Source organism: Centropristis striata, chromosome 13 (assembly GCF_030273125.1).
Source record: "Centropristis striata isolate RG_2023a ecotype Rhode Island chromosome 13, C.striata_1.0, whole genome shotgun sequence".
Lineage (NCBI taxonomy): Eukaryota > Metazoa > Chordata > Actinopteri > Perciformes > Serranidae > Centropristis > Centropristis striata.
The window spans coordinates 28,289,330-28,517,223 of record NC_081529.1 but is presented as its reverse complement, the minus strand read 5'-3'; the positions used below and the strand labels follow the sequence as shown (position 1 = coordinate 28,517,223).

Sequence of the window (227,894 nt, the reverse complement as noted above, 5' to 3'; positions counted from 1 at the left end):
ACTTTAACAACAAGTGTATCATCTGATTTGAGAGTCCTGTGATGATCTTTGTGCCCTGCAGTTGTGAAGTGTCCGTCTGTTTGCATGTCACAAGTTCAAGGACGTGCCACGGTTAATGCTCTGCCCTGGAGGGATCGACTTTAGCTCATCAGACACAGTCCGTGCTGCAGCTTTATCACATGTTCCAACCGCAAACTTATGACAAATTTCACATTTCTAATTGGTAGCCTTTAATTTTTCCTGGAAAAAATTAGTGTCAACTCTGTGTTGCTCATTGCATGCAAAGTGAAAGTTTGTGACACCACATTGGTGCAGATGTGCACACAGATATGCAGGATGTGTGAGTGGGAAATGAATCATATCACCTGAAACTTGAACTTGATGATATCTGATGTGACTCATCTGTTTTTCTAACTAATGACAAATCATCAGCACTAATTTAGTATTGCTTAACGTCTCCTGAGTTGCGTCAGACCAATTCCTCTCCAGCACATGTTTTCTGGTTAGACTTCATTTGACATCATTTAAGAATTCATTTAACAGAATAAATGTATTTTAACAGGAGGATTCAGGCTACTTCTGGCTGCCACCAGAGCTGTTGTTTTTTATTCTCATATAACGTGGACACAGGAATAATGTGTAACATTTTCATCAACTGGGAAAAAGAGAAATGGAACGCAGAGACCTGTTTAAGCCAAGACCTAATAATAAAAAAGTCAAGCCTGTCAAACACAATTCCAGAGACGTTGGATGAACTCAATATGACCAAGTGCACTACTGGTGGGAGTGTTTGATGATACTGTAGCAATGAGCTGCAATCACAGTGTTTCTGACCTCTGTGTCGAGCGAAGTCCCCTGCCAAACACTGCAAGCAGATCCAACTGAGTCCAGAGTTGACCCACGGACTCAGAATAGGACTTATGCTATGTGACAGATGTTTTTGATAGTTTTTTTTTCTCAGAAAACCACAGCTCTGGCGTATTCTAAGTTGTACCCCAGTCTCTCTTCCAGCCTCATAAAGACCCTCCATGAGTACCCATGAGTAACTATTCCAACACATGGACTTACCTATCCCCCATCCCAAGTTGTTATTATACTTAACTTTAGGACATAACCGGTGTGTAGTGATTTAAAGGTGAAAGTCACCCTTTACATTACCAACATAACAACCTCACTTCTGGTAGTTGTCAACTTGTAACTGTTGCCAATTTATTGCAACAGATTAAGGGATTCATTTCAGTTGTATTTGTGTCTTTAAATGTTATTTTATTTGGTATACATTACAATGCTTTTATTTTGAAGGTGAACTAACTCATCCAAGTCTCGTTTGGCTGCTTTCGGGTGTGTGTCGATCATAGCAGAATTCCCGGGAAGCATGAACAATGGTTCAGATGGAATTGTTTGTCAAGAGAGACTGGTCATTACTGTGAAGAAGGAGACTAAGGGTAAAATATAATTCCCTTTATGTAGCATGCAGCCAACAAGGTATTTTGTTTCATTTATCTGTATTTTAATTTTGTGGAATGCAATCTTAAGTCAATTTGATTTAACCTTTATTTCCTTATAATTTATGTGCAGTTTTCATGGTGGATTTTGAGATGGAAGAATTACTCTCAAAATAAATCAGTTCAAAGAAACCGACTTCCGTTTGCCTGGTGCTTGGAGGGAGTTAGACAGTTAATTTAACTTTTTTTATGCTAACCCTGTACTAACCCCGTAACCTTAAACAGGTATTTTTGATGTTTAAACCTACCCAGACTGCTTGTTTTATCACATTAACGATAGTTTCAAACCGCCGCCATAGATGTGTTGATCTGCCACCAATAGGAGTGCTAATTTGCCCTGATGGGATTATATTGTAGCAATGAGCTGCAATCACAGAGTTTCTGACCTCCATGTCAAGCAGCCAAGTCCACTGCCAAACACTGCAAGCTGATCCAACTGGGTCCAGAGTTGACCCACAGGCCCAGAATAGGACCTACGCTATGTGACAGATGTTTTTGATAGCTTTTTTTTTTTTTTGCAAACCACAACTCTGGCCTACTCCAAGTTGTACCCGAGAAAAATGCCTCTCCTCCAGTCTTTTGAAGACCCTCCCTGAATCCCAAATCCCAGCAACTTAAGGCAACTTGTCCAATTCATGGACTTGGCTCACCACCATATACCTATCCCCTATCCCCAGTTCCTTTTCTTCCAGCCCGGGAGTCTCCAGAGTCTTGCTGCTGTGTCAGCCCTCCTACTGGCTGATCCCAGGGAACAGCCGTTAATCTGAGGGGGAACGTTGGAGAACGTCTCCTTTTAATTATCAGAAAACTCAGAGCCGGGTTGGATAATGGATTCCAAATGGTGAGCTCAGGCAGGAGTGGGTGCAGGGTTGGAGGAGGTGGCCACAGAGAGAGCAGGAGGAGGAGTAAAGAGATATGACTCCTTCTCAGGTCCTGACCTTTGGCTGCCCCCGTGCTCGTGTGCTGTGCCACAGATTGAGACCAGATTGACCGTGTTAGCCCAGGAGATGATTGAGCGACAGGATAATCTCACTAACAGAATCGCACACAGCCCAGTGGAGCTATCTCCCCCCCAGGGGCTATCTATCTAGGCTGTGGATACCGTGTATCCTCCAGAGATCTTTAACTCACGCTGATATTACTGATAGAGTGGCACCCATCCACTCAGAATAGTAATGTAGCATGGATTGCTTGAGCTAGTGACCCTTTATGTGATTTAACTAACACAACTTTCCCTCGGGAACAGAAGCCCATCAGCATTTATCTTCACAGAAAAGTTGAATGAGTTAGAACCATAATCTTTTATGTGCTGTCCTCCTCTGTATTCCCAGGACACCCTGGGAGCTCGACGAAGACGGAGAGATCTTACAGCCCGAAGGCTTCCCACTAAATCAAAAATAATAGAATCACACAAAAAACAAAACACAAGCTAATCATTATGGCTCCAAACACATCACACATACACATAGATTCACACACACAGACTACAAGACCACCCCTGAGAGCTGACCTGGCCATGCCCCCTGCCGCTCAGTTCTGGCGTGTGTCCAGAACAAACTGGGCCTCTCCGTAGGGAACAGCGGAGGCCTGAGGCCGTGCTGCTTAGCAGGCGCCGAGGGGGCGGCAGGCTGCCAGTGGTCAGTCGCTGCCGGAGCTGCTGGGAACGGTGTCACACTCACACTATCGCCCCCCATCCTCACACCAGGCTCGGGGTTCAGGGCCGGGTGCAGAGGTCGAGAAAGAACAGCACTCCTTGGATCGAGCAGCTGGATTCCACTGTCATAGATGAGCTCATTTTGGCCACCGTCCAAACAAGAGGCGAGCCAGACCCCTGACGTCTGAGCTGTCTCCATGAAGTCACTCGCAGAGCATAGATCAACAACAGAAGCACAGTCTCTGCACACTCAGGGCCACAAACAAAGTCTGAGACTCTCTGAGGTTCAACCAAGGCCAGAGTGATGACAGGGGAGAGGAGGTACAGCGTAAGCAAGGATGGACTGGCAACGGAAAAAAGGGACTGAAACTAGGGCTGTCAAAAACATTATAATTGCACAATTTGCTGTTATTTATCACTTACTTTTTTTGTTTAAAGATCAGAGCTTTTAAAAATGGATATTTATCTGTAAAGGGGTGACTCGTGGGTACCCATAGAACCCATTCTCATTTAATTATCTTGTGGTCAGAGGCCAAGAGACCTCTTTGAAAATAGTCATGTCAGTTTTTCCTTGCCTAGCGGGAATTAGCCGCCATTCCTGACAAGATATCAGACCATGAAACTTTTATTTTGCTTGAACATGTCATACATTTATCTAATTAGACATTTGTGTGATAAACCCTTGACTTTTGACCTCTGACCACCAAAATCTAAATAGTTCATCCATTAGTCCAAGTAGAGTTTGTGCCAAATTAAAAGACATTCCCTCAAGGCCTTCCTGAGATATCCCATTTAGGAGAATGGGGTGGACAGACAACCCTAAAACATAATGTCCCTGCCTGTGGCTGTCGCAGATGCAGAGATAAAAGAGCAGCACAACTTCAAGACTAAATTTAGCCTTATCACATCAAACCCCATAGAAAGGTTACTGTGGAAAAAATAATAACAAATCTTCTCTGACAGAAACACCATGACAACTCGAAGTGATCTGAAGTAAGCAGCCCTCAGCTTCTTTCATCAAACACATGCAGCACAGAGGAAGACATTTCCCAGAAGGCTGCAAGGAACTCTCAGCAGGCCTCTTGATATCATTTTAACCCCAACAGACCAGCTGGCTGACAACCTACAACCTCCACTACTGCTCCCATAAGGAAAGACAATACTCCCTGTTCACGGGTTGTATACACACATACAAATATTGTTAATGTGAAATGAATGGTGCACGTCTGTGCTGTCAGAAGGAGGTCTAATTGGAGGCTGCCTGCTCTCCAACAAGGAAAAACAAGCGGAACTGTTTATCAAGTCAAAACCACATTTTCTTTTGCACAGGCTGCATAAGGATAAGGTGGTCAGAGCTTATATACAAAGTGTCCATTGTGAAAAAACGACATTGTCAGGCTTGCCCAATCCAGTTTTGATGGACAAGAGGTCTTCTGTCGCATAGGGAAAGAAGCTGAGCCAAACAGCTGAAAATGACATTTCTATTCTATTAGCCAAATTATTTATAAGTGTTTGTGTGTGCTGTTGATATAAAGACACACTGCCCATTAACCTGTGGTCTATAAAAGGACACAGGCTTAGCAATTAGCCCACATTCCCAAACTGATCCAGCTGCGTCCATTTCCAAATGACTATAATTCCAAACAACGTGGTAATTTCCGAGGCAGAGAGCGCATGTCTGGTGTGCTGCTGATTATGGCTTTTTGGAAACTTATAAAGACTGTGGTTTCCTGGAGGGAGACCGCATCAGCTGTCATATTCATAATTATAGCATTTCTGCTATTTCTATCAATCATGTAATTATCGTATCTCTGCTATTTCTATCAGTCATATAATTATCATATTCAGTCATTTCTACTAGAAACTTTTCTAACATTTTCTGAAGTTTTCTTTGCAGTGCATGCCGATTTTCTTTTCCACCTCGTTTTCAGCAGCTTTGAGTGCCTAGCTAGATATTTGTATGTCCAAGCCACTACAGACTGACCTATTGATTTTGGAGAAAGACACGTCTGAGCACGAGGTGTGTGCTGCTGTCTTTACATCAACATTACATGCAGGTCCAACGCAGCCTCCGCTAAACATACTTAACACTCAAAATGTTGTTATGTCAGCCTGAAAATCAGTGTATAATTATAGGTTTTAACTTCATTCGAGGGCTGTTAGGAGCCCTAAACTCAACGTCAATCTAGTTGTAACAGCTGCTCCACAGTCTACCCACTCCATAAATTTTGGGCAATTAAGGCCTGAGCTCCACTAATGAACCTGACTAACAAGCCGGAGGAAGGTTGTTGCTCTGCCACCAGGTGCTGAGGCCATACACAGGAAGTCCCAGCAGGAGTAACACCTGGGAATAATAAAGTGTCCCAGCAGAGAACAGCTCTTCCTCAGGGCAGTGCTGCTGTGAAAATACGATAAAAGCTTTATTGTATAGAACATAGTGAAGTTTAACACAAGGCTAATTCAGTTTAACCATCATTAAGTGTGATTCAGAAGTACCTCTAAAGCTGTTATAAGAAACAACAATCTGAAAGAACTATCTTTATTTAATAGTGATGTCTCTATATGACATCCATTAGTGACATTATTGGATTTGCAACCAGTGTGCTGAAGTACTGTGATTTGTTGCTATTTGTGATTTAAAACTACATGTACCATGATATGAGATTTTATCCATATGTGCTGATATATACGTATAAGTGCTATCAAACTATCTGAATATTTCTGGTGGTTTTCCCGTCCTTTGCCCAGCGTGCACTCAGTTGGCCTCTAACTTTCCTTTAACCCAGCAATTGCACATGAATGAATAAACAGAAGGTTATCTGGAGGGCAATTAGTGTATTATTGGCCTCTGTGTCCAGCACAGTTGAGTCATTGATCGTGAAATGAAAAGTGATTTTGCTTCTGTGATGTTGATACAAATCAGAGCATCATGAGGAAAATTAGAAACACACTGTTTTCTCTGAGCATAACAGCAACAACTCTTCTAACAGAGCCCGACTTCATTTATGGTAGAACCGCACAAGCGCTCAGACTGTCCCTCCGGCACACAGAACAAGGACGAACCGTAATGACAATCATGAGCTCTGAACCGTCTTTAATCTGCTGCATGTTTTGGAAATGCTGCAATGATCTGAGAGGGATGATGTATCCACAGTGTGTGTGTTATTTACTTTAATTTGCACTTTATATCATAAATGATTTGCACTGGGGTTTTTTGAGCTTGACCTTTTTTCTTAATATTTTTACATCCATGTTCTAAACTGATATTTATTTTATAGACTGCTATTTATTCATGAACTGCCACTTTTTCAATTCAATCAATCAATGTTATTTATTGGTTTTAAAGTGCTGAAATTCTTCAATTCCTCATTTTTTATTACTTTTCTGTCTTCTGATATTTTTATGTAAGAGAGCAGTCAACTGTAGCAGAAAATGCTTCTTGACTAGAAATAATGAAGCGAGACCTTTTCTTTCATGTTCAGACGTTCTTTAGTGAAATATAAAGAAGAGCAAAAAACATACAGCGTGTGTGTTCACGCCGAGGTTCCACATAGCTGTCTAACGCAAACAAACTCTGACGTGATCACGTACGTTACTTCTGCTCCCAGGGACGGGCAACTTAAATGCTGCAGGGGGCCACAATTTTTCATCGACACTACCACAGGGCCACATATAGGACCATGCACTTAACCAGATATGATGAAACTGCAATTTTAAATATGTTTACAGTGCAGTAACTTAACATATTTCATGCTCAAATGCATGTATAGCAGTATAAATAAGAATACAAAAGGTTTGAAGCAAATCAAAAATAACCACTTACTGTGATTTCTTTTTTTTTAGTGCAAGAACAGCAGAGCAAAATTAATTGCAAGAAGTAATTGTGTGCATTTGTACACTGGACTTTTAAGATTTCATGCTCAAATGCATGTAGTATGCATGTACTGAGGGCCACTTCAAGTTAGGGTGCGGGCCGTATGCGCCCCCTGGCCTCCAGTTTCCCACCCCTGTCCTAGAGCATCTTGGGAAAATGAAGTCTTTTTTAATGCAACTCCAAATCAATGAAATGTAATCTCTTTTTAATCACATACGAACTGTTTTTAATAATATTACTGTTAACTTATATTTTAACCTGTATTAACTTATTTATTCTTTCAAACAGACAAATAATTTCTCAACAGCAACCAAATTTGGTTGTACTATAGTATTATGACAATAAAGTTTCTCTTTATTTAGAGGTAAGACTGGATATGTGGACATAGAATTATGTTTAAAAAAAGGGATTAATGCAGCATATATATGAGCACTGCTGTAGACAACCTGAATATGTTCTATATGGACAGGTCTGCCCTCTCCACTCCATAATCATTAACTTGGGCAAACTGCTATGGGTACCACTTAATCTCATAATAACCAGAACAGTGGAAAGTGCAAAGAGGTCCTTCCTAATATCACACCAAACTGAGTCAATGAGGGAGCAGCCCCCTCCCTTCCCCACTCCTCTAAAAGGCCACCATTGTATGGGAAGAATTGCCATGGCTACTGCCGGCAAACTGTAAGCCTTTTAGAATTATTAGCATTCCTCTCTACCCCGAGCACTGTAGCAAAGCTGCTCGCTTTACCATCAATCCGCCCTGAGAGAAACACACCATTTCTTTCATTAGAAACTACAGGAATTTCCATCTGGCTGGGAATTAATTAAAGTCGAATTATGGGCTGCAGCAATATTGGACTAGCCAGACAAATTCAACAACACCCATGGAGGGTAAGAGTGAATGCAACCTTGTTAATGAGCATGCTAAGAGGCTAGCAAAGCCACTTGTCAAAAGGCACGAACTCAGCGGTTATTAGGCAAGACAGTGATAAGACAAATAACAATGCGACCATTGATATATTCATTTTTCTTGGCCACAATTGATCATTGTATGATGAGGATGAAGTTTTTAATTAACGTCTGCACACCATTGCATTTGTATCAAATTTATCAGAAAGGGTCATTATGTTCATTTATATAAGAATGGTGGAAACAGCTAAAAGACGCCAAAGTGTGGCTTTAATTTTAAAGGGATGTTAAGATTTTTTGAAGTGGGGTTTTATTCGGTTAGTTTATTACCTGCTCTAGATGGTGGTCGTCACGCCCACAGTTCACACACCCCTAGGAAGCTACGTCAGTTTAAGTGTATACAATAAGTGCATTATAACGCCACTTTAAAAAACTGAACTAATCTCTTTAAATGACCTAAAAATTTCAAAATCATTAAATTGTACCATCGCCACAGAAATAAATGAGCATTTGTTTTTGTGTCATGGTGAAGAGTTTCCATACTAATGAAATGAAGTGAACCATTTCAAATTGGAAATTCTAAATAGAACCACAAGTTAGCGATGACATGTTTTAATGGTCTTTGGGATAAAAGTCAATGGTTTTATGATTATTTACTGTGAAAGAATATGCAGGCAATAATCGCCAGATGTTACAAATGATTTGGCAGCACGCAAGATTTACAAGAGCTGCTGAAATACAGAAAGCAGAACATATGGGATAAAAATAACATTTTCTACAGTTTTACGAGAGCCCAAATATACGTCAGTTTTCCATGGGAAAGGCAAACCTTGTTAAATTAATAATCATATTACAGAAAAAATGTAATGCAATACAGTGATTACAAGCCTGGGGAGTTTCTGCCATGTAGGATAAACAACCAAAAACCACCTAATTCTTAAATAATGCAACAATCATATCTTTGTCAGTGTGGGACAGGGACGCCGGATGAGACAATGCGGCCACTATCAGACTCTAATGAGAAAGCCCAGACCAATTGTGACACAACAGCCTCTGTTCCACAGGCAACCAGGGAGGCTCCACTATCAGGCCTGGGACTCCTCCAGTCCCTGGCACCTCCACCGATGCAGAAAAACTAGGTCTGCATGGGACCCAAGGGGAAGCAGGGCCCCAGTGACATTCCACGGCTTGTGCCAAAACGGCTAAATGGCAACCATTTCCCTGGAGTCGATGCAAACTATAGTTTCAGTTTCACCTATCTGTGTTGCTCCAGGTACAGGTTACAAGTAAACAACTCGAGTGAAACCTTCTCCAAAGTCCCACTATACTGTGACCTGAATGGGACATGTGAGAAAGGTGTTGTGCACAGAAAACAACAATGAAAGCTTTAAATGTGCCTTAATGTGATGTGCTTTGGGTTACTGTTGATTTATTTTACTCACGTTACTAATAATCTTCAATCTTTTTACAAGAAGCTAGTTTATGAGGATATATGAATACAGATAAATACAATTATTTTAAAAGTTAATAAAAGCCTGAATCACCATCAGACGTCACAAAATGTTTTTTAAAGATGCAGGTTCTTCCTCTTTTGCTTTTCACAAGAATTATTTATCTGCAGTCAGTCAGCCAAGGTTCACTCAAACATGATTGCTCCATGCGCTTCCCCTAGAGGCCCAGAGAACCTCTGGACTGGACATGCAGCGTTTTTCTCTTGCATTTTAGACTGCATTTTGTTCACTGTTAATGTCTTGGTTTTAGTTTTCTGCAGCACATTTTTTATTTATTTGCAGGACGTTTCCATTTTGTTTTTTTGAATTGGTATCGTTTCTACAGCTGCTTCAGGTTTCTCCTAATGGTTAAGATCATAGCATTTGCTCTTGTTGACCTCTGAACGACTTGAACTACAAACGGAAACCAGAGCACACCTGAAGCCAAAATCTTGTCTTGTTGCCTACAGATTTGGATAAGATTAGAGCCAAAGGGCCAACACGTCGTCAACAATGTGAGGACAAGTGATTGACAGTGTGCTAGATTTCTTTCACTGCAAGAGTAACTTTGAAGTAATAATAATAATAATAATAATAATAACACGGGGGAAACAGCTGATGTTATTCATCTGTTTATTATCTTGTTAAACTGTCAATACAGGTAAGCTTTAGAGGAGCAGATCCATTTCCTAACTCTTACAGCATGTCATCCTCCTGTGTGATTCTCAGCTGGTGTTTATGATTTCAGGTGATCATGAAACCTGGGCAGGACTCTGCTGATGAGAGACAGTAATCTGCGTTAATATGATGATGAAACATATATAAATTTGCAGTTTGTATCTGCCTCCAGAAATCCTAGTTACCTTGGTAATTGCTTGTGGCCTGGGGACTCCCAACCAATCACAGAGCTGATTTCTGTGGGTCCGTACCGTGGCGATGTCGCTCTCCCTGGAACAGACACCCAACACAACAACGTGTTACGAAGACACCAAACAAAAAAAGAATATTTCATAACTGCATCCAGTGTGACCACTAACCAATTAGTGTCACTTAGCAGGGTCATGACATCATCCAACACTTCTGGATCTATGACATCATCGTAGGTCAGCATCATCTCGTACATCTGGCTGGCTGTGGTCTTTCTGATCTGCAGTTATAAGAGAAATAAAAAGTTGATTAGTTTTCTGCGAATAAAGGTATAAATCAAACAGAATGTGCTGAACAAACATTCTCAAAATGAACACAATAATGTAGGGTTATAAATTGTGCCTTTATCCATGGGGACTTTATAAAATCAAAACATGGAGGCTTCTTAGTCCCAAACATAGGCAACTATTTATTAATCCTTTCAACGCTGACAAAGATCTACACATACCAGATCTACTCCTTCAATTCTTAGCTTGCACAATAAGCCCTAATATACAAAGTGTAACTGTTTACCAGAGGGAACTCAAATTCATTTAGATAATTTTTTTGCTAAAAATCAATTAAATATCTTACAGTAGCTTAGCCTATACAACAACTTACCTAAAATAAGCTAGCAGACTCTGCTCTGAATAAATAGGATCCTAGTAGTTGGTCCTCTGCCTGCGTGAATCTTTGATCTTTTTTATTGAACAAGTGTTGCAGCTCTCACAAATTAGCATCAGCTGGAATGAATAGCTTTGATGCAAAATAATCCATGAGTATTTCACATTTTTGTGTCATTTTTTCATCATGCCTTCTCTGTTTATATAGGCCATGAGAGCCATGTTGAAGTCTGTACTAAATGTTAAAACCAGCATGCTAACATGCTCATTAGTTTGGCAGGCGTTTGGTCAAATTAAAAATTAAAATCTCGATTTGATGGCGGTTACTGAAAACCCAGGAGATCACTGATGTTATTACAATTCATCCTGATGAATGTCCATCCCAAATTTCATGTCAGTCCATCCAACAAAAGTCTACCACCTCATAGTTGTCTTGATACCGGCCAGTGTGGAGAACATTTTTTAAAAAATGGCAATTTCAACAAATTTTACTTGCATAAGAAAGGGTGATTTGAAAGACAACTTGTCAGTGGCTTTCTACACCCATTAAGTAACAGTGAGTCTTTCTGTCTTGTGAACTTACCACAGGGAAGGAATGGCAGAGCAGCATCAGCAGCTGGGACAAAACCTTCTTCCTCACCTCACCCTGGAACTGAATCAGCCCACAGAAGCTGTGAAAAAACAAACAGCACGGTCAACAAGGATGATATTTTCTGCCTCAGTCAAGTATATAATATGCCACTGACATGGGGACTTACACAGCTACACAGGCGCGCAGCTTGGAAATATCTTTGGTCTTCTTGAACTCTTTGATAAGAGCCAACAGGTCCACACAGAATGGATGACTGAGAAAACAAAGACAGAAACACTTCAGCTCTCACACATATCATATCATCACACAAACCTGTAACAACACTCACTTCTCTTGTGTGGTGAAGATTTCAAAGCAGCTGTTAGCAAGCATCTGATTGAGCATCTTAAGGAAAGGAATAGACACCCTATAAAAAAAGAAAGGAAAAAGACTGTCAGAGAGGAGAATATTTTAAGTAATAATATACTATTTTTCTGGTGGCAGTTAGTGTTAAGAATGAACTGTACTGATAACACAATAAATGTTATATTAGAAAATTAATTGGAAGAACATTCTGCATAAATAGTACTTTTCAAACACAGAAAATGGGGTTAAAAAATAATGTTCAATCAACAGTAATAATAACCAACAAGATACAAGCAGAACGGACATATCTGATAATACAATACTTAAAAAGACCAATTTTAGGAATTTGTTTTTACACAGACAATGGTGACACATTACTCCACAGTCTCAGTATTTCTCAGGATAAGGAAAAATTTGTTTGTGTGTGCACCTGTCATTGCGGAGATTATTTCTGAAGACGTTAAGCAATGTATCTCCAAACTGTGTCAGCGCATCACTGTCTTCCTGGATCTTTCTCAGATAGTCAAATAATGACTGGGAAGAAAAATGCACCTGAAGGGAAGCAGCAGAGAGCGACAGTTAACGTGGAGCAGACGGTGACAGTGGATTAAAAGTCCTACAAATTGTGGTGATGTTGCATGATCGCTACGTCTGTTTATCTAATACTATCATTGTCTTACAAATAAAAAATAAATGAGGATATTTCTTAACATTTCATGACATCCTGTACAATAACAATGCCATGCTATAAACATCGTATACTCTATCAGCAAATAATACCACTGAAACATAAGTAAAAATAGATGGTTTGAATATATATGACTGATAAAAACATAAACCTGTGACTGTGTGCATTGGTGAGTAAGTGTGAACCTGAGGGGGGCTCGGAAAGAAAAACAGTAAAAATGATTTCATCAGCGTGCAGGAAACAAAGTGTCAAACCTTGACACTTAGCAACAACATAGCAACACAATGTGCTGCAAGTACACAGAGGTACATAGAAACCAACATCTTATCTTTTCATCCATATGAGTACTTTTTTTCTCATTCTTGGTACACTGATTGCCTCCCTGATCTGACCTCAATGTCCTGCTTTTATCTTGTAAGAGATAGATAACAAATATTCAGTTTATTGTGCAATGTATGTAGTCTGTCTCACTCTATGCATTCTCTGAACGTTGCACATTGTGTTTTTTGTTATATGTAGAGCCCTTTGAAGCATGATTTGTGATAAAAGGCTATAATTAACTTTGACTTGACTCTGACAGTTAATGCTTTTGCATGACCTTATGATCTCTCTTCGCTGAGGCTGGCTTTCAAGGCAGTTCCTGGAAAGTTAGTGGATGCTCCCTCACTCTCTGGCCTGTGTGTATGTCTGCCTGCGGTGTGAGAATGGTAATCTTGGCTCATGTATCGATGCAGTATTGGCTAAGATTCCTGCATGCAATCCTGTACAAACATATCAGTCCTTCCCATCTTCCCATCAAGAGCTGGAGGTAAAAGCAAGACGAGAGCCAGATCGTCACAAAGGGAATATGTTTACAGCCTCCATTGGCAAATGACTTTAGCTTCACTGCTGCTATTACAGGCTTTAAACTTATTTTTCTACTCTTACATCCACAAACATTAAAAGTTAAAAATAACCAAACCCCCACAAATCTGTGTGAGCTGGGCTCTTCAGATGACTGGTTTTAACAGGTTAGGTCATACTGGAGGAGGAGGGAGAATCTTATCATCCCCAGTTTTGGGCCCCTGCTGTGCCTGCTGCTGTGCAAAGGGTCAGGGAGGGAAAGTATCAGGCATGCGTTCAAGTTGTTATTTAGCACACAGAATTGCAAAGATTCAACTGATAGGAACTTCTCGCTTGCCAGAACCACGAGGGGCCCGTCACATCAATTTGTTCTGGACAAATCTGGATCAATGCCTCAAGCTCAGGTGGTTGCCACAGTATTGCAAGCAGGGACGGGGTGAAGATTAGTCTGAGTAACAGTCTGATAACTGTAATTTTAAAAATTCTTTGAAAACCAGGCTGTCTACAGAGAGTAAGGGACTACAGTGCAGAGGACTGGAAGTAGACTACATTAGACACATGGCTCCCCCTGTTGGCATAAATTTCTCCTGAATAAAATCAACCAAGAGCTGGCTTTGCCTACGCAATAGTGAGGACCTGTTGTAGGATGTTGTGCTGTGAAAATTTAGGTTTTTTAAGAAATGGTCCAATGTTGTACATTATCCTACTACTACTGTACTACTATCCAAACTTGCTAATGAGCAATGTTCAACAATACACCATAAAGTGTCTCTATTACAATTCCCAGGATTCAAACATCTTTATACCAACCCAAGAGCAATAACATGCTAAAATCAATTATAATTCTAACTTAAATCCATACACTATGTTTTCATTCCATATTATTATTAGGTGAACTTCTTGTTTATGGCCTTGAAGAGTGAATACAATTACAGGCATTTTGTACTGTATGACTATTGTACTGGAAAGTCAAGTTTTATAAACAACAGATAGGTGACATATTAAAGGAAAACAACTCCAAAGGGATACTTTGGAACTTTTGAAGTTGGGTTATATGAGGCTGCATTCAAAGACAGTGTGTTCGCTACAGTAGATGGCAGTCAGCACGCCCACAGTTTTGGAGAAGCAGACAGGTGAAACTGTCATAGAAGCTAAGCAATGTACTGCTGTGGATGAGGACATTATTTTTATTATTATTATTCTGAATATAACATACACTTAAACTGAAATTGATTTTTTCAGGTGGCTAAAATACACAAGATTGTTTCTGTACTCTTTCCTGCTTCTCTGAATTGAGGGCGTGTATAAACTGACAATGGATAGTTACCTCATACAACCCTACCTAAATTCATCTGAAATACCTTTTAATTGTATTAGAGGTGTGGGGAAACCATGAGCTGCATAGAGCGTAGGTGCTCCGTATCATAGATTGCACAATCTTTTTCAAAGCATATTCCCTCATTTGGTGTTTTGATGACGGTGGTGGACAGTGCTGTCTAACATTTAAGTGACTGCAAAAGCCACATACACACATAACATACTCATCTAAGTACTCCACGACCTTAGAGTTTTCATTTGTTTTAAATTTGTAACCCCTATGTACGTCATACTGCTCTGATTTAACAATGTTTTACTCCTCCTGTCAGATTGACTTACTGTGGACTCAGTGATCCCCCCCACAGACACTGTGAGGCCCAGCAGGGTGTGGTACTGATACTGGGGCAGCCCAAGCAGCTGGGTGATATAAAGGAAAGCTTGTGATGGAGATTTCCAGTTCAGAGTGGTTGTGGTCTCACTGAAAGACGTAAGAATAAGTGGAGACAAAGATCAACAATAATCAAACTTTCACATTTTAAGTATATTTGACAAAACAGTCTGGTGTGTAAGGCTGGTTTAATGCAACTGTTTGAGCTTTCAGTGCTGCTGGATGAGCTTCATGTTGAGGACAGGGGTGACTCACACAGGAAAAATGCTTAACAGCTCCTCTCGGTGGGGGATGTGAAGTACTGCAGGGTCCGTGCTGTGGAGGAGGCTCAGGAAAATGTAGCCGGCGTGGGCTCTGTAGCGGTCAATCTTCTCTGCTGCCTGCTGGGCCATGCAGCACATCATGGACTTCACCCTGCATATTTAAAAAATAGGAGATAAAGAAGATTAGTGCAATCATTGTATCTCATTTAATTAGAAATCCATGCAGGGTGTCACTTTTCTAAACTTCACTAATGTATCATTAATTCAAACAATTAATAAATTAATCAATTTTACACTATGTATTGAAGGAGCTCAGCCTAATACTAGAGATACATTGAGTGAATTACACCACACATCAAACTCAACCAAACACATTCAGCTCATTTGCCCAAAGGCAACATTGGGTGGGAATTTTTTTACCTAGGGATGCTCAATTTTGACAAAAATTATAATCCAGATTATTGGATAATATTAAGATTGTGATAATTTAACACAATTACTTACAGACTTTAAAAACAACTTGAATGTATTGCCAGTTTTAACAGTGGATTTTCTTCACTACTACTTTAAATATAATTGAACTGGTAAATAAATTGGAAAAAAAAAATCAAATTATACAAATATATAAGTATATGCAACTGAGTAAATAATATAAAAGTAATGAACAAATAATACATCGTTCAAAATGGACTAACTTCTTCTTCTGCACCCTTTTAGCTAGGTGACATTATTATCATTATTATTCTATAATAACACCAAATAAAAGCCCAGAGGAAACTCGGGGGATGAATTCAACCTTGACCAACTAGTGTCCAATCAACAGTAAAAGTACACGTTACAAAATCATTTTGATAATGCTCCTGTATTATAATTATAAAAACCTGCATGATCCAAGTTTGACTTTATACTGAGGTATTAGGGCCACACCTTGAGACATCCAAGTGACAATTGAGGATTACTGAAGCCAGTGAACAAACAAGTCTGAGACCGACTGCCCTGACAACTTTCATGGTCACCTAATCTGCCATACAAAGCCGAACTGCAGTAACTACACAAAGAGTAAAACTGGGAAAAACTGCTTTAACGTTTTTTTTTTATGTTTTATAACTGGCCAGCCAGTGTTCTATGGGTAGGTTAGTGATATGACACTTATTTCTACATGTATTGACGATGTAATTTTTATGCTAAAAAATCATAACAATTTATTTTGACCTTTGACCCCAAAGATGTAGTAACTGCACTGAGGTTTTGCATTGCTGTAAAAGGTTCTAAAAGTAATGTACAAACAGAGTGCAGTAACTACAGTGTTGTTTTAAAAGTGTTTAACAACTCTATACAAAGATTTGTGTCTTTTAGACTTAATATATAGTTACTGCAGTTAGGCTTTGTAGGGCAGTAATGGTGACGTGAAACAGGTGTGGACTTCCTCTAGATATATGGAGAGATTGATTAAAAAAAAAAAAAAAAAAAAAACAAGCCGAAAGTTCTACGTTACTCACAAGTCTGGCAAAAGGATCTCAGGAGCGCTGCTGGCCACCAGCAGAGTCACATCCATCAGACTCGTCATCGCTGCTTCTCTCACCCTGGACACAAAACAGAGAGTACAGGCTTTATGTTTGCTGTATTATGTGCTTGAATCAAATAAATACACATTGACACTAATCATTATGGTTTCAACGGCATGAGTGAAATATTTCAAGCCTGTTTTTCTTGTAATTTTGACGATTATGGCTTAGAGATAATGAAAACCCAAAAATCAGTGTCTCAGAAAATTAGAATATTACGTAAGATCAATTAAAAAAAAGGATATTTTAAACACAAATGTCTTGCTTCTAAAAAAAATATCTTAATTTCTATACACTCAATACTTGGTTGGGCTTCTTTTGCATGAATTACTGCATTAATATGGCATGGCATGGAGATGATCAGCCTACAGCACCATGTTGCTTTTATAGCAGCCTTCAGGTCATCTGCATCTGGTGTCGCTCACCTTCCTCTTGACAATAGTCTATGGATTCTCTATGGGGTTCAGGTTAGCCAAGTAGGTTTGCCAGTCCAGCCCAGTAACACCATGGTCATTGAAGCAGCTTTTGGTACCTTTGCCAGTGTGGGCAGGTGCCAAGTCCTGCTGGAAAATGAAATCAGCATCTCCAAAGAGCTTGTGGAAGCATGAAGACTCTAAAATGTCCTGCTAGATGGCTGCTATGTTGACTGTGGACTTCAGAAAACACAGTGGACCAACAGCAGCAGAGGACATGGCCCCAAACCACCACTGACCCAGGACTCACATATTGAACTTCTTTACAATATTCTAATTTTCTGAGACACTGGCCCTCATTTATCAAACGAGCGTACGACAGAAAGTGAGCGTAAAGTGGGCCTAACATCATTTCTACACAAGGCTCGGCATTTATCAATTTGGATGTGAGCAGAAGGTACGATCAGATCTCACGTCTGCTCTCAGCTCGTGTACGCAAATTCATTAAAACATAATTTAAAATAAATACACCCTGCGACCGTGAAATTCTTTAATCAAAATATTAGCAGAGGCTATTAAATGTTAGTAAATGTAAAGAGGTGAATAATATCTCTCCATCATAATAATAATAGCCTAACAATATTTGGATATTATATAGATTATTAGGCTTTATATATCACGATGTATAAATTAATTACTCAAACCTCACCGGGAGTTGAATGGTCCACTGCTACTCTGCTGACAGCACCACTGATTTCCTTCCTTTTCACTTTTTATGCTGCCAAACGAAACCAGTTTGTTGTGTTGCAGCTGTTGGACGTCAGCGTTTCATTTTCTGCCTGTGAGAAATTCCTCTTCTTTTTGTATTAAAACTTATTTTAAAACATTGTTTACCTCCTTCAACCAAAAAGCTGTGAAAACGTCTAAGTCCGTGCTCCAAATGTAAAATATTCAGTGATCTTGTTTGAGTTTAAAACTATAAGTACTTTTATTTCATAAACCTCCGTCACTGCGTATTTCTGTAATATGTCTATTTCGCTCCTGTTGTTATTTGTAACGGTGCACTTTGCTAATAAAGCTGGCTTTAGGGGGGAAAAAATTATCCTTTTGACTGTATTGCATCCTTCGGTGTCGTAAACTCTGAAGGCGAGCCATCTGAATCGGGTATATATTATATTATATATATTAGGGCGTGATATTTAAATTACGCTTGTTTCGAGCCGCCACATTTATCAACAGACGATCATTTTTACGATGTGATTGGAGAGATACGATCGATTGATAAATCACACGTGAACCCTGTCGTAAAACGAAATATACGCTCAGATCTGTGCTCGTTTCTACACTCATTTGATAAATGAGGGCCACTGAGTTTTGGGTTTTCATTATCTCTAAGCCAGAATCATCAAAATTACAAGAAAAACAGGCTTGAAATATTTCGCTCTATGCGTAATGAATCTATATAATATATGAGTTTCACTTTCTGAAATGATTGACAAAAAATACTGAACTTTTTCATGATATTCTAATTTTTTGGAGATGTACCTGTAGACTCTTTACTATAGCAAAAAAAATAATCCTTTAAAATAAACCCGACAAATGATGCAATCATACAAAGTACACATAAGGTGTCACAAAGATGCATGCCATCACTTGAAGGCTAGATTTCAGTCTTGCTAGATTTGGCAGTTTTATAGTCAAATTAGCTTCATGGCTGCAGGGCACAATTTGTTTATGTGAAATGTTAATCATGGCGTTCTTTCAAAAGTCACACCCTGAAACAGGTGGAGAGAATCTGTCCCCTGGGTGGGTGTTGGCTAAAAAAAAAAAAAAATGTGTGGAAGTGGTACAAAAATGAAAAAAATAACAAGAATGAGAACAGATTAATGAGAATGAGCAAAGGAAAGAAAGATTTGCATGAAAGAAGCAGCCCATCCCATGTTGTGAGGACAAGTGACAAGCCTGGTGACATTCCTGGCGAGGCGGTAAGCATGGCCTGAGGCTACCAGTGAGATAGTCACGTACGTCTCTGTGTCCCAAGGTGGAGGGACAGAAAAACACCAGAGGCCTCAGGCAAGGGAGCATTCCTACTCCCTGAGGCGAATTAAAAGAGCAATAACTCTGCCTTTCACTGTAACTGTTTTAATGTTTTTGCATGTGTTTTGTCTGTGCTATTTCATGTTTTCTCTGTACTCTCGACATCATTGTAAATGAGGGGTTGCCCTCAATGATTCCTCGAGAAAATAAATAAAGGATAAATGAAATGAAAAAATTTGTGTATTTGTGAGCTGTGTGTGTATGTGTGATTATTCACTAGCACTTGTTGATGCTCACTAGCACTTAATGATGCACTAATAGCTCTTATTGCAGTATACCTTGATTGTTTGCTTTTACTCTTCCTGTAAGTCGCTTTCGATAAAAGCGTCTGCTAAATGACTAAATGTAAATGTAAATGTATTTACTAATGTGTTGGGGAGGAGATTAACTTACCAAGCACCTACATCCCCTCTGCTGTCTGTCGTGTAGTCATTCATGCAGTTGAGCAGAGCGCCGTACACCTCTGTGACGTTGTCTGAGCATAGAGCAGAGTCTGGGGAGCTGTCGGCACACACACCTGCTTTCACACACACTCTGAGGAGGGTGAAAAAGAAATGCAGATTAAAAAAGGCTCTATTATTTGTGTGTATTTATTTATGTATTTTGATTTTTTTATGATGCATGAAGCAAGATAATTAATGACAACTTAAGCATTTTTTAACTCTGTGGATGATCATTATTTAATTCTTGTTGTGGTTATTATTCACCTAATAGTCCTAAAAAAAGGATGCTACCTCTTTTTAAATATACAGGTGTATCTCAATAAATTACAATATCATAGGAAAGTGTATTTATGTCAGTAATTCAATTAAAAAAGTGGAAATAACAAATTATATGGATCCATTACAAACAGCATGAAACATTTCACATCTTAATTTATTTAATTTCTTCTAATTATAATGCTTATGGCTTACACTTAATGAAGACCTAAAAAGTGTCTCAAAAAATTTGAATATTACAAAAGACCAATTCTAAAAGTATGTTTAATATGGGAATGTTGGCCTCTGAAAGTATGTCCATCGATATGCACTTAATACTTGGTTGGGACTATTTGACTTGAACCACTGGAAATGGACTTTTCCATGATATTCTAATTTATTGAGATGCACCTGTATAGATACAACTTTGACTAATATTATTTTAAACATGTATCTTTTTGGATCTTTTTTTCATTAAGTTTTCATTCAAAAACATAACATTTTTGAAATTTCAGTGTATTTTAATTTTAAATTTATACATAAATAAATAGATTACTATTGCTAATACTTTTTGAGAATTGGAACTATAACCGGACATTAAGCCTGACCTGTAAGAGATTTATGCCTGTGTGTTGTGTCTGAGCAAATTACTTTACTGTACAGCTGCATTTGATAAAAAAATAAAAGGAAAAACAACATGTTTTAGGAAAAAAAGGACTCAAATGAGTGATCATAAAGTACCTGACTGAACACAGGAAATGAGAAATGACTTATATTTTTTATGGAACAAGCAAGAAGAAAATAAATGTAGAAAAATGTATGGACAGACATGTCATTCAGGTTGTGCAGGTGTAGCCAGTCACTGTTTATTTTAGCATTACTGCAGACACAACCACGTAGCTAAGCTAACAGGCAGGCAAGACAAAGAACAGAGGCAAGACGAGGGGGCCTTCGCAACATAAAAATGAACCATCATAACTAAATAAAATGAGAATATAGAAAAAAAGACAAAGAAGGGAATAAACAAAAATGTGATACTCACTGAGCAATAGCTCTAACTGCATCTTTCCTCGCCTCTGTGAAACTGCCCTCCTCCTGGCTGACGGCGCACATCTGCTGCAGGCCTTCAAGAATCTAACACAAAAAACAAGCACAATCTAATATTCAAAAACTGAGGCTTTGGAAAACCATGGAATATGGCTAGATATCAGCTCTTGAATTAAACTCTTATGAGCTATTTTTGTTGTTATCATTATATTTGTCCAAACAAATGTACCTTTACTTGCACCAGGCATTGAAATAAACAAGAAATTGAAGAAAAAAATTGTCTTATTATTTGTTCCATGACTGTATAATGGCTAAAAAATGTGCACATCCGCCAAACACACCTGCTTCAGTTTGCTGTGGATCATAAATCGTGGCAGACAGCCGAGGGCCAGGGCAGACCCACAGCGAGTCAGCATCTGAGGACTCTTCAGTCCTTCGATGTACTGAGTTACCAGGACATCTACACACACACACACACACACACACAACGCAGATATTACTTTCAAATTCACACATACAGTATAATCAGTGGAAGTATGAAATAATAATAAGCTCACCCTGTATTTGTGATTCAGCCTGGCCTGGCTGGGCCTGGTAGTACTCCTCACACAGGGCAGACAAGGCCGATACCACAGCCACCTGCACACCAAAGAGGATGAAGATCAACGACTAGAAAACGACAAACAGTCTTCCTGAATGAAACGTTTCATAAACCAATAGTGGCAGTCTTCTATTCTACAGTTCTGGAAAGCACCAAATTAACATTTGATCTGCTAATTTGAATTTCGTCTGTGAGAGATCTGCATTTCTTTGTGGACGTGTTGCATTTAACGAGTGTTTCATTGCCAGGTAAAAGGACAAATTTGCATTCCCTTTGATCCCTGATGATACTTCCACTTTATAAAAAAAAAGCTCACCGCAATGGCGTCCTTCACACCACTCGAAACAAGATGGAGAGTCTTTATGGTGTCGTCAATAAGCCACTGCCAGCCAGCTGAAACAAAGAGTCACAACGTCTGAGAGTCTGAGCTAAAATGCTGAATAAAATACAAACATCTGAAAGCAAGAATTAACTTACTGATTACAGGGTCGTTCTTAAAAGGCATTTTGGACAGGGACAGCTTTTCAATAAGACCACACACTGTAGAAAAGAAAAAAACTCATCACATTTGCTGTAATAAGAGAAACCTAACTGCCTTTATTGTCTCTCATCATGTTCATTAAAACCAAATAACTCCTTTGTGGAAGCCATTCTCTTATTTGCTGTTCGACTTACCTGCTGGCCTCATTAGCTCTCCACCAAAACCCCTAAGAAAAAAAAGCATAATTTTGATATGTAGCCAAAGCAACATTTTCGATGATTTGACTGAGAAATCAAACCCATCCACCTACCTGTACTGCTTTCTGTCATGAAGCTGAAAGAAAGCAAACAAATGAACAAACATCAGTAATGGCGGACATTTTGGATACAGTTTCTTCAACTTGAATGAACATTTTTTTGGTCACCTACCATCTGGTGAATGTTTTTTAATGCGTCAACACATTCTGGAGAAATAGTGTCCACCACAGACCTGCAGACGAACACAGGGAGAAGACTCAATCATGGTAAGAGCAGCAATTTATACCCACCTTATTACAGCTGCTTTCTACTAAACAATTTAAATACATTTATTTCAATGTTTTTTAACTAAATACATATATATATTATAACTCTGCACTGTAACTTTTACTTTTATTTTATTGTGTAAATTAAATTATATGTTATCAGTTTCTATTTTTTTCTCTCTCTTTGATTCTTAAGGTTTTAAGTGTTTTAATGATTGAAATGTAGTCTTTTAATGTCTGCCCTTTGTCGTGATGCTTCTGATGTCTTGTGTGAAGCACTTTCAATTTGCCTTGTTGCTGAAATGTGCAATATAAATAAACTTGCCTTGCCTTCATAGAACAGAGAACATAATTATTGTTTACCTAATTTCCTATCATTAAGTTATCATTAAAGTTGGAATAATTTTGTCTTCAGACACAATCCTCTGTTAATTATGGTTTCATTTTTGTCACATTGATTGATTGTGTGTGTGTGTGTGTGTGAGACTGTGTGTGTGTGTGTGTGTGTGTGCGTGTGTGTGTGTGTGTGTGTCCTCGTGTTTGTTTGCCTGCCTGCCTGCCTGCCTGCCTGTCAGTCAGTCAGTCAACAATTTCAAAGCCTTCTGTGTTTTTGCATCACTACTGCAGTTGCCTGTTAATCGCCGGTATTGGAGTATTTTAATTTGGGGAAGGTGTCCTCAGAATTTTACCTAACCAGTAGTAATATGCTGCAAAGATGAGCTTTTCATATGCATTTGACATCTATTTCAATGTTTTCTTCACTGGGTTTAAAAGTCTACCTGTTGGTCTGAAGGCCCAGTTTGTACAGAGCGTGCGTTATCTCTGCACATGCCAGGATGGCTCCATGGCGTCCGTGGAGGTCAATACCCACTGCCATGGGCAACAGCTGTGGTAACACTGGAACCAACAAGGAAGAAAAATAATAGTTAACCTCTTCATGACCAATAATAACAGGTTTCAGTCATCTTCTAGACAGGATTTTTCATGACCGATTTGCTTTCTCCACTGCCTGTGGAACGGGTAAGGTGACATTGTTTACCTGTTGTTGCCATGTAATCAGGTGCTTGAGGCGTCAGGTTGTGGAGTGCTTTAGTGGACAGCTCTCGGATCACACTGCAAAACACATATAAGAGGATATAGGATTGAGAGTTGCCTGACTTTACCTATACAATCATGTTTGGTGACATTTATGAAGAGGGAAATACAAATACTCACCCATCCCAGTGGTTGATCTTCATGCTTATCAAATGGTCTATCATGGCCTTAGTGTACTCTGGGAAACTTGCTATGTAGACACTTTGAGAACAAAAAAGAAAAGATTCAGCTTTAATGCTGCTAATATCAACATAAATTAAATATCAGCTTAAGAGATGACGCTGTGACTATTCAAGTGTTGGTGCAAATCGTTGTCTACTTCCTTGTTCTGTTTTCCTTGTTATGTGCAGGTCTGTAGTCAATCATACCCTGAGGCTAGCATCTTCTTTTCAATTTTTTAATCTTGAATGTTTGCTCTGCCAAAGGTGACAATTCCTGAAGGGGGTTGGAGCTTTTGTGTGTTGGTTTTGACAATCACATCTCAGTCCTTACATGCAAGATATGTATGTACAAAAAGTGGGAGGTGCTAAGGAGATTCACATCAAATATTTTGGGTGTAATATCAACACTGGATTTTGACAATGTTTGATTTGATAAAGTTAAAATAAACTGTTTGCAATACTTAGTTGTATTTGTTAAAAAGCAACACATTTCTGGGTACTTTACTGACATGATTGTCTGCACAGTGCACTCAACTCTCCTTTGGTCTATTTTTCTCATTGCCCGGTACGACAGGAGGATAGATAGAAATTCTTTTGGCTGCAAGTTCAGCCATGAAGTTGAACTGGTTTCACCGTGTCACTTTGTCAAGGAGGAAGGACGGGACACTACCTGTTGCCACTGCACTTTATTGTTTAGGCTGTTATAACAAATGGACTGACCTAAGAATTTGCCAAAGTGCAGCTTCACTTGAGGCACTGTGTGACAAAGACAATACGGATGTAAAGGTTAAAGGGGTTCTAACCTGATGTTCAGATAGCAGTTGTTGAGATTCCCAACGGCATAGTAGTCTGCTGTAGTCACGATGTCAATACCATGAGGAAATGTCCCCTGTTGACAGACAAATAAGCAACAAAGAGCTGAGGTGTTTTCAGCACATTCTGTAAGAATGGCTCATGTTGTTGAACACAAAGGAGATAAATCTGAGATGGGAAATAAGTAATTTTGTTCTTAATTCAAGTAATGACCTAGATTTTAAGAGAGATTTATGGCTCAAGGACTGTTGGCAAATCAAATGTTTGCTGGTGCCCTGTAGCTGCTATTCCTTTGCTTCAAACGCTTTAATGACAAGGCAAGTTCGAGCACGACCTGAATGATCTGCATCAAATAAACATCAAATCACAGTAATTCTGTTACTCATATTGCACAAGTAGCCAATACTGCGGTTACAAACCTGTCGGCCGACATTCTCCTGAAAGGCAGCCTGGGACAAAATGAGAGAGAAAAATTAACTTCTGTCATGTAACTGAATTTTATTTTGTGAAATAAGACGTTAACCAGAAAACTTACAGAGGCAGCTCTGCGGCAGTTGACGTTTCTGTCGAACACAGCTGTGATCAGCAAAGTGCTGCAGAGAGAAACACAAACAAAGCAAATTCAAAATAGGATTGCACCACTTTTGCTGCAGCTAAACCTGCACAAAGAAGACAAGAAGAAATTCCCAAATTCTCAAAGCCATTGGTCTGTCTGCTGTGTTCTTGCTGCAAAGGCAACATTTACTTTTTGTGATTAGCTGCAGTTTACAGTTAGATTCTAGATTAACTTTTATTTCACCATATATCTGTTACAATGTCTCTAAATTCTTAATAATTTGTTAAAAGTCAATGATTCCGATTAAAGTTTAGATTACATCATCATGACAAAACTGATTTTTTATTGAGTTGCACAGGTTCCTGGAAGGATGTGTAAATGCACTTGCAATATGAATAATTGTGACTCAACAAGAATCTTGGAAGTTACGTCTGATTATGGTTTTGGCCACAATAACTCTCCATTCTACATTGCCTCTACAAGTCTCAGGAGGGTGTGTGAATGCCAGTTGTTGATGGGAGGCCAGCCTTGTTATACATCACACAGTGACAGCCTGAGACTAACTGCTGTTGGCTTTGTTTGCTCTCCTCCTCCCATGTTCCCTGCTTTGTAACAGCAAGATTCAGGCCTGGAGCCTTACTAACTGCCCTGGTTTGGGTTTACTAACTGCCCCAGCCCTGAGGGCTTGGAAACAAAAACAGGCCTGATTGCACTCTGGATAATGCCCGAAAGGATATTTTGAATATGTCTGCGGCTGCTGCAAATAATAAGCCAACAGCATAACTGTCAATGTGCAAGGAGCAATTCATCTGTGTGCCCCCGAGACACTTAGTCGCACATTCAAAAAAAAGTGAATTTTCTGTGAATTTCATCAGGCTGTGATGAATAGAGCAGGAACCAGCTTGTCTGAGCATTGCTGCCAAACGGCGACCGAAACCTACAGCAACAGGCGAAACCTGGCAATCCTGTAGGCTAGGGAAAGGGAGGGTGTTGTCACGGCTGCTGATGAAAATGTTAGTCGCAGGGGTTCAAACTGACACTGCAGAGCTGGTCTGCACAGTCAGAGGCCACAGGTTGATACATGCACGCAGAGAGAGAAGAGATCAAGGAGGGTAAAACCGTTACTATTGACAAAGACTGAACGTACGTCACTGGATGATACTGCACACTAGAGCAAAATGTTACTCATTGCTGTTGGTTTCTGATCCTGAAACAAGGCTTTCATAGCCATTTTGCATTCCAGCCTATACAGCAAAAGAACATAAATCTGTCCGGTTCAGAGTAAAAATTAAGTAAGAAAATGTTCAATGACCCCCACCCCCGCCCCCCAAAAAGCACTGCACTCTGTTACTCTGTTTATTATCTGATGAAAAATTAAACATGTCTCCTGTCTGGATAAGTAACCTTGTCACTTTTACGAAAAGTCTAGAGCATTTAGCATTTTATGATCACTGCAGTTTGTGATACTGTTTGATACTGATTTTGGTTATTATCAAGAAAACCATGGGAAATGGCTAGATATCAGCTCTCAAATTAAACTCTTATGAGCTATTTTTGTTGTTATCATTACATTTGTCCAAACAAATTTACCTTTACTTGAACCAGGCATTGAAATAAACAAGAAATTTAAGAAAATAATGGTCTAATCATTTTTTCCATGACTGTAGATGTTTAATGCATCTTCTGCGAGGGAGTTTTCAGGTGCAAGAGTATATAAACAACAATTTAGCTCCAGCACTAGATCTTATTCTGTGGCAAAGAAAACAATGTATTAACCCAGTCGTCACACATGGACCTGGTGGTTATTTTGCCAAAAGAATCCCCCTCAAAATCCAAGCAAACTGTCTAAGCAAACTATTACATCTACAATTGACAATATAAGAGAGCTTGGATTTTGTTTTGGGATGAAGGAGCTCTGTGAAATCATATTGTATGATATTAGTGTGTCAGACGAGGCTGGAACAGCTCAAACTGAGCCAAAGAGATAAAAAATCAGCAGCTTGTACCGTCTGGCAGCAGGTTCATAGAAAGAGTAAAAGTTAACAGGGAAATGTGAGTATTCAAAAATTATTTCTCACCTCTATTCATCACCTTCAGACAGTTTGTGATGAACACCTTTTAACACCATAATCCGAGAATGACAAACGCTTGTGTAATTAAGGCCTACTGCACCCTGCTTCAATATGTAGGCACAAAAGCAGCACACGTACATTATGTCTGCTGGTTATGTGGGGACATGTACGACTGAGGTGGCACAGAAAAACTGGTTTGAGGCAGAAAATAACCGCTTGGAGGCAAACTCTGCAGTTTCTATGCAAATCACAACGACGACGTGCTGCAACCTAAAAAAATAATCTAATTTGATTATTAGAACAGTTTATTCTGCTTCATCTCTTAGTAGTTATTCAGCTGAGAGATACAGAATGTTTATGTATGGATATAAGCTTCCAACAATACCTCGGTTAAGTCTTGGTCACCTATATATCTTTTCTCTTCTTCTTTTCTTCTTTAACATACAGCACTCCTGTAGCGATTACAGTTAGCTCTTAAAGTTATGTACTTACTTGATTCCTGTGGTCTAAGTCTAGTACCCTCAGGTTGAATGCACTTATTGTAAGTCGCTTTGGACAAAAGCGTCAGCTAAATGACATATAATGTAATGTAATGTAAGGTAATATAATGATATCATTGGCCAATAATGGGTTTATCACAAATTTTTACTGGCTGCAGCCATTTTTTTTTCCATTTTTGTCAGGAAAGAGAAAGGATTGTGTTGTTGAGGGTGGGAATTTAGGCATACCAGTGATGTTATGCTGTAAAACTGTACAATAGCATTTCAGAAAACAGCTCTGCATCCATCCATAGAAAGGTTTTATAGCAAAGGAAGGAAGGTTACCTGGCAAGCTGAGAGACAAAAGGCTCGAGCTCTTTGGGTTCATAAGCTCTGGCGAAAGACCAGCACACGTAGCAGGCAGCGTCACGCACGTTGGAACCGACGCTGCACGCTCCCCTCTTTTCTTCATAGGTCAAGGATTTGACAATGAGTGGCACAACTGTAAGTAGAACACAGAAATGGATGAGTGGTTTTATCTGAAGAACAAGAAACTAAGATCAAAGAATGAAAGCTATGTGTGAAACATGATACATAAACTGTATGCAATATTTGTACTGAGGAGAGTTTAAATCCTGTCACTACTACTTTATTGCACCTGGTAAAACAAAAATGTTTGGATTACAACCAGGAACAACTAGGTGAATTAACAGTTGTGTGCTGAGATTAATATTTTAATTTCCCACAAGATAGAAATATGCCAGGGATCTTTTTATTAATGTCCCTTGGAATAATTTGACAAAGCCTATTTGTACACTTCTTTAACCATGGGTATGTGGAACATTAGAGAAAATGTATAAGAAAAATGTATAAGAAATGCATAAGAAAAATATAAAACACGTTTTAAAAATATTTGCAGCATCTTACCACAGAATACCAATAATAATACAAGTGACTTCAAATCAATTAGCTGCAAGTAACTCAAAAAACAACAAAATATCAGAGGCAAATCAAGTGAAGTGTTTCACAAAATTCACAAAAGAGATTTTGTAAATAATACAAAAAAATAACATTAAATTCATTAGATTTTGTACTTTTTGTAAAAAAAATAAAAAAAAGTCCTGAAAACTGAAGTCAATTCATGGCTTTGGAAACTTTTCACAGCCCCTAAGGCAGAGTGCCACAGACTACAGTTTGAGAATCTCCCATTTACAGTAACTGCACAATGAGTCCTGTGTGGTCATTTCCACAAAAGACAAGAGATAGAGGAAGGAGTGAGTGAGAGCCCCCACCCCACCCCGTCATGTAAATCATCGCTTGAGGCTTGACTAATATCAGGTACATCGATGTTGCCTGAGGGCCCTGCTGTTTGGGCTGAAGCCCCACCCACTAGTCAGACAACATCTCAGAGAGAGGAACTCACCACACAACTAACATAACCAAATACAGCACACTCATGCACCATCAGACACTTACACAAACACACTCGAAACTTTAAGCACATATTGGAGCGGACGTCCTGACGAACACCGGCTGTGGACGGTGGATCGGCTCTCTGCACGCTGAACACCCCGGAGACGACACAACAAGAGCAGGTATTTCTGTCTGATTTTTTTTTAATTATCCTTAATTAACAAGGAAGTGGCATTAAAAATACATTTACAGAACTCTGCCAAATTCTTTCTGCATTATTAGAAAAAGACTGCAAGTAAAAGTGCTGTTAACCAGAATTGAGTGTGTATTATTAAAAGTAGGTAAAAAGCTACGTATCCACCTGTTACCTGTGAATTTTAATAAGCCCCTGCTTGCACTGCCAAGACTGATGCACAGGTAATGCTTGAAGTACCTGGCCTCTGCAGAAGACTTTCTAAATAAAATGAAGATACTTTAGATCAATCACATTTCTTTTCTTAAGAACGAATATATACAGCTTGATTTGTCAATTTATTAAAAAAAATATCTCATGAGCTACAAATATGAGGGACCAAATATATATATAATTTATTAAGGAAATAAATAAACACAAAACATTTTGACTGGAAACTCTGACTCAAAGCTAGAGAGATACAGTGTTAAAAAGGGATTTTCGAATGAATTTCAGCTCTTAAGAAAGGAGTGGCTCTGCATGCTTCAACAGTAGGCTCAGAAACTTGAGTGACAACTTCTTGCGACAGCGCACGACAAGCAGGTTTCTCCATGCGGCACCCAGCAACTCTTAACTCACACCTTTAGGTGATGTTTCATTTCAAAGGCAAACCTGAAGTGCTTCAGATGCCACTCGCTGTTAGACTGAAATGGCTGTTGCTCCTCATGCTAGCTGGTTCATTACCATTTTTACAGTTATTAAAGAATAACGTCTGTGAGAGCCGGTGAGCTCATCAGATGATGATTGGGAGCTGAGTGCATCCCGCAGGTGTAGTCATGGGAAGCAGGTGGCTCTTGGTTCCCACGCCGACAGCGCAGAATTTAGTAAGGCTGATAGAGAGAGCAAGTCTCTGCATGCCCTCCAGGTCTGTGTTAGTAAGAGTCTAGTCTGCCACACACCTGCCTACCTAGTACCTTAGCATCTCTCTAAGTCTGTAAGACAGATGAGTGATGTCAGAACAGAGAAAGTAAACAGACAGGCAGAGGCGTTTGCTGCCAATCAACCAAATCAACACTAAGACGGTACCTATGCAAACATGTGGGCACACTTTCAAATACAGTACACACAGGTTTACATTTTTAACTATTTCTCTGTTTGGTGTCCTGCCCAGTGTGAATAAACAGTTGCAGAAATACATTAGCCTGAGGGTGCAGTGTTTTGTGCAGCGAGAGATTTTTCTGCGCGAGCAGCTAAAGAAACATTGAGAGAAAAACCTTCCAATGAGAGCCACTCTCCACCTGAACCAGTCCAACAGCTCTATTAGCCTCATGACGAGACAGTCAGCTCAGCGAGAATCTGGTACAAAAGCTGCAATGATTCATGGCTCTGTCTTATATACTGTAGTGTCACACTCCCTAACAGCTCAGGCTGTTTTCATGAGTGTTTTTGTCAGTATTCCTTCATAAAGTAATGGAATTCATAGCTGGTGCAGGTATAGATGTAGTAGAAAAGCCCCATAGGGAGAAAGGGAGGGGCGGTGGATGGACAAACACAAGACTTTCAACCAAGAGACTTCTGTTTATGTCCCGTTGGAAGTAGCTTCCCTTACCTTGTTCTTTTTCTCCTCGTTGGCCAACTAGTTTTGGTCCCTAATCAATAAGTACTGTTTCACAACTTCAACATGTTTAAAACAGCAACCCATTCCTTATAATGTATTGAACACCTTGATTAAAAAAAGAGGAACAAAAAAGCAACAACAACAAACCACTAATACCTACAATTTGTCTTATTTTTCTTTCAGAAAACATCAATTGGAATCAAAATGGAAACTGCTCAGGAACGAAAGCCAAAAAGGCCCCACTACATTCCCCGACCGCCAGGCAAGCCTTACAAGTACCAGTGTTTCCAGTGTCCTTTCACCTGCAACGAAAAGTCCCATCTCTTCAACCACATGAAATATAACTTGTGCAAAAATTCCATCTCTTTGGTGTCCCAGAAAAATGTGCAAACAGGCCGACAAGTCAAGGCTGTAGCGAAGGGAGTCCCTGTCAAATCAAAGGACTGTCCAAGCCCTCCGCCAGCAGTTCCGGACAAAAGTCCTGAGACAGAGGGAACTGAGGAGAGCAAAGCAGAGAGCATAGATGACACAGAAGAAGTCGACGTTGGGTGTGACAGCCCAGTCAATAAGGACAGCCAGAGTTTGACAACATCAGATACAGTGACAGAGGGAGAGAACAGGGAGAGCACTGAGGGCAAGTCTCTGCCGCGCCCATCTGCCTTCTCCCCTGTCACACCCAAAAGTGACGGAACAGAAGCCTTCAAGTCATCAAGTGTGCAGCAGTCGGAGGATTCACAGGCTCCTGTTCCCACTTTCAACCATCCAGGCTTCCCATGGGGCACGATTCCATCATCCATTCCCTTAAAACCATTCCCCCCTCCCATGGTTCCTGAATACCCCCCTTACCTGCTGCCTGACCGACCCCTGTATCCACCATACTACCTTCCAGCAAACCACCATGCAAATGAGCCAAACTCTCCTCCTTTCCGGCCAGAGTTTATAGATCCCCAGAGGCCTGTGATGCCACAACCCATTGCCCCACCTCACACATCCCTCTTTCCCCCATACCCATACAGATACTGCCACCCTCTCCACCCGGGACCCCCTCTGCATTACACCCTGTACAGACCCCATGAGCTCTCAATGCCAATTGCAGGACCCAGATATCTTCCTTTGGATTTGTATGGCTCAACCCTTGGACCTAAGGACTATGACTTATACATGCATTCACATCCAAGTCACAACAGCCTTAACACCTCCACACAAGAGGAGAGCAACCATGGGCAAAGTGGAGACAAGGAAACCAGGCTGAGTCCTAAAGAGGGCTGTTCAGCCTTGGGGTCCCCTGACAGACCAAGTCATGCACACACCATCCAGAGAGACACAGAGGCCTCACAGTACACCAACAAGGGTGAGCCACAGTCAACCACCCAGCTCGGACACACAGCTACAACCATACAAGCCATCAAACATGACCAAAGACTTGAGGAGTCTGCAGAAAGCTTGCTGCAGTTGAGAACTCTGCACGTGGATGGAGGGTAAGAAAGAAATATCCACAACTATCTTTCTTGACTTATCTGAGCTGCAGTATATTGCATTTGCAATTACTGGTAATTAATGTAACAGGTCCTTTAACACTTTATTCTGTCATGTCTCTTTCAGATCAGTTGAGAGCAGCAGTTATTCCTCAATGCCTGTGTCTGAACCATGTCCTGAAACTACCCCAGAAAATGAGAAGGACAACAGAGAAGATCTGGCCCCCCTAAACCTTTCAACAAGGAACCAGGAGGCAGAAAAAAGCCCATCTGCCCACAGACAGAGGTGCTCAGAGAAATTAAAGGGGGAAGAGTTGCCCCTGAACCTCAGCCTTCGAGCTTCTTATAGCAGCCCCGCTCACAGCTCTGCACTGAGCACTTCCGAAAATCTCCAGCAGAGTCGAGACACTGAGCTGGATGAAGAACCGTGTGACCAGAGGCAGAATGCAGCGCTGGCACTGTGTCAGCTAGCTATTGCAAGCTCTGCTGCCTCTTTGTGTGACTTCAGCACCGCAGAAAGACCCACGGAGAAATGCACAGACAATACAAATTCTACGTCTCATAAGAAGACCAAGCACACAGCCAAGGCAAAGACAACTGGCATGAAAAGAGCAAACAGTGGCCAGGATGAAACCAGGTGCCATAAACCGAACAAGAGAGCTAAAGTACCAGGGCGGGCTCTGAGGAGGAGGGCTCGTTGCTGCTGAACTCTGACTGTTATAATATTTGGTAAGAGGGACTCTAACCTTCACCACTGCAAGACTCAACTTGAAAAGCAGCAACTTATTGAACATAATTAGTAATTAAATGTATTGCACTGCCACAAGGTCTACTGTAAAAAAAAAGTGTATATGCAGACTTGATGTGCATATTTTGTCTTGTTCTCACACTTCATTGAAAAAGGGGGAAAGCAATTTAAAAAGGGGTTGTTGATATTTAATGTAGAAAGTTGAAAATGTGGAAGATGTGGTAATGTACTGAACATGTAAATATGTTGAATAAATACGTGAAAAGCATAAAACTGGCTTGCTTACAATAATCCCTGTGTGTAATTATAGTTAGCTGAATGTGAATTTGTGGTCACATACCATCTGTTAACCTGGAAGGCACCAGCAGGCCTCTCCTACCAAGTTCTGCCAGTGCCAAGCAGCCTCCATGCCAAGCATTGTCGGTTTCTTGGAAGCTGTAAAAAGAACACACATCAACGCAGAACATGTCAGTGGAACAAAGTGCTGTTGTGCAGGGGCGTGTTTCAAGCTTAGCTGTTGGGCTTCATCTATGGGTCTTTATTTACTGCCATAAAATTTAGAAATTAATGTGAATTATGAGCTCATAAAAACGCCTCTTAAGTTGCAGATGTAGCTACTAATACCCGGTGACTCACATGTGGCCACCTGACACACCCCGCTGGATGCTTTATTACTAAAAAGCAATTAGTGACAAATCTAGCCAGTAAGCAGACCATCAGGGGTAAAGCAGGAAACCAAATAAAATTCATTATAATTATTTATTCCCAAGCTGCTCAAAGTCAGCCAAAGTCATGAATCCTGTATACCTTAATGCTAAAATCAAGTAATATAACATAATTTTACACATTTTTTTTTGCCAACACAAATCTATCCATCTGCCATAAAACAGAAAGAAGAATAAAGTATGCACGATTGAAGCAGGAAGTGCCAAGACATTTCTACCACAAAACAAATTGGTGCATCAAAATTTCCTGGGGGATGACCCATGGCTTAATATGTGTGCCCTGTAATGTTGAAACAAAACCTACAAACTTGCTATCACCTCAAGAATAAAATATAGTTGTAACAATTATATGACAGTGTCACCGAACAAAATTAACTTTATAATCTTCTTTAATGTTGAATTTGTGGCAGATCTGGATTGCATTGAATAATAGAAGTGAACAAATAATATACCAAGGTGTGTGTGGCTTAAAGGAGCTAAGAGTGTGTTTGAAATAATAATAATAAGCTGAATAATGATGATAACAATTACAATAAAGATTTGCATATGGCACCAGATTCATTCAAAAGTTTTAGGGTTAAGCGCTGTATCTCTACTGACCCAAAAATGCCCCTGTTGCTGTGTGATAGGTATTTTAAAAAACCTAAGAAAGTACAAATGACAGAGTGTGACTGATGGAGAGCCAATACGCCCCCAGCATGAACCTACCTGAAGCAGTCCAGCACTGATCCAACCACCTCATCTGCCAGCTCCTTGGGAAGCCTCCCAGTAACCCTCCCAATGCTGAAGGGTTAAATAATAAAACACATGATTATTGTAGCACATAAACTATTTCAGAGAAGCCGTCTTTGACATCAAGAAAAGCAAAGACAAGTAGCGACAGGGATGATTTTTCATCAACACTTCAGGCTAGGTGACACATGAACAGATTGTTACCCCTTTGCTGCAGACCAGCGCACGATTGTCTCTTTATCTTTCAGTCCCCCCAGCAGATACTCTGTAAAAAAAACATGCAAATTGGATTTCCTGAGCAGAGGCATTACAATAACAAATATTTTAAACACAGTAGAGGCTGAAACTGACCAATAACAGTCTCCACTTCCTCAGGAATGTCATAGTCTTGCTCCAATTCTTGTGTCTCCACTTCAGGAGTCACAGCTGCAGCGCCGGTGGTCGATTGGGACATGGAGAGGTTTGCTGCAAGAGAGCGGTTGCCTCTCTGATACCTGAAAAACACAGAAAAAGATTTTTTTTAGGGCACTCAGTTCTGCCCTGGGGTCTGATTGAGACATAAATGTGTTGTGACACATGTGACATTACTAACTATGAAGCACTTGCTGGAATCTTACTTGATATTGAGCAATTCCAAAATGAATGGGGAGCCATTACTGAATATTCAAAGCACTTTGTTTTGGTATTGACCATATTATTTAAATTGACTTAAATTGGCTATGGTTTGAGACCTAGTTTTCATAGCATTAGATATAATTAATTTGTATTATTTCTGACCTCCAAGCGGCCAAACGTGGCTTTAGGAAGGTGAGGCCAAGCCTCTGGATCAGTTTGACACCGAGCTTCCTCAGCATGGCCTGGTTGCTCTCTGAGAGGTGTTTCTTCTCCAGACACTGCATGATTGTAGGAGCTGGAAAACAAATAAAGATATCAATATTATCTGTTGTAATACGGTGATAGAAAATAAATTGTTAAATACAAAATAGAATAGACATATATTTAGACATTTCTGGCTAGAGGCTACTAAAAAAAACATGTGCCTTTTGGTCAGAAAAAAAAAAGCTCACTATGTTGACAATTCAAAATTTCAAATATTTACATGCGAGTGTGTTTGCGTTTCACATATACTCCAACTGCTATTGACAAGGTACGACTGGAGTGTCTGTGCATCAGATAGCATGTGAAAGAATAAATCATATTCATGCATGTGAAGGCTCTGCTGTTTTACTTTAAAGGCAAATATCACCCAATGTCTGCATTCAAATATCTCCCCTCCAGCGTAGGACATTTAGATAACGATTTGCAAACACAAATAATTCTGTTACCACAGGCAAAAGCAACTAAACTAGACTACACATGTGAAAATTACAAGCTTCAATGACTCCTGTTTAGGAAATTGTTTTTTTTTGCTTTGACCATCAAGTGTATAGTAGAGAGCAAAGTGTTGATTTTTCACTTAGCAGCAGATAAATGGGGAAAGGGAACCTACCATACTGCAGGAGGTCATCTCTTTTTCCATGTTTGAAAAGCTTTGCCTAGTGGACAAAAATAAGATGATCAAGTCAATCTAAGATACTACAGAGGGTGTGATTAAAGCAGCATCATTGCAGTAACATTTTGGAAGGCATAACACTTTTTTTATTGGACTAATAAAGTGAAGAAATACACATTAAGGCCTTAACGTACCAGGAGTGTGATGACTAAACACAGAAATTAAAACTGCAAATTTGCAAATTTTTGTTCAATAAAGGTTTGAAGTGATTCGCAGGCAGAAGACTAATTACAAGTTACCCAAGTTGTTGTTGACTAAATATATGCATAAAAACAACATTTCAAAAACACATATTGACATGCTAATTAATCACATGAATAAAATGCTTCCTGTGTGTAAAGATCTTTACTCTCAAAAACCAAATCAGGGCTAGCTATTTTCTTGACAATTTCTTTTTGTCCTTAAATCTTGATTTCTTTGCAGCACTTTACCTTCAATCTACACAGAAAAACATGCAGGATTGGGTCCTGTAGGCTTGTTGACTGAACACACAGAGTCACTTTTGAACGCCCTAAGCACCAAATAGGTTGGGACAAGCTTCACTTCAGACAATAAATACAAAGAGACACTTTCTGAACATGTTATGCAACTTTACGTGCCAATGATACGAATGTAATGTACTCGCTTAAGGGCTGCATTACATTACCTTAGCCGACAGTAAGTGATTTGAAAATACCCTTCATCACTGTTAGAGATTTGCAGTGAAAACAGGTGTAATGTGAGAGGCATCAAGATGAAAAAGTGGATTTCAAGTGCCCATAATGTCATTCGTATTTGATGAAGAACCGTTTAGCTTAAAGCAGTGGATTAAACTGACATAAGTCACCTGAAACAGCAGGTCCCACACACGCAGCAGGTGCATTACACACCTGCCAAAACCACATTAGTTATTGTGTGAGACATACCAGTCGTGTCAGCTCTTGTAAACTACCCTGTGCAGGTTTTAATACAGCAGATTACACCGACTTTCAACATACACACACAGGCGTGCATGCGACACTCCAGGTTTGATCGGTCAGCGTGAGAGTGTTTACCAGAGACTGCAGGGCACCGTCGAGCACTATTATGTCTCTCATTGACTTGTCATCAGTCTGGGATATAGTGGTCAGGCTCCAGTCCAGAAAGTCACCGAGGCGCTTCTGTTTCACATCAGGGCGTGTCATGAACCTGTACAGTCACGTACAATGAGACAAGAAAGCAATGAGAGGTTTCATGTGGATAAAGACATGCAGTAAAGAGGATCATAGAACAATCTTGCCCTCTACTGGCTGCAAATCTAATTGCAGAATTAGAATCAGAGAGGTTAAAATAAAAAAAATAAAGATAAAAGAGTTATATAGATTTTTTTTTGGGGGGGGGGGGGGGGGGGGGGGCAACTGCCATATTTTAATAGTGTCTTTGAATTTTGACATCACAACTGACACAGGCTTTACATAATAGACACACAGCAGACATTTGGCCTTGATGTTTGAAACAAGCTTTGTTATTATCCAAAACACACTGGGAATCACTTTGCATACATTCAGTATAACATAACATGAAGGTGGTTGATGACATGAATTTATCGGAGTTGGAGATTATTATCGTGCAGCATTCATAACAGGGTCATGTGCAAACCTTTTGAAATCTGATTTAATGATTTTTAAGACCTCACCAAAGGAACTGTTATACTTCTTCCACACAATATTAATATAGATACTTTTCATGTGTTGATATGTATCTCCAGAAAACAAACCTATGCAAAATCACACACAAGAATAGCTAATGTTTAATGTAGTAAACTTCTAAGACTGAACCCTACCAGTAGCTCCATATAAGCCAGGGCCAACAATAACACTCCCATTTGAATACTGAGCTGTAATCACACACAGTGGTTCTTGTTATTGTTTTTTGAGTTAAACACTATAAGTTAAACATGATATAACCTTACACTGTACGATCATATCATGTTTAACTTACTGTTAATTTACTGTAAGGCTTACAGTGATCTATGGCAAAACAACAATATTAAACAACTCATGATCAGGTGAACATCAGTGGAGATTGAAAAGTTACAATTACTGACATCATTGATTTATTTCACTTTTTCAACTGGCCGAACTTTTTTCAACTTTGCCTAGACTGAAGCAACTGAGTTTACATGTCTAACATGTCGATAGCATGGCACAGAACAAAATATCAAAACATATTGTTACATATATATTTTTGTATAAAATATAATTAAATGACCGAATTATCAAGTAGAAGTCTTTCCTTGGGTACCAAAATGTTCTGAGACAGTCCAAGACAGGACACCGCTCTCTAACTCACACAAGCCGGTTAATACACGTTCCTCGTTTTTATTTTATTTATTGATATATTTATTGTGTGTGTCATATTTATTTGTTAATGTAGGCCTCCGCAGTTTTAGACGCATTTGCACTAACCGTTTGTCCATATTAGCCTTTAATCAAACTTGTAGTCAGCACTTGCTGAAGCGGTCAGCAGACGACGGTTGCGGCTTCAGTAATATTAAACAACACCGGCCGTAACGTTAACGGACTGATTCTGGCAAATATTAAAGAGCCGAGGTCCTTAAAGACCCCCAGGCTATCTTTAGCTTAGCATCACCTGGAATGGTTTGTTTACTTCCTCAATCCTGTTATCTCGAGGGAAAATCGCGAGAGCAGGTGAAAAACCGACCCTAACATACCGTGCAATAAAATAATTAAAAAAAATAGCTTCAAAAGATATGCAAATCTGCAGGCGCAACCACACTACATGTGCCCGGGTATATTTCTAAAACTATTAGAATTATGTCAAAATATTTTTCTGCCATCACCTCAGCTCTGCGTTTATATATTTATATAATACATACTCAATAGTGATGGGACGAACAACACTAGTGCGTCAGCACTGTGCCGAGCACACAAGAGTGAAACCCCGTATTGGTGCGTGTATCGCTTTTTTTTAAAAATCATGTGACCGATACAGGTGGTGTGTCGTTTCGAAGTGCTGCGCCAAAGTGTGTTTACAAGGGAACAAACTGTATCGACATGTTGTGGGTTTGTTGGATGGAGTTTTGCTGTTGCTGTTGGATTTTTGCTTGGCCTCACCTTGTTCCACTGACTTCATGGATCATTCCAAGAAGTTTTCCCCAGTCTGAAATAATTTAACTCTTAATTTTATTACAGACTAATTCGCTATATTTTACATACCAACTCAGTTTAGCATTTACACAAACAAGGTTTTAAGCAAATTTTAAACTCTTCTCATGAACAACTTAACTCAGCAAACAAATTGAACTCAGCAAATGAAATTATACAATGATGAGATCATATTTTAAGTAAAGGACTGGCGATTAAATATTTCACAGGCTGATGTTGGGTTTGCAGCATGTTAGCTTTTCCATTTCATTTTCATTTTGTTTACCTCCAATGATTTTATAACTACTGCAGGGGGCACTATTGAGTGACCAACACAGTGTCAATACAGTGATGACACAGTTTGTGTAGTGTGTCAATACACTCCTTGAGGTATCATCATCCCATCACTAATACTCAACATATATTTGTGAAAAACAGAAAAAAACTTTATTATCATGTAAAAAATACTCAACAATACTCAAGTAACAACATGAAGATGTCACCTTGTTATTAAAAACAGTTGTTATGAAAGGCAGCTTGTTAATAAGGAATAAACTTTTTATTTGAGTCAAATATAAATGTGCATCTATGTGTATTTACCTTTCAATAGACACAACTTCCTTTAAAAAGAAAAACAACATGGTGGTGGTAAAATAATACCGGTTTTCCTATGAAACCACTGTCCTAGAGTGCTTCATAATAATTATTTTCTGTATGAAGTTTGAGTCACTGCATTTCTACAACTGCCTATATTTTGTCACCGGTGAACTTTACTCCCATCTACTGGATTTTATGATGTATGGCATTTACTCATGCATCATATGCACCATATTTAATGGGATCTTCCTTGGTAATAAAGACAGATTCAGTTGCAGACAAAGAACAATTGATATATCCTGTGGGTCAATCTGCCGACTCAATGAGTTTTATTCTAAGGCCTATTAAGATGCTTTCAGAAGTATATTCCTACCACCTTAAGATATGGAACTTACATCATAAATATATATATTAATGTTAAAGAAAACCTAATTGACATTTACATTTCACCCCACTAGCCTTTATCATGAGATATTTATGTAAAGATAAAGTTTCTGATAAATGTGCCTTTTGTGCTCTGGCTTCTGAAACTGTTTACACTTATTTTGGAACTGTTTTTTTGTTTGATATTAGTGATTTAATTGTTGATCATATCCTTCTTGAATTTGTTTTGTTATTGAACATGTGTTGTTTGGGTTTTTTTTCCTGTCTACTAATTACGATGTAATTACATGTGGGAGGTTGGTGCACTTACTTTGATACCAGTACAGATGCAGCATCCCGAGGACTGTCACTGACGAGTAGATAAGACTGGAAAAATAAATACATTGGATATATAACATAACTGTAGAACATCACAATATTCTTAAACATTGGAGTAACTGCAGACAATTTCACAAACATTCCCGGGGATGAAAAAAATCAGTTCAGATAAAAGCTTCTGGATTCTCTTTGATGAACTCAATTTCAACAGGAAAACATACTGATGATTTGTTTCTTCTGTTTCTGTAATTATGAATATAGCACAGTCTAAAACAGCAGAGGGTGCTTTGTTATAAGTCACTCTGTGTCATAACTGTCACATAAATACTGCTGTCAAACATTAAGACAGTTTATTTAGATATTTTTTGAGAATGTAGAAATCCAGATGGCAGAACCAGGCCATTATTTGGAGTGGGACCTAAACATATAGATTGTGATAAGAATGTCTTGTGCACAAAACAGCAAAATAAGATCAAAATGATATACTTAACTTGCCTTTGCAATAGCTAGAATCCGGTCCATGATGGGCTCTCTGGCCTTGCCGCTGTCTGACTCCAGATGACCATCCAGACGATAAAGGTCAAAGGGTATGAGGCAGGTCATGGATAGCCACAACAACAACATGTAACGAGTTTCCCAAGTCTAGAATGAGAGGATGGTTAAACACACTATTGTTAAATCTTTGACAAAGCTAACAACAAAAGTATTACAACTCTGTAGGGTGTAAGTGTAAATGTGAAGGCATTTTTTCTCTTTCGCCATTTTTCCCCTTGAGAATACATGACAGTCTCACCTCAGAGTCTTTGGGATCCTGTCTGGACAGCAGGTCCAGAACTGGCTGGACATCTGCCACCTCATGGGGAAAAAGCTGCATGAAGATTTTATATCCTCTGACCTGCACAGGAAAAAATAAATCAATACAAAAACCCTGAGAACTGTCTTACAAATCAGGGTTTCTGAATCAGCTGGATAACTTTGCTGTGTCACTGAAATGAGTGTCACAGGTTATACTGTTTAGTTGGTCTGGTGGGTTTTCACTGACATAGCAGACAAGAAACAGATAACCTTGTTAGACTCGCCGCACCACCAGCCATCTCATCTCATCTCAGCATGCTCTATTCTAAAACTACAACCAAGATAGTGGTATCATATGAAACGAGTGGTGGAGTTCTTGCAGAAATCTCCAAAATGTTTTGATACCAAATCAGAGCATGGATTTTGCTATGGCGTTGCAATAGGTCTTGGTGTCTTTATATGCCGGTTTGGGAGGAGTTTTGACCATTTTCGTCAATTCTCCAGTGCACCAATACTATGAAACAAATGGTATCAACTTACAATTGATGCAAAACCTAATGAGACATAATTGAGCATGGGGATAGCCATCATATACTTTTATCATAATGTTTTAAACCCTTATAAACTAAAAACTTAACACAATGTGTATTACAGATTTATGACTAGAAAACGTAATCAAGATTATGTAACCCACTTTGATGTAGCATAATGAAAGACATAAATTGCTCTACAGTGGGTCTCATTATGTTTTGACTTACCTTACAGATGATGTAGAGAAACTTGAAGCTCAAATGAACCAATGAAGGGGGAGACTTCTCACTCCTCACAAGCTCCAGGATCAGGTTCAGCATCCATTCTAAACCCCAATTAAAGCATTGTAATCAAATATACATTATCAAAATAAATCTACAGCACTAATGCAGATTTAATTTAGAGTTATCATAATACCTAAGTGTGGGTCCAGCAGATGAGGCTGCTCTTGATATCTGTTCATTATCACTGTGGAAGGAAGTGGGCAGTGTGATGAATTGCGAGTAAGCCAACACCCCCAGGCCAAAGCACTGATTAAAAGATGTTTATTTAAGGAATCGTGTTCTCTGTAGCCTGTCTCACCCAAGAACCTCTGTGCGGCGGACTCGCATGTCACCAAGTCCCCGTGGACCTCCGGCAGGCCGGAGATGAGCGCTCTGGTCTCGCTGCTCTCACTGAAGCCCCCCAACACACAGGCTTGTACTATGGACTCTCCTCCTTCACCACCGGGACTCCCATCCTCTTCCTCCGTTAAGGCCATTCTGCAAGTCTTCTACCCTCAAAGTGTCTTGTAGCACAGGCTAACGTTAGCGTCTGTTGTTATAAATTATGAAGCACGCACTTAGCTAGCGTAATCGCACTTAGCTAGCGTAATTAGCATTCATGACTGGCAAAAGGAATGTGGATTAAAAATTACGTTTACAAGAAGCCGGAAGTTGTTCAATTTAAAGCTGCGACACAGACTTGGTCTAGAGAGTACTCATGAGGAAACTGGCTGCATATAAACTGGAATAAATTGCACTAAACAAAACCGAAGCACCAGCCTTCTCTATTTTGATGCGCCATATCATTTGTGTTGCAGCTGCGGGTCCCGCCCCGGTACGGCAAGCCAGAAGGTTCAAAGGTCTCACATTGTCATGTGACAGCTCTTTTGTGAATATAAGTATTGATTTCTGGTTAACCCTCTGGGCTCTGAGCCTATTTTGGCCGTTTTGAATACTTTGAATTTTGCCCTTCATGTACCACATAAAAAATGTTTACTATGCCCATATTTGGTATCCATTTTTCTCCACCTATATTATCTGACAATTACTTTCTCACTTTAACCTACTTGATCAACATATTGAGCCCGAAAATCATGAAATCCGAGTTGAAAAATTATACTATTTACTACAATAAAAAACACAAATATGCTCAATGAAATGTTTTGGAACTTGAAAATGTAAACATAGGATGCAAATATGAACATATAAAAAGGTAAAATTTAAATATAATAAAACAATATGCAAAAAAGTCCCATAAAAACATGTATATTTATAGGCTTTTTTTCCTTGTTAGCTGCAACTCTTCAAAACAAACTATGTGCAAAATTACACAGGGAGCTACACCAACACGCAAATATTTCTATACTTTATTCCTATCATATCTTTGGTTTTACATGACATCAGGACGCCACGATCATAGACCCCAGAGGGTTAATGTGGTGGAAGACATACTTAGACCTTTTATCTTAATTAAAAGTACAAAAGTAGGAGCAACCAAATACTTAGATTAACACAGTAAAACTAGGCCACTCATTGTGCAGGATTTATTATACATCCGTTCACATCATTTGTATACATTTTTTCTATTGATTTTTTTTGTTATTGTTCTATCATTTAATATTATCCCCCTTGATTGTTCAATATTTATGCTTTTTTATTTTCTTTTATGCACATTTGCTGCTGCAACAGTACAATTACCCCATAATGGGACAAATAAGGTTGTTGTTTTTTATTTATCTTATCCTATTTAAATGTATCTATATATACCTAAATATTACTTTACATACTGCTGGGTATCTTATTTCATCCTGGGAAACAATTAAGTATTAGATGTTACATTATCAGTTCATTGATTAATCATATTTTTTGTGTTAATCTGAGGCTGAAAAATAACTAGTAACTAAAGCTGTCATACAGATGCAGTGGAATAAAAAGTAGCCAACAATTCCTCTCAAATGTAATGCAGTAGAAGTATAAAACAGCCGAAAATAGAAATACTAAGTACCTCAATAAGTATCTATCTATAAAGCAACAAGCGTCTGTGTGTGTGTCTGTGTGTCTAGGGCATATCTCGCTGACCGTTAGTCAGACTCACCTAAGATTTTGTATGTGGCTTACCTCATATTTTCCACTCCAATAGTGTATTTGTTTAACAATCTACCAGTGGTGGAAAGTAACAAAATAGGCTACAAATGCTGTACTGCATAGTTATTTGGTTCAATAATTTACAAACAGTATGTGATCAGTAGGCTATATAAACTATTGTGCTGTGTTATAGATTTAAGTATCAAAATATCAAGTATTCAGCTTCTTCTGTGATGAATATTCAGAAACAGTTTAACACCTAGGCTATTTTGGTATTGTTGTCACAACAAGAAATTCTGGAGACATTTGCAGATTTGTTATTGATCTTTAATGGGAAATGTGGTGTTTGGTTTCTTCAAAAACCCAAGAAAATATGACAAATAATTATGTAGTGCATAATAGAACTCACAGTGTTAGAATGTTCTGTTTCGTCTTTTCAAAAATAAGCCACACTACTTAGATAGTGGCAGAGAATGGAAGGGGGAGGTAGAGTGGAAGACATGCAGCAAAGGGACATTGGGTTGGTTTAAAACTTGGGTCTGCTGCGACAAGGACTCAGCCTTGTGGTATGCCTTATGTGATATTATCTACAAGGATGGGCCAGCCGACCAATACTATTTTTGATCAAATTATTATCTGTCAATATATACATAATACTTGTTTGAGATTAAGACTGTGAAGCTTAAATGTGAATGGGAGTGCAATTATTTCAGTAGGTCCTTCATGATACTTATTGATGAGCCCCTGTAGCCACCACCAAAGTGGTTCCAGTGATTCAGATAGTGGAAGAGTTGGTAAAGCTTATTTCTCTTTGCAAAACCTGGCGCTTTAGGAATCTTTTCATGGTAAGCAGAGTAAAAAGAGCTGTCAAAGCCACCAAACATCCCTGCAATACCCAGCTCATACTCTGAGTGGCCATAGAAGGAGGCTGGGTCGAAGATGACTGGTCCTTCTGCCCACTGTGCCACATTGCCTCCCCATAAGTCTCCATGGAGGAGAGCAGGAACGATCTCCACATCTGTGAAAAACTGAGGGATCTTCAGCTGTAAATAACAGACACAACATATAAATCTGACTATAGACACAATCATAAGTATGTGTGTACACTATGTTTCGTGTCTGATTGGGTCAAAGAGAGGGTGCACCTGTAGCTCGGCCCATAATTCTCTGGCTTGCCTGTCTCCATAAGATTTCTCCACCAGGTTGAGCTGGTGCTGCAGCCTCTGTTGGGAGTAAAATGTCAGCCAGTCGTCCTGCCACCCATTTTCCTGGGGAGGTAAGGGGGGAAATTTATGCAATAAGGACTTCTGTCACATCTCAAAGACTTTGAGATGCACCACTAATGTACTACATCTCAGAAACTACTACACAGTTCAGTCTTGCGTAGAAAAAATATAAAATGTTTTTTTCTTACCTGCGGTATATATCCACAGCATGTCTTTACACTAAAGCCATATTTTTCAACAGCGGCCACCTCTGATTGTCCAGCTCCTTTTCCTGTGTACAGTCAAATAAGTTGGAGTAGTACATATTTATTAATTAGTATTAAACTCTGTTATCACTGTTATCCAGTGTATTAATGGCAAGGTAAAATATATTTCTGTGCATTTGTCTACATTTGCATGTATAAAAGTGACATTAACATGAATTACCCACTGTCTGCTGCTCCTTTTCTAATTTCTCCAACTGTTTCTTATTGTGAACATGCAAGTCCGCCAGCTGCTCTCCTAGATGCTTTGAGTACCTTCATATTGGATTTTAAAGAGTAAAGTACTTCATTAGAAAATAACAAACTATACTTTCACAGATGTATTTTAACAATGCCCTCTAGTTCTCATTACTATTACTTACTAAACTATTGTAAGAGAAAACTCTTACTTGCTAAGACCTCTCATGTCCAGATGTTCCATCACAAATACACATCCTCCTGTGTCAAGCTCAATCACCTTCACAGGCTTGGGTACTTTAACAGTTTCTGTCTTTAAAATGGCCTCCAAACTTGCCATCTCCCCATCAAACATCAATTTGGCCTGCATGAAACAACAACAAAAGGGAATTTGGGTTGGTCAGCAGCGCAGTAGTACAGCAGATATCTGCACTGGCATCACCATTTTGCAAGGTGTGCACAAAGTTCAGGAGCAATCAAACACTATCTGGCTTTCAAGCTAGCAGCTTCATATAGTCTAGACACCAACTACATACAAGTAATTCTAATGAATTAAAATATTTAAAAAACGATGATAAAATACCTCGCTCTTGTGATTTATCTTCACAAACACTCTCCCAGTGTCAGTATCATAACTCTGGCCCTCGCTGATACATCCACCTCCTGAGTAACCAGTCGACTTCAGTAGAGCTGTTCCCAACTCTTTCTTTAATTTAGCTTCCATTATTGTGTCCTTCAATCACTTCTAATGGATTCAATTCGTGTGAATGCTAATAACAACGCATGTCGACAATAGTGCGTAGAGTTTAGGGGGCGTTTTGACCGTTTCCGTCGTGTAAGCCAACGAGAGCTCTAGCTGGAGGATGGTCGCGTCAGTCTTGTTTTTCTTCCGTTAGATTTATAGGGGGGACTAGTAGCCAATCAGAAGTAAGACTGAAATGACGGACCCCTACTTCCTCCAATCACAGCGACGTGTGACGGTCATGTGAGCGTCGCCATGGTGCTAAATGAAGCTAAAGCGGCTATATGCTAGAAAACCGAAATGAGCAGCAATGACATTTGTCTGGTTCTTGGAGCGACCGGTGTCGGAAAAACGTTGTTGCTGAAACGTCTACAAAATATCCTTTTTTGCACAGCTCAATGTTTTGCAATAGGAAACAGAATTGTGACCTGAAAGTGCTTTGCAGCTTAACTTACGTTAGCTACAGCTAGCTAGCTAATTTAGCCACGTTTACTGCGCAACACATAAATATGTAATATATACTAACCCAGCTAGGTAAGTAGCCTATTATATACGGCCACAGATACCTTCATGTAAATTAGCACCAGTTTGAGTGCAAATGCAGTTACAAAAGAATTTGTAGAAGTATATTGGTTAAATAAGTGATTTGGTACTCAAGAAAAATAGTGTGAGGATGATATATGACATTGTGCTAGAAACAATTACTTTAAAATGACACTTTTATAACTGACAGTTTTTGCTTCTAAAGCGGATGCAATGCCTCCTGTGGATATTTTTCCTGACACTCTGTGTTTACAGCTCAGTTTGCATGGATTAGGTGGACTGGGGGACACTCCTCCTACTCTGCCCACAGTAAGTAATAATGAAAGGTAGTTTTAATCATGGATGCATTACTAAATGAGCCTACTGAACACAGGCCCATGGGCCTAGAGTGTCAGGGCCCCCCTTGCTTGCACCTACAAAATGTCATTCAAAAAGACACGTACCAACCAGAAAGGGCCTCAAAATGACCACAAAGAAACATAAAACGACTCCAAAGAGAGCAAAACCACAACAAAGACATGTCAAATGATTACAAAAACACAAAACTACCTAAAGATGCAACAGATCAACAAAAAGCAGGCTCAACAACTATAACATATTTTTGTCTTGCACCTATGTCAGATACTGTAGTTGGTGGGGTATTTTGTATAGGTGTAGGGGCCAATTGTTTCATAATCTGCCAACTATTTTAACTAGCTCAGTTTTGAGGACAATTTCATAATGTCTCCACTGTGTTTAAACCTCCACAGGTAGGAACTAACCTGACAGACCTGACACTGAAGAAGAAGAAGGTGACATTAAGAGAGCTGGGAGGCTGCATGGGCCCTATATGGCCGAGCTACTTCAAAGACTGCTGCTCTGTCATTGTAAGTTTTTGTTTACATCCTGCATATTATTGCAACATTTATGGAGGTAAATAATTGAGTGTTGGAATCATTAAACTGAATGTCTTTCTTTGTGTTTTCTCATAGTTCATGGTGGACTCAGCCAACACTGCTCAGGTATCTTCCTCCTGTATCCAGCTGCTGTCACTACTCTCTGCTGATCCTCTGCACAGTGTCTCTGTGCTAATTCTGTTCAACAAGAGGTGACACTCGCATATACATTCACTTGCCATACCTGCAAAATGTCATATCATTCAACTCAACATGTGTCCAAATCATAATTCTGTCTCTTGGTGAAAGCTATTCATGCTGTTGTGTTTGTTCTTATTTTTATTTCCACTGTTCTCCAGGGACATGCCTTGCACTATGAGTCTCATAGAAATGAAATCGCTGTTTAGATTGGATGACATAATTGCATCTGCTACTCAGCCAATCAGAACACTGGAACTCAGCGCCCGATCTGGAGAGGGACTTCAAGAGGTGCTGAACTGGCTGGAGTCCATCATAGTCAAGTGAACTATCATACATTTGTTCCTTATACAGTCATGCAACTCTCAAAGGACTTTGAATGGCAAGACATGTCAGTATCCTCTGTGTGAGTCTGGTTACACACAGCTTTTAAGAGGACTCAATGATGTGTTTAGTGTTGGACACACTAAAATACTGTTGCTGTATCCTTGGTGCTATATAAATATGGTCCCTGGTTATGAGAGTGAATGGGGAAAGACATACATTAGTGATATCATGGCCACGTGGAATGCTTGTATGGTTTAACTTCTGTTAAATCAGCACTACTTACCTTCAGTTAACAATTTTTGTACTGGTCACTTTTACTCACTAAAATTCTGCACAGGTAAACAGTGAACTGCTGAAACTCATGGCTGACTGTGTGTGATTGTCATGTTACTCTAAGAACTGGCTTAATACTGAAACAAAATAAGCTTTTGCACAGTTTTAATTACTAGTTACGTGTAAGGAACACATGTTAGAGGAGCTGAGATTACTCTACATGATGCAGCAGAGTAGTGATACGTCACTACCAGCAGGGGGCATAAAGTGCATATCAAATACTGTTGAACTGGGTGTGTGTCTGAGTTCTGATGATTTCATATGACATGTATTGATAATGCAGGAAATGGGAACATTTAAAACAATAAAAATCAACTGAATGTAGCAGTTTTCCAATTATACCCTTATATTTGATGAGTCAGTGGTTCACAAGCAATGAATAAATCAGGATTCATACATTTTCTAATGTTGCCTTGCTTATAGTAAATTCTGAAGCAATTCCAGTCCTCCGTTACTATAATTTCATTCAGTTAACCCCAGCATTTCATTTCACTTTAGTAAAATCATGTACACACTGATGTTTCTTATCAGTTCTGGCCCAACAGAAGCTCCACAAAGTGTCGATGCAGCAACATTTCAAGAACAGGACAGGTCTCTAATGCATCTCGTTTCAGAAATCTATTTTGTATGTTTGTATATGACAGCAGCAGAAGCCAGTTAAGCCAATCACAAAAGCAGTTGAGTGAGTAGGAGGCTTGTTGCCTACTTGAAAAGCAGTAATACATTTGCCTGGTAAATGTATGTGAAGTGACAAGAAAATATTATCAAACTGTGCTTCTGTGTGTGTTTTCTTTTTATGAATTCAGTTTGCAATGAGTGCTGCAGGAATGATTTGTAAAATGCAGAAATGCACTTTTGCATTTCCAGTTCCCTCACCTCAAAGTCAGTGGGTTTTTTATTGGTTAGATGCCTGAAAGGAGGTCTTTTTTACAGCATAAAATACCTAAGTAAATTAATTTTGAAGTTTTTACATGTCTCAAGAAAAGTCCGTTGTTTACAGGCTGCTAAATGAGACTACAGATATTGTTAGGTACATTAAACATCATCACACCAAACAATAGCAGTGAGTGGAGGTGATGTTGAAGATAGTCTATGGAAAAATATCCTAGTGGCTTTTTATCGAGTAAACCAAGGCAATGCTACCTACATAAATACATCATCCCTGCAGCACTCTACAGGATACATCCTTAAAGGTGGAGTCAGCGATTCTTATCCTTTTTTTTTTGTCAGATTCCCTAAATAGCTCAATGAGCTAACTAATTGTGGTTCTGTGTGTGTGCTGACAAAAATCTAATGTTCATACTATGTATGTACTATAAGAACTGAATACTGTACCCAATGATGGCACCCTTTTCAATCAAATGACAATTGATTGAATCAGGTCAAAGATTTCACATTATGATGATGTCACAGGTTTTTAAGTCACTTTTTTTCTGCTTAGAAAAGTTTACAAGTATACACCCTCAATGGATAAAACAAAGGAATCATAATAGAAAGACTCAATTGACATTGTCTGCCATTTGAGGTGTTCTTTTAACAGTTTTACAGGTGTCTCTTACTATTGGGGTTTATGGGGTAAAGATGCTTTTTGGGACACCATGAGTGGATACTGGAAAGAGTTGGGTGCAAGGCTGAGGCATATCCACTTCTATTAGAAATCAATAGTTCATACATAGTTTGGCTCTGTAATCAGGAAAAAAAGAAATAGGCTCAGGTCGAGCCACACAAACAGCAACTGCTGTGCTAATGGTTGTGCACAGGACAGGGGAAAGACCAAGGATGTTCGAGAGAAAGGCAGTGGGAGTGAGAGTGTCTGTAACAAAGAAGCACTGGTGGAGGGGTATATTCAAATATCAATAATCTTTCTCTAGGATCACTGACTCCAGCTTTAAAGTAGATTTATGTGACACTAATGGTTTCTGATACAAAGGTGTCCCTGTTACCGCATCCATGACAAAAGTAGCAGGACAGATTGTTGCAGTGAAAAGCAGAACCAGCTTGCATCAATCTAAGGGTTACTGTATTATAACACAATATAAAAACAGCTAAGAATAGGCTTTTCATACAATTCCTTGGGGCTGAAGTTCAGTCTGCGGTTAGAGTTTAATTTCAAGAGCATAACCTAATGGCATTCCCCTTTTTTCAAAGATATTTTTGTCTTCCAGTTTAGTTGGTCTTCATAAGAAAGGGTTCTGACTGTTCTGTGCAGCCTGTGAGCCATCGGTGCTGGCTGAGGAAAAGGGCAACAAGGGCTCAGGGAGGGCCACGGGCAGGCCCATACCAGGCTGGGTGGGGTGAGTATGTGAAATAGGGAGGCTGGCAGGCTGGTGGCTCATAGGCAGAGGCAACGAGGCACTGTATGGAAGAGAAGTGCCCTGGAGAGCCGAAGAGCTGGAGCTGGAGCCCATTTGATTCAGAGTTAGTTTGGGCTGCTCAGATTGGAATGGATTGTTGGGTGAAGGAGCACTGAGGCCTAGACACAAATAAAACAAAAAAAAAACATTATTGTTGGTTTAAATGTAGAGTTGCAGCTATCGAAGCACTTACTTTCCTCATCTTTTGCTCGGAAATAAAACAAATGTTGCATCTGAAGCCAATAATACCTGATAAGAAAGGGTTCAGGATCTTGGCTGGAGGATTCGGTGGGATCAAGCTGTCCAGGTTTACCAAGGAAGCTGCTGTTGGGTCCAGGAACGCCTCAGGTGTCCGGCACTTACGCGGGCTGGGAGCAGCCAGGCTTTCTCCGAGACGTGACAGGTCAAATAGCTCAGGACTGTCCTCCTCTCGCCCGTTTACATTCATTTTACCTCCATCCATCGCCTCATCAAACAGATCCCCATCTAAGAGCAGAAAAAGAGCGAGTTCTGACATTTTAAGTGTGTGGGATAGATATAAAAATGAATAGAAGAGTAGTAGAAATGTACTGTTTACCTGAGGGGCTTCCAGCTCGTGGAGACGCTTCCCTTGCTGCTCCCTTGAGTGCTGAGAATGGATCAACCCCTGAGGAGGCTATAGACATTGCAAAATACAATGTATTATTTCAAATATCAATGTGGCTTCTTCTGTTTATATTTGGGTGAGGTGTATGGGTGCATGTATCACCTGGGTCAGAAGTGAAAGCCCATTCTCCACCTGTAGCGTTAAGGTTACCATCCCAGGGGTCGGATGGGGGCTCCCATGGTGGAGGCGGGCTGTTGGACGGTGGCGGTGCCATCCAAGGAGGATCGACCCTGGAGGGGTTAGTGCTGCCTTCTTTAGTAACAGAGAGGTGAATTAGAGAGAGAGAGAGGCGTGTGAGCAGAACAAATTGTGCTGTAAACATGAAGAATGAGGAGTTTTTTTTCACACTACACTGTACTATGTATCAATTTCGGGGAAAAAACAAAACTGACACCTGAAATGAATCATGCTGCAAATGTTTCTGTCCTCAAAGAACAAACATGTTATGGGCATAATTTACTATCAGTGTAAATCATAAGTTTCATCATGATGGGATAATATATCGATCCTTTGCACAATGTCTGCCATGATACGATTTGATTCAATTCAGGATGCTGCAATATGAGATATGATATGCCCAGTTAACACAATTAGTTACATTTATATCAGCTCACAAAAAGCAACTAAAATATGATTTTATGACAGAGGTTTTCCAGGCATTTAAATGTAATAAAGAATCAATTATTTTTAATCAAAAGAATAAATATGGAGTTGGAATTTCAAAATAAAGGTGTATCCTAAAAATGATAAAAATACGACTAAATGAATAAAGCCTTATCTTATTTAATATTTTCTTATAAATACAATACTGTGCACCTTTGCATCAATAAAACTGGATCGTTGATCATTGAAGCAATACATTGATCCAGATTAGGATTGGCAGCACAAATACTCAAAATTTTATCAATTCACAATATGAACTACTGCAATATCAAATTAGTAAGAAGGCACAACATTTGTTTCAGGAAACAACAAAAAAAACAGGGAAAAAAATACATAAAATAATTTATGCATAAGGTGTATAGAATGTATTTATATGTTTTTTTCTTTTCATATTCTTTATTCTGTTTTCTATATATATGTGTCTGTATCTTGAGCTGCTGTGACGACTAAATTAAAATCTTATCTTATCATATAATCACACCATGATCACTTATATATACTTTTTCAATAAAAACAAAACAAAATTTATATTTCCCTCCAATATCGCGTATTATATCACAATTGTACGGTGGCCCTGAGAACTCACAGTGCTGCAACTTCAGAAAACACATGCAAATTGAGAAAACATCTTCCATCAATTTGACAACACAAGCACAGCATTTAGAAAACGTGCTGCAAAGACCACAACACAACACATTTGCATGTGTTTTCTTAAGTTGCAGCGCTGTGAGTTCTCAGGGCCACCATACAATTGTGATATATTTCAAAATCATCACAATTAGACTTTTTTTCCAAATTGTGCTGCCCTAAAGCAGATTAATGCATTGTTAGTCCTATCATTTACTGCATATTCTTCACAATTTGGTGCTTAACCACTCCTGCTGTGGAGATGGTAAGCTCAAGGCTCACCCAGGGAATCCCAGGGGTCTGTGCTCCCTGCATGAGCAGCTGCCCGCTGTGGGGCATTATTCCATCGCTGGTCACTAGGAGGCTGATCTACAGGCAATGCAAAAACATCTACCAGGTCCATGAAGGCAGTCTGACCACAAACACAAGAAAACAAATATGTGTCAGTTCAGTATATTGCTTCAACACTCAGTGATAGTTCCCTAATCCGTCATGATGACAAATGATTTAATTACTTATGTTCACAATGTATTTAGTGATTGAGATGTAACACCAGATTAAATCCAATAATCCTGCCCATCATTATAAAAAAAAGCTTTATTATTAAAATGTTCTAGTCTCTGAATACATTTACTCAAAGCATGAGAAAAAAAACTAAGTGAACTGCAATGTATTTCATCACCCCCATTGAGATATTCCATACCCCAATATTTCATACCCCGCCTTTAGTCTCCATCTCACGTTTGCTGTCCTCCAGAGCTTTCTTGAGCATGGACTCGTCTCCTTGGCGACTGAGTTGCTCCTGTCAACAGAGAAAGACACATGGACGCCTCTGAGCATGATAGCTTCTGGCAAAATTCACATATTGTCACATCATACTTTATTTATGACTCCATGACTACACACAAGCACAAAGCCAACTTTTATTTTTTCTAGGCAACCCGTGGACCCACAGATGGATGATTGCAGTGGGCATAAACCAGAAAATTCTGTGGTCAGAGAGAGAAGAGTGATCTCTAGCAGAGCAGCTTTGGTATGGCAGAGTGAGAGAGGAATAAAAAAGTAATGAAAGAAACAAGAGAGTGAGACAGGAAGAGAGTAAAAGGGTTGCTAAAGATAAAAAAAACAACAGAGTGATAAGTATTACAATTTGAAAAAGGGGCAAAGTAAAAGAAGTAGAGGGTAGCTGATTATCATTAGAGAAAATATTAAAAAAAGAAAGAAATATACAGGATTTCAATCCGAGCAACCCCAAAAGAAAGGGTCAATGCCAAAATTTCTAATATTTTGCTTTATTTTTCAAGGATTCATATTCAGATTTCCATGACCATCTAAACCTATAAATACACAAGGAAAAATGTGGAATTTTTTTTTCAATCTCTAATAGCGGTTCAAATTCACTTCAGATACTTCAATTTACAGTCAAAGGCCTTTATTTTTTAATAGCTTTACCAGCACTTACTCACCAGTTTGGCAATTGCTCTCAAGCATGAGGGGAACTAAACCGATCAGTATATTCTTAATGCATTTGATTATAAACTCATTTTTGGATACAAGTCTGAAAAATAATGCAGCAGCACATTATGTAGCCTTCATACTACATAATATTTCATGGCTCTCTAATGCCTGATACAAATTATATCAGTTATTAAAGAGCTATGAAATATAAATGTACACTTGCCCGACTTTATTCCAACATATCAGATGTCTCCACACATGGAGGGAGAGATGCAACACAGGGAGAAAAATAACAGCTACAGCAAATAAATATGCAGTTACGATTACTGTAACAATTAAATTCATTACATTTTCATGCCTGGAAAACAACATTTGGAAATTCCATGATTTTTCCAGGTTTTCCATGACAGTAGGAACTCTAAAAACACAAAGTATTTCTTCCCAGTGATTCCTAGTGATCCCCAGTAACCATACCTGCTGGTGCTCCTCCTTGCTCAGGCTCAGAGCTAACTGGAGCTGGGTGTCCTCGTCCATTTCCACCGCTGCAGCAGCAACTGGAGGTGGGGCTGGCTGTCAGGGAGTGAACCAGGGAGGGGATTGTGATCAGTATTTGGTTGACAAAAGTGTAAATACAGGTACATCTCATAAGATTAGAACATCATGAAAAAGTTCAATGTTTTTGGTCAATCATTACAGAAAGTGAAACTCACATTATATAGATTAAATACGCATAGAGTGAATATTTCAAGCCTGTTTTTCTTGTAATTTTGATGATTCTGACCTGAAGGCTGCTATAAAAGCAACATGGTGGCATAGGCTGATTTCCTCCATGTCACACTGTATTAATGCTTTAATTCATGCAAAAGTAGCCCAACCAAGTATTGAGTGTATAGAAATGAACATACTTTTCAGAAGCATGACATTTGTGTTTAAAATATCCTTTTTTTAGTTGATCTTATGTAATATTCTAATTTTCTGAGACACTGAGTTTTGGGTTTTCATTATCTGAAAGACAAAATCATCAAAATTACAAGAAATAATTTACCTTATGTGTAATGAATCTATATAATATACAAGTTTCACCCTTCTGAAATAATTGACAAAAAATATTGAACTTTTTCATGATATTCTATTTTTTTTTAGATGCACCTGTAATGCTTGGACAACCTCACAGAACATTGCATGCACTTCTACTAGGGCTGTACCGAATAGTTTGAAGCTTCATTAATAAATCACTCATTTTTATTATCGATTTTTTGATATATATATTGCTAAAAAAAGATTAGTCTCCACTAATACTACAAGTATTATACTATTTATAGATTGCAGTGGTGGCTGTGTAGGATTGTTTCCGGCTATTTTTAATAGTCCAAAAAGTCCAAAAGTCAAAATGTATCTGAAAAAACATTCTGATTAAATCCACATTATCATTTTTTTCCCTTTCTATAGATAGTCTTAATTTGACCACATTAATCACGTAGCAAAAAATATAGTATCATGACAGCCATATAAGCCTACGGGTTTGATTATTATTTCATCATTATGTTATGCCCTGATTGGATTAGTGTGCTGCAATCTGATGAATCACTTAATTGAAGTAAGGATTATTTTCATTGTCGTAAAATATGACAGCAGACATTTGAAGCTTCATTCGAAAACCTCAATAGAAGCTTTGAATGTAAAAAAAAAAAGGCATTCGGTACAGCCCTAAACTCTAGAGGTGTCCCAGGCAGAGTCAAAGGGTCAAAGCCTTTGCTCTTCCCTGACACCACACCAGGAGTGTTTGCCATGAGCATCTTATACTACTGCACTATGAGGAGAGAATTAATGGTTAGTGCAACAGAAGCATAAAGCCTCTTCGGATTAGTCACTGGAGGAAGTTACATGTCCTTTTGCTGTTCATGGGTAAGGAAGGTCATAGATCAGATGTAGGCAGGAAAGTGAGTAACACATGCAGCTGTTTCTCAGAAGGGCCCAGACTGGGCTGCAAAGTTGGTTTCAGTCAGTGGTGGAATGCAACTAAATACATTTACTCAAGTGCTGTACTGTACAATTTGAGGTACTTGAAATATACTTCATTTTAGGGACAAATATTTCACTTTTTACTCCACTACATTTAGACAGCTTTAGTTACTTTTCTGGTCAAGTTTTAAAATAAAAAACATGATCAGTTTAACATGCTTATGCGTGTTTATAAAGCAAACCACATAAAAGTATACTAAGTAGTCAAAATTAGCCACACCTGGACAGCAGTAAAATGCTGCTGATATAAATGCATCAATACAAATAATAATCCAATAATATATTTAGAATATATAAAACAATCTGCGTGGGGCCATTCTGCATAACAAGTTATTTCACTTTTGATTAAGTACATTTCTGTGCCGATACTTTTGTACTTTTACTGAAGTAAGTTTTGAATGCAGGACTTCTACTTGTAGTTGAGTATTTCTGCAGAGAGGTAATAGTACTTTTACTTTAGTAAGGGGTCTGAATACTTCTTCCACCACTGGTTCCAGTGTACAGAGCAACAGGAGATGTGCTACGGGGCAATGGATGCAAAGAAAGACTCATCCCTGGTCCCAGCATACTTGTACCTTCCGGGTCTCCTCCTTGCTGAGAGTCATAGCGATCTGGAGCTGGGTCTGCTCATCAATATCCACTGTAAGAGGTGGCTAGGGCCAAGCAGGAAGGATTAGGAGGAAGACTAATCAAAGGGAAAGTTTAATTTTGTGATTCTTAGAGGAATCTAACAATTGAAGGTGATTTAGAACAAAGGAGTATCACAGCAACTGCTATAATGTATTCCCAAAGTATTGGAGCTGGAGTCACAGAGGGCGAGGGCTGTCCTTGCCATGGAGACGAGGACAGACGTGGACGCTTAGGAGTGGATCAATGCACACATCCTGTCTGCCTTCTCACTCTTTCACTCACAGCTTCCTCACTCTTCAGCGTTGCTCACACCGACTCGTCAAAGAGCCATTATTGACCACATCAGAGATATGATGATATCACTTTCTGTTGAAGGTTCTGGGAAATGGTGGCCTAGTAGAGACAGGCAGTGGGAGTGCTTCACCACCATGACAGATAGTGTGTGGGAGACGCTTAATGTTTAACTTTAGCGTTACAACATAACGCGTCAGCAGCAGGGCCACAGGAGCCTCTTTCTGTCAGGCGCATGTGCTGTAGGGATGAGAGGTTTGTGTGTGCTCACTGTGTGTGTTTGTGTGTATTATCTTAGTGAGAGGTACCTTTTCACTTTCTTCTCGGCTCATGGCCAGGGCCAGCTGCAGCTGCAGCTCTTCTTCTCCACTGGTCGCGGGCCGAGCTTGCTCCAGGTCTGGTGCAAGTCGAGGAGAGGAAGAGGAAGCTGCAGGGACAGAGGAAGAGCAGAGGGGATTGGGTGTTAACCAAGAAACAGGGAGCAGAGAGGGGTGTAGACAGAAACATTAACAGATGGAAATAGATGGAAAACAAAGAAAGAAACACTTTAGGCTGTTTTTCAAGGCCAGGAAAAGAGCTGGCACTGTTTTTGCATGTTAATTATTTTTTTCCACTGCCCGTTGTTTTGGGCCTTTGCTGGCATCGCTTGCCACGGCCTGCCTAATTCTGCCTGCACTGAGAACAATGGTGCGCCTGTGTGGAGAGTTAGGGTGGTGGAGGGGCAGAGGAATGGATGGGTTGGAGAGGGGCCCACCTTATTACCCTGAATCCTCTGGGTGGGTTCCAGGACTCAGGTCCAGGTTTGGAGGAGGGGATGGGGGTAGGGGGGTTGGCAGTACACCAGTCTGGGTGTCGGGCTCTGGGTCACGAGGCTAAAAGAGGGCAGCAGGCCACACGTTGGCAAAGTCAGATCTCAGAAACGAATCATTTCCACTGTGCTGCGCCTCAATATCCCCTTCTGAGTTGGAATGCTTGCTGGCAATTAGCTGCTGCCAACCTCTTGACCTCCACCCACGCCATCCATCAGCATTTTGTTCAACACTCCGCTCCGACCATCCACATACGCCTGTGTCCAGGAATCTCCATGAGACCACCCCAGTCTTCGCCAAAGAGGTCATGTTTTTGACTCGGTATGTCTGTCTGTCAGCAGGATTACAGAAAACTTTCTGGCCTGGTTTTCATGAATTTTAGTAGAAGGGCGTAGCATGAGCCAAGCAAGAACACATTACATTTTGGATTGGATCTGAATCAGGGGCGGACACACAAATTACTTTTTAACTTTTGGTAACTCTGTGAGATAGGACACTTGTGGTGCATTTATGTGGTGTCAGAATAATCAGAAAAATGAAGATAGGAAGTGTTGCACGGGGTCAAAAACAAAAAAACAATTACATTTATCTTACTTTATCGGGAAGTCCATGATATCAGTTGGCAGTCTAACCCTGTGTCGGGCTGCAAACATCATGTCAGTGTCATGCTCGAGTGACAACAGCTTTCATGCCACTCACAAGTGTCTATATCAGTTGGGTCTTTACTGCAAATTTGAAAGCATCAGACAGAAAAAGAGCAGCCAAACTTTCTATGCAGTGTGTGGCAGTAAATGTACAGTGTGGGTTACAGATGAATAAACACTGCAGACCAAAGACGTTTCCGTGTCTGGCTTCCCAGCTGCTTAGCAGAAGTGAAAGGGAGAGTCTGTGGGATTACAAACCGGAGCAGAATGTGCTGCTCTCTGGCTCTGTGCAGACAGCACACTGTGCTCCGCCTGGGTTTCAAAATGTAGATTAATATATTTATTCACTGCCTTATTTTATGCTTTTTATTGGACACTGACCTCACATTTACACACATATTGGATAAAAAAATGGACGTAAAGCATTAATAAATGCAATCTGAAGGTCGTGTTTTGTCCGAGACGCGAGCTGCACGGAGCTGCTGCAGACAGCTGCATGGATTAAAATAAAAGCATAACTAGTGCATGAGATGTGCAAGTGAATCTGCTTCTCTCATGCTTGCAGTCTAGAAGTCTCCGGAGCACTCTGATTGTGAATAAAAAATCATTTTTTAAATCATGAATGACCAACTGGTTTCAATAAGGAGAGTCTGTATCTTGGTAAATAAACATAAAAAAACAGTTAACCTGACAAGATAATATCATCAATAACCTGTCGTTTACTGATGTGAGGTTTTATGTGAGTGCCCTTCTTGTTTACCTTTAAAATCACCTAGGGCACAAAATATTAAATAAAATAAAAAACTGGAATAAACAGCATTTACAGCCCAGAACACAAGTAGTGAGATAACACTTGTAGGATCTTTCTGGAAGCATTCCTTTCTGGATAAAGACCAAGTTGCTACGATTGTCGGAGTGTGAAATTGTTATCCAGCCTGAAAGCAACTTCTGTCTGATAAATCTTCCCATTTTGTTATCACATGTATATGTTTTAACTGCAAATCATGCTCCTACTGTAGCATAGCTGAACCACAGACCCACAAGATGGACGGGTCAGCCGTTCGTGCCACGTTTCCACTGGCACAGAAAGGTATGCAAGGAACGCGTATCAAGTGGAGAAAAAAGGACTTTTGAGGTATTAGTTGATATAAAACAGCTACCATCTGCTTCTGTTTAAACCATAAAAACAGACATCAAAGTACCCTCATGAAGCCACAACTCCACTACTGACTTACACCTTTTAATAAACACCACACAGACCACACAACCGCGCAAAGTATCGTACACGCCTGGAAAGCCACATTCACAAACATGGCATCCAGCTGTGGTTTCACATTAGATTGAGAAAAGCACAAACAGGGCCTCCTCTCCTTTGTAAATCCAGTTTAGCTGACATGACTGTAAACAGGAGAATGAAAGGAATGCAGATGTCCAACCGTCAGTAGGGAGCAAAACTGAAAGACCGGAGGACAAAAGACAACAACCAAGCAATTCATTAATACCCATAAAGGCTTAAATGCTGGATGTGCTGGTATTGAAATAGCAACTGCCTCGATGAGAAATGACAGGTGGGAACTGATTGATGTGTGATAAAACTGATTGATGTTGACTGATGTATGATAAAACGGTGATTGTGCAAATTTATTTTGGTCTAATTTTTTTTCATATACTGAATATATTTTTAGTTTCTGTAGGTTGTGGAAGTGCACTAACATAGCAACATAATTGATTATAATTTCTATTCAATTTTTTTTCTTTATTTTATTATATTTATTTATTTGTTATATAATATATATATATATATATATATATATATATATATATATATAAATATATATATATATAATTTTAATTTATTTTTTAATGTTATTTATCAATTTTGTTTATACTTTTCTAAATTAGTTTTTTAGTTGAATTATATATAAAGTTCAAGAATATCTCCTGTTAACAATAAAAATTGTTATTATTGTTATTGTTATTAACAATTAATAACATGTTGTTATTGTCATTTTCTTGTTATCGTGTTCAATAATCATGATTATGATGTTTGATATTATCAAGCATCCCCTGCTGTAGAATAAGGAAGGCATTTTTTTCTGTTTAGATGTCATGTGTTCAACTCCTGACCTGTCATGTGAGCTTCCCTGACAAGTGACAGGTCACATGGCAAAGAAAATATTCAGGTGTCATTCAGGTAACTATGTAGATGTCAGATATCGGTGCTACTCACAGTGAAAGGAGGACGGTGACTCTCTGCACCTGCCGTCATCCCTGAGGGAGCCTCCTGAGCTGGGCTGGCTTGTGCGGCGCCCCGGGTACGGAGGGGGCATGGACCCAGAGCCCATGCCACTGGAGGCTCCAGCCATGCGTGTCTTAGTCTTCAGAGCCTGGCTCCTCTCCTTCTTCAGCTTCTCTTCATCTTTTAGCAGAGCCACCAGATGCTTGGCCTTCTCCCGGACGTTGACGCCCTGGTCACGTCCGTCTCGGTCTATGTACTGGAAGTCTCTCAGTGTCTGGACGCTGTAAATGTTCTCCCGGCACTCCCGGGCTACACGCTCGGAGCCTGTTTTAATCAGGTAGTCCATCAGGGTCAGTGCTTTATAAACATGGCGCCAGTTTTTACCGTGGTCGTTGAGCCGTTTCCAGATCATACCCATGACCTCGGTGAAAGCCACCACGTTGAAGGTCAGGTCTGCGATTTCAGACATGAGCGAGCTGGGAGGACCCCAGGGATCGTTGGAGGTGGCCTCCCGGACCTTGATCTCGGCCTCCGTGTAGTTGTTGACCATGTTTTTCATCTGCCGGCGGAGCGATGAGGTCTGCATGATGGCAGTAGTGTTTCACAGGTGGCAAAGTAAAGTTTAACAGCAGGCCAGCCCACTGCGTCGCCTCAGGCCAGGTGGCTTGTTACGGATCAGTTCAGTGGGAAAAATGCAATGAAGTCGAACTCCTGTTGGGAACTTCAGTGATGTCCACAAGCTTCTTCCTGCTGGGAGGAACGCACAAAAATATGTATATTAACATTCATCGTATTAGGGCTGAGCAATAATTTAAAATGTGATTAAATCATATATCGAGATATTGTGAAACACTATTGTATCGTCAGCACATACTAACTAAAACTTCTCAGAAATTCTGATGTACTGTGTGCAGACTGTAGGGTTGTCAAAAGTATCGATACTCAAAAAAGTATTGATACTAAAACGTTGTAAAAGAATCGAGTATCTGAAGCTTGTTATCATAGTTGCAGTTTCTTTTTGCACAACTGTTTTTTATTATAAATATTTAACCTGTGGTTCTGCTAATTTTTACATGTTTTTCTTGTTAATAAAAATATTTATGTTAAATTTTGGGGTCCTTATTTTTAATCCTTGTTGTATCGAAAATGGTATCGAGTATCGAATATTTTCCTGAGTATCGGTATCGAGTTGAACATTTTAGTATCGTGACAACCCTAGCAGACTGTTAATAAAAATAAATGTTGCTTTGTCTGCCGAGTGCACATACTACTAATAAGAAATAGTTTAGTTTCAATAGATGGTTATCATACCGTGAGAATCACATACCGTTGCAATCTTATCGTGACAACATTGACACACACACACCGTCCCCACTATCCTCTTCCATGCTGTTAGTACCATCACTGGTGACTACAGTTGAACTCTCACACATATTTTCACTCAGTCATTGTGTTTGGAAGAAGACAGAAACACTTGAGTACCTCCCAGCAGTGTGAAACACAACACCTGGGCTCAGTTTTCCCTAAAACAATCCGAAGATATCTGTGTTTATGCTTACATTGCATTGTTCCTAAGTAAGCAACGACCAGCTTAACAACGATTCCCTAAATTCAATTTTGCTAAATATGTTTCCCTCCCTGAGAGCAAATATCAGTTTCAGACCAAAGGACTTCAGTGCAACCTGCTGGTGTAGAAATCTGTGTTTTATCTTGGAGTGAAACTAGGAGGGGGGGCTCCACCTCTCCTGTTTTTCTGACCTGATTACATCACCACAGCAGCAGAGGGCCTTCAAAGCATTCGAACACTGTAACTGCAACACAGATACACATACAGCAGCTCACCAGAATCACTAATGCTGTTTTTTTATATTCTACTTTAATAATTAAGACAATCTTATCATACCTTAAGGAATCTGTCTTTCTAAGATAACTTTGCCCTGGACATTGGACTGCTTTTTGTTACGTAGCCGGTACAGTGACTCAGTTTAACTTTCCACTCCCAGATCTGTCTCTTCTGTTTAACTGAGGTCTGAAATGCATGAACACGAAGGATCAATCCTCTTCACTTAAGTCAAGTGCTGTGTCATGAGTAAGCATTTCCGAAATATTATAAAGGGGGCATGAGATGAGAGATGGCCTTTAAAATGGTCGATATCTACCCCTCGAGTCACTGAAATGTTGAATATGACAAAAGTGATCTATATTGGGAGCAAAATTCAGTCATGCTGACACTGAAATAAAGAAAGTAACTCTTTAAGGAAATACTTCACCCCAAAATAAACATTTTTACATCAATTACTCTCTGTGAGTTACCTTGAATGTTGTGGGGAAAACTTTCACACGAATCAATGGTGAACAAACAGAAATTCTTGATTAAATTGTTTGTTTTCTTTGTTAACCATGGAGGCATGTGAGAGAAACAAATATTTCTCCAGGAAATGAAGGTAACAAAGGATGAGTAACTGACAAATTATCATTTTAGGGTTGAGGTATTCCTTAAAAACCTCAGCTGAAGGTGGGGATACTACAGATAAAAAGTGACAGTACTGAGTCGGCCTGCAATATCAGACATACTATGAGAGAGCCTGGTGTGCTGTAAATAGACCATGGAGTGCTAGTAGGAGACACAATGCTTGTGGCTCAGCTGAGCACAGGTTAAATCTAAAGTGGTGACCAATGTGAGCCTCTCAGTCCCATTATCTCCTGGTCCCTGGGGTCCCTTGGCTGGAGACTGTGTGAGGAATAACTAGACAGTCACTTCCTGTGTGAGGAATATCTAGATAGTCAGTTGAAATAAGCGCTTCCTGTAAATTAAAGCCAGTAATGTGGAGGTTTATGGCGAGAGAGAAGCATGATGTAACAGGAGAGATCAAAGAATGGCAATTAAACTGTCCCTCTGGCTAGGTTTCTAATCCAATCTGGGATGACTCCATTACTGTTGTACTCACACCTATAATGATGATAAACTCATTCTTTTAGAGTATCCAAAAACATTATCATCCCATAAGTCTGACTAATAGTAGGGAGGTGAGGGAGGCACCAGCCCCTCCCCACCACACACACACACACACACACACACACACACACACACACACACACATATATCAAACTAAGGCTGTCAGAACTTGTCCTACTAGAGATAGGTGATTTTAATAACATTAAATATGGTTCAGTCTTGTAAAAATGTCTCAGTAAGTCATGACATTGTGACAAAGAACCAGCACACACAAAAGCAGCTAAATGGTATTCAGCCCTAATTTATTTTCTTTTACACACCTGTGCTTTTCCTACTTTCACATGCCAACATGTCTGCTGTGAGAAAAACGGCCTATTGGCAATAACCTGACATTTACAAAACAAAACACATAATAGACAAAATAATATCTTGTAAATAATCCAGCTTTTCTCAAATAATAATAATAATAATAATAATAATACAGTTTATCTTGCTTTTTTATGTCATTGTGGTTAAAAACTGACACTGCAACTCCCTAAACTTGTATTTTTGGTGTAATAATTCGCCAAGAAACAGACAGAAAAAGCACAATATTTAAAATTAAATTAAAATAAAAAAAGTTATAGATTTTTTTCATATTTTCTACAGAATGTTGTTTGGATAGTGAAAATCACATAGCCCTGTATAATACACACGCTATTTTTTTCTTAAGAACACGAAGATTTCTCGCACTTGTGACCTTGCTATGACAATACAGGCTACTGGATTGAATTTATAAAGTATTTACATTGTCTGTTTTCTACTATAGGTTATTCGATTAACCTAAAAATCCCCCCAAAAGATATATTAAAGTGTAAAGCGAGCCCCTCATTTCCTAACATTCTTTATCGATACTTACAGGAAGCAAACTGTTCCCAGATCAGGCCAACATGCTCGTCCAGGTGTGTTTTATTATGCCCAACAGATGTGTGGAAAAACACTAAAAACCGCTGGATGAAAAAGCACAGCTCTCGATTCAACTTGTGTCCTTTTTGTCCCAAACTAGGACGGCTGGAGCCATTATCATGCACGTTGCGTCAAATGGGATGATCGGGTAGGTGAAGTATGTGACCGTGACTCAGCTATGCTTCGGAGTTTAAAAGTTGAAACCTCGACAGAATCCGATGAAAACAGTAAATCGAAACGAGCCCGTGTCCCTCTGCTTCCACTTTCCCTCTTACCTTCATGTCATAGCGCGTCAGTGGGGTCCCAACTTGGGGAGGCTTTGGGTGGAAGAAGAAACGCCTCCGCCTCTCGACATATCCCGGAGCTTTCGGGGAGAGAAAGGAACTAAAAAAAGAGATTAAAAGAGCAGATGATAGCCGTGTGTGTTCAAAAATGAATCCAAAACTAAAGCGCGGCGGTGTAGTTTTGTTATCAAAGTTAGTTGTGTGTGCATATCACAATCCAGGCTTGCAGATGGCACAGCCCCCCCTAAAAACACACACACACAGTAAAAATGGATGGAGAGGGAGAGCAGAGGGAGGGAGGGAGGGAGGGAGGCCTGCTCGGTGCATGCAGAGTCAGACTTAACCCTTTCAGTGCCTGAAAGGGAAAGGCATCTGAGCTCACTGGAGCAGGTGATCAGAGAAGAATCACTCACACAGAAGAACTGTGGTTTAAGTGGAGACACACTGTTAGAAGAAATGCCTTTATAGCCTATCCCATGGCTTCAACAACTGTGATCCTATGTTATATTTTAGGGGATCACTGAGCAGAAGTCAGTATTACAGAACACATACAGGTAGAAACATGTAGGGATTTTATAGTTTTGCATAATGAGGTAAAAACAGATGTGATAAAGTGGGTCTAAATCTATACGCATAGATGTATTACTGAATGGGCCCACGAGGCACAGGCACAGGGGCCAAAGGGGTCAGGGGTCCTGACTCACAAAATGTTGCTGAAAAGAACCACAAAATGATCACAAAGAGACGCTACATTTCGACAAACATACACAAAATTACCACAAAAGATGCTAAAAGACAGAAAATAGACACAAAACAACTAATAACATACACATATTGATGACAAAAGAACAAAATTGACTATAAAGAGACACAAAACAGCAAAAAGAAGACATAAACAATTCAAAATAAATGCAAAACTACTTCTAGGAGGTGTACAATTATTAACAATAGATGCAAAACAACCACAAAGAGACTGGAAATAGACACAAAGGAGTAAAAACCAATCAACCAAATCAACCAAAATCAATAACGATTACGTGGACCCAAAATGACAACAATGAGATGCAAAATGACTAAATCATGGACATGCAAAACATAAAAAAATAAATGCAAAATTACCACAAAGTGGCACAATGACCACAAACACACATTAAAATATTGTAAATATATGCAAAATTACCAAGAACATACACAATTACTACAAACAATGCAAAAAGGGAAAAGACATGATGATTAAAAATAGTTGCAAAACAATCTAAAAAAGATGCAACTTGGATGGGATACAAATTGACTAAAAGTCAACTTTTTGGAGTTTGTGTGTGTTGTATCCGTGTAGACAGAGTGGGGGCCTCTTTCATGTATGTGCCCAGGGGCCCATTGTCTCTATCCATGTCTATGTCTAAGTGAGTAGCACAGCTATGCTGGTAACTCCTCCTCACAGACTGAGTGGACGTCCCAGAGGGATTTCAACAACGTACCGCATTTCCTTTTCAGCAGCTTTATGATTGCATCTTGCTGTTTACTTATTTATTACAGCTAATGGGATGTTGTCTCACATCCTAATGCATTATACAAGGCCCAAATCTCTTCTGTGTTTACCTTGACTTGGATTCCGTTCAAATGTGCAAAGTAATCTCTGCTAACTATACAAGCTGTCCATATGAAAGTACAGAAGGATCATGACGTTGAGTGAGTAATGATTATCTAACTGAGGCAGAAACAGCAGCAGGGAGCAGTGGGCCATGTGGTTGGTTCACTGAGCAGGATATACAGGAAATACCAGCTCCACCTTGAAACAACAAAGGCACGACTCCTGGAGACGACACAAGGGCAAAGTGTACACAAGTTTATCAAGCTGTGAAACAGGATATTTCTACTTCTGGTTAAGGGTTCAATAAGTTTTGAGTGTGAGTATTTACTTCTTGCAGCTTCATTTTGCTATGAGTCTCATTGATCAGGTCTGTCGAGCCTAAATTTATATACCTCATCCCGCCCTCCTCCTCCCTGTCTTGGCACCCTATGTCTTTATTTCTCCTGAAAACAGATGCCTGAACACTCTTTGTTTCCCAACAAAGGCCTGATGAGGTCAGTGCAGGGGGGACATGCAGGCGAGGTCTGGGAAAACAGAGGGGGAGGAGAGAGGAGCGATAAATAACACCCGCCTGCAGCGACGTCACACAGGAGAGGAAATCTGACATCTTGTGTGTTTGTGTGTAAAAATCCCCAACATGAGTGTGTATAATCACGGATCACTTTCTGTCCACTTAAGAAGCCTGCACTGTGTGGGATCTGTCTCTCTTTGCTGCCCTCTGGTGGTTTTGTGTTTGTTTTCTGGTGGGTTGAGATTGCTTCACTGTTTCTGCTGAGAGCCAGTGGTGGTTAGACACAGGGGCCTACAGGGGCCACTGCCCCTGTGAAGAAGCCCTTGGCCCCTGCGTCAAATTAATAATAAAATTCTTACCTATTTTTTGTTCAAACAATATCTCATTATACACAAAAGGAAACCCAGAATGTGTACATTGTATAATGGTTTAATTGTGCAATAAAAGCTTGTGTGTGTATATATATATATATATACACTACTGGTCAAAAGTTTTAGAACAGACCAACTTTTCCAGAATTTAATTGAAAATTATGCAGTTTAATGTCTCAGTGTACTCTGAAATTAATGCACATTTGCAACATTTAAAATTCTTTATTGAGCATGATAGTGTTTTGAAAGTAAAAAAAAAAAAATTCTAAATCACATATTATGTTGGACTAAAGGACTAAAAAAAAGACACAAAATGACAAAAAAAGACACAAAATGACTTACAAAGACATGAAAAGAATTCAAAAATGGACAAAATAGCCCAAGACTCCATAGAGTTAAGTTGTTAACCCATTTCTTGTTCCCTGAAAAAGGCCTACTTATATAATTCTGAAATGTACATTATTTTTCAGTTTTGGTTAAGCTTACCTTTTTTTATTTACCTCTGGCAGTTCACTACTTACCTTTGTACCCTTTCAAGCTGTTCATTTGACTTGAACTGCTTGAATTTCAATAAAAAACTGGAAAAATTGGGGTGTTCTAAAACTTTTGACCGGTAGTGTGTATATATATATATGTATATATAAAGATCATTCTCACTGTTCTGCACTTTCAAAATTTTAAAAAAGTAATTGTGCACAAAAATGAGAAATGCCATTGTCATACAAAAATAGTTGTTATTGTTGGTAAGTCTCATTGTTTCAATCAATATATTTGTATATTCCAAATATACTTAAATGAGATTTTAAATTAAGCTAAAATAAAGGTATGAATGCTTAAATATCACCTTTGCCATTTTTTAATGTGCCCCTCAGATTAAGCACTGGCCCCTGCTTGGCCCCCACAGTAAAACTGGTCTAGAACCGCCACTGCTGAGAGCTTAAAGACTAACAGTGATTTTTTTTAAGCATTATCTTAGTGGAAGTAGTCAACCATTCATTTCCAGTCAATAAATTAATCAATTTATTAATTTAAGCTTTAGAGTACTGGATTGTTTCTCAGTGCATGTGGAGAAATAAGAGATAAAAGATAAAACAGTTTACTTGTCTCTGTACATTTGTGTGGCTTTTAAAAATCACCACGATAGACCAATTAGCTCTACATATTTTGTTACTATTAATAGGTGTAAATCTCCTCCTGCAATCTAAACGATGACTGGCTCATGTCTATAGTGTATTGTCTGTCTGTCTTACAATGAATCATGTAACACTAATGATGATGCCACACTATGTGAATGTTTGATGGGTTGATGATTTGGTCCAATCATTTCTATAAATATAAACATAGCTATATCCTATGAAAGTGGTTTCTATATTTACTCCTGTAATCATGGTGTGCAGTAGTGAAGTGCATACATAATTGAAAGCCATTAGTCCACTGTGACGTTGCACTGTGACTAAGGGCAGGTTGGCAATCATAACAATACACGACTGAGCCCATCATCAGGGGGATTACCATATGATGCTGATGACACGGACTGAAACAGTGCTTCAATCAAACCATTTTAGAACCCAGTGTCTCCAATTGGAAGGTAACAATCCACAGTCACTGTTCAGGACATGGCTGGAGTCAGAGACAATCAGTGCACGCTTTTTACTTTTTACTCACTGTAGCTTTGTATTTCAATGCAGTACATAATTCCTGCAGCTCTATAGAATCAGCACAATCATGACTAGAAGTGGGAACAACACAATAATGCATTTGGTGTAGAATAACACAGTTATAATGACATTTAAAAAAAAACGCTGAAAAAAGTGGAAGCTCTCTAATATACATATATTAGCGTTATATATCAGCATTTTTTTTCTTTATTCATTATAAATTAGTCATTATAACTGTATTATTTTATATATGTATGTGTGTGTGTGTGTGTGTATATACAATATGTGTGTATGTATGTATATATATATATATATATATATATATATATATATATATATATATAAATGAGAGCCACAAAGTGAGTGATTAATAAACCAAATGAAATGTTGCTACTAATGTATTTAACAGTTTCGTAGCATCGACTGAAGAAATCCTCGTGTTTGGAGTCTAAATTATATATATATATATATATATATATATATATATATATATATATATATATATAAATTATAGAATGCTGTTCAGGAAATTATTATATATATGGATTCAAAACCTGAGAATATATATTTAAAGTGTAAATAAATAAAAATAATTTACACTTTTCCAAGTGCCCACAAGTGTCAGGAATATTGCTATACATATTGAACCATTTGCATTTTTACAACCTCTGCTTTCAACCTTTCCTGTCTTTTGTTTCCTGTCTTTTGCTGCCTGCTACAGCCTGCTGCAGCCTACATCAGATTTCCAGTGAATATTTGTTACGTGACTGTTCTCAGCAGCACCAATCACGGCTTCACAGTGTCGCTGAGGAGAGCAGAATTGATTGTTTTGTAACAGGATCTATTTATTTCGAACACAGTTCAGAGGGGTAAGGTTGTGGACGAACACTTGTAGCATTCAGTATTTACAATACTGAAGAACACTTCAGGAGAAGAATTTGTCTCGTCTCCCCAAAGAGGGCAGAGAAAATGAATTATTTGTATTGCACTGCAGACAGATGTCCAGGATCCAGGATAGCAGATGGTTTATCATTCACATCATTTCATGAGTCAGATGGTGAATGAAATACATGCATGTTATATAGGTGACAAAATGCAGAAATTGCCATTACATGAAATAGAGAATTTTCCATCCACATACAAATTTTCAGTGTATGTGTATAAAGCACAGGGAGTCCTAGGGTATTGTATGACTCCCTGTACTATGTTTTGTTGTAGATATTGTTCATTTTAATAAGCAGTCTATTGTCAGTACTGCAAACGACATGTTGGTGCCATAATGTTTGTCTTCCATCGGTACACCGTCATCATTTTCAGGGCAGACCTCTATTACATTTTTAATCACTTCATGTTTTTCTGTTTTCCTGTTTTCATTAAACTGCACTTGTTGAAATGAGATTGCATTCTCCACAGCAATTCGCCTCTCCTTCCTGTGCGATTACATGTTCAACCCACTCTTCTGGTTTCCACAAAGAAACTACCATTATCCACTGGCCTTGGTTTGTGCAAAGGAGAAGAAATTGCAGTTTTCCAGTATGTTCTGACTCTGACAAGGCATAAGCCACATCCTTCAGCTTTAAGTCATGTTCACAGGATTTTTTTCAACGTCTTTATACACAAAAAGATAAAAACCAGCTTGCATCACACGGCTTCATAAGTCCTAAAGCAGAGAGTGAGCTGTTTCTCCAGTCTTGGCACTGAAAGCGTCGTGATCACTGCAGAATACGAGGAGGTCTGGAAGTACTGTTCCTAACAGCCTCATGAATAACTTATTCCCAGATGCACAGTTATGTCAGGCTGCGCAGGCACATATTTCCTTTTGTTGAGCAAACAGTGTGTGATGCTTTTATGCTGACCATAAAAGAAAAGAAACGGGTCACAGTAGAACAACAAATATACAAACTAATTATGACAGCATTGGGGAAAGGACCACAATTAATTAGTGCTCACACCTCTAGTGTCCATGACAACAGGGGTTTAGGCAGACATCCGGACACCCTGCTCTTTCATCCATTTGTCTATAATGAGGCAGGTAACAATAAAAATAGTGCATTCATTAGGTTGTTAGATACAAGGGTCTGGTGTCTGGACAAAATGTACAACAGCACAAATTAAGTCTGATTTGGATCATTTTGAACACATTTGGGAAACTATTACTACTATTTTCAGATTTAACACTTATTTTAGAGGAAAACTACAGTCTGAAGTGGTGTGATTTCTCTAGTTCGGGGGGCTGCTTTGTGCTTCTATAAAAGGAGTGTGATGACTGGACGAGACGGTGACGCAGACACTGCGCTGCGTGTGGGTGTATAAAGAGGGGACGCTCCGCTCTGTAACAGCGCACACATGGAGAAGCAACCGGGTTGGTAAGAGTTCTGATCTTCTGTCGGTACCTGGAGACGCTTGAAACAACATGGAGATGAACGCAACTGAGAAGATTTACCTTCCCGTTGATGGCATCCTCGAAGTGTTCAACTCTCTCACCGGTCACCACCAATCACGCATTACGCACCCAGCTCTCCAGAGCGCAGTCCTCACACCCCAGCACCCTAAAGTCTCAAACATCTCCAAGACTGGCATGGGCATTATTAAAACTGTGAAAAGTCGCTGGAGGCAGCAGGATAAGAAAGTGACTACCAGTAGATCCTCGAGTGGGAATTCGACTGATCCACTCCCCAAACGGTCTGTGGACCTGCTGGAGCTGGGTCTGACCAAGCCCAGGAACTGTCACAGAATAGTCGTGCTTGGCGCACCCAAAGTAGGCAAAACCAACATCCTCCAGCGGTTCCTGGGTAAAGACTTTGAGGAGGAGTATGAACCCACAAACGAGGATTTCCACAGAAAACTGTTCCACATAGGAGGGGAGGCGTACCAGATCGATCTTCTGGACGCAGCAGGCGAGAGGGACTTCCCTGCAAAACGGAGGTTATCCATACTGACAGGTGAGCACTTTGATTTCATTTTATTTGAAGTAACAAGCTGGAAAACTCTACATTTGTGGGGTTTGGGGCATATAATTTAACGGAAATTAAAATTAATATGATTATCGGTTTCACTCATTAATCAAAGTGATGCTCCCTTTCTCCCCAGGTGACTCTTTCCTGCTCGTGTTCAGTTTGGATGACAGAGAGTCCTTCAATGAAGCCTGTGAGCTGATCGACGAGATCAAAGCTGCCAAAGCAAAGTTACTGAAATTAAAACATCCCGCGAGAACACCAGTGGTGCTATGCGGGAACAAAGCGGACCTGGAGACGCAGAGAGCCGTCAGCCGGTCGGAGGTGACAGAAACACTCGGCGAAGACGTCGCGTTCTTCGAAACCTCAGCTAAAGACGACACCGGGCTGGATGGTGTGTTCGCGGCCCTAGCTTCTCTGGGCGGACTGCCGGGCGAGACGAGTCCGTCCCGGCATCAGCTCGTCTCCATCCTCAGCTACCAGTCGATGTGCATCGGCCAGCAGAGCAAGAGGAGAGGGAGCCGGGGACACGGTGCCCCCTGCGCCGCCGTGGACCCTCTGGCGCGCCGCCCGAGTTTCACCAGCGACCTGCGGCTGGTGCTGAGATCCAGCACCAAACACAACAAACCCGAGAGGTGTCAGATTCAATGAATCGTGAGCCTTCTCGACAAACCAATTGTAGTAGTATGCTGCAATGTCATATTATGTAAGGAGTTATACTCTGTAGCACCTGGCTGGACCAGTGCATTGTTTTTGTACATAACTGTATTTATATCATCCTATAATAAAAATGTTTCTAATGATCACATGTACCTCTGTTGTATTATTAAGTTTACTTTAGGCAGGTCAATTGGATACAGATATTGTTATTAGGGCTGCACAAAGTGCACATATAATGGAAATGTATCAAAATATGAACCAGTCAATATTTTTTAAAGGCCAGATAGGTGCAATAATACTATAAAAAAAATAAGCATTGTGGTATTGCAATATGTCCCAGCCTGCAAATGATATTCTACAAGCATAAGAAAAAAACTCTTTGTCTGGGAGAGATCCGCACAAAACATAATAATTTTATACATATTTCAATGCGTATTTCCCGGGCGCAGTAATGTGCTGCCCACTGCTCCTTGCATGGTGTGTTCACTTGTGTGTAAAAAAGGATGGGATAAATGCATGGTTGAATTTCCCCATTGTAGGAGTAATAAAGTAATCTTAAATTTTAAATAAATGACAATGCAAATAATGAAGGAAAAATTAGCATCCCTCTTCAAAACTGTGAATCACATCACAGCTGCAATATCACTCAAACCAATTATAATTCTAATATTTTTCCAAATCATGCAGATGATTGGTTAGTTTGTGTTGGTGGACGTCAGCAATCGATTGTCTTCAAGTGATGATGCAAAACATGAGCATAAGTGTGTAGGAGGACGGGGGTGATGACTCACACGCCGACCTTAAACATCTTGTAGTATTTATTATCGGACAGGATTGCTCACGTTTAAGATCCTCCTTCAATGCTGTGAATGGCACCGAGGGCAGAGGTGTTACAATGGCTGATAATCAGTGCTAATAGCTTGCATGCTCACAATGGTGTTTGTAGAGCATCATGTATTAAAGAGGCGGATGTGAGAGACATATTCAGCACCATGGAGAGGGCCCACTCAGCCACGTAGAAATTCAATTTGTGTCCCAAAAAACACACAGCCTTTTCTTTCTTACACATCCAACCCACTCCAAGAAGAAAGTAACGCGTGGGCTGTTCACTCCGAGAGGCCTTGGTTTGTTGAAAGGATGGTTAGATGTAGACAAAGCCACAGTACGAGTACCTGATGCTGCTAGAATGTTTATGTTCAGTTTACACGTCCGCCACTGTTTTTCTCTCTAAAAATTCTCTCTCAAATACCACAATTCCTGACACAAATGAATGCATTTGTGTTTTAAAGTGACAGTAATGATTCATGCCTTTAAAGTGATGTCCAGAGCAGGTTTAAAACTGCTTATAAAATTAGAAATAAAAGCAGATTGCAGCGGCTGAAGCTGGCGGTGCTGCAGAGGAGTCATCATCAGGCCACATGAATCATAGAGTGAGCTGTTTCTCCAGCCTTTACGCTCAGAGCGCCGTGATAAACAATTGTACGTTCCGCTCTTAACAGCCTCATGAATAAAAACATCCCAAATGCACAGTTATGTCAAATGGCCTCTGTTGGGAGAACACCGTGTGATGCTGATATGACTAGGAAAGTACATAAACACTGGAAGAGTCATACGAACACGCAGCTCAGTCTGTCTTCATGATTCTCTCTACTTGTAAGAGCACTTTAAAGTCATTAAGAGTGAGATATAAAGTCATACACCATCAGTGTTCATCACTTAAGCTCTCTGCTGCAAAATCTATTATTTTGAGTCACTGCATGAATCCACATCAAAATGACACTTATTGATATTTAAGGGGGGAAAATAGTGACACTAGATTTTATGGTTCATAATTTCTCTAAAAATGTCCATGTCTATCAATCTTTATGTCTTTCCCAATACTCAGTGCCAAATTACAAAGCACTGAGGCTACATTTATTGCAATTTGACTTTAGTTTAGTTTCTTGAGTTTATAACGGGGGTTGATTTCCGGATGGAATTTCTTCAAGGAAGGAATAATGACACACAGCAGGAAATTTACAAGGAAATAATTAAGTAATTACAGACCAGCAATTTTTTTAAATTAATACATTTATGCTACAAGGGAGCATGTAAGATACCATTTCCTGTGTACTGGGAGAGCGATTATTGTGTTTCGATGACGGTAAAATTACTTATTGAGAAATGTTTCCGGCTGAGCAATAATTACACGGCAGTACCTGCAGTCATAAAGAAATATATTAACATGTAATGTTCTGAGTCTCATCCAAACGTGAGTGATGACAATTTGATACGGAGTCAATTAAATATAGAAGCCAGTGGGGCCCATTTTATTTCTCTATAAACACGCACACATAACACACTCAAATTATACAATAAAATATAAATATCTCACAAAAAGCTTCAATAACTCAGATTTTGGACCTGTTATTATTTTACATGTCCCGTCAGGCTAATCCACAGACAAGCCTTCTCTGAATTTACCTGTTATATATTAACATTCATGTCATCATGGGGTTGAGGTTCTTTTGGTTTGTCCATCAGCATGGTGGTCCCCTGGAAGCCTGTGAGTGATTTGTCTTTCCAGCTCCACCAGTAGAGCCGGCAGCATGCTGTCCAGTACGGCCAGCCCATCCCAGGAGCAGCGCAGACCTCTGATAATGAAGACAGAAGGGAAAAACAGTTAAGAGACACAGACAAGTTCATACAGATAGAGAAAATAAAATACACTCTCAGGGGATCTAGGGATAAATTATTTTCTGTTTGGGATCCAGTGCTGACATACTTGGGTAAACTTAAGGTTGTGCCCACTTAAAGCCACTTAGCAGCCCTCTAGCATTTGCATTTACACTTGTGACATTCATCCATGTGAACTGTAGTGTGTAGTACACGACATCAGCAATGGTGAGCCTAGGTTTTTTTTTTTTTTTTTTGTATTGTTTTTCCTTACTATAAGTATAAGTATTATTGTTATTGCAATGCATACAGTGTCCTTCATGTTGTTTTTGTTTTGTTTCTTGTTTCTTTTGTTTGTTTGTTAGTTGTTGTTGTTGTTGTTTTTTTTGTTGTTTTTTTTTTTTGGGGGGGGGGGGGGGGGGGGTAATTCATACAAAAAAACAAAAAATTATGTGAGCATTGGACCAAGTTTTCTTTTGTGAATGTTGTATTTTTGTACATGTTCTGTACTACACACAGACACAAGAGTAGACCTAAAATAATTACTGACTGCCTGATTGACAGAAAATTAATACGCAATTATTTTGATAGTTACTGAAAAGTCACATATTGTAAAAACTGAGATTTCCTTTTCTTTCTTGATTATAAAGCATGTATATATGCTATAAATACTGCGAAAGTATTAAAGAATTAAAGAGAAAGGCGCTAAAATGAAGCATTTCAGACAGAGTGTGAATACAGATATATATTTAGACAGTAACAGTAACAGTTTGAGTAAATTAATGTGTTTTTAATACTAAAGAATGTAGAACTGTTCCAGTAGAAACGTATAAGAAGGAACCTATAAAATGAGCACAATATGTCCCCTTTAATTGTTTCAGTATATTTTCAAGGTAAAAATATCAAACATTTCCTGAATGCAGCTACTCAAATGTTAAGATCTGATACCTTTCTTTTTTTTAAAAACTTTAGTTAAGTGAATATTTTAGCGGGGAATTAAAAACAATAAAAACTTTTTTCTGACAGGAATAATGAATAAAATAACCAGAAAACTTTAGAAAATGACAGTCATGAGTCACCTGTCATCAAGAATGAGCTGCCCACTCTGTAATAACTCTTGGACAAAAGTTGATGAACCGAACACTTCATGGAGGCCAAGTTGGGGGCTGAACAACTCCCAGTGCTGGTAAACACCACAAAAAATCATTAAGGCCTTTCTCAAATCACCTTCACTGACAGAAAAGATTTTACAGAAACAACACTGAATACAATATTTTCTATTAGTGCATTTAACGTTGGCATAAAGCGTTCACCTTGTGATAAACGCCCTCGGTCATTCTCATTCCCATCACCAACACCTCCTCCAATCTGTTAAAGAAACATCTTTCAGAACAGACATCTGATAGCACCAAGGACAGAACAGAGTGAGTAAATGGTCTGATAATAGAGCTCCACGAGGACAGAATGTCTAGAAGAACAAGCACATGTACAGCGACCTCCAACACTATGTTTCTCACACTGTGTGATGCATAATTGTTGGATTTCACAAGGACATGACAGCTGCCCCCTTGAGTGATAATGATCAGATACACTGATTACAACACTATGCTGCCCTACGAAGCCTAACTGCAGTCACTACACAAAGGGTAAAACTGAGAAAAACTGCTTTAAAAGTTTTTTAACTGGCCAGCCAAATTAGTTATAGGTAGGTAAGTGATACGACACTCCCCAGATCCCTACAGTCGACATGTGGATATCACAGATTTCTGCTCTTATTCCTCTCGAGAAGTTGACTCATGACCTTAATCACAAATCGGACAAGTTCTGGAGGATCTGGGAACCATTGTATTCCTTTTTACAGAAGTTATAACTCTTCATTTGTCCCTGGAAGAGGAGGACTGTCTGCCCTTTCATTTATTATATGTATGTGCTCTTCATTTACCTGTCTCCTGTCGTCTTTTTATTTACTTACTTATTTTATGTATAAATATAAATATATAGCACTGTTAGTTTGGAGTGGGACTTCTTTTATTTTGTTTTGTGCTTTGTTGTCTGGTTTGTTTTTTGTTTTTGTTTTTTCTAACGTTTGTGCTTAAAAAAAATGAAAAACCAATAAAAAGAGTATTAACATTTTTTTAAATAATTTACATTATTCTTGTTTTCACTATTCAACACAATAAAGAAATACAAAGCTACACTGTATTTGTTGGATTTTGTAGTTGTAGTTTTGTAGTTATTGCAATTTTTACATTAATATTTCTCTGAAATGAAGCAAAATTGAAATCTAAAACTCTGTCACAAGATAAAACAGACATCAAGGAGTTCATTTTTAGTTATAACTCAGTTTCGACCATAAATGTAGCTACTGCAGTTGAGCTTTGTATATTATATACATATTTATAGCCTCAAAGTGCAACAGCTCACAGTTCAAGGTGTCCGAGCTGAATCCGCCTCCGTGTCCCATGTCCCCTCTGCTGGACTTCACAGATCCAGACGTCAGGCTCCAGAGTCTGGGTCCGCGCCTCCCGAACAACACCTCCCTCCCCCACAGGAACAAACCTCCCATGTGCTCCTGCCACAGACAAAAATATTAAAAATGGTACAATATTCACAAATCACTGCCTTTTATCTAGATAATAACTCACCTGGGCCGACACCGATGTACTGCCTTCCCTTCCAGTAGCTCACGTTGTGATGACTCACTGCGTTCTGCGTGACACAAAGCAAACTGTTATGTTATTGTGATTTGTTTATTTTTAGATGTGTTTATGAGGCATTTTGTTGCAGAACAGGGCAGACATCTGCCTTGATGATGGAGTGTTGTTCAAGACATTTCATCAGAAACAAAACAGAGGAGCTGAATAATATTCGGAGTGTCAAAGGATGGAGACGGAGCCGTGGAATACAGATGACAAGCTGATTTGTTGTTAAGAATTTAATATTCACTCATCACTTCTTCAGTGGGCGTATATGATGCTCCACTATAAATATCTCCAAATGCAGATTTTTGTGTTATTTATATCACATCTTAGTACTAATAATATAAGTTATTTATAATCAGCTTGTTGTGTAGAAAAAAAAAGAATCATCTCATCAATCGTATTAAGTATTCAAAAGCTATTTATCCTTGATGCTTAATAACATAATGAATGTCTCCTAAGGTCTAGAGCAGGGATCATCAACTACATTTGAATAAAGGCCAGGATTTTTCCAACAGACACTGTGGGTGCCTGACTTTCAAATTAAAAATATATATAATTTACGTACAGGTACATGTAAAAAAAATTGAATATCATGAAAAAGTTCAATAGTTTTTGTCAATCATTTCAGAAAGTGAAACTTGTACAGTATATAGATTCATTACACATAGAGCAAAATATTTTAAGTTTTTCTTGTAATTTTGATGATTCTGGCTTAGAGATAATGAAAACACAAAACTCAGTGTCTCAGAAAATTAGAATATTGTGAAGAAGTTCAATATGTGAGTCCTGGGTCAGTGGTGGTTTGGGGCCATGTCCTCTGCTGCTGTTGGTCCACTGTGTTTTCTGAAGTCCACAGTCAACATAGCAGCCATCTAGCAGGACATTTTAGAGTCTTCATGCTTCCACAAGCTCTTTGGAGATGCTGCTTTCATTTCCCAGCAGGACTTGGCACCTGCCCACACTGGCAAAGGTACCAAAAGCTGCTTCAATGACCATGGTGTTACTGGGCTGGACTGGCCAGCAAACTTGGCTGACCTCAACCCCATAGGAGTCTATGGGCTGTTGTCAAGAGGAAGGTGAGAGACACCTGAAGGACACTATCAAAGCAACATGGTGCTGTAGGCTGATCTCCTCCATGCCACGCCGTATTAATGCAGTAATTCATGCAAAAGGAGGCCAAACCAAGTATTGATGTATATAAATGAACATACTTTTCAGAAGCATGACATTTGTGTTTAAAATATCCTTTATTTTATTGATTTTATGTCATATTCTAATTTTCTGAGACACTGAGTCTTGGGTTTTCATTATCTCTAAGCCAGATTCATCAAAATTACAAAATAAACAGGCTTGAAATATTTCACTCTAAGTGTAATGAATCTATATAATATATGAGTTTCACTTTCTGAAATAATTGACAAAAAGTATTGAACTTTTTCACAATATTCTACATTTTTGAGAGGTACCTATATGCCTGGTATGCCTTCATTGTTTGATATTTTCTTTCTTTTTTAACAGACTCCTAAAGAACATGGCAAATCCATAATGATAACTAGATACTCAGAGAAAATGAAAATGCTGTCAGACTGCTGCCAAGGAGTGGGTTCAATGAGGAGTGATGGTTAAAAACTGTGATTACAGAAACATCATTGTAAATGTGCTAAAAACCAGAAAGCATTTATTCCTCCTGACATCTCTGGATTCCTAATTATTCTGATCACTGGTCTAGAGAACAATCAGTGAGTCGTCTTTCTGCTGAGGACTTACATGTCTTGCAAAGTTGGACACCTCGTACTGCAGAAAGCCATGCTGCTGCAGAGTCCTCCTGGCACTCTGGTACATCTCTGCTGTCACCTCTTCAGCGGGCACGCTCACCTCTCCTCGCTGCACCTGTTTGAAGAGCTGGGTGCCTCGCTCCAACGTCAGCTGGTACAGAGACACGTGGTCGTCGCACACCTTCAACAGCTCAGACAACTCACTCTCCCAGGATTTAACGCTCTGTTGGGGTCGACCGAACATGACGTCCACTGACACCCTCCCGGGGCACAGCCTCCTGGCCTCCTCCACGGTCTGCAGAGCCTGATGAGGGCTGTGGTCTCTTCCCAGGATTTTCAAATCTTCATCCTGCAAAGACTGAAGCATTGCAAATTGTCACACTGTTAAAATAATCGCCTCAGTCATTTTTTGTCAAAATGTTTTTTTTGCCTTAGTCATCTCCTCATGACGCCGGCCACCTATGGTAAAATTGCCTACATCCTCAGTTGATCAGAACATGTGATTTTACCCCTTTAAGATAATGGCCTATTTCAAGTGTGTGACTTAAGCAGATTTATTATGCCTAAATCAAAATTAAATGTGACTTTTTTGAACATGCCTTTGTGACTTAAGCAAGATATGGTAACACTTTATTTTGAAGGTGTCTACATAAGAGTGACATGAGCGTGTCATAAACATGACATGGTATGTGTCATGAACATTAATGACACTTTGAAGTAACATTAATGCTCATGATACTTGTCATGTCATGTTTCTGACAGGCTTCTGTGACTCTTATGTAGACACCTTCAAAATAAAGTGTTACCATATCTTGCTTAAGTCACAAAGGCATGTTCAAAAAATTGCCTAAGTCATTTATTTCTCTTAAGTTACATAATTTACACACATTGTTATTACTATGCCAATAGCCATCCTTTGTTACATAATTTTTGAGTGAAATGATCAATAAATGTCACATGTTACACTTTTGGTGAAGTTTTTTGTGTTTCCTGCAAAACTTGAAAAAATTAGTTAGCCGATTATTTTAACAGGGTGACGAAATATGATATGTGCAACAGTTCAGAATAAATTTGATGAGAAAAGTCAACTGTAGATTATTCTATTCACCTGGACTCCGATGGAGAAACGGTTCACCCCTGCACGGCAGTAGTCCTCTAACTTTGATTTTCCCACTGGAGTAGGGTTGACCTCGAGCGTGACCTCAGCCTTATCCGACAGATATGCACGCCTGGAAACAGTTTCAAGGACTGCAGCGATGGTTGAGGGGGGAGCCAGGCTCGGAGTCCCGCCACCAAAAAACACAGAGGTGATGCTGCAGGGAGGAATCACAATTAAAGCTGGGTGAAGGATGTGTTGAAAGCTGATTTTAATGTAAAAATGGAAACAAACCACCATACCAGGACACCCCACTGAGCAGAAGCAATGTCTCCGTCTCCCTCTGAAGACACTCAGTCATCATGTGGTCATTGTTGTCTCTGGGTATGTACTTGTTAAAGTTGCAGTAGGAGCACCTTCTGAGACAATAAGGCCACTGCAGAAGAAGAGAGGAGGAAGGTGACTTTGATGTCATTTGGGCAAACTTTCCAGACATGACCAAGTATTTGCATTGGCCTGAAAAACAGATCAGTGCATGCATGGTAATGCATATCTCTGCACATAAATATCTAATCAGTGAAATTGACCAAAGCCAGCTCACGTGCACGTAGAGAGACGCCTGATCTGTGAGACGTGGAGAGCCTGTCCTTCCAAAATCATCCTCAATTATGTCTCCGCAGGCGGAAGACTGGGAGAAGCAGCGCAGGCCGGGAGACAGGGCACGTTTGGCCGCATGTAGCGTGAATCTCATGATATTGGTTACAGTTTTTATCTATTCATATTGGTTACAGTTTTTATCTATCTGTCTGTCTGAAAGTCACTTGAACACATGGTGCCGCACAGCAGCTGCACGAGTTCGGCTCCATCATAGAGATAACGATTGTGTCAAAGTTTTAGTGACAACAATGTGGCCTAGGTTACCACACAGTAGCGCAAAGTCATTTGTCTGTTTACAAGTCTCTTCCTGGTGGCTGTGACGTCGCTCTAAACAGGAAGCAGATGAATGTGAGTTCCTCTTTGCGTGCAGTTACGTAGTTCGACCACACAGAGGCGCTGTTTCACTGGCGAAAGTGTGTGTCCATTAACAAGCATAAACTGGGCAGATTAGTGCATTGTGTACAGTAGTGGAAGAGCTGCTCTGATCAAGTATTAAAGTAATACTAAAGTGTAAAAATAATCTGTCATAAGGACAGAAGTAAAGCATTAGCATTAAAATGTAGTTATAGTTATAAAAAGTAATAGGACACATTATGCTTAATTTTAGAATCATATATATTAGGCCTATATTATTAAATTGTAATTATTGATGGATTCATGGATGGATTCAGCCTACATTGCTTTCATATTTTTTTCTTTCTTTTTTCTTTTCTTTCTTTTTCTTTTTTTTCTTTTTTTTTTTTTTTTTTTTACAATATATAGGCCTTAAGCTGTGTGTCATTAATTTCACCAATAAAGGCCTTTCTTTATCCACATCCATATCCATCATTCTTCATAGTTTATTGGTTGATTATATTTTGTATCAATAATCAAAATCTGTAAAGTAACTAATAACTAGAGGTATCAAATAAATGTAGTGGAGTGAAAAGTACAGTTTTGCCTCTGAGATAGTGCTATAAAGAAGCACAAAATAGAAATACTCAAGTAAAATACAAGTATACCTCAAAAGTGTACTCAAGTATGCATCTTAAATTCAATAGCACATTTATTAGATTTATAAACTTGAATTACTGAATTTAATATTCTACATGGAAATGTATACTTATGATCACTTGGAACCTGTTTAGCTGCTATTACAGTTTGTATGAACACTGTGAGAAATGAAAGGATGTCTTATAGAGAATTACCCACAAAAGTAAAGTATATCATCTACTATTAATATATAGAAAAACATCCATAACCCCAGATCATGCATGTATGCAGTTGTATATATTCAGTTAAACCCATAGATTTTGGCTTTTTTTTTAAATGTATTTGAAATGATTTTGGTCTGCAGGTTTTTGTAAGGGGTTATTTGTGGTTGCAGTGAGAACACATAAAGACACTAGTCTATATTTAGAATATAAATTTGTGCTCTAGTCACACATGATCAAACTCATTTAATGAGCTATTGATCTCTGTGATCCCAGGGAAAAAAACACGCTGTCTGGTAGACAGACAGTGAGATAACCTTGTAGGGTCATTTTTAGTGTTAATTTTAGCAGACTGATTTATTTCTTATCAATGTGAAATGCAATTGAATGAATTCATCATTTGAGGTAAGAGCCAACTCATCTCAAGTCAGTTTCAAATAATACTGATCACTGATCAGCACAGAAGAGTTTTTTGTGATGAAAAAAATCACTCATATGATGTGTGGCTATAAATACTGAATTGAGCCACCAAATCCATCACAAAGAAAATCCTCCCATCCTCTCATCCTTCTCAGGTTTACCAAAGTACAAACTGCACAAGTACAAAACACATTAAGCACTTAATCTGAGTGTTTCATTAGGAATATCAATATATGTTAATGTATTCACTCAGTGCCAGTTTATAACCCTGGGGACATTTTCCATGTAATATTAAATCTGGTGCCCAATTACCTAATCAACAAAGAGAGAGAGAGAGAGAGAGAGAGAGAGAGAGAGAGAGAGAGAGAGACAGAGAGAGAGAGATGGATGTGTTTTCATTGAATCCATGCAACAGTTACAGTGATGACTTCAGTCCAGTGAGAACTTTGTGATAATCGGAATTTAAAGAGTGAATCTTTGCTGTAAATCTGCCAAATGGATAAGAGGAAAAAAGGGAAAGGTGAGCTCACTGATTTAATATAATGCAGGGGGTTGGACAAATACAACATAGGAACTTTGCATTGTTCTTACTTAAGCTACAGAGTTAGAAAGATGGGTCATATCAGTGTGCATGCCAGTTTGCAGCAGTATGTATCAGCATAAAGAGTTTTAGTATGGAAGTGACTGTTGGCTCACTACTGTGGGAGATACAACTCATACAGTCTGTGGTAGAAATCATTAGGATGGAGAGGAGTAGTGGTGGCATTTTACACGATTGAATGCTTCCATTCACATGATGGGTATCCAATAGTACTCTATTGGTATCAGTAAGGGCACTGATATTGTTATTGGTATTGGTATTGGTACTGTTAGCACACGGGTGCATCTCAATAAATAAGAATATCGTGGAAAAGTCCATTTCCAGTCGTTCAAGTCAAATAGCCCCAACCAAGTATTGAGTCATATAGATGGACATACTTTTCAGAGGCCAACATTTCCATATTAAACATACTTTTAGAATTGGTCATTTGTAATATTAAATTTTTTTTTGAGAGACTGAATTTTAGGTCTTCATTAAGTGTAAGCTATAATCATTATAATTAGAAGAAATTAAATGAATTAAGACCTGGAATGTTTCATTCTGTGTGTAATGGACCTATATATAACGTGTTATTTCCAGTTTTTGGATTGAATTACTGACATAAATAAACTTTTATGTGATAAAATTTATTGAGATGCACCTGTACTTTTTGCCCTACTAACCCCTCCCTATTAGGATTTTGTCAGCTTCTTGTAGAAACTATTACATACGTTTGATACACTTAAAAGCATCAGAAAAAAAAGAATGTAAAGACCTGATATTAAATAATAAGTGAGAGCAAAGGCATATTACTTTTTTTTCCTTTTTTTTTTTTTTTTTTACATTTTCCACAGGATCTCCTGTAGAATTAAGGCTGATGGTGGTTGGAAGCAGTGGACCTTCACAGTTCCTTCTAATAAATTCCATACTGGGGAGACAGGAGTTTTCAAAGGATACCACCAGCATTTCTGACAGCAGGAAGCACACCACGGAGCTGGCTGGTAGACGAGTGGCTTTGGTCAATGGACCAAACATGTATGACAAAGATATATCTCGTTCTAAAAGGAAGATGGAGCTGAGGAGGTCTAAGTGCTTATGCGTTCCTGGTCCCCATGCATTTCTTATGGCCTTTGACGTGGAGAAAATCTCCCAGAATGATATGAGAACCCCCAAACTGATGAAGGAACGCTTTGGAAGACACAGTCCGAGGCACTGCATGGTCCTCCTAGCTTATGAAGGAACCCTGGGGGTAGCTGAGGTGGAAGACAGGGTGCTGAAGACCGACTGGCCTCTGAGAGAGCTGATCGACAAGTACGGTGGACGATTTCACGTTTTCAGCAAGAACTGGAGAGATCGCAGCCGGGACAGAATGCTGCTGCAGAAGATCGAGAGGATGGTGGCCTCTTTAGGAGGGGGCTGCTTCACCAGCCGGTCTTTCCAGAAGGCAGAGGACTGTGTGAAGAGGGAGGAGAAGAGGCTCAGGAAGCAGAGGACAGCAGAGATAGAGAAGGCATGGACGGAGATGGAGAAGCAATACATAGCGGAGGAGTTGTACCACCAGAAAGATGCCTACACAGCCACTGTCGGTGCAGAGATCAGAGCCAAGGCGGAGTTGAACAACGGATGGCTCAGAACCTCTCTGGCAAGAGGACTGGGGACGGGTCTTGTTGTTGGAGCTGTCGTGGGGGCGCTGTTTGGGTCCATAGAGGGCCCAGGAGGGATGATTCTGTATGGGATAATAGGTGGTGCAGTAGGTGGATCAGCAGGAGGAACAGCCCAGGTAGCTATAGAGCATATAGAGGACAGGGTGGCTCCTCCTGCCAGACTCAACTTCAACTCCATCTTCATTAACCGCTTCTTTTCAACTCCTCGTCCATGTTGAAAAACTTCCGTGCGTAGTTGACGTAAAACGTATAAATTCCTTGATCTACATACGAAAGTTAATTAACAGGTTAACATTGACTTTTGGTTTCACACAGGACTCTTTCACTAGTCTACTGGGTCAAAGTCTGGGGTTTGTTTGAGCCATTTGTCACCATTTCTGTCACCCTGAACAGACTTTTATGCTTTTTATAGTACGTTAGTTGCTCTTAGCGTCTAATAATGATGCAGATGGATTTTAATTGGACTAAGCATCGGCTTGTGACGAATTAGAGTATATGGTAGCGCAGAGTGCAAAAGGTGCTGGAATAAATCTGAGATCATTTCTGTAATAGTTTGCTTTATAGACACAAGGAAGTTAGATTTTTCAGTATACACATCATAGTTAGTATATTCCTACTGACAAGCGATGATATGTACATGTAAAAACAGTATAAAACAGGACTGTAATCAGTCAATAAAACGTTAATATTATGTGCACTTTGTATCTAACTGTTGCTCAAGTAGTGTCTGGCTGACTGGGTACAGAAATGTACAACTTCTGTTAGGTTAAAACTCAAACTTTACTTGTTCTATGCCATGCAGTGGAAGGCAATTACTAAAGGTAACAACCAATAAACCCCATGGTTGATTTAAACTGTAAATTTGTATCCTTAATAAATGGAGTTGTGACTTGTGACAGCACACGTGAGAGTTTGTTCTTTGCCAACCACAAAACATTGTGTTCACCCTCCAACACTTCCTGGTGTTTCGCTGCAGGTGAGTCAAAGAGTAGCTCAGATAAAATTCAGGGTGGAGCTTCAACCAAGAATGCCTTTGTGTAATGTACTGCCTCTTTCATAGATAACACACTCGCACACACACACGCGGCTTAGTGCACCTGTTCAGAGTAAATCATTTGCAGTCTCTACGTATTTATTACCTGAAACTGTGAATAGAAGCTAAGCAGACTGAAAGCAGTGTTACGGACCAGATCTACCTGAAAAGGTAAGTCCACATTCTGCTTACATTAGTTTCTGTTTTACTTTTGGAAAAGGTACCTATTTTCTAAACATGACCTTGAAATAATTCTTGAATATGTCATATAACCCAGGTGTTACCTACATGAATGTAAGAGGCCAAATAGTCAGGACAAAACCTCAGATTTCTGTACTTCCTGTGTTGTGTTGAGGTGTACTGTAGCTCCCCAGTGACGTAACAAACACTGCTACCGCTTGATACCTGTTTGACCACATACTTCACACAACATATTTTAATGAGCTGCTTCCGTGCATTGATAGCTTATCACAAAGAAATTCTCTGGAACTGAAAAGTCTGTGACGGTGACAATAACAAGACACTGTGGTAGAAAACAATCAGAGGGCTAGGTTTCACTGTTGGGAGCTTTCACAGGTTAGAAAAATGTTACTTCAGTGGATTAAAAAAAGACAGCAACACATCCTGTCCTTTGTGTATCATTGCATAATATGAGAGGAGCGCCAGTCTGCTCAAGAACATGTCGTCCCATTTGTCCTGAGAGTCTGCATAGCTGAGCTGAAAATATTTATGCTTTCACAGATATTTTTTCAGAATAAAAGCTTGTCTGTGGGAAGATACAGTAGTTCGAGATGGGAAAGTTTATTAGATGTTACGATGTGCAGCTTTAAAAGACAACTATGTAACATATATTTATTCTCTTGAACGTACATTTACCTTACATACATACCTGAAATGTTTTTATCTTGTGCGTTTTCTTTATATGTATCTACTACATATTTATATATATTGTTTCTTTCTTTCATTTTCAGTTCATAAATCTAAAAGGAATTTCCAGAAATAATTAATTTATAAATATTACGTATTATCCAGCCTATACCTTTTAAGTCAGCATTAACTTGCTTAGGCTTCACTTAATATTGTTTATTTATTATTTTTTCTAAATGTATTTGAGTTGTACACTTGACAATGACTGAAAAACTAAGCCTAATGCTAAACTAAACACTACATTTTACAGGGAATATTTATACTTTTTGCTACACTACAGTACAGGTGCATCTCAATGAATTAGAATATCACAGAAATGTTTATTTATGTCAGTAATTCAATTCAAAAGGAGAAAATAACACATTATATAGATCCATTACACACAGAATGAAACATTTCATGCCTTAATTTATTTAATTTCTTCTAATTATAATGATTATTGCTTACATTTAATGAAGACCTAAAATTCAGTGTCTCAAAAAATTTAAATACTACAAAAGACCAATTTTAAAAAGTATGTTTAATATGGAAATGTTGGCCTCTGAAAAGTATGTCCATCTATATGACTCAATACTTGGTTGAGGCTATTTGACTTGAACTACTGGAAATGGACTTTTCCATCATATTCTAATTTATTGAGATGCACCTGTATATGACAAATGCCATTAATTAGGTGAGGTGAGGTATAAAAGATAAAAAAAAACACAATAGAAAAAAGCCTCCTCATACTTTGTTGACATTGTTGTATCATTATCGTTTTCAGAGCATGGCTTCTACAATTAGCCTCCTTCCTGAGAAGCACTTCTTGTGCTCTCTGTGTAGAGACATCTTCACCAGCCCTGTGACCATACCCTGTGGACACAGCTTCTGTCTGTCCTGTCTCAGCCACTTCTGGACACGACACCAGTCCAAATACTGCCCCTACTGCAGGAGACTGTTTGCTGACAAGCCTGACCTCAGTGTAAACCGCATTCTGGCAGACGTCTCTGACAACTACAGGAAGAATCGACCACAGAAACCCCCGGATGAGGAACCGGTACTGTTTTGTATTTGTTATTATTATTCAATCGTAAAGCAAATTTAAGTAATGCATATTTTATAGATATATACATATATATATCTGTTGTGTTTTTTATTGTTGTTTGCACTTAAAAAAACATATAATCATAAAGAAAGAACAGTACAAGAAACAGATTTTTAAAAATGTGCAGGAAAGATCAAAAAGCCCAAAGGGCTTATAAGCGACCCTCCCTCTTAAACCTAAATAACTATACTTTACTTAAATCACATAGCTATATGAAAATAAAAAATACAAGCAAAATACAAACAAAACAATGATACAAATGTGATAGAACATCCGTAGGGATTTTTTAAGCTTGGGCTTAAAAGTATTTAAAGAGGAACATGATTCTGTTCGATGTTTTATGTCGTGTCTATGTGACTGTTACAGGTTATCAATGTTGAGGAAATGATTCAGGAAAGGCTGCAGAAGATAGAAAGGTTGAAATATTCTCTGGAGCTCCAAAAGGTGGGTTGAAAACATTAAAATCTCTGTTTTTTTTTTAAATGATATGGTTGATTGATGATACATGATGATGTGTCCAACCAGAACTCCTACCTCAGAGAGGTGCGAGAGAGCCAGAAGGTCTTCTCCGCCCTCGTGCATGCGATGGAGAAGAGTCACAAAGGAGTGGTCGATGCAATTGAGGGGAGGCAGAGAGAGGAGGAGAAGAGAGTGGAAACGCTGGTGAAAGAGATCGAACAGGAGATCCAGGAGCTGAAGAAGGAGACGACTGAATCTGATCCCCAGATTCCTCTCAGTGGGGATCAAAGTGATGATACGAAGCAAGATACTGTGGTAAGCATCTCAACCTTCTGGTGATAATGATAATGATAATAGTGGAGCTCCGACACTGGCTACCATCAGTGAAAACTTTAATTTCGTGCAGAACATTGTTCCCCCCACCTGCCCCTCTGAGATGAAGGACTGGTCCAAGGTTACCATAGAAACTGACCCTTGTCTTGGGGTCACCAGGCGAGCTCTGTCAGACATCATGGAAAAGATAAAGGTAGAAGTCAACAGGCTCTCCAAATCTGGTGAGTAATGCAACATTTATTTTTTAATTAAATCGCTAGACATAGAAATACTATCTATGAGGGGAAAGTTTTGTGTTCCAGCAGCATAAGGAATATACAGGAATATAAAAAACAGATAAATGGAAATAAAATAGACTAAAAATACAAATAAAAATACAAATGAGAAAACGCTAAAGGTATATATATATATATATATATACTATATATACAATAAGGATAATAGAAAATCAGTGCAAACCTCTGCAGTAGTGCAAATGTATTGAAGCATTATTATATGTTGTGTGGTGGACTGTACATAGTGGGGAGCATTTTTAAACAGTTTTGTACAGTTCCATTGCAGAACTTAATGAAAATTCTACAATAAACTAAATTACTTTTTCCCCCTTTGACAGAACTAAAGAGAATCGAGAAATACACAGGTAAGATTTCATCTGCACAGAAACAAATCGAAGGGACTGTAAACAAATTATTTGCAGGGAAGATCCAAATAGATTTCTGATAATACAATTTAAAAAACGTAAATTTAAAGGAATACTTCACCCACAACATAACCATTTGTACATCAACTACTCACCCTTTGTTTCCTTGAATTAATGAGGAAATCTTGTTTTTCTTGTCTGTCTTCATTCCTGCTCTTTTTTATCTTCCTCTCTTTTTAGTGGATGTCAATCTGAGTGCAAAGACAGCCCACCCCTGCCTCTCTGTCTCAGATGACAGAAAACAGGTGAGACACACAGACAAGGTTCAGGAGGTGCCGGATAACCCCAAGAGGTTTGACCGTGTGGCGAACGTGCTGGGCAAAGAAAGCCTCAGCGGAGGGAGGTGCTACTGGGAGGTGGAGGTCGGGGACAAGATCGAGTGGAATCTGGGTGTTGTCAGGCAGTCCATGAACAGGAAGGGCAAGTTCACAGTCTGCCCAGCGAACGGTTTCTGGACTTTAAGCCTGAAGGCTGGAGGCCAGTATGTTGCCCACAGCTCTCCTGTCACGCCGCTGGCTCCGGAGCAGAGACCCAAGAAGGTGGGCGTGTTCCTGGACTACACCGAAGGCCGCGTGTCCTTTTACTGCGCAGAATCTGGAGTCCACATTTATACCTTCACAGACACATTTACAGACAGACTGCATCCCTTCTTCAGTCCCGGTCGCCTTCATGGAGGCAAAAACGCTACTCCTCTAATCATCTCCTCGAGTTTCTGCAGCATCTAAAAATCAGACACTAATATATGTATTATTTGTATTTATAAATCTACATGCAGTTATTATGCTTGTGATCATCTTCTCAGTACCAATCAAAGTGTGGCAAATATATTTATTTAATTACAAATTCATATCTGGAAAAAGTACAATGAACCACAGTGAACAAGAGGTTGCATAAGGACTGGCTCCCTGCACTCGAAAAACTTCAATGAAACCCATAAACAGATTGAAAAGGAAAGAGGAGGGCAGGAGAAAAGAGAAGACTCTCATAAATGAACAAGTGAGTCGAATAAAAAAAGAGGAGAAAATAGGTTGCTGAGTTGGATGGATGTGAGGGGCTGCAGGGTTGGGACAGAGGTTGACGAGAAGCAGGGAGGGAGGGCACAGCGAAAACAGCAGGGCATTGTGCTCGTACACCAGGCACTGGGAGACACACTCGAACACATTCACTCATTCACACACTGACACGGTCGTGCACACAAGCGCATGCTTCTGCCCACTGCCACACAGACTGCGCTGGCATCTCGGAGGGCAGCCCCATCTCCAGTCCAGTCCTGGGTGTCGAAGCTGATCGATTCCTCTCTACCTGACCTCTGAGACGGAGCCTCCCCTGCTCTGCAGCCTCCCTGTGGACCGAACTCAACATCTCAGGGTCGTCATTCACATCTCCAGGCATCTCAGCTGATCTACACAAGCAAAGGAGCAGTAACACTAACCTGTGGACCAAGGGGAGCAACAACTTCATCTGAGGTAAATATCTTTTTTTGTCCTCTAGTGAAATTTCCAAAGATATCAAATCAATTTGACTGAAAAACTGATCAATTTGTGTGATTGGCATGATGGAATATAAAGATTGTTCCAGTAATTCTCTCATTATATGTTTAGTTGTAGTAACATTTCTTTAAATTCTTCATTTATTTAAGTAGTCGCAGCGTTGGAGGAAGGTGTATGGATCACTCTTGCCTCATTGCAATGTTTGCAATAATTTCATGAAAAATTTCACTTTAGTTGTACCAAAGATTCCTCAAGTGGGGTCTGTGTGAGGGCCTTCTGGGGCCTTTGAGGGACTTCATAAATCTGTGCACAACATCGTGTAACAGTGGGAGAATGTATGCCTGTCAGAATGATTATTCTGGTTTTGAGGATTCATATGATCCATTGTTGTCTGCCCACTTACAAAACAGCCATTTATTCATATCAAATCTAATAAAAATCCTCCCAGATGGGGCTCTATTGCGTATATGTTAATTGAAAAGGGGACCTAATGGGTTATGCTTACCCTTTAGTCATTCTCCATCCACCTTTGTCATGTTAAAACCCCTGGATTGATTGTGCTGGGGGCGTTTGATTCACAGAATTGGTAAGATGTTGATGCTGAGTGCTGTGATAAATAGATGACATACATAGGTCCTCCTGGCCCACTCTACAAGCCTTCATGAAAGATGCTTGTGTTCAGAGTCTCCTCATGTTTTTCTGAGATAATCCACTCACCAGGCAAGGCGTAGCTCGACACCCACAGCTGTGTCAAAGACGGCTATTCTCTGTGCTTCTCACTGGAATCCACTAAACATGGGCCTCACAGCTTGTTTCCAAATATTTATGATAAATATATGCTCCATAAGTCTTTTATACTTCACTAATGTAATGCTCGTTATTGTAAATAGGAAGAAGTTGGAAAATATTTTTGTATCTGTAAGGGTTTTTTGTGTGTATGATGATTAAATAAATTATTTCAATTTGCTCTATTTTTTGTCACTTTCTGAATTTCAGGATACCTGTCCTTGTCTGACCCAAGCTGAACTCAACGACATCATCCCCTGAAGGCTGAGGAACGTGCAGTGGAGCACATAATTTCCAGTACTGTAGACTGCGACATTTCATTGTGGGACTATAAGCGGCCCCTTTGCAACAAGCAGAGACTGAAATAAAAGAAAGACAAATCCATCTGATTCAAACAAACACCTTCCAACATGGCAACCACGGGCATGCAGTTGCTGGGCCTAATCCTGTCCCTTGTGGGGTGGGTGGGTGGGGCGATAGTCTGTGCCATCCCCCTGTGGCGAGTCACTGCCTTCATCGGTAACAACATAGTGACGGCTCAGATCATTTGGGAAGGCCTCTGGATGAATTGCATTGTGCAGAGCACAGGTCAGATCCAGTGTAAAGTTTATGACAGCTTGCTGGCTCTGCCCAGTGACATGCAGGCTGCCCGAGGCCTCACTGTGTTCTCCATCCTGATCTGCGGTCTGGCTCTGACACTGGGGGTCCTGGGAGTCAAGTGCACCAAGTGCATCGGTGTAAACAGCGTCAAGGCCCGTATCGCTCGCATCTCTGGCGCTCTTTTTGCCATCGCAGGCTTCCTCTACCTTGTGCCCGTCTGCTGGACGGCCCACTCCATCATCAGGGATTTCTATGACCCGCATGTGGCGGCCCCACACAAGCGTGAGCTCGGCCCTGCCCTGTACATCGGCTGGGGGGCTTCAGCCTTGCTCCTCATTGGGGGATCTCTGCTCTATGCTGGGTCAAGTCCCCCTGGCATGCCGGGCTCTCCCACCTTCAGCAGTGGAGAAAGTAGTCCTCGCAGGGCACCTGCCTCACAAGTCAAAGGCTATGTTTAAGCTTCCAAAATGTCTGAATGGCTCCAAGTCTCACAGATACTCCCCAAACAAACCTGATTCATCTCCTTTTGATTTTGCTCCTTGTAATTATTTTATATTTAATGTTATTCCAGTTAGCTTTTTTCTCTGAAAAGCCACAGGAGGCTGTTTAGGGAAAACTGAACTCATTTTATTATTTCATACCTGATATCCTTCAATAACCTTGTTCTCTGTCTGTCAGTGTAAAATACAATAAAAGTTTTGGTCCTCCAAATATCCTCTGCTGAGGGAAACGGTGTGTTCACATTTTTATGATATAAAATCTTACAACTGCATGAGTTTGAGAGAAGAAAATCTTTGTTTTGTTCCTTTATGTAAACACTACGAGTGGCGAAGAACAATGGAACAATGGGGGTGTGTGTACATTTGCTTGTGGTGCCATATTGTTGAGAAGTGTGTGTGTGTGTGTGTGTGTGTGTGTGTGGTCCTCCATCTCCTTTCTTCCATCTCCTTCTCCCTGCCTCGGCTACTCTGTACCAGGGACAAAGAAAAACACATTGTCTTTTTCAACATAAAAAATGTTCTATTCCAAGTAAAGCGTTAAACCACAAGTATTCTCTCACTCTTTGTCAGAATCATGACGCACAATTATTAACTTACATGGCAAAAGCTTCCATCCCATCATCTTTGACATTCACACTGATGTGAGATTAACAGATGAGCACAGAATGTACAAGTTTATATCCCATGTATGCATGCCTATCTGTCTGTGGCTCTGTGTGTAAGTATGTAATGTGGGATGTTATGAGCCACAGTGGAAAAAGCATAATCTTTATTCATTAGACACTGTTCAAATCCCTCAGATTCTGTGCTCCTTTACATTGAAGTAAATGATCCCATACATGGAGTATAAAAAAACATTTTCTGTAAATTAAAACCATAAGTGAGTCTCGGATTTAACTGCACATGCAGACACGTTTTATCCGGAGTCCAATACTTTTACCAAGCTCATTTTCTTTAACTACAATAACTGCATAGCAAATAACCCCTTTCTATTTGCTTTAAACAGTAAAATGTTTTTTTTGCTTTCTGTCCGTAACAGCAGAGCACAGAGCAACACAATGCCACTTTATAGAGCATTACAGCACCACAATAACAATGGGCACCAGTGTCCCAAGTGCCAGGTAGTGACTCATACATGACCTAAGGAGGCCTATACCAGTTAGTAGCTGTGAATACAGTAAAGCAAACTGTGCTATTTTACTGTACAATGTACTGTACGGGGAAAATGTAGAGTGAAACAAGTGCACTATTTACGTAGTAAATAATCACTGCAGTGTCTCAAAATAGCTTAAAGGTATGGCACTAACTCGAGTACAGTAACAACTGTAACTGTACCAAGATGATGATATCATTCACAGTGAGATAAACCCTCCACAGAGCCTAGTAGAGCTGCTAGGGACTCAATGACTTGTGACAAGATATCATACTGATGCTTATTTAATAGAAACTTAACACCAGGACTGAAAGCAGACGTGTCTTGCTGGACTCTCTGGTTGAAGGTTTCAAGCCTGTTTTACCTCTGAGCACTCTACTAAGGTGTGGAGAAAAATGTGCATGCATTGTTACACCTGTAACCATACCCAACTGTGATGTCACAGACTCCACCTTTACATCACTGCAGCAAGGTGAGAAGCGAAACCACTGTAGTCAGGACAGGGGGGGTTAAGGTATCCTTCAGCTACTTCAATTTCTTTCTGTGTTGGGTGTTTTCATTTACTGATTAACACTACATAATATTATATATGGTCATTGTAGATTTCTAAAATAAATATTCTATATAAGACCATGTATTATTATTATTATTATTATTATTATAATTATTATTACTACTATATTCTAATATATTATATTGTAATATAATATATATTATTCTGTAACAGGCCACTATGCACAATGACAACTTTTACTCTCTGTACTTTAAGTATATTTTTATGCTAATATTTTCATACTTTTAGTTAAGTAAGATGTTGAATACAGGACTTTAACTTGTAGCAGAGTATCTCTACATTGTGGTATTGCTACTTTTACTTTCAGAAAAGATTTGACTACTTCTTCCAACACTGTAAGTGTAAAGCAGCCCTAGTTCCACCATCTTATCTTATTTTATCTTATCAGGCATATACACATTTTAACAAACAAAAGAAAACTTTAAAAAACAAGGGGCATTACTATTAAAAAAAATAGGGTGAACATTTTTCAGACACATTTTTTGTGGTAGTGTATATGTTTTAACAAAACAAAGGAAATCTCACATTTCCTCCCCTTACTACAATCGACATTTACCCATAAGAATGATTACTCATGTTTAAATTATCCATATAAAAAAATAGAAAAAATCCCATCTTAATAACACTAATGCTGCTATAACTAATAAATAAATGTACTTGTCATTACAATTATCAGCCGCTAGAGGGAGAAAATAGAAAATCCCTCCCTGTTGTTGTTTCTACGGCGGAAGTGGGAAGTAGGAAGAGGTGTACAGCTGTGCTCCGTGGCTAACAGAGAAGCTAACAGGCTAACCTCAGCGGTGAAAATATCAGCACCCGTTCACTAAACAAGAAACCCCGACAGCGACTTTGAGACTTTGATTCCAGCATGGGAAAAGGCGGAGGCACATTTGAGAGGCTTCTGGGTAAGTTATCAGCACATTGGTTAAGTTAATAGTTTATTAGCTAACTGTGAGTCAAAGTGCGATGTTTTCCAGCAGCGTATTGTTTTGACAGACTGGGGCTGTGGCTCTCAGGCCAGCTAATTTTAGCCTGCTAACAATTCGCTGCTATTGTTTGGAGGCCTAGTAGGCTCACTGGAATTAATAACCGCACTAAGTAGCCAAAACAATAATTTTTGTCCCTTTATTTCTTGCTCACAGTCTAATCAAGGCCACGTTACCTTGCCCCTGTGTTTATCTTTCTGCTATTAGCCAAGCTAAACCAGGCTGTTGATTTCCCATTATGTTAACGTTAGCTAGTGATTCAGTAATAATGTTACTGTATAAATGGTGACATGGCTCAGCTCTTCATAAAAACCAAGCAGCCTAGCACAACATCGATGTTTTCAATATATCCTACCGATGATTTGATGTGTTGTCTCAAGTTTAGTTGGTCCACAACAGGTTGATTTAAGCAAGTTAGATGCTAGTCGAGTTTAATTGGCTAATTAGCTGCTAATCTAGTCCTTGTATTGATCAGCGTTACACTGTATTAGACACCTTTACATTAATATACAGCGGGAAAAGATGTGTTTAGTTTTCTAATTAGCTTAGATCACAAAAGCACTAACCCAGGAGAGAAAAAAAACAATTTTGTCAAGCATGTTGAAAATTGGACAGTCTGGGCGGATAAAAGTTATATTAATAACTTGTCAATAAACGTTATATTAATTGTTAAATTGTTAAGTTAAATAATCGTGTCACTAATTATGTGTTAAAGTAACAGTTCATCCCAAAATCAATAATAGACCTACATTTTTTTCTGTTGAACATACAGTACTATTTTGTCAGTCTTGATTGTTTTGATATATGGTGAGTGTTGGAGATATACAGATGTCTGGTGTCTCTCAAATGAAAGTGGATGGCACTAAAGCACTAAAACAAAACGATTGAAAAACTAAACAGCAACAGAAATTATGATCCAGTTACTCAAGATAATCCACAGACCTTGTTGTGAATGGATTCATGTTGGAACTCTATGTTAACTATGAAGTAACAAGACTAGAAAGAAAACCATTCTAGGAGAAAAATAGATTTTGGGGTGAACTGGCCCTTTAACGCACCTTAAACTTGCCTTTTAGTTGATATTTTGAAGGACAGTTTAACTTTCTAGGGGGGCCCAGGGCAAAATGTGTTGCTTGCATCCAGTTGATAAACAACTCTCAGAACATTTTGTACAGTTTTTTTGTGATGGACGATGACAGAGTTTGCTGTGTGCTATGATGTAGCAATTTTAAACACAGACATTTTGAAATATCCACCAAGTAACTACAGCCATTGTGTAAAGAAGTCCTTGAAACTAGATGTTGACTCTATGAGCCTCAAGATCAGGTGCAAGGCAAAACTCGCCTTACAGTCCTTAGCATGTCAGTGCATAGTGTACCATAGCTGTGCACATTTAAAAAAAAAAAAAGTTATTACCACAAACCAGTTTGTTAAAAAGTCAAGCTAGAGCTTGTGGGGCCTGAGGCAGTTGCCTCAAATCACAACCTTCATGACCTCCATGAATTTTGGATTTATAGCAGGATTGTTTTATTAGACCTCATTAAACTGACAACTGAATGTTCATCGTTATTTATAATGACATGTTGGTTTGGTGTGGCAGATACTTCTAGGTTTAAGAAAGACAATACATACGTTGTAAAGCTTAACCAATCTGTACTAACTGCAGATAAAGCCACCAGTCAACTGCTGCTGGAGACTGACTGGGAATCCATCCTGCAGATTTGTGATCTCATTCGACAAGGAGATGCACAGTGAGTAATTCTGCCCACTTCCCTGTACATTAATGTGGTAGATTTATTGTTTAGTGTGCTTGCCTGACTTTATTTATTGCCTTGATGTTCATGAAGCAATACTTGTTTTTGTCCTTGCAGAGCTAAATATGCAATTGGGGCCATCAAGAAGAAGCTGAATGACAAAAATCCTCATGTGGCTCTCTATGCACTTGAGGTAAGATATTTGCAGTTCAGCTGTCTATTTTTTGTGTTACTGTGCAGTTTTGTCATAATTTTGTCACCTTTTTGGTTGGAAAACGCCATTTTGATCAAATGTGTGTAACACAGTTGGCATAGGGAATGATTGTATGATTTTGTCCTTCAGGTCCTGGAGTCAGTGGTGAAGAACTGCGGCCAGACGGTTCACGATGAGGTGGCCAGTAAACAAACCATGGAGGAACTAAAGGATTTACTTAAGGTGACCTCAAATGTCATGAACGTTATGATCCTGCTCTATTTGAATTGGGAAGTTGACTATATGACTTTTGTGCGGTACATTCTAAAAAAAACAATTCATATCACACTTAATATCATATAGCTATGTATCTTTTTAAAGAACAATTTGAGTATGTAAATGGCAGTTGAATCATGGATTTCGAGAATCATGACAACCCTAATTTTCATAACCTTTACTTGCTGCAATCCGGATCATTAAAAGTCCATACACAAGTTACAAGTAACAGTAACTACAAATAAAGATAGTTTTATTAGCAGTTAATGTGTCAAGTCATATATTGATCAATTGAAAAAGGGTAACATCATCTAATGTGTTGTTGTTATTCGACCAACGCTCCTTTTGAACCCCATATTTATATTTATATTAAGAACACAGACATCTCCCCCTTCAATAGAGAATTGTTAAAGTACTTCTCTAGTAATAAACTAGGTAGACAAACGGATACAAGTCACTTCAGTAAAGGTCGAACATGTTAGAGGACATAAATATAAGAACACATTTTGAGTAGAGGGGGACTTTAAGGTGCTGGAAACAGTGAATTTGAATTTATTTTTATTTGATAGGGACAATGCAGTTAGCATAGATACAGGACATGCATCTGATGTGCTGCATACAGAGATATAGCTTCAGCTAATTTTCAGCTCCCGTCCCTAGTTTGGCTTTTACAACTACATACAAAATCACAATACTATAAAAATCCAATATACAATTACACCATCTACAAAATAGAATAAAATTACAAACAATTACAATATACATTTACCCTGAGAAAAAAATAAAAATAAAATAAACCCTGTGTAAATATAGCTTAGAGTTTAAAATCATCATAAATCTATACAACAATAAGGAGAAAAGAAAGAAATAACAGAGAGAAAAAAAAAAAAAGACTATAAGACTTTAAGAATGGGTACAGCTCTGGTTTGCTTTAAGCCAACACTTAGTATTTTTTGTGAATCTTTTCAGGATTAGTTATTGATTTTATTTCAGTTGGTAATGTATTCCAGAGTATTTGGTATTTTTGGTTAATAAAACATCTGATCATTTGCCTGTTGATTGATAAGACTCTACTTTCTTCACCTCTAATTGGTTTAAATATCTAATTTATAGCTGTGCAGCTATGTTTTATATAAACAAGCCCTGGACAGTTTAGATTCAGTGTTTTTCCCCAGTGGCACACAGACAGGGTGATTTTGTCTGGAGGCCTTATCAGGTCAGGCAGGCAGCTGGCTGCATTACATCGTGAGATTGCAATATTTGGATCTTTGCTGTATCATGTGACACAAGCTTCTGCGGTCCATGCTGCTTTCCACTTCCTGATGATGTCATAGCCTTGTGACAGGAGGGTTTTTTTTTCAGACCAAAACAAGGGACTTCCCACTTCAGCTCCTATCACCAGTGCTTTTTGATTCAGTTTCTGTTTGAAAAGCTCCGTTCTACTGATGTTATGTGACAACAGAGATGTAGAATATAAACACAAGAGGGATTATAAGGTGGAAGAGACTTTGTTTTTCTTTTTATCTCACTGTGGTTAATTTGCCACCAGAAACAGACGGAACCAAATGTGAGAAACAAGATCTTGTACCTGATCCAGGCCTGGGCTCACGCCTTCCGCAACGAACCCAAGTACAAGGTGGTCCAAGACACCTATCAGATCATGAAAGTGGAAGGTAAGTGGACACATGCTGTGCTTTACTTTAATTCATTTTCTCTTTAAGCTGAGCGAAAGCCTAAGCCTAAGCCATTTTCTCAGACCCACAATAAAATATACAAACTTTTTCTCAGTGCTGTATCAAATGTATTTTTATTTATTGTTTTGACATTTGAAACAAATTCAAAATCTGAATAAAAAATATATTTTTTAAAATCAACTCATCAGTTGTTATTTTTCATTGTTCTGTCAGATTGTTGCTGGACCGCCCCATTAATACAGGTTTTTTTGACCGCAGTGGAAATGTTTTTGAAAGGCTAAACGGCAACAAGTATGGATTGAGGCAGAATAACCGGTTGGATATAAACTAATGTTTTGAATGTTGAAAATTCTTATATCTATCTTTTTTCAATACATTTGGACTTACTTAAAAAGCTCTGGAGTTTTGGGATATGTTTGGCTCACACAAGATGGAAACAGTCCTAGGCAGCCACTTTTGGAATCTATTTCTTCAAATAGTACTAATGCTATTAGTTTAGTCTAATCTTTATATGCAAATATCCAGAAATGTCATGTTTAAACAGAATTATTTTGCATGCAAAAAGAAAAAGAAGCCTTGCAGCACTTGAATGTTGATTTAGTATTTGGCTGTCAGTGTTATAACTGAAGCTTTGAAATATTTCATACAGCCCAACTAATTATGTTTTTATAATTCCAGCAATGTTTAATGAAACTGAACCTAAAGTTCATGCAGTATTTACATACATTGTACATTGTGTTACATAATTAATAATTATGAACATTATGTTTCACTTCTGTTATTGCACTACTAGTATCATGATGTCTGTTTAACAGGTTTGTTTTTCTTTTCTTTTCTTTTCTCACAGGTCATGTGTTCCCCGAGTTTAAGGAGAGTGACGCGATGTTTGCAGCTGAGAGAGTGAGACATTTTGTTTTTCATGTGTTGCTAATCTCGAGTTGTTGATATCTGTAGAATGGACATGAGCTGTGTGGTAAATGCACAGCACAAAGTTTGTTGCTGGTCATTGGTGTATACAAAGCTGCAGTGACCATATCTGTAATAATTTGTGATGTCTGTCGGCTTTATCCAGGCCCCAGACTGGGTTGATGCTGAGGAGTGCCACCGGTGCAGAGTCCAGTTTGGAGTTATGACAAGAAAGGTGGGCTGGACTTGCTGGAAACTAGGGCACTTGGAGATTTTATAGTTGCCTTCATTCAGTTACAGCACACACTGTGTGGAGTATATGTTTATAGCGTGTCTGCGAAAGTTGACCATGATTTGCGTTCTTTTTGCTTTTCCAGCACCATTGTCGAGCCTGCGGACAGATTTTCTGTGGCAAGTGTTCGTCTAAGTACTCCACCATTCCCAAGTTTGGCATCGAGAAGGAAGTGCGTGTGTGTGAGCCCTGCTTTGAGCTGCTTAACAAGTGAGTCCCCACATCCAATGGAACTACTGTGAAGTGTGGTTGTTCTGAACAGTTCCTTTATATCTGTAGAATTGCTGGAATTATAAAGTATTTTAGCGACATACTTTTGTTGCTGAGCCTACAGATGCATTGGTTTTTAAATTTAGATATTTTGTTCCTGGTCTCTGTCTGCCTCTATAGCTCTTGGTTTAGGGTAAAACCTTTAAAAAGATTCAATGCAGTGTCTTGTGTAACATCTTTGCTCCTTATCTATTTGTTGAATTATTTTTTTTGTGGAATTTGAATTTGTTTGTTTTTTGTTTTTCAACCTCCACCAAGGAGGACATGTTTTTAACCCTGTTTGTCTGTTAGCCATTTATAATTTTAGTCATAATTTTGAATTTGCTGTTTTTCAGTACAGCAAATTTGTTTTCTGGTGTTTCCCAGAGTCCAAGGTAGCCTGTCTAATGATGATGCTCCCTGTCTGTGCAACTAATGCCGTTCTGAATGTAAACAATGAAGTAACCGGCTGGACTTGAATGAGTAGTCTGCTGTGTTCTGCTCTTGATCTTGGTGTCTGAAGCCGCATGCTCTCATCTGATTGACAAGATTGTTTGTCCTCCCTGATCCCTTGTCTTTACCAGCCACCCCTCCCTCTCTCCTCCACTTAGGAAAGCCGAAGGAAAAGCCCCCGCTGCCGGCACCTCCGAGCTGCCCCCTGAGTACCTGACCAGCCCGCTGTCCCAGCAGTCACAGGTAGAAGTAAGAAAATAATAATAATCTAATTTGTGGGCAAATCGATTGCTGTTGCAATACATTTTTTTCTAATTCATTCGTTAATGGACTTTGTGGACTTTTTCCTGGATCTTACCAGATGCCCCCCAAGAGAGACGAGGCAGCCCTGCAGGAGGAGGAGGAGCTGCAGCTGGCCATCGCCCTTTCCCAAAGCGAGGCTGAGGAGAAGGAGCGGATGGTGGGTTGCACAGCTGAAATTTTATTTTGCATTTTAGGGTGATTGAATAACTGATTTGTTTGGTCTGGACCAGGTGGAAAAAAGGATACATTGTTGCATTTTAGTTCTGGTCCAGCTCCGGTCTTTTTACCAAGCTATGAAGAGTAATAATGAGGGAATACAGACTGACCTGTAACTCACTGATTGGACAGTTTTGGTGACTGCCTCATCAGGACCTGCGTGGAGAAGTCAAATTCTGGTGACTGACTGCAGTTTGTGCAGTTCATTTGAACCAGACTTAACCAACAGGTTTGGTGTGAAAGCTCCCCTACTGTCTATTTATACAGAGAAGTTGATACATGTCTGTATGTTTACTTACAGAGGCAAAAGAACTCCTACTCGATGTATCCCAAAGCTGATCCCACTCCTGTGACTTCCTCAGCACCACCAGTCAGCACCTTGTACACTTCCCCTGTGGTAAGAGTTCTTCTCTTGCTGCCTTTCTCCCCACCAAACTGAATTACTTGCAATACCAAACATTTTTTTTAAATAATAAAGCAAGGCTCAACAGTGTGACTATTATTGAGTAAACTATTGAAATGTGTTTTGACACTGACCCATGTGAACTGTATGCTCTCTCCAGAACTCCTCTGCTCCATCAGCTGAAGACGTAGACCCTGAGGTACATGTGATATCACTCTCTTCTTCAATAACTACATTAATGCTGGGTTTTTCACAGTCCCAGACTAAAAACTGAAAGTCTTTAGTAAATCTAGGAGTTTACTGAGTTACTGGAGTCACGGCGTGCTGCCGTCATCTCCATCGTTAAGTTTAAGGTAGTAATCTGCGCTGTTTCATATCAGTCTTTTCCTAGTCTTGAGTTTGCGATCATATCAAATGTGTTTGATATTATCACAAGTCGCAGTGACATAACACAATCAACAACCAATAGATGAGCGGGGAAAGGTCCCCGGTTCCAGACCGGCCAGTAAAACCACTTCGACAGGAAAAAGGAACATCACAATAATGCTAGTAAGCTCAGTTCTAAATAAAAATATAGTGATGTCATATATTTACGGCCACAAGCAGGATTTTTGGGGGCCCTCTTTTAGTAAAGAGAACAATAAGGACACCCAGTTAAAATTTTTACATAAGTAAATAATCTTAAAATGAATGTATGATTAACTAAATGAAAGTTGATAGAGCTGATAATATAATTATTCAATTAAACAAATTATAATCAAATAGGACATAAATGTATATGTATATATATAAATGTATATATGAATTCATTTCAAAATTTTCCTTTCCTTTTATTCTTCCTTATATTTATTTTGACTGTAAAATAGTGAACTTTTCATGTCAGGAAAACAGAAACCCTTCTTCAACTTTGTGAGGGGGCATTTTGTGGCGTCTTCTCTTGTTTCTGTTGTTATTTTCAACAAAAACCACTGCATACATTGGAGCAGCTGTAGCTAAAAGCTTCTTCTCCATTTTGATAATTTGATTTTTTAATAAGAGCATGATGGGGAAAAAAACTGCATGGTAGGAAAAAAATGCTAAAAGAATCTAGTTGTAGTCTTGTAAATAGTGACCCTGCAAGATTCACAGTCTGTCTAAAATCTCAGTCTGAGACTAGGCTGGGACTAAAAACTCTAAACACTTGTCATGTGTCTTTTCCAAATCTTTTCAAAGTCTTCTGATGTATATGTAGCATAAGGTAGACTCATGGGAATCTTACATTGTGTTTATAGTACTGATGGTAACATGTCACATTATTCCAGCTGGCCCGTTACCTGAACAGAACGTACTGGGAGAAGAAACAGGAAGAGGCTCGCAAGAGTCCCACCCCCTCAGCTCCTGCCCCTGTGCCATTGGCTGAGCCCCTTCCGCCAATCAGCCAGCCAGTCGAAACTCACGTCCCTGTTCAGCCAGTTAACATAGTGGAGGTATGTTGAAACTTTGCGCTGAGAGCAGATGTTGCTCGTAATATTTCTGGCTGAACTGAAGCAAGCAGCACAAAAATGACTTTCCGCGTTGTGCTTCCCTCTCGTCCGCTCCCTCAGCAGCAGTACCAGAACGGTGAGTCAGAGGAGAACCACGAGCAGTTTTTGAAGGCTCTGCAGAATGCTGTTACCACCTTCCTGAACCGCATGAAGAGCAACCACATGCGTGGGCGCAGCATCACCAACGACAGCGCTGTGCTTTCACTCTTCCAATCTATCAACAACATGCATCCACAGCTGTTGGACATCCTCAACCAGCTAGATGAGAAGCGATGTGAGTGTGTAAGCCGTGTATGAGTTTGTGTGTATCAGTGCCTCGCTGTTCAGTCTCTGAACTATCACATTACGTACATTTCTGCAGTGTACTACGAGGGGCTGCAGGACAAGTTGGCTCAAGTGCGCGATGCTCGGGCCGCACTCAATGCACTTCGGGATGAACACAGAGAGAAGCTGCGTCGTGCCGCAGAGGAAGCGGAGAGACAGAGGCAGATCCAGCTGGCACAAAAACTGGAGATCATGAGGCAGAAGAAGCAGGTAATGAAATGAGGCTCTCCATTGAAAATGCACATATTGATACACTAATTATGACCATGCTCACAAGTGTTTTTCTTTGAACTGAAGGAGTACCTTGAGATGCAGAGACAGCTGGCCATCCAGCGCCTCCAGGAGCAGGAAAAGGAGAGGCAGATGCGTCTGGAGCAGCAGAAACACACAATTCAGATGAGAGCCCAGATGCCTGCTTTCTCTCTGCCCTACGCCCAGGTACACACTGCATCCTCCAGCATCAGCTGTCAGCCTTAACTAGTACAGCACATAGTGTATTACTTTGTATTTGATTAGTCACGTTTAACCATTTAAATAAAATGGAGGTTTCAACACCATTTTACCTCTTTCTAATTCTTTGCGAATAAAAGTTTGATGATTTATGTATGTTATGCAGATGCAGTCTTTGCCCCCCAATGTGGCGGGAGGGGTGGTGTACCAGCCTGGTGCTCCACCCAGCTACCCAGGCACCTTCAGCCCTGCTGGCTCTGTGGAGGGTTCACCTATGCACAACATCTATATGAACCAGCCTGGACAGACTGCACCACCACAATACCAGGCCATGCCTGGTCCTGCCCAAGGTGAGAAAATGTACTTACGATAGCTTCAGAAATAGAAAGTCTACCATTATAACTGTCCCACTGCCTTAAATTCAGTCAGGAAAAATGTCACATGATTTCATCCAGTGTGCTCCTGTGTGTGACTCAGTATGTTTACATGACACTTGAAAAAAAAACAAATGATTGCCTTAATCTGACTATAGCTGGACAACTGAAATGCATGTTAACGTGTTAGTCCGACTAATGTTGGATTTCTCCAACTCTGATTAAGACACCCAGATAATGCGATTGGAATAGGATTTTTGCTGACATGTATGACAACACAGCGCATGCTCCATCCCCTCACCTCGCGCTGCCGTATTACCCTGCAACAAAAACATTCAAGAAAACCGGTCACATTAGCCGGTCGCATTTGCTGGTCGAATTAGCCGGTCGCATTACCTGGTCAGTAGCGACGGCACAAAGTGTCAAACTGATGTCATCCGGAAAGGGGGCCATAATTACCAGCTGAAACGAAGCAGTGTCGAGGAGGAGGACACGTTCCCGTCAGTTATTCGATGTTCTCAGTTGCATGTAAACTGGGACAAGGACAGAAGTTTTTAAGCATTGCTCAATTAAACTGTGCATGTAAACCCACTGACTGACTGTCTTCTCTTTCTCCAGATCCCAACATGGTTAATGCGTACATGTACCAGCCTGCAGGCACTAATGGGCAACAGGCTCCACCTCCTGGTCAGGCTCCACCCACTACTAGTCCACCCTACTCCAACTATCAGCCCACGCCCACACAGGGCTACCAGGTCTGATTGACTCCTGCTCTCATTTTCTCATCAAACACAGTGAAAATATTTAAAGGTGAAAAAAAAGCCCTCTAACTGTTCTTTGCTTGTTGTGTGCAGAACCAGGTCTCTCAGGCCCAGAGTATGCCCCCCATGTCCCAGCCTGCTCCCGCTAACGGTATGGGTTACATGGGCTACCAACCGTACGGCATGCAGAACATGATTTCAGCATTGCCAGGACAGGACCCCAACATGCCCCCACAACAGCAGTACATGCCTGGCCAGCCGCCCATGTACCAGCAGGTCAGTCGCTTAATATGTCTTCCATTTTTACCAGAAAGAGAACCTTGTAGAGAATTAAATTATAGTATCGTCTATACTGACACAAGAGGCAAAATGGCTAAATGTGGTATTCAATTAAAATCCAAAGGGTTCCAGTTAGAAAAATTGTCTTCAAGCAGAGTACTAGACATTTGTAAATAAAGAAAGCCCAATAATAATTTTTAGTAATTTATTGGTTGTATTTCTGAATAAAACAGTGGCTCCGCCTATTAGTAAATGCAGCTCTTCCTTAATGACTTATTGATAGATTTATTTTTTGTTTTTCTTGCCAGGTGGCCCCCCCTGGTGGCCCTCAACAGCAACAACAACAACAGCAGCAGCAGCAGCAACAGCAGCATCAGCAGCAGCAGGTTCCTCAGGCTGTGCCCGGCAGCGCAGAGGCACAGCTCATCTCCTTCGACTGAAAGCCCTGCAGGCTGCAGGCTCCAACACACTACACCTTCTCTCCTCCTTTGGTCTTTCCCCTCACTCTCTGGACTCTGCCCTCTGAAAACACACACACACCTCCCACCTTCCACCTCGCTGTGATGTTGTGGCAATGTAAAATATTGTGATGATGTTGCAGAACTGTCGCTCTCCTTGCCTTCCCCCGACTGAAGTATGGGAATGCGGGGTGAAGCTGGTAAGAGAGGGCACCCTTTCACCTTCTTCCTCCCTTTTTCCAGCTGATATGTATGTAGTATTTCCTTATTAAATGAATAACTGAAGCTCAAAAATAGTCAGTGGTATTAAAGTAAAAAAAAAAATAAGTAAGAAAATATGATAATAATTGAGAAAAAAAGACAAGACATAACCATCCTTTGTCTCATATTTTTCTAAAGCAGAAATTTGCATGTTAAATTTTCATTATTTTCTGGAATGGAAGTGAATTATTACAGCATATCCTAACAGTTTGGGCAGTGATTGAGAGACATCTGTATGTGCTGTTTCAGAGATTGTGGGTGTGAGGATAAAGAGTGATGTCTCGGGAGAGAAAGCACAGTAAAAGGCCTGAAATCAATGGGGCTAACTCATCTCCGTCAGGTTCACAACTTGTAACTTTTGGTTCCATTCCTTCCCATGCACACACAAACTAAGGTCATCTTTTCTTTTTTTGGCATGTATTTGTTGTGCGCTGCTTGGAGTGTCTTAATGTAGTTTCTTAAATGATGAAACACATTGCAGGGATTGTACATTATGGGAGGAGTGTTAGAAAATTAGCAGGGTGGTTGTTTAATCCTGAATAACTTTACTTTCATATGTTAAATCATTGAAATGACACAACTAGTGGCCATAAAATACACATACTAAAGCAACTCTAATACTATCAGACTGAAAGAAGCATAGGACCTTAACCTATGATTAACTGCACATGACCTCCAGGCACCAGATGCCCTGTGCATTTGGTTATAAGTGTCACATATGAGGATATCACAGCAAGTAAGTTTCTATCGTGAACTCGGCTCCAGAATATTTGGAAATGCTTGCAAAGCGAACATTACGTGCCGCATGTTTGTATGTTGGTATCACACACACCCAATCAGTGATTTCTGTAACCCTTGAGTTTCCATCTGTGAACTTTATTTCATCATACTGATCTGTCTGACTTTAAAAGTAATTTTAAAATTATATTTAATAAATATCTGGTTCTTATTGTCCACTGGCTTTATCTTGTTTTATTAGGGCCCGAGCAGGCAACGACCTGCGAGGTCCCTATTGTATTTCGAATGATTATTCTTTTTTTTCCTTATTCCTTTTTTTTTTTTTCTTGGTCCCAAATGATCACATTTTTCACTGCCTGAACATACCCCAAACTCATGAAACTATGAATATAAGTCACATATGGTGAAAAATTTTATAATCTATTATCATCCTGAATTTCCACCACCAGGTGGCGCTACAAAGTCATTAATGACTGGACCATGACCTATTTCACTGTCTTGGAGCAGGCCAACAATTACTGAGCGGTGTCGGGGCATGCTGCTGTCGGGGTGTGTGCGTTACAGGGGCCAGTCTATACCACCCCTATGAATTTCATTGCCTTAAGTGTTATAGTGTGGCCACGGTACCAAATATGAAATTAGTGCGGCTTTGCAGCGTACTGCGCACGCGCGGCCCCGCTGCAAAGCCGCGCATGCGCAGTACGCTGAAAAACCGACCTGAAAAGTTTTTTAAAAATTATAAAAAAAAGTTTTAAAAAAATAGTTTAAAAACGTTTTTTAAAAAAGTTTTCAAAAGTTAAAAAAAAAAGTTTTAAAAAAAGGTTAAAAAAAAGTTTTTAAAAAGTTAGAAAAAAAAAGTAAAAAAAGGACAGTGGTGGAAGATGTATTCAGATCCTTTACTTCAGTAAAATTACTAATACCACGCTGTGAAATGACTCCACTCCGCTCATTATCTTCCTAATAAACTTTTTAGTGGTTTAATTTATAAAAATGGGTAATAATTTTAAATGTATCATGTTTTTCATTTTCAATCTTGACCTGAAAAGTAACTAAAGCTGTCAGCTAAATGTAGAGGAGTAAAAAGTACAATATTTGCCTCAAAATGTAGTGAAGTAGAAGTATATAGTTACATAAAATGTACATAAAAGTACCTCAAAATTGTACTTTAAATCCAGTGCTTGAGTAAATGTACATAGTTACTTTCCACCATTGCTACCTGCCTCTTCTAACTTATAAATATCAGTTAAGAGTCCTCCTTCAGACACTCTATGAGGATTAAAGGGATAGTTTGTGCATTATTATACAAAACTTGGTACAATTATTGTCAATGCCCTCCTGAGGATAACCCTTTAAGGTTTTATTGATCGGCCCCTAGGTGACACTGTGGTGGCAGTCTAATTTCATATTTGGTACCGTGGCCACACTTTAACACTTAAGGCAATGAAATTCATAGGGGTGGTATAGACTGGCCCCTGTAACGCACACACCCCGACGGCAATATGCCCCGACATGCGTGTACTGCGAGGGCCCGTTCAGTACTGCTTGCAGTCCTAGTTATTTCTATAACCCTCAACAAGATTAAAAAAAGAAAGATGTGTTGTATGACAATTTTTTATTCAACATTTCATGTCACATTCATATGTTTCAATAAGATGGTAAGGGCCATATAATATTACACTGATAAGTTATGAAATATGCATTTTACAAATAATGTATTTGTTTATCTCCTTTAAAGTTTTCTAAAGATGAGACATTTGTAGTATTCTTCCATCTCAATCTGTGAATGAAAAACAACACCAGTTTAAAAGTTATATTATAGTTATTACCAAGTGTAGTTACCACAAGCTACAGTATGTGACTTACTATCCTCTCCATACGTATCCCGTTCCCATAGGCCAGCTGTCTCAGCACATCCATGTCTGGAAGACCCCACTCTGGATTCCTGCAGAATAGCATTAAAAAACGCAGCCTTTTTGCATACTAGCTCACATGTTGTTTTCATGTAGTATTAGAGGAAATAAATGGCAACTCACATTTGTCGAAGATCTGCATCCAGGCGTTCATTACAACTGGGTGTAATGGTGCCATTTATTGCATACACCTGAAACATGTTTAAGATTTGGAAAAGTGTTACAGTCACATGATTTTTTATTTGATTTTTAGTGTTTAGTAAACTTGTCATTGGTACGTACCGCATATGTTATCAAAAGGCCATTTTGCCTGAGGATCTGACCTGCTCCATTGAAAACACCCTTGGAAAATTATCAAAAAAATGTTTCTGAAACGTGTTGTAACAATTTGATAATTATGAATTCTGTGTCAATTTAGCTTCATATCTTAAGGTGTTTTTTTTTTTCAAGTCAAGCCTACCTGGGCTGTTTTGAAGGAGCAATACTGCAGTAAGTTAATGGCAACAACAACATCACAGGAGCTGCGAGGAAGGCCTGCCCACTTCTCCCACGGTTCACTGGCATCCAGGTGGACAGGCTGCAGCACATTCTTTGCATGGGTTGCAGCAATGTATGCCTTAATACTGTAAGTGAGAATGCAGAAGGCTGTAAGGAACAGTTCACCTCCAAATCAAAAATACAGTGTTTGAGATATCAGCCTCATAGATGTCTGCCTTTTCACCACTATAATGGAACCATATGGCGCTAGGCTTGTGGTGCTCAAAGTGCAAATAATACAAGATGTAAGAAAACTCAGTGGCAGTGTCTCTCTCAAGAAATCATGACCTGGATACTCAGGTTCCTACATGAAACTGTTAAAAACAAGGTCTGAGGATTATTTAAGGCATATATAAGGCTGATATCTCCCAACACCCAGCAGCTCACACCAAACAATCTAAATTGATGAATAGCAGAAAAGGTAAGGGGTAAAACAGGTAAAAGGAAAACACATTTTTGATTTTTGGATGAACCACGTTGTGTTACCCATGAAACTCACTGCCACACATTGTATGAATATTAATTTAGATCATTAATAGATTGAAGTGCCTGGTGCAAATAAGACAATATAACTACTGAAAGCCTTTTCCTAAAAGACACAAACCTTTCCCGACATTCTTCCTTGATGTCTGATGGCTGCCAAGTAACAAATGGCATCTTCTGGGCAAAGCGTATGACATGCTGCCCAGTACCAGAGCCCAGCTCTAAGCCGAACAGCTGCCTGTGGGACTGGTCCTCCAGCACATCTTCAAGCACTGAACACAGATCCTCCCAGTTCTTCTCTGCCTGGGGAGACAGCAGCATGGTCTGGAGAAGATAAACAGAACTACATGTTACCCTGTCATCTTGTATTTTCAGCCTATGGATGAATTTTCTGTCTCAGAGGATCCCTCTTACCATGCTGGCTGACAGAGACTAGCTGGGAAATAGCATATTGGTTTGAGGCTGGATGTGGTGGTTGGCTGGGACAGCAGATGGGTGTAGAGATTACCTGGTTAAGAGGATTCTCTCTGTGCTCCTCCCCACGGTTCAGTACAGGTAACACACACAAACACAAGCAAAGAAAATAAAGAGACATATATCAATTCATACAACAAGTTTGTGTTTGAATAGCAATACCAATCAACATGAATGCCATCATAATGTGTATTTCATGCTTCAGTAGGCTTGGTATCATGAGTATCTACTGCCATCCTGTGGTCATAGTGAGGAACTGAAACGCGGTTGTAAATTATGTTAACACAGGGTCAGTGACATTTGACCTACTTAACAGATGAGCCAAACCAAAAAAGTCATACTTTGTCCTGATTTTGTTTATTAAATTCAATATATAATATTAAAAGATGGCATTAAATCAACAATCTTTAAAGAGGAAAAATGTAATTATTTTTACATGCATCCTTTTGGCCCCATATAGTTAATTGTGTTCAATGTTAGGTCTTTGTCTTTGAGAGTTACTGCCAATTGGTTTGGAATTTGCATGTGCCCTTTTGGCAGGAGTAAGAGGTCACCAGGAATTTTCATTTTATGTTATTTTCACCCATATTTGTCTCTTTAGCCCCTCATTGGTTTTGTAAATGCACGGACAAAAGTTTTACAAAGGTATTGCCTATTGCAAGACTAGATATAAGTAGTACTGTACTGTGTTATAAAGTCTATGTACTGTACTAATACAAAAAGTACAGCACAATTTAGTGTTTTGACGTTTTGACTAGTGAGTATTTTCTCCCCACGCCACTTTATACATCTACTCCCCTTCAGTTATTTAGCAGCTTTAAAAAATAATTAATGCAGGTACTTTAACTCTATGGAGTCTTGGGCTATTTTATCCATTTTTGAATCCTTTTCATGTCTTTGTAAGTAATTTTGTTGTTTTGGGTCATTTGCGTCTTTTTTGGTCATTTTGTGTCTGTTGTTGTGTCATTTTCAGTTATTTTTTTGTCATTTTGTGTTTTTTTTTTGTCATTTTGTGTCCTCTGTGTTTTTTGGTCATTCTGTCTTCTAATTTTGTGTCTTTTATGGTATTTTTGTGTTTTTGGTCACTTTGGGTCTTTTTTTTGTCATTTTGTGTCTTTTTAAAAAAAATAATAATTTTGTGTCCTTTTTTTTGGTCATTTTGTGTATTTTTTAGTCCTTTAGTCCAACATAAAATGTGGTTTTGAATCTTTTCTTAACTTTCAAAAGACTATCATTTTATACTAAATATATTTGACCTTGTCTCCAGTTTTACTTGGTATATCATCATCAAACTGAAACTGGCCTCATGGAGTTTACAGCCAGTTTACTGTTTTGTTTTCTAGTCTGGATGTGACGAAGAAGTCATGATTTGGTACTTTTGGAGACTCCAGAGGGTTAAACACATTTGGACTAACTATTAATACACTCACTGACAAACTAGTAATACAAAAATACAATTTCGTTTTGTCTGTCCCTATGGGGCTCCCGTAGGTTTTCTCACAGTTCACGCATTGCATTCTGGGTAGGTCAGGCGCAGAGAGGACGCCATGTGCTTTTGAGGCTGAGAGGCTGGAAGCTGTGACAGACTTGGCTTGTTTTAGTTTTTAAGGAACCCGGGATTAAACGGCTCCAGTTTACATTTATCATGTACTGCACCAGACAATGCCTCCGGACCGCGCTGCGGGCCGCAGCGATCACACACCGGTACGTAACGTCCGCCGAGCGGGCAACCCTGTCACATAACACCGGGCAGCGGTAACGGTCCATCAGGGGCTCACTGTCTGCATCTTCAAGGGCAGACAGCCGGTGACTGCTGCCGGCTATTCGGGTTATAAAACATGCTATTGTCTCTGCAGCTCGTGTTAACACATTATGTGTAGTTAATCCGCAGTCAGAAAGGAGTTTCATGTTTAAAGGCTAAATGTGTTAGCTAACGCTAGCTTCAGCAGGCAGTAACTGAACCCTAAACGGGTTTAACTTTTAACCCGGATTCAGCCTCCTGGATTTAGTCTTGTGAAATACTTTGCTTTCGTCCTTAGTCTTGGTCGTAAAATCTTTAAGTTGTAGATGTAAAGCATTTCCTCAGTAAAGCACTGATGTTTCCTACAGCCAAGGTCACACTCGGGTGACTGGAAATTCAAATGTTGCAGCCCAAATTACAGTAAACCTGTTTAAATTCGCTCAATATACAACGATGCAGTCATCAGTAAGATTCACTACTACATGCATTGCATTAAGGAACCGATCTGGTTAATCTGGGGCCACCACAACTAACAGCAATATATGTTCAGCACAGCATTGGTGTACGTGCATCCTCCACCCCCATTAAGAGGATATATCTATATCTGGGGGATCACAATGTGGTGAGCAGGATAGGTAACGGTTTGTTTTGGCAGACTTTCTTCCCGTCTTTGATTTTTAGTGGACTTCATTTAACAGTGGATTTCATTCTCTTTACCCTGAACATTTGTTTATTTTTAGTTGTTGCATGATATGTTATTTTTTCTATAGATAATAGTTAATTCCCTGCTTTTAATGACCGATATGATAACTGATAAATTAACATTCAATATAAGTTTACAACTTGTAGTTTATGGACACCTGAGGGTAATATATGCTAATATGTAGCTTTACTGTCCAGAACTAAATATATATCTCGTTTAATATGATGTAAAGGAGAAAATCAGGAAGTCTCCACATTTGAAAGGTGAAAACCAACATTTCTGCATTAAAACTTACTTTAATTATTAATCTATCATCAAGATAGGTGAAGTTGGTGAATGCATCTAACAAAATGCAATATGGCCCAGTAACCTTAGCCAAATTGGGAATGACTGGTCAATGCAAATTGTTTAATACAAATGCATCTATTAAATAACTGTTCAAGTGCACGTCTGGCCTGAGAAACAATGGCCAAATATTGAGTGTGTGATGTCAGACAGGGACGATTGGACGTATGTACTCAATGTGGGGCACCAAATGGCAACTGTTAAGCTTTTGGTAACAGTTTCTACATAGGCAAAGTCAAACAGGAGCTGTGGAGATAAGTCTGATCAGAATGGATCAGTAAAGAAACATTTATGATACCTTCTGATGCCAGATGGATCTGGATACATATGGATATATCACTTTTACGTGTTTTATCTTGAGCTCTGAGGACCACAGTTAATCCATTTTCCTTTTTACAGGCAACAGCTGCTGCGGCAAGCACCAGCCTTGTGTGCACTCCGACTTCTGAAGACCAGTCCAGCAACCCACTCAGACGCCATCGCCACCCCTCCACTAGACGGTGCACCCAAAGAGTATTCCCCCAAAATCAAACAGCTCGTCAATGACATAGCCAGCCTCACTTTATTAGAGGTGTCGGACCTCAACCAGCTCCTCAAGGTTTGTTGAAAAGTCGAAAACACTGAATCTATTGAGGCTGTTGTGATGCATCATGCTGAGTGATGATCTGGTTTCTGTTGGTTGCAGAAAACTCTAAACATTCAGGATGTTGGAATGATGCCGATGGGGGCGATGGCTGCATCAGCTGTACCTGCGGCTGTAAGTACAGAGAGCAGATGATAATTGTATAACTGGAACACTTCATCTGCTAAGGCACCACCATAGACTACACCTTCAAAAATGACTCCATTTTAATCAATCTCAATGTTTATCACTGCCAGTTTTGCTGATTTCTTATCAGTTAAGTGCACAAATGAATTTGCTTTTTGTTCTCTGTGTGAAATTAGGCAGCAGAAGAGGAAGAGGCACCAGTCAAGAAAGAGAAAACTCACTTCACAGTAAAATTGACGGACCTAAAGGCAGCAGATAAAGTTAAACTTATAAAGGAAGTGAAGAACTGCATCCAAGGCTTGAATCTGGTGCAGGTAAGTCTCATCATCAGCGCTCAATCCTCATTCCTGATCAGTCAATACCAGGGAGTGACGTCTTCAGACTGACAGCAGGGGGCAGTAATATGCCAAGAAATGCACCAAGGCACCTACACATTGTAAAAATAATTTAACAGGCTTGTTAGACCTCCAGGAAATACACAATGTGTTTAATTGAGAAACTTTTACACAAGAAAACTCCACAGAGCAGCAGCTTTTTATACTCTGTAGCAGCACTTTATGCTGCTACAGAGTTCCACACCCAATATAATCTGGATCGTACCAAAAGTAGACCGACAGTAATGCATGAAAATATAGTCTTCATCAGACTCTTCTGTTGCACTATTGTAACCTGTTTGATATAATATCTGTGGAAACTGAGTTCCATTGTTATTTTTTTTTAAAGCAGGGATGTTTGGATGCCCTGTCTTTACCACCACAGTTAACAAAATACTGAGAAGATTTGCTAATATTGGACCAGACCCCGAGGGTGTTTTTTGATCTTATCACATTTTACACACTGTGGCCTCATTTTTTTACTGCAGTATCAGTTAGAAGTACTTTTGCGGGAGACCTCGGAAATGTCTTTGGTCCAGTCAAATACTCTTATATTATGCCATTAATAATAAAAGAAAAAATGTGTTGTATTTCTTAGATAGTTCATTTTACAAAATTGGAATAAAATGGTTTCTTGATATACATATTTTCAAGGGCCCACCAATATTTGAAATAATATGGAAGCGCCGCATGCTTTACATATTGTACATTTGACATTTTTACAACCCTAAGTTAACAACCTTTCATACTCCCCTTTTTGCTCGTGTACAGCTGAATTTTTTTTGGCACGTGACTGTTTGTCTCAGATGACTCACGGCTTAACAGTTGGGCTAGTGTAGAATTCAGTGGGGGGTTTTAAAAGTGTTTTTGAAGGATTTGGTTTATGCAAACTTTAAATGTAGAAGAAAGTGATAAAAGACTATTTTTACAAGCTTGAAATTGGTTACATTTCCAAACACTTTCAACACACATTAGTTCAAGGACCATTTAAAATGGAAAAATCTGATAACTTCTGGTTTTACAGTTTCTGCTTATTAAATGGTGTAATTTGGGCAATTTTTTTTCCATGTATTTTTTTTCTTTGTCCTCCCGCTACAAACATGCCTTTTAAATCTGGTGCGTTGTGGGGTTCAGAGAGTTAAAGAAAATGTATTATTGGTTTCTCAAGACAGTCTCATAGTTCTGTTGTCACAGATAGGGTGGCCTCTCACTAAATCTTGTTTTTGTTTTTCTTCCTTTCTTAAACCAGTCTAAGAAGCTAGTGGAGGCTCTTCCCCAGGAAATCCGGGCCAACGTAGCCAAAGAAGAGGCAGAGAAACTGAAAGCAGCCTTGGAGGCAGCAGGCGGCACCGTCGTTTTGGAGTAGATCTACGTGCCCACTTGTTCTCCACCTTTTGCTGCCATGCACTTCATTCTATAGTTTCTTTTTTTTTTTTTTTTTACATGACAAGAGGAGCATCCCGGGAAACAAAGAAATGCCTTCTGACATTAATATTGTCTCTAAACAGCATCAGGTGGGGCAGTACAACTCAAACTGAACTTTCCAGGCACACAGCCTGCACAAACGGCCGTCCCGCTGTTTGCTTGTCCTTTTGTCTGCTCATGTGTCTGTCTGATACTTGTGTAGCAAACAAGCTACAGAAATACTGGCCTGGGTGCCAAGTAAGTCAGTTGGTCATTCTGTTTGTGTATGTTTAACCTTTCACAGAAGGAAAGATTATGCTGTAGGGACATGGTACCATACCCCATAATGAAGAACATCAGATACTGTATCTATTTCAGGGGATGGAAAAGTTGAGTCCTTACTTAAAGAATTGTTAATAATGTGATTAAAGTTGAAATATCCATATTTGTCCCTTCTCTTATGTGTTCATATAAGTCACTGAATGGAAAAAAGTGAATATGCAACCTTAAAAACCGAAGAATTGTGAGATTAAAGGAATGTCTGTTGTGTTGCTTTAAACATATGATGCATTACTGACACTGAAAATATTTATAGTGTAACTGTTAAGGAAGAAATTCATATTTAGCCTATATTTTATTGCATCCTGCTTTGCTGCTTCTGATCACTACACCACTACATATTTCTTTATCACCTCAGATGAGAGGCTGTTTGAAGCTACCTGTTTAAAGTTAAAAATGTGTCAATTATGCCAATTCAATTTTGACATGAATATAAACCAGTTGCCGTGAAGAGCAGGATACATTTTCAAAACCTGTTGTAATTTGGAAATAAGGAGACAGCATACTTTATTAATCCAATTATTTGAGTCAATCTGTTCATTTTAATATTATGCACACACATGAACTAAATTCATTTCCCCCCTCTTACAATAAAGACCTCTTGCAATTGGTAAGGACATTGACTAGCAACCCACTTCACCAGATAAGCCTGATTATTAGTGATGGGATGATGATACCTCAAGGAGTGTATTGACACACTACACAAACTGTGTCATCACTGTATTGACACTGTGTTGGTCACTCAATAGTGCCCCCTGCAGTAGTTATAAAATCATTGGAGGTAAACAAAATAAAAATGAAATGGAAAAGCTAACATGCTGCAAACCCAACATCAGCCTGTGAAATATTTAATCGCCAGTCCTTTACTTAAAATATGATCTCATCATTGTATAATTTCATTTGCTGAGTACAATTTGTTTGCTGAGTTAAGTTGTTCATGAGAAGAGTTTAAAATTTGCTTAAAACCTTGTTTGTGTAAATGCTAAACTGAGTTGGTATGTAAAATATAGCGAATTAGTCTGTAATAAAATTCAGAGTTAAATTATTTCAGACTGGGGAAAACTTCTTGGAATGATCCATGAAGTCAGTGGAACAAGGTGAGGCCAAGCAAAAATCCAACAGCAACAGCAAAACTGCATCCAACAAACCCACAACATGTCGATACAGTTTGTTCCCTTGTAAACACACTTTGGCGCAGCACTAAGAAACGACACATCACCTGTATCGGTCACATGATTTTTTTTTTAAAGCGATACACGCACCAATACGGGGTTTCACTCTTGTCTGCTCGGCACAGTGCTGCCGCACTAGTGTTGTTCGTCCCATCACTACTGATTATAAAGACACTTCTTACTAAATAAATACAAAAAGGGAATACATAAAAAAGAAGAGAATAGATCAATTTGAATAATAACGATTCTTATTTGAGTACAAGCTGCATGATTAGATACTATAATGAGGGGTTGGTACCTTTCTGAATGGCCAGTAAGTAAACTGGCTTATTTGCAACTTCCAGTTCACCCACTGTACTTGTACTTCATGCACTAAGCTAGTTCCAGCCGCTAAAAGACGTGTTCCCTGACCGGGAATCGAACCCGGGCCGCGGCGGTGAGAGCGCCGAATCCTAACCACTAGACCACCAGGGAAGACAGAGACAGTGACGTACCATTTCGAACTGGAAAAAACTGGATTACTATACGTTATGAACTTATACAGTATATCCTATTTTGTACAATCTATATGAGTATACCGCGTGTTGGGAAACTAAAAGCAGGTTAAAAGGTAGGCTACACCTGAGCTAATCACAAATAAGTTACACATGTGCACTTCCTGCTGTGACGAGTCAAACTGTTGTTTTTGAAAGGAAGGCCTACCATTCACTTTAGCTAAATAAAAAGGCTAATGTACACCCATGATAAACCCACACCAGTTACGAGGGCGCGCGCGTGTGTGTTTACTCTTTGACTTCATGACGTCAGTGATTGAAGATTGCCACCAGGTGGTGTATTTAGTCTGTGTTTAACACTTGAAATACAGTATGTTGCTGTCTAGGACTTTTGGTGTATTTTTCACATTGTATTTCCTATCAACTAAATCAGGGATGGGCAACTGGAGGCCCCGGGGCCGCATACGGCCCGCACCCTCACTTGAAGTGGCCCTCAGTACAACTACATGCATTTGAGCATTAAAATGCACAAAATTACTTCTTGCAATTAATGTTGGTCTGCTGTTCTTGCACTGAAAAAAAGAAGAAATCACAGTAAGTGGTTATTTTTTATTTGCTTCAAACCTTTTGTATTCTTATTTGTACTGTTATACATGCATTTTAGCATGAAATATGTTAAATTACTGCACTGTAAACATATTTACAATTGCAGTTTCATCATATCTGGTTAAGTCCACGGTCCTATATGTGGCCCTGTGGTAGTGTCGATAAAAAATTGTGGCCCCCTCCAGCATTTAAGTTGCCCATCCCTGATCTAAATGGACTAATAGGATTACATGCTTATAACATTGAGGATCAGAATTTGTTGGAGGAGGACACAGACTACAGGAGCAGTTTCTTGCGGCTTTACTTAAACATTTGGCAGCATAGGCATCACCACATATGCCACCAGGGGGCGTCTACATATACCTTCCCTGACAGGTAACTTCCTGCCATGTAACACACACTTTGATTCCCAAGAGCTCCCTCTAGGGTAATACCAAATGTTAACAATCTCAGGATATTATAATGGTTATTAGGTCCAAACAGACACCTGTCAGTTAAATTATGGTTTTATCAATAGCCCTTATGAGAGTAGATTCAGAATGACCCAAGGTCCATTTAACATGGGTTTAAAATACAAACCAATTCATCCAACCACTTCAATTACACTAGCATTGACTAACAATGATGCAATCAGCTTATAACTGGTACACGGTGGAGGTGCAGGGAAACAATCAATTGGATAATTTAGGTTGAAAACAAAGCCTATTGTATTTATTTTTGCTTTGATTAATTCCCTATTTTAACAACAGGTTGAGGATTTGATAAAAGCAACAAAAATGTAAATTTTTCTTTTGGCGGTCTGTGCATGAAAAAATGTAAGTTCTGAATGGTGTGCATTAAAGTGGCCACCTTTTTGATGTTTCATTGCAGGTTTTACCTACATTGCCAGGCAGCTGACAAAAAGGACGATGGATGAATAGTGCGAAGGAGGATGAAATGCAGCAAAACTCTCAGGTTGAAGTACATGCCAGTCAACTCCTTCTGGAGATGGTGACAGCTGAAACTAGGAGGAATAATAGACTGATGTACTGGAAAACACACTGAAGAGCCTATTGAAGTCGGCTTTCAAAAGGGTTGTCCGATATTTTGCTAAAAAAAAAAAAAAAAAGCATCAATGGAGAAAATGGAAAGACCATGACTGACTGAATGAATGAATACAAATGGAAGTGCTCAAAATAAAAGTTAAATGGCACTAAGCAAGCAATTGTGAGTGAGAAAAATGTGAAGAATATAAATGGAAATCCACTTTTTTACAGCCCACATTTTGACTTTTTCTAGCAGGTAAAACGCAGGTGTCACTAACATTAAGTCACATGACAGTGACCATGACCCTGAAAGTGAAGCTCTGTAACTTTCCAACTGCGACATGTCAAAATGACAAAAAACGATGTAATTCAGTCCTGGTGAGAGTCGGAAAATTATCACGGAGAATCATGTGCTGAGAAGTGAGCCTGCTGTGTTAGTGATGATGGTTTCAGGCTGTTTTATAGGGTTACTTGGCTCACTGCACACATGCAGCACATGACATCAAATCAACTTTAACTGAGAAAAAACAAAATAACAAAAATTAAACTTCCTGATAACTATGTGCAATCAATGCAGGTAATTTAGAGATACATCCTGGGGTGCGATTGAGCATTTCACTTCAGCGAAATCTAAAAATGCAGAATATCACAGCAGGAAACTCGGGTTTTCAGTGGTAGAAGAACTCAGAATACAGAGCATTTATCATAATATTATCGGCCACAACAGAGACACAACAGAGTGGTCCTTATTGTGATTGGTTTTAAAGTATGCACTTGAAGACACTACGCAGGAATAGTTGCTCAGTGTTTCCACACACAACGTTCAGACTCGGTCTGGCTCAACAACAGTGAAAGCAAACCCGAGATTCACTTTTCTTTCAAACAACCTTTGCCTGCTTGGCATTTGGTTTTGTATATTTGCATTTTTCCAGCGCTGTGTGGTCGTTTCCATTGCTTTATGCCCAAAGGGTGGCACCCAGAAATGTCCCATGCACAGCAAAATAAAAATAAAATAGAAAATACAGGAAGAGGGCAGGTTCTCTGCAGATAAAGACACATTAAGTGGAACATTAGTGACGATTGACAGAGACGATCAGTTAATTGTTGTTGTTTTTTTGTTTTGTTTTGTTTTGTTTGCATTGTTTTTTAAGGAAAATCCTGCAGTAGTATTCCTTTAATGATGACTGCCAAAAAGTCTTCCAAACCTTACGAACACATTGGTCATTTGTTCCTACTGTCAAAAATCCACAGGTCACAGTTCAGTGTCTGTTTGTGTGCAGTGGAGTGCAGTTATTGTCTAGAGACCAACAGGACAGAAACCTTATTCAGAACTATGATTGGGTACCATCACACAACTCTCCATGTGTCCGATCCTGCAGCGGAGAGTGTTTGCTCATGTCTCGCCTTTGCTCTGACTTGGAGCGCGTATCCAGTTACTGTTTCTGTCATCTGTCATGATCCCCCTCCCTCTCTGAGTCAGCACACACAGTTCAGTGCCAGGCTGCCCATTCATGCCACTGCTGCACTACTCATTGAAAATCATGTCATGCTTAAGAACCAAAGCAGACACATAGGCTTTAAAAACCGCCAGAAAACATAAGAATAACTCATGAACAGTTGTCCAACCGTTGATTAATGTTCTTAGCTGAATAGGAGTGAAGACATGCGATATGTGTTTGACCTCTTGACCCTTTGTGTGACCCTTGGACTGAGCAGTATAATAGCTCGGAAAACAGCGTCTATTCTTGACAAATATATGTTTGACATTTGACCTAGAGCAGCAGTCGAGCTGTCTTACTATTTTTATATTAGTCACGTACGCTTCCTCACACAAACCAGCTGCACTCCTTTCCTTGGCACAGAAAGATGGAGTAAGGCTCTGCACTGACTCCACTGGACAAGTTCAGCCATATGTTTTTCCAGGAACAAAAACGCAGATTCACATAGAGTACTGAGTTTTGTGCATTTAATATGAGCGGCTTCCAACCATCAGCAGCAGCGCTGAGGGGAAAGGATGAAGAGAGAGCAGCCTTGCACAAAGCCATCCCAGCAACCTTTGAGAAGCCAACACTCTTTGCCTTCTTGCTTCTGACTTTGTTTCTCTAACAACATGCAGGAGAATCGCGTCTCTCGTTGGTATTTTGGCGGAGTTTCTGCCAGCGCGGCGGCCTGTTTAACACACCCTCTGGATTTAATTAAGGTAAACGATTAATTATTTTTAATTTAAGTAGCACAGTTTACACTTCATGAAATTGTGAAGCTGAGGCCTCATTGATCTGTCTGGGGTGCTTCTGGATTGCATTGTGGAAATGTTAACATTTTATTTATCCTCTCTTTTCTTATTGGCACTGACTTCAAGAATAGCTTGCTGTTTTTATGGCAATGATTAGTTTACCCAATTTCCTAAAATTTGGTCTCGAGAATCATTTTGGAAATGATGTGCCTGAAATACCTTGAATCAATAGGCTTGTTTGGATGCTTTAAAGGGAATAAAATGATGGCAGAAATAGGTAATGGTTACATTTTGTATTTCCTATTCCTATTACCCAACTATTGAATTGATTTTTTTAAAACTTAACACGCCGTCTGAATGTTTGTGGTGATATTAAGAATAGGCTACTGGCGTCACCGCTCTATCTGAATAGCACAGCTTTTATTGTAGAAGCTGTTTTAGACCGGAGCAGACTTCACACTTGTGCAGGTAGTTGAAACTCTCACTAAAAGTGTGACAAACCCTCATCTCCTGCTTCCATCTTCATTTCCAGGTGCACTTACAGACGCAGCAGGAGGTGAGGGAGAGGATGATTGGCATGGCTGCCAACGTGGTGAGGAGAGAAGGTTACCTGGCTCTCTACACTGGCCTCAGTGCGTCCATCTGCCGGCAGGTGGGTGGGCACACACACACACACACACACACACACACACACACACACAGGTATATCTAAAAAAAATTAGAATATCGTGAAAAAGCTCAATATTTTTTTTCAGTTATTTCAGAAAGTGAAACTCGTATATTATATAGATTCATTACACATAGAGTGAAATATTTCAAGCCTGTTTTTCTTGTAATTTTGATGATTCTGGCTTAGAGATAATGAAAACACAAAACTCAGTGTCTCAGAAAATTAGAATATTACATAAGATCATTAAGAAGAAAAAAGGATATTTTAAACACAAATGTCATGCTTCTGAAAAGTATGTTCATTTCTATACACTCAATACTTGGTTTGGCCTCCTTTTGCATGAATTACTGCATTAATACGGCGTGACATGGAGGTGATCAGCCTGTGGCACTGCTGAGGTGTAATGGAAGCCCATGTTGCTTTTATAGCAGCCTTCAGGTTATCTGGTGTCTCTCACCTTCCTCTTTACAACAGCCCATAGACTCCTATGAGGTTGAGGTCAGCCCAGTTTGCTGGCCAGTCCAGCCCAGTAACACCATGGTCATTGAAGCAGCTTTTGGTACCTTTGCCAGTGTGGGCAGGTGCCAAGTCCTGCTAGAAAATGAAAGCAGCATCTCCAAAGAGCTTGTGGAAGCATGAAGACTCTAAAATGTCCTGCTAGATGGCTGCTATGTTGACTGTGGACTTCAGAAAACACAGTGGACCAACAGCAGCAGAGGACATGGACCCAAACCACCACTGACCCAGGACTCACATATTGAACTTCTTCACAAAATTCTAATTTTCTGAGACACTGAGTTTTGGGTTTTCATTATCTCTAAGAATCATCAAAATTACAAGAAAAACAGGCTTGAAATATTTCACTCTACCCATAATAAATCTATATAATGTATAAGTTTCACTTTCTGAAATGATTGACAATTTTTTTTTTAAACTTTTTCATGATATTCTAGTTTTTTGAGATGCACCTGTATTTAGTCATGCTCCCCCTTTATCCATGCTCAACAATCTTAGATAGTGTTCTTTTTTTGTTCCCCTAGATGACATATTCTTTGTCACGATTTGCCATTTATGAAACTGTCAGAGACGAGATGAACAGGAAGCACAACGGTCTCATGCCTTTCTACCAGAAAGTCTTACTGGGTGCATTTGGAGGTATGTTGATCACCATGAAACTTCCCCAGTGGATTACTTGCACTAAGACAATTATTGTGTTCTGAAATGTTTTGTTTTAATATACCAATAAGGCATTATCTTATTAATTATACACAGTTGCCCATAAAGTTGGAATAATGTTGTTTTTCAGACACAATCCTCTGTTAATTGAGATTGATTAACAAATGTTTGAGAACATACACTTTATCCGTCAAGAATAAATCACATTGTCACAATCATTTCATGGAAAGAGGTAAAAAAAAAAAAAAAGAAGAAGATTTATTCCAACTTTATGAGCAACTGTGTATGATCAAACCCCTCTGTAAAAACTTTCACAATATAGATAGGAACAGAAGTGGAAACTTAGGTGTATATATATGCCCTACAAACCTAACTGTAGTAACTACATCTTTAGTCGAACTTGAGTTGTAACTTTGATGTCTGTTTCATCTTGTGAAACAGACATCAAAGTTTTAGATTTCAATTTTGCTTTATTTCAGAGAAATACTTATATGAAAACCACAAAATCCAACTCAAAACCAAGCAGAAATTGCACTAACCATGGTCTGCTTTGGATGTTTATACTAATTTAAAGATAAAAATAACAGAAATTATAAGTTTATTTAAAAGGTAAATTATTATCTAAGTAGTGATTAAGTAAAAAGTGCGATAAAATTATATTAAGACTAAAATATAACATTTCTTCATAATATTAAGTCTAAAATACACAAATCTTTGAATCGAGTTGTTAAACACTTTTAAATACATTTATAACAAAATCACTTTGAACATGTTCATTCACTCTAAACAAAATATAAAAGCTGAATGAAGACAACAACATTCTAGTTACTGCACTCTGTTTCTGCATTACTATTAGAACCTTTTACAGCAATGCAGTAACTACGTTTTTGGGAAATAAATAAGTATCATATCACTTACCTACCTATAACCCATTTGGCTGGCCAGTTAAAAAAAAATTAAAGCAGTTTTTCTCAGTTTTACCTTTTGCGTAGTTACTGCATTTAGGCATTTTAGGTCAGTATAGTGATACTGAAGTGGAAATTTCTTTCTCAGAATATGATACAAAATAAACTAAACTGGAGAAAACAGACTTAAAAGATATGTATTGTAGAATTTCATACATTAAACATGAAGTGGGTGAATATTTTTAACCGCTAGATATCTACACGGAACTTCCCTAGTTACTTACTTACATTAAGACAATGATCTGTATTTGTAAGTTTTCTGAAATCTTATGTTTTAATATGCAAACGTGGCATTATCTAATTCTTACTTTTGGTAAATTTAGTAGAAATCTACAGGTGGAAATAATAATAATAATGATAATAAACACTTAAATGTGTTATTTGGAGGTTAGACAACTTGTCTGAAAAAAGACATGGCATAGAAGCAAAATAGCCCATAATTTCATAATAATATTGCATGGAAAAAACCCCCAATAATTTTTACTGTAATGTCTCAACTCAATGTGTTTTTCTCTGACAGGGTTTGTAGGTGGTTTCATTGGGACACCAGCTGACCTGGTGAATGTCCGGTGAGATTAGTAGATATATTCATTATAATTTGTCTGTGAATTTGCTTTTTGAATGAGATTTAATGATAAACTCTTTTGTATTACTAACACAGACTCTAAAGTGTTAGATGTCACAACCTGCACTTTCACTTGGCTTGTACAATGCAGTGCTGAAACTATGCAATTAACATAATTGTAATCCTACTAAAACACGTTCCCTCCAAATACCAAGAAATTCTGCCATGTAAAATTCAGGATTGGATTGATGTTCAACTTTGATTCAACGTCAGTAACAGAAAAAGCTGAAACCTTTCTCTGTTCACCTTCAAGTTTAATTGGCCAATTTTCACCGTTTTCAACAGAAGGGCAATCACTGATGGTTAGTCTTCCTGACAATTAAATGGCTTTGAATTACTATCATAATCTGTGCAGGATGCAGAATGACGTCAAACTGCAAGTAGAGCTCAGGAGAAAGTAAGAAAAAGTTGAAAATGGGAATGGATTTTTTATGTAGTGGGAACTGTTTGTGGTCATCAAAATCACATTGTGAGTTTATTTTTCTTCCTCCAGTTATGCTCACGCACTAGACGGACTCTTACGTGTTTGGAAGGAGGGTAAGTTTTATAAGCGCTTTCTTACTTTGTATGAGACAGGAAAAGGGTCCGCACACTGACAAACAACTTGAAACAAGAACAACAACAGCTGAAAAAAAAAGGATAATTTGTTACATTTCCAGGAAGTGACAAAGGGTAAAAATGTGAAAGAAAAAAATGTTAGTCCATTTGAGTCGCTGTGGGGTTCCCACTCGCCGTCAGTCTGCACTGCTCTCCAGACCATGCTGTTGTGATGGAAATAAACGGCTACCCATGGTTCCCACTTCCCACTGTCCCCGCTGTTAGCCTTTCTTACACCATTTGCAAAGGCGAAAAACACCTTTAGCTACTTACCAACATCTCAGCAATCATCATCCACTGTAACGGCACAATTACTGAATACATCTGCTTTATAATAAAAAAAAGGGCCATTTTATGATATAGGATCTTTTAGAGCAACCCTTTTACACTGCCCTTTTCTCCTTCATATGTCCTCCATTGTGACGTTTTACTTGCAGAGGGAATGAGGAAACTGTTCTCCGGTGCTTCAGTGGCTTCTAGTAGAGGTGCACTGGTCTCCGTCGGACAGGTAAAGCGCTATACAACAACTGAATTACAAAAAGCTGCTGCATTGTCTTGTATTACGTATGCATGTTGTCCACGCAGCTGTCCTGTTACGACCAGTCCAAGCAGTTGGTTCTGGCCACTGGTTACCTGACTGACAGCATCCTCACCCACTTCCTGGCCAGTGTGTTTGCAGTAAGTGACTCACTCAGTCAATGTGTGTGTATGTATGGCACTTTTTCCAAAATGAAGACACCTTTTCTCCTTTTCTGCACAGGGAGGCTGTGCCACAATCCTGTGCCAACCACTTGATGTTGTTAAAACAAGATTAATGAACTCAAAACTGGAATATGGGGTGAGGTTGTGTCCAATACAGTATCTCTATACTCTGTTTACTCTTTTGGTCTCCCTCTTGTCACTCTGACATGTATGTTTTATGCATGAACCGTGTGGAGAGTAACACAGCTTGACATGTCTTAGTTTTTGTGTCTCCTTGTTGCAGGGTGTTTTCCACTGTCTTAGAGAAATGGCAAGACTGGGCCCGGAGGCATTTTACAAGGTGGATGTCACTTTCATTGCTAACACAAAGACATGATGTTTCACGCTGCTGACACGAACCGTTATATTTTTATTGTATGAAACTTGCTACTTTTAACTTGCTGAAATAATGATGTGATCTATGTCCAGGGCCTTGTTCCTGCAGCTATTCGTCTCATTCCTCACACAGTCTTCACCTTCATATTCCTCGAGCAACTGAGGCAACATTTCGGCACAGTGGTAGTCACCTGAGACTGAAAAAGTGGAACTTCAAGGGTTCCATAAAGTTTAACTAGTTCTCCATCTTGGACAGCAGCATCATGAATCCTATTTTTACAAAATCAGCTCAGCAGGAGGCCGCTAGTTACCACTAACAACAAGAACCAAGAGGAAGTAAGCCACAATGCACGTCTAAAAAACCCCCAAATAGTTTCATGCAACATTATTTCTGAAGCGGGGTGTATGAGGTACTTATCCGCAGTCAGTGTATTACATAAGGTAGATGGTGGTTAGCACTAGATTGCTTAGTTTCTGTGTCTGTAGTAAAGAAAGTGAAAAAATCAGTTTAATTTATACTATATTTAAAAATTTTTCATTTCACCTTGTCATCAGACAGCTCTTTCTGATGGGAAACTGAAGCCATTATGTCCATCTATACACTAGCTACCAGACTCCACTTAAAAAACAGTAATTTTTTACCATGCAAAAGATGAAAGTTGCTGGTCTACTGCTGCCCCCAAAAGAAGCAACAAAAGAGCTGATTTGGATAAATATGATTTGGATAAATATTTCCCAATTCACATAAAGGAATGGTTTGGGTTTTTGAAGTGGAGTTTTATGAGGCACTTATCCACAGTCAGTGTGTTACCCACAGTGGATGATGGTCAGCACGCCTCCAGTTTGGAGTTAAGCATGCAGTGCTGTGGAGGAAGGCAGCAGAAAAATGTTTTTTAGCCACCTAAAAAAATGATCAGTTTAAGTTTTATACTATATTTAAAATATTTTTAAAAAATTCTCAAAGCTACCGGACCCCATTGACAAAAACAATCATTATACCACGCAGAACATGAAAGTTGCTGGTCTACTGCCTCAATCTGTTAGTTTGTTTGTGTTATTGTGTGACATTTAGATATTTGCTATCAGATAATTAGCCAATTGTGGCAGTGGTTGACAAGAAGTTCCTGTTTTTGTAAAAGGAGTCTGGTCTGAAGAGAGCGTAGCACGACTTTAGTTCCCTCTAACGAGGGTTGTCTGAGAGGAGGGAAAAGCTGTGAAAATATTCTTAATGTAGCATGATATTGTTTTGCTGCTGCCCCCCGTCCACAGCATTACACTGCTTAGCTTCCATGCCAGTTCTCCTGCCTGTTTCTCCAATCATCAAAAAAACCATCAACCATATGTAATACACTGACTATGGATAAGTACGGCATACAACCCCACTTACAAATCCTGAACTAACCCTTTCAGATAAGACACTGCAATTAAATAAATGGTGACACGTTATGATTTTCTTTTCTTCTTGAACTGTGTAAACTTACAATGCCAAAACAGTTTCATTACCACAGATGAAACGTACAGTGATAAATCTGACACAAAGGTTGTGAAAAGAAGGTTTAGTAAACTTGTAGCCAGAGGTCTTTAAAGTTCATACCAGCTGATTAATCCTAATGAGTTGTGCACCAGGCATTTTCTTTAATACAAGGCCTTCTTTGCCCTCTGGGGGACAGTGTAACACTGAAAAATAATGTGCCTACTGTATGTTGATATATTGTGCATTTGTTTGTGACCATTGCCAAAAGAAGATTATTTATTTTCAAATCTTGGAAAGTGTTTTTAAGTTTGTGTTAGAAGGCAATTTAAGAAGCAAGATATCTTTGTTGATCCCTGAGAGGACGTTCCTTAACTTAGGAAAAATGCTGTAGTTTAAAACAGAGAAAACAAGACCGGTTTAATCAATAAAACAATCTCTTCTTATCTGCTTGTGGGCCACTGCCTTATTTGTTTCCATAGTGAACTTCTGTCAGTCTGAGCACTGTTAAGCTGCTCATATTCAGCTGCCTGTAACTTCTTCTCACTCTTAAACAGAATTACTTACCTAAACTGGCTGGTTCAGACTTAACAAAAGTTACCAATTAGGAACACTTTCATGTAATATAGCTGCACTTTTACGAAGACAAGCAGCCGCTTTTTGTGAAACGATGTTCACTTGAAGATTCACATTTTTGATTCTGAGAAAAAATGTGAGTCTTGGTTTGGTAGCAGTATGTGGGTTTGTGGCTTCTTCTTTCTTATTGTTCCAGGTGTTATTTTCCAAGTATTATGTTTTACAGAGAAGCAACAATCCATCATATTCAACTTTAAAAGACACTTGATATTGTTCCATGCTCCATGGTTTACTCACTGTCTATATCAGTGTCAGTGTTTGAGTGATGAGAGTTTTATTCAGGGTAAAACTCATGAGAACTTTACTTTTCATTCTCTGATGTAAAAGTAAAGAAAAAGAAGATTTTGTGACTGTCGGTGTAGTCCAACCTGTTGAGTGACATATAAAAGGAGATTAATGGAACAGTTCTGGTTTTCTGTAGTGGGGTTGTATGACGTACTTATCCGTAGTCAGCGTATTATTAAGAGTAGATGGCGGTCGGCACGCCTCCAAATTGGAGAAACAGGCAGGAGAACTGGCATGGAAGCTAAGCAGTGTACTGCTGTGGACGGGGGGCAGCAGCAAAACAATATCATGCTACATTTAGAATATTTTAACAGCTTTACATTCCTGTCAGACAGCCCTGATTAGGTTTATGCAGAGGGAACTAGAGCCGTGCTCTTCACACCAGACTCTTTTTTCACAAAAACAGTAATTTTACCTCAATGATCACAGGAACTGCTTGTCTACCACTGCCACAATTGGCTAATTTGTTTATTTTACTGTGTGACTTTGGTGAACCTAAACTAAATATTTCAAATAAACTAATTAGCTTTTTCTCTGTGCGACATGTGTGTAATAGGTTTTTCCTTTACAATGTGTCTCTGTTTACAGTCCCTTACTTTTGTGATTTGTGTGATGTCCATTTTTTCCCCGTTTGTTTGTTTGTTTGTTTGTTTGACTGGTGCATGCCTTGGTTGGTTATTTATTTAATATTTATCTTTTTTGCACTGACGGGAGAGCTGTGCCTCAATTTTGTTGTGCTAAAATATTTTTTTATACTACCATGCAATGACAATGAAGACTCAATTCTATTCCATTCTATTCTAAACACCAAATTCACACAATTACACAAACAAACTAACACAATGAGGCAGCAATAGACCTGCAACTTCCATATCCTGTGAGGTAAAATTACTGTTTTTGTCTTGTAGCTTTGAGAAGTTCTTTTATATATTTTAAATATAGTATAAAACTTAAACTTATACTTTTTTTAGGTGGCTAAAAAACATTTTTCTGCTGCCTTCCTCCACAGCACTGCATGCTTGCTTCCAAACTGGAGGCGTGCTGACCGTCATCCACTGTGTGTAACACACTGACTGTGGATAAGTCTCTCATAAAACTCCACTTCAAAAATCCAAACCATTCCTTTATGTGAATTGGGAAATATTTATCCAAATCAGCTCTTTTGTGGCTTCATAGTTAATGGACAGATTACACAACAACCCTGTTACACCTGCACAAAAAGTCAGACAGTTATCATCTGTGGTTGTCATGGAGCTCATTGAAAGAGCAGCGCGATGACATGGGTTGGTAATGACACATAATGCACCGTGTACGTCCGTCTTTTTCCCACTGAAAAACTACTTTGTAGAGAAGACGCAGGTTTATGTTTGTAGTTTCCTCTTTATCAGGCACTCTATCACTGATAGAATACAGACTGACCACTGTGCTGGAAAACATCCATTGGGGATGCAGACACACACATAGAGAGAGAGAGACAGAGAGAGAGAGAGAGAGAGAGAGAGCATACCTTATTTCTCTGTCTATCTTCATTTCTGGAAAAAGAGGAGAAAGACGAAAGAGGAGAAAGTGAATACTTTGGAACGGAATTTGATAGTTCATACTGGAATAACTGTTATGCCAGATGTTAAAAAATATCTTTAGCTTTGGTTTAATCCTGATAGGAAGCTCTTGAATAAACACGTTGCACCTTTTTTTTTAAATTTAATTCCAGCCACTACCTTGAAAATCGTCTCAAAGTCTTATCAAACAGAGCACATTTCTCTCTCACATGGAAACATGACCTGTGCAAATACAAGACTAAACACAATGTTGTCAGCTGTTTGATGAAAAACATGCAAAGGACAGACATTCAATTTCATGGTGTTCAGACTGCATTAACAAGGTTTCAGTTCCACTGCGATAATGGTAAAAACTGACGAGATATTTGCATCTTAATGGAAAGTCAACACCAAAACAACTTATGACTCGGGTCTTTGACCTGTATGTGACTGGATTGCAATAAGAAAAAAATCTAAAAAAAACAACTAACATATTGAAAACATTAATTTTAATGTTTTTTTCAGGAATGGGTAACATTTTAAGTTAAAGTGAATGACATTCTGCTGTATGAATATCTATATTTACTTCCGCTTGGTGGTCATTTGTACAGTGGCCCTGAGAGCTCACAGCGCTGCAACTTAAGAAAACACATACAAATACACAAAACAAAAGCAAATTGAGAAAACATCTTCATCAATTTGACAACACAAGCACAGCATTTAGAAAACGCTGCCAAGACCAAAACACAACACAATAAGAAAAAGCGCTGCAAATAGACCACAACACAACAGAAATGTTTCCAGAGGACACTTAAAAGTGATGCACACATCTGAACACGCTTGTAGGGTGGCCATTTCCTTCACATCAAAAAGGAGGACACTTTGCATACACGGAAGCAGATATTTGTTTGGTATGATCCGGTTTTAAGCAGAGTTGTACTCCGATTAACTCGATGCTTGTCAGTGTTAGCATGTCTCTCGATAGCTGCTTTGCCTTTGCTGCTTACATCTACATCGATTCGACATAATGTACAAAAAAATGAAACTCATCCCTCTTACTTTTTGTAAGAAACCCGTGTTCTCTTGCCCATTCCGGGTTAAAGGAGGTCTTTCGCTTTGGCATTTTCAGACTTTCAGTCGCTGAGAGCTTGTTTGACAGCCTGGTGGTAGCAACTGGCTAGGGCATGTTGTGGCAAATCAACACATGGCTCATTTGAATATTCAAATGAGCCATGTGTTGATAGGTCATGACACGAAAATGTAACCAGTGAAATTATTTATTTTGACACAGCTTTTTTGACACAAAATTTTAGCCAATATGTATTAAACTTACAAGGACTCTGCGCACACAAAGCATGTTTTTCTCCTCACAGGCTACAATATTGCTCTAGGGAGCAGAGATGCCATACAACATAGCTCGTGAGTGATTTAAAAGCGCTCGAAAGAACAATATGCATGCAGATGTTTGATTTGCATGCGCGCAGGTCTCATTACGAGTGCACGATTTATGTCAGTGTTCTAATCCCATACTAGTGGTCTAACGCTATATATCACGTTACAACATGAAAATATCATTATCATGAAATAGCGTGATAATTTCACGTTATAACGTTATAATGTGAAATTATCATTATGTTGAAATAACTTGATAAAATCACATGCATGTTCATACGTGCATCACTTTTCCTCTGGAAACACTTTTGTTGTGTTGTGGTCTATTTGCAGCGCTTTTTCATATTGTGTTGTGTTGTGGTCTTTGCAGCGCGTTTTCTAAATGCTGTGCTTGTGTTGTCATATTGATGAAGATGTTTTCTCAATTTGCTTGTTTTTTGTGTATTTGCATTTGTAATTTTAAGTTGCTGCGCTGTGAGCTCTAAGTGCCACCGTACCATTTGGGATTTTCTCTGGTTTACCATACTATGTGTTTTTTATTAGTTGTTTTAGTGATGTGGCAGGTCATAGGTCAGAGTGATTTAGTTACATGTGGTCAGCTTGAAGCTCCAGTTACCATTTCTGTTCTTTCTCTCTGTTTAAGTCTTGGGAAACTCAACCCTAATGTGATATATTCTGTTGTATTTAGTTTATTTGCATGTAAACATTGCCAATGTTAAACTAGCCATGAACAGATGGTGTTTCCTATTGTAATAGCAATTTTGTAGCTCGTTATTGTCATTCAATGTCTGCTTGCTGAAAACAAAGCGGTTGTGTTAGTTAAAACGCTGCAGTTTAGTGAACTACTTACAGAGCATTATTTGGTCAATAAGTCACAGTACATTAAAATAAAAGTCCTCAGCTATTGCTATGTATTACTGGGGGGGACAAAATGACAAAAGATGTGCTCTAAATATTGAGGGGAACGCATCTTCTGCACCCCCCCAAAATCTATACGCCCATGCTTAAGACTCTTTTGCAGCCTTAAAAGGAAAAAATGCTGAGAAGACAATGTTTACTTATACTGTCATCATTCCCCATCCATCAATAACTGTTTGTTAAAGATTCAACTGAGATTAATTCACATGCATGTTTAAAACTTTCTGGGTCACAGAATTTGTTGTAAAATTCTTGAGCACCCTCTGGTTTAACAACACCGGCATGCATCTGTTAACAATTTAATGCAATAACGATTAATTTAATTGCAATGCATTACCACATTCTCATGTGAGTGATAAGAGCCACTGGGTCAATAAACATCCCGGCCGATTCGCATGTAGCTTTAACTTAATTTACTGAAGTGGACATTTGCATGAAGCAATGTAGTTGGCTACACTTATAGTTGCACTACTCGAACAACTCAATTTACTGCAAACAGAAACTAGCGAAATACAGCAGGCCGGTTCTGTGAGGACTCTTGAGCATTGCTCCCTGTCACACATCTAATGATGCTTTTAAACCTGTTGCAGCCAGGGACCACCACTTCATTATTTACTGGGTGGTTAAAAGAGCCAAGGTCAGACTTTGTGAGGTTAAACTGGTGAGAAGCTGCCAATTGATGATTTGCTTAAAGTGAAAGTATCAATCTAGATTGTTTAGGTGTAATATGAGGATTTAGGAAACAGTGTTCTGGAAAAGACAGACATCTCCTTGGCCGATTTGCCAACACTAAGTTCAATGATCTAGCTGCTTTTTGAGATCCCAGGGCTATTCATAAGACATTCTGGGCTGTAGCTTGCTAGAACAGAAAGTTTGACAGGCATAGCCATGGTCACTTATCAAAGACTTCTCTTTAACTCCCAGAGGCCAGGACTGGGCCAGCTGTCCTTTAATGAACCCCTCCAACTCAGTGATCTTGGCGAGTGGAGAAGATCTTTGTTTGCCTCTTTAATATCCATGTCTGCAGTATCTCCACTTGTGCAGGACTTAGTCATGGCACCACCTGTCAACCAAAGCACTGCCACTTTTCCAAAAGTCTTTTGAATGGCTGTCGTGAGAACAAACGTACCAGAGAGGAGCCATAAATCTGTGAAATTATATTTTAACAGGAAAATAACCAGGTCCGAAACTTGACAACAGTAGTATGTCTCTCTTCCTCCCTCTCGAGGTATTTTATGTCTCACTGGGTGGTAACAGTGCTGATCTCTTTGGTTTGGAACATAACAAAGTTGAGAGAATGAGCGATGGTTTCATATTATGGAAAAGTTTGTGGGATGGATAGTGGGAGCCAGGCTTTTCTCCTGAGGTCCGACTGTGGATCTTAGCCTACGTGCCTCCTCTCTGCTCTGGCCTCAAGCCCCTCACAGCCAGCCAGAACAAAGTTATTCACACAAGCATGAACTAAAGCCAAAGGAGGAGGATGTCACAAACACATTACATAATAGGATAATTGGGAATCGTGTAACTGGCAGACCAGAGTATCAGTCTGATTTCAACATTTGGTCTAGAACCAAGAAAGCAAAAAAATTAAGAGAAACTTCATGTTTATTTTGTCCTGCTACACTGGAGTGTTACACATCTATCTCTGTTATGAAGCTATTATATCATTTAAACTGGGTATTGGTCCAAACCACTAACAAAAGATGCTAAATTGTAGTAATATTGGTCTGTTCTCTCTTTGAATTACAATTTCTCTCACTGTGAATTGTAGCTAACAAGCTTTTTCAATGTGACAGATAAATTATAGTGCAGACAGCGACCATCAGCACGAGGAGAAAGCAAAACAAGGGGCTGCTGCAACGACTGCTAATCACAATGATCTGCTTTTTTTTTAAAGGCAGGAGCCAGCAGGTTGTGTTCTCAGTGAAAACTCAGCACTAAAGAGATCATAAGAGGAACACTCGGGCCATTAGTCGGGATCTGCAAAGATGTTTTGTAGAATTTGTTGTTTTGGTTTCCCAAAGACTCAACTCTAACAAAGGATATTAGCCCACCGTGGTTCTTTCATCCAGACTCCTTAGAAAGGTCAGACTCTGACATCCAAAATAACAACTGCCGTAATGGAGACATGTTGTGTTATATATCCAAATGTTCAAGGTCCATTTTCCCTGTCAGAGCAATTTAGTGTTTGCTTTAATTTCAGTCCATTTTGTGCAGCAGGAAGTGAAACGCAACTGATGGCTCAACTGTGGGGTTTGCATTTATCACAATGCTTAATAACATCAGTGGACGTACAGAAGCTATTTGTGGACAAAGGTAATCATATTGCTTATCAACCCGATATAGCCAGAGTCAGTGACACTGAACCCTGTTACCTTTGGCTGTCCTATAATGGAAGCATGACAATAGAGAATTAAAAGTGGGAAATTAAAATTAAAAAAAATCCTCTTATTCTGATGATGTAATCCACTTGATTTGCTCTTGAGATGACGTTGAAGTTTGCAAAAGCAGCAAAGTTCACTCATGCAGATCTGCAGCTCCTCTGAAGGAGAAAGTTTGTTTTTTTCACGCTTTTTATTCTCTTGTTTTTCCTCAGGGGGGGTGCCATTACACAAAGATTCACATTAAAGTTACAACAAATCACATCGATTTTTTCAGCTGTCCTGAAAAGGCAGAATACATGGTAATGGTAATTTCCTAAAAAAAACAGAATTTACTGAAGTGCATTACTGTATTGCAACATAGAGATGGGTTGTCAAGTTTTGGTTGGATTTACTCTGTGGAATTAAACTGCTGCTACTACATCACTCAGTTAAACTGCTACACATGATTACAGTGAATTGATAAATGAGCTGTCAACTCTACAGTCAAACAAATGTTCTGACACATGAATGACTTGCAGATGTCTGATACTGGCATCCCACTTTTATTGCCATAGTCATAACACTACTAGACACAGCTGCTTAAAAACATATTACAATATAAAGATGTATTGTTCACTTGGCCAATGTGGGGGGGAAGTGGGGGGTGCCAATGGCCCATAGTGCTACACAATGTTAACCCTCCTGTAATTTTTTTGCTTTTTGCTTTTTCTTTCAGAGGCTGTATCGGGTTCAATCTCCAAATCACAGCATGGATTTTTCTATGTTTTTCAATTTTTTCTATGTTGTTCCGAAGGTCTTGGTGTGTTGATGCAATATTCTGGACCATCTTTATTCAACAAGTTTTCCCACACAAGCGGCAGAAGAGGTAGTGTGTCAGTACCACAAATAACGGCACGTAGGTACGTATCGCGCAGGCTCATGGTACAACATCGCATTCTAAAAATAGCACACACGTACAGTCCGCGGTTGTAAAAAAAAAGACTGCTGTTTCTGTGGATTTATGTTGTTAAACCACTGACCTAGGTTAAGGGTAAATAAAAATCATGGTAAGGCGTTATAAAAGACAGTTTAAACAGTTAATAAATGTACGTAAATGCCGGAAATGAAGTAGTTACAAAGGTCACGTGGCTGCTGCAATTTACGTTCAAAAACGTGATTCACATAACTTACGTAAAGAACATAACTTAAGTTGAAAATGGTTAACTTTTGTTTTCATGTGGGACACAAACTCCGCTCTCCTGGGTGTCAGTCCACCGCTTGTTCAACCCATCCATCACCACAATCTCAAACCTAATGTGGGAATTTGCCCTTTTAAACTTTGCAATCACTACCACGTCAGCAAGATGGCAGCGGCCACATTACAGCGGACAGAGAAATTCGTAAATATAGCTTGTTTTTCGCTGCCTGTACACACAACCTATATTGACGTTTTTGGCGGCTGAAAAGGGTGTTTTATTAATTCTCAAATAAATAAAAAAAGCCTAATTCAGCACCGAATGTGTCTAACTAATGGTATTAAACGAAAAAACATTGCTGCAACAACTAAATGGGCATAGTTTAGCATGGAAATAAACTTCAGAAAGCCGATCATTAATGTTCTGAACCCTGATCCACCTTAATAGGTTTACTTAACCTGTTACTATTCAAAGACCTTTTTGGTGGTTGTGGGCAGTGGATGTTTAGGGGGAGATAGCAGGTCCACAATATATGCCACATAGAAGTGGTGTACATCTTCTGAAACCTGAAGATTATTTTGAGATGCAGCACTGTGAGTCAAGTTGTTCTGGTCTAAAATATCTAATAAAAATGACCTAATGAATTATTTTTAATTTAGTGAAGCCTATTATAGTGAATAAAGGGTCATATCATTAGGGTACCCTTTATAAAGTCCAGTCCATGTTCAACTGTGTCCCATATGTTGTTGAAGCAATGTATGGGTTGATACCATTTGCTACACACATTTGGTGCTCAATAATGCAATTACATTCATATAGAGAATGGATAAAAATGGTCAGATAAAACCTCCAGCACATAACATCAATATATAAAGACCTGTGGAACAACATAGAAGAATCCATGCTGAGATTTGGGTTCAAAAACTTTGGTCATTTTGGAGATTTCTTTTTTTTTAGTGATTGGATGACGAGCACTTCTGTTCTACAAACTGCTGAGAAACCCCCTTATTGTCAATATACCTAGGAAAGCTAGGAAATACATCCTCTGAAAGCTCTAGATCTCTAGTTTGTGGTTGTAAAGTTTCATGAGGCTGTGGTTATCCTAGAGGTCACAGCAGCTTATTTTATACACTTAGGTCGAGACTCAAGAAATGCCCTCACTGCAATGAACTGGCTACTACTGATGACTAACATCATTCCGCATGAAGAAAACTGGCCTCATTCAATCCACGAGAGTCTCAGCTTTCCACTATTACCCAGTTTATGTCATTCAAAGCCTGTTTAGAGACCTCAGTGTGCATAAATATTCAAATACAGTAGGGGGAAATGGCAAATTTGTGCTACATGAGAAAAAAATTGTGTGGTGCATCTGCATCTCAAAGTGATCTTCAGATCCTCAGCTTCGGTCATACGGATGCAACACTTTACATGCTTCTCCCTGCAGTGCTGCTGCTTTCATTCACAACACAGCCATCCAGGAATTTTCTCTGACATTTTAGGCTTGAGGTTCTGAAATTGGCAGTACAGACTTTTCTGAATATTGATCCCTGCTCCTATTCACATGTGACTCCATGCAGGAAATGTCACTAAATATTTCAGTGATGAAAGGGGCATTAATGTACACTGTGGCACAACTACTTTTACTAAAAGATCTGAGATTTTTTCCACCACAGATCACTCTTAATCCTGGCTACTCCATTATCCACTATTAGAAAGCATCCAGTGTTGTAGTGGGAGCAGTTTTGATAATCGATGGGCCATGATCTCATTACTTTAAACGGTGGGGTTAATGGCTGCCAAGTTGGTTCCAGTGGCTGGTTACTTTGGAGAGAGGGAAGGCTTCGGCTCTGATCACCATGCTCTCTGCCAGCGCTCTCCTCCTGTGGTGGCAGTGTGGTTGCTGAGGTTTTCTGGTCCAGTAGAATATGTTGTTTTCACCACCGTCAGAGCACGCACATATGTCGTCAGATCTGTGAGTGTACACTCTTTGTCAGGCCTGGACATGAAGGAGGACTCAGATGCAGAGCGAAGATCCGTGTGGACTTTATTAATCCCTCTTAACCTCAGGAGACGGTGATAAAATAAATGGCTATGAAAATTATCCTATGAGTCTAATAAGAACAAAAAAACACTCCAAAAGGGAGGGATAAAACAGCTGACACAAAAGGAAAATAAACCAACAGAAAATCACTCCAATGGGAGGAAGAAAAATGCTAAGGCTAAAGGTACAAAACAAAAGGCACTCCTAAAAAACGGAGGCTAAGACTAAATGCTACACGATAACAAAAAATCACTCCAAGGGAGGCTGCAACACACTATGGCACTAGGAACAAACTAAGAAAACTATAAACACAAAATCACTCGCCTGGAGGAAAAGAATACAACACTTCAACAAGAATCAGAGACAAAACTTGGACTGTGGAAACTGGCTTGGGTGATCGACAGGAACGAAACACTCTGGCACAAGACAAAGGGAGACGCAGACTATAAGACACATGAGGGCAATGGGGAACAGGTGGACACAATCAGGAATCAGGGAAGACAATCAGACTAGTGACACCAGGGGAAGGGCAAGTGATCTGAAACGAGAGGAGAGTTAATTTTCAAAACAAGACAGGAAGTCACAAGACAAAATAAAACCCCGAACAAGACAACCTCACCACGGTGTGACACTCTTCTGGCATGTCAGGTTATCCTGATAAATATCACAGAACACTCACTCCTGGATCCTTCGACAAATGTTCATTAGATTAAAATAAGGCTGTAGTGCTCCTTCTGCAAAAACACATCAGTGTAGAAGTCAACAAATTTAAATATGGCTCCAGGCAAGAAGTTTTTTAAGTATGTTATCAGAAAAATAAAGATTTTGGACGATTTTTGATGTCAATCATGAGAGGACTGACCAGATTGCAGATGTTATTTTCAACTTTCTACTAATGCAAAAATTGAATTACTGTTGAACCATTTTCCAAAGCAGACAATAGATTTTCAGTCTGATGCAAGGCTACAGTTGTGTCCCTACATGCCAGTGCATTGTAAAAATCAAGGTGCATAGATTTGAAAAATAATACAATGAATATTTATTAATCTTATCTCTTTTTATGTATTTTTATTTGAACGCCAATAGAAGTCTTCAAGATGCGTGCATGCGTTCCTGTGATGGTGTGAAATGTTGGCATCATTTGAGAAAAGCAACTTTAAATACAAAAGGCAACACAATTTCTGTTATTTTCACAATGTTCATTTCTCTAAAGTATTTGTTTTGTGGCAGCACAGCTCACGGATAGAAATCTAATTCCAAGTCTTCCATAGCTAAGCTTTTCAACAGATCTGAGTAGACCACGACGGTTTTCCTCAAGCGTGCTTTCAACTGCATTTCTGCGCAACAATGATACTGACTGAAAACAAAATAAGTGATGGATTAGGCCTACTAATGAAAAGTACTGGCTTAAATTGAAACCCATGCTGTGCTTTAGAAAATCTCATACACAGTTTGTAGGTAATGGGCTTCAACAAACAAATATTCATAGCATGCAACTCTAGAAGATTAAACTAAAAACATATATTTTTGACTTGCCTTTTGACTTGAAAATACCTGATACCTTTGTTTGACCAAACCAACAGCATCCAATCAAGTTGCAAGACAGAAGAATAAATAATGTCACATTACTGAGCACCACTTCACGCCAGTTACTCAATTTGGGAAAGAGTGCATTATGAGTTAGCGTAACTGTATCCCAAATCAGACACCATTCAGCTGAGGTTCTATCAAAATTTCACATTTACTACTAATATAAATTATAATTTATGCTTCTAATTATTAAATGGTGTGAAACTAAAGTCTAACTTCTTATCTTTTGAACCGTATATTGTTTTAACCGTGTACGTTAGCCTCGGGGTTACCAGAGTCGGCTAAAGGACGCTAACGCCGGTAAATTAGCCGTGCGCTAACTATATCTCAAATCGGACACTTGGGTCTCCTCGCTGTAAAACAATGAGGGCTGCTGAGTTTTTCGGAGGAAACTGGATGTTTCTGGTTAAGCCAAAAGAATAACACCATTATAAACCATCGTTATCAACACACCTGGAACGTACTTCTGTCCTTCACAATAAAATACAGTACAGTAAAAATAAAGTCACCGAGTGTCGCCCAAGCATTCTTACTGCTTTCTCTCATCAGATTTACTTTCATATTGTAATTAGACGTGTAAATCTCCATGTACATAAATGAAATTTCACATATAAATATGTAAAAATCAATTAAACCTACACTGGTGGCTGCGATCTTATTCAAAATGACCGTGAAAACACCGTAAAGTGCGGCATTGCATATCTGTCCGATTTGGGATAAAGTAAAGAACTGTGTCCGATTTGGGATACATGACAGGACCCACTTGAGACTTACACTAGACTTGCAATGTTTTGGTCCCTCCTCTGGTGTATAAAAATGCATTTTAAAAAAGTCCCTGCAAAGATTAGATGGGGAAAAGGTTCAAAAACTAAATATTTATATTGTGATCACCAGTTACAGTTTATTTGATTTATTGGATTGATTGACAGATTGATTAATACATACATAGAGAATGATATTTTTTCACATTAAAGTCATTAATCAGATGCCTTAGAAATATTTTTTGTGATTAGGAGCACTGCAAGGTGTTGATAGATCTCTCTCCTATTTATTTCATCACTCTTGCATGTTATTAGTCAAAACAAATTTGAAGAAATCTCATATTCGGATGACATTGCATCTGTGTTTTCCTCCTACTTTGCTGCGGCATTATGCCAGTTTTAATGAAGCATGAAACCTACCAAAATACATTTCTGCAACATTTTAGACGGAAAATACAAAATGCATTTTGTCAGAATGGCTTTTATTTTTATAGTAAGATGTCTCCTGCTCTCTAAAACAGGCTAATGTAGCTTTGTGAGACATGGAATGAATTAAATGAAAACAACCACAACAGTGTTCCTCTTCACTTAAGCCTTGTTTGTTGTAAACTAGTCTGACATTTAGTCCGAATAGATCTCAAAAAATAAAGTCACATTTCCCAGCCTCTGCCTGCCTCTAACGCCGTTTCATGTTTAGCATGAATGTGCCTGGGGATAGTTCTTTATCCATTAACACAAATATTGTTTTGTGGACACATTATAAAACAATTGCTTTCATTTCCTTTGCTTGTATTTTTTGCCCCTGTGCCCAAATTGACTTAATTTGAAATAAACAGTAGATTCACCTATAAATGCACATTTCATATGATGGAAATAACATCTGACATTACAGCTAAAATGGTATTTTCAATGCTGATGTCTTTAAGCTTGTCACTACAAACCTAATATGCCTCCTCTATTAAACAGCGGAAGAACAGAGTTAGTGGGATATTGTTTTGCTCACACCTTGGCCTCTGATATAGAAGCAATCTTGAGGGAGGCGGATGCCAGTCATTAGCAGAGCCGTGTGTCATCGACAGGGGGACTGAACATTATCTGCCAAAAATGTGACGGGTCAATAGGTCTCAGCACTCTGTATTCAGAGTGACACACTGAGCTGCAACAGGCCAAGTACAGGCCGACCGCTAAGGGCTAATTTACTCACTGGCTGCCTGTGAGTTTTAGAATTGATTTTAAGTTTTTATTACTTGTTTTTGAAGCCCTGAATGGTCAGTCTCCTGCCTATATCCAGGAAAAGCTTTTACCCTACGAGCCTGAACGCTGCTTGCAGCTTTGTTTATGGTACAGAGGTCCCATCTGATTACAAAAGGTGACCGGGCCTTCGATGTCCGTGCTCCACAGCTGTGGACAGGGCCGGAGTGGGGCCACTTTTCAGCCCGGGAATTTCAGGCCCAAGACCGGCCCACTTTTTCCATGGTAGTGGAAATTGGATAAATGAAGCAACAGTTCAGCTCTTACTATCCTGTAGTTTTTTTTTATTAATACCATGGTTCAACAGATAATGTAAAGGTTAAATAATAATCCACTTAAGCTGAGAAGTTAACAAAATATTTCACTATTCCACAAGGATACAGTAGGTTGATAAATTTACAAAAGCATAAAATAAATAAAGCATTTGAAACATATCCCACTCTTCAATAAAGATGCATATTGAACTACTGTTTACAGTTCAACTCACAGTAGCTACACTATTTCTTACATTAAATAACTTTAATTCATATTGTTTACTCTGTTATCTTCTCTACCTGTCCCTGTAGTCATGACCTCCTCATTGCAAATTTCGGGCTCATCATTTTCAGCAGGAGACTGGCTTATCTGCTGCTCAGAAGCTACAAAGAAAAAATAATTTCACTGCATAGCCTACACAGATCAAGTTTGAGTTTTGTTATCAATATTTTCATAATATTTGCAAAGTCTACGAATCGCCATATATCAGGTGATATAAAAAGGCTTATATTTTAATTCAATTCAATATTTTGCTTGCGAATAGGTTGACAACGCTTCAACGATATTACCACGTTGCAACGTTAGCCGAACAGTTACGTTGCATTTAGCCTATGTCTCTCTTTACCAGTTGCCACTTGTGTTTGTCCTCTCGGAAATAAATCTGTAAGCTTGGCACATTTGGCAGCATCCTCCTCCAATGCCTTTCTTTTCTTCAACCTGGCTTTTTCAGCCCTCCTGGCCTCTTCCTCCCATCCATCCTCCCCGACGTGTATCGTTGAGATAGGGCTGGCCCAGCTATCGGTAGCCTACCTGAGAAAACTTTTTTGGAAAGACGGCTATGGACCCAACCAACTTTATTTGGGAGGGGAGAACTCCCTGGCATTGGTACAACCCATGCTGAGGCTGCGGTGTCAGAATGCAAAACGTGTTTAGCGTACTTTAAGAGAAGATGGACTAACGTGAAAAATGTCAAATAAATAAATAAATAAATTATCGGCCGGCCCAAAAGTGAAGCGGCCCACCGGGAACTCTCCCGATTCTCCCGATTACCCACCCCGGGCCTGGCTGTGGAACTCTTCTTTTAAATCTCTTCTAAAGACCCACTTTTATTGATTGGCCTTCTCTTAATTTCCTTTTATTATCGTCATATGATTACCTTGTTGAGAATGGTGATTTTAAATTTAATTTTTTTTTAAAGTTTGACTTTTTGTGGTTTTATTTTGTTGTTGTCAGTAAATTGTATTTGATATGTTTTATTTCTGTATTTCTGCACCTTGTAACTCGTTTTTGAAAGGTGCTATATTATAAAGTTATTATTATTATTTCAGTGTAGCATTATTCTTCATCCATCAGACATATTTTTCAGTTTTCAGTGGTGAAAGTAAAAAAAATGTTTCAATGACTTTACTTTACAGTTATTTATGCTTCTTTATACTTCTTTTCGACTACATTTCAAGGGAAATATTTGTACTTTTTACTCTTCTTATCTATATCACATTGAGATTTCAAGTAAAAAAAACACAATATCTGGCTAGAAAATATAATTGAATTGTTAAAGAATGAGCTGGTATTTCACAATTTAGTGTCTAGCCTCGGGCTCCAGCTTGGTCTCACATTAATTCATATCAATATTTTGTCATGGCCCTCAAGGCACCCTAGCAGCACTGTTATACGATCTGTGAGGTAATATAAATAGCATGGAGCTCTGCTCAGGGTGGGCAGAAGAGGAGGTGAATGGGTCAAACAAATCCCAGACTTTGACCCAGGAGACCAGTTGTCATGTCCCGGATGAAGCCAAGAGTCATTGTTATTTGAAGTCAGCCGGTATAATGGAAGAAGTTGCTTTTTTATTTCACTGTGCTGTAGTGGTAAGCACTTTCACAGATTTGAATCCAGCTTGCGGCTCTTCTGTGTGAAGTTTACACATTCTCTCCAGGTCCTCCGGCTTCCTTACACAGTCCAAAGACATGCAGCTTAGGTTAAATTAATGACTCTAAATTGCCTGTAGGTGTGACTGAGAGTGTGAGTGGTTGTCTGTCTCTACATGTGATTGCCCTGTGATAGTCTAGCGACCTGTCCAGGATTGGCTCCAGGATAATGAAAGAACAAATCTCCTTTTACCCTAATTTTAGTCCTGTAAACACAGAATTTTATCTTGAAAAGAACTATGCATGTAAGTAGTGGAAAGGGACACACCATGCCTTATACTATTTTCATTCCAGAAAAGGAGCAGGGCGAAGAAAAATAAGTAACATAATTGGCTTACCATAAATGGTCTGCCAATATGTTCGACAATGTTTAAATGCACACATGAGCCATGACAGAACATAATTAACATCACAAACACAGACGTCAATCATTAAATCCATATATTCCAATTTCTTTATCTCTAAACATTTTCAAAGTAAATCATCTGAGTACCTCTTCCACTACTCTCTTCAAGCCAGCTAAATAAAAGATTAGGTTTATGTGTTTAAATGTTGTAATTGGGCTGAGTTATTGCCGTGTTTGCTTTACAATTCAGCACCGATTCCTCATGTTTGTTTCTGATGGTTTAACTAATGATGTGCACTTTGTGTTTCCTTGCACCCATGTTGCCTAAAAAGGTGAAGGAATGTGGCGTACTCTGTGTGTGCATGTTTCCCACCGTGGGGCTCTTGACAACAGTCATTCAGATACAGGAGTGGCTGGAATGGAGGAGATGATTGCTTTTGCAGCCGAACATCAGCCACTCTCATCTCTGGGGTTATTCGCATTTTTATGTCCGGTGATTCTCAGATGAAAAAGTCTCTGGGGGGGGGTGAAAGAATGGTACCAGTAAATGATCCAGAGAAAAAACACTCCAGAGATACAGCAGAGAGCCTGAATGGGTACTCTTATCAGGTACAGCCACAGGAACATCATTATAACCGACTCGCAGACTAACAAGGTGGAGATTTAAACACTGCAACCCGGATGCGATCTCGCCACGGTTCTGTCCGCATGCGGCGCCTAACACAGCTTCAGAGCCACCGGTGAAAACCTCGTCATCACATAAATGGGCCCATTAAACCCACTCAACAGAGGACAACAAGCCTCTTATATCTCTAATTGATTAATTACCCCTGCTGAGATTTACTCTCACAAAAGACATTCAAGTGAAAATGTCAAATGCAAAAACAAGAGCTTTTGTGTGTGTATGCACATGTGAGTGTGTCACAGGCTTTTTTTTTTCACTCAGTTAACTGCACAGGGTCGTTAATGTAATATTTTTCTCCCAAATATCTTGCCACAGCAAGAACCATCATATTCTCATGAATGGGTTTATTTGAATTTTTACAACAGCAACACATTTTAAACATGGCAATCACTGTTTTTAAGTTTTTCTAAACCTTAAACCACTTGGTTAAGGTGATGCAAAAGAATCCACCTTGTTTTTTGTCGCCATCATTGCCAGCAACGCGACATGAATTTATGGCATCCACTCTAGGGTGCCTAAGACCCTGTTTACACTTGGTTTTAAAATGTGTCTTGGGGGATGGACGGATGAGACACATCGTTGTTTACACTGTGTGTATCATGCATCTCCAAGATTATCCAGCTGACCACTTCAGATTTCATTACTACCAGGCGGCAACCTCCGGGTCTGAGCAGGGAGGCAAACCAGGAAGTGCATTAAGCCTGCATTCTACTGAAAATTCCAGCAGGGGGTGCTAAGTTTGACTGCAAAAAAAAAAAATCTGTCCATTAATTTCAATGCAAATTTGAAAACTTCTCTACTAACTTTATTACCTCAGAATTTTTTTTCCGGACAACACTTTGGTCTCAATCGTTAGTAAAAAAATCGTCATCAAGACAATTTGATGTTAATAGTTCAAATAAGGGCCCCATTTAGAAGAAAATTGAAGATAACGAATCATATGATTTGGGGCGTGGCTACATTTGATTGACAGGTCATTAACAAGGTGAGCCGTCATCAGGAGAGAAGCAGAACAATGTGTATCCACGGCAACGTGTCAATAAAGTTATTTATAACGTTATATAGATATAAAAAAGGACGTTTAGTGGTTTCGTCTCATAACTTTGACCCTTTCACTGTATTTTCACTTAATGACAATTTATTTGAACGTTTTGTTCAGTAAAAATGTCTTGTTCAGCGTTTGGTTGTCGCTGCTCAGTTTTCTGAGGTAAGTAACATACATTTTTTTTTTTTGCTAGCCAAAATAAACATCGCAGTTAATGCTACCGTTAATGCTAACATGAATTAGCAGCGGCTTCTCTCAGTCAGGTTGAGGTGAAGAGAGGCGTGTAGTCAGTATCGTCAGATCCCTCTCACTCCTCCACAGTCCAAATGGTCTGCTCCCCGTATCGGAAACAAGATGGTGATGAGTGTAACACTGAACTCGATGCGTCCAACAGGCAGTCCACAAACCAAATGGTGACGTCACGGTGACTACGTCCATTATTTATATACAGTCTATGATTACTACCTACGCCACATTCGCTAGAAGGTGAAACTGCCCCTCATAGATTTAAAGTACTGTGCAAAAGTCTTAGGCAGGTGTGGGAAAAAAGGATGGTCACACAAATTATGAATTTTATTTAGATGTATCTGTTCACTCACTTTGTGTTTTGGTAATTGCTAAAAATAAACTATTATCATTTCTATTTTTTAAAGCATTCTTATTTTACAGCATTTTTTTTTTTACATCTGCCTAAAACTTTTGCACAGTACTATATGTCGGAAAACAACAACAACCGAAGTTGCTATCTTGCTAGCAATACCATGAGTCGTTTACCAATAGTAAACGGCTCAGTAACGTTATGAGTCATCAAAGTTTCTTTGGACTGAATCTGAATCCCCAACCACGTACATCAGTTCTCCTTCATTTTGACCTGTCATCAAAATGACCACCACACACACCGCCTGCATTGATGAAATATTTTCTTTTAGGTCCTTATTGGAGATGTATCAACTTTTACACTACAAAATTCACCGTCGTCCATAAAGTTGGAATAAAATATTTTTTTTTACCTCTTTTCATTAAATTTTTGTGAAATGGAATTTATTCTTGACAGATAAAGTGCATATTTTCTCAAAACATTATTAATCAATCTTTTCCAAACATACCACAATGAAAATGAAACCACAAATAACAGAGGATTGTGTCTGAAAAGAAAATTATTCAAACTTTATGGGCGTACGTGTATATGTGGTCAAATGCGTTCTAGACCACCTCGGCAAGTGGTTTGAGTGATCCAATCTCAATGTGTCTTGGTGATTGTTTATACTTGTATTTAGCTCTGACCACTTGTGATCCGATCGCCCAAGACGCATTTTAATACCAAGTGTAAATGGGTTTTAGTGGCTTGGATCGTCATAGTGCTTCATCATTGCATAACTTTCGTTGGAATAACTACAAACTGTTCAAGAGATTAGCTTGCAGGAACAAATCTTTCCACAGCAAGTTTGTGTGAAAAGGTGGCAGGATGTTCACTCTTGACAGCCTCTTTCCACCTTCCAGCAATGGATAATAATTCCCAGGAGGCACCAGGAAACGTGTACAGTTTGTGTGGTTCAGGCAGGAGATCTCACCTTTCACTGCATGGTACATACATGCATGTGTGGGCTGGTAATATGCTTCCTAGCACATCCGCCAACATGCAGATCGATCACATAAACTGTGCTGTATATTCTGAATTTCCTTTTCACTGCCACTTAACATGGTTAAAGTAATTACCTTCCTTAATTGTTTTAATCTGAATGATGACATATTGGAATTAAAGTGAAAATCTGTCAGAAAGCCAGCGGCAAAGCTCTATGGTTCGTCAGCTGACCACTTATGTCCAGACTCAAATATCTCAACAGCTACTACTACATTCAGGTATTCATGGTCCCCAGAGGATATCAGGTTTGTGCCTTTCAGAAGGGTAGCTAAATCGCCTTTGCGTTTTTCATTATATGCTCCCAAATGCTATGTGTGTGCACTCCCATATGAATCCTCATGCAAATAACACATATGTATGGTGGCCCTGAGAGCTCAAAGCGCTGCAACTTAAGAAAATGCATGCAAATACACAAAACACAAGCAAATTGAGAAAACATCTTCATCAATTTGAAAACAGGAGCGCTGCAAAAACGCGCTGCAAAGACCACAACACAACACAATGATATTATCACGTTATTTCAAGATAATTATAATTTGACATTATAATGTGAAATTATCACACTATTTCATGATAATGATATTTTCATGTTATAACATGATACATAGCGTAAGCCCGCTAGCCCGTATCAATCACATTGCAGTTAAACAAATCAAATAAATTAATGATACATGTTTTAGTTGGTCTCTCTCAACGGCAGCGAGGCCGTTACGTTAACTTGCTATCGATCTCCGCTTAACGTTAACATGCTATCGATCACCGGCTAACGTTAACATGCTATCGGTCGCCGGTTAACGTTAGCATGCTATCAATCGCCGGCTAACGTTAACATGCTATCGATCGCCAGTTAACGTTAGCATGTTATTGATCGCCGGTTAACGTTATAACGTGAAATTATAATTATCTTGAAATAACGTGATAATATCAAATGTGTGTCTGGATGTGTCCAGACCACTTTTAACTGTCCCCTGGAAACATTTCTGTTGTGTTGTGGTCTATTTGCAGCACTTTTTCTAATTGAGTTGTGTTGTGGTCTTTGCAGCGCATTTTCTAAATGCTGCACTTGTGTTGTCAAATTGATGAAGATGTTTTCTCAATTTGCTTGTGTTTTGTGTATTTGCATGTGTTTTCTTAAGTTGCAGCGCTGTGAGTTCTCAGGGCCACCATACATATGCATTAAACACTCTTTTCAATCACACTGCTTGCATTTGGAGCCACAAGAAAAGCTAATCACCCTGCTGCCCTCGCTGCCCTGCTGGTGTTGTCATCGCTGGCTCTTACAGGCCAATGTTGTTTTTAATGGTCGCTGCTTGGGCAGAACGCCTCATGCCGTCGACCACAACAAGCCAGAAAGATAATTACATTGTAGCAGCACCTTTTTCACCTCTGCATCCCCCCAGAAACAGCATGCATGGTGTCAAATGAAAACAAAGTGAAAGTGTGCAAATTCAGAGGGAGCCTTTAGTTGACAGGGCAATCATCTCGTCAGGGATGATACCGGTGCCATGGCACGACCGGCACTGTTAACACTGGAGCACGGAAGGGAAAACCGCCCAGAGAAAATCATCCTTTTAACTAGCCAAGTAGGAAGCAGCTTTTGAGGGTCTGAAGTGGTGGTAGAATAAAGATTGTAGAAAGTTGACCTTTACATAATTAAATGCACATGGGGGAGGCTAGATCTACAGATATCTGAGGAAAAGGTCACTTAATAACGCTTTTCTGACGTCGACAACATTTCTGAGGAATGTTGGAAATGGTAATTTACTGTCTTCTTCAATTATATACCCTGTGCACTGAGTGTAATTGGTTGCAAATTGTTGGAATGTATTTGTGACAAATGAGAATCACTGCTGGCCATTATTTAGGAAAAGTTTCTGCCCAAAAAACTTCTTCTCATTAAAAATGGTGTCTTTAAATCTCATTTCTGCATATGCATTTATCCATCAACAATGAAGTTTGATAGAATATTTACATATATATAATTTAGAGAAGTCATTATAACGATTTAAAACAAAAGCAATCAGCTGCAGGCAATAATGCATTAATGCCTAAGGATGAATGATAAAAGACTTCTTTCTATTTTAAATATCATGAGACGAATAACTGCGGGCAGATTCTTTAATTTAAAACTGAACAATCAGTCACCATAAGAGGTCATGGCCAACACATGCAGGCAGTTCATTTCGAAGCTCTGTTTTAATTTATTTAAAGGAAAGGTAATAATTCAGGAGAAGCTCTTCATCTCTCACCAAAAAACATCTGAATTAATCATGGCTAGCATTGTTTTAATATTATGAAAAGAAACCATGATTTATCATAACATGCATCAAAGACACAGCAAATTCCCATTATATGTGTTTAAAAAAAAGAGGGGGCCTCTGAAGAGTTTTACCTGTCAAACAGTGTATGCAGTGAGTGTATACACTAATCATGTTTCTTTAGAGATTAAATTGAGTTGAGTGAACTCACAGCAGTAGATTCATTCAACCCATTAGTCCAAATTAAAATACTTTGTGCCATGTTTATAGGTTGTGAAGTGGTCTGAAATTAGATGTTAAATTGACTTGAGGTTAATAAAACGTATATATATATTTATGTTAAGCTACTTAGTAGAGAGATCAGATGATTCTATTAGATTCCTGAATGATGTCCTAAAGTGTGTGAGCAGGAAACAGGCGTGAATCTCCTGTTACATTTAATCACAGCAAGAAGCAGTTCCAAGTCTTACAGTTATACCAGAAAGACCTCTCAAATAAAATCTTTTATATATTTTTTTGTCACAGTTTTTTTGTTCTGCTGATTTCTAACAGTTTAGTCTTGCTCTGTAAAGAGAGGCTGCCCTTTGACCCTGGGCGTCTCCGTCCCCACTGATGATGTAACACGCCTCTAAATTAGTAAGAGCTCCGTTACAATCAGCTCTAATCTAAACTGACTCTGCGCCGCCCATGCAGGCTCATGCCTGTAAGGTTAACATGTTAGACCTGAATATGAGAGACATCCGCTCTGTGGGTTTAACTCTGTGGCTCTGCATGCAAAGTACATGTTTATCTTTTACGTTTGGATACGTTTGGCTGTCCATCCACATTAAAACACCATGTGTCTTAGAATTTAAGCTTTGGAGGAAACAAAGTCGCACCAGATTTATATATTTTTTAATAAACATAAGTAAGAAACGTTGTTTTTATATATGTACTGTGAGGGCCAATAAGGGCCAGTTCAGCAATAATAATTGAGGTTAAAAACGAATGATGATAATTTGATTGTAATTCATGCAATGCTTAGAGTATGTTAGTTTAAAATATACAATTAGTAATGTTTAAAGGGTTAAAAACGTTTCTATGCTCAAAATTTTATATTGTGATGTCACTATATAGTGGAAACTACGGCAACTGACTGTGTGTACCTTAAGTTTCATTTTTTAGAGTCAACATGGTGGAAGCAACACTGTCTTTTGACCTTGCGCCATACTTTGTAATTTACTATGTTGATTTTAAGTAAACGTTTTAAAAAAGACAAAGGAAGTTGTCATGTCCCGTCACTCGGGTGGAAAAAAAGTGTTTTTTCAAGTGACTCTAGTAGTGGCTCAGTAAAGAAAGAATAGCAAACGGAGTGCCGCTACATGTACGTTGGTGCAAAGAACAGAACACAAAACAAAGGTAGTGGCAGTACAATAGGAGCAGATGGAAATGAGAATATAGACAACACAAGAAGAAGATACAAACATATGAAAATCTGTAGATTGAACAATATTGTTGCCACCCAGGTGTTGTTACTCAGGGTAGTTATAGGGAACAGATGTGTATGAGTGTGTGTGTGTGTGTGTGTGTGTGTGTGTGTGTGTGCGCGTGTGTGCGTGTGTGTGTGTTGGTAAAGAAGAGACAAAAGAGAGGGGGAAAATTGAGCAATAAGTGATTTGTCAGACTGTTGGATTTGTTGCAAATATTTATTAACTGCAGACACAGCAGGCTTTTTCGCAGTGATTTGTGTGACCCCGGTGTGACCTTTTCGTAAAGCATCACTGTCAAGTTAAGGTTTTTACATCCCCATGGTGAACAAATGACCCGATCACAATCCACTTTGGACAGCTCCTCTGAAAGGCTGATTAACATGAAATGTACTGAAAATCAAAAAGTCCGTAATTTATTTTTTTCTTTTTAATTGGATGATCCCAGAGTGCCATGTGGCCCTGATTATTCTGATAATGGTTTGAGCAATGATACGGAGCCAAATGAGTTGGGAAATATTAATGGCACAGATAAAAGAGAAACCCAAACTTCTAGCTAGAGCGATCGATGTGTGTGAACCCACTCAGTGCAGGTTAATCAAATGAAACACAGTTCTTATTTGCGGTCAGCGGGGCACAGATGGCCAGTAGATGACAGATGTTGAACCAGTGGATTGAGTCAGACCCAATCATGACAGAAACTGTTTGCACTCCTGTCCTCTTCTCTTCTTACTGGATATGTTTGATCAGCTGCCGGACATTATCCTGCGCTCCCTTTTTCCACTCCACACTTCTCGGACTGCTCACCTAATTCCACTCAATCTGCAGCGAGGTGTGAATCGCAGCGTTTCCTGTGCCAGCGCTGACTTATTACGGCCTGCCTTCCAAAGATAACTGCTCTCTGCCTTCTTGCTCCCCTCTCCTGTCTAGCTCCCATCACCACAATACTCCCACGTGCCTCACAAACTCCAGACTGGAGAGTCAAACTGTCACAGCTGTGAACTATTTTAATGTCAATTTCATGTTCAGTCAGCTTTATGAGCAATACGAAAACCGCAAAGTCTAAGAAAACGGCTGTTTTGTCAGGAGGAGGAACTGACACCGTCAGGGAGATTAAGAAAAGATGCAAAGACCTGGGCAGAAAAGGAATAGTTTTCCATTACACAATGAGCCACATTGTGATATTCTTTCAACACATTTCTTTTTATTTTATTTGATGTGTACATACATAGCTTTTATTATATCTGACAACACACCATACAACAAACCTACTTGGTGCTTTTTGATTTAATTTGACATTAAAAAAATCTTAAATTGAATAAATCCTATTCACAGCAAGAAAACTAATGTTGCTATTGAACTTAATTATTAAAGTCTCATCTGCAAGATTATTTGGTGTTTCTGCTGATGAAAATGTGAGCTGGAAAAGTCATTGTAAGATTTATGTCATACACAATCACTGAACATCAGATAGCAAAATCAATCAGTTTTAATCATTTTATATTATGATATATATTTTATAATAATTAACTAATTTGGTTCACTACATAATTAATTAATTAATTACAGATTTGTTTCACTAGCAGATTATTCCAGCAACTCTGTTAAGATCCTTTCTTTACAAAAAGATATTATATATATATTATATATATATATATATATATATATATATATATATATAAAGAAGATTTTTCAGGATCACAACATTTAGCTTCAGTCTTACATCATTTGGTAATAGTGATTTGATGACATTTTAGCTTAATCTATCTTTATTTAATCTGTTAATGTATATTTTTTATTCTTTTCTTACCTGTGCAAATAAATAAATGGAACTAATCTACTTTAAAATCCTCAATCTCCGACAAAAGAGGGACTTGGCATTACCATCAGTACAATCTTTGAGTCTCTCCTCCAGTTATTTTGATTTGGGAAGACACAGAGTGCAGTTCAGCCTTTAAAAACAAAACACTAAAAGTATTGAAGCAGAACAGGAGGCCAGCTCTCTGCTGAGCCCTGTCATGATGAAACAGATTCACAGAGAACAACAGAAAGGGCTGATGTTGCAAAGCTGAAAATTAATCTCACAACTGCAGAGGAGTGCTGGGTGTAATATTGTGAATCTGTCCTGAGCAGGAAATGTGACTCTCCTCACACACCACAGGGGTCCTCTGATATTTGAAGAGCAGTAAGAGCCATTTAATTGCAAAATAAATAACTTACCATATGTTTTCTGTTCTTAATAGATATATTTTGTCACTTTTAATAATAACCCAATAAAACAGAAAGTCAAACCTCATGAGCAACAAAACAGACGGAGGAGGTCATATTCAGGGCAATAGTTTTTTTTTCAGACATATTATATCATATATGTGCTATACCATGCAAGATGGTTCCACCCTTGAGGGAAAAATACACGAGGACATTGATAAATTAACTTCTATTGGAGCCTCTTCTGATAAAAACGAGGACATTTTTTACCCCCTACATCCCAACACTCACTCATCCTCCCCCTTATTGTTCTTTCGCACTCATTTGCTTGTAATTAAATAATTTCCTTGTGTCGCAATTAAGGCTCCCGATGTTTTTGTCTTTCGTGCTATATTAAAATGTGATAATGATTTTTCAGAAAATGAGAATTTCAATGATTTATCATTAATATCCGAGAGCTCCGATGATAGTCTACCCACTGATAACTCTAATTACACTACATTGTGCTAATGGTACATTTGGGATCATTGAACATATCCAGCAGCAATACTCCCTAAAGACATTTTAGAGAGTAATTAGCATCACTTGAATACAACTTAGATACACTGCATTTGCTCTTCTTAAATGCCCCTCATCAGTCTGGCTAACTATCTTAGTTACTTTTGCTATGCCCTTTCTCAGCACATAAGCAGTTTACGAGAATGGCAAATATACCAATTTAAATTCTTATTAAAGTCTCAAACAATGAGTTCTTACTTATAGAAAGGGCAAACAAGCGTGTTATTATTGGCTTTTTTTCCAATATTTTTTCTTATGCCGGAGGGCTTTTCTTGTTTTGATTTTAAATCTTAGGGAACTGGGCATCTTGACGATCCTTTTATTACATTTGAGTTTAATCTGCAAGGCAAACCAGCTTTCATTCTCCTGAGGCAAACTAGCGGAAATTCAGAGTGATAATGTGCAGATGTGTGCGTGTGTGTGTGTGTGTGTGTGTGTGTGTGTGAAAGGGAGGATCCATTACTGTCTGTGAGGCTCTTGGGATGCCTCATCACCTCTAAACAGTGCGGATTGGAAACACTTAACCTCAGGGCAGAACATTAATGCCATACATCCATACAGAGATAGAGGTACCCAAAGATAACCAAGTGAGTGAAGGCATAAATAGTGGCCTAATTCTGTCTGCAATCAAGTGGTCTGCCTGCATCAAACTGTATCTGAGCATGTCCATTACGGTGGCACTGGTTCCCATGGTTCTTGCTGATGAAAGCCTCTGTCACAGCAGGGAGCTCTTTAGCGCTGACTGGAACTCCAGTTAATGAACGTTTAATCAGATTCTACACTGAGCAGTTATGCAGATTCATTTCTATATAACCTCAATGTGATTATACTGGCACAATATTCTGATAGTATGTTTGCCTCATGATGAAGGAAATAAAAATGAAATAGTGAAATGACTTCTAAAGAAAAAGCCTTTTCCCTTTTCTGCCACAACTTGTAGGAGCAACTGTTTTATTTTTAGCCCCATAACTGATCATGCTGATTAAATGTGACTGAGCGAGAAAATAAAGTAAATGTAGCTCTACATTGTCACACCTGTTTTTTTATTGGGGGGTTAGAAGGGCTGTGTGGGAAATATTGCAGCAAGATGATGATAAAATCCATTTAAAGGTATATATATATATATATATATATATATATAAATTGATTTTATCATCATCTTGCTGCAATAATTATTATAATAATTATAATGTAAAAGGATTGCTTGCAGTGACTATCCCACAATGGAACAGCCGACCGTGTAGTCCCCCAAGCAATTGTGTTTGGTTTAATGAAATACATGGTTAGCCATGAATTTGGAATAAAATATTTTTTTACTTTTAACAGATGTGTAGTGAAGTGTATATCTTCTCAAAACGTTAATAATGAAACTCTTCCAAACATATGAAAATGAAAATGAAACCAAAATTAACAGAGGATTGTGTCTGAAAACTAAATTATTCCAACTTTATGGGTGACTGTGTACAAACAGGAAAGTGTGCTTTCCCTCCCAAATAACAGTCATAGTCATAGTGTGCAGTCACTCTCCAGTGCTGTGGAGATAGGTCTGTAGGCAGTGGGACAATATTTATGAAAGCAGAAGAGTTGAGAGAAGAGAGAGAAGGGTTTCTATTTGTCCATTTGTAGTTTGAATAGTGTTGACCAATCACGTTTGAGCAGGGTTGGGTTGGCTGTAGGACAACAGTCTGTGTGGAGCTTAAACGAGGTGGAACATATTTGCCATAATGCAATCTTTGAACTCATTGGCTGATGATGATTTAGCTTTTTCCAAATCAGAATCAGAATCAGAACATTTTTTATTGCATACAAGGAATTTTGTGTGGTGTATTAGTCCAAAAGAACAAAATACTCAGTATATAAACTGCCCTACAAAGCCTAACAGCAGTAACTACACAAAGGCTAAAACTGAGAAAAACTGCTTTAAAGTTTTTTAACGTGTTTTAACCAGCCAGTCAACTTGGTTATCAGTAGGTGAGTGATATGATACCTATTTCTACATTTATTGATGATGTAATTTTTATGCTAAAAAATCATGATAATTTATTTGACCTTTGACCCCAAAAATATTGTTACTGCACTCTGGTTTTGCATTGCTGCAAAAGGTTCTAATAGTAATGCAAAACCAGTGCAGTAACTATAATGTTGTTGTCTTCTTTTAGATTTTATATTATGTTTTCAGTGAATAAACTTTTTCAGTTAGATTTTGTTAGAAGTGTTTAAAAACTCTATTCAAAGATTTGCATATTATAGACTTAATATTATAAAGTCATTTTGTATTTTAGTCTTAATATAATTTTATCTCACTTTTTTACCTAATCACTATCTAGACAATAATTTCCCTATCAAATAAACGTATGATTTCTATTATTCTTGTCTTCACTATTCAAAACAATGAAGAAATACAAGGCTACACTGTATCACAGTCAAAGCAGACCGAGGTAAGTGAATTTACTGTGGTCTGCTTTGGTTTTGAGTTAGATTCTGTAGTTACTGCAATTTTTGTATCATTACTTCTCTGAAATAAAGCAAAAATGAAATCTTAAACTTTGTTACAAGATAAAACAGACATAAAGGAGTTCATTTTTAGTTAAAACTCAATTTTTGACCAAAAATGTAATTACTGCAGTTGTATTGAGATTAAGGAAACAAGTACTTCCAGTCAATAAACAGCAGCATACATAGAGAATATGAAGAACAGATAAGGTCACCATACGAACAATATCTAAAATAAATATACAGTAGAAACAATATGCACAACTATGGAGTTATTTAAATGAGGTAATGAGCTGTGCAACTTGCTAAAATGACTACTTGTTTAACTATGCAGTCGTCAGAGTCGTACACTTCATCTCTCAATTCCATTTTAATCGGACAGTAAATGATGCCTGGAGCTCAGAAGAGGAAGTCTTGGCCTGGATATCTATTATCTGGATATCTGCTGGCTTTACTGGAGCCCCAGAAATATTGGCCATTGGCTCCAAACCATCATCAGGCCAATAGATTACTTACTGTTTTGACTCACTCTCACCACTCTCATTATGCAGCTTTGAGTTTCCAACTGCAATAGCCAGCTGTTTTCATCTAAAAAGATCAGGTAAAAAGATAGTCAATAAACATTTAAAAAAAAGCAGATAAAAGGCCATATATCTTCTGGAATTGGTGGAGAAAACAAAACAAAACAAAAAAGAGATAATTATTATTATGGACACAAACAGGACCAACCATTGAAATGCTCATAAGTTGTTTATGTCCTGAAATAGCCAGAAAGCCTGTATAACAGATTTGGGTCAATGAGTACACCAAAAAGGGTAAGACCGACATTATATAACAGAATAAAAGTTCTCTAGAGTGGACTCTTTCATTAAAATAAACAGTTTCCTTTTTGTTCTTAACAGATCCATTGAAAGTAATAAACCCAGCCTCCAGGTGGCTGCTATAGTTTACTACACTCAACATGCTTATTTAAACACAAGTCATATAGCCTCCAGTCACTTACCAGACAGCATGTACTGTACATGCTCGCCAGCACTGCTTCATGCTAAATGGACTTTCCATGTATCGGGTTCATCGGTGAGCCCATACAAAGAAAAACACAGTGTTGAGATGAGGAGACATGATGTCTGCTTGACAAAAACTGAAGCTTGCTGTTGTGCTGCATGTTCCAGAGAATCCTGTGCTTGCTGATGTATGATTGCTTATACCATAGTGTTGAGAAACAAATGAGAATCTGTCAGTGGAAACGTAGTGTTGTGAGATTTCCTCCTTCATTGCCAGCCGAGATGCCTGCTGACGATTGATGAACTCCTCCTCAAAGCTATCAGTATTTAAATATAATGTGGGGTTTGTAATCAACAAGATCCTTATGTAAGAGGAGACGTGCTGTCCCTTTTACTCTCAGGGCAATAGCCACTACATCCCTTCAACAGACAATGCTCAGCTTTTTTTTCTTTTTTCGCCCCATCAGCCACATTTGCTTTCTGCTACTTACAGTCTGGCTGCAGGCGATTTGGCTCTGCTTCACTCCAGGATCCTGCTTGTTTTGTTTCGCTAGCTTGGGCACGTACAGAGAGGAGGATAAGTGGTGAGGCAGACATTGCTTTACCATGGATGCAAGGTCATTAACAAGAGATATGGTACTCAGGAGATGCAGTCAGAGACGTGTTACTCTCTCACTTACATCCTGACAATTTTTAGCTTTCTATAGGTACCCTTGAAACATAATGTACACCCTGGGATCCATTATCCTTATTATATTTTTATATATAAAAGCAGCATCAGTCAGTTTATTAACTAATTGTTGATTACTCATAGTATCAGATTTTTAGCCATGAAAGCTATGTGGATCTGTGGATGGTAGTGTTACTTTGGTCCAGACTGAATCATCATCAAGTCATTTAAGTTTATTCCATACGGAGTTGGGTAAAAGGGCATTTATTTACTCTGCACCTTATGCATTGAATACGTTACAGAAAGACTGGAAACTAACTGACTTAGTTTATTTGAGCACTTTTAAATCCAAACTGAGAGTTATTAAGGCAAATTCCACATTATGCACTTGTTTCTCATAAGGCATTTAAGGTCTGTGTCTTATGTAAATATGTAACTGTATTTTGTGTGTGCTGCCTCTTGGCCAGGGCTCCCTTGAAAAAGAGGTTCTTAATCTCAATGGGATATCCCCTGGTTAAATAAAGGGGGAAAAAAATGTTGTTGTTACTGTATTTCAGTCAGGCATTACTGGGACACCTTATTTTGTATATAAGCACCTGTTAGGACAGCCCAGGTTCAGAGTTCAAGCAGAGAGAGAAATGTGACTGTAGAACTCTTCCTCTGTAGAAAGGCTGTGGGTGCCACACTAGTGAAAATGAACTAAATGACTTAAAAAAAAAAGATTTGTTCAATTTACCGTCTGAGAGTCAGTGATACTAGTCGGTAAAAAACTCGAACTCGAACTTCCCAACACTAAGTTTTTCATGTATGTTGATGTAAGATACCAGCTAAGCTATTTTTAGTTATAAACTTAAATTATGGTCCATTTATTGTGCATTGCCTTCATATTACATTGCTATGGTAATAAGTTAGGTTTGTTAATATTACTGTAACATTACTGTGTTTTATTTTACAGAAACCATTCACCTTTATTACAATTATTCCTTTATTCCCTTCATTCTCACTGCAATACTACTCATCTGTAGTGCTGTTCAAGGAAATATTATTATTTTTAAAAACAACGTGAACTGTTCACTGTGACAGAGTCCGCTCCCTAACCGCAGTTGTTGTTGTGGATAAAGCAACCCAGCGTTATACGTCACATCACATAAATCCCCAATAGTGGGTGTTGAACAGGAACCACAGCAGTATAACATATAACCGATTACATTTGGAAAGTCTAGAAGATCGGCACAATTAAATTATTTTATCCCCATTCAAGTTATAGTGAATTGGGATAAAATAATTAGAGTGAGTGCTAAACTGGAAGTAGTCACTCACAACTTTTCTTTTTTTTTAGCTTTGTGCGCAACAGACCAATTTTCAAAGGAATGAACGGAGCCCAATGCTTCCGTGACAACACAGTAACATCTAATGTTAGACTTAAAAATGTGTCCATTTTGAGTTTCCTACAAAGTCAATATCTCCGCTCTCTTTTTCTTCATGTGTTCTTTCTATTTCCCTGACAACAAACAAGAAACCAATCAGAAAACATAAGACAGAGGCAGGGTAACGAGGCAAATCAAATCCATTAGACTGATTGTAGTCTGGCCTGGTTCTAGTTCATCCATCCCTCCGTGTGGTTTGTAAAACGAGAAATTCTCATTCACATGTTTATTTTTTCCAGCTGGGCAGAAACACAAACATGCTATTACCACAGTAATGACATACATCACTGTTGAGGAGCAGTCCCCTGCACTTGAGTGTTCACACTGTGTGGTAACAGCAGGTAGGGATGATAGAGTGAAGGGCTGATCTATCCTGCTGAAGCTGCAGGTGGGATTGGAGATATAACCCTAGATGAGTCTCAGATGAGCAGACTTATCTTACTTAGTCCTGCGATTATAGAGGCTTGTGGGCGGACTGCAGGGAGAAGCTGTACACTCAGAGAGGAGTCTGTGGCCAGAGGATGTGGCTTTGTGGAGAGGGGGTAATAGCTTGTTTTGTGATCAGGGCTCTTGTACTAGATGGATTACCCTGGGAATAACATGAACGGCTTAGAGATGAATTATTTTTTCCATTTTCATAGAGCAAGCTCCATCTTTGGATGAAACATTTGAACCTCACAAAGTATGAAACTTTGAGGAAAGAAATACAACTTGTAAAGGCTAAATAAACAGATTCACACTCATAGGACAACCATTAGATGGCAGAGAAAGTTTAAATCAACTCAACAAGGTGCTGAGACATATTTGGCCTATCATATCTTCTATTTGGTCTAAAAAAACAGGAATAATTTACTCTTAAGGAGTTGAGGGAGCAAGTTTTTCCACTTCAAATGAAAAGTTTGCTCAGTGAATTCTGCATCACTTCTTCTTCAGGCCCTTCCCATCCTGTTTTTAAATGACCTCATCTGTGCCTACCGCTCAGGAGAGCAGAACATAAATCCTGTTTGAGTGGGCGCTGATGAAACGTCTGATTGAAACACAACATCTGTGAGTGACCTGTCTGTAGAGCGTCTCAGCCAGGCCTCTGCAAGACTCTTCTGCTGGAGTGCAACCACCTGCGCTGGGGATTAAGCGCTCTTGTGGGTGCACGCCGCAAGGATTAAATGAGCAGACATGAATTCAAAGCAGGCAACTTTCTGTCTTTTGCTTAAAACAATCTGCTTTAGATAAGCAGAGAACCCAACTCCCAACAGGTAATCATTAACTTGTTGTTCTTTGTTTACATCTCCTAGCAGGTGGGCTTCAGTGTTGCATGTTGCATCAGTATTCACTCACCGGACTGCTGGGTAAATCAACGTGCAGAGAGCCAGGGGAGATGGCTTTAATCTCCTGGCAGCTGCTGTTCACTGTTTCTTCAGTGTGCTTCAGTGCAGCACGCAGCAGAGCCTCAACAAGGCCGAATTCAAATGACATATATGTTCTTGCTAAGTCTTTGTTAAGACCTTCAAGGAGATCATCATGAGCAGGAAGTTACATTTTATCCTTCAGGCTAGAGGTGGATCCTCGGACGTGACACTGGAATAAAAAGGTCATAGTCCCATTAAGAAGGTCTTACAGATGTCAGGCTGTCCACTCTTATGGTCACGAGGCTTATCGATTTCAGTAGGCTGGAAAATCGAGTCGAGGTGCTGTTGCTCGCTTGGGTTGTCTTATAATAATGTGTATCTCCACATCCAATACAAAGCTTTTAATGATGTAATCTTTAATTCTGATGAGTTATTGCTGAAATTCAATACCAAACAATTATGATGATGTCACTTTATTATGGCTTCAAGCAGGGAGTTGGCAGGAACTCACTGGCTGAGAGTGTCTGTAACCACTACGCTTACGATTCCCTATTTATGTCTTAATTTTATACCTCAGATAAATACACATTAAAAAAATCTCTGAGGGAAGGCTGACCCAGTTTGGCACAGACAACAGGGTTTTCTGACCACTGCCCATTAGTACAAAACCAACACAATTATTTTGTTATTTTGATATTACTTTTATTTAATGAAACTAAAAGCTAGTTAGCTTAAAAATTATTAACTATATAACTATTACTATAAGCCTTAAATATTTTGCATATTACATTCAAATCTGCAAAGATACATGCATTATGTTTAAAGGTTTAAAAGATTATTAGAGTTTACAGTCAATATGTCAGTAAATTTAGGGGGACTGACCTAACTGTAAAATAAAGTTGAGAGGTGCACCAAACAGACTACACATCTCAACTGGTGTGTCTCCATCTCCTCTCCAAAACAAAACAAAAAGTTGAATCTCACTTAGTGGTTTCTCTCTATGTCACAGTCAAGAAGTGACTTTATCTATCTATAAAAGCAAGAAGCGTGTGTGTGTGTGTGTGTGTGTGTGTGTGTGTGTCTAGGGCATATCTCGCTGACCGTTAGTCAGACTGACCTAAGATTTCGTATGTGGCTTGTGCATGGCATGAAGGTGTGCATCCTCGATTTTGAAGATTTTTGAATTAATTTTTCAAAATATCATTATTTAGGTAGGACATGTTGCGGCATTGCACTGTTTCCGATCGGACGCCTTTTAGTGGAGCTCCGCCCCATTGTGTGATAAGCCTACACCTGGTCAGTAACACTATTCACTCTGGATTTCCACGCCTGACTCATCTCATCTGTAAGTCTATTTAGCCTACCTATCTTTCAGAGTTAGAGTTTTAAAGTGCCCTACAAGATTCGATTTTCCAATAATATTTGAATAGTTTCCAGTGAATATCAATGTTGAAAGTGTATGTACTGGATGGTGAGTGTACTTTATGAAAAGTAAGTTTTTTATGGAGTTGCAGACGTTGTAGTGGTCTGCAACTCCATAAAGTTTGTGCTGCATGTAAACTTATCCCCTCCTATATCTGTGTCTGTATGTCTAACCATGTTGAATGATTAAGTTTCTTTTTCTTGAAATAACTATTTCTGTGTCTCTTTATATCTCAATGTACATCCATGTATTACCCAATATACACTTTGTATATTAACACTACGCAAGAGTATTCACACACAACCTCATTTGGCCAGAACTGAAAAATCTACTTAATCCCCCACTATACGAATACATTCTTCCTACGGGCACTGCACTAGTATACACTAACACAGAAAGGGTGATGATTTTTCAACTATTTCTTGCCAGTTTTCTCATTTCACTTATATCCTTTTCTGCATTTCAATGACATTCTGACAAGCTTTAATGCTTGTAATCGTGAAGCCTCTCATAAAAGGCTTAAGGCTTTCTCTGAAAAACCACACAATGGTCCATACTTTAATAGAGATTTATTTGTTTCTAACAGGAACTTTCAGCTCTGATGCTTCATTTCCTTGTATTTTGAATTGTGTCCTCGCGTGTTTAGTTTCACACTGAGTTACTGCAGGTCAAGAGTTTAATGCCACATAAATGTCATATTTTATATGTGCATATGTATATGCTAACATGACAGCGCAGCAGTAACAATGTGTTTGTATTCTTGTGGCATTAATCATATATAATGTAATTTTTTCTCAACACACCCGACCGCAAAGCATAAAATTAAACCTGTTGGCTTTGGGAGCTAAGAGAAAATTAACATTTTCCACCCGACAGCGCTCTAATTAAGTCATACGAGATACAGACAGTTTATGGATGACTGCTGCTAGTAAAGGTCAGGACAGATGGAGTAAACTGTCATTGAGGTACAGTAGTGTGACTGGTATTGTGGTACAACTCTTTCCAGGAAACTTTGCTGAGTTGTTGATCATGGCTACTGTCACCCCCCCCAAAAAAACATGAAAAACAGCAGCATGAGTTCGGCTTTGGGATGTTTGCCATACACCATAATTGCCCATTTCCGTGCACTGCAGCAAGTTTTTGTAATTCATAGTAAACCTTGAAATAATAACTACCCTCAAATATGTCTCAATTGAAATGTGATGATAGGCTTGGCCACATATGTTTTTCTTAACCAGTGTTTTATGGAGTGTTTTTCCCAAATAAAACACATGAAGTGCACACACACATACTGCAATAAAACAAATGATGCATTTAATTTAAAAGGGCCACATGCTGCCAGAAATAAGGGACAGTAATTTGCAAGAATTACAGTAAAATCAAGGCAAGAAAAATTATTTAATATAACATGGGATAATGTTTTTGTTATTATTTTCATTAATGTGTTCAACCATTATTCGGATAGATCTCATTTTCATTTTTTACCCTGCTGTTTTATCATTTACTCTGTTATTATATATTGATGTGTACTTTATTCTTTATATTTTTTACTTTTACTTTATTGTTGTTATACTGTATATTTTAGTCTAAAGCATATATTTTCTTTACATACTTCTATTTTTCTTATTTCTTTCTTTATATTTTTTTTCAGTTTCACATGTTTTGTTTTTTTCCTCCGGCAAGTTCTAGGGAAAAGTGTCCCCTAGTAATTCCACAGTGCTTTTAAAATTATCCCATCTTCTTTTAATTTATTTTAAATTTAATTTTGTTTTGTTTTGTTTTTTGTTTGTTTGTTTTTTACCTTTGTCCATTCTGTATTTTATTGCACTTTTTGCACTTTTATGTGAAGCACTTTGGTGCGGCTCAGCCGTCTGTAAATGCGCTATATAAATAAATTTGACTTGACTTGATACATTTCCATTCTAGAACAGGAGGAACTCTAATACAATCTCCCTCAGTGAAATAGAGTATTTTGGATTCAGATTTCTTGGGTCAGACTGCCCGACAGAGTTTGGATGTATCTACGGTATTTTGGACACTGGTACAAAAAAGAGAAAGGGAAAACAAACTTTGACATTAGTTAGAGGATTAAATCAAGAAGAAAGAAAACATTCTTCTTCTTCTTCTTGAACTCACCTTGCAGCCTCCGTTGAGACTCGATGTGGATAAATCTGACTCCTCGTTGCTGCTTGAGTTGCTGCCTTGATTCAGATGAAACACAGCAGATGTGAAGTGATGTGCTGACAAAGAAACAAGGACAAAGTTCATGTCAAGTCACCTCGCAGTATCAGAAAAGCTTTATTGCCACTTTGAATTGTGGACACACTTTTCAGCTTCAACCTAAAAACAACACATTCTGTCCTGGGGCATTTCAGGATACCCCTATCTGTCTGCACACATCTTCACTGTTGTCTTTTCACTGGTTAAAGTGAGTGTTCGGGGTGTTTGTTTCCATTCTGCAGTACAGAGATGTCTCTGTGAATAAAATGTCAGGTTGAAACAAATCACATCTTGGGTCCACCATAGCTAGAATCTATGCACTTATGGTTCTGTCAACTATCATATCACATACAAAAAACCAGTGCAGCTTGCTAAATGATAACATGCAGGGAGCAATGATTTACTTCTTCTGTGTCATTATCCACATTAACATCTTTTTGTAATTGCCATTATTATCTTGCCCATCAGAGTGAATCAGTCAGTGGCTAAAAAAAACACGTGCTCATGTGTCAGCTGCTGTTAAAAGCATTTACATTTTGTAAAACTGTCACATTTATCAAGTAATTTCTCAGTTAATAACATGGTCAAACTGTAGTGGACAGATAATCGCAGTATTTTTCTTTTGAACACAGCCTAATAGCAGGATGAAAGTAATTGAAGGAGCCTTTTTTGTAGAAGCAGAGAAGTACAGCTTCACCTATAAATAATGTAATACCTCAATTTACATGTCAAATGTTGCTGGAGTTTTGACGTATTTCACTGCCATCGCTTTTTTTTAAATTACAATAGTAATTTAATATTTTAAGTAACTGATTGTCAGGCTGTCTTCTTTTAAATTCTAGTCTCTGAATATAGACGGTCACTCATGAAGTTGGAATAAAATATATTTTTTACCTCTTTCCATGAAATGATTGTGACAATGTGACTTATTCTTGACAGATCATGTATATCTTCTCAAGACTTTATTTATCAATCTCTTCCAAACATATCACAATTAAATTAATCCACAATAAACAGAAGATAGTGTCTGAAATTATTATTTTTAACTTTATTTGGGCGTATGTGTATTACGCAAGCAGTGCAAGAAAAAAGCCTGTCTCATTTTTAAACTTGAATTAAGGCAGTTTTTCTTAAAGATCCGGACTACTTTATAGCTGATTGATTTAAATTTTACTTAGGAATAAAGTAGTAATAGTTTGTATATTGTGGAAATATGCTAATTTGCTTTCTGGCAGGGTTTTATGAGGACATTGATACACCTAAAAGCACCTGCAAAGTTCATTAAAAAAACAAATATTTTGTTTGTTTAATTATTACAAAAAACACATGTAAAATTATCCCTTTAGCCATTGTGTTGTCCTAACTTTCTGTGTATGCCTCTTGTCCTAAGGGTCAAAAAATGACCCACTTCACTAAAGCTCTTCAATAAAGCAGCTTGATTACATTTAAAAATCCAAATCTACTTTGCATGAAGAAACAAACTTTGTGAATATCTAGGTTTTCCCTCTTACAATGCAGAAAAGCTGGATTTAATTAGTGGAATCCACACATTTTTATTACACCTGGGTTACTGTTTTTCTAAAGTATTTTAAGCGTGCATGCATACGTGCAATAATACATGCATAGTTTGTTATGGTTTTTGTGGTAAAATGATTTCATAGCTGCAGGTCAAAAATGACTCCTAAGACAAGATTTGTAGCCCATGGAAACATGAACAAAGCCGTTGTTTTACTTTTTCTCATAGCTGGGTCAATCTAGGAGAAGACATCGAATTTCAAATTGAAAAAAAAACCCTCTATGGTTCGCATTATGACACCAGTAAGGACAAAAAATGTTTGGAGTGGTTTATTTTGTCTTAAAATAGACAAAATAAACATAATTTAAAGAAATGTTATTATTATTATTTATTTTTTTTGGAAGATTTTGGGGTTTGTTGCCTGTAGGCAAAATTGTACCATAATGGTCCACAATAATTGAAAAAGTGTTTTTTTTAAACATAATTTATTCATAATTTGAACATAATTTATTTAATAAACATGTTTAAAATATTCAGTAGCTTCAACGGGGTACAATACAAAACATTTTAAATTTAAAAACATCATAAAAGGAACTTTTTTAACCGGTTTCTTGTCTGAAGGTTGCCTATAGGCAACATTGTACCATTGAAAATGTGACAAATTAAAGTGTTGCTATTGGTTTCCTATACTCTTCTCTCTTTTTTAAAGTATTGCATCACTCAAAAACATGCATTATAGAAATTTGACAGGCCAAAAACGGGTATGTTGCCTGAGGGCAACACCTTACCATAGAGGGTTAAGGAGTTTTGACCCTTAAGAAAACACAAGGGTTAAAGGAAAATCTGACCTGCCATTTCTACATTGGGATATCAGCAGTAGCTTTTTATTCCCTCATCTAGTCTGCTGAGCACCAAACGGTAGCATGCACTCAAAGCTCTCCTTTTAATCTTCCTCTGAGGGAAGCTTACGGCTATCAGACTCCCACCCAGGCCTGTGAATTTACCTCCAGCCACGTCAGTCACTCAGCCTCAGTGCTTCCGCTCCAACCACCACACTGTCTGAGATATTGGATTTATTCAACTTATTCTGTGTTTGATGGCGATAATCTGATTGCACATTTAGTTGATTTAATTTGGCTTGCTTGAGACCAGGCCGTGCAGGGCTGTTGACAGACTATTAGAGGATTTCTCACATGAGGCTGTGTGTGGTGAGTGTGTGGTCTTCTTCATATTACATGATGTAGTAGAAATGGTAGATTGGGTTGCTTCGACCCAGAGAGTGTGTACCCAGGGGACTCTGCTCTGCTTGAGAGGGACGATAACACGACCTCTCAAACACAGCTAATGAGCTCTAACAACCAAACTGATGACGCTCGTCCATGAACCAAAGCAATAAATCTGCTCTCTGTCTGCTCACCTCTTGTCTCTCCGTCTGCTAAACAGAGTAAATTATGCTAATTTATCTTAGGAAATGTTTTGTCTACACTTCTGTATCAATCATGTGCCACGCTTTCCTTAACCGAGACAAAAATTATGTAACAAACATTTAGTTCTGCATGGTGAAGGGGATAGTATGTAGATGTACCTACATCTGCTTGCTGGGTTTCTGACAATACGTTTGCAAATTGGCACTCTGAACATCACAGTTTTTGAATTTCAAATAGTTCTGCACCACGTATGTATTGTATGTTTACTTACTGCTCCTAAACTGTCATGGCAACATGAGATGAGAGAAATAAAAATGCTTTTCCAACACCTTAGGGTCTTTGGTTGTAAATATTGATGTTCCCTTTGTTTTCATGTGAACCTAAAATAGGTCAAGAGGTTCATTACATACTGAAATAAATATTGCTTATAGTGCGACAGATGTGAGATGCTGCTTTTCAATAATATAAACATACATTTTCCCATTTTTTTATCCTGTGTTGCTGTATAAATTGTTTATTTATATCTTGATATATGCCAAATACAAAACCAAAACTCGGGACCATGGTCATTTTAAACCAGAATCTCTGTGTGGCTTTCTGTAAAACCAAGTAAAACAGTTTCATCTTTTTGAAACTGCACTCAGGGGCACTCACAAAAACGTTTGTTGTTCAAAGTAGCTTAAAGAACAATGAGGAGAAATAGGAAGGCATGCGCTTGGATATCAGTGGGTAAAAACAGGTACATTCGGTTGTCATGGATTTTTTTTTTGTTTAGTTGTTGTTGTAGTTTTAAAGAAAATGTTTTTTTAGTCTTTGAACTTTTATTCTTTATTTGGTAGTACAGCTGGAGATAGACTGGGGGGAGAAATTTGCTGTTGCTATTGCAACACTCTACCACTTGACCTGCCGGAGCAGCCTAAATAATTTGTTAAACACCATTATTAAACCAATCCCAAATACTAAAGGAAAACACAAAATGGCTATGTGAAGTAGGCCTTCACTGAGATTGAGCACTGTATCTCCTGATCCTATGCAACCCCTTTATGATATGCTTCTTCCCTGAATTAATACTCAGTCATCAATACTTTGAGCAACCCAGCTATAATGCATTCTGACTAACCTAAGAGTTCTTCTCTTGCCTTGCAGGAGCAGCTTTGGGACTGGCAGTGCCGATGCTCGCTCTCTCAGTGTGTGTGGGGTGGCGTGATGAATGGGAGCTGCCTGGTAAGGCGGATATATACGACAGTAAGAGAGGCTGGTAATTGATGACTCTGTGAAGTCTACTGTGATCAATAGCTAAACCAAGTTAGCAAAGAGCAGTTCAGATAAGTTCGGAAAGTATTTATTAGTTTTCTGTGATTCTTTCGAAACAGCCAGAAGTTAAGAAACATTTTCTTTGTTGTTCTTCATTCTCTTCGACAAAGTGAAAAGTACTTTTACCCATTTAGACACTGATAACACATCCATGAATATAGGATCAATCAATAATATATATTAATACGCTGATGTAATCCCTTGTGATGTAATAACTTCTTTTGGCCCAAGGCACATGCCACAGTTCACTCTCAATGTTAACTTATTCATTCGCATGCATTGCATTCACACATATAGAGTTTAAGTGGCTTGGTGACATGGTGAGATATATTGATGTTAAATATTCATCTTGAAAACTTTACACTGTGCCTATCCAGCTCTGGCACGCTAAGGTTCCTGGGAACAGGCGATAGCTACGGGTGCCACGCAGCCCACTGAAAACCTGTCAGGGAGAGCTGAGGGTGGAGGATAACACACTGGCTTTATTGCACCATCACGCACAATCTGTTTACCCACATCAGGACACAAGCCCGGTTCACAGGCCTGAGGGAGAAAACATAAACAGCACATCCATTGACCTTTCACACGATATATTTACTCCATGTGTAGAAAAGATGCTGTTTCAAACCACTTCCTATCTGGTCATGCCCAAAGGATATTAAATTGTTCCATGCCGAAATAAGCCCCTGTGGTCTTTCATTAAAGGATGCTGCTGAAGAATATTCTGCACATAATTACTTGAGGCAAATGAGGACATCAGTAACTCAAATGAATATTCAACGATTATTTCTTCTTTGTTTATCTTTGTTAGAGTTGCTTTAACGTCAGAAATCTGTGATTAGGTGTCTCTTCTTTTGCTCCACATCTGAGTTCAAACATCTGTTTTCCTGCGTTAATCACACAGTGCTGAAGAAGCAGTCAAGTAAAGTTGAATCCAGATGTCCACAATCCAGACTTGCGGACTGAGCCCTCGCAGACTTCAATTGTATGCACTGTGATGTGGTCATAAAATAGACAACATTCTGTAAAATAAATATCTAATTGTGTATTCTGAATATTTACTTTCTGCTGGGCTGAAAGAGGAGTAGGTGTAAGGTGTGAGGTGTTAGACAGGAGCTTCCTGAAGCTACTCAACAATCCGACAAGGTGACCTTAAAGACACTGGAAAGTGGAAAATGAGCGGTTGCAATAAGTTGGTGTGAGCTGACCTATCCAGAGGCTCTCAGCCACGAAAAGAACAGTATGTGCCATGAAAAAGCACCTGATCCCGGGGCAGAATCAATACTTACCTCTCTTATAAGGCAACCTGGCATTCAGCCAGCCCCTTCAGCCTACATCACCAACAAACCAAACAACCCGATGTGCACATGCTTTCTCTTTTTTTATTTTAACATTATGAATGTGCACCGATACAAAAGACACAGCAAGGTAAAATAAAATTCACATACATTGAAATTTAATCTTTCACCATATGGACAAAGTTTGATAAGCGGACACAATGTATACACCATATTTCACTGATTGGTTCCTCACAGAAAATGTACTGTACATAACCACCTTAAAGAGGAAATTGAAAAGATCATACAGGGCCCCTTATAGAATACATTCAGACAGAACCACTTTGGTCCAGAAATGAGAGTGACCCAAGCTGCTGGCTTCAAAAACATACATGGCTATGATCACAGTTTATAATACATTTTGAAACAAAATCAGCAATATACTTTAACCATACGTATATACTCCACTGAATACTATTTTACTCAAGGTGCACGACATTCCTTCGTTACTGTGTCAGTATCCAAACATTTCTCCTGCTTTGGAAAATGAGAAAAACACTGCAAATTCACCTCTGGGTAACAGCAGCGCCAGTGTGTGCGTCATGCTCCCAGCTCGATTCGGAGTATATCTGCTCTATTACAATCCTCAGCAGATGCTGATGAAAAATAGCCTCAGCTATCTATTTTTCTGCTATTTTTACTTATTTATATATTTTACGGACTAAACACGAGCACCTGGCTGAAGTGTAAATGCACAGAGCTATTACTTGAATGACAAACATGCTGCTGTTGTGCTCTAATTTGGTTCTGAACGACAAAATGATACAGTGGAGTCACACTGAGAGGAGCTTCCAGGGTAAAACACAGAGCTGCGTCCTCCTTATGCCTTATATAGCCATGACTTCTGGGAATATCATGTGATGAGATACTGTATATGCTAGAGAAGAACTCACAACGACCTCTGACCTCTGTGCTCGTGTGAAGCCAGTTGTACTGGTTTATATCAACCCATCACTTATCTGGCTGCAGCCAACAATTCACATCCATAAATCTGGAACTAAACACATTCATACCCAGCTAAAATATACATACAAGCACAGACATGCTAAAAAATATATTGACAGCAATCAAATAATAAATCACCTTTATGAACACATATATTTACACACACCCACCCACACACACACACACCCACACACCCACACACACGCAATATTTACCAATTATAAATTAACATTGTGCAAAAAAGTCATACATACAAAGTCAAGTTGAGTTTGAGTAAAAGATGAAATAATGCTCTGCTCAGCTTCCCTTCTTTAAAAATAATGCAATGTAATAAAAGGGTAATGTACCATGCTAATTTAGCTTTGTTTGTCACCAGAATGAAATAAGTTTTGTTCTATTTTTAAGGTGCAGAGTTTGTTCCTGGCGTCTACAGCCCTTGCACACACATGATAAGCCTGAATATTAAAGGCATACTATGCAGGAATTGTCGCTTACTGTTTGTAAACACAACATTCAAACCTTCCCCGGGTCAACGAAAGTGAAAGTACCTTTTGCTGTTTTGCCTCACTATATTTTCAGCATATATTTTTCAGCACTGTGTCTGCAATTTCTGTAGGTAGCTTGGAGTCGAATTTGCCCTTCTTTTGTTTTATTTGCTCTGGCAGATGGGTCTTATACATCTCCCATTGTGACAGTGGCCTCTGTGGGTTTAATAAGATGACTGACATCTAGTGCAACTCACAAATTCCAGATCAAACCATTGAACTAGGCAACGCTGATCAAATATTAATCAAGATTCTGTTGTAGTGTTGCTTATTTCTTGCCTAAAATGTTTTCTAAAACACATTCTACTTCTGTTCAGCTGAAAATTTGAGAATGTTTATGACCACCAACAACAGTTCAATGTCCATTTGACTTTGATTCTATGCATTGTTTTTAAAAGGAAAATCCTGCATAGTATACTTTCAAACACTGTCTGTAGAATAATGGGGTGCAGGCAAACCAGGCAGCGGAGACAGTGATGCCATTGCCTCACACAACTTTACCTTAAAATCTAATAATGTCTGCATGCTCGATGGCCTTTATTTGAACTTGCAAAAACACCCTTGTGCCAGAGATGGCATTTACTTTGAATCACGGTATTGAATTCATACTTTATGCATGTGTGGCTTCACTGGTCATGTCAGTGTGCTGTGTATTTTTATCCTTGAGTGGACGACTGTGTAGTAGTTTATATAGTACACTGGGGCAAGTGAGTCAGACAACATCTAGATGGTAAAGGGGGGAACAGAAATGCATTTAATGGCACAGAAATGCGACTACTCCTCTTGAAAACACACCTGGCACCTCTGCAGTATCCAAGGAATATTAAAAAAAACAACTTATTTTTATTGTAAAATACCTTGTAAAGCAATGGACATTTCAGCTTATGTATAATTCACCCCACACGCCGTGTCTTGACCTCTTTCCATGTCTGTATGCAAGCCAGGATTGACCTGATGAGAGCAGCTGCCAATTTCCAAAGTCCTCTGGACGAGGCTGCTTGAACAGCACTGTGGTCACTTTACTGTATGAGGTACAGTCAGCAGAATGTTTCTGTTTATTCTCTACATTTTCATCAAAGTCAGTATAGACGAGAAATGCCTATGTACAGATACCTTTGCAATGCAAATAAGGAGAGAAAAAAAGCCTCTGTTCCCTACTATCTTGTTTTGAGTCACTTGTTTGGTCTTTTCTTGTATGCAGTTCAATGTCCAGTTTGTCTTTAACCTCCAGTACCACAAAAACACACTGATACACACCATAAATGTAAGCAGAGGATAAAGCAAGAACCCTGTTTCTTTTTTGTTTTGTTTCTGCTGTTGCTATTTGAGGTTTTAGGTTTTTTCTTATTTTACATGGCTTATCTGCCTTGAGATGCTGTTGTTGCATTGTTCAACATGCAGCAGTTTTTTTTTTTTTCCGCCGTCCGATAAACATCTACAGAAATCCATTAACGAGGCTCACAATACGTTAGACATCTCAGCGCGGGAGTCTGTCGCCTCCGCTCTCAGGCTGCGGAGAGGGCTGCTCGGTCTCCCGCTGACACCGATCTCTGGGCAAAGACCACTCTGACAGATGAGTCCATCAGCCCCCTCCGTTACTGCCACTCAAGGCAGTATGAGGCCAGATGAGAGCTCAAGGCCCTCCAACTTTCTTCATCAAATTCTTGTTCCCAGCTCCTTTTACAGGTTGCTCTCCACGTTCTCTCTCTGACCCTCGTAACAGTGCACCTTGTCCGTAAGGTCCTCCAGTAGGGTGCAGTTGCTGAGGGTTCCCTCATGATGTGGGGAAGTGCATTGGCCCTCCTCCTTACTGTGAACCATACCATTGTGACATCCACCCACAAGCATGTGTGTCTCCTCGGGGCTGCAGACTGGGGAAGAGGTTTTGGCTATGTCTGGGAGGTGAGGCAGTCGAGGGACATGGTTCAACAGGCTAGCTGTCTTGGTGTTGGGGGTATTGCTGTAGGTGTGTCGGTACTCCTCCTCGATGTTCCTCCCGAGCTTCCAGCGCTTCCACATCTTCAGGATCTCCGACTGCACCTGAGGAGAGACGGAAGTACATGTTATTGATGAGAAAAAAGGAGAAAAGTCACAGGTTGACAAAAGTGTTTTTTGTCGTGCAAATGAGAAGACTCACTTCTTTGTTGACAAAGCAGTACAATATGGCCACCAAGAGACCCTGTGGAGATAACCAGAACTCAGTCAATTCCCTCTCATGAAATACAATGTTTACATATTTTGAATATCTGATGTTTGCAGACATGATGCAATGTGTTTTAGTGAATCATTAAATTTTATTGCATTTTAAACTTTTTTTCAACATACTATACTATGGCTTTTTTTTTTTGCATGCAGGGACACACTGTAAAATGGTGGGTTTATTTTTTTTATTTTTTTGGACATACTATACTGCCCTACAAAGCCTAACTGCAGTAACTACAGTTTTGGTTGAAATTGAGTTATAACTGAAACTGAATTCCTTAATGTCCGTTTTATCTTGTGACAATGTTTTAGATTTCAATTTTGCTTTATTTCAGAGAAATAATGATATAACAATTGCAGTAACTACAAAATCCAACTCAAAATGAATTTAAACATAAAACCAAAGCAGACCGCAATAAGTTCACTTACTTAATGTTCATTTAATAGGGAAATTATTATCTAGATAGAGATTAAGTAAAAAAGTGAGATAAAATTATATTAAGACTTAAATATAACATAACTTTATAATATTACGTCTAAAATAAACAAATATGTGAATGGAATTGTTAAACACTTTTAAACACACACTATAAAACCCAACTTGTTGTTTCAACTTAAATATTTGGGTGTCCATGCTGCGAAATAATTTTATGTCAAGACAACAAAGACAATGGAGTTAACTCAAATGAATCTTGCTATTTGACTCAATATTTTAAGTTAAAATGACATTTTGGACAAAATAGTTTTTCCTTGAATAAAGATTTAACAGCTAACTGAATCTAAAACAAAATCTTCACAATTATTTAGTATGGATTTAAAGAAATACATTTTCATTAAAGGGACTATGTTAAAGTGACAAACCTTGCCTTGCAATGTCCTCAAATGCAAAGCAAACTTTCTAAAACTAAAATTAATTTATGTCAAAACCACTAAGTGCAATCAAACGTACGTTAGTCTATCTTCTGTCTCAAGCTTAATATCTTATGGCTGCACAAAGTCTTTGACTTTGTCTTATTCTTTCTTTCTCCTCATCAAGTCGATTCCCCCGGTGGTTGGCTGTAGTTTTGACACATGTCGTCTGTGTCCCCGTAGCAGAAAGGGTCACTGTCATTATGTCACAGTGTGACACAGGCAGTTAGCAGCACAGACAGCACATTATGCTAATCAAGCTTATGTAATCCCTCCTGACACATGGGTAGACAGCACTTCTCATTGTCTGGGGAAGGGAAACTCAAGACATACATCGACTTCTGAATGGATCGCTGAACAAGCTTTACTGGAACGGCACACAAGATGAAAGAATAATTCTTATCTCTTTATTTGGTAAAGCGTGAATTCTGAGATTTGAAGAAGATAAGAAGATAAATGCAGTTCTCAGCTGCAGTTTCAAAGATTGACTCAAGTTAGAGAACAAAGGCTATGCTTTAAACTTAGTTTTATCCTGTTTAGCCATGCCTTTATTTATGTCGCTCAGTTCTCACATCTCTCCCTCAAACACATTATATGCTTCATATTTCAATTTTGCCTTGTGAATAATGAACCATAAGATGCCTCAACAGTGTCTTGACTCTCACTAGAACCCCCTGATCCAAGCTGAAAAACACTGCAGAGTTAATTCATGAATGGTGTGTTCTATTTCTGTTGTTCTGTTTAATAATAAAAGCTTTTATTTTAGAGTTTAACCTGGAAGGAGGAGAAGAAGAGGTCGCCGAAGAGTATGGTGAGTCGCAGTCCGATGCTGGTTTTGGTGGACTCGTCTGTGACAAAGATAAAGACCACCTGATGGATGCCCAGCAGAGGGATCAGGGTGAGAGTCGACTTAGCCAACCTGAGATGGAGTCAGATGAGAGACAAAGAGCAGAATAAGTGGAGAGAATGAGATAATGTGTGTTTGTTAAGAGACGAGAAACAGTTTCAACGACTGAACGTACCTGAACTTGTAATCTGTGTATCTCATTTGATGCGCTCGAAGTTTTGACACCAGAATTTTAATGATATGGATAAAGATGAGGAAGTTGATCTGTAAAAGACAGAGACAGATTTTTACAGGTCATGCAGATGGTTTTGGTTTAAAGTGCAAAGCTTTTGAGACATTCCCACACCGAACATTTGGCTGCCATCCCAAAAACATAAGAGGTGTAAAATATTTTTGTCTTTTTTTTTTCGCTGCACGGTGCGGCTCCACTCAACTCGCTCTTTTTCAGTTCTCCATAGCAACAGTTATGCATAGACCTAGTACTTTTTTTGGTATACCTCAGTCAATGCTCAAAGCAAACTGAGCCCATGCTAGAAGGTGGAGTTAAAACACTGCAGAGCACTGATTGCTTGGACAGAATCGTCACTAGAACATGTGACACCCTTTCACATCATTACTTACAGCAGAAGCACCTTGTTATCAGGGAACTCCTTCACTGCAGCTGAGCTGACATTTCAGAACACAACAGGTGTTCCTCTAATGAAAATCACATATGATGTGACCTTTACAAGTACAATTAAGCTGTTACTGGTAATTTGCTGGTGCGTGGACGAAAGACGTGGCAGGTACTAATTTTATCATACAGTCATGGACCGGCATATTGTCATTATTAGAAACACAATTTAGTTACTGAAACTTTTGTAAGTCTTGTTCATAAAAACTTACTGCTATAACCAAAGTCCACAAACCTCATGTCTACTTCTTTCTTACAATAGGGTTGCAAAATTCTGTGAATTTTCAGAGTTGGAAATTTTCCATGGAATTTATGGGAATAAACGGGAATAAACCAAGAATTTACAAAATTGAAGGATGGCCCTTAACAGGGAACTTATATATAGTCGGGGAAAATATATTTTAGAGGTGGGAATCAGCAGAGGCCCCACGATCCAATTTTATCCTGTTTCTTTAGTCACAATATGATATTATTGGGATTTTAAGCATTTTACGATATGGTACAAACTGCATTTTGTGTCCACAAAATTAAATTAAATCAAGAATTATTTTGTCAAATAAGAGAAAATTCTCAGTCTGTTCATCTTACTTTTGTCTTTTTATTCCTCCTGCTCCTCATATCTGACGGCCGTTGGAACGCTAAATATCTATACTTGGCGGCCATGAATCGATATAATATTGCCATGCAAAATATTGCGATACTATGCTGAATCGTTTTTTTACCCCCACCTCTAATATATTTCTAGAGCATAATCTTGAATAAATCAACCAGACTTCATGCAGGTACAGTTGACTATCTGCTATTCCTCAATCACATGTATATAGCACACTGCTTACTGTAGGGGGACTGAGGCCACGCCCCTTTTTAAGGCCATGGACATGTTCAATTCAACATTTATATGTTCATTTTACTTAATTTTTGAATGATTGGGGTCAGGGGATGAGTAATATTTAACTCAACATTCATATTTTTGGTGCTCAATGAAATAATTGATTGTTCAATAAAATGATAAAGTTTTACTTACAAATAAATCTGTTGAAATGTCATGTTTTTTAAATTTTTAATATCCAAAATTCCCCAGATTAACTTCCCATGGAAAGTTTCTGGAAATTTGCTGGAAATTTTCCACCCCTTTGCAACTCTATACATTACAAGGTGTTATTTCATATTTGAGCTTGATGTTTCAGTAGCAAAGTCATATGTTCTTGTAGGGGCACACACATACAAGTGTTTACTAGTTTTCAACTGATGTGCACCTTCAGGCTCAGGATAACGAGGGAAACACTAAAATGGGAAGCAGCCCTTCCGTCCCCGCGACAAGTCAAACACAGGAATTCCTGTGGGATACAGGGCACTTAACAAGGAGATTAATGCATGGAAAATGCCGGGATGTCTGTGTAACTGGCCTGGCATAAGAGCCATGATAAATTGTACTTATATAAAAGCTAAGATCTGACCTTTGCAGAGCACACCTACAATAAAGGGACTGGTCACGGATAAGGGTTAGCTAAACTGTAGAAGGAGCAGAAATGTCTTTAATCCACAAATCTTTGACTCTAAAAAATGTTTCCCAGATGTTTTCCCTAAAGCATGGACAGCCTTTTACACTTCATGAATACATGAGGTGTGTTAAATATTGTATGGTGTATGAACTGTAAAAGTCGAAATACTTGAGTGGTGAGTAAACGTGGGATTTTCTGGTGCACCACTCCTTTCTCAATGTAAGCTTAATAATAAATAAATAAATAAACTTATATTTGGGTAACGCTTTACAATAAGGTCCTTAATAACCATTAATTAACAAGTAATAAGGCATTGTTCTCACTTTAGATCCGGTAGTTGCAAAAAGCATAGTTAACTTATAGTTAACTTATAATAGATGAGCAATAAAGTATATTTTAATATCAATAAGCAAGCAAAATAAGATTAATAAAGGCATGGCAAAGACATAATGGGTGGGTCATGGGTGTTTGTAATGCCATTATTAACACTTATATAAGCTTATAAACACACAATAATGTTAATAAGCATCTTGTAATGACTTACAAGGGCCTTATTACTTGTTAATTAATGGTTATTACAAGGACCTTAATATAAAGTGTTACCACACTTTGGATTCAAATGTCTAGGGTAATAGCATGATGTGAAAGAAGAGACTGTAATGAAAATTACCACAACTGCCAGCAGTATTGGAGAGCGGATGATCCACCAGTAATTCATGTTTATATTTTGCCACCAACACCTGAGAGAGAAAAGTGTTGGAGGGAAGATTAGCATCAGACAACCAGAAACGCCTCACAAGCTTCCAAACAAGGAAAACTCTGTGTTGCATTTCGTAAAACTGTTTTGCAATTCTGCAAAGGTGAAAGCTTTCATGCTCCTGGCTGATGAAATGTGACAAAAAGAGACTAATGGCACCGCAAAGCACCATCATGGTTTTTTTTAAAGCTTTACATAACAACACAATGTGTCTGTGGTTTAGAAAGTGTTTTTTAAAATCATTTTCACCCCCTTTGCTCCCTAAGTGTGTAGCCTGGACCTTAAGAGGTTGCATAATAAAGTTTGGGAACGTGAAATATTAAAAACATGTCTAAAGTTAAAAAAGGGAAGTTCAAATTGCATTCAACAGAGAAAATATTTAATATTGTTTTAAAATATTCCATCAAAAATTCACCAGAGGAAGGAAGAGGAGATGCATCAAAATTTAAACTCTTTTAGTCTCAGAAAATCAGACAGGTAAAAAAAATAATGATATAAATAAATAATAAGATTTTAGAAATATTTCCCCCCAGGTTTCAATAATAATAATAATAATAATAATAATAATAATAATAATAATAATATTTTCATGAACATTGTTTTCTGTGGCTGAAAGTAAATCTGTGTGGAAATTATGCACATTATGTTGTATGTTTTACAAGAATAATTTACAGCTTTATTAAATAGTATTCAGATTCTACATTAAAACATTTTTTTAAAGAATATGAATCATTTTTTACACCATTGATGCTTGGTGTAAAAAAAATAAAAAATTTATTTTGTGATTCGATAATGTCATACACAGATACATGCATACATACATATATATATATATATATATATATACATACACACACATATGTAGTGGGTTTAATAGCGGCTATGGAGAGAGTGAAAGAAGAGGGAAAGAAAGAGGATGGAGGGAGAACAGTGTGGAAACTTACTCTTGATTTTCATATAGGTATTTAGCTACCATCCAGGGCACGAGGAATATTAACGGGGTACCTGTAGAGAAATGAGAGCTGTCTAAATGCAAAACAGTCATTTCATACACCAACGTTACAGCCATTTATATTTATCTACTCTCGTTTAATTTCTTTCATTTAATAGTATCATGGGCGACATAATTAATCCTGCAACCACTAGCTTATTACTGCACAGAGACACACACACAAACACACACTCAGCTCACCCCAGCCAATGCACAGGTAGATTTTAAAGTAGTTCCTCTCTGTAAACACGGTGATGACCAGGAGGTTGTGGAGGTAGATGCCTTCCACCAGCAGCCAGTAGCTGTTGGCCATGATACTGTACTGCATCATCACCATCGCGATGCGACAGCCAACTGCAGTCTACAAGACAGCGGGAAGGTTTGATTCAGGAATGTTGAAATATAAAGCTGTCAGAAACATCACTGAGTGAGAATGATCCGTGCTTTGTGCCGACAGCCATGAGGTTGTGCAACTTTAACCCCAGCCTCAGCCAGCTGTGATCCCCAGACACAAATACTATACACATGAGTACACATGGTTGACCCTGTCCCCTTTTAGGAATTATGTGCTGCTACAATTATCTTTAACCCTTGAACAAGGAAAACATGTTCATACAGCTATTTTTACTACATTTTTCAGTGTATTGTAATACAAATGATAATTATGACAGCACATATCCAGGTCATGTTTGTACTATGTTTGATAAATCTTATGTAGTTGGTATGTAATTAAATTATTATGCACATTATTTATAAGGTAGACAGACATAATGGCTGCATTATATAATCAGCATGATAATGAGTGCAATGGCCTAGTTACAGATTAAATTAAAAAATAATTGTACAGTATTTTTTATAGTTTTGTTCTGTTTTGCATTGTCCCAAATTCTTATGGAGCTGTAAATGGGAATGTTATATTTAAGTTTAAAAATGCAACATGCTTATATGCCAAAGGCAGTGTTGGTAAATTAAAACCAAAATACACCAAAAAAAAAATACCAAAAGACAAACCACCATCCCCTTTTGCCAAAAAATAAAAAGTGCATCACCCCATAACACATCCCCTTTATATCTTGTTGCTTAGCTGCAGATCACTTCTGACCTCATTGTTGACCAGCAGCTCCACCGGAGGCATAGATGCCCGGGGGAATCCCTGCTCCTGGTCACTGCTGAGGTCCTGTGATGTGATGTTTGCCTCCAACAGAGCGTCCTTGATGAGGATAGACAGCGCTCGCAGGATGAAAGAGGCAAACAGATTCATGTGGATGTTGTTCCTCATGCAGTGCAGTTTCCTGATGAATGAGAGGCAACAATCGTCTCCAGTATAATCTGTCTTTTTTTCCCACTGTAATCATTTTCAGATGAACCAAAATTGCTGTAGTTTATCCAAAAATCGTTATTACCTGAAAAAAATGAGGATGCCAAGCGCCAGAACCAAAGCCACCAGTGATAAGGAATAGCCCACTGTGTACATGATCCGAATGTGGCCGTAGTACTGCTGCAAATTAAAACAAAGACATAGACAACATTGCATTGAATATGTGCTCTTTAAATGAGGAACCACAGATCAAACATTAGTATGCCTTAAGTTATCTATACATCAGAAGACTTTGAAAAGATTTGAAAAAGAATCCTGGAAAACTATAGGCTCACACCTGCTCACATCTAAAGACAAGTGTTTAGAGTTTTTAGTCCCAGCCTAGTCTCAGACTGAGAATTTAGACAGACTGTGAATCTTGCAGGGTCACTATTTACAAGACTACAACTAGATTCTTTTAGCAGTTTTTCCCCATCATGCTCTTAGTAAAAACTTACAAGAAGCAGCTTATGGCCACAGCTGCTCTATTGTGTGCAGTGGTTTGTGTTGAAAAAAAAAAAGAAGAAGAGGAGAAGACGCCACAAAATGCTCCCTCACAAAGCTGAAAAGGGTTTTCTGTCTTTCTGACATGAAAAGTTGACTATTTTACATAAAGAATATATATAAGGAAGAATAAAGGACAGGAAAATGTAGATGTTAATTCATGATATACATTCATCTCCTATTTAATTATATTTTGCTTGATTGAATAATTATATTTATCAGCTCTATCAACTTTTAGTTAATCATACATTAATCATCAATTATTTATTAATTATTTATGTATACATTAATTTATACATTTTAACTGGGTCTCCTTACTGTTGTCTTTACTAAGAAACAGCGCCCCCAAAAATCCTGTGTATGGCCGTAAATATATGACATCACTATACTTTTATTTAGGACTGAGCTTACTAACATTATTGTGATGTTACTTTTTCCTGTGGAAGTGGTTTTACTGGCCGGTCTGGTACCGGGGACCTTTCCCTGCTCATCTATTGGTTGTTGATTGTGTTATGTCACTGAGACTTGCGATAATATCAAACACGTTTTAGGAAAAGACTGATATGAAACAGTGCAGATTACTACCTTAAACTTAACGATTGAGATGACGGGAGCGCTCCGTGACTCCAGTTAAACTCATAGATTTACTAAAGACTTTCAGTTTATAGTCTGGCACAGTGGAAATCTTTTGGTGTTAGCCCAGCATTACAGGAAGAATAACGAGGGAGACATTTCTTACCAGAGTTGGATCTATAGAGTCACACTCGCTGGTATTCTTCATAGGCACCCACTGGCCGTTTGCATCACATTCCTGATACACCATGCCATGTTGAACTACACACACACACACACACACACATACACACACACACACACACGCACACACATGGTCTTGTCTTTTACTAGTCCAACCATTCATAGAAGTCTTTTTCTGCAGGATAATTCAACATACTTTGCAGGAGCATGATACAAAACCAAGCGTCTCTAACCTTTATGGTACCATGGCAGATACCACGGACACGACACACTGACAGTAGTGTTGGGAAGTCCATCAGGCCAACAGGCATAGTTATCAAATTCCCTGTTGCACACGAGGCCTGGGGACACATGAAAACATAAGGTATGGGTGAGACTTTTCCATACAGTCTGAGCCTTTACACACTATGTTGTTATCTATGTCTGTGTCTATATGTCTACATCTCTAACTCATGGAAGAACGTGTCTTTGAAGTGATAGCTGCTGGTGGCCATTACTGGCAGTGCACCATCATGGCCTTTCATCATGACTTCAGAAAAAGTCCTCCATTGGTGACCTTCTGCCTAAACCACACCTTTCATCTTCAGAGGATGTAAACAATGTGGGCTGTTAGTGTATTGACTGGTGTATAAAGTCCCATCTCTTCTGCTTCTGCTAATACACAGTCACACTCATGGGATGACAGGATGGGTGTGTACGTGCTGCTTGGTGGTGTGTTTTTTGTCTGCAGTGTGGGAAGCAGCATTTTTTTTAAGTTGGAGAGCCTCCGTTCCAGAAGCTACAGTTACAGGACATAATGCAACTGAAGGATGGCGTGTATTGTGTCGCTAAACGCTGTTGATGGCGCGAACTGGAGCTAGAGAGCAGAGAGTGCGGTGCAGCAAATAGAAAACTGGGAGAGCAAGCAGAGCGATTATAGCTCGGTTTGAGCGGGGAGCGGAAATTGCTGCCGCTCCATAGTCTGGTGACATCGCGACCTCACCATTACCAGCTCTACTGCATTAGATAGCTGCCACTGGACCAGAAGGTGAGGGTGAATGCTGAGGTTCACTCTAATGGGAATGCAAGTCATATATACATATATAAATATATATTTCTTTTATTCTTTTCTCAGAAATGTTGTAAGAGCACCATGCATTGTGCATGCACTATGCATGATGACATAGCTTATCATAATGCTTCACTTTTTTTTGTCACTGGATAAAAACCTTAACGCCTGCGAACTTCATTGGATGCCAGTGTAGTTTAAGTGAGTAAAATCTACAATTTTATTTGAACAGTGGCTCACATAATGGAAACCAAAAACAGAGCTTCAGCACTTCTAGTCTATGGAAGATGAGAATATGCCAGTTTGAGTGTTTAATTTCCTCTTCCCCCAAGTAGCCAAAGCAAACCCCAACAAAAAATAATCAGTTCTTGCAGGTTTAAACATTAAAAATGAGCAGTGGTGGAAATTCATCTCATCTGATCTCGATCTCATAATAAATTGAATGTACGAATACCAGACTGTGAAAATACTCCTAATTCTCTACAAGTAAAACTACAAAAGTATCAGCATAAAAATGTGCTTAAAGTATCAAAAGTAAAAGCAGTCGTTATGAAGAAAGGCCCCACTCAGACTGTTATATACATAGTCGCCCATAAAGTTTGAATAATTTTGTTTTCAGACACAATCCTCCGTTTGTGATCACATTTTCATTGTGATATGTTTATAAGACATTGATTAATAAAGTTTTAAGAAGACATACACTTATAATCTATTAAGAATAAATCACATTGTCACAATCATCTTATACAATATTTACATTTTTGTAGAAAGTTACATAAAATGGAAATTCTCAAAGAAAGTCCTTGTACCTCAAATCTGTTCTTAAGTACAGAACTTGAGTAAATGTACTTAGTTACATTCCACCACTGAAAATGAGTCAGAGTATGTTCAGCTCACCGCTGCTTGGCGGGTCTTGACTGTTGTTGCGGTGACACTCCTCCATGTACAATTCCCAACTCTCCTTCAGTTTATCCAGAAAAGCAGCAGGAGACACCTGAAGAAACATGCGAAACAAAAAGTCCAGTTACACAAGAAGGGTCTGTTATTCGTGGAGTTATTGATGTAGTGTAAGCAGACGGTGAAAAATATGTTGAGAATGTAGGCTGTGACCCGACCATGAAGACAGAATGTGTGCATTAACTGAATTGCTATTCATTTGTTTCACTTCACGTATACAGTAGCTGTAAACTTGATGGGGATGTCATCCATCAAGATGTGTCCGACTCTACTGTGTCTGTATGGAGTGCTTGTGCTACTGTGAGGACTGAGGCTGGTCTACTGTACACTGTAACAATTATGTCACTAAAAAATAGCCAGGGAAAGACAGTTTACTTAGGCTTCCACACCACAACCCTCTGGCTTGTTTCAGAAGCAGCTAAAGCGACAACACCTACCCCCACACTGTAAAGGCCAGACACTAATGGAAGTTTACCTCTTGGGGAAAAAAGTGAGTACATTTATATATATGTGCCTGTTTGTGTGAGTGTGTTTGCATGCTCTCGGGACTTACCTCTGTGCTGCAGGAGACAATCAGTATTGCCGAAAGGAGGAACAGCCGTGACATCCCTTATTCCTGCTGTTGGTGCTGGGAGGGGATACTGCAGGACGGGGAAGGATTTTCACCTCATAAGGGGGCTTATCTACGCTCGGCACACTGCCTGGATGACACAGAGACACACAATCTATCAAAGCTCAGTGCAAACACACCACTTATTACCTCAGCTGCACAAAACAAGAGGACCAAAACAGGAAAAGGCTGGGTCATAATTGCAACAAGATTTGAGGCACGGTTATCAAGGTGGACTAACCAGAACCAGAACATCCAGCATGCTGTTTTCCAGCTGTGGCTCAGCAGAGCTGCATCCCACTCTGGAACTCACAGTTGGCTGCTGTCCACCTTCATCTTAAGACCTGTCAGTGTTTGGTTGAGCGTGCGCCAGCGTGTGTCAGAGGTCACTCACCTGTGTATCGATCACTGCCGCAAAACTCCCCCAGAGATTTGGTTTTGAAGCCGGAGAACGGAACGAAATCTGAAACGTTTCTGCAAAAAACACCTTGACCATGGAAACATTTTTGGCTAAAACGTTTCAAATTCCATTCTGTTCCTGTCTCGTGGCATGGAGGAGGATGGGGTGGTGTTGATGTGTTTGGAATTGTTTACCGAGGGAATATAGTGTTTGTTCAGGAGATATGAGCACAATGTGTCGTGACAGATGTGCAGTACATAATGTATGTACTAAAGAAAGCCTCAAGTCAAATCAAAGAGTTTTCTTTAATGTGTGTATTGACTGAACATGTCAACATGCTTGTATAGTCTGGGGTGAACTCGCCGCCTGGAGCCTCCAGTCACAATGTAAACGACCTCTCTATATATTACAAAGCTGTTCTGGAAGCCAGACTTCAGATAATATCTATATCAAAGAGCCATACTTTCTAAATGGCCTGTTCAGTGTAATGACCACAGGATGCAGTTAACATTAGCCGAATACAAACTGACTGATTGCCTCGGGCGCCTGAGAGATCAGAGCTACTCTTGTCTGGTCTGACATCGGGTCCAGCTGAGATCACAGCGATGACGGTTTTGCCCTTAACACCATCAGACATGTTGAAGTCACAATTCAGTTTCCAGCTGCTGTTACACTTTATATCCTGAGTTTTACCGCAACATAAAACAGAGAAGCATCTCTGGTGTGAGACGTTGGATTGGATTCAAAAAGGAAAGTGTCCGTTACAGCTCTTTAGGATTTTAAGAGCACATCTACATGCTTTATACACTGTAAAAAATAAGCGTAAATTCCATCAAATAACAACAACAACTGTAAGTTATTTTACAGACAATTTCTTTAAAAATACAGATAACAAATGTATAGAAATAAATATAAGAATATATATCACGTTTTTTCTACTTTAATATGCCAGTATTTGCCAAGTTTTGCTGCCAGACCTTTTACCATTTTTTAAATAAAGTTATACTGTAAAAAAATAAAAAAATTAAATTCAGCAATAAAATGTGTATATTGTTAAAATCTATAATGTCCAATTATATTAATTTACAGATTTCATCGTCCATATTATGGTTAATATTTGTAATTTGTTTGTTTGTATGGCATGTCAAAAACAGTAAAATAATACAGTACATTTATGGAAAATAACTTTTTTTAAACACCAAAACTATGTCAACCACATCAGACTGGGCATTAAGCTCTGTCAAACCAAACATCTGTAAGTGTAAATTCTTACCAGAGAAAGTTCTCAGGCATCTTTCTGTGCGTGCATGACATTTAAGCATGTGTCAAGGTACAGTAGAGGCTGACATGCATGTGGGTGAGCACATGCTCCTGCTTACGGCACCACCATGTAACACTTTATCATGGGTTTCCCTCCCTCTCTCTCTCTCTCTCTCTCTCTCTCTCTCTTTTTCTCTCACACAAACACACATAGAGACCCGTTTTCTGACACACGAGTCGACCTGCACCACTTTCTGCAACTTAGCACCAAGTAGGAGCAATGATTAACCAGACTTAGCGGAGTCCTTCAGGAGGGATGACGAAAGAGGGTATGTGGAAGTGAGAGAGCATGACAGAGAAAAAAGAAAGAATTTCTCAACACTTTCTGACCTAATTTCAACACTTGTAACACTGGCCACTGCATGTTTGTGAAGTTGCCAACAAAAATTCAGAGCTCATGTGAGTTTATTTTACTTTAATATGAAAACAAAATCTCTTAAAACAGTTATTGCCAAACTGCACTGAAAAAAATGAGCAGATGTACATTTTTCTGACAAGATGTAATTACCTCACCCCAACCAATCTCCTTAAGTACATCCACAACACATACACTAGTGTCGTTGTATTTGGGGAAATGGGTTTGTGAATCACTGGACCACACAAGTCCTTGCCCTTTGAGGAGCTTACCGAAGCCTAAAACTGCTTAATGAGGTGTCGAAGGCCTCAGGCTAACCTGTTAACTCGATCGGGATTTGGGTGAACCCCTTATCCCTCTCAATAGACCACTGTAATAGTAAATGGTGTAGCAGCACTTGTATAAAATGTCCAAAATGATTGTAAGTTACTACACTTTCAGAAATGCAGCTTCATTGCATAATACAAAATACAATTAAGTTGCCTTACTTGCAAATGCATTTTTTCTTCACAAAAGATTAAGTAGTTTAAGACTTGTTTGATCTATTAATAATCTAATGCAAAATTTCCCTTAACTGCTTTATCCGATCAATTTACTGTCAGTGTGAGGAACTACCCCTCTGTTTAATCGCACTCCATGCCCTTTACAACAGAGGTCCTTCTCTCACTCCTTTAGCTTTACAAATCTCGTTGCAAATGTGGCAGTTGTGTGCTTTGACTTTTATTTTATCAGCATATTTTTTTTTAGATGTAAAATCACCAAATGGCCTAAAGCTGAACACAAAATGAGGCATTCACTGTTTGTAATGCTCACTGCTCCAAAAAAGTAAAAAAAAAAAAAAAAAAAAAAAAAAGCAAGAACATGAGGATTTTTAAAGACACCCCGAGGACATATGCCCATAATTCTCTCATGCTATATTTGTACAGATTTATTGTGTACATGTCTGCTTGGATGCTTCTGATGCAGGACGATGGGAATCATACTGGAACTAATGGGCATGAAGGTGTGAGGCTAATTAGGCTTCTGCTGTTATAATATCCTGATCAAGCTTCAGCTCCGGGGGAATCTCTGTGCATCACTCGGCCTGCTATTGAGGTTTTCCGGAACATGTGTGGTTTAACCCTGCTAGCTTTCTGTTCCAGGAAATAACCCCGAGCTCTTATCTCTATTGTTGCACATCTGATTTAAGAGAGTCAGGCAGGGCCAGGGGGACCTCTCAGGTAGTTTGGGCCTGTTTCCTTTGGATTTTTTTTATATTAGCAAGCTGAAATTTTTCACCTCTGCCAGGGATGTGTTCAATGTGTGAAATATGATGTAATGCTCATTTTTTCAGACTACTTTAACTGGAATATTAAAGGGTCATTGTCCCCTTTAATTATAAGGACAGACAGCTATTTGTTTGAATAATGCCCGGTTATTTATTTTTATTTGTGTAATAAAGAGAGCACATTGACAATCACAAATGAATGACGCAAATTTCCCGAATGTCCCAAACGGCATAAAAAGTGCTCTTTGTTCAAGTGCACATTGGATGGCTCACTACAATGGCCACTAACAATGATGTTGTTTGTTGGAGAGTACTTACTTTTCATTTGATTACACTGTTTAACAAATAAAATTACAAAAGGGGAGTATGCGTGCGTGAATGTGGGTCGAGGGGAGCAGCAAGGATGAAAAACAAACCTCTTGGAAAACACAATAGCTGTCAGGTTCACAAAATGACCCCAAGCAACAATCTATCATGCAGCTTTCTGAATGCAGAGGTGGACCTGCAGCACACATTTATACAACTTTACTGGCCATTCATGAGGCCTTTTGTGCATATTTATCAGTTTAGTGTTTATTAACCACCAATATAACTGCCAAAAAAATCATAATCTTTCAATTATTTGTGTAATAAACCACTAACTTAATACCTTTTTGCACATGATGTGATTATTGAATGGCTGGGTTAACAAAAAAACTGTAAAAACTGTAATAATTAGAGCTGATAATGTCATAAATATACTTATATCAATATGTTATTATGTTATTGGTTCAGAAAATGTATTACATTATTGGTAAATGGTAACTTCAGTGACAGTTCTTGCATTATTGGTTGCTACAGCATGAATCAATGCTGAAGTAACACTCTGTGATCCAGCTCTGCTTCTGAAATATCTAACAGAGACATCATCTGAGAAGATGCAGCAGAGCTCTACCTCTTTGTGCATTCTTCTCGCGTCCCGTGCTTTGACTAAATCAGCCACGGCAAAGCACGCCACGCTCATACCTTGGGGCTGCAGATGTTACATTGAGCATGACAGTGCTGGATGTGAGCTTCATTATCTGATAATGTGGTGAAGCAGAGTTCAGAGGAGATGTAGCAGCATGTAGCAACATGTTATGCAGCGAGGAATCCAGAGCATCACTCTTATCTGTTAACCGTGAGAATGTTCCATCAACTTACTTGACTTTGTGAAAAAGTTAAGTAAGTAAGTCACACAGCACTTTCTGAAAGTGCTGTGTGATGGATAATGTTCTGTGCAGCAAACTAACCTCGGTCTTGGTCGCTTTCTGTGAGATGTTCTGCAACCATTTACACCTCATAGATAACATCTTAATGGATTGACCTTTCAGTTTATTTCAGCTGTTTTTTTTTTTTATCTGATCTCTTACTGCTTGGCTACTTTTAAGTTAAGTAAGTGATTTCCAACATTCCCCAGAGGTCACTTTGAAAAACCTCAGAAAGCGTGCTTATAATTGCATGTGAATCCAGGCTTTTGATTCAATTGAATTTATCTTTTTAAAAGGGACTTATTATTCTTGTTTTCAGCCTTTAACTTGTCGCCCATGGGCCAAAGTTCCAGCAGCATCGGTTGCAGTTCTGAAAGCAGAGGTTCAACTGAAATGGAAACCTTTAATTTCAACTATATATCTATAATCTTCCACAGCTACAAAGACTGCAGCAGGACAGATACAGAACAGATATGCAAGGTGCATGGTTTTCCAATAGCAATTTTCAGAGAATGTCAAAGTGTTTTCCAGGTGGACCTGTCAGAGTGTGTTCTCTCTGGCTTCCTCCCACAGTCCAAAGACATGCAGCTTAGGTTTAATTAGGGTCTCTACTGAATGAGAGCATGAGCCCTGCAATAGTCCGAATGACTAAATGAATGAGTGTTTCTTTAACCTCTTTGGAGTCTTTGGTAATTTTGGCTGTTTTGTAATACTTTTCATTTTGCCAGTGTATACCGCTTTAAAAAAATGCTTACCATGCCATGTCGGTATATATTTTTTCAGCATAATCTCACCTATATGAACTGATAATCATTTTTTCACTTTGAATTATTGGATTAACATTTTGAACCCAAAATGCATAAAACTGGATTCTGAAAATGATGAGATTTTTACTTTGGAAACACAATCATGCTCAATGAAGAACACTAAATGTTGAAAATGTGAACATTGGTTGCAAATATAACATATAAGAGGTAAAACGGGGATAACATAGTTATATATTATTGTACCATGTATTATGTTTGTATATTTTCTAGGTGTTTTACAATGTCTTTATGCTTTTAGTTTTGAAAAATTGCCGTCTAGTGTGAAACGGGTGGTTTTACTTTGAAAGGAAGTAAATGGAACGTGAAATTAAAGAACGAACTGTGGATAAAAACGAGTGCTTCCTAATACAAAAATTAGTATGAAGTATCAAAAAGGTTCTATAGTGCCTGGCGGCTAACAGGGGCACAAGGTTTGTTGTACTTTATTTTTCTTCTGTATGTTTATTAGTGGATATTTTTGTAATTATTATTGTAAAAATGCTCATGTGCTAATGCTAATGTTGACTATTTTCTATTTTCTATTTTCCTTTAAGTTCCCTCCCAACTCTTATGGTGATTTAACAAGGTGAAACTAAGGTTCAATAAATAAATCTTGTGAAACATCAGTAGAAAGAGTGGACCGTCATTTAGCCAGGGATGCTACATACTCAATATACACAGTCGCCCATAAAGTTGGAATATTTTTTATTTTCAGACACAATCCTTTTTTCATTTCATTTTTATTGTGATATGTTTGGAAGAGATTGATTGCTAAAGTTTTGAGAAGATATACACTTTATCTGTCACAATCATTTTGGAGAAAAAGGTTAAAGAAATATTTTATTACAACTTTATGGGTAACTGTGGATTGGCCCTTATCTCATTGTGCTGCAAATGCAAAGACTGGAATGGAGTTTCAGGCCAGAACTTGATGTTGGTCGACTCAGGTAACCAGATTAGATCACTGTGAGACTGTGAAAAGGATCCTGACGAGAGCTTCCTGTTGATGTCCTACTTTACCGAAAGACACATCAGCAAAATACAAATAAAAGCGGATCAGTGGTTTGATTTACAGTTGAAACACCACACCGAAAATCTCCCACAAAAACAAAAGCACCTGGGTTTTCCCACGGAGAACTGGGCTCATTGAACCGAGGCCAACAACAAAATCCAATTTTTTTTGTTCTTGAGTGTGTGTCTTAAACATGCATGATCACTGAGAGCAACTGTCCCCTTCAGCTGGGTCGAATAAAGGTTACAAGTGACCTATGTGGTCATAAGTTGGAGGACTTGTTGAAAAAGGAGAATAAAAGACAAAGAAAATATAAAAATGGTACGTCTACTCCCTTAACCTTTGTTTTCTCACCGCCTGTTACATAATGCTGTATGAAGAACAGAATCCCCCCATTTTATAATGAGCTTGACCACACAGAGTTCAAAGTCTAAAAAAGCACTTTGTCTATTTTACAATGTCTGCATAATCGAGGACATGTCTGTGAGGGATCGCACCCCTGGGTTAACATATTGTACAGTATATACAGTCTTACTCTGACGCTAACAACCACGTTATGCTCATTATGGCCTAATTTGGTCAGTCTGTCGGCTGGACTCAGTCGTCAGGTCGGTTAAGAGGACATGACATGCTCGGCTCAACGCTTGCTGCCTGCTGGCGTTTCTCTGCTGAACGGTGTTTGGAAAAAGTGTCAAGTCGCAGGTTTTGCTCTTTCTCTTGGTCTTACACAGACTTCTACATTTTACCTTTTTCATGCTTCAGTGAATATGATAATTTACCTTTTCCACCCTTGCTAAAATATTCCACAACGGGGCTTCAGCTGCACTTAGAAGCAGGCATTTTTAGAAATGTGCTCAACAAGTCAATGGGACATTGTACTTCACTGAATATGAAAGTCAAATGTGTCAGCAGGAGACTGTACAGTGTTTAGTTGAAAGATCAACACTTGCAAATGGACCATAAAATATGCTGTGTTTGCAGAGAAATTAGTCACAGAAAAATCATCCCATTTCCAGAATAAAGTAGTTCAATAATATTATTCTTATAGTGATAATTCATGAACGTCTCCTCTCCAAGGTTTCTTAAATGTTTTTACTGCAGGAAGAAAGAACATAATATTTCAGTACAGCCATTAGTTATATAAAATAAATAAAAGCTTTTTTCATTGGCTAACACCTGTCTCACACTAATTTCAGTATTGTTAAAGATGAACTGAAAGAAGACGTTACTGTGTCGTTTTCATCTGCGAGGGCACAAAGCTGGTTGAAGATTAGCAACATATGTATGTTATGATGCTAATATTCATGTACCTTATTATTAACATAAAGAAAATAAGTCTGTTTAAATTTGTTTTTAGTGATTTATCAAGCAAATCTGCCAAAGAATCTCTAAATATTTTCTATTTTCCTTCGTCTTCTATGATAGTAAACTTACTATTTGGGGGGTTTTGAGTGTTGGAAACAAAACCAGACACTTTAAGGAAATGTGATGGAAATATTTTCAATATTTTTAATGGAGCAGCTTATGAAACACTACATGTCAGTACAATACACCTATTATTGTGGCCATCTGTCTACATCCTGCTTCACAGGAAGGAATTCAGTTTTATATTTACTTGAGACATTTTCTAGAGTGAGTCATGGCATATAAGAGTATCAAAGTATCAGACTAAAAGATGCCCAAGATGACACCCTCAGATTTCTTTTTTGTCCGACCAACAATAACCGCCATCAATCTACTCATACAGAAATGCACAAAATAAAGAAAAAAATCTGGATCGCACATATTTCTCTGCCCTGACGACTGCCCTGTGTGTGCGATATGGAGAATGTGTTGAGCTTAAGCATACGCATGCAAAAAAAAAAAATCGGTTCTGATTTCAGCAGCTGTGCAATGTGGCTAACCTCTGAACTGCTCAAAACGCTTGTCACTGACCCTGTGAGAATGCAAGTGCGGCTCATCTGTGCCCCATCTGGGTCACAGCTCCAGTAACCCGGCCGCTGGATGCTCCAAGCCTTGTCTGTGCACCGCTTATTTGCTTGCTAACATTCACATTTGAGGTCACGTCTGATGAATGTGGGCAGAAAACAATGACAAACGGTTGTATAACATTTGAGATGTACCTGTATTGTGTGAGATGGAGTGTATGGGTTCTTTTCTTTTGTGTTTTACATGTGTGTGGGAAGCATTGGAGGATTTTTCATACACTCTTTCATGAGGTGTGTTGGACCTGTGATCTGTGCCTCCTGTGAAGCAGAAACAACCCTACAGGGAGCCTTTGATTATCAGTTACCATGTTCACCATCCTACACTCTTTTTTACTGTTTTATACCCTGAATAGTGCAGTTTAAAGATGCATGTGTTGAAATCACTTCTGTAGGGGATGAGCTACATTGGGTGTTTTAAATAGTCCTGATCCTCCAATACATAGGTTGTTAGTTCCTACCATGTAATACCATGTTATACCATGTAATATGACCCACGGAAGATATTTTCTAAATTAGAGCCCTCATACCTACCAACGGTCAAACGTCGCAGTTTAAACATGAGGTTAACGTTGTAAAAAAGTTCCAATTTGCTTAGGTTAAGCCACCAAAACTACATGGTTAGGTGGTTGAAAAGATCATGGTTTGGGTGGTATGTAAGTATGTTAGTTCTGTATTTTTAAATTAAGCATGTTACATAATTTAAAAATAACTCAAAGTTGACTTTCTGTTTCACATAGTGGTCTCTTGGGTCAAAGCCTTATCTTTGTCTGACCTTACACAAGTCTCCTCTTTACATACATGTATGTTTATGTTTATGTTGATAACATGCAGTTTAAGGCAAAAAAAAGGACATAGTTTTTCTCATGTAGCACAAATTTGTCATTTCTGCCTACTGTATTTGAATATTTGCGCATACTGAGGTCTCTAAACAGGCTTTGGTTTACATAAACTGGGTGTCGGTGGAAAGCTGAGACTCTTGTGGATTCAATGAGGCCAGTTTTCTTCATGCGGGATGATGTTAGTCATCAGTAGTAGCCAGTTCATTGCAGTGAGGGCATTTCTTGAGTCTGGATCTCACTGTATAAAACAAGCTGCTGTGACCTCTCACAGCCTCTTGACACAACCACAAACTAGAGGTCTAGAGCATTCAGAGGATGTATTTCCTAGCTTTCCTAGGTATATTGACAATAAGGGGGTTTCTCAGCAGTTTGTAGAACAGAAGTGTTCGTCATCCAATCACTAAAAATACAGAAATGTTCAAAATGACCAAAGCTTTTGAACCCAAATCACAGCATGGATTTTTCTCTGTTGTTCCAAAGATCTTGGTGTATTGATGTAATATGCTGGAGGTTTTCTCTGACCATTTTTATCCATTCTCTATATGAATAAAATTGCATTATTGAGCACCAAATGTGTGTAGCAAATGGTATCAACCCTAATAAATAAATTGCTGCAACAACTTATGGGACACAGTTGAACATGGACTGGACTTTAGAAATTCTACACTAATGTTATGACCCTTTATTCACCATAATAGGCTTTAAAAAAATGAATTCATTAAGTCATTTTAATTAGATATTTTTGACCAGAACAACTTGACACACAGTGCTGCACCTCAAAATAATCTTCAGGTTTCAGAAGATGTACACCACTTCTAAGTGGCACTTATTATTGGCTGTATACAGCTGTATCAGTATGGGACCTGAAAAAATGGTATCGTGCCATCCCTAGTAATAATTGGAGGAGGAAAGTCTCATCCAAATGTAACAATTCTGGTTTCTGTCTTCATCTGAACTGAAATATATTGTAGCGAGCAGCAGGATGAAAGCTGTAGAATGCCGTTCAACAGGGAAAAAGTTCATAGGGGTCCTCTGTCTCGCACTGCTAATAAATATGGCCTGTAGATCTCAAGACCTTGCACTCAACACGCAACACTGCACTTACTTGCATCCTCAGTGATACATCCGCCAAGTGTGAAATCATCTGAAGAACAGTTGATTGAATATATAGACATACAGACAGAGACTCTTTCCATTTAGGTTAGCTGTGTTTATGTAAAAAAAAAAGACTCTTACATATCGATATCAGTCAGTCTGAAAAAATCAGTATGGGTTAGAAACCCAAATAACTTGGCTGCTTATTTGTTGGCTGCTTATTAAATGGGAATTAAGTCACAAAAACATTAAATATCAACAATGACTTCATAGTCTCACTATTGAGTCACTGATCATGATGGAAAGCAGGGATTTGTGGTGGCAAATTAGCATTTCTGTTGACTCTACACTTTGATTATTTTATTTTCCCCTTTTCGTGGGTGCTTACTGTGTTTTTTGGCATCTGTAACAATAAAGACTAATGCAGAGCAATTTTGGTGTCAAACATTACAGGTTTTTTCTTGTATCAAACTACATAATGCCGTCATCCCTCCATGCTGTTTCTTGTGGCTTTAACACACAATTTGATCCGACTGAGCAGCTTTCCAACCCCAAATATAGATGACATGCTGGGAAATAATTCTCTAAATCAATCAATCTTCTCTTCACTATGTTACGGGACATTTTTATTATTATAGTCAAAGAGTTCCTGATTTCCGCTAGGCCAAGAATAAGAAGGAAATGTGTTTTCCTTCCAAATCTTACATCATCTGCCCTCAGCTGCTTGATTTAGTTGATATTTATTCAGGAGGCATCAGGACCCTCCTGGGAGGACCTGTTTTGTGTTCCTCATCACGAAACTGTTAAGACTTCCATTTACAAGAGGCACACTGATTTAAAAGAAAGGATTATATTGATCATGAGCCAAGCCCGGACGATCAAACCTCCTGATAACGTGTACCGTTTCTGACTGTGCCGCAGCAACAAACAAAGATTAGTGGCCCGAGATTCAAACTTGATTTTGAGACAAGAGTATAATCACAGTTTCATTCTGTAGATACTGTCTGGGGGTCTCAGCTTGGCAGGAATAAATAAGCACAAGCTTCAAACAACAGTAGAGCTTATTTCCCTCTGTCTGTGGTCTCGCTCGATATTCACTGACCTGGCTGGCACAGAGAAGCAGAGAAAAGGACTTCAGGAACTATTGACATTATTTGTATTATTTACACTCACTGTCTCAGCTTTCAATTAACAGCCGTGATGCCGACCAGCACACTTAGTCTCAGCTGCTGGCATCACAGAATAAATGTGTGTCATATGTATAGTTTTTACAATATATGCCAGAACTGACAGATCAGAAGTGTCAGAAATGAGAATCTAAAATGTGCCTGTAGTACTCTAATGCAGATAGACAAATCACTGCATGGACTGGATGGTAAAAAAAATAGGAAGCACCTAAATGACTTTAGGTAATACAGCACAGTAGGAGTCAAAGGTCATGCCAGGTTTGACAGTCTTGGACGCTTGCATCACACAAAACCAGAAGGGACAACATTGCATCTGTGAGCTGAGAACTTCAGTGCATGTAGAGCCACCCAAGCAGTGGGTATATTTACTTACATACTGTAATGCAATTTCAATGTACTTGAACTGAACTTAAGTATTTCCATGCTATGCAACTGTACTCTTCATATTTCTGAGGTACATATTGTGCATTTTACCCAATTATATTAATTATGACAGCTATAGCTTCTAGTTATTTTGCAGATTAGGCTCTGCACAATCACACAGGCGTGTTAAATAACTATGGCTGACAAAGTGTCTTTGTGCATTAATACAGGTTGTGTTTGCCCAGAGTCTGATGGCAACTAGCAAGCAATGTGTAAAGAAAAACATAAAGAAAGGGGGAAAGGAAAGTTTAGCTACCAAACCCTGCAGATGTGTCTGTTGACAGGGACAAAGTTGTTTGCACATACTGTCAATGTGAATTGAGTTAATTACCACCAGAGAACATCGAGTCTACATACCATTTGCTGAGCACAGCTAATGTAAACAGTCCCTTTGGGCCCACAACATCTAGATTGCAGCAGGCCAATTAACACTGTGCAGGACAACCATATCCAACATATACAACTTGTGTGAAAACAGTGTAAGTAGCAGAGGAGCTGGGACAGAATATTACAGTTGCACTCACTTCACTCAGCAGTCCCAGGTGCCTTGGACTGACAGCGCATTATTAGCCGTGTTTCCTTTAGGGGGAATAGTGGCCGATGGGAAAGTCTCAGGCCACGCCCTCTCAAATGTCTGCTCACAGCGTGTCTCCATTACAAAAAAAAGGCCCCAGAGGGATTTACGAGACTCCGGAGGTGATGTATGGTTTTCAATCGTTGCATAATCATTTAGCGACAGTTTTGAACGTGATCCGTGATCACATAGCCATGCTGGTTTGTTTTATGATCAGCGGCTGACATTGTGCACAGTTAACGGAATTAACTGTGCACAACGTCTGCCGCTTATCATAAACAAACCAGCATGGTTAATTATACACAGAGTCTCCACTGATCATGAACATCGTGATCATGAATTAACCGGCATCGCTAATTGTGCTAATTGAGTGTCATACTGCCACAGAACTGTTAGCCTATTAGCACTGTGCTACTGTGTAAGTCATTCCGCAATGCCGGACTGCACTATGAAAGGGCAGAAAATCACTTTGCCTTCACAAGATCACTATGAACACCCTAAGGCGAAGAGCTGGCACAGATCTTTCCAGCAATATAGCGGGGATTCGCGGGACCGCACTGTGAAAGGGGTGAAATGGTGCGTGTTGTTGTGGTGTCACATCCTGTTCAGTGTTCTATCCAATCAGCAACCAGGCTTTTTTCAGGGGAGAAAATGGCCCTGCTATTCGACAGGGCCAAAAAGAGCCTGATCAAAAGACCGCTCAGGAAGGCTCATATTCAAATTAGGGGCGTTTCGGCGATGAGACACGCCTCTCCCCAGGTATTGGACTGGAAACACCCCTATTATGACCAGGGGGGGAAATCGTAGTTATCTGATGTAACTCCAGTTCTATGAAACGTGCATAACTCTTTATCTACAGTGTTGTTAACTGATGTTCAATAATAAATATACATACATTTGCATAAAGCAAGCATATAATCTTTATACATTTGCATAAAGCAAGCATATTTTTTATTCACTTCCATGTTGATAAGAGTATTAAATACTTGAAAAATCTTTCCTTATGGTACATTTTGAACAGATAAAAAATGGATGATAAATTTGCAATTTACTATGGATAATCATGTGATTAATCATAAACAAATAATCAATTGATAGCTCCAGTCCGTACATTTTTTTTTAGAAAAAGTATGCATAGTTTAACTTAAATGTATTGGTAGCAACATGAATGTAACCGGTCCAATCTGCTTAATGATTTATTTTTTTAACTTTTATTATTCAGGATAATAAGTACCCAGTTTTTCTTAAGTAATATTTTGAATACATGAGTGTTTTGCTACTTTTACTAAAAAATCATCTAAATACTTATTCCAACACATCAACCAGGTAATTACTGGACTCAGTGAAGCTGAACCCACCTGAGCCTCAAAATGAGCAACCATGTGTAACCTGTACAAACTGTGTAAAGCTGCTACATGAATTCATCAGAGCAAACTGGTGAGTTGTGTCATGTACACGTCTACAAAAACAGAAAATAAAGCACACAACTAGTAAAGCATTTCAGAGTTGTGTCAGGCGAATGAAAAGGATTTCTTTGTCACAGTAATAAATCTCCCTGTGACATTTTCACGATTGTCTGAGATCTGACATAAACAAGCGAGCAAGGAGCAAGCAAACACAGCATTTTCACCTGTCAACACTTGCAAGTTGGCATGATAAGTCAAACACACTGATTCAGCAGTCTACGAATAGAAAACAGTCCCTTACTGTGACATTTCCTGAAAGCATTATCTACGCCAAATGAGTGTGGGAAAGTTGTTCAGCTTGTGGTGTCAACAACAACATTTTATGTGTGAAAGGACGTAACAGCTGATTCATTCAATGACACTGCTTTTATTCCATTACTGCAAAGCCAGGATTAGGACTAAAGCTAAATTGCCTTTCTCTTTAAACGTGACTGATGGGAGTTCTCTTATGATGCTCTGAAAACTTGGCCCTTATCCTCATAAGGGTTCAAGTTCAAGGACAGAATCCACTATTTGACAAACAAACAGTGTTATCAGAACCGCATGATAAACCCGCCTAATTAAGTCAGATGGGGACTGGATCTGTAAAGGAAAATAAACAAAATCCTGCTGATGATGATTTTAACGAAAGAACAGGGGACACAGTTTCTCCGCCAAGGGAAATAAATTTACTTTATGAGCAACATCAAAAATATTTGAGATGCAAAAATCACACCAGGAAGGGTAAGATAAGACTAACTCACAAAGCAGATAAGAAAACTTCAAAGACACTTTCACAACACTGACTGCGGCTGATAGATGATTTATTTTCTGGACGATCGACTGATGGGATTAAAACAAATGTACCATGTTCGAACAAAACAACCAACAGAGAGGAGATGTATAATGAGATGAAGATGTAGAGAAGAAGGACACAAAGGATGTACAGACACTCACTTGATTCTCAATTTGAAACATTAATTGTTAATATATTCAGCAGAGGAAATCCCCCAAGCCCTCCTACAATGTCATCTGTAATGTTTAATGTTCATGAGGTAACTCCAGCTGAATTATAAAAGGGCCTGGGTCATCCCTGCACCTTGAGTCCTCTATGTATCCGCATGACTCTTATGGATGCTGGCATGCAGCAGTGTTTATGTGCAGTAATCCTCCACGCTGTTCTGTCACTTCGGCCATAAGCCTGGAATTTATCAAACTCCTGGTTTATGGTACACAGTGGCAAAGCTGCACAGCATAGTGGACCCCATACATAGATACAGTGAATCTCTTAAACCTTATTAAGCAAGGCGGTATAGCCCTCCAAAACATTGTTTACGAGAGAGAAGCTGCAGGGCAAAAGGTCAGACTGTGTGCTGCTTAACTTCTATAGAATGAGTGGTGGGGGACTGGGGATCTTTAGGGGGAGATAGCAGGTCAGCCACATAAATGTGGTGTACATCATCTGAAAGCTGGGAACCTGTAGAATAATGAGCACTTTTCTTCTGGTAACACTTTTTCTTTTCTTCTCCTTGTGACATTTGAGGTACAGTGCATTCACTGTTTGCTTTATGTCTACGTGCCGGTCCTTTTACAAATCTCTTGGCACACTACATGTTAGAGTATCCGGGCCCCCGCTGCAGGTTCTGCTTCCCCCAGTTTGGAAACCACTATAGTGATGGTAGTGGGTTGTCCCAAAGAGATGGTTTTATTTATTTAAATAACTGTATGGATGAAGGGAAGTCCAACAATGATCCAGAAGATAAATGTATAATTAATAATGCATGATCTGTTGCTATATTGTGGAGGATTTTCCCACTGTGAAACTTCTTCTTGATTTCCCTCCCACGGCTCCCGCCCCTCCTTTTCTTCATCGCTGGTATTCCTCATGTGGATTATCTCACTCCATTTCCCTCCTTCTTAACGTCTGTATCATCCTTGATCTAAATGAACCCAATTCCTCACTACCACTTGGCAGAGAAAAGCAAAGCGACTTATCTGCCGCTCCATCGTCTCAGTTATACACACATTATGCTCTGCCACTCGCTCTCGCTCCCCTCTCAAACACACCCACACAAACACACACTGTAGATGCTTGAAGCCATCATTATGTAAACTTTGCCTTAAGTGCTGTAATCCTCCCAAAATAATTTGGGTTCACCAGAGGTGTCTCATTTGTGTTCATGCATAGCTAAATTGTTGATTGTTGTTGACTCCAGCTGCTTATTAGCAAAGAAAAAAGGCCCAATAGGGTATTTATTCTTAAAGACCTGTCTCTGTGAGGCATGTAAAACAGATACACTCAAGCTTTTGTTTTGTTTTGAGCAGCAGAGACATAAATAGGCCCCAAGAGTAATTTATTCTCCCATGAAAAGCTTGTTGCGGCGTACTCATGAATGAATTAACCACACAAACAGTCCGGGGTCACAGGGACAGATGTTATTTTCAGCTCGATATACCTAATGTGGACTGTATGTTGTCAAATTCAGGCAGACACGACCTACACACTACATTTTCCATGTCTGTGCATCGGAAAATAACATAACATATCCTGCGCTTCATCACAGAGAGAGGACTGACAAACACTGCGCAGCATCAACATCTTCAGTCATTCATGAGAATGTGTGCATGTGACGTAAACAACATATAACATAATGTCATGCAACAGCAAGCAGCGGAGTGAGCAAGGGAGGGAAAGCACCTCCTGGAGCTGTAGATCTTATATAGGTTAACTGTGTTAAGAATAAACACAAAGCCTCCTGCAGTCTATATCTGGGGGGTTTGTGCTGCTATTTTACAGCTATGTCACTACATTATGTATGGGATCTAATATAAGATATGTACTATAACTAGTAGGGTGGGAGTTATTTTCATTATTGATCCATCATTAAGTCTGTAAAACGTCAGAATATTCTAAATACACTGTCGAGGGGGATGTCTTCAAATGTCTTGTTTTATCAGACCAATAGTCCAAAATCCCCAAAAATGTTTGCTATCATGCAACAACAACAACAAAACACAAAAAAAATCTGTCAATGAACTAATTTTTTCACCTATGGTTAGGTACAACGGCATATGAGGGGCCATTGTAGGTAAAAAAAATAATTTAAAAAAATAAATAAATAAATAATAATGGGGTTGGGTGAAGGGAGCAATATTCAGAGAAAAAACTTTTTAGATTAAAGTTGTACATTTAAGGGGGGAGGGGGAGGCTAGTAAATGTATGATGAAAAAAAGTATACAAAAAAAGGAATTTTCTCTGAGATTATAAAGTCATAGTTTTGTGACAAAAAATCATCAGATTTTTTTATTTTTTATCAAGGACTAACATCACAAGTATCTCCTCATTGCTAAATGTGATTGCAAAGTATAACTGAATCAGGTTATCCATGCAGTGCAGGCAAAATTTCAAGTTCAGAGAATTTCTTGTAAATGTATTATTTCTTTTTCTCGTAAATATATGAGTTAATAATGTCAGAAAATATTTTTTCTGATCATACATTTACACCTCTAATTTCAGAGAATAATCAAGTGTTTTCCTGTAAATTTACGACTTTAAACTGATGAAACGATGAGTCAGCCTGCAAAAAAATGCCCGTTGGAAACATGAGGTGGTTCCGTAATGCAGGTAATGTAATCAGCAAACAGAGACTAATTAGGCAGTAAAACAGATGAGCAAATGAATACACACACACACACACACAAACACACACACACAAATCTTCCTGTACGTCTATCCTCATGAGGACTCTTAAGTGACTCACTCATTCTGCATTCACTAAACCCATCAGTGCTTCACATCTATATTTCGTTCCTGACCATTGAAAAAAACATTTTTGAAGAACTGAGAAATGAACAAAAATAATATCACTTGCCAAAAGATCTCTTAACTTCTCGCTTTGAGAAAGACTGGAAGGATTACACAGAACAACTTTAAGCACATAATGCAGTCAAAGGATTTATCTACTCTATAGCTTCTCCGGAGAAATATTATGATAACCCAACAGACTAGGAGAGAGCAAACAAAGAGAAGTGGATTGAATGTAAATGTGTCTGTCTTCCCCTTGCTCATGAGTTTGCAGATAGAAATCTGCAGGATGGATGATGTGCGAGGCCGACTTGAGCTCTTAAAGAACCCTCAGCGGTTGAACATGGAGCGTGTGGAGAGCATGAATAATACTCCATACAAGTAGTGTGTTGGAGTGCATGAATATTTGATGTGTTTATTTTATGTCAACACGGCATAGCTGATGGCAGCTCTTTAAAGGAGCGGAGGAGATGAGGCTGGACAGGAGAGAGCTGCAGAGGCGACAGACATGAATCACCATGTGGAAAGGAGAAGCCAGAGTGTCAGTCAGCTACAGACAGGTGGGGGTGGGGGTCATGAAAGAAGAAATAAACGTTCTGTTTAGTTCTGTAGGCGTAAACACTGCACAATGAAACACCAGCACATGGTACAACTTCAAAAATATTATTTCTGTACTGCACATAAGTCCTCACCAGGAGTGTTCAGACAATTGTAGGGGACGCCCAGTTGACTGATAATAATCTAATGATTTATTATCATTATTCTCATGCAATCTGAATTTTTCAACAGCTTGTTTGTGTCACATCTTAGTTTCCCAAGTTGTTCCCCTGCAGAAAAACATGCAGTATGTGACATGCAGCACAGTCACAATAGAGTTGGGGTTTTTTTCCATCCATTTTTAATGCAATGTGACCCAAAATAACCTCACAAACTTGCTTCTGCTTTTTTTTTTGCCTGCCATAGTTTGAATAATGGAAATGTCAGTCTGCAGCAACTATTGGATGAATTGCCATGAAATTTGATTCATGGTGCCCAGAGGATGAATGTGCAGACTTTTCCTCAGCTATGAGCTTTGTATTTATGATTTTGAGTGAAATGCTTTAACAACTGTTGGATGGATTGCTAAGAAATTTGCAGCCTGTTTCAAAGAATCCTCAACGCAACAATCTCATGCATCAAACTCTGACACTTGACACAAATTGATTGACAGTTTCAGTTTGGTTAAAACTACTTGCTTATGTTTAGGGAAAGGTGTACGGTTGGTTATATAAGTTAATTATTTAACATAAATAACTCAAGATTGACTTTTGGTTTCACAGAGAGCAGACTCATGGGTGAAAGTCATTTGTTTCGCTCCATATACTACAGTAGAGTGCTGCGCCTCATACTGACTTAATGAGAAGAGGGAAGGGTTTGAACAAGTCCTTTCTTCATTCTTTACACAACAATCTCTGTCACTGAATGAAAAACTTTTAAGGCGTTTCACCAGAGACTGTCTGAAAGTGTGCAGCGTTCCTCGTGCATCGATTATTTTGTCTTTTTGAAGCAAACCTTAAACATTTCAATGTTTGCCAGACACACTTTTGTACAGAGGGTCGATTAAGTCACTAAAATCAACACTAAATCTTGTGGGTGTTTCCTATGTTCCCAGCAAGCATGTGTGTGTGTGTGTGTACTACATGTAATGGAGGTCAATGTCTCTCCTGTGTACACAGCACATGGCGGCCATTGCCCCGCCCTCTCGGGTCAAAAACACACTGACATCAGCGGCTCTTCAGTGACGCAGGAGGACATGTTGTTTTTGAGTTCTCGCTAACGATCGCCGCCACTGAAAACTAAAGAGAATGGCTGCATTCATTGGGAGGTAACACAGACAAAAACACTCCTCTGGAAGATATTAGTCAGACATTGTCTGCAATTCAAATCCCTGAATTCATGTCCGGCCCTCATTCCAAACCGTTTACCTGTTACAGCACAAACTATCAGCAGCACCGCAGAAACGTTGACACCTGCAACCACTTAAGGATATTTGCTTCAGTGGAGGTTTGAGATAAATCGTGCATTGCTCTCTTTAAAGGATGACTATTATGCTTATTTTCAGGTTCATACTGGCATTTTGGGTTTCTACGAAGGCATTTCCTTATTCAAAACAGCAGCCATAAGCCCATCTCACACCATTTTTAAAAACTATATAACAGGGCATTAAATGACACGAAAAAAACTTGAAATTTTTGTGACACAAAAAAATTTCTTTAAAAATGGCGTGCCATTTTAGATTTTAGATTATATTTGTAGTACTAGGACAACGAAATGCAGCTTAGCATCTAACCAGAAGTGCAGAGTAGCAAAGTGCAAGGGTATGTACACATCAACAGAGTATATAAATATAGTGCAGGTATGAATCGAATATGCTATAGGATATATACAGTGGATTAATATGTTATAGAAATATATATAGTGAAGTATGTACAGTATAGCAGCAGTGCAGGTAGATGAACATGTATTTGTACACTATAAACAGTTATGAAATATATGATTAGATAGTTTGTGTGTCAGCAGTATATACAGTAATATGAGTTATGTATAAAAATACACTATGTATAAATGATATATACAGTCACAGTATGGATAGTAATAAATCATAACTATGGGCAGTTAAAGTGACAGTAGGTGGGTCATCTCTGTGTAAGCATTCCTGTAAGATCCTGTTTGATTTTAATGGTTAGAAAGTAGATGAGGTTTTTTTTCATATCACATCCGTAAGAGTTTCACTAACAGTATCATGAATGGTAATCTATATTTAATGCTTAATTAGTTTCTGTATCAATAAAATAAAGGCTCTTTCCTACAGATGCATTTCTATGTCTTCCTGTATATTTCATGTCTGTGGAGTATAGTTCTGAAGTTATTACACGGTATTGTGAACATGAGTTTCAGAAAAAAGACCCTGCGCTACCTCTCCCACTAGTGGGAATAATCTCCCGTCCTGTGGATACTGTAAGCTGCAGCTCGCCACGCATGAACTGCACTCATGCACATGATGTCTTCTATCAAAATTCACATACTGCAACTATGCACAGCATCATTTCCCCAAAGTTGGAGGAAAAGCAGGCCAGACTCCCCCTGTGGTTTCTTTCTCCACATTTTCTGGTTGAGGTCTATCAGCCAAATGACAATCTAAAGCTCTGTTGGAAGTAAAACCTATAATAAATACTCTAAAGTCACGATCTATTTAATGAGCAATGGCTCAGTGGAAGGATTGTTTTACAGTTTTCTTTTTTTTTTTGCTGTAGTGTTGAAAATTGAAAAACAAGAATGTGTTATAAGGCACAAATTTTCTCTTCAACAATTGTTTCCTTCCAACTGCTCATAGTTGTGATTAAACCTTTGCAGCTGGAGCCCCCAAATCGTGCAACAATTACCCCTTTCAGACCTTTTGTTTTCGATATTTCAAATTGATTTGAACAAACAAAAACACTGTGGTTAAAATATTGCGTTTCTCTATTTAAGGGCACCCAGGAGGATGCTATTTTTTCTCCTTCTTTGTTTTTTTCAAGCATGGGAGCACTAAGGGGGGGGCGATCACCCCGTGCCCCTTCCCCAACACACCAATGGTCTCCAGTGTAAATGGCTCTTACTTATTTGTGTTTTGTCCCTTCTCTCTTTACTTTCTAGCTTGAAGCATTTTTCTGGAGTGTTGTTTTTGTTGCGTGTGAACTTCACCAACAGCAAACTAGTGATGTGATTCTTTCCACTCTTTCGGGTGGAAACACAACAACATAGAGGAGCCTGGGGACATAAAATATATATTAAAAAATCACTTGCTATATCTTTATGTTTTTCATTCATGCGAAGCCTTTTATAACTTTAAGAAAGATTGTTATTATTTGATAAACCTGATGAAGGATTAGCGACAGAATGGCAGACATGTTTTCATCAGACTTTAACAAAGCTCTGAATTTACATGCCTTCGTGTAATAATTTCACTCAAAAAAAGCGAAATATCACAATCAAGTGAGATGAAATAATTTGAGCGTTGGACCGAAATTTACAGATAATTTGTTTGCTACCGGATAAGAAGTTGTCGCGTGAACAGTGTTGGACCAAAAGCCAATGGCATAGGCATGGTTGCGACAGTTTACGGTTGAGCAGTTGATGGGATAAAACGACTGTTGTTTGTGCTCTGTACTGTGATAATAGGCCGTGTTGGGGAGCAAAAGCAGCTACACTTGACCCTCGACCCACACACGTTGCGAGAGAGGGGGGGTTATTTTTAGTTCCTGGCTGTGTGGATCTGAACAAACAGAAAATGGCTCAATACCGTTAACTCCTCCAGGGTTTACATAGCAGTTCAGAGAAAAGCAAAAACCCTTTTGTGTTCTTTTATCTTCCTCTGTTGGTATTGATTCTCCTGAGTTCAATCTTTTTGCTCCACCCTACGTGGAAATGCTTCTGTGTGCACCGAAGAGGAATCTACTTCCCACAGGACTAACAGGTTAAATGAGACGTAAGCCAGACATGAACACAACTGCCACCTTTTAGACTCTCAAATCTGATCTACAGCTTGACCAATAGTGACCTGTGAACGACCACGTGCCCTTGGCCCCTGTTCCGTTAACACTGGAGCGTGTAGGCTGCTGATTAGTGAGTAATCATATAAGCCACATTGAGCCTGATTGTGTGATTCATCTTAGAGCAAGACAGTGATGTGTTTCCGTCATCACGACCCGCTGGCTGCTTTCAGGCCAGCAGGAGTTATCCGAGTTCTCTGAGATCATTCCAGTCGTGACCTCCATCAAAGACATGAGCTCTGACTGAACTTAATGGACAGGTTGATTGTCTGTATAATGCTATTTACCAGAGACCCAAAGAAGTAAGGTTAAGTATTCACATCTGGGAGTGAGCACTAAATTATTATTGGTCCACAAGAATTGAGCTCAAACATCAAAGACGATCCACTCTCTCTCCCGTGCCTGGTTCATTTCATAAAATTAAGGGCGCTGACAGTTTAATATACTTCAAAATACTTATACTACAATATATCACAAATGTTGCTGTTTTTATTATTTTAAGTTCACCCAAAAGGAATTGAATGTCGAGTTGCATCCCAAGTACCATTTTATGCCAAATTAAACTACATCAACTTTGCAATGGTTTGGATTTTCCTTACAATTAATTTTCTTGATATTTTAAACAGAAGTTTAAACTTAGACTTGATGACTAGTCAAAAAGTAAGGAAAACAATAAATCACATAAGGCTATAAAAGCTTGTACATCTTAAAAAAAAGAGCTGGGTAACAATCCACACCCAGGATCTTTTTTACAGTATTTCCCATCAAGATTATGTTGCCATGTGCTTAAATATTTTGTGATTTTCATTTTTGCACCATAATGCAGGAAACAAAGTCCCTGAAACTCTCTGAAGAATTTCTCTGGGGGAGGATAATGAGACCACCCGCTACTGTTTTTAAAATCTTGTGACAAGTATGTCTTCTGTCAATAGCGCACCATGGAAACTGACAAAGCTTCTCTTAGCAACACCATCAAATGTTCATTTTCCACAAATATATGCAAATTGTGGTTTTATATTCATATGAAAGATTAGTGGGAAAAAAAAACTCTAAGCTGTGAACTTGCACACAGGCTGTACAGCTTTTGTTGTACATATTGTTATAGAATTTTTGGACTATCTTCCCCCCCCAAAAACTCCATGCGTCATTTGTACAAGAACTTTTAACGTCTATGTCACACTCTCCTGTGGGTCATATTTTGGAACAAACAACTTATGTGGTCATATGGTTTGGAAGAATTGTTTTACAATATTTTTTCATGCAGTACTTATTTGTAAGTATGTTAATTGTATTCACCGAACACTGAGACAAATTGTGGCAAAAATGAAAATAGCGAATGTCTCTGAAATAGCTGCAGTGTCATTTAAAAATGTTTTTGTTATACAGATATTTGATGAATTTGGTGTACTGTATGTTACATATTGTGCTCTTGTAATGTAAAAGAAGGCGTTGTTTGCCAAGCCTTATTAGATTTCATAATAATCAACAGTTCTTCTGCAGAAACTCATTCTCTCTAACAGCTATTCTATAATGAATAAACATGATTTCCCTTGAGCTGAGTTTTTATTAATGACACCAACATTAACAGCGAGCGAGTATTGATTTAAAATAATGGATGAAATAATCTCTCTACTTCCCTTATTAGCAGAGCCAGCTCTAACTACCTCATGCACACTGGGACGCTGTAATCCTCAAACTATTCCTTGTGGGACTTTCTTGAACTGATTCAGCGAAGACAGGACTTAAATGTCTCGGTTACCGGGCTGATTGCCAAAGGGAATGTGGTGAATCTTCGTGCTGCAAGGCTGAAATAGCAAACCTCTTACAGAACCAAGAATGAAAAGATGCAATGTGCTCCAAAGCTGCATCTCTGGTTTTGCCTTGTTTACAATGTCGGAAAAGGTTTTTTTTTCTTTTCAGTGTGGAAAAAGGAATGACGCAATGGTTTCTGGCTGTAGCAGACCACACACTTACTAAATTACAAATATATAGAAAACGGATTTAAAGGCAGCTTTTTGTTGATAAAAGCCGTAGTGCTGATTCTTTTTGATCTGTGCTACAGTATCAATTCAGCCTGTCCAATGTGGGGACGTACTACTCCGTCAGCTTGATAAATCTTGTCGATTTCCCTCAGCAGAGCAGGCAACATCCAAACATTGTGTGGATTGATTCACAGGGCAGGAAGGTAAGCCTTTGGCAGCCACCCAGACCAAAACAAGTGATGGAATGTGTTGCACTTTATATCTGATATGTGAGAACATGAAGGAAAGGCAACAGACGCTGCCCAGAGACCAGAGGTCCACATCAGGGCATCTGTTCTGCACTGTGAACTGAAGTGGGCTCTGTGGCCCTCTGCCAGTTAACTTGCACGGCAGCTGGGTTCCCGCAATAACACAAGAGTCGCTGGATCACGAGATCGCAAATCCATCTTACCAGGTACTGGGCTTCAAGTAATGCATTTGTGTCAGCACACACAGTTGTTGTACCAGTCGGTGGGCTGTGATGAGCTACTGACTGCTGCTGGCGTGTGTGTAACGACTGGTATAGAGACGAGGTAATGCTCAAAACAACAGGTCTCCTGCCAGGTATTCTTTTTTGAAAACGCCAGCCCTTTTCCACACAGTTTCCAATCATGGCTTCTCAGATGGTTCAGTGTAACAAACCATATTGCAGCGTCAGGTCATTCTGCCAGACTAAAAAGTTTATGGATTAATTCATTTAAATTCTCATGATAATATATAGGATATGTGTTTATTGTTGCAAGTTATGTCCACAAGTATCTTAGCCATAGGAAGGTGTTTTTTGTGTTGAACAAAAACCTTTTACAACATTAACAAGGTTATTAGAAACAGAAATCTACATGTTTAAAACAGCAATCGTCACGTTATTGGGATCACAGCATGTTTGCAACGTGTTGAAAACAGCAACCATCACACGTTATATTTCATAGGGCATCATATCTATGGAGCTGCAAAATTTTCTCATAAGAATTCATAGAAACCCGTTCATAAGAATACACTTGGCTGCAACATCGCCAGTTGATGTTGACCAAATGGGAGGCAAAAATGTGCCAATTTTATTTTTGCACATGCCTGTGCTCAAATACATTTCTTTCGTGTACATACATAAGACTTTAGAGGAAAGAAAAACATAGACAGTGTCAAATCATTTACATGACGGGGTCCCCGGTATATTCTTTATCTTATATTAGGGCTGGGCGATATGGACCAAAAGTCATATACTGATTTATTTAGGCTGAATATCGATAAACAATATTTACCCCGATATTTTTTTTCACAAAAGTGAGAGCAAATGTCCAGTCAAAGCCAAATATGACATGTCAAAAGTATTTTATTGAAACTGTTTATTTAAATGAACATAAATACTGTATAACAACAGGAGTACCTTCTTTTAAAATCAAAGCTCAATAAAGTGCACATTTCAATAAAAAAAATATCTTAAATAAAAATAGCATATGAAATCAAAATGGTCAATCTTTTTCCAAAATGAATATATTTATATGAGAAAAGAATAACAAACATTAGAAAAGAACTAAATATGACAAACTCCAGTAAGGGGGTAAGGGGGTCATTTATATATAAAGAAAGGAAAAAAAAGAACTTTATCGATGTATGCGACATGGTCTAATTCCATATCACATTAAAAAATATATCTCTTTTATATCGATATATTGCCCAGCCCTATCTTATATATGTCTTTAGCTGGGGGGAAAGAGATTGAGAACCTCCCCTCTATATGTTAAGCCTGATGTATCTAAATATACCATCCCATAAAACCACCAACAATGCTGTAATGTAACCTCTATGTGGTTTTCTGTTGCTATAGCAAGTGTATCCGTTTATTGCTCTCTAAAGAACAAAAAAGTAATCAGATTTTCCCCTGGAGGAAAAGAGCTTGTTAAAAGCAGAGGTTTCATTAAAGAACTGACAGTTGCTTTGTACTGGCGCACTGTTGGGTCTACTTGGGAAGATCTAATAAACGTGTCCGTTTAACCCAGGACGTGCCTGAAAGTTGGACACAAAAATCACCCATCAAATTGTAGCTCGGAGCAACATGGGAGTCGATGTCGATTCAATAAGCAGTAGATGTTTCCTGCCGCTAACAGGAAGGGACCGGTTCTGATCCTTCCCCTTCAATTGTGTATATAAACACCGTGTACATGCACATGTACAGCGTGTGTGTGTGTGTGTGTGTGTGTGCGTGCGTGTGTGTGTGTGTGTGTGTGTGTGTGTGTGTGTGTAAGATAGTGAAGTAATAAAGAGTGCACATATTTTCAAGGTACATTTAAAAGCTTTTCCTGCACCTTATAGCTGTGGTAAATCACAAATTTACATACAGTAAACTGATTATTTCACTTAATTACATTAAATTAGTTCGTTGGAGATGGTCTTTGGATAAGAATGCATGTATACAAAAAGAAACTTACTTGATACTCCCTTTAAAACAATTAAAAAGTGCCTTCATTGTCATGGCATAGTCATTTAAGCATAAAAAACAAACTCTGGTGCATTTCATGGCTTTGTCAGGGAGGAAAATATGAGACAAGTGTTTTGAGTCTCTGACAAAGTCTTGATGCCAAAAAGTGTCAAAGTTGTTTTCAAGTCAAAGTTTTGAGTTGTCTTGAGATTATTATTTTTTTAAACATTAAATTAGATGTCACTGTGCTACAAGCAACGATGATTTTTGTGACAGCATTCTGCAGAAAGGTGAAAAATTAAATTACGACAAAGTTTCATGTTTCAAAGTGTGTCACCTGTTAGTCAGTAGACTTGGCATCTTATGTGAACTAAATACCAAGATGTCCCAAGCACTTCATAGTCAAATCCGAGCACATTCTTGAAAACATCATATGAGTGTTTTGAGGATTTCCAACACAATGGGATAAATAATTCCATTTACTAGATGAACTTCATGATGTATTGAATGTTTACTGAGGTATTAAATCAAGTGAGAAGTAGGGTCATTTTCCTAGAGAGTTTTTTACAATCATACTTCTTTTTGCAACCAGTGCAGTCGCCCCCTTCTGGCCATTAGAAAGAATACAGGTTTGAGGCATTTACGCATTGGCTTTACTTTTCAGACCCGGAGGTTACTAGCCTGGATATACCCATACTGCCTTGCACGCTCAATTTCATTTCGAACCTGCAAACAGTCTTGAATCTATGGCCGTTTCTTAGCCCTGCTTTAGGGATCCAATCACCGAACGGGGAGGAACGGCAAGATGATAACGCGTACTACTCGACAGACCGAAGCTTGTAGTTTTGTAGTTTTCTTACGGATCCAACATGGCTGCAGCAGACGCGAAGCTCTCTTTGGATCTAGCTGTAGACAGTGTTCTAGATAGTTTAGAGCCAAAGTTTATTTTAAAAGAAGAACAACGTTTGACTTTACACTCCTGTTTCACTACGAAAAAGGATGTTTTAGCCTTGCTTCCAACAGGATTTGGCCAAAGCCTAATCTACCAATTAGCCCCGCTACCGCTACCGCTCGCTGCTGTAACGCCGGAGATCTCGCTACGAGCCGGGGGACAGTGGAGCCGCCGAGAGACCCGCAGCAGCTGAATTACATTAGGGGGGAATAAGGCGTAAAAATAAATCTTGCAGAAAGCGAGAACTGGAGAAGCAATGCAGCAAGCAACACTCTCTCACAGACACACCAACACTGCCGGTAGACTGTGAGCAGCCAAAGCCTGAACATGATGCAGAAAAACGTTGCAGAAGCAGAATTGAGCATTTTAGTCTCAAAGTAGAGATGGGCTAGTCTGGCTATGTAAACATCAGTCGTGTTCATGCTCGATGCTTCCTCGAATTTCTGTCGCTCTACATACGTCATCTGGTATAACTGATACGATTGGCTAAGAGCTACGTACAGACGCTTATCATAGACATTCGTAGCGCCCAATAAACGGCTCTGGACGATCGTAAACCACGCCTCCACTACGGAGAAATGAATAGCTCGTTGCCAGACTAGATCTCATTTGTGATATAGTCTGGCGTTAGCCAGGCTAGGAGGTTACAGCTTGCTGGTAACCAATATCTTTAGTAGGATACTTTAAAGGTAATGACGTGTTTGCCTCTTGTTTGACCAGTATCACTTGATTCAATAAGGTCAATCTGTATAAATAAGAACAAGTAGAAATATCTCACCTTCATGTCAAAATAAATGTCACAAAGACTGTCTTCATCATCACTGCTGGGATGGCTTTTCCCACATGTCTTTGGATGTCATTATTTTATCTGTATTTGTTCATGTATCTATTAGTGTGCACACATACTGTATGTGTGTGTTCACGGACAAGGTGTTTTGAGCTGGCTGACACACATGGCTACACAAGTGGAGCCTGGCGGCGGTACACAGACCGACCCTTATCTTCGCTCTGTTACAATGCAGAGTGACAGCTCTTTGTAGTGATGGCTATTTTTAGCCCTCCTGGGTCCGTTGCAGGGGTTCGTTTAAAGCACAGCCTGTAGAGCAGCGCAGGACATCCGTAGTCACTTGACGGCTGCTGACACGTACAAGCCTCCTCACACCTGTCCCCCGCACCACCGCATACCATCATCCGGCTGAAGATATCCGTATCACTTCTCTCTTTAATTCCTCCTCTTATGATTTCTCACTCACTCTGTCTCTCTCCAACTTATTTCTGTCTTCATGAGTCTTCCTGTCTCAGCTATATTATACAGCACTACAGACAAAAGAGCAAGTCATAAGCAAAACCAATGTGTTTCTCTCTTCTTGTCTATTCATCTCTATCTCACTCTTAGTCAGGAAACCACAGCAGGCAGAGAGATGAAATAGATGTGACCTCTCTTATCCTCTATCAAGCGTTATTTTCACCTCTCTTTAACCTCAATCTTGCAGCATGTCAATCTTGCACCAACTGAAAGCATTTTCAAGTACATAAAAACATTTCTTCCCACTTGTAAGCGATAACGCTCGACAGTTTAACAGTGGCCATCAGCTATGAAGACACAGAGTACACTTGAGCCCAAAGAATCAATTGATCTCTGCTTTGCGTCCTCCTCCTCTTTGATTTATTCCACGCTGGACATCTTCACCATATTTCTCCAGCAGCCACAAAGCTGAATGTTTACAGACAGGATAACTCTTGTCTCGGCAGCCTGAGTGCTCGACTCAGCGAGTTAGAGATCAAAGATGTGCAGGACAACGCATGTTTGTGAATGAGGAAAGTCCTAAAGTGCTTTGCAGACAGTGCTGTGATATATGTCTGTCTGACCTGGATCTGGATGTGTGGTGTCTAGCTTCAGAAAAGGCAACTCCATCTTTTTTCTATCGGTCTTCTAAGAGACTGGATGGAAATGAGACGAGGGGGTTAGAGAGGATCAGAAAAGGGGGAGGTTATTGTAATTTTTCCTTTTGGCTGAAGGAACATTCTCACTTCCCGAACATTGTACAGTTCCACTACCCTTCAGACATTCAGCCTCCAGCTGCATACTCCCACTATGTACACTAATTCAGCTAATTAGTGTTATTATTTTTCTCAACAGTACATGGTAAATACATGACTATATTTCTGCAAAGCAACCAGAATATCTGAGCCTTGCGTATACAAAGTCTCCAGTAAATTACTAGGATAACTTTTCAGACACCACTAGTGATTTTCACCACTCACACACGCACTATATTCATGAACATTTCTGTGTGCGCCGCACGCCATGGAAATAGAGACATTTCAGAAACGTAGGTCTTCTGTCTCATTATGCCACGCTCACATGAAATCCCTGTTATAATGTCATAAACTACAGCATCTCTGTTACCTATGATTTTCCCCCTCTGTGCAGACAGAAGGAAAAAATGAGCTTGTTTGCATCAAAAGCCATGTGTGGCAACCACCCGCGAAAGCTGAGTGCTAAACCGTAAACAAGTTCTGGTTCGCTCTCTCCATGTGAAGATGTCTTTCATGAGACAGATTTAACCCTTCAGTGTTACAGCTTCCATTCATAACACAGCCATACTGTGATTTTTTTCCGTGAAAGGTTACTTGGTCTTGCGGTGGGAAATTGGTGGCGAAGATTTCCATGCGTGCCGTTCCATAATCCCATTCACACGTGACCGCATGCAGGAAATGAACTTTCAGGGATAGACTGCATGTGTGAAAGGGCCTTCAGAGTTCAGGTCTAATTGTAGTTCAGGATTGTTTGCCTTTGGAGTTTGGGAACCAGTGTCCTAACTTTATTTAACTATTTAATTCATTTATTTATTTTGTAGAATTGGGTGGCAATGTATTTTTTATTTCAAAATAGATTGCATAAATAGAACATTATCATATTTTTTTATTCTTAATTGAATGATACCGAATACACAGTACTGATGTTTATTTAGCTTTTTAATTTTTTTCTATTTGAAGAATTGGGTGAAAGTGTATTCTATTTATATTTATTCTATTGTATTTATAATAGGTTACATATATGGTACATCAAAAAGAATACATTGACTTGTGCCAGTTTATGAAGGTCTACTTTTGTTTAAAGTGGGGTGCATGGGTAAATAAGTTGTACCAATTTAACCCTGGTATATACATTTAACATGTTGGGCCTCGTGCAGGAAAGAATATACAAAGAAATTCTTTTTTTAACAAAGCAATCATCTACAACACCATTAAGCTACAACAACTACAAAGGTGACCATTATGGAAAAAAAACTCACCAGAAAAATGTCCACGTAAGTACACCCACACTTTGAAGACAAATCTCAGATGAGATCACACTAAATGATACCTATACTGTTTTGCTCAAGGCTGAAATGACCCAGACAGAGCGAGAAAGCAGATTGGAGTCAATAGAATATTAGTGCACCTTTTCTTACATCAACTCAGATGAAAAGACCTCAGGAAGGCTGGAACAGAACAGTCTCACTGACATACAGCACTTTGGAGGGTGAAAAGATCTGAAAGCGCTCGCGGAGCCCTCTGACTCCACATCACAGGCTCTGTCATTTCGCTGGCAAGCTTTACAAATGCACAATGTGCTGCATGCGCATGAGGGTCAAATGTATACATAACCTGCAAACAAATGCAGCCCCTAAGCCCAAACTGATTATTCAGCCTTTTCATCCACATACATAATGGAACTCGTGAAGTTCACCCTGTTGAACGTAGCATCACTTAGAGAGCAAGAGATTACTTTATGCATCACAAAACTGCGCTAATGTATATTTTGTATGCGTTGAAGCACCTGTACCGCCTGCTAATGTTTGCAAATTACCGCTAAGGACGACACACAGCAAGGCATCACTCATTCATGGAGTGCATCTGTATGCACGGGGGCTTCGGCAAGAAGAAGCTCTTATTTCACTGTGACAGATGTGGCCGGGGTAGTAATGAATATGTTTGTGTAGAATGTATGTGTGAATGGTGTTTACTTAACAATGTGGACAATTATTACCAACACTCAGAAGTGGAATATGCACGAGGGACCGAGACATGTTGTACTCGCACTTACGTGATGCTGCAGAAGTGGGTCTAATTAGGATCAAAATCACTCCTGGACAATTAACTCCCATTACAATTAAACTTGTATGTTTTCAGTGTTAAATGTACACAGAAAGGCACTAATGTGTATATCCTGCCTGATACATTATTAATTTATTATTTATTATTTCATTTGCCTTAGATTTGCATGCCCATTGTAAAATAAATGTATACATTTCAAAAAGTCTAAACATTTCATGTTAGATATTGAGCTTAGATATTAGTTGTTTAGGGTTTGAATATCCTTCTTAATTCCGGATAAGAAAAGCAATTATTTGAGCAAAGAGGCCAGATTAACTCAACAATGTTTATTTGTTTTTGCTTCACAATCTTAATTATTATTTTTTGGCTTGGTACGCTGATGTGAGCTGATGTGGTGTGGAGGGTCCACCACAGACCTCATACAGTAAACAGTAAGAAGTACAGTTAACACATTACCACAGAAAGCAATGCAACAGTTTTACAATTTGCAACACTGAAATTACTTTGCATTTAAAATGCATTGTATTTCCTGCATTTTATCACATTGCACGTGTTGTTAATTGTGTTAATATCTATGCAGCCTGATTTGATTTTACTCCTCATTAAGCAGCTACAATATTATTAGAGCCTGACCAATTTATTGGTCAGAAGATATTGGTCTTCACAGACATATTGGTATCAGTTGGAATGGGTGTAAATGCTTTCTCATAGGCGCAGATATGAAAACCTTTTTTACAAAACAAATAATGCAGAAAAGGTGTCATAAAGAATGTCTTTATATTAACATTGCTATTATTTTCATTTTTTTCATTTTTAAGTGACTGACACTGAATTAATGTTTATTTAACTATTTAATTATTTTTTTTGTATTTATTTTCATTATATTTTGTATAACATGTTATATTGTATAAAAAATATTCTTTAATTAAATCATTTGTTTAATCAAGCAGTCTTCTGAGTAGGTTTCATAGTCATAACTGTGCAAAATCCACACAATAAAGGTGTATTTTTACTTCAGCTCAAAAATTTACTCTATCTGCCACCATATTTATACCCTCTAAAAACTGGTATCGGTCTGAATAATTACAAATCAGTCAGACATCAAATACTATGTAGTTAAGCATGCAAGGTATGCAGTTACAACTAAAAATCAAGCAGCAAGTTTCTTAGTACAGAAATATGCTTGGATTTTTGTTTTAAAGAGAAAAATATATCTCACTCGTGCAGCAATAACTGATATTGCAAAAATATTTTCAGAGCTGTGAAGTTATGTTGCACCAATGCCTGAGGCTCAGATAAACAGTCACCACTGTGGCATGAATTATATATATTTTTTACTTTTGGTTTGAAACCGGGACAGCAGAGCGAGTGCAGATCGCAGATACAGGATGGTTTAGATAGCACGGCATTTACAACAGGAGCGATAAGTGACAGTAAGCGCAGTTGCTGGAAATCTGATTCCTGTGTCCCAACATGTACCTCGTAAAAATAAAAAATAAAAAAGACAAGTTGATGGTGACTTATTATGTGTTTGTGGTTCTCAGTTTGACAGTCGTTTAAATCGCCACTAAAACATTTATAGTCACCCTGTGAAGTTGATATTTTAATGGGAGACTTCCTACAGCCTATAATTTCTTTCAAAGTAAGTGCCATTTCAGTTCATTTCAAGCACAAGTGGAAATATTTTCAAACTAGATGGAATAAAGAGAAAACAAATTACCGTTGACAGCACGGGATTCCGCTGATTTCCCCAATCTGTACTTCACTGCTGCTCATTTTCTGAGCAGCATCTGGCAGACAATATTTCCTCCTGACTCCGCTGTAATCCAACTTTCAAAATAAATTCAGCTTCAGAGAGACAGAGAGAGAGGGAGAGAGAGGGAGAGAGACAGTCCTCTGTCCTGTAGGCGGCTGCAGACAACTTAATTGTCACTTGGTTTAATTTTGAAAAAAGATTTAAAATAGGAAATAAAACAAGAAATGAAACGGTGGAGCGCTGTGGTTTCAGTTGGCACAGTGGCTGAGTGAGCGCGAGCCGCGGCGCTGCTAACTTGCGCTTCTTGTGCATGTGTGACGTAACAGGGAGGCGTGTATGGTGCGTGTACACGTGCGTCTGCGCGTACATGTTATTAGTTCACAAACTGACATGTTTCTGGCCATCAAGGTGTGTTGAAAGAATGGAGATTTGCTGGACTTCTGGTTTTAATATTAATTATTAATATGTTTTTATTCTATTTGGGGTTTTTTTTGTCACTATATGACCTAAAGTTTTTATTTTTTGTTCCTTCCCTAATATTTATTTGTTTATGGAACAATGCAGTATGTATATGCATGTACATCATTACACTAATCTACCCCATTTCTTATAACTCTTATATGACCCTTGTTATTATCATGTTAACCTTGATTGATAATTTTATTTCGAACATAAAAGAAGCGCTAAAAGTCAACAAAAACACTAAAAAATAAGATAAAATTAAATTAAATTAAAAGAAATATACAATGAGAGAGAGAAAAGAGAAAAAAAGAAAAGAAAACGAGAACAGGTCAAACCTGTACATGCAGCTCAGTTGTTCATTTCTCTTAACAGATTAAATTAAATCATGTTCAAAAGGGAGTAGGAAGAAGTGTACACTTATAAATTACTATCCCTTCTCCTTTGCTTATTATATTATTATTAATACTATTGCTATTATTTTATCTTAATATTCATATACATACATACAGTACATACATACATACATACATACATACATACATACATACATACATGCATACATGCATACATGCCTAATCTACATACCCAAATTAACCATACATATTTGTGATTAACATCATCCTAAATCTGAAAAACAAAATTAAATCACTGCCCTTCCTCATTCTTATACCTCCGGAAATATATTGTTTTTGTATATCTTCTTATTATATATTATTATAAGTTTAAAATGATTAGTTGCTCACTACAAAATATGTACATTTTGCAGGGACGCTACAAATATGAAGAACATGACATGTTAACAAATGTAAATATATTAAATCCTGGAAAAAAAAGAAAGTACACCCCATGCTACTCTTAGCAAGAAAGCAACTGTAATTTCCAAAATGTCAAACTAGTCCTTTAATAATTATAAATTTGTGGACTGAGTGGAGAGGGATTTTGTTGTTGTATGCCAAGTATGTAAGCCATCTGTAATATTTGTATAATATATTAAAATGGTATGCTAATGTTTGTGTTTTGTGACATTAAATCATAATATTTAAATGTTAGTTCAATATACTAGCTTGCTTGTGTGTGTTCCTTCAAGACTAACGTCTCCAAACCTCACTCCAATTTCAGAAAAAGGTTGGCCTCATGTCCCTGATGTACTCTCAGTGGTCATTTTGTGAAACAGTTGTGTGTTTTGCCCTTTGCAAAGCCATTTCAGTTTCTATGCCGAGCAGAACTAATGATTGTATTAAGGGGCTCTGGGGCAGGAGTAGTTCTTTATTGCAAATTGGGTTGATTTTGGTGTGGTCACCACTGAAATGCCAAGTTGAACTAATCACTACGTTCCTTTGTGATATTCCCAGACTGAATGTGGATTTATGTTTAAAGCAGAGAATCCATCAGGTAAGAAATGTGGACTGTGAGGCTAGGTGGATGTGTTCGCAAAGGATAAGACTGAGCGAGCTACTGAAAATGCATGGAATACTGTCAGCATTTTCAGAATTAATGGGAAAATCTTATACTTTTCCCACTATAGAGCCTTACATTATGTTAACACTCACAGTCTGGGGAATTTATCCGACCATTAACCAACTAATCAATCACTTCACGGACTGTGAATAAAATCCCTTCTGCATCTACAGCCGTATGCTGTTGCAGTAAATCCCTGAACAAAACATTGTGTTTTTTCTTGCAAAAGACACACAGTTTTAACATGAACTTTGCCCACAAACAGGGTTCAAAGATCTTCTGCATGTGTCAATAAACTCTGCAGAGCTGAAGTTCTGAAACACAATATTCATCTATTTATAATAGACATTATTTCATGTGCCTATTGCAATTAAAGTGTTGTTTTAACCTATTAAGCCCCTAGTTTATTCAACAAAATCTCCAACCTTAACAACAGAATGGACCTTTTGTCAATACCACCCACAACAACACATATCAGCGATTGTCAAAATGAGCGATTCGTGGTTCACATACGCGTCCTTATAGATAAATGTACTGTTAGTGGTTTTAAAAAAGGCTGCCGTTTCAGTGAATTTAGGCTACAAAACCACTAACCGAGGTTTAGGGCAAAAAAACCCTCCTGGTTAGGCTTTATAAAAAACAGGAAATAAATGTACATAAATGCTAGAAGTGAAGTAGTTACAAGGACAACGTTAGCCATGGAAGTTATATAAAAAGTAATTTACTTTTGTTTTCACATGGGACACGAACCCCGATTCTCCTAGGTGAAAGTCTGCCATTTGTTCGACCCATCCACTCCTGCCCTAAGTGTGACATCCGCCATTTAAATTGCGCATCACTGTCAATTATTACTACCACATCTGCTTCATGGCACTGTAAATATGAGTTGTATTTTGTTGCCTGTACAAATGCCCTATATTGACGTTTTTGATGGGAGACCACTCTCAGTTTATTTGTATAGCACATTTCAGCAAGGCAGCCTATATTACCTTCCTTTACTGCCTATGGGACCAGAACTCAGGGCTGCCCCCTTTTATTCGATTAGTTGACTAATTGGTCACTTTGGCCGTAGTCGACCATGAATACATTGGTCGTTTTTTATGCTTTCTTTAATGCTGATGAGCACATCTCTGGTAAATGCAACATTTAAAGAGGTCTTTTTGCATAATGCTTTGTGGAAAAATCAGTTTTGCAGATCTATCGATTAAATCAACCAATCGATTAATTGAAAAGAAATCATGAGCGTTACCTGAAGAATTCCTTCAAATAGCCCTATAATTTACTAAAACATCATACTGTATTGAAGACTTTAAATCAGCAATTGGGACTGTAAATCCACTAGGAAAAGATAATAAATCAAGTGAGACACACAGTCATTTTATCACAGATATTCTGTACACTGACTTTTTTTCCAGCCAGTGGAGTCGCCCCCTACTGGCCATCTGCAAGAATGCAGGTTTTACTTCAAAATTGGCTTCCCTTTTCAAACCATGAGGCTTTGCTAATTTCTTTCATGAAATCTACGTGTTTTAAAGCTCACCTCTAATCTGCCAACCACTGCATCTGCCTTCAATCAGCTCATCACGTCTCCTGGCTGCCTGCTCCACACACCTGATGAGATTAGCAAGAATATGCCAAGACTGACAGTACTATCCAAACAACCTCGAGCTCTCTGAGGCTACAGTCTCACACAAGATGTTACGATAGCGTGCTTGAATCAGTTGTAAATAAGGAAGTTCAGCCAAGAGGAGCTGGATGTACCAACCCTCTTGAAACCTGAGATATTATAATTAACAGCATCAGAATTAGCCTAATGGCACATTTATAGGCTCTATTTGAATCTAAATAAGAAAGGCCAATTCGACCATGGCACCATCTGTATCTTTTTCTCTCGAGGCAATCCATATGCTATAGAAAGAGAAATGTCTCATAATGTAATACCAACAACTGAGACATGTTCCTCGTTCTTAAAACAGAGCCTCAGGGCACAAAAGGGAAAACACATTAAGTCTTTTCACTTATGCAAAGTGTTCTGCCTCAAAATAGCAAAAGCCACATTGTATTAACCACATAGAAGTGAAAATGTGTGTGTGTGTGTGTGTGTGTGTGTGGGGGGTGTGTGTGTTGGATGTCGAGGAGCAGTCCCCAGACCATCCAACAGAGGGAGCCAGTGGGACAAAGCCAACAAAGTTAGACACACAGCTGAATTATTCCTGTTTATAAACAGACACATACCATAATAAAATATTGAAATCCTGCTTCTGATGCATAAAAAGACATACATGCACAAAGATAACTCCTTCTATGGTGTCTCTGCAGGCTGCTATCTCCACATTTTCTGCCCCCTATCTGGTCACATTACAGCACACACATCTGTCAGCAACTGTATGCAAGGTTAATATTTGAAGAGAGAGATTAGTCCCACTGCAAAAGGTAATGTAAACACGGATATATAGTTCAGAAAATTAGAATGTGTTCTTCTTTTGGAAGAGGTTACAAAAACAAGCCCTGTAGCCTTGATAACAGTGCAGCTCGCAGCAGGTTTTATGTGGCTGGACCTGTTTGAGGCATGTAAAAAAAAAAAATCAAATAAAATTACTTCTGTGTGTTGCCAAGGTGTTTGTTTACATAGGAATAAATAGCTTATGCAAATTCCATCAGTGGGACATACTGCTTCAGAGATAAACCTGTGTTCAGACAAGGTAGAAAAAAAGTACTGTTTACTACCATGAAAACTGTCAGCTCTGAGGTTAAAAAGGTCCAAAAAAGGAAGCTGTCAGAGAGCAACCCCATATTCTGTTTGTATAGCAGCTTATTTCAACCTACGGTTATTGTTCGGCGTTGCCCTCTAGTGACTCTAATCATGCAGGAAGCCAAGGCTGAAGCAAGTTTATGGAGCATAAAGAAGGATAAGGTCCACTCAGGAAGGAGGAACAACCACAGGACTTATACCAGGGAAGCGGTGATCGTGTCCTGTGTGGAAACAAACAATAATTTTTTAGTTAAGTTACGTAGCTACAGCTTGTTCCACGTCACATTTTAAACACAAAACAAATACGCAGGGAGGGAGCGTGCAGAGCCGGCCCAAGGCGTAAGCAAACTAAGCGACTGCTTAGGGCCCCGTGGCCACTAGGGGGCCACCAAGAGAAATTTAATTAAGAAATATGTATATATTTTGTTTAATATCTTGCAATGTATGAGTGATGATTTCTATATGATCAAAGATATATATAAAAACACAAATTTATGTCAACAGAGCGCTGCTGCTGATGTAGGTCAAGTGATTCTTACTGCCTCGCGCAGGTAGTTGGAGCCAAAACAATGTGGCAAAAAAGGAGATATCCTTCAGTAGCAGAGAAAAGAACGAGGAAGAGGAGAAAAAACTGCAAGATAAAGGTATGTTTGCATGTCTTGGTAATGGAATGTTTGTCAAAGAGATTTGTGGGGCAGTTAATAGCAAATTAGCTAGTTAAAAACGAGAGAAATGCATCTTTTAACTGGCCGGTTATATAGCTCAATATTCATGCTAACGTATTTGTATTTGAGTTATACTGAGCTTAACTTTGCATTGATTCTGGGGGTTGGCCTTATATATTTCGGCTTTTTTGGGGGGGGCTTGAAAATAACGTTTTTGCTAACGTTTGATAGCAAACATTAATTGAAATGTTTGTTATTGGCATTATTAGAGGCTTGGGCCTGCTCTGGGAGCGCAACTTCATTGTCTAGTCAGGAGGCCATTACTCCAATAAATCTTTACATAGTAAATAGTTGTTTACTGCTATGATAATGTTGTGAATGTCTTGTTCAGCACTTTTAACCACGTGTTTAAAAATGCCATTAGGTAGGAGGACAAGGTGGTCCCCTGCTACTGCTATGGACGCTTATTCAGGAAACACTCCTTTGGGGATTAGAGGGTAGCAACAGACATATGTGGTCATGTGGTTTGAAGGAATTGTGGATTAGACAGGTGAGGGTGCTGTGTGCAGCAACATGTTGTGTGCTTGGGTCAGCTGTGTCCTAACCCCACGTCCCTCAGAGACAAGCTTGTTTTCAGATTTCCGTCACGCTCTTTGAGTCTGGCTATTCAACTGGCATTTGGCAGGATCATATTTTCCAAGCCAGACAATGAGATCAGTGCAGTGTGGCATACAAAAAAAATCTTTCATAGTTCTGAATCTGATTGGCGGCCTTTTGATATAATGACTTGTTTTCCTTCCTAACATACTGCAGCAGAGTGATTGGCCAGAAGCCTGGTTCATGTTCCAGTTATGCCAAGGCAATTAATATACATGCAAGTCACATTACTGAACTATAACTACCATCCTATAGATGAATCATGCTCCATTTCCTCATTATTTACCAAATTATCATACATTCCTGATATTGATATAATGGATTGTTTTCCTTTTTTACACACTGTACAGTGATTGGCCAGAATCCAGGTTCACATTCCAGTGATGTAAAGGCAATTCATATACATGCAGTTCAAATCAGCCGACAGTAAATACCATCCTATTGATGTTTCATGCTTCACTTCCTCATTATTTACCAAATTATTGTCCATGCCGGTGGTTAAGGGTTTAAATAGGTCGACTGGGAGCATGAATTAAGGCTTTGTCAAATGTTTTATCCACAAAGGAGCCGATTGAGGCATTTGGCTTCTTTGCATCAAGATAGGGGTTGGTTGGACTCCACCATGGGAACACAGCCTCCCTCTTTCATTCCTTCAATCACCTGCTTGAAAAGGTTGGTGTTGGTGTGATATTTCTATATATATCAAAAAATATCCAAGTCAGTAAGAATTCCTAAAAATATGTGAAGTGTGTTTCTTTTTCCCATCAGAGATGTGGGCTTTTCTTTTGGGCATGCATCCCTACCCCAGGGTTACAAACTGCTGGCTTGTTGGTTTGTGTACTATAGCAACGCACAAACCTGACTGTAAACAGGCGAGTATGTTGTAGACTGTGGTAAAAACCACCAAGATCCATATTCTGAATGCACTGTATACATGTCTAAACAATCCTCCTAAAACTTGATTAATATAAGCTTATCCCACGTTTGAATTGGAAATTCGGAAAATGCCATTTACGTGATCTGTTTTAACCCTCTATGGTATGGTGTTGCCCTCAGGCAACATACCCATTTTTGGCCTGTCAAATTTCTACAAGTCATGTTTTTGAGTGATGCGATACTTTAAAAAGAGGGAAGAGTATAGGGAACCAATAGCAATGCTTTCATTTGTCACATGACCTCCAGGCGGCCATATTGAAACCCT

The 227,894-nt window shown here is 38.9% G+C and overlaps 15 protein-coding genes and 1 non-coding gene across 30 annotated transcripts; 9 read left to right on the top strand and 7 right to left on the bottom strand.

The window, feature by feature from the left end:
• Positions 1 to 10,051: 10,051 nt before the first annotated feature.
• On the bottom strand, positions 10,052 to 43,285 carry tbcd (tubulin folding cofactor D). 3 transcript variants are annotated; one of them, XM_059348405.1, is made up of 39 exons: positions 42,766 to 43,285; positions 42,601 to 42,651; positions 42,411 to 42,508; positions 41,651 to 41,752; positions 41,353 to 41,499; positions 40,850 to 40,905; positions 37,468 to 37,600; positions 36,371 to 36,416; positions 35,659 to 35,791; positions 35,233 to 35,375; positions 35,086 to 35,146; positions 34,858 to 34,932; positions 33,765 to 33,859; positions 28,344 to 28,500; positions 25,427 to 25,484; positions 25,311 to 25,340; positions 24,882 to 24,967; positions 24,038 to 24,118; positions 23,862 to 23,935; positions 23,602 to 23,719; positions 22,728 to 22,788; positions 22,610 to 22,632; positions 22,494 to 22,525; positions 22,296 to 22,358; positions 22,135 to 22,211; positions 21,775 to 21,856; positions 21,559 to 21,677; positions 21,213 to 21,304; positions 19,866 to 20,006; positions 16,897 to 16,980; positions 15,390 to 15,548; positions 15,086 to 15,224; positions 12,329 to 12,450; positions 11,882 to 11,959; positions 11,720 to 11,806; positions 11,545 to 11,632; positions 10,470 to 10,579; positions 10,296 to 10,380; positions 10,052 to 10,208 (listed from the first exon to the last, which is right to left on the bottom strand). In XM_059348405.1, the coding sequence occupies exons 1-39, from the start codon at positions 42,941 to 42,943 to the stop codon at positions 10,185 to 10,187; spliced, it is 3,588 nt and encodes a 1,195-aa protein (XP_059204388.1). In that variant the 5' UTR covers positions 42,944 to 43,285; the 3' UTR covers positions 10,052 to 10,184. The 3 variants fall into 3 exon arrangements, with proteins under 3 accessions (XP_059204388.1, XP_059204389.1, XP_059204390.1); XM_059348406.1 differs by having other exon boundaries at positions 10,052 to 10,205; XM_059348407.1 differs by lacking the exons at positions 40,850 to 40,905; positions 41,353 to 41,499; positions 41,651 to 41,752; ... (1 more) ...; positions 42,601 to 42,651; positions 42,766 to 43,285 and adding an exon at positions 38,860 to 38,997.
• znf750 (zinc finger protein 750) lies at positions 31,406 to 33,509 on the top strand. Its single transcript, XM_059348408.1, has 2 exons — positions 31,406 to 32,679; positions 32,804 to 33,509. The coding sequence occupies exons 1-2, from the start codon at positions 31,406 to 31,408 to the stop codon at positions 33,381 to 33,383; spliced, it is 1,854 nt and encodes a 617-aa protein (XP_059204391.1). The 3' UTR covers positions 33,384 to 33,509.
• Positions 43,286 to 44,894: 1,609 nt separating the features above from the next.
• Positions 44,895 to 47,192, bottom strand: fn3krp (fructosamine 3 kinase related protein). Its single transcript, XM_059347903.1, has 6 exons — positions 46,781 to 47,192; positions 46,410 to 46,561; positions 46,184 to 46,275; positions 45,946 to 46,028; positions 45,677 to 45,799; positions 44,895 to 45,574 (listed from the first exon to the last, which is right to left on the bottom strand). The coding sequence occupies exons 1-6, from the start codon at positions 46,919 to 46,921 to the stop codon at positions 45,236 to 45,238; spliced, it is 930 nt and encodes a 309-aa protein (XP_059203886.1). The 5' UTR covers positions 46,922 to 47,192; the 3' UTR covers positions 44,895 to 45,235.
• On the top strand, positions 46,474 to 49,400 carry arl16 (ADP-ribosylation factor-like 16). 2 transcript variants are annotated; one of them, XM_059347905.1, is made up of 5 exons: positions 47,139 to 47,316; positions 47,737 to 47,791; positions 48,232 to 48,348; positions 48,454 to 48,569; positions 48,717 to 49,400. In XM_059347905.1, exons 1-5 carry the CDS (start codon positions 47,240 to 47,242, stop codon positions 48,880 to 48,882), a joined length of 531 nt encoding a protein of 176 aa, XP_059203888.1. In that variant the 5' UTR covers positions 47,139 to 47,239; the 3' UTR covers positions 48,883 to 49,400. The 2 variants fall into 2 exon arrangements, with proteins under 2 accessions (XP_059203889.1, XP_059203888.1); XM_059347906.1 differs by lacking the exons at positions 47,139 to 47,316; positions 47,737 to 47,791 and adding an exon at positions 46,474 to 46,491.
• Positions 49,401 to 49,672: 272 nt separating this feature from the next.
• epn3a (epsin 3a) lies at positions 49,673 to 66,041 on the bottom strand. 5 transcript variants are annotated; one of them, XM_059347898.1, is made up of 11 exons: positions 65,775 to 66,041; positions 61,590 to 62,348; positions 58,215 to 58,333; positions 57,561 to 57,638; positions 55,438 to 55,533; positions 54,224 to 54,307; positions 53,788 to 53,917; positions 52,318 to 52,467; positions 52,147 to 52,224; positions 51,819 to 52,055; positions 49,673 to 51,688 (listed from the first exon to the last, which is right to left on the bottom strand). In XM_059347898.1, the coding sequence occupies exons 2-11, from the start codon at positions 62,182 to 62,184 to the stop codon at positions 51,393 to 51,395; spliced, it is 1,863 nt and encodes a 620-aa protein (XP_059203881.1). In that variant the 5' UTR covers positions 62,185 to 62,348; positions 65,775 to 66,041; the 3' UTR covers positions 49,673 to 51,392. The 5 variants fall into 5 exon arrangements, with proteins under 5 accessions (XP_059203881.1, XP_059203882.1, XP_059203883.1 ...); XM_059347899.1 differs by lacking the exon at positions 65,775 to 66,041 and adding an exon at positions 65,453 to 65,768; XM_059347900.1 differs by lacking the exon at positions 65,775 to 66,041 and adding an exon at positions 65,453 to 65,768 and having other exon boundaries at positions 61,590 to 62,345.
• A 6,076-nt stretch (positions 66,042 to 72,117) lies between these two features.
• On the top strand, positions 72,118 to 73,671 carry rasd2a (RASD family member 2a). The gene is made up of 2 exons (XM_059348459.1): positions 72,118 to 72,856; positions 73,005 to 73,671. The coding sequence occupies exons 1-2, from the start codon at positions 72,328 to 72,330 to the stop codon at positions 73,517 to 73,519; spliced, it is 1,044 nt and encodes a 347-aa protein (XP_059204442.1). The 5' UTR covers positions 72,118 to 72,327; the 3' UTR covers positions 73,520 to 73,671.
• Positions 73,672 to 75,809: 2,138 nt separating this feature from the next.
• Positions 75,810 to 82,713, bottom strand: rsad1 (radical S-adenosyl methionine domain containing 1). The gene is made up of 9 exons (XM_059348309.1): positions 82,358 to 82,713; positions 82,059 to 82,192; positions 81,769 to 81,973; positions 80,653 to 81,018; positions 78,829 to 78,892; positions 78,608 to 78,755; positions 77,497 to 77,551; positions 77,263 to 77,366; positions 75,810 to 76,161 (listed from the first exon to the last, which is right to left on the bottom strand). Exons 1-9 carry the CDS (start codon positions 82,505 to 82,507, stop codon positions 76,017 to 76,019), a joined length of 1,371 nt encoding a protein of 456 aa, XP_059204292.1. The 5' UTR covers positions 82,508 to 82,713; the 3' UTR covers positions 75,810 to 76,016.
• Positions 82,714 to 85,447: 2,734 nt separating this feature from the next.
• Positions 85,448 to 87,162, top strand: LOC131984043 (GTPase IMAP family member 3; the record flags this gene model as incomplete). The annotated part of the gene is made up of 1 exon (XM_059348906.1): positions 85,448 to 87,162. A coding segment is annotated over one exon (1,041 nt), but the record flags the coding sequence as incomplete, so codon positions are not given.
• Positions 87,163 to 87,421: 259 nt separating this feature from the next.
• Positions 87,422 to 91,531, top strand: btr02 (bloodthirsty-related gene family, member 2). The gene is made up of 7 exons (XM_059348822.1): positions 87,422 to 87,474; positions 88,994 to 89,266; positions 89,681 to 89,758; positions 89,840 to 90,088; positions 90,180 to 90,327; positions 90,720 to 90,746; positions 90,987 to 91,531. The coding sequence occupies exons 2-7, from the start codon at positions 88,997 to 88,999 to the stop codon at positions 91,529 to 91,531; spliced, it is 1,317 nt and encodes a 438-aa protein (XP_059204805.1). The 5' UTR covers positions 87,422 to 87,474; positions 88,994 to 88,996.
• Positions 91,532 to 91,958: 427 nt separating this feature from the next.
• Positions 91,959 to 94,412, top strand: cldnk (claudin k). The gene is made up of 2 exons (XM_059347816.1): positions 91,959 to 92,272; positions 93,293 to 94,412. Exon 2 carries the CDS (start codon positions 93,493 to 93,495, stop codon positions 94,138 to 94,140), a length of 648 nt encoding a protein of 215 aa, XP_059203799.1. The 5' UTR covers positions 91,959 to 92,272; positions 93,293 to 93,492; the 3' UTR covers positions 94,141 to 94,412.
• A 2,211-nt stretch (positions 94,413 to 96,623) lies between these two features.
• On the top strand, positions 96,624 to 109,018 carry hgs (hepatocyte growth factor-regulated tyrosine kinase substrate). 4 transcript variants are annotated; one of them, XM_059347815.1, is made up of 20 exons: positions 96,624 to 96,814; positions 98,562 to 98,646; positions 98,767 to 98,842; positions 98,993 to 99,085; positions 100,674 to 100,791; positions 101,660 to 101,712; positions 101,885 to 101,953; positions 102,096 to 102,220; positions 102,844 to 102,961; positions 103,074 to 103,172; positions 103,533 to 103,628; positions 103,795 to 103,833; positions 104,936 to 105,100; positions 105,218 to 105,431; positions 105,519 to 105,691; positions 105,779 to 105,919; positions 106,098 to 106,281; positions 106,924 to 107,060; positions 107,160 to 107,342; positions 107,654 to 109,018. In XM_059347815.1, the coding sequence occupies exons 1-20, from the start codon at positions 96,778 to 96,780 to the stop codon at positions 107,783 to 107,785; spliced, it is 2,337 nt and encodes a 778-aa protein (XP_059203798.1). In that variant the 5' UTR covers positions 96,624 to 96,777; the 3' UTR covers positions 107,786 to 109,018. The 4 variants fall into 4 exon arrangements, with proteins under 4 accessions (XP_059203798.1, XP_059203797.1, XP_059203796.1 ...); XM_059347814.1 differs by having other exon boundaries at positions 100,668 to 100,791; positions 102,844 to 102,955; XM_059347813.1 differs by having other exon boundaries at positions 100,668 to 100,791; positions 105,221 to 105,431.
• A 1,295-nt stretch (positions 109,019 to 110,313) lies between these two features.
• On the bottom strand, positions 110,314 to 112,291 carry zgc:103625 (methyltransferase-like 26 B). The gene is made up of 7 exons (XM_059349034.1): positions 112,147 to 112,291; positions 111,854 to 112,056; positions 111,173 to 111,335; positions 110,995 to 111,054; positions 110,836 to 110,903; positions 110,666 to 110,744; positions 110,314 to 110,579 (listed from the first exon to the last, which is right to left on the bottom strand). The coding sequence occupies exons 1-7, from the start codon at positions 112,147 to 112,149 to the stop codon at positions 110,532 to 110,534; spliced, it is 624 nt and encodes a 207-aa protein (XP_059205017.1). The 5' UTR covers positions 112,150 to 112,291; the 3' UTR covers positions 110,314 to 110,531.
• Positions 112,292 to 113,735: 1,444 nt separating this feature from the next.
• On the top strand, positions 113,736 to 117,987 carry mrpl12 (mitochondrial ribosomal protein L12). The gene is made up of 5 exons (XM_059348258.1): positions 113,736 to 113,910; positions 115,395 to 115,593; positions 115,681 to 115,752; positions 115,941 to 116,078; positions 117,388 to 117,987. The coding sequence occupies exons 1-5, from the start codon at positions 113,852 to 113,854 to the stop codon at positions 117,502 to 117,504; spliced, it is 585 nt and encodes a 194-aa protein (XP_059204241.1). The 5' UTR covers positions 113,736 to 113,851; the 3' UTR covers positions 117,505 to 117,987.
• A 1,468-nt stretch (positions 117,988 to 119,455) lies between these two features.
• On the bottom strand, positions 119,456 to 119,527 carry trnae-cuc (transfer RNA glutamic acid (anticodon CUC)). The gene has a single exon. It is a non-coding gene; the product is annotated as a tRNA-Glu (tRNA).
• A 299-nt stretch (positions 119,528 to 119,826) lies between these two features.
• On the top strand, positions 119,827 to 129,466 carry slc25a10a (solute carrier family 25 member 10a). Of its 4 annotated transcripts, XM_059347113.1 has the most exons (14): positions 119,827 to 119,880; positions 119,981 to 120,141; positions 121,024 to 121,359; positions 123,295 to 123,378; positions 123,944 to 124,063; positions 125,122 to 125,236; positions 126,743 to 126,791; positions 127,203 to 127,244; positions 127,341 to 127,384; positions 127,882 to 127,952; positions 128,030 to 128,122; positions 128,205 to 128,282; positions 128,430 to 128,486; positions 128,615 to 129,466. In XM_059347113.1, the coding sequence occupies exons 5-14, from the start codon at positions 123,980 to 123,982 to the stop codon at positions 128,714 to 128,716; spliced, it is 735 nt and encodes a 244-aa protein (XP_059203096.1). In that variant the 5' UTR covers positions 119,827 to 119,880; positions 119,981 to 120,141; positions 121,024 to 121,359; positions 123,295 to 123,378; positions 123,944 to 123,979; the 3' UTR covers positions 128,717 to 129,466. The 4 variants fall into 4 exon arrangements, with proteins under 4 accessions (XP_059203096.1, XP_059203097.1, XP_059203095.1 ...); XM_059347114.1 differs by lacking the exon at positions 119,827 to 119,880 and having other exon boundaries at positions 119,895 to 120,141; positions 121,043 to 121,359; XM_059347112.1 differs by lacking the exon at positions 119,827 to 119,880 and having other exon boundaries at positions 119,895 to 120,141; positions 121,024 to 121,226.
• A 45,980-nt stretch (positions 129,467 to 175,446) lies between these two features.
• On the bottom strand, positions 175,447 to 220,950 carry gcgra (glucagon receptor a). 2 transcript variants are annotated; one of them, XM_059348611.1, is made up of 14 exons: positions 220,664 to 220,950; positions 187,078 to 187,225; positions 186,465 to 186,561; positions 184,753 to 184,860; positions 184,503 to 184,597; positions 183,306 to 183,400; positions 183,005 to 183,194; positions 182,104 to 182,263; positions 181,856 to 181,916; positions 180,825 to 180,894; positions 178,155 to 178,243; positions 177,907 to 178,051; positions 176,159 to 176,200; positions 175,447 to 176,061 (listed from the first exon to the last, which is right to left on the bottom strand). In XM_059348611.1, the coding sequence occupies exons 2-14, from the start codon at positions 187,129 to 187,131 to the stop codon at positions 175,702 to 175,704; spliced, it is 1,566 nt and encodes a 521-aa protein (XP_059204594.1). In that variant the 5' UTR covers positions 187,132 to 187,225; positions 220,664 to 220,950; the 3' UTR covers positions 175,447 to 175,701. The 2 variants fall into 2 exon arrangements, with proteins under 2 accessions (XP_059204594.1, XP_059204595.1); XM_059348612.1 differs by lacking the exon at positions 220,664 to 220,950 and adding an exon at positions 187,529 to 187,594.
• Between the last annotated feature and the right edge of the window lie 6,944 nt (positions 220,951 to 227,894).

Bases quoted from the DNA above. Each gene is read 5' to 3' on its own strand.
- znf750 (XM_059348408.1), top strand. From the start codon at position 31,406: ATGGAAACTGCTCAGGAACGAAAGCCAAAAAGGCCCCACTACATTCCC. The intron at 32,680-32,803 runs GTAAGAAAGAAA...TGTCTCTTTCAG, and splicing joins ACTCTGCACGTGGATGGAGG to ATCAGTTGAGAGCAGCAGTT.
- tbcd (XM_059348405.1), bottom strand. From the start codon at position 42,943: ATGGCCTTAACGGAGGAAGAGGATGGGAGTCCCGGTGGTGAAGGAGGA. The intron at 34,933-35,085 runs GTAACAATCTGT...TTAACCCTTCAG, and splicing joins CGCTGGTCTGCAGCAAAGGG to CATTGGGAGGGTTACTGGGA. The intron at 24,968-25,310 runs GTTTGTAACCGC...GTCTGTCAACAG, and splicing joins AGGAGAATGTCGGCCGACAG to GGGACATTTCCTCATGGTAT.
- fn3krp (XM_059347903.1), bottom strand. From the start codon at position 46,921: ATGGAAGCTAAATTAAAGAAAGAGTTGGGAACAGCTCTACTGAAGTCG. The intron at 46,029-46,183 runs GTAATTCATGTT...GACTGTACACAG, and splicing joins AAAGGAGCAGCAGACAGTGG to GAAAAGGAGCTGGACAATCA. The intron at 45,800-45,945 runs GTAAGAAAAAAA...TTACCTCCCCAG, and splicing joins GCTGTGGATATATACCGCAG to GAAAATGGGTGGCAGGACGA.
- arl16 (XM_059347905.1), top strand. From the start codon at position 47,240: ATGAGCAGCAATGACATTTGTCTGGTTCTTGGAGCGACCGGTGTCGGA. The intron at 47,317-47,736 runs TATCCTTTTTTG...TCTGTGTTTACA, and splicing joins TTGCTGAAACGTCTACAAAA to GCTCAGTTTGCATGGATTAG. The intron at 48,349-48,453 runs GTAAGTTTTTGT...GTTTTCTCATAG, and splicing joins AAGACTGCTGCTCTGTCATT to TTCATGGTGGACTCAGCCAA.
- epn3a (XM_059347898.1), bottom strand. From the start codon at position 62,184: ATGCAGACCTCATCGCTCCGCCGGCAGATGAAAAACATGGTCAACAAC. The intron at 52,468-53,787 runs GTGAGCCTTGAG...CTGTTACTAAAG, and splicing joins AGACCCCTGGGATTCCCTGG to AAGGCAGCACTAACCCCTCC. The intron at 52,225-52,317 runs GTGATACATGCA...CAATGTCTATAG, and splicing joins GGCTTTCACTTCTGACCCAG to CCTCCTCAGGGGTTGATCCA.
- rasd2a (XM_059348459.1), top strand. From the start codon at position 72,328: ATGGAGATGAACGCAACTGAGAAGATTTACCTTCCCGTTGATGGCATC. The intron at 72,857-73,004 runs GTGAGCACTTTG...CTTTCTCCCCAG, and splicing joins GAGGTTATCCATACTGACAG to GTGACTCTTTCCTGCTCGTG.
- rsad1 (XM_059348309.1), bottom strand. From the start codon at position 82,507: ATGAGATTCACGCTACATGCGGCCAAACGTGCCCTGTCTCCCGGCCTG. The intron at 82,193-82,357 runs GTGAGCTGGCTT...CTTCTTCTGCAG, and splicing joins AGGCGTCTCTCTACGTGCAC to TGGCCTTATTGTCTCAGAAG. The intron at 78,756-78,828 runs GTGAGTTATTAT...TGTCTGTGGCAG, and splicing joins GTACATCGGTGTCGGCCCAG to GAGCACATGGGAGGTTTGTT.
- btr02 (XM_059348822.1), top strand. From the start codon at position 88,997: ATGGCTTCTACAATTAGCCTCCTTCCTGAGAAGCACTTCTTGTGCTCT. The intron at 90,328-90,719 runs GTGAGTAATGCA...CCCCTTTGACAG, and splicing joins CAACAGGCTCTCCAAATCTG to AACTAAAGAGAATCGAGAAA. The intron at 90,747-90,986 runs GTAAGATTTCAT...CTCTCTTTTTAG, and splicing joins GAGAATCGAGAAATACACAG to TGGATGTCAATCTGAGTGCA.
- cldnk (XM_059347816.1), top strand. From the start codon at position 93,493: ATGGCAACCACGGGCATGCAGTTGCTGGGCCTAATCCTGTCCCTTGTG.
- hgs (XM_059347812.1), top strand. From the start codon at position 96,778: ATGGGAAAAGGCGGAGGCACATTTGAGAGGCTTCTGG. The intron at 98,843-98,992 runs GTAAGATATTTG...TTTGTCCTTCAG, and splicing joins TGGCTCTCTATGCACTTGAG to GTCCTGGAGTCAGTGGTGAA. The intron at 107,061-107,159 runs GTCTGATTGACT...TGTTGTGTGCAG, and splicing joins CGCCCACACAGGGCTACCAG to AACCAGGTCTCTCAGGCCCA.
- zgc:103625 (XM_059349034.1), bottom strand. The intron at 111,055-111,172 runs GTAGGCTTGACT...TAATTTTCCAAG, and splicing joins GCTCCTTCAAAACAGCCCAG to GGTGTTTTCAATGGAGCAGG. The intron at 110,580-110,665 runs GTAAGTCACATA...TTTCATTCACAG, and splicing joins GGATACGTATGGAGAGGATA to ATTGAGATGGAAGAATACTA.
- mrpl12 (XM_059348258.1), top strand. From the start codon at position 113,852: ATGTACTGCACCAGACAATGCCTCCGGACCGCGCTGCGGGCCGCAGCG. The intron at 115,594-115,680 runs GTTTGTTGAAAA...TGTTGGTTGCAG, and splicing joins ACCTCAACCAGCTCCTCAAG to AAAACTCTAAACATTCAGGA. The intron at 116,079-117,387 runs GTAAGTCTCATC...TTCTTAAACCAG, and splicing joins AAGGCTTGAATCTGGTGCAG to TCTAAGAAGCTAGTGGAGGC.
- slc25a10a (XM_059347111.1), top strand. From the start codon at position 123,289: ATGCAGGAGAATCGCGTCTCTCGTTGGTATTTTGGCGGAGTTTCTGCC. The intron at 123,379-123,943 runs GTAAACGATTAA...CTTCATTTCCAG, and splicing joins ACCCTCTGGATTTAATTAAG to GTGCACTTACAGACGCAGCA. The intron at 127,953-128,029 runs GTAAAGCGCTAT...TTGTCCACGCAG, and splicing joins CACTGGTCTCCGTCGGACAG to CTGTCCTGTTACGACCAGTC.
- gcgra (XM_059348611.1), bottom strand. From the start codon at position 187,131: ATGTCACGGCTGTTCCTCCTTTCGGCAATACTGATTGTCTCCTGCAGC. The intron at 181,917-182,103 runs GTGAGCTGAGTG...ATTTCTCTACAG, and splicing joins CTACCTGTGCATTGGCTGGG to GTACCCCGTTAATATTCCTC. The intron at 178,052-178,154 runs GTACGTTCAGTC...ACTCCATCTCAG, and splicing joins TACACAGATTACAAGTTCAG to GTTGGCTAAGTCGACTCTCA.